The 285,438-nt window shown below is 46.3% G+C and overlaps 6 protein-coding genes, 1 non-coding gene and 2 pseudogenes across 12 annotated transcripts; 6 read left to right on the forward strand and 3 right to left on the reverse strand.

Annotated features, from left to right (window-relative positions):
• Nucleotides 1-19,335: 19,335 nt before the first annotated feature.
• LOC126019594 (uncharacterized) lies at nucleotides 19,336-19,457 on the reverse strand (annotated as a pseudogene).
• Nucleotides 19,458-25,232: 5,775 nt separating this feature from the next.
• Nucleotides 25,233-25,351, forward strand: LOC126019467 (5S ribosomal RNA). Its single transcript, XR_007499157.1, has one exon. It is a non-coding gene; the product is annotated as a 5S ribosomal RNA (ribosomal RNA).
• Nucleotides 25,352-34,299: 8,948 nt separating this feature from the next.
• LOC126017455 (mitochondrial fission factor-like) lies at nucleotides 34,300-35,086 on the forward strand (annotated as a pseudogene).
• An 8,119-nt stretch (nucleotides 35,087-43,205) lies between these two features.
• TTPAL (alpha tocopherol transfer protein like) lies at nucleotides 43,206-57,511 on the forward strand. The gene is made up of 5 exons (XM_049779315.1): nucleotides 43,206-43,277; nucleotides 46,662-47,121; nucleotides 50,420-50,613; nucleotides 53,172-53,282; nucleotides 56,505-57,511. The coding sequence occupies exons 2-5, from the start codon at nucleotides 46,677-46,679 to the stop codon at nucleotides 56,781-56,783; spliced, it is 1,029 nt and encodes a 342-aa protein (XP_049635272.1). The 5' UTR covers nucleotides 43,206-43,277; nucleotides 46,662-46,676; the 3' UTR covers nucleotides 56,784-57,511.
• An 11,376-nt stretch (nucleotides 57,512-68,887) lies between these two features.
• On the reverse strand, nucleotides 68,888-94,126 carry SERINC3 (serine incorporator 3). Its single transcript, XM_049779262.1, has 10 exons — nucleotides 94,006-94,126; nucleotides 85,283-85,444; nucleotides 84,114-84,307; nucleotides 82,768-82,847; nucleotides 81,995-82,132; nucleotides 79,315-79,484; nucleotides 75,853-75,943; nucleotides 74,273-74,441; nucleotides 70,652-70,879; nucleotides 68,888-69,791 (listed from the first exon to the last, which is right to left on the reverse strand). Exons 1-10 carry the CDS (start codon nucleotides 94,042-94,044, stop codon nucleotides 69,653-69,655), a joined length of 1,410 nt encoding a protein of 469 aa, XP_049635219.1. The 5' UTR covers nucleotides 94,045-94,126; the 3' UTR covers nucleotides 68,888-69,652.
• A 7,369-nt stretch (nucleotides 94,127-101,495) lies between these two features.
• Nucleotides 101,496-190,741, forward strand: PKIG (cAMP-dependent protein kinase inhibitor gamma). Of its 6 annotated transcripts, none has more exons than XM_049779439.1 (5): nucleotides 101,496-101,573; nucleotides 170,264-170,333; nucleotides 184,614-184,733; nucleotides 188,454-188,627; nucleotides 190,078-190,741. In XM_049779439.1, exons 4-5 carry the CDS (start codon nucleotides 188,477-188,479, stop codon nucleotides 190,155-190,157), a joined length of 231 nt encoding a protein of 76 aa, XP_049635396.1. In that variant the 5' UTR covers nucleotides 101,496-101,573; nucleotides 170,264-170,333; nucleotides 184,614-184,733; nucleotides 188,454-188,476; the 3' UTR covers nucleotides 190,158-190,741. The 6 variants fall into 6 exon arrangements, with proteins under 6 accessions (XP_049635396.1, XP_049635397.1, XP_049635398.1 ...); XM_049779442.1 differs by lacking the exon at nucleotides 101,496-101,573 and adding an exon at nucleotides 160,030-160,157; XM_049779440.1 differs by lacking the exon at nucleotides 184,614-184,733.
• Nucleotides 190,742-191,308: 567 nt separating this feature from the next.
• ADA (adenosine deaminase) lies at nucleotides 191,309-218,089 on the reverse strand. The gene is made up of 12 exons (XM_049779326.1): nucleotides 218,047-218,089; nucleotides 205,729-205,790; nucleotides 201,113-201,235; nucleotides 196,908-197,051; nucleotides 196,203-196,318; nucleotides 194,293-194,420; nucleotides 193,457-193,528; nucleotides 193,276-193,377; nucleotides 192,981-193,045; nucleotides 191,947-192,076; nucleotides 191,659-191,761; nucleotides 191,309-191,329 (listed from the first exon to the last, which is right to left on the reverse strand). Exons 1-12 carry the CDS (start codon nucleotides 218,077-218,079, stop codon nucleotides 191,316-191,318), a joined length of 1,092 nt encoding a protein of 363 aa, XP_049635283.1. The 5' UTR covers nucleotides 218,080-218,089; the 3' UTR covers nucleotides 191,309-191,315.
• A 40,733-nt stretch (nucleotides 218,090-258,822) lies between these two features.
• CCN5 (cellular communication network factor 5) lies at nucleotides 258,823-269,701 on the forward strand. Its single transcript, XM_049780531.1, has 5 exons — nucleotides 258,823-259,033; nucleotides 259,191-259,302; nucleotides 263,133-263,349; nucleotides 266,982-267,236; nucleotides 269,481-269,701. The coding sequence occupies exons 2-5, from the start codon at nucleotides 259,243-259,245 to the stop codon at nucleotides 269,699-269,701; spliced, it is 753 nt and encodes a 250-aa protein (XP_049636488.1). The 5' UTR covers nucleotides 258,823-259,033; nucleotides 259,191-259,242.
• An 8,909-nt stretch (nucleotides 269,702-278,610) lies between these two features.
• Nucleotides 278,611-283,323, forward strand: KCNK15 (potassium two pore domain channel subfamily K member 15). Its single transcript, XM_049779319.1, has 2 exons — nucleotides 278,611-278,893; nucleotides 282,614-283,323. Exons 1-2 carry the CDS (start codon nucleotides 278,611-278,613, stop codon nucleotides 283,321-283,323), a joined length of 993 nt encoding a protein of 330 aa, XP_049635276.1.
• Nucleotides 283,324-285,438: the final 2,115 nt, after the last annotated feature.

Consider the following 285,438-nt stretch of genomic DNA (forward strand, 5'->3'; position numbering starts at 1 on the left):
TGTACCCCTTTTCTCTCTGCTCCTCACGGAAGGGGGAAGGTATCAGAAGGTCTGATTCTGGAGGAAATGAATATGGCTTGGCATTTGGGATTGGGGTTGGGTGGATTGGGTGGGGTTACAGGGAGGAATAAAAATGCTGGGGGCCGAAGCAGTGGCGCTAGAGGTAACACATCTGCCTTGCCAGCACTAGCCTAGGACGGACCGTGGTTTGATTCTCCGGCATCCCATATGGTCTTCCCAAGCCAGGAGCAATTTCTGAGTGCATAGCCAGGAGTAACTCCTGAGCATCAAACAGGTGTGCCCCCCAAAAAAGTGCTGGGTTTGAGATCTGCTTTGGGGACCATCACTTAGATTCTGGAAAGATTAAACCCCAGAATGGAATAGCATCTCATCTAGACAGAGGGAAATTGTGGGAAATTCCATTGGTCAATAGAAATGTATGGGTCTATACTTGTTGTTGATGGGTATGTAGGCAGAAGAATGCTTACATTGGCTCCTTTCTGCCACTGGAAATGGGTTAGGAAGAGCCTAAAGCCCAGAAACTGCCTGAGTGGTGGTTCCATTGAGTGAGAGACAGAAAAGACATGGGGGGAGGTTGTCCAAGAGAAGCTACATCTCCAAGCTCACTCCAGGTTGGTCTCCTCCAATCTAAAACCAAGTCCCAGATCTCAGGAGATATGGTTTTCTGCTCCAAACTCAGACCATCCTTGGCCATCCCTCACTTTGTTTTGAGCTAAGACTAGTTTGAGACAAAGCTGGGCATCAAGATTCATTCTGGTCATCTTGGTCATTGGGTTATTGGACCATTCATGGGTCCTCTATTCCCAACACTGCACAGGTCTATGATGAGTGCAAATTTGTTTGCATTTATTTTTTGTTTTGGGATATACCCTGTAGTACTCAGGTTTACTCCTTGCTCTGCATTTAGAAATTACTCCTGGGGGTGTGCTTGGGAACCTTATGGGATCTAACTCAGGTTAGGTGTGTACAAGGCTACCTGCTGTATTACAGTTCCAATGGGAGAAGAGTTGAGATTAGAGATTTCCAGGCGTGAAATGGGGGAAACAATTGGCCTTTCAGAGTTCCTGAATCTTGTGGGAGGGAAGATAGCCCTTTGCTCCAAATCTCCTTTTCGAGGAGGAGAAATCCATATGCTTTACTTTGAATGGAAGAACTAGGAAATAAGTTTACTTTCTGATTATAAATGACACCACATTGGAAAATGTCTCCTCTACACCCACCTTCAAAGCAGTCAATTTGATGCTGAAAAAAAAAGGGGAGGTGAACCTGGACCCTATACAACTGCACTGAGGTCACAATTGCCAGGCCCCTTTCAAAGACTTCCAGTAGCCCCATCACTGGGACCAGAGTGCACAGCAGTGGGGAAAGGGTTGGACAGGACTTGTCTTGTTCCTCATAATGACCAAGCTGGTCACATTTGCCAAAGTTTCCTGGTTTTCCCTGATGGGGCTAAGATGTGAAATGCATGTGAAGCTGTTTCAGGGATCACCTCCTGTGGTCACCAGGTTCCAGGCTGACCTCTGAGCCCCAACCCAACACTGCCACTGAAAGGTGCAAAAAAGACCCCCCCCCAAAATATTCCCATTTCTACACTTGTGTGTTTCAAGAAAACTTTATAAAGCAAAATAAATGACACATATGTTTTCTAAGTCTTTGGATAGATGTCTTTCTTTCAAATAGTAAAATCATTATGAAAGTAGATGTTAGTGTTTCCCACTGTGCAAAAAAGGCTTTCTGATCATTATTGTTTTCTATTTTATTTGAGGGCTGGACCTCATCCAGGATGTGCTCAAAGACTAAAGATCAATGTGCCCAGGAGACCATAGGTGGTGTCAGGATCAGTTCTTTATCTTCTGTAACTCTATTGAGCTCCTATTATTATTATTATTATTATTATTATTATTACTACTACTATTATTATTTTGTTTGGGGGCCACATCCAGCGATGCTCAGTGGTTACTCCTGGCCCTGCAATAAATCGCACCTGGTGGTGCTTTGGGGTTGAATGCTTTGCTGGGGATTGAACCTGGGGTCAGCCACATACAAGGTATGCCTTACTTGCTATACTATCTTTCCAGCCCACCCATTATTATTTTTTAAATCTTCACAGCAAACTAGCTATCATATTACTTTCCACTCTAGAGTTAAGAAGGCAAGCTTGACAGAAAAAGTTTTCCCTAAAAGACAATGTTCAGAATCTAATCTGGTCTCTTAATATTAGTACTCATGATCTAGTGAGACTAAAGGTCTGTCTTGAAGAGAGACATGATAATGGAAACATCTCGTAGGGTGGTAAAGGAATCTAAGGATCTGTCCTATATCATCAGGGTCTGAGATGGAACCCTATTCTGAGTTGACACAGGGAATTTTTTAAAAGCAAATTTTTTTAAAGAAAAGAAAGGGCTGGAGCTTAATGGTGAGTAGGGTGTTTGCCTTGCACACCACCCAATCCACATTCAATTCCCAGTTTATCATATTGAATGAGCTGTGAAGAGTGTAGGGGGCTGGAGCCATAGCACAGCGGTAAGGCATTTGTCTTGTATGTGGACCGTGCACAGAACTGACCCAGGTTCAAATCCCTGCATCCCATAAGGTCCCCTGAGTCTGCCAGGAGTGACTTCTGAGCACAGAGCCAGGAGTAACTCCTGAGCAGGCTGAGTGTGGCCCCCATGAAAAGTGGGTCTGTAGTAATAATGTTGTGGATAGGATACTTGTCTTGAACATGGCCAACCCAAGTTCAGTCCTCTGCACTACATATGTTCTCCAGAGTCCCACCAGAAATCATCTCTGAGCAGAGCCAGGAGTAAGCCCAGAGTACCACCAAGTGTGACACAAGAATATACCCTTCCCCCCAAACCAAAGCAAGACAAGTGCTGAGACCTTCACAACCCAATAATACTACAAATCTTCCCTCTGATGAACTAGGTGGCTAGTCTGTGCCTGGCCCCACATACAATCATCTCACTGTCATACTAAGTTGTGCTAGGATAGCTGTAGTTGCACTTCCCAGACAGTGGGGATTGGGGGAAACCCACAGGGACCAGCCAATACCTTGTCATAGGTTCTCTGTCCCTAGCACCCTGTGGCATCAGGGATGGCTTCATGGAAACTAGCTGATGATCGGACTGTGGGATGTTCTGGTGTAGGTATATTCAGTGAGCAGAATGACCACTGTCAGTTCCTCTCAAAAGGTGGGAAACCCAGTTCTGGAGTGTAAATCACACCTGTGAGTGAGCTGGGTCCTCTGAGTCTCCTCTGGCATGACCAGGTGCTGGCAGGCGACATTGAATGAGATCAATCACTACCAAAGCTGCCATGTTCATGAGCTATTTGGATTGCTCTCTGCCGGGATTTAGGGTGACCCTCAAGCTACCAATTTATTCCCCAAGTGCTGAACCCCTCAACCCCTGTCTCCTCTGTACATTGGCACCAGGAAACATGGACCGAAATATTTCTCTGCATGACTGTTGCGTGCATGCAGGGTAGGGCAGGTCTAAAAAAAAGTGCTGAATAAACTCGTATCAGACCCATCGATCTGGCGCCACCATAAATTCCCGCAGCCTGGCACTTCCACCTCATCAGCCCTTTGCCCCAGTTAATCTCAAAACTCAGCAAGAGCTGCCTGAGCACCAAATTTTGTTTCTTTTTCTGTTGAAAAACAACCTCAGTGAGGTGGGCACAGCACACAACCTAGGATGAAATAGGATTCAGTGAGTTAGAGGAGACAGTCCAAGGTTCAGGGCAGTTGGGCCAGAACTTGAAAGTGGGTTTCAAATGAGCCAGGGGTCTCATGGAGAATTGGAAACTAAGTACCCCCTTCAGGTGCTGTTATTCAATACCTTTCCTCCTCTTCTTTCCCTTTATCACCATGTCACGGGCATGATGCCAGGGAAATGCTGCTGTGGCACCAGGGCTTATGGTGGTAGTGCCAGATGACATTCAGTTCCCCATGTATCAAGACCCACATTCTACCATGAGCAGCATCAATGATCTGTTGCCTCTTCCAATGAACTGAACTCACCATTGAACACTTTTTCTGTTTTTTTTTGTTTTGTTTTTGGACCACACTGGCAGTGCTCAGGGATTACTCCTGGCTCTCTGCTCAGAAATCGCTCCTGGGGCCGGGAAGGTGGCGCTAGAGGTAAGGTGTCTGCCTTGCAAGCGCTAGCATAGGACGGACCGCGGTTTGATCCCCCGGCGTCCCATATGGTCCCCCCAAGCCAGGGGCGATTTCTGAGCGCATAGCCAGGAGTAACCCCTGAGTGTCAAACGGGTGTGGCCCAAAAACCAAAAAAAAAAAAAAAAAAGAAATCGCTCCTAGCAGGCACAGGGACCATATGGGATGCTGGAATTCGAACCACCGTTGGTCCTGGGTCAGCCACTTGCAAGGCAAATGCCCTACCACTGTGCTATCTCTTTGACCCCATGAGCACTTTTCTTGAATTATCCATCACATCATTTCCCAAAATGATCTAAGAAATGGACCCAATGCTGCAGTTTGGTGGCATGGACCTAAAAACCTATACATATTGAGTGGGGCGAAGGATGGGGGAACATAGCTGGTGTTGCTCAGAGACAACTTCTGGCTCAGTTCTCTGGGTTCACGCCCATTAGTACTGGAAAAGCAACTGGATTCTCCCTGAAAAGCTTACGAAGCCATATCTCCAGACTGAAAACCAGAACCAGATATAAGAACACTCACTGCTAACACTGCTAATCATAATAGCCCCAGCCACCCGCTGAGGTAGGTTTTCTTCTTCTGGGTGAAGCAAAAGCATCATTCCTCAAGTCCAGAACATTAGGGAGATGAGGGTCTGGAAGCATCCAGACTCAGAAAATAATCCACACACGATTAAGGGGATAAAACAGGTCCAGGAACTCCAACATACAAGTCTTCCACTCATAAGAAGATAGCTCAGTGGTGGAAGGCCAGAAACACAAAAGAGCTTTCGCCTGAGACCCAGGGTCTGGAAGAACCAGACCACACCCTTGGGCGGAATACTGGTGTTCTAAGGCACCTATCCAAAAGGTGCTTCATCCAAAGGTGCTTCCACCTTTGAATAATGAACATATACTGAATAGGGTGGAGCCTGGTAAATCTAACATCTCCCCCTTATTAACTTTATAGAAAAATGCAGAATTGGGGCCTGAGAGATAGCATGGCGGCAGGGCATTTACCTTGCATGCAGAACAACAGTGGTTTGAATCACGGCATCCCATATGGTCCCCTGAGCCTGCCAGGAGCAATTTCTGAGCGTAGAGCCAGGTGTAACCCCTGAGTGCTGCCGGATGTGACCCAAAAACTGAAGAAAGAAAGAAAGAAAGAAAGAAAGAAAGAAAGAAAGAAAGAAAGAAAGAAAGAAAGAAAGAAAGAAAGAAAGAAAGAAAGAAAGAAAGAAAGAAAGAAAGAAAGAAAGAAAGAAAGAAAGAAAGAAAGAAAGAAAGAAAGAAAGAAAGAAAGAAAGAAAGAAGGAAGGAAGGAAGGAAGGAAAGAATGAAGGAAGAAAGAAAGAAAGAAAGAAAGAAAGAAAGAAAGAAAGAAAGAAAGAAAGAAAGAAAGAAAGAAAGAAAGAAAGAAAGAAAGAAAGAAAGAAAGAAAGGAAGGAAGGAAGGAAGGAAGGAAGGAAGGAAGGAAGGAAGGAAGGAAGGAAGGAAGGAAGAAAAAGAAGAAAGATGCAGAAATATTTTGACAACTAACATGTCCAGATCCTGTTATCGGTCTCATGACAGTATGCTTCAAGGGTAGAGAGACCCTGTATCTCTTAGGCCAAGAATTTCCTCTCTAATTTTCCCAATGTTTACTGCACCTATGCAAAAACAAAACAGAAAAAAAAAACAAAAGAAAAACAAAAACTTGTCACATCTGCCCCTCCTCTTTCTTTCTTTCTCTTTCTTTCTTTCTTTCTTTCTTTCTTTCTTTCTTTCTTTCTTTCTTTCTTTCTTTCTTTCTTTCTTTCTTTCTTTCTTTCTTTCTTTTTCTTCCTTCCTTCCTTCCTTCCTTCCTTTTTCTTTCTTTCTTTCTTTCTTTCTTTCTTTCTTTCTTTCTTTCTTTCTTTCTTTCTTTCTTTCTTTCTTTCTTTCTTTCTTTCTTTCTTTCTTTCTTTCTTTCTTTCTTTCTTTCTTTCTTTCTTTCTTTCTTTCTTTCTTTCTGTTTCTTTCTTTCTTTCTTTCTTTCTTTCTTTCTTTCTTTCTTTCTCTCTCTTTCCTTCCTTCCTTCCTTCCTTTCTTTCCTTTTCTTTCCTTTCTTTCTTTCTTTCTTTCTTTCTTTCTTTCTTTCTTTCTCTTTCTTTCCTTCTTTCTTTCTTTCTTTCTTTCTTTCTTTCTTTCTTTCTTTCTTTCTTTCTTTCTTTCTCTTTCTTTCTTTCTTTCTTTCTTTCTTCTTTCTTTCTTTCTTTCTTTCGTTTGTTCGTTTTTGGGCCACACCCAGTGACGCTCAAAGGTTACTTCAGGCTATGCACTCAGAAATCACTCCTGGCTTAGGATGCTGGGGATTGAACCCAGGTCCATCTCGGGTTAGCCACGTGAAAGGTAAATGCCCTACCACTGTACTATCACTCCAGCCCCTCTTTCTTTTCCTTTTTTAATTTAATTTATATTTTTTCTGTGGTTTTTTTTTGTTGTTGTTTTGTTTTTTCAGGCCACACCCATTTGGTGCTCAGGGTTTACTCCTGGCTAAGCGCTCAGAAATTGGCCCTGGCTTAGTGGGACCATATGGGACGCCAGGGGATCAAACTGCGGTCCTTCCTTGGCTAGCGCTTGCAAGGCAGACACCTTGCTTCTAACGCCACCTTGCTGGCCCCTTAATTTATATTTATAGCTTCTAGACAGGGGGTCCTGCCCACTTTTTTTGAACAGAACAATAAATATAAATCATCTTGTTCTGCATCATATTTCTATGTCTTCCTACAAATTGAGAAAAAAAAAGTGGATAGGACCCAGAGTCCAAGCCGTCTCAGAAGCATTAAGTGGAATTAAAAAATGGTAGGACCTAAATACCCAAACCAAAGTCAACGACAATAGAGTCAAGATACCAAAGGATAAGCTATACACAAAAGGGACCTGTTACACTTGCAATCCAGGGGGCTAAGGGTCGAGGTATGGGATGCATGCTGGAAATTATGGTGGAGGAAGGTCAACACTGGTGGTGGTAATGGCCCTAATTCACTGTCATCATGTATCTTAAATACAACTTTGAGGGCCGGGAGAGATAGTACAACGGCATTTGCCTTGCAAGCAGCCGATCCAGGATCAAAGGTGGTTGGTTCGAATCCCGGTGTCCCATATGGTCCCCCGTGCCTGCCAGGAGCTATTTCTGAGCAGACAGCCAGGAGTAACCCCTGAGCATCACCAGATGTGGCCCAAAAACCAAAAAAAAAAAAATACAACTTTGAAAGACTTATAGTTCACATAGGTCTCAATAAAAATTATTTTAAAAAATGCAGAAACATGAGGTAAAGCAATTCACATCCATGGTTCTAAGAAAAGGGAGGATGCCTCTAACTAAAATATAAAAGGGTTGGCAATATTTTGCATTGATGCAACAAAAGTTTGAAAAATAGAAAAACTTTTGGCCTAAAAGCAGGGTATCTCTACCCACAAAGCATCTTGCCATAAGACCAACTATAGTATGCTCTTGTCTTCAAGGTTTCAGGAAAGGTTCTCTTCATTCATAGTTTTTGCTGTCAGGCTTCAGTAATTGGAGATCTTGGTGTTAGCACACATCCTAAATTGAAGTCAGGATGTCTTGAGGCCTCTCCTGGTTTTATCTCATTGTTATGTGGTGAGGCAGGGAAATCTGCATTCAAAGCAAGTCGTTGCTGATTTCTAAGTCATAGTCTGGGTAGCATGTGAGCCCACTCTGGGGTAAGTATGTGCCAATGCAGTTCCAGAACCTGTCCTGGTAGAAAGTTGATTCCTAGTGAGGATGCAGAAAACTGTGCCAGATTCAAAGATGAGATCCAAGGTTCAGGAGTAATCAGCTGATATCCAAGTGGCTAAGGCCTAAGTCAAGTCACTATCACAAATCTTCAGGGTTGAAGACCCTCTGTAACAAAAAAATTTTCAGTTCTCAAGGTACGTGGTGCGGGCGGGTGGGTGGGTCTGGGGAAAAAAAAGAAAAATTTTCAGTTCTCATCCCTAATGGATAACTTCTCTTTGTATCTAATATTTTCTTTTTTTTTTTTTAACTCTATTTACTGACTGACTTGTTTTTGGGCCACACCCAGTAGCACTCAGGATTTCCTGGCACTGCATTTGGAAAATGCTCCTGGCAGGCTGAGGACCACATCAGGATAACAGGAATCGAACCGGGTCCCTCCCGGGTCAGCCACGTGCAAGGCAAACACCCTACCGCCGTGCCATATCTCTAATATTTTCTGATTTTAATGCACCCATGCAAAATGAATGGTGCCACAAGATAATGGAGCCTAAGGAGAAAATAATAATAAACCAAACAATTCCTATAACCTAGTTCTATCAAAAGCACAAAACTCCAATGGTACTTATTCTCAGCTGGAGAAAACACTCAGATCTAGAGCTGGCACAATAGCTGAATTTCAAGTAGCTATTGTCTCACTCCAGATACCACTCAATCAAAATAGAGTGAGGGTGACTCAGATTCTACATGCTGGGCATGCTCATGGTCTGAGAAATACTGAGGGAAAAGGTCTGGTCCAGCATCAACATCAGGATGGATCAGTGTCATAAGCCTGGAGTTGACATTTTCATTGCATGGGGACAAGTGCCATCAGTGGTATTGCACCCTGTGTCACCCACAACATGCGCGTGGAAGCAGAAGCACAATGACCCCTGTGCCCGCCATGTAGACGTTAGTGTCACCTTCTTAGTCCATGTTATCACGTCCTATGACTATGTAATGTCAAGAGGACCAGTGGCTAGAGATGCATTTCTCAGAACCAAGAACCAAAGGGATAAGGACAGCGTGTTCTGCTCAGCAGAGGGAGGGATAGATGACTTGGAGGAATAGAGATTCTTGTGAAAGGATTCAAGGGTCAAGGTGAGGTGGAGGAAAGTCAGGAAGGAACTAGAGATGAGGCAATAAAAAAAAAAAAAGAATAGTGACAGGCAGCAGGACACAGGGCCTGATGGATCTGGAGCAGTCCCTGCTTGACCCTCTGTCTTAGCTCCACCCCTGTGGCCTCTCAGCCCCAACACCCTGTAACACCTGTAACAAGGTTTAAGCCTCTTCCTTTGCTTAGGGGTGTTTTTTCAGTCAAAGAATGATAATTTTCTTTCTTTTCAGCTTGAGGTTTGGTGTAGGGGCCATACCCAGAAGTGCTCAGGAATTATTTCTGGCTCTGTGCTTAGGAATTACTACTGGCTATGCCTAGAGGAACATAATGGATGCCAGTGATTGAATCTAGATTGGCCAATTGCAAGGCAAGCAACCTGCCTGCTTCAAACGACCATTGACTTTTGTTGTTTTTTTGTTTTCTTTTGTTTGTTTGTTTGTTTTGGGCCATACCCATTTGATGCTCAGGGATTACTCCTGCACTCAGAAATCACCCCTATCTTGGAAGGACCATATAGGATGCCGGGGGATGGAACCGTGGTCCATCCTAGGCTAGCGCTTTCAAGGCAGATGCCTTACCCCTAGCACCAACTCTCTGGCCCCAAATGACCATTGACTTTAACTCTGATTATTATTACTGATAATGGGAGACCAGTACTTCAGGCCACAAATAGGAGGTGATTGAAAATAAGGTGAAAAGAATACAAAATTCTTTATTAGTTATGAGACCACATATGATAGCATTCAGGGGTTACTCCAGGCAGTACTGTAGCAGGGAGGCAGATGATGAAGTGTCAGAAACCCAGATCTCCAGCATGTAAAGCATGCACTACAGTTCACTGAACTGTCTTTCCAGTTCAAAAAACAAGAGTTAAAGGTGCAACCAGGTAGCGTTGCCTTGGAAAGCTGTGTTCTCTCTTCTTCACAGGAAGAATTGTTGGGCGCCCAGAGAAATTGTAAAGCAGAGGCTATTCAATGGGGGCTTTCTCCTGATAGTTTTCAAAAGTAAGAAGATCTGGGGCCAGGCGGTGGCGCAGTCGTTAGGGCGTTTGCCTTGCACGCACTAACTTAGAACGGACCTCAGTTTGATCCCCGGTGACCCATATTGTCCCCCAAGGCAGGAGTGATTTCTGAGCGCATAGCCAGGAGTAAGTAACCCCTGGGCGTCACCAGGTGTGACCTAACCCCCCCCAAAAAAAAAACTTGTAAGGAGATCAGCGTTGGGGAAATCTCAGTGCCGTCCATGTGTACTTCTAAATGACTCAATACCCACTGACAATCCTTGCACTAGACCCAAGAGGTCTGAGTCTGATACTGGGAGCCCCAAATGCAGGACAGCTAGAATCTTCTGAGGAAAGGAGTCATATCAGTGGAGGTTAGAGATGAGAGAAGGCAGTAGCCAAAACTGTATTTCATTTATTTCTATTTTTATTATTACTATTTTTTATTTGGTTTTTGGGCCACATCTGGTGACACTCAGGGGTTACTCCTGGTTATGCACTCAGAGATCACTCCTGGCTTGGGGGACCATATGAGATGCCACGGATTGAACCGAAGTCCATCCTAGGCTAGCGTGGGCAAGGCAGACATCTTACTGCTTGCACCACCACCCCGGCCCCTATTTTTATTATTTTGGCTGGTAGCCATACCAAGTGGCTCAAGGGCTACTTCTGTCACAAAGTATAGGACTCATTCATGGAGGTGCTTGTGGAAGGATTAACCGGTACTCGAGATTGAAGCAGAGTTTCCTGCCTATAAAGTATGAGCTTCAACTAAGTATCTCATAATGCTTTTAAAAGGTGATGCTGTGGGTTGGAGAGAAAAAAGCATGCACTTTTAAAAGTACATAGAAGTTATAGAAAATGGAAAGAAGGAGCCAATATGATCAAAATAAAAATAAAAAAAAAGAAAATGGAAGGAAGGAAGGAAAGAAGGGTACCTGAAGAGATATAGGTCATGGCTTTGCTCTGGGTCTCTCCACCATGGAGGATGGAAAGAGGAAGATAAACAAAAACCATGTAGGATGGATGTTGGTGATGGAAAGAGATTGGGGCCTACTCATTGAGGTTGTGGAGCAGGTTCAATGACCTGTCCTTACTTACAGAGGATAGGAAGTAATTGGCCTTGGGTCCACACAGACCTTAATAGTAGCAACATGAGGAAATCTTGACTGGTATGCCTTGCACTCTAATCCCAATTTATTGAATAAATGACAAGATGGATGGATGAAAAAAATGGATGGACAGACAGTTGGATACATGACAAACTAATGGGTGAATAAAAGGGCCAATGGCTGAATCAATATTACTAGGCTCCAGGTGCTGAGGTTTCACTACAGGTTCAAACCGAGGATATGATAACGTGTATTTTTAGAGAAGTTGGAGCAATAAAACTTGTTCCTCTTCCATACTTGTACAAACCCAGCCTCTCCCCACCTCCCCTGCACCTCTGAAATTGCTCCCCGGCCTTGGGAAGGGCTCCCCAGGCTTATCTCAGGGGGAGAATGAAACTGTAAAAGCCTTTATGGCTTTGAGATCCTGTCTGGCAGGGGCAGCGATTGTTGCCATAAACCTACAAGGGCTCTTTGAGGCCAATGGCCGGGGCCCAGACTCGGGGCAGCTGGGAACACCAAGAGCAGGTGCTGCTGAACCGGGCACTGGGGGCTATGGTCTCAGAAGTGCTGTTATTTTTGGATGCTGATTATGTTGATTGTTTTAAATCAAAGCACTGCAATTTGTATAGTAATTCATGATTGTGTTTTAGGCAATGTACCAACAACACCAGTGTCCACTTCCACCAATGTTCCCAGTTACCCTCCCATCCCCAATCTATCACAATGGTAGGCACTTTATTTATTTTTCTTTAGACACTTGTTTACAATACTGTTACTGAGATTCTGATTTTTTTTAATTCTACCTGCTATTCACATCATGGCCTCTCGAAAGTTAGGCATTCCTTGAATCAGTGGTACACTACAGGCAGTGTTTTGGGTCACAATTTCCTGTGGTCTCACTGGACAACTACATCCCTAGTTGGTTTCATTACAGTTGAATCAAAGACTATTAGAGAGGAGAGTCCTGATTGTTTCCTGCAACTTTTTTTTTTTTTTTTTTTGCAGATACCTCTCTGGATCGAACCTGCAGAATCAGATTAAACAGGTTGGAAGAAAATCCTCAAAGCCATGGTAGAGCATTATTTCAGGAAATGCTGCATGATCAAACTTTCTTTGGGACCACATTTAACAGTTTTAAGGTTTTTCTGCTGACTCTGTGCTCAGGAATCACTCCTGGCTAGGCATAAATGATGCCAGGGATTAAACCCAGAATCAGTTGCATTTAAGGCAAGCACCCCAACCTGCTGTACTATCTCTCTGGCCAAACTTTCTTTATTGATTAAATTAAATTAAATTATTTATTTTTCATTTGGGGGCCACACTAGCTGTACTCAGTGCTTATTCCTGGCTCTGTGCTCAGGAATCACTTCTGGCGGGGTTTGGGGAACTCTATGGGATGCCACTGAATTACTAATTTGTTGAGTTATGTGCCAGACAAGCATCCTACCTGTTGTACTATCTCCCAAAACTATTTATTTATTGGCCACATCTGGTGATGCTCAGAGGTTACTACTGGATCTCCACTCAAGGTGTACTCCTGGCAGTGCTCAGGAGACCATATGGGATAACAGAGATCAAACCTGGGTCTGCCACCAGGTAAGGCAAGTGCCTTACCTGCTGTACTATGGCTCCTGCCACTCTAAGCTCTTCTTTAATTTTTTTCATTAGTCTTCAGGTTGTCCATACCAATACTTCCACCCTATATGATCAAAACATTAAAAAAAAAAGTCTCTTTCAACTCTGGGGTGCTCTCAGGAGGGGCTGAACTGAGTTCCCCCACTGCTGAGGACCTGGCAGCCCCACCCACACCTCATAGTCATCATCATGTAAACCAGGAAAATGATCCAACTCCACTGCTTCATGACTAATCTTTGTAAAAATGCCAGGCTAATGAAAAATTTCAGGTACACCTGTTAGGGAGCTGAGACCCAAGAGCTTTGAGATCTCAAAACTGTTTCTGTCCCCCTAAATACCACTGGAAGCACCAGTAGCCACACTACCAACCTAGTAGGAGCACACCAAATTACATGCAAAAGTAGCATAGACATCAATGAAGTTTAGTAATAAAATCAAGAACACAGAAGGCTCAACTAGCAACATACATCTTAGTGACCCTTCAGACAATGACTTTAATCACTACATTATGAGATATAACAATTTCCACAAATTCTCTTTTGCTGAAGTATTTTTCAATAATTCCATTAGCCATATTGCTGAAATAAATATAAAAACAATTACTTTGTGCCTATTAAGTGGACAGACTAGGGTGGTAGTTGGGTAACTGGAGACATTGGTGAGGGGAATGTCACACTGGTAGTGTGATTAGTGTTGGAACATTGAATGCCCAAAACAACTGTTATAAACAACTTTGTAAAACACAGTGCTTAACTAGATTGTTAAAGTATTTTTCTTTATATTTATCTCTTTAAATCACATTATATTGAGCACCAGGATTTACAATACAGTTAGTCATACTTTCATGCATACATCACCCTAATGCCACACCCATCAACAGAGTGCCTGCTCCCCTCACCAGTTCAAGGACACCCCACCTCCATGCAATCTCAGCTCTGAAGACAAAACTCTTTCATCCTGATGACTTTGGCTGTTTGTGCATAACTTTTTAACAGCACCAATGGCAAAGCTGTGACTGAGAGCAATAAAGATTCAGAATGGGGTGTCATCCAGAGAAGAAACTTCAGCTTTGCTTTGTATTTATAAGTAAGGGTGATGTGTGGTTTTAAAAATATGTCTAAGTAGGGGGCCAGAGCAGTGGCGCAGTGATAAGGCATTTGCCTTGCACGTGGCTGATTTAGGAAGGACCTCTGTTTGATCCCCCCACACACACACACACACACATCCCATATGGTCTCCCAAGCCAGGAGCAATTTCTGGGCCCATAGCGAGGAGTAGTCCCTGAGTGTCACCAGGTGTGGTCCAAAAACAAAACAAACAAACAAAAAAGTCTAAGTAGAGTTCAAAGATCTTTTTTGGTTGTTTTGGGTTTTTTTTTTTTGTTGGGGGGGGCACACCTAGTAATGTTCATAGGTTACTCCTGGTTCTGCACTCAGGGATCATTTCTGATGGTACTCAGGAGCCATATAGGATGCCAGGAATTGAACCTGGGTCAACCACATGAGAAACAAGTGGCCTTACATTCATTCTGGCTCTGGGATCAAAGATCTTTATATCTTGTTTATATGTTTGGGGCCATGCCTGGAGGTGTTCAGGGGCATGAATGATGTATGGGACTATGGTGGAGGAATGAAGTCAGCTTTGAGCAACAAGTTTTTAAACCCTTGGGCCAGGCTCAGAGATCTTTAATAAATATAAAACCATATTCTAAGCTATAAGAAAGCATTTTGAGGGCCCGGAGAGATAGCACAGCGGCGTTTGCCTTGCAAGCAGCCGATCCAGGACCAAGGGTGGTTGGTTCAAATCCCGGCGTCCCATATGGTCCCCCGTGCCTGCCAGGAGCTATTTCTGAGCAGACAGCCAGGAGTGGCCCCTGAGCACCGCCGGGTGTGACCCAAAAACCAAAAAAAAAAAAAAAAAGGCATTTTGATATAGTTTGATATAATCAGTGTGACTCCCTAGTGATGTCCCAAAAAGCTGTCCCAAATCCTGTTTCTTACAATGAAGGAATAGAAGGAGTAGGTAGAGCAGATTCTACCTATTTCACAGATGAGAAAGCTGTGAATCCAAGGGACCCCAGGGGAAATTAGTGTTAGTGTCAAGTTCTGAAAGCAGGCAGGATGAAGGAAATAAAATCTTCAAATATTCACCTGTTAGTAGCATGAACTAATTGTCTATAATTTTGTGATTTTTTTTTTAATGAGCAACACCCAGAGTTGCTTAGGGGTTACTCCTGGCTCTGTGCTCAGGGGTCATTTCTGGTGGTGCTTGGAGGACCGTATGAGATGTTGGGGATCAAACCTGGGTTAGCAGTGTTCAAGGCAAATGCCCTATCTGCTATGTTATCACTCGGGCCTCAGTTTCTTATAATTTTGAATTGTAGTTACAAGACTATAACTAGAAAAGAGTATTAATTTATGAATTAGGTTGTATCTGTATAAAGGAAAACTACCAGCCCATTGGTTAGTAAATTAATGTTTAATCTGAAGTTGCTAATTAATCATTTGAACATAGTTTATTAAATCATTTGAAAACTTTTTTTTCTTTTTTCTCTTTTGGGTCACACCAGCAGCACTCAGGAGCCACTCCTGGCTCTGCATTCAGAAATCGTTCCTGGCTCAGGGGACCATGTAGGATGATGGACATCGAACCTGGGTCCATCCCAGATCTGCCACATGCAAGGCAAAAACCCTACCATTGTGCTATGTCTCCGACCCCTGAAAACTCTTTTTTAATTTGAAATACTTGCATTCCATACAGACATTGAATCTGTATTAAGCATGATTTTTCCCCTCCCACTGTATTAAGCATGATTTCTGTAGATAAAAATGCTTGGAGACAGGCCAGAGCAATAATAGTGTGTAGGGTGTTTTTCTTGAATGCTGTGACCTGGTTTAGATCCCCGACATTCCATATGGTCTCCCAAGCCTGCCAGGAGTAATTTCTGAGCACAGATCCAGGAATAATCCTTGGGAGCCGCTGAATGTGTCATCCCCCCCCCAAAAAAAACACTCAGAGAAATATAAAAGTCAACAAAGGAAAAGTCTTTTAAAATATAGTTAAGGGCCAGAATGATAGAATAATGAGTAGGGTCTTTACCTTACATGCAGTCAATCTAAGTTCGATCCCCTGCATCCCAGATAGTCCCTTCAGTGTCTCCAGGAATGACCCTTGAGCTCAGAGCTCAGAAATGTTACCTGAGCACCACCGGGTGTGATCCCAAAACTAATAAATAAAAATATATGATAAATTTAAGTCAAATAATTAAAACTTCAGTAAATTGAAGTTAAAATGTGATATCCAGAAGAAAACTCAAAATAAGCTCTGCAAGTGTCTCCACATCCTCAGCAGAATCTCTCTCTTTCTCTCTCTCTCACTATCTCTATCTATCTATCTATCTATCTATCTATCTATCTATCTATCTATCTATCTACCTATCTATCTATCTATCTCTCTTTATCTATCTCTTTCTCTCTCTTTGAGTAACTCGATTAATTATCCGAGACGTTACAGGCTATGTAGCTTCTGTTACAATCACACAAACTTGAAGTCTTAGAATGGAAACATCCATAAACAATATGGAAGAGAATGGGCATGTCTGAGTTCCAATAAAACTTTATTGACAGTGGGCAGCCAGCCAAATCAAGTTTTTAACCCCTATTCTAATTTATTGTCTTGTTTGATTTCTTCATTGTGCTTAACATGATCTGAAATGATCTGTTTATTTTCATATGATTTACTGTCTTCCTCCCTCCTTCTTCCCCTGTTAGACTATTAAATCTGTAGGCAGGGACTTGTTCAACCCTGCTGTGGGAGCCAAATACCAAGATGTGCCACATCCTGGTGTTCACATCATTGTGTAATCTTCCCCCAAAGTAAATAGTCACTGTGCAGAGGGAGGAGTATGGATCTCAGAATTGAAAGGTGTTATACAACCATCTTCCCATCCGTTCTGCATTTTCATGTTCTCTAAGTCCTTGATGTATCATTCTGTTGTTTTATAGACAAGTTTTGGGTCAGTTGGCCTGAGGAAGCTGTAGCCATGTGCTGAGGATGCCCAACAGCCTTGTGGTGAGTTCATGCAGGGAGGATCAGAGGTCTCCTGCCAACTATCAGTCAGTTGAAGGAGCCATTTAGAAAGTGCCTCCAAACCCCATCAAACCTTTGGGGCATCATGGCCCTGTTTGACACAGTGACTCCCACTTTGTGAGTGAGTCTAAGCCAGGCTATTTCTCAAGTCTCACCACACAAAGCCCATGGGATAATAAATATTTGTTGTTTTAAATCAGATTTGTTGGTTATGGATCCACAGATGAAATACAGATGCCCAACTCCCAGCCTGATACATGGTCTGTACCCAATAAATAGAACAAATAAATAAGACAGCTGAAAATGTCCCAAGTCAAGGACAAATTTTTTTTGTTTGTTTTTTGGGTCACACCCTGTGATGCTCAGGGGTTACTCCTGGCTATGCTCTCAGAAATTGCTTCTGGCTTGGGGGACCGACCATATGGGAGGCCAGGGGATCAAACCGAGGTCATTCCTAAATTAGCTTGTGCAAGGAAAACGCCCTACCGCTTGCACCACCTCTCCAGCCTCAAGGACAAAAGACACACATGCCACATGACATTATATAAATTAGTGTAAAAATACAAGTTAAATTAAATAGCAGATCACAACAGAGACTTTCATAATCTAACTATAGTCCTTGAACAAGATGATGAAATTTCCTATAAATGCCAAATAATCAGTTTTTTGGATCCTCAGATTCTGTGTTGTCTTGTTCTCTGAATCTAGGATTATAGGATTTTGTGATTTTATGAGCAAGTCCATGATTCTAAACTTTGGTGAGTCTGTGATTCTAGCACAGGGTCTGCTCATCCAGCGATCTCTGCCAGCCACAGTTTAGAAAGAGGAGCTTCAAGGAAGAAAAATGCCTCAGCTTCTGCCTTTCTGAGGCTCTGGAGCTTAGTGGGCCATTTAACCTGGGGTGCCTGGGCTTCATGTTCCTGAGATTGGTGCCACAGATCAGCACAGACACCCCACATAGCCATCTATCATGCAGGTAAATAAAAGAGCTCTCTAACCCACCCTCCACGGGAAGGAAGTGAGCCTCCCAGAGGAGACAAGAAAAAAGGATACTTCAACCAGAAAAGGGGGCGCTGTTACTGACTTCATTTTGAATGACTGCAAGGCAAGTGGAAAGGTCCTGTGGTATAAGAAATGGAGGATCTATCAAATCTGGAGAACCTAAAACAGGTTTCTGCCACTTGGGTGGAGGGGTAGAAGGAGACAGAGTGCCTAGTTAACTGTATCAGGCATTTGAACTTCACCAGAGTGCAAAGGTGCATCAGGGGAGCTGTTATAAGAGGAAGTTGGGCTATCTGGCCATTTCATCATTTGAAGAGCTGGCTCTGGCTGTTTGTGAGTACTTGAAAGGAAGAAAGAAAAAAAAAAAAAAAAGGAGCAGGAAAACCCAGGTGAGAGCAGAAGAAGCCCAAGGAGGAGAGAAACGGTTCTCCAGAGAAGTGGCCAGCAGCTGAGGTGTGGTTTCCTCCTGGAACCTTGGACCTGAACTTTCTGAATCTAAGAAATTCAGACTCTGTGACCAATGTTCGGGAATTCTACAACAGAGAGGACGTGTGACTGTCATTGATGTCTGCAGTCCCCGAATTCCCATTATCCTTTCGCACTCCTTTTCCCAGCCTCGCTTTCCCTCACTTGCAATTGAGGAAATACATTTTTAGCAGTGCCAAGCAGGGAGAGCTGGTATATGGATAACACCCCCAAAGCAGGTAGCCCACTCCAGGTGGAGTGTTGACCCCAGTATTCCCACAGAAGTATCAGGAAAGAACTGGCCTGAGAGTAAGCAGAAGCAGGATGGGAGACAGGGCTGACTCATCTGCCCTCCTCCCTACCCACCCGTGGTGGGGTTAGATGGCTGGGGCGGGCCTCTGGACTGTGGAGGCAGGTGGTTCTAGATCTGATTGCTTCCAGGGAGCAGTAAATTTGCAAGTTCACAGGTACTTTCTGTAATCCTCTGGCCCTGCCTCCATCCCATTCTAATCATGCTCTCCACACTCCAAGATGGAAGAGACAATAAGCAGGATGTAACAACCCCCGTTTCCCAATAATTATTACTTTATTTCTCTTTTAAAAATAAGTAAATTATTTAATTTATTTTGGGCTTACTCCTTGCTCTGCGCTCAGAAATTGCTCCTGACTGGCTCAGGGTACCATATGGGATGTTGGGGATTGAACCCAGGTCCATCCTGGGTCTGCAGCATACAAGGCAAATGCCCTCCCCACTGTGCTATCACTCAGGTCCCTAAATTCTTTGCTTGTTTGTTTGTGGGGTTTTTTTTTGGGGGGGGAGGTCACACTGGCAGCACTCAGGGGTTATTCCTGGCTCCATGCTCAGAAATCTCCCCTAGCAGGCACAGGGGACCATATGGGATGCCGGAATTCGAACCACTGTCCTTCTGCATGAAAGGCAAACACCTTACCTCCATGCTATCTCTCTGGCCCCTTTTCTTTTTTTTTAATGCAGACTATATTTCAAGTCGTCATGGAGGGGTATTAGGAAAAGTTTTCAATTAGCAATAATCGCGCCTCAGATAAACCTCATTGGCTACGATACTGCCACAGCGCAAAGCTTGCCCCTAAATTCTTTAATTGAATCACAGTGAGATATATAGTTACAAAGTCGTACATGATTGAGTTTCAGTCATACAATGTTCTACATTCTTCACAATGCACATTTCCTGCCATCATGTCCCTAATTTCCCACCTTCCCACTTGCCCTCTCCTCTGCCTGCCTCTGTGGCAGACATTCTTCTCTCTCTCCTCTCTCTCTCTCTCTCTCTCTCTCTCTCTCTCTCTCTCTCTTTTCCTTTTATCCTCTTAACACATTGTAGTTTGCAATATTCCAACACCCAGTTCTTGTTCAAAGTGATCATTTTCAACTATTATTGTCATAGTGGTCCCTTCTTTGCCCTAACTGCCTTCCGCCACTATTTGTGGCAAGCTTTCTACCATGAACTGGTAGGAGTTCCTCCTAGCCCTCATTTCTATTGTCTCTGGATATAATAAGTGAGCAGGACCTTCCTTTCCTGGAATAAAAAAAATAGGTGACATCTCAATCGAGGCCCCAGTGAAGAGCTGGGTTTTGCTTGGAGATCAGAATCAGAGCCATTCATCTATCTTTGGCACACCAGAAGGGTCCCATAAAGTCAGAGAAATGAAGTCAGTGAGGATGCTAAGTGGCCCTCGGTGTCTACTTTTGCAGGATAGCATTAACATTGATTATTTCTAGAAGGTGCTGAGAGATTGGAGAGAAAAGTGACACGTGGAGAGGGAATTGGGTGCCAGAGGTCAGTGGGAAGAAAGACCTATTTTTCATGACATGCCCTTTTGTTCTTTTTGAATGTTTTATTTTCACCAAGTGCTTGTAGAACAGTAGATCAATGAAACAAACAATCACAATGAAATCAACAGTCGCACAAGCCAGGTGCTTTTGTAACTTGGGCCCTTTGTACTGTTTTCTCTGGTTTGGCTCAGTCACAGGTCAAGTATCTGGGGCCTGGGGCCACGTCCACTTCAACACTCCCTAATTTCTATAAGCGAATTAGAACTGGAGTGAAAAACTAAAATGCTTAAATTAAATTGGGGCCAGAGCCATAGCATAGTGGCAGGGTGTTTGCCTTGCATGTGGCCTACCCAGGACAGATGCAACCCAGGTTCGATTCCCGGCATCCCATATGGTCCCCCGAGCCTGCCAAGAGGTATTTCTGAGTGCGGAGCCAGAAGTAACCCCTGGGGTTTGAGAGATAGCATGGAAATAAGGCGTTTGCCTTGCATGCAGAAGGACAGTGATTTGAATCCCGACATCCCATATGGTCCTTCGTGCCTGCCAGGAGCGATTTCTGAGCATAGAGCCATGAGAAATGCCTGAGCGCTGCCGGGTGTGACCCCAAAACAAAAACAAACAAACAAAAAAGAAGTAACCCGAGTGCTGCCAAGTGTGGCCCAAAAATGAAAAAATAAATTCTATACAAAATTATGGGCCAGAGCAATAGTACGTACGGCATGTACGGCATTTGCCTTGCATGTAGCCAATCAAAGTTTGATACCCAGCAACCCATTATCTCTGAGACCTGAAAGCAGAGCCAGGAGTAACTCCTGAGCACTACCAGGTATAACTAAAAAACAAACAAATTTAAAAAAAAAAAAAAAAAGGACAGAGAAAATATCAAGGATCAGACATGTGACTCAGCAGTATTGTTGAGTTCAACAGCCAGGATGCTGGACGCCTGAGTGCAGTCCCTGAAACCAGAAAAAAAAGTAAGGAGTTTAACCCTGCTAGGACTGTTCCTTGAGTGTAGAGCCAGAAATAAGCCTTGAGCACCATCAGGTGTTCCCCACCACCACCAAAAAAAAAAGAAGAAAAAGAAAAGAAAAGTAAAAGTGTTAGAGGAATCATATTGATATTATAGCAGGTAATGTGCTTGTCTTGCACACGGTAGACCCAAGTTCAATCCCTGGCATCCCATGTATTCCCCCGAGTCCACCAGGAGTGGTCCCTGAGCACAGAGCCAGAAAAAAGCCCTAAGCACTACTGAGTGTGGCTCCCTCAAAACAGCATTAGAAATGATCAGGTATATCATGATTTAAAATGTTTATGTTGAATAAAACAACCTCATTTTTCTCAGTGATTTCTTTGTCTAGTGTTGAGAATTCTGTTCCCATCTTTCACCCCAGTACATACACATTTGAAGTTATAAATAACTTTATATACATTTTCTATACCAGCTCGTCGTGTGCAAAGTGTTTCACAATCAAGAAAATAGGAAAATCTTGAGATTAAGGTTCTAAAATTCTTCTTTCAGAGAGGCCAGAGAGATAACATAGTGGATAGAGGCTTGTCTTGCATACAACAAGCCTGGATTCAATCCCCAGCTCTCCATATGGTTACCAAAAAGCCTGGAGAACTGGCAGGTATGTCCCCAAAACCAAATAAATAAAATATAGTAAAATAAGATTATTATAACAGAACGATGGAGGGACTTGGTGTGTTTTACATGGGAGAGGTATGCAAGCACCAAGTAGTAGACAGAATGGCTTTCTCAAAGGTGTGTCTGTGTGCAAAGGGCCTTTCATCCCTTTAGTCATCTCTTCAGCAAACACTTCCCAAGGGTCCGCTCTGTGCCAGCTTTCTGGGGTGTAAGTTAAATTTGATAGTCACAAAATGGAATTACTAACAGGAGCAAGTTGGGCAAGATGAGAGCATTGGCTAGTATCTACTTTGCCTCCCAAACCCCTGAATTGACCCCTTCTCATGCACCCTTCTCTATTTAAGTCCTGGTCTCCATAATCTCCAGCTCCTTCTCACTGGTCCCTCTTCTCCATTCAGTCCCATAAATCCAGGCTCCATAATAAGTTTTAAAAATAACTTTTACATTTATTTCTCCCTTCCTCCTTCCCTTCTTCCCTCCCTCCCTCCCCCACCACTTGCTTTCGGCCACACCCGGCAATTTTCAAGAATTACTCCTGGCTCTGCACTCAAGAATTCCTCCTGACAGTGCTAAGGGGCCATTTGTGGTGCCAAAGATCAAGCCTGGGTTGTTCACGTGCAAGGTAAGTGCCCTACTTACTGTACAATCACTCTGGCCCCTTCCTGCTTTCTTCTGTCACTGTCATGATAGTGGTATCCGGTGTTCATACATGCTTTGGATGGCGATGCTGCACACCAAGATCTTACACAGGACATGGTACCAGGATCCCACCGCTGTTCAACGAAGGATTTTGTTCAGGTATATAGTCAGTGTCATGGGTGGGACTTGTGGCTTCTTGAGTGAAGGGCCAGAACTTAACCACTAAGCCCCATCCTGTGAGTCACCATTTAGTGTTTACAAAATACAAATCTAGAGAGACTGACCCCCCCACTCTGCCCCGACCAGAAAATCCTCCATACTCATGACACATAGAGTGCCATATCCAAGTGCTCAGAAATCCTTGAGCATCTTGATCACTTCCCCTGCCTTCCCATCTCCCAGCAGCAACTGCTCTCCCTGCCTTTGAGCTTCTGATTCTCAGACAAGGCCTAAATTAATCCCCTGCTGTTCTCTCTGCCTGACCCACTTCCATATCTTCAACTCAGATACCACCTCTAACCCCCCCAAAAATGGTGACTTAGGTACATTTTAGAAAAGAAGAAAATTGGTGGAAAGAAGTCTTTTATTTTTTCTTTTTTTTGGTTTTTGGGTCACACCCGGCAGCACTCAGAGGTTACTCCTGGCTCTATGCTCAGAAATGCCCCTGGCAGGCACAGGGGACCATATGGGATGCTGTGATTCAAACCACCGTCCTTCTGCATGCAAGGCAAATGCTTTACTTCCATGCTATTTCTCCGGCCCCAGGGGAGAAGTCTTGCCAGCAGGGTGCACCACTTGAGTGTTGAACCAGATATATATTTAATTCCCTGAAATTCTCCAAGGCCTGTATTTCGCTCCCAGCTCCAAACCGAAAGAGCAAAACAACCCTGCTTGCTCTGTGTGAGAAAAATCAAAAGCGATAAAAACGATTGAGCATTCCTGGCAGACAGCCTGAGCTCTAGAGATACTGAACTGGTGATAGCGGGCATTTATGGCCCCTGCAGGCCCAGCCTTTTCGGGGCTGGGTGATAGGAGCTGAGATCACGAGTGGGGTCACAAGTAGGGTCACAAGCAGAAAACTTCAGCACTCCCTCCCTAGGGGAGTGCTGAATCTCTTTCCTGATAGCCAAACCACAAATTCCAGGTTCTCAGAACCCCAAAAATCAGATAACATGGAGAGTGGCCATGCCTTTAGGTAAATGCTTCCCTCTTCTTGTGTTCTAGCTCCATCTGCTCTCACCTCTGAGATACAGGACAAACACTCTGGAGAAGCTGAGCCGTGCTGTACTGATGAAAACCAAACCTAGGCCAGGTAGAAGTCCTGAGCACTGATGGAAGTGTTCTACAAAACAAAGAGAAAAAAAAACACACCAAACTTGAGGGCCAGAGAGAGCTGTATAATGCAGCACTTGCCTTCACACAGTCTTTCCAGATTTAAAATTTGGCCCCATATAGGGTCCCCAAGGACTACCAGGAATGATCCGTGAATAGTAAGCCCTGACCACCACTGACTGGATGTGGAACACACACACACACACACACACACACACACACACACACACACACACACACACACACACACACACACACACACCGCAGACAAAATAACCAAGTGAATGACTGACTTTAATTTAGCTCAAGTTAATACAACAGGGTTCTGTTTTTTAGACTAATTTTGGGCTCATCTCAGAACAAATCATGGGTGCTAGCCCCCTAGTACCTTAGCAAAGCCTCAGGACCACTGCCTTCTCCACCAACAGTATGGAGAGTCAAGGACTTTCCCACTGGAATAGTACATAGTAATGAAAATGGCTGATTGGAGCTGCAAAGGTAGCCTAGTGAATAAGGTCTTACCTTATTGACCCAGACTCAATCCCCAGCATCTCATATCATCCCCTGAGCCTTATCTAGAGTGGTTCCTTAGAGCAAAACCAAGAGAAAAAGGGCAGCTCTCCAGTAACCCCAAACCATGGTTGAAGATCTTTATTGCATTGAAAGGAGCCACAATGGGCCCGGAGAGATAGCACAGCGGTGTTTGCCTTGCAAGCAGCCGATCCAGGACCAAAGGTGGTTGGTTCGAATCCCGGTGTCCCATATGGTCCCCCGTGCCTGCCAGGAGCTATTTCTGAGCAGACAGCCAGGAGTACCCCCTGAGCAATGCCGGGTGTGGCCCCCCCAAAAAAAAAAAAGAAAGGAGCCACAAAAGACAACTAGAGATGCCTGACCTAGGTACTTGGCACACATTCTACTGTGGAACTGCCTGGGACCAATATGGGTTGTATAATTCTTTTCTTTTAGTTTTTGGGAGTCTTACTTCTCCCTATCTCCCTCATCATCTCCCTCAGACTTTTTAAATAAAACTATCATATTTCTTTTTTTTTTTTTTGGTTTTTGGGCCACACCCTGTGACGCTCAGGGGTTACTCCTGGCTATGTGCTCAGAAGTTGCTCCTGGCTTCTTGGGGGACCATATGGGACGCCGGGGGATCGAACCGCGGTCCGTCCTAGGCTAGCGCAGGCAAGGCAGGCACCTTACCTCCAGCGCCACCGCCCGGCCCAAACTATCATATTTCATTAAAAATTTCAAGTAAAAATAGTAGGGTACTTGCCTTGCGTGAGTTAATTTGGGTTCAGTCCCCAATATGGTGTGATTTAATCCCATATGGTACTCCCTAACTTAACCAGGAGATGCCTGAGTGTAGAGTCAGGAGCAAGGCCTGAGCACCACTTGACATGATTTAAAAAACAAAAAAATAAGCCAAAATAAATGAAGTCAAATTGTCTACAGTCATACTACCCTGAACGCACCCGATCTGGTTTGATCTCGGAAGCTAAGCAGAGTCGGGCCTGGTTAGTACTTGGATGGGAGACTGCCTGGGAATACCGGGTGCTGTAGGCCTTAAAAAAAAAAAAAAAGAAGTCAAATTTAATTCTAGATAAACAAGGAATTTTGGTTTGGTTTTTGTTTTTTGGGGCCATATCAGCAAAGCTCAAAATCTCTGCACTGAGGAATCACTTCTAGCAGCACTCAGAGAACCATATGGTGGTGCTGAAGATTATAACCAGGTTGGGCATGCAGGGTAAGCACCCTAACCCACTGTCATATCACTCTGGCATAAGTTTGACATTTTGATCTGTGTGGGAGTTACATGTATTTACATACTTGTAGCAACTCACAAAGCTGAACATTCAATTATCTCACATTTTGCACAACTGTGACTTTATTCACAAAATATGTTTAAAAATTCCAAAAAGAGGGCCAGAGAGATGCATGGAGGTAAGGCATTTGCCTTTCATGCAGGAGGTCATCGGTTCGAATCCCGGTGTCCCATATGGTCCCCTGTACCTGCCAGGAGCAATTTCTGAGCCTGGAGCCAGGAATAACCCCTGAGCACTGCTGGGTGTGACCCAAAAACCACAAAAAAAAAAAAAAATTCCAAAAAGAAAAATAAATAAATAAAAATTCCAAGGAGCACAGTTCCTACCTCTGAAATATTAAATAATCAGAATAAAGTGTGATAAAGCTGGTGGATCTCAACTCACTGTAGGAAGACCTGGTAAGAAATTAAAAAAAAAAAAGAAGTCTGAAAAAAAAAGGAAGTCGATATTAGATATAACTAGCAACACACTCTTTTATCATGGGTGCTTTTTTTTTTCTGTTTTTTGGGCCACACCCAGTGAAACTCAGGTGTTACTCCTGGCTTTGTGTTCAGAAATCACTCCTGGCTTGGGGGATCCATCCTAAGTCAGCGTGTGCAAGGCAAACGCCCTATGCTTGCACCACCGCTCCGGCCCCATATTTTATCATGGGTGCTTTATGGAAATTTGCTCTAACACACTCATCAGAGCGCCCTCAAGTGTATATTTTTTTATCTACTCAGTTCTGGCAAATACCATTCTCCAAGTAGTTTTGGAGTCTCTATAGGACCATATTTGGTTTTGCTTTTGCTCCAAGACCACATAAGAACTTCCATGATCTAGATCCGACCAATGGGTCTGAAGTCCAGTTACAATCTTGGCCATGATAGGGCCCTGAGAGTGTCAGGGCAGACCTTAGGTGTGCGCAGGCCCACCTCTTTTGACTCACTGTCCACATACAATGAGTAGTGTGATCTTGCTTACAAGAACTCACATGATATTTGAAAATAACAGATATTTCCACCAACAATCATCTTTATCATAGAGTACTCCTGTGTACCACACACCTTGCTATGCGATCTACATTTATTTCCCCCCTTTTCATTCTTAAAATAACCCATGAAGCACACATTGTTTTGAAACCTGCTAACCCCTCCACAGTCAGCTTTGGGCATCTTTCCATGTCAATAAATACAACTGGGGCGGTAAGTGCTTGATTCAAAGGCTGAGAAATCTAAACAGTCAGCAGCCACTGCCCAGGTGAAGATCAATAATAGTTAACATTTATTGAGTGCTTCATTACACACCAGGTCCTGTGCTAATTGTTTAATGGGGTCAACTAGCTACCACTCCATCCTTGAGGCCACCTTTAGGGGTCTATTACAGAGGTGAAGGAGATGAAGCTCAAAGAAACGGAAATTTCTGGGGTCAGACAGCTGGTGTTAAGGTCAAAATTGGGGTTCAAACTGAGCTTGCTTTGATTCGGGCTTTGGGCTCTCAACCAGTACAGTAGGAGAAGAGGGGGTATCAAAGGAAGGGGATAAGAGGAAATATCCAGGGATAAGATCTAAAGGCAAGATAAAAGGATGGTATGGGGTGAGGCAGTTTCTGGAAAGCCAGGTTTTCTATGGAAAGGATGGAAAGTCTTCCATGAAATGAAGTAGAATCATTTGACCTGTGTATGTCTTCAACTAAGAAAAATGGTCTTGAAATTACCACCTCCACACCTCCACACACTACCCCAAAGAAAAAAGAACACACATACATGAATACACGTGCATGCACATAAACTCAAATTCACACACAAAGAATTGAGCTCCCATATGATTGAACATATCACTTCTCAAGAGCCCCAAAATTCCATAAAGGCATTTGCAGGCCTGTTTCATTGCAGCATTATTCACAGCAGCCCAAATATGGAAATAACCTGTGTTCAAGAACAGAGCATCAGGTAAATAAACTGTGGTATACTTCTAGGCTATAAGAAAATGAAAGATCCTGGGCTGGAGAGATAGCACAGCGGTAGGTCATTTGCCTTGCAAGCAGCTGATCCACGACAGATAGTAGTTCCCATATGGTCCCTCATGCCTGCCAGGAGTGATTTCTGAGTGCAGAGCCAGGAGGAGCACTGCCGGGTGTGGCCCCAAAACAAAACAAAAAAATAAATAAAAGAAAATAAAAGATCCTGAGCGCTAGCCCTAAGCACCACTAGTGTGCACCCCAAAATAAAATAAAATAAACTGTACCCAGTTTAATTTTACTCGTTGGTGATTTTCCACATATGAACACCCATTAGCCCATGACTATAATCACGGGGATAGACACTTCCATCATCCCCAAATTCTCCATGTGCTCCTTCATAAGCCACCCCTCTGTTAGCACACCCTATTCAACAGTGGTGCCATATATGACCAACACTGGTAACCTTCTTTAACTGAAGATCACCTTAACTTTTCTGGATTGATATAGAAATGGAATTATGCATTTTGTAGCTCTTTGGTGTCACTTGACCTGGAGATTTCGTCCATGTTGTTGCTTATTCCAATAATTTGTTGCTTTCTGTTACTGGATTATTTGCATCTGTATTACCCCTCTCCTGTAGGTGGCACCACGTTATGAGACATGTGAAACAAATGAGGTTCCCTCATTTTGAGCTTTCTATTTCCTTTATCGTACAGAAGAGATAGCTGTATCAGCTTAGAATAAGACTGTGAAGACCAGAAGAATCAGCATCTTTTTTTGTTTTTTGGTTTTTGGTTTTTGAGTCACACCCGGCAGCGCTCAGGGGTCACTCCTGGCTCCAGGCTCAGAAATCACCCCTGGCAGGGCCCAAGAGTCAGCATCTTTTTTTTTTTTTTTTAAAGAGTCAGCATCTTGGCCAGAGAGATAGCATGGAGGTAAGGCGTTTGCCTTTCATGCCGAAGGTCATTGGTTCGAATCCCGGCATCCCCTATGGTCCCCCGAGCCTGCCAGGAGTGATTTCTGAGCCTAGAGCCAGAAGTGACCCCTGAGCACTGCTGGGTGTGACCCACCCCCTCCAAAAAAAAAGAGTCAGCATCTTAACAATACATAGTTAATGGGTGTTTTTTTTTTCTGGTTTTGGGGCCATATCCAGCCTCACACCTGGCTCTGTGCTCAAGGATCACTCTTAACAGAAAACAAAGGACCATATAGAGTCCAAACCCAGGTCTGCTGCTTGCAGTGCAAATCCTACCCAAAATGTACTATTGCTCTGGCACCTTTAGCAGCACTTGGTACAAAGACTTGAAGGCATTATTTCCTTATGATTGAGCCCAACTAAGCCTTAGTCTGAAGATGGTTCCCAGGACTGGTGGCACCAGCTACTTCCTCCTGCTGCCAGCTTGGAGGAGGAGGACAGTGAGTGCTGTGTGATCTTTCCAAATTCTTTCAAGATACAGCGGGTGCTTTGTCTTCCCTTCCACGGAAGAGAAAATAGAGGTGCCAGAATGACACATGAGATAAATGACAGTGTCAGGGTGCCAGAGTAGAGCCTTGCACGCAGCTGACCCAGGTTCAATTCCCAGCATCCATATGGTCTCCCAAGCCCACCAGAAGTGATTCTTGAGCGCAGAGCCAGAAGTATCCCCTGAGCACTGCCAGGTGTGTCTTGAAAACAAAACAAAACAAAAGTGGCCAATGCCAACATTGTCAATATAATATGGGGTTCAAAAGCCTCCCTGATAAACTATCTGTCTTTGCTGCAAAATGATCCAGTTAGAAATGTGCATTCGGGGGCCCAGAGAGATAGGACAGCGGTGTTTGCCTTGCAAGCAGCCTATCCAGGACCAAAGGTGGTTGGTTCAAATCCCGGTGTTCCATATGGTCCCCCATGCCTGCCAGGAGCTATTTCTGAGCAGACAGCCAGGAGTAACACCTGGCCCAAAAACCAAAAAAAAAGAAAAAAAAGAAAAAAGAAAAAAAGAAAGAAATGTGCCTTCTGGAGCTGGAGAGATAGCATGGAGGTAGTGTGTTTGCCTTGCATGCAGAAGGATGGTGGTTCGAGTCCTGGCATCCCACATGGTCCCCCAAGCCTGCCAGGAGTGATTTCTGAGCATAGAGCCAGGAGTAATCCCTGAGTGCTGCCGGGTGTGACCCAAAAACCAAGAGAAAAAAAAAAAAGAAATGTGTCTTCTGGAAAGTGATATGGAGATTCTTTCAAAAACTGGAAATTGAGCTCCCATAGGATCCAGCTATACCACTCCTAAGAATAAACCTAGGAACACAAACATACAATACAAATATCCTTTCCTCACACCTATATTCATTGCATTGCTATTTACAATAGCCAGACTCTGGAAACAACCAAGATGCCTTTCAACAGATGAATGGCTAAAGAAACTGTGGTATATATACATGATGGAATATTATGCAGCCGTCAGGAGAGATGAAGTCATGAAATTTTCCTTTACATGGATGGATATAGAAACTATTATGCTGAGTGAAATAAGTCAGAGGGAGAGAGAAAGACAGAATAGTCTCACTCATCTGTGGGATTTAAGAAAAATAAAAGACTTTTTGCAATAATTCTCAGAGACAAAAGAAATGAGGGCTGGAAGGTCCAGCTCATGACATGAAGTTCACCACAAAGAGTGATGAGTGTTGTTAGAGAAATAGCTACACTGAGAACTATCATAACAATATGAATGAATGAGGGAAGTAGAAGCCTGTCTAGAGTACAGGCAAGGGTGAGGTGGGGAGGAGGGAGACTTGGGACATTGGTGATGGGAATGTTGCACTAGTGAATGGGGATGTTCTTTACATAACTGAAACCCAACTACAGTCATATTTGTAATCAAGGTGTTTAAATAAAAATATTAAAAAAAAGAAAAAAGAAAAAATGTGCCTTCTGAGCTTCAGGTCAACATCTCTTGAGTCCAATTCCCTGGGGATTAGGCACCTGCACTATATTAAATGGTACCTGAAAAGGGCAGAAAAAGCTTCAAAAGGAGGGTGCCCTTTGTGGGTCCCAGGGGACTGGCCTTATCACCTTTCTGTCGCTCTCACAATGAGCCACCCTGGGGGTGAAGGAACAACCTCCTGGGAGAGCTGGTTCTGAGGTCAGATTCCTCAGAAGAGGAAACAGAAAGAGCAAATCCTCAGGTGCCAACCTTTGAAGCATCTGGGAACAAGTTTTCTGGCCCAAAAAGGGACTCAAGATGTTCCCACTCTCTTCCTATCTAATGAACCAAGCTCTGGGTCATTCTGGAACATACATGTCTCAATTTCTCTTGGAGAATTTGGGGGCATATTTTTGGGCCACACTTGGCAGTAATGCTCAGGTATTGCTGCTGGCTCTGCACTCAAGAATTACTCCTGGCAGTTCTGGTGGTGGGATGGGGCATATAGAATGCTAGGGATCAAACCCAGGTCCGTGCATGCAAGACAAGTCTCCTACCCACTTTGGCCCCTCTTGGAAACTTTTCTACTTTGCAGCAACCCGAATATTGAATAAACCTGACCTGTGCCATATGAAAACACTCTTATTTTTGTCTCCTAATATGACTCTTACAAATTTCTTTCAGTGGAGTAAAAACTCACCTCAGGACTTCACTGCTCCTTCTCAAAATATGGACACTCCTGTGACCCTGAGTCTTGGTCTCAGCACAGAAAGAGACTCCATGGGCTCGCAGGGGTCTCAAACTCGCGGCCCGTGGGCCGTTTGTGGCCCTCCATACAACATTTTGTGGCCCTGACCTAAAGGAATCTTTTTCTGTTTTGTTTTGTTTTAGTTGTTTGGGTCACACCCCCACCATGTTCAAGGCTTACTACTGACTTTGCAGTCAAGGATCACCCCGACTTTGCCTCCTGCAGCCCCCAGGTAAATTGAGTTTGAGATCCCTGGCTAGAGCATAGGATTTTGCATGTGAGAACTCAGGTTTATCCCCAGCACCCCTGGTCTCCCAATGCCACAGGAACAGTCTTCAAGCTTAAGGGGGAGACTGATATCCAAGCACCACTATGTGCGGCTCCAAACAAACAACAACAACAACAAAATCAAAAACAGCCAGTTGCTCACTCCCCAGCCGGTCCAAGTTGAACCCTCTGATCTTCTGAGTGCTCTCTGTTCATGCTGGTCTGAGGAGCCCATGAGTGCACTCAACCCCATAGAGGACTTGCATGTTATTCTTGCCAAATAGTCCTCAACCCCTTCCATGATGATGGTTACCTACGGATTCCTTGCCCCCCTCTTCTGTCTAAGTGAATATCAGGGAAGTAACACATGTGGGAGTTTAGGGCTGTCAGAGTCTATGTTTAGCAGCTGTGAGCTGTGAAAAGTTTCTTCTTCTGGGGGCCAGAGAGATAGCACAGTGGTAGGGCATTTGCCTTGCATGCAGCCTACCAATGATGGTTCGAATATCCCAGCATCCCATTTGGTCCCCCAAGCCTGCCAGGAGTGATTTCTAAGCACAGAGCCAAGAGTTTCCCCTGAGCAATGCCGGGTGTGACCCAAAAAACAAAAACAAAAAAAAAGTGTCTTCTGCTCTAAACACTAAGTGTTACCGCAGAACTTCTCAACGCACATCTCTCCCATGATGCCTACCTATGGGTTGTGTTTGTATGTGCAGTGAGTGTGGGGTCCTATAGTGATGGGACACTTGAGGATCCACCACCACGGGGCAGCTGAGACCTCTCTGTTTGACCCTGGAGAGATAATTTTGTCCTCTTGGCCTGTCTTCTCACCTGTCGCTCACTGCCCACTGGGGTCTCCACAGGGTGAGCTAGGAAAATTCCCGACCATGTTTAGCATAATACCTGTTTGCTAAGAACTCAGTCCTGCCAAGTAATAGTTATCTGTGGTCAGGGAAGGGGAGGTATGTTCCCAGGATAGACACTGGGATCGGGGTGGTGATGGGGAACAGATTGATCTCCCCCCCTCCTTGGCCCCTACTCTCCCCAGGAATGTTTTGGAATCTGCAGCATCCTGGCCAGGATCTGGGGTCCTGAGGGACAGAGAGAACAAGCTGTACTTCCAACCAGTCATGCTGACTCAGGTTAAAAAAATCAATGTGTGACCAGAACAACACAGCAAGGCTCCCTCCTCTTCCGGGAACCCCACAGCCAGTCCTGGGATTGGCTTCTTCCCATGCCCCAAGAGGTAGACACTCTCTGCTGGGCCACAACTCCAAGATTGGCACATCCAGGAACAGAAGTCTCTGGCTTGCTGAGGCAGCCAGCCCCCTGGGTCACCAGCTTCACACGCTCCTCGGATAGGCCTCAGGCATGTCTGGTGCTTGCCAAGACCTGACTTCTCCTGGCCTCCTCTGGACATTTCTCAAGCCAAGTCAGGCTCTGGACGGCTGGTTGGGCAACCCATGACCTCGGCCTGGGTCACTCTCCTCAGATGAGCATCTGTTGGAGAGGATGGGACATTTTGTTCTTTAGAATCTCAAGGGCTAAAAGATCTGAACCCTTCCCAGCCACAGCTCAACTCCCCGTACTGCCTTTCTCTGTACATCCAGGCAAGTTCTTTCTCTCTGAGTTTCTGCTTTCCTGGTGAGCAAATGCAGTCTCTCTACTGCATTCAGTCTTCCAGGATGAGAGTCAAGTGAGATGTCACAGGATAGCACACCTTTTGCCAGGGCCCTTGCCAGGGTGAGCAGCTACAAACAGGACAGCTACACTCTCCAAAACAAGAACCAGGTATGAACAGTGCCCACAACAGGGACCAGGATGCCAGGATTCCATGAAACTAGCTGCCACCTCTGAGAGACCAGAGATGTGCTCTTTAAGCCTCAGTCTTCTCCTAAATGATAGTCAAATGTGATATTTATATATGAATATATGATATATATTTTCTCTATGATATGACACTCTCTATGATACTATGATAGTCAAAGTGATGCTTGGAGTCTACTAGGTTAGATGCATTGGGAACAATGCCTAGCATATAAAATAACTTACATTTGTATTGAACTCATATAAGTAAGGATATTTGATAGGATCAACAGGGAAGCCAACTTATGATTGATTATCTACTATGTATAAATGTGGTGCACAAAAAGTTGTGTGTGTGTATGACTATTTACATTTTCTAAAAACCTTTACAGTGTAAACAAACCATAGATACAGGGAAATAGATACGGGCAAATACCCCTTTAATCATTCACCAGATCGAGAAATAAAACGTTGGGCGGGGGAGGTTGGCCAGCAGCAGGGTACCTGTCTTGCATGTGTGAAAGCCTGGCACTCCATACCTCGCACTAGAACAAACAGATTTTTTCCAGACTTCTCAAAAGTCCTTCTCATGCCTCATCTCAATCATGGCCCTTCCCTAACAAACTCACCACTCACCTGGTTCTCACAGCTAAGTATTTCCAATATTTCATCATCCACGTGGATAAATCTATTCACTGTAGGTTTGTCCTTTAAAAAAAAAACAACAAAGGGACAGGAGTGATAGCACAGCAGTAGGGTGTTTGCCTTGCACTTGGCCTACTCCAGATGGACCCCGGTTGGATTCTTGGCATCCCATGTGGCCCCCAGAGCAGCCAGGAGCAATTTCTGAGTGCAGAGCCAGGAGTAACCCCTGAGCACAGCTGAGTGTAACTCCCACCCCCACAAAAAAAAATTTTTTTAAAAAAGCTGACCCACTGCGGGTCCCGCTCAGGACGGTGCTTTTGCCCGGGCGCCTGTAAAAAGCACTTCAGCTGAGCGCCCCGGAAGCCACGGGAGGCAGCCCTCCCGGGGACCAGTCTAGAGGGCCCAGGGGAACAAAAGTGTTAAACTCCAACATACGCATCGCGAAGCAAGAAAGAATCTAATATGAAACATAGAAACAGATAGTGCCAAATTGCAAGCAATAGGTGGTGTACATTTAATGAGTAGGGGGGCAATGTTTCCATCTCCCACTGCTGCTGAGATGGCGGAAATTATTCCAATTCAATATGAAATGGAATACACAGAAGGTATTAGTCAGAGAATGAGGGTCCCAGAAAAACTAAAGGTGGCACCCCTAATGCTGACCTGGAACAAGGATTCCAAGAAGGTGTTCCAAATGCTAGTGTGATTATGCAAGTTCCAGAGAGGATTGTTGTAGCAGGAAATACTGAAGACATTCCATTTCCAGACATTTCCAGATCTTGACCTTATTCAGTCAACTCCATTTAAACCGCTGGCACTGAAAACACCACCTCGAGTACTTACACCAAGTGAAAGACCTTTAGATTTTCTGGATTTAGAAAGACCTCCTCCAACCCCTCAAAATGAATTCAATTGGCAGGCTCAAAAGAGAGCAATCTATGAGTGAAAATGCTGTATATCAAAATGGACAGCTGGTGAGAAATGACTCCATGTATGGCATTTCAAATGTAGATACAACAATTGAAGGGACTTTAGAAGACATGACTTTTGTAGATGCCGCTTCATTAACGCGACAGATAATCAAACTAAATAGACATCTATAGCTTCTAGAAGAGAACAAAGAACGTGCAAAAAGAGAAATGGTTATGTATTCAATTACTGTAGCATCCTGGCTGCTTAAAACTGGCTCTGGTTTCGCTGCTACAGGTAACTTCAGCTCTCAAAAAATATTGTCTCAACAGCTGAAAATATAAAGAACTTGCAAACTTTTTTGTTTCAGTCCCTGCTGTATGCCATTTTATAGTCCATCCCCTGAAAATGTATTCCTTCCAGATAGATGGGGGAAAGGACTGACAGTTGCAGAAGTCAAAGTATATTCTGTCATTCAGTTGTATTCACTTTTAGCTAGTTCTGCAGTAACATCTACTCAAAATTCTTCCTTTGCATGTTTTGTAAATAGACTGTAGGGTGGGTTGTTTTTGGTTTTGGTTGTTTTATCTTTGTTTTTTGCCTCATTAGTCTACATAACTGATTCTTTGAGTTGAAGAAAAAGATGCATAGAGAATTAATTTAGAAGAGTATCTGTAAAAGAGAATTATTTTGTCCTGTTGTACAAGCCCTAGTGAATGGTTTTGTTAATAAATATTTTTGCATCTACATTTCAACATGAATTCCTCTCAAGACATGGCCTCATGTCAGATTTAATAAAATCAAGCCACCTCATGTTTCACGATCACTTTAATTAAAATGATTTATAACAAAAAAATTTAAAAATAACTAGGTCATAGTAATAGTACAGCAGGTAGGGCATTTGCCTTATATGCAGCCAACGAGGGTTCAATCCCAGACATCCTACATAATTTCCCCGAGTCCTGCCAGAATGGACTCCTGAGCACAGAATCAGGAGTAAGCTCTGAGCACTGCTAAGTGTGCCTCCCAAACAAACAAAAATCTGGCTTGATTTTGTTTTGAGGAGTGTTTGTTGGGAGTCACAATTTGGTGGAGTTCAGGAGCTAGTCTTTGTGCTTGGGGTAGGGGTTCACTCCTTGTGCTCAGGGGACCATGCATTGTGCCTGGAATATAATATGGGCCTCTTCATCTAAAGCATTTGCTCAATCCTTTGTACTATCTCTCCAGCCTCTTCTTTGCTGTTGATGCTCTTTTAGTTTTTAGATCCCACCTAGACCCATTCCCTTATTTATCTGTTGCACTGAATCACCTTGATCTGTAGAAATTTTTAAAACAGAATTTTCATTTATTTCTTGTATATTTCCTTGTGTATTTTTTTTGGCTTACTAATAATACTGACTTTTAATTTTTTATTTTCAATATCTTGTGATTTTTTTTTGTATTTTTTGTATATTTTCTATTTCTGATTTAAACTCAGTATTCTGTCTAGGAGTTTCCTTTTACTTGTTTGTTTAGTGTTGGGGGTGAACCCTAGAGCTCACAGTGACACAGATGCTCTACCATTAAACTATCCTTAAGCCATCTAACTGTTTATTTCCTACAACCAATGGTGCCCAGGGCCAACCCTCAGCCCCCACTGTTTGCTCAGGGGTTACTCCTTGAGATACTTATGTGATCAGACCATTGAGCATCTTTCTGGCCCTCAAATTATGTGTGTGTGTGTGTGTGTGTGTGTGTGTGTGTGTGTGTATGTGTGTGTGTGTGGTACCACACCTCAGGGGTTATTTCTAGCTTCACACTCAGGAATTATTTCTGGCAGTGTGTGAGGGACCAAATGGGATGTAATGGATCAAACCTGGGTCAGCCTAGTGCAAATGCCCTACCTGCTGTACTTTCGCTTCAGTACCTGCCCTCAAATTCTCTTGTCTTTTTTTGGGGGGGTGGGGTGGGGTTGGAGCCACACCTGTCAATGCTCAGAGGTCACTCTTGGCTCTGTGCTCAGAAATCCCTCCTGGCAGGCTCAGAGGGACCCTATAGGATGCTGGGAATCGAACCCAGATCTGACCTGGGTCGGCCCTGTGCAAGGCCTACTGCTGTGCTATCATTCCAGCCCCTCTTTTGAGTCATTTGATTCTCTTTTTGGGGGACTTAGAGGTGGAGGTTCACAGTATTCAACACTCAGGAGTTATTCTGGTTCTGTGTTTTTTTTTTTTAATTTTTTTTATTTTTAATTATGAGAACAAGGATGCAAAGAAAGAGGACAAGGTAAAGTTACAGTGGAAGGACAATACATAACATAATTCTCAGAAGTCCCCTTGCTGATATCCCAACTTTGAAATTTCATCCAAAGAACATTAAGATTGTAACACACTATAATATTTCTTAACAGCACACAAGGCAATCTAAAGCCATAAAACTTACATAACTCCTTAAACATTACAGGCATAGCATTTTTTTTACATTTCCATATTTATGCATATTAGCTTAAGTTGACCTCAAATCTTAACTGGGTTCTTTTTAAGGATTAGAGTCAAAGGAGCACAGCAAAAATGGTGTTAGAGTGGCAATTGTTGTTTGCATAGGCCCACCAAAATATGAGGGACATGGAAAGAAATAACCTTGGCCTAAATACAAAAAGACCCGATCCCTGAAGGTTCCTGGCACAAGACCAACTCTAGGCTCCAGGCAAGCTAGATCGTCCAATCCAAGACATTGTCTGTAGTGCCAACACACTTATATTTTTCACACAGTCTCTGTTGTTGGTATCAAGCTTCTGTATTTAAGATCCTGGAATCTGTATATCCAACATTGAAGTCAGGATGTGGAGCGTCCTCTGGTTTCACCTTACAATCAAAGGGCAATGCAGGGAGCCCTGTCCTGTAAGCAAATCGTTGTTGTTGTTAAGTCTTCTCAGTGTTAATGGAAGTCTCTTTTGAGCAGGACAATGTCTGAGCAGTGTAGAGTCTTCCTTGGTAGAGGATTGCTTCCAGGTGATGCTATAGACCAGCCTGGATGTTTTGTGGATGGCTTCCCTGGTTCAGGGAAATGGCCTTTCTTCTGAGGTCTGTGCCAGGTCGTTATGTCAATGTTCAGGGTGTAAGGTCCCTTTGCACTATAAGATTTGTCTGTACCAATCTCTATTAGATAGGATCTTATTTATATGTATAGTATTTTCCCATTTTAATGTGCCTATGCAAAAAAGGAGGAATGCCACGTGGTGTTCTTGGCCCATAAGGGGGTGATAAGAACAATTATGGTTCAATCATAAGCATTAATCTGGGGGACTCTTTCTCTAAGATTCCTTGTTAAACAGCTCAAAAAGAGAAGGAGAAAAGCTGTTAGAATCATCACTATATAAGACAACATTTAGTAAGAATTATAGCTGTCAGAGAAAAAAAACAAAATATTCTAAAGAAATACGTATCCATTTTATGTATCTTGAAACAGTTTGGGGTTGTTACACACAATGCACGGCTTTGGTCTGTGATAACGCTTGTACACTACTGATTAAAAAGAGTAATATAGATTAGAAATGTTTGGGGGGGATAGAGAGTAAAGGAATAAAAAAGAGCTTTGTAGGGATGTGGGAAAGGGCACGATACAAAATAAAGATTCTGGATACGTAAAACGTAACATAACAATAGGAATACTCTTAATATACGAACCCCGCGCGGTTCTGCAGTTTTGGGATGCATAGGGCGGGATTTCTCCCCCCCCTCCCCCCAGGGCCCGATTAACCAGGCGTGGCCCTGAAGACCCACCAGGTTTGGGGGGATCTTGGCCCCCTGGACTAGGAGTTCAGCCCAGGGGACCTGTGGCTAGCTGTCCTGCCCAGAGCCCCCACCATACCAGTCAAAGACCCAGAAATCCTGGCATGTGGAGTGGTCTGAGCCCAGCCGTGCCTCTGCAGTTTTGGGATGCATAGGGCGGGATTTCTCCCCCCCCTCCCCCCAGGGCCCGATTAACCAGGCATGGCCCTGAAGACCCACCAGGTTTGGGGGGATCTTGGCCCCCTGGACTAGGAGTTCAGCCCAGGGGACCTGTGGCTAGCTGTCCTGCCCAGAGCCCCCACCATACCAGTCAAAGACCCAGAAATCCTGGCATGTGGAGTGGTCTGAGCCCAGCCGTGCCTCTGCCCTGGTTCTGTGTTTTACCTGACATCTCATGGTGCTAGGAATCCAACTAGGGTTGGCTGCATGCAAACCTTTTAAACCCCTGCACTACCTCACCAGCTTTAATTTTAAACAATAATTTTTGCTTAAGAACATCCTCTTTCTCTCTAGTAATGCTACAAGTTGTCACCTCATTTCTGAATTTGATTCATATTTGTTTTGGGGCCACACACCTGGCAGTGCTTGGGGGTTACTCCTGGTACTGTGGTCAGAAGTTACTTCAGGCAGGCTTGGGGACCATATTGAATGCTGGGGATGGAACCCAGGTGAGCCGTATGCAAGGCAAGCACCCTACCCACTGTGCTATCCCTCCAGACCCTGAATTTTCATAATTTGGATTCATACTGTTATTTTTATTGCATATTATTTTAATGAATGTCTTTTAACATGTTTTGTGTTTTGTGAAGATTCTTTGTTATATAGTTCAGTTAAAAATATACCTACAGAATTTTATGGGTTTTCTTTGGGGATTTGGGAAGAATGTAATTTAGCCTGGGCAGCATGACACTTGTCTTATCAAGTCCCCCTACTGCTATCATTTTTTTTGCAGATGAGGAAGTAGAACCCCACTAGGTAGTAGGCCTTGTAGGTAGTAGCCTGCTAGGGTCAGACAGCTAGTGACAGAAGATAGAGGCGTATGCACACCTTCTGTCCTGGTCCCATTTCTGCCTCCTCCATCTTTGTCCCTTCTGGATTCTGTTATTGATGACCCCATGAAATCATCCAGGCAAATTGCTCAAGAAACCTCACAGAAACAATGGTGTGTTCTCTGAATGTTTCTATTAGTCTGGAATTTGTAGTTACAAAGCTAAGGATTAGAGAGGTGTAAAATGTTGTGCTCAAAGACGGATGGGGGGCTCAGATAAGATCTAGCCCCAGGTCTTTCTCTGCCCCAAAGTCAACATCCTTTGGCTGACCAGAGCAGTGCTCTCAGCTGGGGCCAGTTAGGTTTGTGCTTGGTTACAACCCTGTGTATGTGGGGCGCTACTGGCATCTAGTGGGTAGTGGCAGGGGATATCACAAAGTGCCCTAGGGTATATTAAACTGCATCATCTATTCCCATGCCACCCGAAATGCTAGCAAAGCTGGCATGGGAAACTGCTCTGCATCACAGGGCTTCCTGAGTCAGTACTAACTTTGAATCAGTACTAGAGCTGCTTCCAGGCGAGCTCTGAGCTCAGCACCACAGATTCTGGAAATAGACATGGCCTGGTTCCTCACAGACCGTAAGCCCAGGTTTCTCTCTTCAGAGACTGTTTAAAGCTGACAGAACTGAATGCTTGGAGTTGCCCAAACCAGGATAAAGGACCCTCCTTCTGGTTTCTTTTCAGCTCTCAAGGGAGGCATGCTAACCTGACAGTAGATATTTCTTGAAACAGTATACCTAGTTGTTGCACAAATCATGTTACTAGGGACTCCCTAAGCAAGGGACCTTATTTTTTTTTTATACCACAAGAAAATGGGTCTTTTCAAAGGTCATTCAGAGCATGAAGGCAAACATGTAGAAGAGGACTTTTTTTTTCTTCTCTGATCTTATTTCCCAACTTGTAAAACAAGGAGGCAGGTTAGTGGCTCCAGTTTAATCCCCAGAGCCACATATGGTTTCCTGAATATACCAGGAGTGATCCCTGAGCACAGAGTCAGGAGAAAACACTGAGCACTGCCGAGTGTGACCTCAAATAAAAACAAACAAAAGAGGGCTGGAGAGATAGCATGGAGGTATGGCATTGCCTTGCATGCAGAAGAACGGTGGTTCGAATCTCGGCACCCCATATGTTCCCCCGTGCCTGCCAGGGGTGATTTCTGTGCTTAGAGCCAGGAGTAACCCCTGAGTGATGCCAGGTGTGACCCAAAAACAAACAAAAAAGAGGCAAATGCCCTTCGACAAATGAATGGCTAAAGAAACTGTAGAATATTACTCAATGAAATATTATGCAGCCGTCAGGAGATAAAGTCATGAAATTTTCCTATACATGGATGTACATGGAATCTATTATGCTGAGTGAAATAAGTCAGAGGGAGAGAGAGATGCAGAATAGTCTCACTCATCAATGGGTTTTAAGAAAAATAAAAGACATTTTTGAAATAATTCTCAGAGACAAAAGAGAGGAGGACTGGAAGGTCCAGCTTACAACATGAAGCTCACCACAAAGAGTGGTGAGTGCAGTTAGAGAAATAACTATCATAACAATGTGAATGAATGAGGGAAGTAGAAAACCTGTCTCAAGCGCAGGCGAGTGGGTGGGGAGGAGGGAGATTTGGGACATTGGTGATGGGAATATTGCACTGGTGAAGGGGGTTGTTCTTTACATGACTGAAACCCAACTATAATCATATTAATCAAGGTGTTTAAATAAAGATATTAATAAAAAAGACAATAAAAAGTAATTCTCAATGCTTCTACAAGAAAAAAAAGAGGCAAGTTTCTATAACCTGAAAATTTTTACTCTGCAAAGTGAAAATAGGTATTCTGAGAGTATATAGACTGGAGTTCAAATCTAGATCTTTCACCAACTCATTTGAGTAGTAACTCTTTCTTCCTGGGCTCCGGGTCTACAACTGTAGATGGGACTATCCTAGCTTGCACACACATTGTAGTAAGTTATTCAAAGCAAACTAGCGTATGCCTGGGATACGTGATGCATCACAAATAAAAAACTTGTTATTGTTGTTGGCTATATCTTCACCTAGTAATGTTATGGTGGTTTATTTGAGACTTTCCAGTCCTGATATAACTTGGTTCAATGAAGTATAACACCAGAAAGAACTTAAAAATAATGGCCCTTGATTATAGGATGGATCTGGGCATCTCTGAGTCCCCTCCCAACCTTTCCTATCCTCCTGATAGCAGGATCTGGGATTGCATCCTGGACTCTGGCTACCCCAGTGGGCCCTGGGTCTGTTGATAAGGGGGGGGCGGTTTCCCCAGAGCCTCTTTTTCGATGGGATTTATATAACTATTTGCCATTAGGTCTGACACTTGCAAGTGCTGCAAGTGCTGAGCAAGGGGCTTTCTCTAATAAATTTATTTGACCAGCTTTTCCTACCAAGAACTAATGATTCTGGAAGTTCAAATAACCCAACCAAAGTCTCACAACTAGATTTAGGGTGACCAAATTGTGAAATGTTGAAAATGGCATCCCAACTATGCTCTCATTCTAATCTATAAAACCTATGGACATATCTTATGTGGTAAAGGGGACTTTGTAAATGGGATGAAGGATTTTGAGATGGGACTCTATTCTAGATTCTCTACATAGGTTCGCTGTAAATAAACATAGATGTGCTTACAAATTTTTATTAAAAAAAAAAGCCCTACAGCATGAAATAAGTAGAAGTTGATTCATATTTTAGGGCTCTGTATTCAGGGATCACTCAGGGGTCTGTAATCCAATCCAGGTATTCCTGTGTTATCCAAATGCCCCCACTGATGTACTAGATCCTCACCTTCAAACCTCTGCTTTATCATGAACCCCAAAGCAAAAATCAGTGATTGAGATTCATCCATCATAATGAGGAAATCGAAGAAGGAAATGAGGAAATCACAGAAGGGATATTTGTCCTTGCCACTCAAATAAAGATGAGTTGGTCCGGTGCGCCCTGGACCTCTAGGAAAGGCAAAGGAATCCAGGAACGCGGGGAGGAATTTTAGTATTTTTATTTTATTTTATTTTATTTTATTTTATTTTTTATTTATTTATTTTTTTTGGTTTTTGGGCCACACCCGTTTGATGCTCAGGGGTTACTCCTGGCTATGCGCTCAGAAGTCACTCCTGGCTTGGGGGGACCATATGGGACGCCGGGGGATCGAACCGAGGTCCGTCCTATGCTAGCGCTTGCAAGGCAGACACCTTACCTCTAGCGCCACCTTCCCGGCCCCATGTATTTTTATTTTTATTGTTTGTTTGTGTGACACCCAGCTGCGCTCAGGGGTTACTCCTGGTTCTGTGCTCAGAAATCGCTCCTGGCACTATATGGGATGCCGGGATTCGAACCACCTTCCGTCCTGTATGCAAGGCAAACAAACGTCCTTGTGCTGTGCTATCTCTCCGGCCCCCGGAGAGGACTTTTAGCCGCCAGGTGGCGCCAGAGGCCTTCGGCGGCCGGCGAGCAGGGCACAAGCGTATTCACAGGCGGCGGCGCCCCGCCCGGGTCCTGTGCGTCACTTCCGGCCGAGGAGCCGGACCGGCCGGGCGGGGAGTGCGGGTCGTTTTTGGTGCGCGCTGCCGGCCGAGGCTCCCGCCGCCGCCGTTTGACCCGCGCTCCGCCCCGTAGCCGGGGCCGGTGAGTGCCCGTGTGCTCGTCCGTGTGCTCAGGGGGCCGGGGAGAGGGAGGGATAAGTGGAAGTGGGGGACCTGGAGAGACCCCCCCAGGAAATAATGAGGACACCTGGGGCAGAGACGACCAGAGGCAGTGGGAGACCTCGCAAGGTTGTGGAAGGGACGCGAGGTCCTTAGGGTGGACGTCTCTGATGGAGGGCGGGGGACAGAGATGCTCCCCAAATGATGGACTGCAGGTGAGGACTGCAAGGTGGCACCTTGGCAGATGATGTATGCACCCTCCCCATTTGCCCACTCGCCAGCCTGGGGCCCACCCTGTCTGCTGGCACTGCCAAGGCCCTGGAGAGTAAACCACTGGACCCTGGTCAAGGGGAGCCCCCCATCCTTGCAGGGCTACTCTATGGAGGACTTTTTTCTGCCCAATCAAAAGGTGTGTCCTCAGGCAGGAGACAAGATGTACCTTCTAGGGGCCCTTCTCTGACAAGGGGGCCCCTGGGCTGTGGGATTAGACATTTAGTGGCCCTGGGTCCTTTGTAAATGGGACTAGGGAAGCTCAAGTGAGATCTGGATCTTTGTGCTGTTGGACACAGGTAAAAGATCTGCCAGATAGGCTCTTTTTAAGCCTATACACAGTGACTTTAAAGCCAAAGACTCTATCGCTGTCTTTTGCAGCCCCAGGGCCTGTGATCACATCCTCTCACGTGGATGCAGGTGATGAATAATTTGATCAGTGAGTGGGTGATGAAACCAACCGAGATGGTTCGTGTAAACACCCCGTGCCACCCAATTGCAGTTCCTAAAAGGGGGTTGGGGGTGGAGAGGAAGCCAAATGCTGGAAATCATCACCCCAGGAGGACAGTCAGCAGAGCAGAGCTCCTGACTGCCGCCTCCTCCCAAACAGGTGGCCTTGAAGTTGAGTTTGGAAGGTGCTGAGTTGTCTGGTTGGGAAGAAATGGGATTCCAGACAGTATTCAACATGGATGAGATGTTTCATGGGTGGTGTATCATTTGTCTGGGCTGGCATGATTGGGAGTGGGGGTAAACCAGAGGGAGGGCCAGGCAGAAATGAGGCTAGAGAGGGTTGGAAGCCAGGCCTGGATGAGAGGATATGAACACGAATCTGTCTAGAAACAGACCCTGGAGCATCAGTTGGTGACTTCCACAGAGACACAGTCAGGTGGGTCTTGGCAGCCTGTGGTGGTGATTTCATTCTTCATCACGTACCTTCCTCAATCCAGTGTAACTCATCTAATAGATATTCATGGGGTGTGAACTGCATGTCTGACACCCTGTTAAATGCTGGTTCACAGGTGATGCGTAAATAGGTGTGAATGTGGCCCACAAATTATCTTCAGTTACAAGAGAAGGGGAAGTCTGAACCTGAGCCCTCCCATGGGAGCCCTAAACCTGGGTAAAGTCAGAGTGGACTTCCTGGTTCACACACCAGCTTCTGGGGACTGCAACAGGAGCTTGAAATGGCCTCTGCAACTGTGCTCACCCCCATGCAGTCTCTGCAAGGCAGCTTTATGCACTTCTGACATACAGAAAGTCAGAGAGGGAGTTTAGCATCTCTTGCATGTGTGAGGTGCCAGCATCACAAAAAATAAAAGTAGGATTACATATAATCAGGTGCTTCAGCCACTTGGCCATCTCCACCTGCCCAGCCCTCCACCATGACCATGAAATATTTCAAAAATTATTTCATGACTATGAAATATTTAAAATTTCAACATCTGGGGGTAGGGTAGAATGCAGGTTTTGTATGTCTGAAACCCAGGAACCACAGCAACACACACACACACACACACACACACACACACACACACACGAGACCCTTCTCGGTTTTTTTTCCATAGTATTTTTCTTCGGGTAGATTTTTTGCTTATTTTGTTTAGGGGCCATTTCTCTCTCCCTCATTTTTTTTTTTTTAATGAGATAGTTAGAACGTTGTTGATCAGGCTGGAGCGATAGTAAAGCAGATAAGGTAATTTCATGCATCGGACCCAATTTGATCTCTGCCATCCTATATGGACCCCTGAGCTTGTCAGGAGTTACTCCTAAATGCAGAGCTAGGAATTACCCCTAAGCACTGCTGAGTGTGGCAAAAACAAAACAAAACAACAAAGTTGTTGATCAGTTGAATTTTGATTATACAATATTCCGACACCCATTCCACTGGGGAAGCCCAGTGTTCATTTCCCACCAGGGGGCCAGTCCCTTGAGCACATATATATGCTTAATAAAGGGAGATGTTTTCCCTCATTCTCTGTGTATCTCCTGAAAGAGAGCCTGGTGTGTGTCAAGTATGCAGTATTTGTGGAATGAGTCAAATGGCATCGAGTGAGGACTTGCTCTGAACCAGCACCACTTGGATAAGGTCCTGAAGAAGAGCATGTCAGTTGGAGGGGTGGCATGTGCCTGAGACTAACAAACTGACCAGGGGGAGAATGAAGGTGGGTATGGCTGGAGATTAGGAAGGATTGGAGAGGGGAGACACACATTTGAGGAATGACCTGGTGTTTCTGGTTGCTGTTGACTGGCTATATGCAGACACCTCCCACTACACACACACACACACACACACACACACACACACACACACACACACACACGAGCTGCACACAGGGCACTGGGGATTGGAGCTAGCATCTGGGCTTATGGAGGCAGGCATTCTGAGGCTGCGTTGTTCTGTGCTATTCTTCTATTGTCCCTCAGAGTTGGTTTTTGGTTTTGGGTCACATCTGCCTCTGTACTCAGGAATCACTCCTGGTGGTGCTCAGGGAACCATATGGGATGCTGAAGATCAAATCCAGATTGGCTGCATGCAAGGCAAGTGCCTCATACTGGCACTGTCCCCTTCATTTGCTTTAATTCACTCTTGGATTTTTTTTTTTTTTTTTGGTTTGGGAGACGCGTCTGACAGTGCAGGTTACTCCCAGTGGTTTGGGGGTAACCTGTGGAGCTGGAGATCAAAGCCAAGCCTACGTGCAAGGCCTGTTCTTTGTGCATTGAGCTGTCTGTCTCTCTTGCCCCATCTTTTCTTTTTGCAGTACAGGGACTCGAACTTGAGGCCTCCTACGTGCTAGGTACTTGCTCTACCACCAAGCTGCACCTCAGCTTCCATTCATGTTTCTGTGATATGAATGTTAGTCATGCGTGCTGGAAGGTTGGAAGGTCATGGGACTGGAGGGCTGGTATGTGACCTGCCAGCTGCAGGGCACCTCGGCCTGGGGTCGGATATAACTCATTCCCCTCATTGTCAAGGGTGGCTGCCCTGAGGGGCACTAGAGCTACCACTGACCTCTGACACTGACCACCGCAGCCTGCTGGGGCCTCTGGAAAAAGCCTAACAGGTCAGGTGTGACTGACTCGGCTCCCCTTTCTACAGGCCTCCCGGGAGCCCATGTCCGAGGAAAGCGACTCCCTCAGAACCAGCCCTTCGGCTGCCTCCCTCTCGGACAATGAGCTGCCTTCTCGCCAGGCGCCACCCGCCTATGTGTGCTCGTTGAGCCAGGAGCTGGTCACCAAGGCACGGGAAGAGCTGCAGGAGAAGCCAGAATGGAGGCTCCGGGATGTGCAGGCCCTGCGGGACATGGTACACAAGGAGTACCCGCACCTGAGCACAGCCCTGGACGACGCCTTCCTGCTGCGCTTCCTCCGGGCCCGCAAGTTCGACTATGACCGCGCGCTGCAGCTGCTGCTCAACTACCATGGCTGCCGGCGCAGCTGGCCCGAAGTGTTCACCAACCTGCGGCCCTCGGCACTCCGCCACGTCTTGGCGTCCGGCTTCCTCACCGTCCTGCCCCAGCCAGACCCCCGCGGCTGCCCCATCCTCTGCATCCGCCCAGGTACTTGCCTCCCCAGCTGGTGTGTTCACATGTATCCCTACCCAAGGTGTGTATGTGTCTGTGTGTCTATGCGCCTACATGCACAGATGCACCGTCCCAAGTATGTGTATGTCTGTGTGAATGTGGATCTGTGTGTTGTGTATGGATCTGTATCAGTGTGTCTCTCTGTGATGGGTACACTGTGCATGTGTCTTGTTCTGAAGGCTCCTTTGAGGACACATAGCTTGTCCAGGAAGGGCAGATTTTGAGGAGACAGAAATACAGGAGAAACAGTGAGCCTTGGCCCTGAAGCTTGGTGCCAAATCCAGTCCCTCCCAATCACCTCTGTTTCTGCCCTGTCTCTGCTGCCCAGACTTCTCTTCTTCTCAGTTCTCTGGGGTCTGCTCTTGCTGCCTCAGTGCACAGGCCTAAATCTACACCCCTTAGCCCTGGATTTATCCCCCCTGCCACTTAGGTTTCTGCTGTGCATTTATAGCATTGAGCACCAGAGAGGTTGGGACATCTGCCCCTGCTCAGGATTCCAGCAGGTCCTCCCACACCTACTGTATCCACACCCCTTTTGAGTGGGTGAGGGATGGGGAGCAGTATGGGCTGAGCAGGCAAGACTCATGCTCCACCCCTTATTTCTAATTCCAAACTGGGGACACTTCCTGTGCTTTTGGCTACCAAACTCATCCCTCTCACCCAGACACTGCCCAGATTCTCTTTGGAAACTTCCCTTGAGCTCTTATGGATTCTAGGCCTTAAGTACTTTACATCTTCCAAGTTAGGGGATTTATTCTGTTTTATTTGTTCACTTTTGGTTTGGGGCCACATCTACCAGTGCTCAGGGACTACTCTTGGCTCTGGTGATCTCAGGGATCACTCCTGGCAGAGCTTGGGGAAACTATATGGGCTGTTAGGGATCAAATCCAGTCAGCCACATGCAAGGCAAGCACCCTAGCCACTATACTATTACTCTGGACCCATGGGGAGGGGGTGTTTTAATATAAACAGTCCTGTGGGAATTTCTGGACCAAGAGACCTAGAAATAAGTCAACAGGTGTTTCTGTGTTTCTCTGTATATAACTCAGGAATGTTACAGAACAGATATTACCACACTGATTTCTTGTCTTATGTGGTTTCCACCCTTTGCTGGTGAACGGAATTGTTTTCCCCATCTGTTGAGCAAATCTGGCCGTTTCCCAATCAACCCTACTTTTCCGGAATAGACAGATGCTGGAAGTCTTGCTCTCACTAGGGTATTGGTTGTGCCCTTTGAAATGTGTGTTTCCAGGCTGATAGTCAGTGATGTCCACACAGCAGGATTCCTTGGCAGCAATATTGAGTAGCAACCTGGGACAAGATTGGGAAGATTTTTTTTTTTTGGGTCACACCCGGCAGCGCTTAAAGGGTTACTCCTGGCTCTACACTCAGAAATGGCTCCTGGCAGGCTCTAGGGACCATATGGGATATCAGGATTCGAACCACCATCCTTCTGCATGCAAGGCAAATGCCTTACCTCCATGCTATCTCTCCGGCCGCAGGAATATTTTTTATATATGTGAGTTTGTTGTTTGTTTTGGAACCACACCTGGCAAGCTCAGGATTACTTGACTCTGCACTCAGGAATCACTCTTGGTAGTGCTCAGGGAGGAATGCCAAGGATGCTTGAGATGCCAGGGATCAAACCTGGGTCAGGTGCTTGCAAGGCAAGCACCATACCCATACTATCTTTCTGTCCCTTTTATATGAGTTTATATATCCTGTGGCAGTATTTTCTCTTTCTTTTTTTTTTTTTTTTTTTTTTTTTTTTGGTTTTTGGGCCACACCCGGTGACGCTCAGGGGTTACTCCTGGCTATGCGCTCAGAAGTCGCTCCTGGCTTGGGGGACCATATGGGACGCCGGGGGATCGAACCGCGGTCCCTCCTAGGCTAGCGCAGGTAAGGCAGGCACCTTACCTTTAGCGCCACCGCCCGGCCCGTATTTTCTCTTTCTAAGGGGAAGGTCGATAGTCGGAAAGATAGCACTGTGGTAGAGTGTTTTTGCCTTGCACATGGCTGACCCAGGACAGACGGTGGTTCGATTCCTGGCATCCCATGTGGTTCCCTGAGCCTGCCAGGAGTAACCCCTGAGCCCTGCTGGGTGTGACCCAAAAAAACAAAAACAAAACTAAAAAAGAAAGAAAGGGGGCAGGTCTCCAGGATTCTCCTGAGAATTGTGAAGAGCCAGAAGCTGTCATTTCCATCTTCTCTCCTAAGAGAAGAGGGGATCCTCGGATATGTGGAGAGGGGGAATAACCTCTAGCTTGGGAATGAGAATTTGTTAAGGCAGCCTTGGAAAACCATCTCAATCTTCTCTGGCCTCATGGTGGCTGCTTTCTTTACCCAGACAGCTTTTGCCTCCTGAGGTCCTATGTTCCCAGCTCCCTGCAAGCTGAAAGCTCTTCTTTTTGGAGTCCCCATTGAGTCCCTGTGGCTAGACTTGATGAACAAGGATGGCTCCCATACCTGTCAGGAAGAGACAGTACTGAGCTGGCTTCCTTCTAGAATTGGGTCAAGTTGGTTCACCCAAACTGCATGGTGCATGTTTTGGTGGAAGGAGAGGGTAGTTCCCCAAGGAAAGTAGAGTGGTGCTCTGAAGATAAGGGGACATGTCTCAGGACAGACTCAGAGAACTTTAAGATCAGTATCATCCCATTTGCTTTAATCCTAGGAGATGTGAGCTCAGAGTGAGGGAACACATTTAGCCGCAATACTCCAAGCCTCCGTTCCAGACAGTGCTGCTATGTTTGTAGTTAAGAAACATCGGCTACTTAGTGGTCCCATTTACAATGCTAGAGTCATGCCAACTTTCTTTTTCATTTTAATCAAGTTTTATTTTATTTTATTTTTTGGTTTTTGGGCCATACCGGGTGATGCTTAGGGGTTACTCCTGTTTATGCACTCAGAAATTGCTCCTTGGGGGACCATATAGGATGCCAAGGGATTGAACAGCTGTCTGTCCTAGGTTAGTGTCCGCAAGGCAACACCTTATGGTTTGTGCCACCGCTCTGGCCCCTCATTTTAATCAAGCTTTAATGAGATGTTCAGCCTGTCTAATGATTTGTTTTGTTTTGGGAGCCACTTCCAACAATGCTTAGGGCTTACTCCTGGCTCTGTGCTCAGGGATCACTCTTAGCAATGATCTGGGATCATATGTGGTTCCAGGGATTGAATCTGGGTTGACTGTATGCAAGTAAGCACCTTTCCACTCTGTACTGTCTCTTCATCTCCAGTCTTCATTTCTGTAATAGTCTGGCTCTTCTTCTGGCCTTAGACCGGTGGATACCCAGCAGCTACCCCATTACTGAGAATATCCGTGCCATCTACTTGACTTTGGAAAAACTCATTCAGTCTGAAGAAACGCAGGTGAATGGAATCGTAATTCTTGCCGACTACAAAGGAGTGAGCTTGTCCAAAGCATCTCATTTCGGCCCTTTTATTGCCAAAAAAGTGATTGGCATCCTTCAGGTATGGGCTTTGTTTGTCTTGTGCCTCTCTTGGGCAGCTTAGCTTTACCCAGGGACCTGTGTGCTCTTTACCTCCTGCTTCTTAGTGCTCACGCCCCATGCCTACACTCGGGAAGACAAAATCATTGGAGGGGCAAGTTAGAACTGACCTCTGACTTGTTCTCACCTGGTTCCCCAGTAGTTCTGGGGGTTGTCTTCACTTTGGGCCAGATCAGCTTTGGGGTGAGAATGGCTGACCATCGGGAAGGAATCCTCCTAACAGAGCGAGATGGTGCTTTGTCCTTGCCCTCTGGATGTTGGGCCGGGTGTGCTGCGGGGCTCAGAGCTGATTCCCATCTCAGGGTCTATTTTGGACACAAGTCACTGGGACCAGGAAATTACTTCCCTGAGTGCACAGTGGTAACAGTCTACACAGTGTTTCTTCTAACTCCCCAGGCCTCCCAAGAACCCTCTGAGGTAGACTGTACAAGAACTGCATTTCCTTTGGAATGGGAGAAACTGAGACACACACACATACCCTCTTGCTGCTAACAGATCTGATTTCTCAGTTCTCCTCACCAAGTGCTAGGCTGCTGTCATGTGCATGTTGGGTACACTTCTCTGACTTATTTTAGCGGGAGGGGGCACAATTGGATATGCTTAGGGCTTACTCCTAGCTCTGAACTCAGGGATCACTCCTGTTGGTGTTTGGAAGACCATACAGAGTCCCAGAGATTGAACCTAGGTTGACTGTGTGCAAAGCCAGAGCCCTGCCAACTGTTCCATCACTCAGACCCCACCCAGTACAGCAATTCTCCTGGAATTCACAATGTCTTAGCCCTTACTGGGCACCAGGCTGATAATTTACCTTTTACTTTTTCTTTTCTTTTCTTTTTTTTTTTGGTGTGTGGGATTGAGCCACACCCAGTGGTGCTCAGGAATTAGTCCTGGCTCTGTGCTCAGAAATCACTCCTAACAGGCTCAGGGGATAATAGGGGAAGCTGGGAATTGAACCCAGGACTGTTCCAGGTCAGCCACATGTAAGGCAATGCCCTACTACTATGCTATCACTTCAGACCCTGGCCCTGTTCTTGGGGATCACTCCTAGAGAGCTTGAGGGGCTCAGGTGCTGGGGACTGAACCCTGGTTAGCTGCATGTAAGACAAGTGCCTTATCCACTGTACTATCTCTTTAGCCCCTAATTATTTATGTTTTTAATTTTGGGGAGCCACACCAGTGATACTCAGGGACTGCTGCTAGTGGTGCTTGGACCCTGTGGTGCTATGGATCAAACCTGGGGCCTCCTGCCTACAAAGCATATACATGGGCTGTTGAGTCATCTCACTGCCCCAATCTGACTGCTTAAATATCAGTGTCCAGGGCAAGGGCAGGAGAGCATGCCCAGCTGCACAGGGCTTTAGGCCCAGTCTCTGGCATATAACCTTCTGAGAAACACTGGGTTTAGCACTGGTAGATCCTGCACTGCTGGGAAGGTGACCCCCCCAAAAAGCTATCAGTGTCAATGTCTTTATCAGAAGTCTGAATCTAGGCTCTGAACCAATATTCTTGCTTTTCTTAGCTTCATTTTCTCTTTGAATATATCTCAGATAGAGCTTCAAGGGTCAGGATAAGATTGTGTGGATCAGGGCAGGGTGGTGGCGCTAGAGGTAAGGTGCCTGCCTTGCCTGCGCTAGCCTTGGACGGACCGTGGTTAGATCCTCCAGCATCCCATATGGTCCCCCAAGCCAGGAGCGACTTCTGAGCACATAGCCAGGAGTAACCCCTGAGCGTCACCGGGTGTGGCCCAAAAACCAAAAAAAAAAAAAAAAAAAAGGATTGGGGGCCAGAGAGATAGCATGGAGGTAAGGCATTTACCTTTCATGCAGAAGGTTATCGGTTCGAATCCCGGCATCCCATATGGATCCCCCGTGCCTGCCAGGAGCGATTTCTGAGCACGGAGCCAGGAAAAACCCCTGAGCACTGCCGGGTGTGACCCAAAAACCACACACACACACACACACACACACACACACACACACACACACACACAAAAGATTGGATCAAAAAGAAAAAAATATATATAATGTGGGTCAGGTTTCTTTTAGTCCTATAAGATAAAATAGGGACCAGGGAATTATTCCAGAATTAAACAAGTTTGGCCTAGAGGATATAGTGTGTTTCTTTGGAATTTCACCCTAAATATCACCTCTAAATAGTGCTACAGCTAATTAAGTCTTACTCCTCAAAATTGACTATCCAAGGACTCTTTGATGCATTCATTCTAGACCCTTCCTGAGAAATAGCCTATGGGCAGTGCTGGCTCAGCAGGTCTGATGTTTGCTAGATCATTTCCACTGAAACAGCTCTCCACTTACACTGGCCTGACTTTCCCTGAATGTAACTCGGGATCCCAAGCAGACTCTGGTCTTGAGGCCCATCTTCCTCCATTTGGGCTGTTTATGTGAAGACCCCTCTGAGACTCAGACCACATTGACTGGAGCTTAAAACAAAGATAGACAGGGAAATGGGCTGTGTGCTGGGGTTCCCCATTTCTAACACCCCCCTTCTATTCCTTCCTAGGATGGTTTCCCCATTCGGATCAAGGCAGTCCATGTAGTGAATGAACCTCGGATATTTAAGGGCATTTTTGCCATCATAAAACCATTTCTGAAGGAGAAAATAGCAAGCAGAGTAAGTGATCCTCTTGACTTAGGATGTCTTAAAAATTATTTTGCTTAGGGCCATATGTACAGTGGGTAGTGCATTTGCCTTGCATGCAACCTCCCTGGGCTCAATTCCCAGCATCCCATATGGTCCCTCAAGCATCATTAGGAGTAATTCCTGAGCACAGAGCCAGGAGCTACCCATGAGCATTGCTGGGTATGGCCCAAAGATAATAACAACATTATTTTTGTTTTTCTGTTTCTTCCTTAATTTGTATAAGAGAAATAGCTGCACATTTATTGAAACATCAATAAGATAATTTTGTCTGGTGATATACTGCTTTGGAAGGTACAAGGTTACTGATGAAATAAAATGAGCAATCCTTCCTTGAAGATGAAATTAGCAAGTAAATATATATTATATATATATATACATATATATATATATATATTATTATTTGACAGAGAGCAAGCAGAGCCAGGATTTTTATCCTAAAGACTTCTCTGCTCTGGCCCAGAGAGATAGTATAGTGTGTAAAGTAACTTGTCTTTGCACATACCTAACCCAGGCACTGCATACCATGCCTGAGCCTTGTAAAGTGCTTTCCTCAGTGCAGAGCTAGAAGTAAGCACTGAGTACTGCAGTATATGGCCCCCAGTGAAAAAGACTTCTCTGCTCAGCAATCACTTAAACCAGGGGTGGCGAACAAGTTCGACACAAAGAGCCAAAATTTTAAACTGTGAGAGTCAGACAGCCACACCACATAGTGACTTGCCAAAACACTCACACAAAAGCATATAATTTTAACAATAATCTATTAAACACAGATTACTTTTTGCCATTTTGAGTAAGGATAAAAATCCTGTTCGCCATCCCTGACTTAAACTTTTTACTATCCTGTGTGGTGTGGAATTTCACTTTAGTGTTTTGTGATGATGGGGAATGACTACAGATATGTGTAAATGTGTACTTACCCACGGAACCACCTCTAACATTCTGGCCTGGGTATGGGGAAGGAATATTATAAGAGGACAAGTGAGAGGACACAGAAAAGTATCTGTCTGGTGGGCAGATATCGAGTTATGGTGGTTTTCTTACTGCCATTCCTTGAAAGACTTTTGTTTGTTTTGGTTTGTTTTTTGGGGGCCACACCCAGCAGCACCCAGGGGTTACTCCTGCCTCTGTGCTCAGAAATCGCTCTTGGCTCAGGGAACCATATGGGATGCCGGAAATTGAACACATGTTCATCACCTTTCCTGTGACCACAACTAATTTGGCCCGGAGGCTTGTTCTCTCCTTCCTTGGTCTTAGGGCCCTGTCACCCACATCAAAGCCTGGGTGTTGAGTCACATCCATGTTCAAGAAGTAATCCCATGAAGGTGGAGAGTCTTGAGGTTATGAGAGGGAACCTAAAATTCAGATCCAGGAGTTGGGAAGAATAGCCCAGAGGCTAAGAGCACTGTCTTGCAAGCGAAGGTTACGAGGTCAATGCTCCCAGTCATTGCCTGCAGTTATACAGCTAGGCCACATGGGCATGGCCCTCACTGAGCACTGCATCTAATGAGAGATTGTGAGCACCATGGCCTGGAGCATGACCCCCGGTGAGCACCTGAACCCCGCAGTCAGTCTCACCAAGCACCCTAGCCAGAATGAGCATGAGCTAAAGGGATGCAACAGTCCAGGTGTAGGTGCCACCCTAGCTATCATAACGGTGGCACGAGATTGGGAGGGGAGTGAGGGAAAGAATCCAGATCCAGAATCAGGCCCTTACCCTAGGGATTTCCATTCATCTGCTCAGGAGCACAAAATTATGCATCTTTAAAAATTTCCTCTCTGGGCTGGAGAGTTGCATGGAGGTAAGGCGTTTGCCTTGCATTGCAGAAGGATGGTGGTTCGAATCCCGGCATCCCATATGGTCCCCCTGAGCCTGCAGGAGCGATTTCTGAGCATAGAGCCAGGAGCAAACCCTGAGCGCTGCCGGTGTGTGACCCAAAAACCATAAAAAAAAAACACCTCTTCTCCAGCTCTTGCCTCAGTGTGAAGCTGACTAGTTTCCTAGAGTTCTTGTTTTTTATGGAAGTTGCTTTTCATCGAAGCAACCTATAGACTTTCCTTTTATCTCTGTGCCACGACCTCTTTGGTGGCCCAGAATGCAGCTCCCTTGCCCCTTCCTAGCCTCACTCTTTCACATTTCTACCCCCAGAAAGCTTAGATCCTGGAAACAATGGAATGTGTGCCATCTGGCATCAGGTGTAAGTGCTAATGGAAAATAAAAAAAGCAGACTGGGAGGAGTGTGTGGGAAGGGGCAGACGGGCTGTGGAGAGCTTAAAGGAGGTAGTACGGAGAAGGCAGTATTTGAGCTGAGACTTGGAAGATGTGAGGGTGGAGGGAGTCTTAGACATGGGTTCCAGGGCAATTGACAAGAACAAGCCCCTAAGTGGGAGCACCAGCAGACGGCAGTGGGAGGTGAGCAGAAGAGGGCCAACCTGGGCTGTGATGGCCTCTGGGGCCGTGGTAATAGAGGCTCATGGAACATCAACCTGAGGGAGTGGTGTGAGTAGACTGGCAATGTCAGAATTGGTTATGGGGCATAGGTGGGAGCAGAGACCATACAAGCTATTGAGGATCTGAATAAGAAAAGCTGATGTTGGGGCCAGACATATAGCACAGCAGTAGGTGAGATGGTGGTTCGAATCCTGGCATTCCATATGGTGCCCCCATGCCTGACAGGAGTGATTTCTGAGTGCAGAGCCAGGAGTAACCCCTGAGCACTTCAGGATGTGACCCAAAAACCAAAAAGGAAAAAATCAAACAAACAAAACAAAGATGATGTCATGGTACCACTAGGGTCGCAGCAAAGTGACTGGATTCTGGAAATTTAGGGGTGGGAAGTTGGACCACACCCAGCGATCCTGTAACCCTCATCCCATCTCTGTGTTCTGAGATCACTCCTGGCAGTGCTTGGGAGCCATGCAGTGCTAGGGGCCAAGGATCAAACCAGGGTAGACTGCATCCAAGGCTGATATCTTAACCCCTACTCCATCCCCTGGATTCTGGAAATAATTTTCACAGAGTAGCCAATAGCCCTGGCATATAAGGAAGACAATAAAGTGTACTCAGGCCAACTGGGAAGGCAGTTACCAGAACTGCTGGCTTTATTTATTCAGCAGATCCTTTAATCCTGGTTGTGAAGGAGGCTACTACTTAGGGGCTCACTAAATACCGTGTCTTTTCATTTCATTTCTTAGTTTTTCCTCCATGGATCCAATCTGAACTCTCTGCACACAAACCTTCCAAGAAGCATTCTCCCCAAGGAGTATGGGGGCACAGCTGGAGAACTAGACATCACTTCCTGGAGCCAGGTGTTGTTGGCCTCAGAGGACGACTTTGTGAGGGAATTCTGCCAGCCAGTCCCCACCTGCAACACCGTCCTGGGTCAGGCTCTGTTGCCCGAGGGGCTGGCCTCAGAGGCACAGTGTGATGACTCCCTGCGGGCTGTTAAGTCACAGCTCTACTCCTGCTACTAGCCAGCCCATGTGTAAACGGAATTCTTCTGTCTTGGGAGAGGCACAGGGTGTCATGGTCTTGCTTCTTGGTAAGGAACAGTATGCCAGAAAACCTGCTGAGCTCAGAGGGTGAGCTGGAGCTGTGGGGGAGGGCAGCCTTCAGGTACTTAAATGACGCCATAGGAAGCATTCCTGGTAATTATTCTAGAAATTTGGAATCCTAGTTTGTTGCCATCAGTTTGGAAGCTGAATTTGGTTCTTATACTTCTGAAGCAAGGAAAATGAGAACCCAAGTTTTATCAATATACATTCCAGAAAACTACCCAAAAGGTTAAGTTCCTAAGGAACAAGTCAGCTGGGCCTGTGAGGTGGCCACTCATGAGACTGAGGGTTTATTGACTTTCACATGAATCATAATTCAAGACTTCTGTTAATCAAGAAAATACAAGTGTGGGGTATAGGCCCCAGCTGCCATCTGGGTTTGGAAAGGAGCCCCAGGACAGAAGCAGAGCTTCCTGGTCAACCAGTTAACATGGGAATCAGATAAGCAAGAAGGCTTCTGAGATCCAGGGGCCAAATCTGACATTAGATACTGAAGGTTCCTCCAACCCATAAAGCCTTAGTCCTGGTTCTCAGCAGAATCTTGCACCACCTAAAGTACTGGGGGTCAGACCTGTGTAGCAAAGGGAATTATGGTGTAAGAATTAAAGGGGCCTGGGCTCCAGCCCGTTATCTGGCTGTGGACAAGATCCAGATCAGTGATGCTCCCTATGCCTGTTTAGTGGGATTGGATGAAGTTGCTGAAGCTCTGAGGCTGAACTGAATGACTGGATATTTTATGCTGGTCTCCTGCCTTGAAGGAGACTCTTTGGGGCCTAGCTTCTTAAGAATGATGGGTCAGAGGATGGTGTGATAGCACAGATGCCTTGCACGCAGCTGATCCAGGACTGACCTTGGTTCGATCACTGGGGTCCTATATGGTCCCCCAAGCCAGGAGTGATTTTTGAGTGCATAGCTAGGAGTAACCCCTGTGTACCACAGGTGTGGCCCAAAAAAGCAAGAAAAAAAAAAAAAAGAATGATAGGTCAGGGCCTGGAGCAATGGCGCAGTGGTAGGGCATTTGCCTTGCATGCGGCAGACCCAGGATTGACTGTGCTTTGATCCCCAGCGTTGCATATGGTCCCCCAAGCCAGGAGTGATTGCTGAGCACATAGTCAGGAGTAACCCCTGAGCATCACCGGGTGTGGACTGAAAATTTAAAAAAAAAAAAAAAAAAAAAAGAATGATGGCTCAGGGCTAAAGCAATAGCACAGTGGGTAGAGTACTTGCCTTGCAGATGGCTGATCCGGGTTTGATCCCCAGCATTCCATAAGGTCCCCTGAGCCTGCCAGGAGTGATTGTTTTGTTTTGGGTTACATCTGGCTGCGCTCAGGGGTTACTCCTGGCTCTACGCTCAGAAATTGTTCCTGGCAGGCTCAGGGGACCTTATGCTGGGACTCGAGCCATCGTCCTTCTACATGCAAAGCAAACACCCTACCTCCATGTTATCTCTCCGGCCCTCAGGAGTGATTCTTGAGTACATAGTCAGGAGTAACCCGAGCACTGCCGGGGGTGCCCCCCAAAAAATTATGGGTCACCATTTGCCCCTAACTTTAAGAGTATATTCCTGAACTCAGCAACACCATCTTGCCTGTTATACTGAGAGCAGGGAGGATCCCAGGGATGGTGTGAGAGCCTCCCATTCTGGATTCAAATATGTATGGCCAGGCTAGGCCATGGGGATGGGCCACACCACATTTGCCTGCAAGGACGTTATGATGGAGTCGCTTCCTGAATTCCTCTCCGTGTGGACAGGGACAGGTCTGGACGTTGGTTCTAGACTATATTTCTGCACTTTAGACCACTCCTGGCAAGAATCCAAACTTGGGTCGGTGAGGTGGCGCTAGAGGTAAGGTGTATGCCTTGCAAGCGCTAGCCAAGGAAGGACCACGGTTCAATCCCCTGGCGTCCCATATGGTCCCCCCAAGCCAGGGGCAATTTCTGAGCACTTAGCCAGGAGTAACCCCTGAGCATCAAACGGGTGTGGCCCAAAAAACCAAAAGCCAACCTTAGTCCAGCCTCAGGCAAGGTGGTTGCTGGGATGGCTTTTTTTTTTTACACTTTCATATTCATTCCAGAAAACTGTGGAGGGGAAAATTGATGTTGATTATTCTATGAAGCTCTGCCATGTGTTTGAGACACATAGGAAAAGAGGGCAGCTCTATGGAGAACAGGACTCAGGAACTCAAAAGCCAGCCTGCTATGAACTAGCTCATCCTCCTAATAGCACTTTTGAAAATGTGTGGAGAAATTGATGACTTCATCTTTGCCAATCTAAAAAATTGCTCCTCATGGACACCAACCTGGATCCCTGAGACATTGGAAGTGACCGAAGGCACAGCCCTGGCTGCTCTAGTTTCATCTGACCAAAATGGAAGGGACTGGGCATGGCTGAGAGTTCCATAGGACAAGAGTAATGAGTGCTCAGAACCCAGATGTCTGGATGAGGAACAGTTGGTTCAGGAATCCTATAAGGAAGCTAGGGTCCCCCCAGAACTACCAGGGAGGGGTGATTTCTCAGTGCAGTCAGGAGTAACCCCAGGTGTGACCCATAAACAATAGCATAAGCTAGACAAAATGTAACTGTCAGTCCCCCAAGTGTCTAAACTCAACAAAGGTATTCTAGGCCACTACTTTGTGAATGAGGCTTATCATGGAGACAGGCTCTCCAGAGAAACTTGACCACAAAGGCCTATTTCCCAGACCTTCCCTGGAAAATATTCCTCCAGTTCCTGAGAGCTGGCAGGACCAGCCAGGTTTGTCCCCTCCTGGGGCAGAGAGGTGCTTTATTTGGGCACCAAAGGCACATTAAATAGCTGTCATCGCATTGAACAAGCAGAGCAAAACATCCTGGGGGCGAGTATGAAGGTGGCTTCTGGGGTTTTGACAGGACTCTGAAGGCAGCTGGACTGTGGGAGGAAGGGGAGAAGCCCTTCTTGTATCCTCAGCAAAAAGGCAGGAAACCAGAGGGAGGCCTGGGAATGTTGCCCTCAGGAAAAGTTCTGGTCCAGTTCACAATCCCTAAAATCTACTGTGGCAAAAAAAAAAATCTACTGTGGCTTGGACCTCTATTCCTGGCATCTCCTTGGCTTGTCAGGGGCAGTAGCTTTTGGAAGTTTTTTCCTTTTTCTCACAAGTGGGTTATTTAGAAAAGTTCGGTTTCGGGGCCGGGAAGGTGGCGCTAGAGGTAAGGTGTCTGCTAGCGCTAGCATAGGACAGACCGTGGTTCGATCCCCCGGCATCCCATATGGTCCCCCAAGCCAGGAGTGATTTCTGAGCTCATAGCCAGGAGTAACCCCTGAGCGTCAAAATGGGTGTGGCCCAAAAACCAAAAAAAAAAAAAAAAAAAATTTCGGTTTCAGTGATCTAGCACCTAAAGCATCTCAAAAATGTCAGTTTAGGTAATGGGGTACCTGCCTCTCCTGGAACCCCTTTTCTCCTTTCACAAGGAGGGGCTGAAAGAAACCTAGAGAACAAAGTGCAACCCTGATGCCTAGCAGATATGTGCTTTTGCTCTCAGGCTTTCTCCCGTCTTCATGGGGAGCCAATGATCAAAAGTAAGTGGCGAGGTTAGGAAGAGGTTTTCTCTTGCTATTCCTATGGTACAGGGAACTTTCTGGAACCTTCAACCTGAATGGACAAGTGTTTGTCATAGTCATCAATTCTCAGATCAGCTACGAGGACACTTTTCATTTGGGAAGAAATAATGTACTACAACCCTGCTGCCATTATTATACCTCATTTTAGTCTTCAGACATTTTAGGTTTTTCCTTTGAAGCTGCTTCTGCCTAGGAAGTTAAATGTTATCTAAGCTAATGCTACACCAGGGGAGTATCCCTGGCCGGAAATTTGGAAACACTTGTCAGATCAACGGGACAGTTTAGCTGAGGTTGTGGATAACCAAGCCATCTCAGCACAGGGATAGTTGAGGAAATCTGAAACCAGCTCCCTTCTTTACTTGGCTAGGGAAGTTTTAACGATAAAGCACCTGCCATGCCTCACAAGACCTGGGCTCAACCCCCAGCACCAAAACATGTTTTGCTTGAAGTAAAAGTGACAAATTAATGTCAGGATCCAGTGTCCCACCTCACTCACTTCTGGGAAGGCCCACATGAGCAAGGGCAGAGATGGCATTAATAGACATTTACAGTTGCCAATTTAGAGCCCTTTTTGCTTCCTGGGCAGCAGAAATGTCTGTAAACTGTGCTGAACGTTCTTGTGGCTCAGCTCTGGATTATGGGGTAGCAACTTGTCACAAGCTCAATTCCTGAGATGCCCTCTGGAGCCAGGATGACATCATGCCACCGAGGTGGGAGAGGGGGCAGTCTTCTGACTGGACGGGCCACCATTTCCACCACTGGTCACTCCCTTGCTTCCACGTAAGATCCAGTTTGGCTTGAGTGCAGAGGCAAAAGGTGGTGAATTCATCTACTTGGGTGTATGTTTCGATCAAAAGTTTATTTTTCTAGTGCACTTTCTAAGTCAACGTGGTGAAAACTTGTCATTTCTGTATGCATGACTGGGTTTAAAATAAAAATTCCTGTCAGTTGAAGTGTCCACAGACACTGGACTGTCTTAGGGCAATGCTGATTCAGATGGAGGGTCTGAGATTCGCACTTCCTGGTACAATCAGGTGCAGTAGAAGATGCTGCATGAAGAGATGTAATGAGAGACAGAGATGCCTTGGAACAATCTTTCTGGCCTGGCCTTGAGTCCTTGCAGCAAGAGCTGACATCCCTGCACTCTTATTTAAGCAAATCATATTCATAATCCTTTATTCTTCAAACAATGAAGGAGAATGTTCTTGTGGAAGAGTCCCAGGAAAGGGAGCTACTAATCCCAGGCCACCTAGTCATAGATAAACTTGAGACCACCATTTCCTCCTGATGATTCAAGCAAGGAATGTACACACCTTGTTTTTGTTATTAACCCCAGCGGAATATATAGGGAAAGGAGAGTAAAAAACGGTCCATCCATGACTGGGGGTGGGGAGAGACACTGGCTCTAAGAGTGGGAGTATATGCTTTGCAGGCAGAAGGCCCAGGTTGGATCACTTGCACTGCCTGGTCTCCTGAGCACCTGTAGGCAGTTTCCAGAGATCCTGCCAGGTGAGGCCCAAAAACCAAAAAATGTTTTAAAAAATTGCCAAACATGGGACAGATGTGCTCCTTTGGCCATGTAAATGTTGCCCACATCTCCCCTCTTGAAATATGTTCTTACTTTCCATGCTGGATTGCATACCAGGCTCTGCCTTTGGAGAAGCCTGTGCTTTCTCTTGAGTATGTTACTCTCTCCAGTTCTTCTCTCCCTCCACTTCTTCAGAATTTCCAAATCAAACCTGTTTTTACTTAAAAAAAAAGGGGGGGGGGGCCGGAGAGATAGGATGGAGGTAAGGCGTTTGCCTTTCATGCAGAAGGTCCATGGTTCAAATCCCGGCGTCCCATATGGTCCCCCGTGCCTGCCAGGAGCGATTTCTGAGCATAGAGCCAGGAGTAACCCCTGAGCACTGCCGGGTGTGACCCAAAAACCAAAAAAAAAAAAAAAAATAGAGGTCAAATAGGCTTGTTTTCTATCTTCTGAGAAGATATAAACCTGAGGATGGGCTGGAGAGATAGCAGAGCAGTAGGGTGTTTGCCTTGGGTGCAGCCAATCCAGGACGGACAGCAGTTCAAATCCAGCATTCCATGTGGTCCCCTGAGCCTGCCAGGAGCAATTCCTGAGCGAAGAGCCAGGAGTAACCCCTGAGCACCGCTGGATGTGACCCAAAAACCAGGGGAAAAAAAGAACAACTGAGAACTTAGTCTTAGAAACTCGATGGGAATTGAACATCGTATTTCAGAAGTGTCTAGTAAAACCAGACTCCTGGCAGGTCATGGCAAGAGTGTGGCTTGATCAACTCTGGTCCACAAATGCATAGCAATTTTTGTAGAAGAGGACCCCTACCTTGGGGGAGGCAAAGGCCTGTTCGCAGTGGCCAGGTGACAGATTAGTTAAGAAACACCTGAGGCAGGGCCAGAGAGATAGCATGGAGGTAAGGCATTTGCCTTGCATGCAGAAGGACAGTGGTTCGAATCCCGGCATCCCATATGGTCCCCGAGCCTGCCAGGAGCAATTTCTGAGCATAGATCCAGAAGTAACCCCTGAGCACTGTCAGGAGTGACCCAAAAACAAACAAGCAAAAAAAAACAAAAAAACATCTGAGGCAAGATGGACACACACTGGTGGTTTTGATGAGGCTACATACCTGCTCTTCAGGTCAGTCTTCTATGAGGGGGCGGTAGAATATAAGCTCAGTCTGTTTTCACATGAGAGAAAACACAGCTAATTGCTTCAATTCTTGGAAACTCAGAGCAGTACAGGAAAAGATCAATTTTAATAGGTACATATAAGCTATAGGAGTTCTTTCCCATGGCAATGGTCACTTATTGGCTTTTATTTCTAGTATGCCTTAAATTTCCCCAGTACAGTTCTGATACCCACACAGATCATTATTACCAGTAACTAGAAGATCAGGTTGCCTGGTTAGAGAATGTTGGTGACAGGACCAACCCAGGAGTTAGGAGATGAAGGACAGTTTCTATGAGGCAGTGCACTTGCTACCAATCTACAGCTAATGTTTTGTGTCATTGCATTTATATACTCTGCTGGGGAAAAATATACCAAATGTTCATCTTACCTGCTAAATTTTGGGCAGCTGGGACTATCACCTAGTCACTGCCCACAGAGGAAAACTTTTTTTCTTAATATAAATTATTTAAGCACCATGATTACAAACATGATTGTAGTTGGGTTTCAGTCATAAACAGAATAACCCCTTTCACCAGTGCAACATTCCCACCACCAATGCCCCCCTCCCTCCTTCCCATCCCCTGCCTGTATTCCAGACAGGCATTCTAACTAGTTACTTTTTTTTTTTTAAGTTTAGTAAGCTGTTTTCTTTTTTTTGGGGGGTGGGGGGGTTTGGGCCATACCCGGCGGTGCTCAGGGGTTACTCCTGGCTGTCTGCTCAGAAATAGCTGCTGGCAGGCACGGGGGACCATATGGGACACCAGGATTCAAACCAACCACCTTTGGTCCTGGATCGGCTGCTTGCAAGGCAAACGCAACTGTGCTATCTCTCTGGGCCCTATTTTTCTTTGTTAAAGGATAAGTATTTAAAAAATTCCAGTAGTGATGATGTGAGAGTGGCAATCGCTGTTCTTTGCATAGACCTAGCAAAATATGGGGAAAACGAAGAAAAAAAAAAAAAGACTTGCCTAAATACAAGGAGACTTACCCCTGAAGGGAAAACTAACTTTTTTTGCATTAGCAACAGGTTGTTTTCGAGGACAACCAACTCCCAGACAAGAGTCTCAGTAGTCTCAGGTTTATATTAATCTCCTTCCAAGAGACTACAGGGTGTATTTAGAAAGTTTGTGAGGCTGGAGAGATAGTACTACAGGTAAACTGGGTTCAATCCCTGTGGCATCCAAAATGGTACCCTGAGCCTGTCAGGAATAAACCCAAGTACTGCTAGGTGTGGTTAAAAAACAAAAATTAAAAAGTTAGACAAATTATAAATTTTGTTACTGGTACCTGAATAATTCATAACTTCTCAAAGCCTCCGTTTGATCTGTAAAGGTCCTCCCGACCATCCCTACATTTTTTTTTTCCGGAAGGGATGATGTTTGGGCCATACTTGGCAGTGCTCAAAAGCTTTTCCTGGCTCCAAGCATGGGGTTACTCCTGGTAATACTCTCAGGAGATAATGTGGTACAAGAGTTGGCTGCATGCAAGGTCAGAGTCTTAGGCACTTGCACTTTCTCTCCAGCCTTTCACATGAGTGAATAGTCTGTTTTAGTAGAACCTGTTATCACTCTCCACCCAAGGATGCAAGTGTAGTTGAGTTACGAGCAAGAACAGGGACACCTCTGAGCCAGCTGCCTGCCAGGCTCCTGCAATAGTAGGAGATGGGGAGTAGGATGGGAGTAGACCCCATGGGAATGCAGGAGCATTGGTCTGCCATCAGCCTGCAGGTACCAGCAACGACCTGATCCATACAGTCCATACTCACTTTGGTTCACACACATAGAAACATACGGGCCCGGAGAGATAGCACAGCGGTGTTTGCCTTGCAAGCAGCCAATCCAGAACCTAAGGTGGTTGGTTCGATTCCCGGTGTCCCATATGGTCCCCCGTGCCTGCCAGGAGCTATTTCTGAGCACACAGCCAGGAGTAACCCCTGAGCAATGCCGGGTGTGGCCCAAAAAACCAAAAAAAAGAAAAAAGAAACATACAGGCACTCCATTCTGGACTCACTCTTACAGCCTAACTTGAAGCAAACTATTCTTTACCAAGTCCTCTACTTTCCTCTATTTACTACATTTCTTAAAAAAAAAAAAAAAAAAAAAAAAAAAACTTGATCAAGGATTTATAATGACTAAAATTTTCCTTATTTGAATTATACCTGAGTTTGGTTCAGAACATCAAAAACACTAAAAAACAGATCCATAGTCATTCTTTGGCTGAATTTCTGTCAAGGTTTTATTTCCCAGACAAACAAGTATCTTGCAAGATCAACTTGGTGAATAGTCTATCCAGCTGGGCCTACAAAAGCATCTTCCCAGCTGTAACTGGATGCTTTTGACATATTTGAGATGGGTCCCTGAATCTATAGTGCTGTGGGAGATAGGCTTGGTTCTTGTGAAGGAGCATAAGCTGACTAATCTGAAATGAAATGGCACTATGAGATCTGATGATTCAGATACTCCCCTGCACTCCAGGGCTGACAGGCCTGCTCACAAGCTGCCTTTACTTATGCAAGTGTGTAATTCAGCACTCAGTGACTATTGCTTTCCTAGAACACACCTTCATTCTTAGGGTTCAACACAGACAATACTAAGAATTTACCACCGAAACTCCAATTTTTTAAAGATATTTCAAATTCATAGAAAATTATGTTATCCTGAGGGGAAAAATAATGTAATGGGCTTTTGTAACACTAACTTTACAGTTTGGCATTGCTTTAAATCAGGATCTTTAAATGTTTGGATCTGGCAGTTCAAGATCATAGTTAAGTGGAGCTGTCTGTCTGCATTACATTAAGGAAATAAAGGGTGAACCTCTCCTATCTGCCTCCAAATCCTTTTCAACTTCATCTCTATATACTCTGACATAAGAGTAACTGTGAGACTCTACTGTTTCAAAAACTGATTCTGACAACTGTCAGTCCCAACCTTTGTCATCAGTCCCTGCTTTCCAGCCTCCCACCCCCCCCAGACTGTTCCTCTGTCCATATGTTCAATTCTGTGCAGATCTCAAGTCTCGCCTCCACCAGATCTGACTCAACAGCTCTTCCCTATAAATACTATAAATCTTCTTTTAGCTCATGAGCAGATACCACCCAAATGCAGGAAAAGAGCTCACACTTGACAATAACATCCTGTATTTTTATAATAAAGGTCAGAGCTTGGAGGCCTGAGGTCAGGGATCGAAGCAGGAGTTTCAACTTTGCTAGATATTTGCATCACCACTCAAACTGATTCAACCATCTATGTACTGGAAACTCAATGCTGTCCAGACAAAAAGTACACTTGAGCTCAGAGAGGTCACCCTTTGCTAAGGTCAGAAACCATGTACTGTGCTAAGTGCCTAATTGCTGACCAAGTTACGGGAGAGAGGCATAGATGGATCACCCAGTCTGACGGGAGGAACCACCTCCATCTTTTAAGCATACTTGGTATTAACTTGTTCCTCTTCCTCCTTTTCACTAAAGTGAACAGAACCACCATCCAGGCCAGTGATATAACAGCAACAACACTCAGGAATCCAACTTTCTCTCCCAACTCTCAAGTACCACTTTAGAATTTTCCATTATTCAGCAGCTAAAGGATTAAGCAGCTGCCAATTTCTCCTATCTTCACTTGTCTTATGAATTTCAAGCTTTCTGTTCATTAGCCAGTCTCTACCCTTAAAGTCCCTTCTCAGACTACAGTAACTGAGGGCTCCCGTTGCCTATTTCAGCAGGAACATTCTATCAGTTAGCCTGGTCCTCACAGCCCCTCCCAAAGCTAGTAGCTCTGTAACCTCTCCCCACTCTAGCCTTGTTTTGTTTTTTTTTTCTTTTGGTTTTGGGGCAATACCCAGAAGCACTTACGGGTTACTCCTATCTCTATGCTCAGAAATTACTCCGAGGCTCGGGGGACCATATGGGCATACTGGGGATCAAACCCAGGTCAGCCATGTACAAGGCAAACACCCTTCTTGCTGTGTACCTGTTCCAGCCCCAGCCAGTTTTGTTTTTTCTAACTTGGTCTTTAACAGTTTTAACTACCTTTCAGCAATCTGCCCATTTCTCTCTCTGGCATTCCTAACATCTTAAGTCAAGACAGAACTTTCCTCAGGAAGCCCATTCCAACAGCTACATGAACACACCAGTGTTTCTCAAGTTCTCTTTCATTCTGAAATCACAATACCACATAGAACTACCTCTTTCAACTGATACAAGGTGGCAGAGCCAGTGTCGGTCATCTTTAACTTTATGTCCCAGAGCCAGACAGATGAAGAACAGATACTCAAGTCAATCTGTGTAGAAAGAACTGGGGCTGGAGTTCTGGTTCAGTGCTTAAGTGCAGGCCTTGCATGCAGGAGACCTGGAGGTTCAATCCCCAACAGAGAAACCCCCCCATCCCAATAAAAGGGTAGAAAAATAGTTCAGTGGAGGGGACTAGCAGCATAGTACCAGGTAGACACTTGCCTAGATTTGATTCCCTGGCATCCATATGGTTTCCCTGAGCCTCACCAGGAGTAATTCCCAAACACAGAGCCAGGAGTAAAACCTAAGTAAAACCACCAGCTGTGGCCCAAAAACAAAAACTAAAGATAGCACAACAGTGTAGGCAATTGCCTTGCATGTAGCAAATCCCAGTTTGATCCTCCACACTCATATGGTCCCAGGCACTGCCAGGAATGACCCAAAGCACTGCCAGGAGTAACTCCTAAGCACCATGAGGTGTGGTATTTCTTTTTTCTTTTTTTTTTTTTTGGTTTTTGGGCCACACCCGGCATTGCTCAGGAGGGGTTACTCCTGGCTATCTGCTCAGAAATAGCTCCTGGCAGGCACGGTGGACCATATGGGACACCGGGATTCGAACCAACCACCTTTGGTCCAGGATTGGCTGCTTGCAAGGCAAACGCCGCTGTGCTATCTCTCCTGGCCCGAGGTGTGGTATTTCTTTCCTCTAATAAAAGAAATGAACTACTCTACTCTGTTCTCCTTGCATGATATTTCATCTTAAAGAGCTTCCTGGGTGCTGGAGTGACAGAACATGTAGCCAACCAGGTTTAATCCCCAGCATACCATAAGGTCCTCGAACACTGCCAGAAGTAACTCCTGAGCAATGCCAGGTGTGGCCCAGAAATAAACCAACAAAAAAAGAGCTTCCTTCTACATCTTGGTATGTTCCTCATCTTACAAGAGTGGCATATTCAGAGGATATACTTGGTGCAATTTTTGATGAGCAGAAGACTTCACCCACCAGTGACAATTTCAGCTTTGAATGATAAACAGGTACAGCCTGCAGAATGTTGAATAAACATGACTCCTAAAATGAGAATGGATACTATCTCATAAAAATTGTTAAAGAAGGGCCCAGAGAGATAGCACAGCGGCGTTTGCCTTACAAGCAGCCAATCTAGGACCTAAGGTGGTTGGTTCGAATCCCGGTGTCCCATATGGTCCCCTGTGCCTGCCAGGAGCTATTTCTGAGCAGACAGCCAGGAGTAACCCCTGAGCAATGCCGGATGTGGCCCAAAAACAAAAAAACAAAACAAAAAAAAAAGTTAAAGAAAAGGGTCTTCTGGGGCTGGGGAGCTAGTACAGCGGGTAGGGGATCTGTCTTGCATGAGGCTGAACCCGGTTCAATCCCCAGCATCACATATGGTCCCCTAAGCCTACAGGAGTCATTTCTAAGCACAGAGCCAGGAGTAATGCCAAAGTATCACCAGACGTAGTCCAAAAAAGAAAAAAAGAGAATGGGCCTTCATACTTAAGTCTTTCAATTTTAATCAAATACCTTCATAGTGCAAATATAATGATTCACATGCATTTTACATGTACATACTTATAACAAGATAATTACACACATCAAAGGTGTAATGCTTTGCCAAGTGAATCATCTTACCAAACCTATAAAGCATGTATTAATAGTAACATTTCTGGCAAAGCCATGACCTGAATCTAGTAGCATCACTTGCTGTAGTAGAAAAATGTAAATAAAACTCTCTAGACATAAAAGCAGATGCCATTTCTTCAACCCCCTCCTTCTGTAGAACCGATGCATATCCTCTGTCCCCCAATACTATGACCTCAAGCATTTAGGGAATAAACAGAGTTATATGACATATCAAGATCTTCACAGAGGAAATTGTCATAGAAATGCTTTTCTTTTTTGCCTTTTAAGGATATGCAATATAAATATATTACTGATGGCCTCAAATATCTAACATTTTTATATCTTACATTTTAAATCAAAGTTTTACGATCCTATAGATCTTAATAAAGAACTCCCATGACAGCACAGCTGTAATCACTTTAAAATGCAAAAATCTTCTCTCTGCAATAAATCCTTACAAATGAACATCATATACATATAAGTTACATTTTCAGGTCCTGCATCAAGCATATTACTCCTGCACTGTGATAGTAAGCTGGATACAGTCATTGCTAAGCATTTGCTTAAATTTTTAGTGAAACGAAGATAAGAAGCATGTGGGCTTTCAGTCAATGAAACCTTGGTGCAACCTTCAGAGGTTCAGCTGAAGTCTCGATTGGGGCAGAGAAGTGGTGCCACAAGGGTCCAGACATACACGGCTAAGCAGACCCAGCTGGAGGCCATCTTGACCCACACTACTGGCCACTTGCTGGTCACACTCTGAAACTCTGCATCAGGGCTTAAAAAAAAAAAAAAAAGCAGATTAGCCAATGAGCCGGACACACAGTAGCCCCTCAGCTAAAGGTAAAGAATCTGTCACTTGGAATCAGAGAGATAGCACAGCGGTGTTTGTCTTGCAAGCAGCCAATCCTGGACCAAAGGTGGTTGATTTGAATCCCGGTGTCCCATATGGTCCCCCGTGCCTGCCAGGAGCTATTTCTGAGCAGACAGCCAGGAGTAACCCCGGAGCAATGCCGGATGTGGCCCAAAAACCAAAAAAAAAAAAAATGTCACTAGAACTTGGCTGACAATATAATAGTCACTGAAACTTTCTCTGCAAGTTTCTTTCCTTACCACAACATTACTGTGATTTGTCTTGGGCCAACTCTACACACAGAAAAAAAAAACATCAGCAGTCAAAGACAGTGAGACTATTTTATGTCTTAATTTTCTCTCTCAAGTAGTTCAAGTGTGAAAGAGTACTCCACAGGAAACATTCCTAGAACCCCAACTCAATTTTATTTTATTTATTTATTTTTTAATTTTGGGCCACACTCAGCAGCTCTCTTGGCTCTGCACTCAGAAATCACTCCTCGCAGGATCGAGGGACCATACGGGATGCCAGGAATTGAAACCGGGTCTGTCCCAGGTCAGCCACATGCAAAATAAATGCCCTACCACTGTGCTATTGCTCCGCAACCCCAACTCAATTTTAAATGCAAGATGTGAGAAAGTCTCAAATATGTCTGGATAGTCAGCAATGAACACAGCTTCATGACATGGGTAAGAGAAAAGGGATGCTGAAGTCATGATAAAGAATGGAGTCTATAGGCAGCCCAAGAAGGCTAAGTCTGCTCCCATTCACTTTGTGTCTCCTACCTGTACCAGTTAGTCAATGTCAACATGATGTATAAGGAAGCCAAGCAGAGCATGAAGTGGAAGGCAGCATAGCTGTACTTCACTCCGTCTTTCTCATTGTCCAGAACCCGCCGAGGATGTCCATCTTCCTCATCACCAGCGCCATTGACTGCCGTGTCATTGAGGATTACGCTATCACTTCCTGACAGGGTCAGCTTACTGACTTGACTGTTGCTAGAATTACGGAAACTGGAAAGATTCCAAAACCAGCAAATTAGAAAAGGACCATGAAGGTAACCTGTTGCTTGTGGCTTATTTACATCAGAATAGTTCCTACTTTAGGAACTAAGTCTTCCGAATGCCCTAGTCATCACAAAGAAGAACATTTATCAGTTACTACTTGGTGGCTTAATTTCTGAGTTTTCCTAAAACACACTATGTTCTCAAGGCCCATCTCCAAGACATCACACAATAGAATATTATGTCCATTCATAAAAAGGAAAGGTATTTATATATGTATATGTTACATATATATTATATATACATTACAACATAAGTAAACTTTAAAAAGCTGTGCTCTGTGGAAAAAGGCTGCCATAAAAATCATAAATTAGATGGCTCCATGTATAAGAAATATTTGGATAAACCTATAGTGAGAAAAAGACTAAATGCAGGGGTCTCAAACTCGTGGCCCGTGGGCCCTCCGTACAACATTTTGTGGCCCTGCCCTAGAGGAATCTTTTTTGTTTTGTTTTGTTTTGTTTTAGTTGTTTGGGTCACACCCCCCAATGTTCAAGGCTTACTACTGACTTTGCACTCAAGGATCACCCTGACTTTGCCTCCTGTGGCCCCCAGGTAAATTGATTTTGAGACCCCTGATAGGATATAAATTTTAAGGTTCAATGTAAAAAAAAAAAAAAAGGCAAAGGGGTCAAGATAGGTAAAAGCTAAAGTGTAGGGGCCAGAGAGATAGCATGGAGGTAGGGCGTTTGTCTTCATGCAGAAGAACGATGGTTCGAATCTCCGTATCCCATATGGTCCCCCAAGCCTGCCAGGAGTGATTTCTGGTAGAGCCAGGAGTAACCCCTGAGCACTGCCGAGTATAACCCAAAAACCAAAAACCAAAAAAAAAAAAAAAAAAGAAAAAAGAAAAGCTGAAGTGTACACCTTGTCTGAAAAGCCCAGGAGTGAAGCTCCCCAGAGTTGTGGCCTCTGGACACCCCTCAGAGAAGTCCAGTTGTCTCCCCAATACCACCAGACTCAAACATTGAGTGGTCTTGACATGGCTCAATGAGTATGGCTGGGAGCATCCCCCAATGACTACTTGTGGGGACTCTCCTAAAAAAAAAAAAAAAAAAAAGATCCCAGAGGACCTAAAAACAAATGTGTACAGCTGTCGTTCCAACAAAGCCTTACTTATTTTATTTTATTAGGTACTGGGCCACACCTGGCAACGCTGGGCTCTGCGCTCAGAAATCGCTCCTAGCAGGCTTAGGGACCATATGGGATGCTGGCGATCAAACCCATGTCTGCCCTTGTCAGCCACATGCAAGGCAAATGCCCTACTGTTGTACTATCTATCACTCCAGCCCCCCAAAAACTTATTTTAAAACAGAGGAAGTCAGTCAAAAGTCTAATTTGCCACCCTCTTTTTTACTGCTTGTTTGTGGGCCACAATATCCATACCAAATATTGTACAGAATACAAATTATTATTTCATTTTTTTGTTGCTGTTTTTGGGACACACTCAGGGGTGCTCAGTGGTTAGTCCTGACTCTGCATTCAGGGATCTCTCCAGGCAGACTAGGGGGTGGTGGTGGTGGTGAGGTTTGAATGCTTATATGTGGAGCCAGGGATTAAACCCAAGTCAGCTACATAGCTATGTGTAAAGCCAAGTACCATGCCTACTATACTACTGCTCTGGACCCCACAAATTCACTTTTTCAAAAAAATGTGGGGGACAGAGACTACAGTTAACAGGGCATGCTTTGCATGCCTGACATGGATTCAATTCCAGCACTCCAAATGGTCCCCCAAACTCTGTCAAGAGTAAGCCCTGGGGCCGGGCGGTGGCGCTGGAGGTAAGGTGCCTGCTTTGCCTGCGCTAGGCTGGAGGTAAGGTGCCTGCTTTGCCTGCGCTAGCCTAGGACGGACCGCGGTTCGATCCCCCGGCGTCCCATATGGTCCCCCAAGAAGCCAGGAGCAACTTCTGAGCGCATAGCCAGGAGTAACCCCTGAGCGTCACAGGGTGTGGCTCAAAAACCAAAAAAAAAAAAAAAGAGTAAGCCCTGGGGCTGGAGAGATAGCATGGAGGTAAGGTGTTTGCCTTTTATGCAGAAGATCATTGGTTTGAATCCCAGCATCCCATATGGTCCCCCGAGCCTGCCAGGAGCGATTTCTGAGCGTGGAGCCAGGAGTAACTCCTGAGTGCTGTCAAATGTGACAAAAAAAAAAAAAAAAGAGTACACCCTGAGCCTAGAGCCAGAAATAAAACCCTCACTCAGCATTGCTGGATATGACTCAAAACAAATTCTTTATTTTATTTTTTGAGAATCATATTTAGCAGTGCTCAAGTGTTACTTCTAGCACTGTACTCAGGTACCATATATGGTGCTAGGATTCCAACTGGGGTTGGGGGATGCAAGGCAAGTGCTTTAACCCTTGTACAATTTCTTTTTCTTTTCTTTTCTTTTCTTTTCTTTTATTCCTTTTTTTTTTTTTTTTTTTTTTTTTTTGTGAGGAGAGAAGAAAGGGAAGGGATGGGAATGGAAAGGAAAAGGAAATGAAGAAAAAAAAGGAAAGAAGATATCTTCCCTGCCTGGAAAGTAGGAGAGAGTAGAGGGGAGGGGAGGGGAGGAGAGGAAAGGAGAGGAGAGGAGGGGAGGGGAGGGGAGGAGAGGGAAGGGGAGGAGAAGGAAGGGGAGAGAGAGGGGAAGGGAGAGAGAGGGGAAGGGAGAAGAGAGGGGAGGGGAGAGGAGAGGGGAGGGGAGGAAAAGGGAAGGAGAAGGGAGGAGAGGGGAGGGGAGGCCCTTGTACTATTTCTTTAGCCCAAGAATGTATGTATTTATGGTCTATGTTCCTAATAATAAAAAAGAAACCCTGTAGGGGCCGGAGAGATAACATGGAGGTAGGTGTTTGCCTTGCATGCAGAAGGAAGGTGGTTCAAATCCCAGCATCCCATATGGTCCCCCAAGCCTGCCAGGAGCGATTTCTGAGCATAGAGCCAGGAATAACCACTAATAAGGAATAAGCACTGCAGTGTGTGACCTATCCCCCCCCCCCCCCAAAAAAAACAGACCCTGTATATTCCTAACCTAAAAAATTAAAACTTATTTTTTTCCTAACTTTAAGACAACTAGCGAGTGGCAGCCCTTGTGCAGTATTGAGGTGCCTGAACACCCCCTCCAACCAAAATTAAGTGGTATAGCTATCATTAACAATTGAAATAAAATGGTAGATAAAATTACACTCACAGACATACAGATAAATTGATAGTAAACTTTAAGAAGTGGTTCAGAAACAATTTCAAGTTAAGAACTTTCAATAGTGAGTTAAGTCTCCTATTTATATTCTCTGCAAACACTTTTAAGAAAATAGCAATCTCGCATTTCCTATCTAAAAATCCTATACTCTACAACTTACCTCGAATACAGAAGGCAGAAAACAAAAACAATCAGTCCAACATAGCTCTCTGAATCCAGGGAATGGTCTTTGTTGGTCAGCGGAATCTTGGTGGGGACGGGAGTGGTGTTGTTGCGAGGTGTGTACATTTGTGTGATTATGTTCAACAGGCCAGGGTTGCAGTGATGATCTGAAATGAAAAATTTATGACTATTCCTAGTTATAACTCTCTTACTCCAAGAAGGGAGCTGAGGAACTCATTTCCACATGACTTAAGTCAATGATGTGACACACGAGAACACTGTACTTGAAAGAACTTGAAACTAAGTAGTTTGTAACACGCAGTTATGGCTAGGTTGAATAGCTGGATGATGACCAGAAAAAAGAACAGGGGCCAGAGTGAAGGTAGGGCTTTTGCCTTACAGGCAGCCAAATAGGGTACAATCCCCAGCATCCCACATGGTCCCTCGAGCTTTCCAGGAGTGATTTCTGAACATAGAGCCAAAAGAAATCTCTGAATGCCACTGGGTGTGTCCCAAAAAATCCAGAAAGGGAAGGGGAGGGAAAGGGAGGGAGGAGGGAGGAGGGAGGGAGGGAGGGAGGAACGGTAGGAAGAAGGGAAGAAGGGAGGGAGGGAGGCAGGCAGGCAGGAAGGAAGACAAGGGAAGACAATTGGGATTTCATAAATTTTTTGACATAATTACATAAGAATAACAATAATTTGAATCATCCTTGGAGGTCCTTAGCTGTTTTTCTCAAAGGAGTTCTGAAATGTGCTATTAAGAAGCAATCCTGTAATAGCTCTAAGAAGAGATTTCCTACAATTTCAGAGTCTGTAACACCAGAAAGATTCCATTAAAACAACCACATAAGGGACAAAGCAATCTTGTCCAGTTTAACTAGTCTGTCTGAGTCAAACTTAAACTATCTAAAAATGTGCAAAATGTCGGGGCCGGAGAGATAGCATGGAGGTAAGGTGTTTGCCTTTCATGCAGAAGGTCATCGGTTCGAATCCCGGCGTCCCATATGGTCCCCTGTGCCTGCCAGGAGCAATTTCTGAGCATGGAGCCAGGAGTAACCCCTGAGCACTGCCGGGTGTGGCCCAAAAACCACAAAAAAAAAAAAAATGTGCAAAATGTGCTTTTCAGCCACCAATCTATAGACTAATGGCAGGCCCTAGGAATTTCCTGGTGTTCCATGAAAGGGTTATTAACTGCTTAAATGGAAAGTATGCTTAAATAACATACTGGTACCATTATATGTATTGCTATATAACAATATTCTTATAAGAGATTTTATTCCTGTCTTAGCAGTGTGCATAAATTTCTTCTAGTTTAACCCCTGGTCTGAGGAGTAAAAGATCAAAAATTACTGACCTACAGGACTCTGGGTCCTCCAGCTGTAAGCCATGAATAGCTATGGAAACAAAACTGGAAAGATCACTATCTGCAGGCATATTGAGAATACTACATGTTCAAGTTTTTATTTGCCTGTCTAACATTTGCTCTTTCTCTAGTTTTTGTGCCCACCCCAACCCACACCCCTAGGAGAAATTTCCTCCTTGCTTTCCATCAGTGAATATGCTATTGACATTCCCTTACCAGATCCATTGTTGATGGCTGACCATGTTAAGTACATGGTGTAAAAGGTAATGATAGAAGACTGCAGGAGGCCTGAACGAGGCTGAAGTTCCTATGGAATAAAAAGGGGATGGGGGGAGTAACAGAGAAATTTAAGATCTGATTTTCTAAATCCCAGTATATTTCCCTGAGATGCATTTAATACTGTGGAATGAGCACGTCTGATTCTGATTGACAATTGTAAGATGACACATAGCTTTTCAGCTGAATCAGTGTGCAAAAGAACTTGTAAAACAGAGGTTCTCAAAACATTTCATAATCCTGGAAATTCCTGTGCAGTATTTGATTTCCTAGTTCAATGTAAGAGGTGTCTAAACCTAGGTTTACAACTGGCAAACAAGTAATAGCTGTCTGGAACTTCAGTTTTCTCATCTTTTTTTTGGAATGAGGGAGGTTGGGTTTGGGGCCACACCCAGCAGTGCTCAAGGGGTTACTCCTGGCTGTGCTCAGAAATTCCTCCTGGCAGGCTCGGGGGATCATATGAGATGCCAGAGATCAAATTCAAGTCTGTCCCAGGTCAGCCGAGTGCATGGCAAACGCCCTACTATTGTGCTATCACTCTGGCCCTTCTCGCTTTGTAAAGAGGTGGTCATGTGAGTGCCAAGAGACAATTTAAGTCATAAGGCATTTGTTTCTAATGTAGCTGACCCTGTTTGATCCCTAGCACCCCTATATGGTTCCTAGAAGACCATCCACAGAAGCTCCTGAGCATAGGCAAGAGTACTTCCTAAGTATCTTCAAATGTGACCTAATCTCCCCAAAATTAAAAAAGTGATATCTAAATGTTTTTATTTTCATATTTCATACCTAAAATAACATGCATTAAAAACTGTGGTATATTAAATGATGAAACATGTTTTTGTTTTTGTTTTGTTTTGTTTTTAGGCCACACCTGGTGATGCTCAGGGGTTACTCCTGGCTATGAACTCAGAAATCGCTCCTGGATTGGGGGACCATATAGGACGCAGGGGGATTGAACTGCGGTCCTTCCTAGGCTAGCACGTGCAAGGCAGATGCCTTACATCCTGCACCACCGCTCCAGCCCCTTTCCTTTTTTTTTTCCGTTTTTGTTTAAATAAGTATATTTTGTTTAGCTTAAGTACCCTACCCTAAAATAATCATTCATTAGAATCACTGTCATAATGTAAACAAATTTCTTGCAGTGCCAAGGATTATACCAGGTCTCATACATGCTAGAAACACATCTCAACACCAAACCATAACCCAGTCCATAAATTTAAGTTCCACATTTCCAAGATTTTATTGTGGTTCTTGCTTGTTATGTTTTGGGGCTATACCTAGCAGTGCTCAGGGTCATTCTTGGTAGGGTCCAAGATACTGTGTGGAATACCAGGGATGGGACCTGGGTCAGTCATGTACCAGGCAAGCCCTTTACCAGATATACTCTCTCTCTAGCCCCATACTGATTTTTACTATTTTTTTTCCTTTGGTTTTTGGGCCATATCCAGTGGTGCTCAGGGGTTACTCCTGGCTATGTGATCAAAAATCACTCCTGGCAGGCCTGGGAACCATATGGGACACCAGGGTATCAAACCAAGATCCGTCCTAGATTGGCCACATGCAATACAAACGCCCTCCCGCTGTGCTATCGATCCAGTCCCTATTATTACTAATTTTAAAGAGACAAGGCTTCATTTAGTTGCTACAGGTACTCAATGGTGCTTTTTGTTTGTTTGGGGGCCATACCTGGATATGCTCAGAAATCATTCCTGGTGGGCTCAAGGGACCCACATGGGACACCAGGGATCGAAACTATTTGTTTGGGTGTTTTTTATTTATTTATTTTTGGTTTTGAGATCACACCTGGCAGCGCTCAGGGCTTACTCCTGGCTCTATGCTCAGAAATCGCTCCTGGCAGGCTCAGGGGACCAGATGAGATGCCGGGATTCGAACCACCGTCCTTCTGCATGAGAGGCAAACGCCTTACCTCCATGCTATCTCTCCAGCCCCTGGATCGAAACTATTTGGCCGAATGCAAACACCCTATTCACTGTACTCTCTCTGTCCCCTCAATGGTGCTGGGTTTTTTTTTTTTTGTTTTTTTTTTTGGTTTTGGGGCCACACCCGGTGATGCTCAGGGTTTGCTATTCCTGGCTATGAGCTCAGAAATTGCTCCTGGCTTGGGGGACCATATGGGACGCCAGGGGATCGAACCTCGGTCTGTCCTAGGTTAGCGCATGCAAGGCAGATACCTTACCGTTTGCACCACCACTCCAGCCCAGTCAACGGTGCATTTTTATAATTACCAAGTTGTAACAATGAAAACTTGGGTCGGAGATATAGCATGGAGGCAGGGCGTTTGCCTTGCATGCAGAAGGACAGTGGTTTGAATCCCGGCATCCCATATGGTTCCCCGAGTCTTCCAGGAGCGATTTCTGAGCACAGAGCCAGGAGTAACCCCTGAGTGCTGCTGGGTGTGACCCCCCCCCAAATGACAACTTTACCTTAAGTAGATAAACTTTGACATAAACTCACATACACAAGGTTTAAACTCAGCATTAGGGGTTAGAGTAGGTAGGCACATCAAGTAGGGTATTTGCCTCACACGTGGCTGACCCAAGACTGTCCTAGGTTCAATCCCAGCATACTATATAGTTCCTTGAGCCTGCCAGGAGTGATTTCTGAATCAGGAGTAATACTTGAACATTGCTGGGTGTGCCCCCCAAAAAAGAACCAAATAAACCAACTCAGCATTAAAAACTGGTCATATGGGTTAGAGCATATATGGGCTAGAGCAATAGCATGGTAGGTCATTTGCCTTGCACGCAACCAACCCAGGACTGACCCGGGTTCAGATTCCTAGCATTCCCCCCTGAGCCTATCAGAAGTGATCTGAGCACAGAGTCAGGAGTAACCCCTGATAGCCGCTGAGTATGCCCCCCACCCCCCCCAAAAAAGAACCACTGGTCATATGGGACTGAAGCCATGCAGAGTACAGCATGTGGGGCATTTGCCATACAGGTGGGTGAACTGGGTTCAATCCCCAGCACCCCAGAGAGCTTTCCAAGCACTGCTATTACACTCACTATCCCTGAGTATAGAATCATAAGTAAGCATAGCAGGAATGGACCAAAAATTAATTAGAAAATGTTCAGAAAAGAGGAGGCTAAGGGCCAGAGCGATAGCACAGTGGATAGGGCATTTGCCTTGCACGCCACCACCAATAAACCAGATTCAATCCCCAGCATCCTGTATGATCCCAGAAGTGATTTCTGATTGCTGAGCCAGGAGTAGCCAGAGTAGCACCAGCAAGCATGGCCCCCTAAAAACCCAAATAAAGAGAAAGGTCTAGAAGAGCTTGTAAGGTGCCTGCCTTGCATTTCAGGGTGTGCCCCCCCCCAAAACAAAAGAATTATATATACATTTTATTTCACTGAAAGAAAATAAGCAAAAACACATTACCTGGATTTTAGGGAGGATGGATAGAACGGAAATGACAACACAAAGGATGAGATTAATACTGATGAAGAACTTGTTCTCTGTGCAGCCATCTGGTTTGGTGTAGTATGCATAGAGCAAAGCAATCTCCACAATTGAAATAATGTAGAAAATGCTGGTGGAGGACAGTAAAGCTGGAAGAAAAGGGACAAAACAGGCTCACAAAGCTTACAATCTCTTCTACTAAACGCCATTCAATACTCCTTTACTCCAAAAGAAAAAAATCCCATTTCAGAGACTTTACTACTCAATCATTAAAAAAAAATTGGTTTTGGCCAACATCTGGCAATAATCAAGGGACTACTTTGACATAGTGCTCAGTGAGACCATGCAGGGCTCCATGTGCAAGACTGTAATCAGTCCTCTGAATCATCTCCCCACATCCTCACTGTAAACTTCCTTAGTACCCCCCAAATATTCCAGTATTAAGATTTCACTGCTCACTATAAACTAAATGTCATGGATAATGAAAAACAGCTTTATATGGCAGATTTTTCTCTATAGCTACTGACTATATGACCCTATTTTTGGTTTTGGTCCACACCAAGCATAATCAAGGGCTATTCCTAGCTCTGTATTTGGAATGACCCCTACAGTATTCAGGGGACAATTTAGAATTCAAATTTGGGTTGCTTCATGAAAGGCAAGCACTTTAATCCCTGCATTATCTTTTGCCTTTCACAAGCTATTTGTGTGTGTTGGGGGGGGGGGTGGTCACACCCAGCAGTGCTCAGGGGTTCCTCCTGGCTCTACGCTCAGAAATCGTTCCTGGCAGGCTCGGGGTACCATATGGGATGGCGGGATTCGAACCACCATCCTTCTGCATGAAAGGCAAACGCTCTACCTCCATGCTCTCTGTCTGGCCCTTTCACAAGATTATTTTAAATACTTGATATGATTATGTAGGGAATTACGGTTAATATATTTTTTGTAGGTCCACTTATTTTGAGGATACCCCAGTGGTGTTCAGGAGTTACTCTTGGCTCTGAACTCAGGAATTTCTCCCAGCAGTTTTGAAAGAACCATAAGGGATGCCAGGTTTGCACCTGAGTTGACCACAAGCAAAGGAAATGCTTTACCCACTAGCACTATCTCTCCGGCCCTGTTTAATACATTATTTTAAAAAAATGTGGCAGTGTGATAGCTCAGAGGGGTAGAAACAGGCTTTGCATGCAGAACCCCAGATTATCACCTGGAACTACCACCAACAGGCTGAATGTATTCCCAAACTCCCACAATAACCCATAATCACACATTTTTCAATGACTTTTTCGTACATATATAAAAGATGCATATGTACATATGAAGAAAAAAAAAGAGACTGGAAGACTATATGTCAATCTGCCATTACCAAGTGATAATTCTGAAGGAGAAATCAAATTACAGAGGGATTTGTTTCCTTTAGAGTTTTGGATTTTGAAGTTCTAGAAATAGAGCACCTATTATTTTTATAATGGGGAAGACTGGAGAGACAAGGAGTTTGAACTTGTTTTGTTTTGCTTTTTTGGGGCCACACCTGGCAGCGCTCAGAGGTTACTCCTGGCTCTGTGCTCAGAAATCTTTCCTAGCAGGCACGGGGGACCATATAGAATGCTGAGAACCACCGTCAGTCCATAACTCTACTGTTATGCTCTCTCTCTAGCCCCAAACAACTATTTTTTAAATGAGCTATCACTGGGTCATTGTCCCTAGGAAATAGTGTTTCAAAGTCCCTTCCCATTCTGACAGGCTGTAAATTCTAGTCCCAATCTGGAAAATGTTACCTAAGTGTCACTAGAAAGCTTTTACAAGAGGCAGCATCACACTCAGAATAGTGTGAGGAATGTGGGTATGTTCCATCAGTAGAACCCATCTATTGTAGTGCCCAGCCACAGAAACAAGGTAATCAAGGCCACCAGTCACTAAACAGAAAAGAAACAGTCACTTTTCTTTATCTAAGTGCATGTAGTCATGTTTCAAACCTAAAAAAATGAGTTGCAGAGTCTCAATGATTTAAGTGATACTCCCAAGTAATTCAGAATTCACTGAGGCAATTATATTTTTAAGGGCCAGTGAGGTGGCACTAGAGGTAAGGTGTCTGCCTTGCAAGCGCTAGCCAAGGAAGGACCACGGTTCGATCTCCCAGTGACCCATATGGTCCCCCCCAAGCCAGGGACAATTTTTGAGCGCTTAGCCAGCATCAAACAGGTGTGGCCAAAAAACAAAAACAAAAATTATATTTTTAAAAATCAGAGCAACATGAAGAGTTTAAAACAATTATTTTTGTTTTGAGTCACACCTGGTGGTTCTCAGGTCTTACTCCTAGTTCTGTGCTCAGGGATTACTCTTGGCAAGGCTTGGGGAAACCAGATAGGGTGCCAGGGATTAAACCCAAATGGTCATGTACAAGGCAAGTGCCTTACCTTACTGTCACTCCACCGATGAGTATGGATATTTTTACTGTATGCCCAATTTTTTTTTATCTTGTTTTATTTTGAGGCCACACTTGGAGGTGCTCAGGGACCATCTGCAATATTGGGGATGAACTGGCTGCATGCAAGGAAAGTGATTTAACTAACCCCAGTGCTATCTCTCCAGCCCCTGTACAGTCTGTTTAATGTAGTTTAATGCAATAGGGTTCTCACTGGTGAATGTAGATACCTACCAGCATACCAGCATCTTGAGTTTCCCTCTTCCATTCGATTTACCCAGCTTTCATTCCAAGAGTGAGCAAAGTCAACCAACAGTACCAGCTGGATGAGAATGAATAAGATGGCCCCAATTATACCAATAACAAACCAGGCTACAAAAAAAAAAATTTCTTTTTACTATTGGAACAGCATTTCATGTTAATGTCTAACAATATTCTAAAAATAATTGAATTCAAGTAAGACAGCTGGAAAAACATTTATATCTCTACATTAACTGTAACTGTAATATAATAATTACAAACTCAAAAGCATTCTCCAAGAAGTGCTCTTTTCAAATTGTTCTAGCTTGTTCTCACAGGAGCACAAGGCCTAATATTCCAAGTGATACAATACAATAAACCTTTGCTTCTATATGAGGAAAATCAGTGAAAATCCACTGATGTCACTGGGTACCATATCAAAGGAACAGGTTCATAAGACAGAGACCATAAAACACATTAGTTACACGTCATTTCATCACATATTCTCCAAGTGGTATTGCCTTGTGAGAAAGTAAACTATTAAATTATTGGCAAATGATTAAAATGGCTCATATTAAGTTAAGAAGGGGGTTGAATATCTCCAGACTTTAATCAACCAGTATATTAATGTTAGAAGCAAGGTAAATCACCGAATACTATTTAGTTGACAATCCTGCAAAAAAAAAAATCACTATTAAAAAAAGTTGTAGTTTTATTGTTTGTAGCATTTATATATTATGATTAACTTCTTTAAGAGTCAGCCATACCTGTGGTAAAATGGCCTCCAGGAATGTAGAAAGAACCAACCATGATACCAATGATAGCGGCAATTTTGAAGAACCAAAACCTATTAAAAAAAATATGTTTTCAACTGTTTATTTCACTTTAAAATTAAATTTATATTAAGAAAAATAAATCTATGCTTACTCAGTGGTAAAATACATGCTTTTCATGCATGAGTTTTATCACTAGCATATATGTGCCACACACACAAAAGGCAAAAAAAAAACAAAAAAAAAAACAAAAAACAAATTTCAATAGTGTAGAAACAAAGCCTGGATAGTTGTTTCCAAAATGATTGTCTTGGCTTAAGACTTTTTGTTTGACATAAAGCTATTTCACTCAGTATTCCATGCAATTTAAGAATAAAAATGACAAAACAGTAATAAAAAAATTCATTCACATTCTTTTATTAAAGAATGTAACTATAGTTGCTCTACTACCAGCATTACAGATAAAAATTGTCTAGAATTATGGAGAGCATTACAACTGAGAAATGGCAAGGCAACTGATTTTACCTGAGACACAGTTATTACAACTATAACAATGGGATTAAAGCACATTAAGCTAAAAAAGTCTTCAGTTTGCAAATGAAATTTTGAAAAGCAGGTCAAAGTGAGCTAATATGAAATGGTAATACTTCTTATGCTCGCTATTTCCTATACCACTGGACACCAACTGAAAAAAAATGACTAGGGGCCAAAGCAATAGCACAGCGGTAGGGCATTTGCCTTGCACGCAGCCATCCCAGGATGGATCCCAGTTCGATTCCTGGCATCCCATATGGTCCCCCAAGCCTATTTCACTGATTTCCACATATAGGAGCCCTCAGGAGTAATTTCTATTGCAGAGCCAGGAGCAATCCCTGTGTGCCGCTGGGTGTGACCCAATAAATAAATAAATAAATAAATAAATAAATAAATAAATAAATAAATAAATAAATAAATAAATAAAGAAGAAAATAAAATGACTGAACCACCACCCCCCCAAAATAAGAGAAGGAAAAAAAAATGACTGAACCAACTTCCCATATACATTTGAGCCACGAATAACACATTCCCTACTTCCTTCAAAAATGGCAATAGTGGGGCCTGAGAGATAGCACAGTGGTAGAGTGTTTGCCTTGCAAGCAGCCAATCCAGGACGGATGGTGATTCGAATTCCATATGGTCCCCTGTGCCTACCAGGAGCAATTTCTGAGCACAGAGCCAGGAGTGGCCCCTGAGCACTACAGGGTGTGATCCAAAAGTCAAATAATAAATAAATAAATAAGGCAATAGTGACTGCTGAAAACCACAAGAGAACGAGTTAATAATATGTAAATCTGGCATACCCATTATGTACTGCTGCTCTGGGGTCTTTACTTGTTTTAACATTTAACATAAGCAGAAAAAACACAAAGAAGAAGATGGCCAAAGCAAAGTTGATTCGGTAGACAGCTTTATAATCCACCAGCACGTCACAACTTTTATCTGTCATCATCTCAGTTGAATTGATTTTAAATCCTCCTTCACAGAATCCAGGGATCTGGAAAAAGCAAGTCCAATACTATTGGAATATACACATTTAAACAGATTTTATTTCTATAGAGGAAAACCTAGATTTACAAAATTGACTATTTCAACATCTGTTAAGTCCACCTAGAGGATTTTTCTCCTTGCCTTCCAATTCACCTAAAATCTTGACATCAAACTAACAATATAATAACTTTCATTTTGAGCATAAAAGTGAATCCCTCTATTTGCTCTGTTTCATAATGCTCTTATCTCCCAACTTCCCATGAACTTTCCAACTACAACTCCTGACAAAGATAAAAAGTCACCTTTGTTTAAAATTTAAATATGTAAAAATATTTGAAAAGAAAATGTTTTAGAGAAAATATTAAATGTATTTTCTCAACTAAGACTAAAGACTGAAGGTAAGAGTCCCAAGATAAAGCCTTGAAGGTAAGATTCTGGGCTGGAGAGATAGCACAGTGGAAGGGCATTTGCCTTGCAGGACTGATAGTGCTTTGAGTCCCAGCACCACATAGGTCCTCCGTGACTGCCAGGAGTGATTTCTGAGCAGAAAGCCAGGAATAACTCTGAACGGCATTGGGTGTGACCCAAAAACAAAAACAAAAACAAAAAAAAAGAAAAAAAGGTGAGATTCTATTTCTAGAAATACCTTTTGTTTTTAATTTGTTTGGGTTTTCTGGGAGGCCACACCAATAGGCTTTGCACTCAGGAAATCACTCCTGGTGGGCTCAGAGAATCTTTTGTGGTGCCAGTGATGAAGCCACTTGTAACGCAAGGGCTCAATCCAACTGTACAATCAATCAGGCCCAGGGACAGAAAATACCGTGGCATTTTGAGTCTTGACTGTATCCATAAGGAAACAACAACAATCACAACAAATGTGACTGAGATTCTCAGTCAAAAGAACTCGCACAACAGAAATGTTGCGAAATACATGATCAATAACCAAAACCCCACACATTGACAACTCATTTCTTTCCATCACCTTCTTCAGCTGAGCGTTCAGGGTTCCAGTGCGCATGATGAAACAGGTGGCAGTGCCCAAGAGGACTAGGAAAGCATATATGAGGCGAGTCACAAAGGAGTTTTCGGTGTTGGGACAGCAACGACACAGCAAGCATGATGCACCACTGCAAAGGCACGGGACCTGTTTAATAAGCAGAGCGTAGAGGTGAGAACTCCCCAGGACCCTCCACAACACATCTGTCCAAGAGGAAATGCTGAGGAAATACCTAGGATACCTAGCAAAATACCCTAGAACACGCGTCTCAAACTCACGGCCGTGGGCCGTTTGCGGCCCTCCATACAACATTTTGTGGCCCTGCCCTAGGAGAATCTTTTTTCGTTTTGTTTTGTTTTAGTTGTTTGGGTCACACACCCCCATTGTTCAAGGCTTACTACTGATTTTGCACTCAAGATCACCCCAACTTTGCCTCCTGCAGCCCCCAGGTAAATTGAGTTTGAGACCCCTGCCCTAGATAGTGCTGCTATGCGTGCAGGACATTTTTGTATTGTTTTTATTTTCCTAGGGTATATTCTAGAAATAGTCCAAATATTTTCCTTGACTCGTGTTTTCAGAGCAAAGGAAGCAATTATATACAAGATCTGAAATGCATAACGATAAAATTTAGATTTTGAATGAAGTTCAAGATGCAAATAACAAGAGACAAGCACAAGTTGGTGAATTTATGAGGCTATTTAAAATATTACATTTGGGTTGGAGTGATAATACAGAGGTTAGGGCACTTGTCTTGCATGTGGGTGACCCAGATTTGATTCCTATTGTCCCATATGGTCATCTGAGCCTTGCAAGTAGTGATTCCCAGGAACAGAGCCAGGAGTAACCTGAATGCCTCCAGGTGTGACCCAAATCCCCCAAAAGTAAGTAAATAAATAAAAGACAGTATGGTAATAACATCCAGAGACAATAGAGATAAAGGCTGGGAAGACCAGTCCATGATATGAAGCTTACCAAAAAGCATGCTAACCAAGAGTGGTGAGTGCAGTTAAGAGAAATAATACACCAACAACTATCATAACTATATAACTCATAACTATCATAACAATGGGAGTAAGAGAAATAGAATGCCTGTCTTGAAATTACTCCTGGCTCTGTGCTCAGAAATCACTTCTGGCAGGCACAGGGGACCATATTGGATGACAGGTTTCGAACCACTGTCCATCCTGGATCGGCTACTTGCAAGGCAAACGCCTTACCGCTCTGCTATCTCTCAGACCTGTAAACTGCTTAAACTTAATAGCTTCTGCCTATTTTAGCTTGTATGCCTATGGGAATGTGACCTTCAGATAAGAGTTGGAAACAAGGGAGATCACAGGTCAGGGCCATGGTCAGGACCAAATGGCCAGGAGGTCTCATGTGGGTGTAGATAAAAGGGGATACACTTAATGTCAATGTCTGTTACCATGGAACCAGGCTGTCTGAATTTTAACATTAAGTGGGACCCAATGGAATAGAAGATGTACCGTATTTTCCAGCGTATAAGACGACTTTTGAAACAAAAAGTCAACCGAAAATCGGGGGTCATTTTATACACCGAGTATATCCCGAAAAATGTTTCAATATGCCGCTAAATGAAAATTGTCTGAATATTGCCACAAAACGAATTTTCCAACTCGATCCTACACCAATCACTGCCAGGCTGCTCAGACCTCCTCTCTAACTCAGCCAATCCACGCAGGCTTTTGATGCATGCAAATTAGACATGTTCTGGACCCGAATCTACACTGTAAAAAGCCTGCTCAGATTGGCCAGAGTCAGAGAGGATGTCTATTACAGTATAACCTTTGGACCTTTGCTTGTTGTGATTGGCTCACTGTGGAAGATACAGTTTGCAGCACAGGAACATTCTGTCTTATACAGCAAATATGGCCTAAACCTATGTTTTAACTGTAAAATTAGGGGGTCGTCTTATACGCCGGAAAATACGGTATTCTTTGAATGTGGCAGGTGCCAATAGGAAAGTAACTGGGTGGGTCTCCAGATTGATGTTGAACATCTATCCAGGGTCTCAAATTCAATTTACCTAGGGGCCGCAGGAGGCAAAGTCGGGGTGATCCTTGAGTGCAAAGTCAGTAGGCAAGCCTTGAACATTGGGGGGTGTGACCCAAACAACTAAAACAAAACAAAACAAAAAAAGATTCCTCTAGGGCAGGGCCACAAAATGTTGTAAGGAGGGCCGCAAACGGCTAGTTTGAGACCCGAGAGTGGAGTAATGCCTCGGTCCTTGACTGGAAGCCTGCTGTCAGGTGGAAGTCTTGGACCCTTAGCTAACTAAGAAATAAACCACCTGTGTTTTGCATTCTCATGTCTGTCTGAGCTTACTGACCATTCTCTCTCTCGAACCTGTGCCCAACAAAATCCAACTACAAACATGTTTGTAATCATTAAAATGAATCCTCAAAAACTATAAAAAAAATTATTATCTTGGGGCCGGAGCGGTAGGGTGTTTACCTTGCACGCACTAACCTAGGATGGATGGTGGTTCAATTCCCCAAGCCAGGGAAGATTTCTGGGTGCAAAGCAAGGAGTAACCCGAGTGTCACTGGGTGTACCCCCCCAAAATTATCCTATTTTGGGGGGGGTCACACCTAGTGTCCTACTCTACACCCAACTGTGCTCTAAGGACCAGGTGGTGGCAAGGATCAAGCAAGAGATTGAATCTGGGGCTCCACACGCAAAGCAGCCCTCTGAGCCATCTCACATGCTCAGAAATAGAGCATTTACCTTGTAATGTGACCCTGGGTTCACTCCCCACCAGCACTTCAAAACAAATTCCAAAACCACATATTCTATTACTACAAATTACATAAACCTAACTCCACTAACTATTTTCTGAAAATTCTCATTACCAAATCTGTTATCACAGCATCCAGCAACATTCCATGGAAACATTTAGAAAGAAAGTGAGTTGGAGCCACTTAGCTGCACTCAAGAACCTAGCAATTCCTCCAAATGTTTAAGAATAGAACTTACACAACACAGCAGTTTCACTCAAAAATATACTCAAAAGAAACTGAACACAAACCTGTTCATCAATATTGAAAGCAGCACTATCAAAAACAAAGCAAATTCTAACTACTGATAAATATATGACCACACTCACAATTATTCAGCCAAATGGAGAGGCATTGATATATGCTAAAACCTTGAAAAAGTCATGCAAAATGATGAAGCCAGACTTGAAAGATCACAAAGCACGATTCCACTTACATAAACTAGCATAAAAGGTAGAAAGTAGATTTATGGTCTCCGAAAGTTGAAAGAAAGAAGCCCAGGAGCCTAGAGTGATATTACATTGGGGCAACATGCTTGCATTACATATGACCAACCCAGGTCTAATCCCTGGTATCCAATCTAATCCATTGAGTACCACAAGGAGTAATTCCTGAGTGCAGAGCCAGGAGTAACCTGAGCATTGCCGCCATGTGTGATCCAAAATCAAAACCAAAACAACAATAATTGCCTGCTTTTTTTATTTGGGGAGTGGGGCACGCTCAGAAGCACTCGGGTTACTTCTGGCTCTGCACTCAGATCACTCCTGGCAGGCTTGGAGTACCATAGGGAATGCCGAGAATCGAACCTGAATTCGTCCCGGGTGGGACGCATGCAAAGCAAAGGCCTTCCACTGTGCTACCTGCTCCAGCCCTTCCTGCTTTTTGTTGTGTGTTGAACTGTGTGTCTCCATTTCAAACTCTTATGCTGAAGTTCTGTTGCCCAAATAAGACCTTATTTGAGACTAGACAACTGTAATTAAAATAACTAGTTAATGAACACCTAGCCCAATTATGGCTTGTGCTAAAGAAAGAAGAAATATGGAACAGACATAAAACACAGGGCCAAAACACCAGGTAAAGATGAAGCGGTGATCCAGAAGCCAAGGTACACCAAAGCTCCCAACTGGAGATTAGAAAATGGCACAAACTGATGTCCCTAAACTACCCTTACAAGAAACCAACCCTCCTCATACTCTATTCTCAGACTGCTATACCTCAAGAACAATGAGAAAATAAATCTGCCAAGCAACCCAGTTTGCTGTATTTTGTAATATAACCCTTATAAGTGAATACATGGAGAGATAATACAGTGAGTGAGGCACTTGCCTTGCATGAGGCCGACCCAGTATTCAATCCCTGGCATCCCATATGATCTCCTGAGCTCACCAGGAGTGATTCCTGAGTGCAGATCCAGGAATAACTCCTTAGCACAACCAGGAAACATCTTTAAAGTTTCCTGTTTTTCAAAAGCCCCATCCAATCTGATAGCACCCTAACCCTAACCCTAACTAGATTCTGATACTACATTCAGAATCAAGGCACTGTAATAACATTCTTAGCTACTAGACTCTTGGTCCAAGCCATTAGTAGTATGGTCAGGGAGACTCATCAACCAAGTGCTTCCAACTGAAATATACCAAGAGCTTCCAGTCAGGCCACCTTCACAGATCCACCTGCTTGCACTCTCCAAAGCATTTGTTTCCCTTCTCATTAACCTTTGAACCACTCCCTACTGGTCCCTACTATTTGTTTCCATCAGTTAACCAGTTCCTAATTTTCTTCTTTTATTTTTTGGGTCACACCTGGCAGTGCTAAGGGGTTACTCCTAGCAGGCTCGGGGGACCATATAGGATGCTGGGATTTGACCAGTGTTCGTCCTGTGTTGGCTGCGTGCAAGGCAAACACCTTACTGCTGTGCTATTGCTCTGGCTCCAGTTCCTAATTTTCTGCCCGTTCCTCTTCCCCAAATCATTGTTCACCACTTTGAACTTATGTGCATTTCATAGGAAACATCCCATCGTGTATTTGGGATGATTAAGAGTATATATTCTCTATTTTGTCTTTGTTCAGGGGCCAGACCTTGGAGCATGAACTCAGCTGGGCCTGCCAATGCAAATGAATTCTGCTTCTAAAGCTTAAATGATTGGTACTTCCCAGAACTTTCTAATCAGTCCATAATCCTATCCTCTCTCACCTGGAAGAAATGCATCGCTCCTGGCTCACTGCTATAACGAGCCACAGTTTAGAACTCAAAGCTGGTATAAAGGTTATTTTAAGATGAAGTTCTGACAGAAATCCTTTCCCCACCTCCAACCTTATTTTCCCTCTTAAGCCCTCTATTCTATACACAGACACCCAGTATGAAGCACATCAGTAATTGTGTGCTACCTATAAAAATACAATTTTCTTGCTAATCTATCTTGTCATATTAATCCAAAGGCCCCTCACTACTAAGCCCACAGAAGATCAAAGAAAAGCTTTCCCTCTTCTATTGCTGCTTTCCTAACCTATACTTTCCTTTTTTCTGTTTTATGGGTTTTTGGGGGTCACACCAGAGGTACTTACTCAGGAGTTACTCCTGGCTCTTGTGCTCAGAAGTAGCTCCTGGCAGGCTCGGAGGGACCATATGAGATGCTGGAATTTGAACCGGGGTCTGTCCTGTGTTGGCAGTGTGCAAGGCAAATGCCTTACTGCTGTGCTATTGCTCCAGGCCCAACCTATACTTTCCTAATCTCCACACAGCACTCTTGTTAAAAATACTGAGATCGCATTATTTCTTCTGTTCTTTAAAGGATCCAAAAATCCCTCAAAAGTATGGAGCTATTGTTCCGGGCCCAACCTATACTTTCCTAATCTCCACACAGCACTCTTGTTAAAAATACTGAGATCGCATATTTCTTCTGTTCTTTAAAGGATCCAAAAATCCCTCAAAAGTATGGAGCTGGAGCAATGGTACAGTGGGTAGGGCACTGGCCAATATGGATTTAATTTTCGGCACCCCATATGGATCCCCGGGCAATGCCAGAAGTAATTCCTGAGTGCAGAGCCAGCAGTAACCCCAGAGTATCACCAAGTAATTGTATGTCCCTATTCTCCCCCCCAAAAGAGAGTAAGCGCTGAAATCCTTCAAATGACCTACAATACTATACAATGGACATCAACGTATTTAGATTCCCTACTATTTTTCTTTCCTTCCTTTCTTTTTTGGTTTTTGGACCACACCCAGCAGCACTCAGGGGGTCACTACTAGCAGGCTCCTGGGAGCAAAAGGGATGCAGAGAATTGAACACAGGTCAGTCTTGAGTTGCCAAGTGCAAGGCAAATGCCCTACCACTGTGCTATGTCTCCGGCCCCTCCTTTCTCTTTTTTAAATAATACTATACAATTGATATCAACTTATTTAGATTCCCTTTCTCCCTCCCACCCTCCCTCCCTCCTTCCTTCCTTCCTGGATTATTACTGGCTCTGTACTCAGGAATCACTCCTCGTAGTCTTGGGGAACTATGGAATAATGGGGATTGAACCCAGGTCAGCTGCATATGAGGCAAGTGCCCTACTAGCTGTACTACTGCTCCAGCCCTCCTACTATTTTGTGACTTCACCTACTATTCTTCCTCACTCATTCTATTCTCTGGAACACTGAACTCCTTGCCTTTCCTACAAAAAAAAAAAAAGTAAAAGGATCATAAAATTTAAAAGTGATGCATAGCTAGGAATACTTAGTTACAATTAATTCCAATATTAGATTTACACCAAAGCCAGAAAATGCTCGAGTTTTGTGTAGGAAAGGTATTTTTTTTTATCTCATATTATCAATTTCCTTATGAACTAATGACCTTATCTTTAAACCTAGTTCAAAGTAGCTTGTCCCGGGCCCGGAGAGATAGCACAGTGGCGTTTGCCTTGAAAGCAGCCGATCCAGGACCAAAGGTGGTTGGTTCGAATCCCGGTGTCCCATGTGGTCCCCCGTGCCTGCCAGGAGCTATTTCTGAGCAGACAGCTATTTCTGAGCAGTCACCCCTGAGCACCGCCGAGTGTGGCCCAAAAACCAAAAAAAAAAAAAAAAAAAAAAAAGTAGCTTGTCCCATTAGTTGATTGCAAGTATCAGTTGACTGGAATTTTTTTTAAAATGTGATAGGAGGGGCTGGAGCGGTGGCACAAGTGATAGGTCATTTGCCTTGCACACACTAACCTAGGACAGACAGCGGTTTAATCCCCCGGCATCCAATATGGTGCCCCAAGTCCGTATCTATTTCTGAGGGATAGCCAGGAGTACCCCCTGAGCCACACAGGGTGTGGCCCAAAAACCAAAAAAAAAAAAAAAGTGATAGGAAAAAAGTCCAACTGTATGTAGATGACAATTGTAAGAATTGTTTCATAATACTTGTGACTGGGTTAAGTAAACTATGTATAACTGATTATCTTGGGATCAAGGCCAAATAAAAAAAGAAAGAAAAATCATTGCTTTTGTTAGAAGGGAAAATTAAAATGTAAATTTAAATTAACTTCTATTTTGCTTCTATAACCCTGCGTTGCTTAAGAAGCTGAGAATGAAAAGAAAAAAAAAAAAAAGAAGAAGAAAAAGCAGAGAATGGACTAGGCCTAGAAAGACAGCCAGTTCCAGATACTTCATCGTTCATTGGCAAGATATCTAGCAATGGGCTCCTTCGGGGGTTGCAAATCTTGTCTAACTGCAGCAGCAGGTCAGTGGGCACACGATTCGCCTCCACAACTTCAGCTAAGCAGTTTAAACGTGGTTGATGCAACATGTACTAAGAATCTATGAGTTTTACCACTAGCTTAGGGCCTCTGTAACCCCATAAAAGGAACCTGAAAACCCACCTCGAGGTCGTCACCTGGGAGAGGTGCGGCCCCAGCATGCAGGTATTTCCAATCAACTCCCCTGCTATTGCTCTTCTTTGTGGGAGGGAATCTCGATTAAATCCCAAGCTAACACTTTCACAGAACTTGTGAACCACCAAAGGCCCTTTAGGTCAAACACCCTTACAGGAGAAAAATACACTGTGTCTCCAATAGTGGCAGAAGCTGAAAATTGAGTCCTTGGTCAACACCAAGTGAGCCGAGAAATAAGATTATTTAGAGGCTATCTGAGGGACCTCGGCCAAATTCGTCCATAGGCCCGAAATGTTCCTTTATTTGAAATATAGAGTTTACAAACGGAGTCGCTTCATTGAGATTTACTTTACCCTCCCCCTACGGCTTTCCAGATTGGAATGCGGGGATGACTAGACTCGCCTTACAGAAAGAGCCAGAGCTATGACTCCCAGAGCTCTGACTCTATGGGGAGCTATGACTCCCAATGTGAGACAATCCTAAGACACTTAGTCCAATAAACTGTCATAGAATCATAAAAAAAAAAATTAAAGCGGCATGATCGCAATAAGAAAATCATTAAAAAAATAAAATCTCAAAATAAATAAATAGGAATAGAATCTGCGAGATCATCTTTCCCTAGCACCAGACGAAGAGAAGGGCCTCAATGATTGGGGAGAAAAAGAATCCAGGTTAGGGGAGAAAAAAAGCGTTTCACGCCTCCGCCAAATGACACGCACAAAGAGCAGAAAGCTCCGCCGGAACCCGAGAGGCCCCCCCACCGACGGCTCCCGCCCGGACCCGGACCCGGACCCGCGAGCACCCGAGGAACCCGGACCGGACGCCGGAAGGCCAAGGGGGCGGGTCATCCACACTGTCAACAAAGGCCGCGAGCGAGGCCTCTCCCTCCCCCACGCACCGGAAGGGGGACTTCCGGGTCCCGACCCAGGGCCAGGCAGCTCTGGGCTCGAAGCCCCCTACCCCGGGCAGCCCAGAGCCGAGGCTCCTCAGTCCACCCGTGTGGGATGGGAGAGAGAGGCCTCCATTTCTCTCCCCCAGACCCTCCGTGGCCGAACTCACCCAGCTGGCGAGGGAGCAGACGCCCAGCACAGTCCCCATGATGGCAGGGCGGACGGAGCCAGCAGCTCCCGAGGATTCTTTCTGACCGCGGCGGCTCTCGCTGTTGAGGCGTTTCGGAGACGCGACGGTTACTCAAACCGGAAACGCGCCGTTTGCGTCACGGCGTTGGCCCCGCCCCTAGCCCTAAGCCGCGGTCGCCGATAGGAGAGGAGGCGGGGCTTAATTTGCCCCGGGGCGGGGCCATGGTGCCCTGGGCGGGGCTATTCCTGACGGAAGCGGGGGCTGAGGGCGGAGCTAACCCTCCAGGCTGGCCCAAGAGCCAAGACTTCGTTACTTCTATAGTGTTCGGTTGAATTCCGCTTGGCGTCCGAATCTGGGATAGGGATAAAAAAGCCAGGCAGTTTGTGGTCTAGTTAGGGAGGAGTTGGTTGGTAATGAACACAAATGTCCCTGACATTGTGATGAGTCATGTAAAAACAAGTACCATGAAAGGGAATATTCCTCAAAACTACATCTTCAACTATTGCATTAATAACTTTTTAGGTGATACAATAAGTTTCACAAATATAACCGCTAATGAATTCTCTCCCCTTCTTCCATTTTTTAATTCTCTGTTCTCTTTCTATTTCTTAATAACTTTGCTTTCTGTCATCCTGAAATAAATGTATTATGATCAGTTATGTCAACAATGTGATACATTTTCTTTAAAGTTTTTTTTTTTTTTTTTTTACAAAAAAGGGAATATTCCTTTAGTGAAGATGAATGTGAGGGGGTTTTGCAGCTAGCTGGAAGGGCTGTAGGGTTTGTCTTATTGGTCTGCACAGGGCCTGTGGCTGGCTCCACTCTTGAGGGATTTCTAGCCATGCGAAGTTTGGCCTGAAAGAACCTCACTACCTTCAGAAAACCTCAAAACAAAAACTATTTAACACTTACTATGATGGAGGGTCATTTGGTAGACGGTAGTCCTTGTGGCTTTTCAGAGGAATTTATATTAACCTGAGAACAGGAAGAACGAGATCAAGTTAATAATTGAAAGAAAGGCACTTGTTCCCTAATATATGAGATATACATATATATGCTTTGGGGGAAATGGAAGTAAGTTATTTAAAAGGACAGTAAGTTACTTCAAAAGGCCTTTTGCACATTCCTTTGAGACTAGTACATATTCAACATTCTCAAATAATTGCCTGTCTCCCTTTTTAGCCGAAGGCTTTCTTTTCCATATCTTTTCAACAGCAACTATGTAGTTAACATTTTGTTTCAGGATATGTGTGTGTTTGAAGAAATCCTTTTTTTTTTTTTTTAATTTTGATCATATCTGGCTTACTGCTTGGAGGGGTCTATGCTGTTCCTGTAGGTGGGGGAGACTCAATGCAAAGTATGTGCTCCTCTAGCCTATTGAGCTATCTCCCCAGCCCTAATTGCATAGTTTCTTTTTTTGCTGGGGAGAGGGGCAACACTCCACAACCCAGAAGTGCTGGGGCTTACCCCCCGGTTTTGTGTTTAGGGATCACTCCTGGCACTGGACCATATGGGGTACCAGGAATCAAAGTGTGGCTGTGTGCAAGACAAGTGTGCTCCGCATGGCACAATCTTTTCAGCCCTGAAATTCTTCCATTTCTCTCAATAAAGCTCATTTCCCATGTAAGAAGCAGATTTTCCTTGTGAATTTAGTTAAAAATCCATCTTTAGGGGGCCCAGAACAGTGGCTCAAGTGGTAGGGCGTTTGCCTTGCATTAGGATGTTTGCCTTGCATGCGCTAACCTAGGACGTCAGATCCCTCAGAGTCCCAAATGGTCCCCTAAGCCAGAAGCGATTTCTGAGTACATAGCCAGGAGTAACCCCTGAGTATCACCTGGTGTGGTCCAAAACTTAAAAAACAAAACTATGTGCCCTCAAGAAGTTAAGGTAGGGGCCGGGCGGTGGCGCTAAAGGTAAGGTGCCTGCCTTGCCAGCACTAGCCTAGGACGGACCGCGGTTTGATCTCCCGGTGTCCCATATGGTCCCCCAAGCCAGGAGCAACTTCTGAGCGCATAGCCAGGAGTAACCCCTGAGCGTCAAACGGGTGTGGCCCAAAAACCAAAAAAAAAAAAAAAAAAGAAGTTAAGGTAGTCAGGGAGAAGGTAAAGCCATCTTTAGTTCTGGTCTCACCTTGTTTTCAGTAAGGAACATGAGCTCTAGTCTGCAGCTGAGGTATTTTTTCATTTTTTTGCCTATAAGCATCAGTTATTCCCCAATTTTTTCTTTCTCCTTCACTAGTTTTTGGCGTCCTCCAATGATTAAAGGTGCCAGCACTAAGAATGAAAGTTGGAAAGAGGGGGCTGGAGAGGTGGCGCTAGAGGTAAGGTGTCTGCCTTGCAAGCGCTAGCCAAGGAAGCACCGTGGTTCCATCCCCCGGTGTCCCATATGGTCCCCCAAGCCAGGGGCAATTTCTGAGCACTTAGCCTGGAGTAACCCCTGAGCATCAAACGGGTGTGGCCCCCCCCCCAAAAAAAAAGAAAGTTGGAGAGAGAAAAAGTTTGAGGTCATCAACTCTAATCCCTGAGTTCATGCACAATCACTTCGGCAGCATCTCTTCTAGGTGGGACTTCCAGCCTCCAAAGCAGCTTCTTTCATTAGAACATCCTCAATAGGAGGTTTTTTTTGTTTGTTTGTTTGTTTTTAACCCCAGTTGTGGAGGGCAGGAAAACATTTTTTTTTTCTCCATCAAATTAGGCTGCAGGCGGCCCGGAGAGATAGCACAGTGGCGTTTGCCTTGCAAGCAGCTGATCCAGGACCAAAGGTGGTTGGTTCGAATCCCGGTGTCCCATATGGTCCCCCATGCCTGCCAGGAGCTATTTCTGAGCAGACAGCCAGGAGTAACCCCTGAGCACCGCCGGGTGTGACCCAAAAACCAAAAAAAAAAAAAAAAGTTAAAAAAAAAATTAGGCTGCAGGCTTTTGTACCATCCTGACAAAGAGACCCAAGTTAAAAATTTGTAGAGGAGAGATAAAACAAGGGAAGGAGTTTAGGCTTGGGGGTGTGAGGGAGGCAGACTGTGGAATGTAAATAAAAGGAAGAAACCAATGGAAGATAAGATTGTTTTGTAAAGTTTGGATTCCTCTCACTGATAAAGAGTTCAGAATTGTAATTAACTTCAGTCCTTCCTGGCCCAGGCAGGAGGTGTATACCTCCACAAAAAGAATTATTTTGTTTGTGGTTTTTTGGGGGTTTTGGGCTAACACCCAAAACTGTCCGCTCAGAAATAGCCCCTGGCAGGCACGGGGGGGGGGGGGGGACTATATGGGACACTGTATTCGAACCAACCACCTTTGGTCCTGGATCTGTGCTTGCAAGGCAAACACTGCTGTGCTATCTCTCCGGGCCCCACAAAAAGAATTTTAATTTGTTTTTGTTCTGGTGTCACACTGGAGGCTGTGCTGTGGATCTGCTCTTGACTCTGGTCTCTGGATGTGGGCAGTGTCTAGGAACCATGCTGGGCTTCCTGCAAGCACACTGTGTGTTGGCCATTCTCTTCACCCACATAAGAAATGAGGACTCCCATGGGGCCGGAGCGAGAGCGCAGCAGTAAGGCCTTTGCCTTGCACTTGGCCAATACAGGTCGGAACCCGGTTCGTATCCTGGCATCCCATATGGTCCTCCGAGCCTGCCAGGACGACTTCTGAGCACAGAGCCATGAGTAACTCCTGAGAGCCGCCAGGTGTGACCCAAAGACAAAAAAAAAAAAAAAAAAAAAAAAAGAAGGAAGGAAGGAAGGGAAGAAGGAAGGAAGAAATGAGGACCCTGTGGATAGTTGATTTTTAAAATTATTGGTCCTTAGTACAAGGTTGGGCTAGGATTGGTTGTAGCTCAAATGTAGTATCAGAGAGCCGAATGGGATGCAGCCCCCAGAACCAGAGTGGTGTCATTTGGCCATCTGGCAGCTTCTGTTTAGTTTTATGTAATTCCTGGCATTTCCCCCTTTGGTCTGGTTCCAGGAACTGGCTGTATACCTTAAAACTGCAGCCTGTCAGTGGCGGGAGAGATAGCATGAAGGTAAGGTGTTTGCCTCACATGCAGAAGAAGGTCAGTGGTTTGAATCCCGGCATCCCATATGGTTCCCTGAGCCTGCCAGGAACGATTTCTGAGCGTAGAGCCAGGAGTAACCCCTAAGCACTGCCGGGCGTGACCCAAAAACCAAAAAAAAAAAAAAAAAAGCAAAAACGAAAAAACAAAACAATACTGCAGCCTGTCATGTTGCTTTTTAGGCTCATAGCAAAGTAGTCAGGTTTACAATGTGTAACTTCCTCAAGCAAGCAGAGTACAGAAGCCAAAGCAATGTTTTCTCTAAAGGCACACCATATTCTGTTTGTTTTTGGTTTTGTTTTGTTTTGGTTTTGTTTTTTTTGGTCACACCCAGTGGTGCTCAGGGTTACTCCTGGCTCTGCTCAGAAGTCGCTCCTGGCAGGCTCAGGGGACCATATGGGATGCCAGGGATAGTCGTTCGAGTCCAAGGCAAATGCCCTACTGCTTTGCTATCACTCCCGCCAAGGCACACATTTTAACTTCAACACTTAGGTTACAGTTAATTCTAAATCTTGGATCCTAACAGCACCAGGTTCAATCCACTGACACCTCATGGACCCATAAGCACTGCTGGGAGTGATCCCTGAACACCGCTGGATCTGATCCCTTTCTGCTCAAATAGACATACAATTCAAATAAAAACAACACTGCAAATGAACACAGTAAAAATGTACTATCTTAAACCTATATGTCTTTGCAGTTTATATATATGGAAAGATGCCACCTTATAGAAATTATCACCCCCCTTTTTACCCATGGTAGCAATCCAACTACATATTATTGCACAGTTTTTTTTTTTCACTTAACATATTCATTCATCCAATAAATATTTACAAAGCTCTTCGGTGTGCCAGGTTCTCTTCTTAGACAAGTGAAAACTGTAGGAATCAAACCTCCTTTCCTTGAAAGAGCTTCTGCCTTAGGGAAACAGACAAACAAAAAGCCAAATACTCCGTGTCAGATCCAAGCAAGAACAGTGGAAGAAAAATCAAGCAGGAGAGAAAAATAAAGAGCTGATGGGGTGTGATCAGGACAGGTAGGGTGTGGTCAGGATTTGAGTTGAGACACCAAAGATGTGAGGAGTCACTCAATTATCTGGAGGAAAAGTGGCCACCAGGTGGCACAACAAGAGACAAAAGTGTACCTGACTTAAAACCTGTGAATTCAGGGTAAAAGGTGCTATAGTACAACTGCTAGGACACTTTCCTTGCTCATGGATGCCAGGAGTGGTTCGAGTTACAGAGCCAAGAGTAACCGCAGAGCCGAGAGTAACTTCGATTTTTATTTAAATCTAATAGAAATACTATTAAAAATATTAAAAATACTATTTCCAGATTGATAGTACAGCAGGTAGGGAGGTTGCCTTGCACGTGGCTGACCCAGGTTTGGTCCCTAGCACCTTTTATTGTCCCTGAATCATTACCAGTAGTGATTCCAGAGTGCAGAGCCAGGTGTAACCCCTGAGCATTACCAGGTTTTTTTTTTTTTGGTTTTTGGGTCATACCTGGCAGCACTCAGGGGTTACTCCTGGCTCTATGCTCAGAAATCGCCCCGTCAAGCACGGGGGACCATATGAGATGCCGGGATTTGAACCACCGTCCTTCTGCATGTAAGGCAAACGCCTTACCTCCATGCTATTTCGCTGGTCCCCAAGGTCCAAAATCTTTTTTTTTTTTTTTTCCAAAATCTTCAAAGAAGTCTAGAGCAGAAAGAAATAATCAAGTGGACATTTAAAAAACAAAGCTTGGCGGAGAATAGATGGCCCAAGTTGGAAGATAATTCTGAGATGGGCCCGGAGAGATAGCACAGCTTTGCCTTACAAGCAGAGATCCAGGAACTAAGGTGGTTGGTTCTTCGAATCCCTGTGTCCCATATGGTCCTCCGTGCCTGCCAGGAGCTATTTCTGAGCAGACAGCCAGGAGTAACCCCTGAGCACTGCCGGGTGTGGCCCAAAAACAAACAAACAAACAAAAGAGTTCTGAAGATATGGGGCCAGAAAGATAGCATAGTGGTATGGCGTTTGCCTTGCAAGCAGCCAACCCAGGACCAACGGTGGTTTGAATCCCAGCATCCCATATGGTCCCCCGAGCCTGCCAGGACCGATTTCTGAGTGGTGAGCCAAGAGTAACCCCTGACACCAGGTGTGTCCCAAAAACCAAAAAATAAATAAAAATAAAAATTCTGAGATATGGTACATTGAGTATGAGCTTTACTTTGCACAGCGATACTCAGCACCACAGCAGTGATTTTTCAGCAGTATGCCAGAAGCAATTCCTGATCACAGCAGGGTGTGACCTCCGAAAAGCAAACAAAACCAAAAAATAGTGAATTCAAGGGTAGGAACGGTTAAGAAAAGTTCTGCATCTATAGCTCTAGTCACCTCCTTTATTAGCTTTTGATATAGTAATCCATTTTAGAAGCAACATAATTTATTTACTCAATCCTCTTCCGTGTCAATAGGCTGATTGCAATCTCTTTGCTATTACAATGAAGCAGTGAATTTCTTTTTAGCTCTTATGCGTCACGAGTCAAATGATTTTCAAGATTCAAATTAAACCTATCACTATTCAGATTCGATTCAAATCTACTTCTAGGTTGTTGTTGTTGTTGTTGTTGTTGTTTGGAGGAATGGTGATGCATACGGTGGGTGGTGGTGGTGCATACTGCGTGGTACCTGTGTACTCCAGGATCATTTCTGGAGTCTTGAAGGAACTGAACTGGCATCTTTCACGTACAACGATATCTTTCTGGTCCAAAAGATGTTTCTCATCTTGAACCCCTCAAAAACAAGCTATGATAGTAGTCTTTGATACCACCACCCATCCTTTTGGGAATTGAAAAAAGAGAGGGATTCGTCATCCCTTCCCCACACACACATATTCGTGTTTTTGTTTGTTTGTTTGTTTGTTTAGTTTGTTGGCCACACCTGGCGGCGCTCAGGGGTTACTACTGGCTCTGCTCTCAGAAGCCACTCCTGGCAGGCTCAGGGTACATGGAATGCTGGGGATCGAATCCGGGTCGGCCGCGTAGCAAGGCAAAAAGCTCTCCCCACTGTGCTATCGCACTGGACCCACATCCATTTTCTTAATTTTGCTATTCTCTAGAGGTCTCCATCTCAGGTTACAGAGAGAAACTGAGGCACCGGCATCATTAGAAGCCCCAAATTCTCCCCAGGGCCTTGCAGTTGCCTCTTCCACATACATTCCCGTCTTTCCCTCGGCCCTCGGGTTCCAATACGGCCGGCTAAACCCTCACTCGGGTTGAGCTGAACTGCTCAAGCCGCGACATTCCTTCCAGGCGCGTTCCCTCCTCCGCCAGCTGTGAACAGCTGCTGGGAAGGAACGCTAACCGTTCGGTCCCCTCCGAGCCGCCGTAGCGCCAGTCGCCGGAGTTGGGCCTTTCGGGTCGCCAAGGCAACGGGCTCCGCTGCGCGGCGGGCGCCTGGCAGCCCGGGGGAGGCGCTGCGGGCAGCGGGCCCGCTAGCAGAGGCGGCGGCGAGGCAGGTGAGCTGGGGCTGAGCGGGCGATCGCGGCCCCCACGCGCCGCCCCCCGCGTCCACCCTTAGCTCCAGAGAAGATCTGGGCGGCCGGGGACCCCCCCGGGAAGGCGGTGGGGGCCGCTTCTTTGTTCCCCCCACCCCACCCCACTTTCCCCACCCGCCCAGCGCGGAGCGGCGCCCCCCCTGCTGCCCTTGGGTCCCCATGGCTCTGGGAGGAGAGGGGTGGGCTTGGAGCTGGAGGCTTGTTTGGGAGCCCTGGCTTGAGCGGGTCCCAAAGTTTCTTAAGCAGAAAGAAAACCCTCCTTCTGGAGGGGTCGGGGAACAACTCGCAACTGCTGGCAATGTCTGTCCCTGCCACTGTCTGGGGTTTGAGTGGTCTCCTTCCCAAAATGGGGTGCATGACGGAGAGCCTCTGGTTTGTTTAGAGGGCTCCTGCAAGGCTCACCTACGGCTCCCTCACCCTGGTAGGTAATTCTGCAATCCGTGGCAGTTTTTATTCTTACTCCCCATCCCAGGAGGTCCACATTGAGCAGGAACTGGTGTCACCAAGGGTCGGGAGACAGTGAACTAGGAAGCCAGGGCACTCTGGAGGTAGACCTAGACACAGGCTAATGCACTCACTGTATGTGGTTGGGGGCCCAGCAATGATCTTGAACACGTAGGGGACTGCGAATACCCAGACAAGGCACTTAACCCAGATCTTCAGGGATGAGGTTGGAGGAGGATAGCCAGAGAGAGGATCTGAAGGAAGGTTACTTCCTGAGGACCCTCAGAGTTTCCAGGCCAGCTGCAGAATGCATACATAGCGTTCCAAGCACAGACCTTCGTGTGCACGACCAGGTCTGGGGGAGACGTGCACGACCAGGTCTGGGGGAGACGTGCACAGAGTTTCAGAGTGGGGATGGGGACAGACACAGAAGCGAAAACATTCTGGTTAGAGGGTGTTTGAGATGTAAGTGGAGGCCCTTCCCTTGTGTTTTCTGGTCAAATCTTGAGGTTTGGGGGCTCCATCTCAGAAAACAATATCAAAGGATTTTTGTTTTCGTTTGGTTTGGGGTAACACCTGATGGTGTTCAAGGCTTAGTCTGTACTCTGTGCTCAGGGATCACTTCTGTACTATCTCTCTGTCCCCTTCCCCCAAAAATTTTAAGCCGTTGTTGTGGTTATGTTGTGTTTGTGTGATCAGAGATAGGACTTCAGAAATATCAGGAATGTTTTGGTGGTGGTGGTTCTCTCTCAGTTTCATCATTCCTCGGGTATGTTTTCCACATAGTAGCCATTCATTTATGGGGATTCAAAAAATAAAAATAGGGTGGCACTGTGTGGGTAAGATTGGGGTCAGATTCTGCCCTATGACTTGTCTCGCCAAGGGGAATTCCAGTATTACTTCACTCAATGCTTGTCAGTATGGAAGGAGACTTCGCCACAGGATTTTTTTTTTTTAAACCCAGTTCATGCAGGACAACTCTGATTCCACTCTCAGAAGAACTATTCATTTCTACTTCAATCACATGAGGAGGAAATGGCCAGGGACCTAGGAAGAAAACTCAGAGAGCGTAGTTCTAAAAACCAGAGGAGGAGGTCAGCTTTGCTGGCTGCTGAGAGATTTCAAGTGACATAAGCTAAATACAAAGTATGTGTTTGCTGTGGATAAACAGAAAGGAGAGGTCACTGGGGACCTAATGGAGCAGATCTGGTGAGCTGGTGGTGGGAGTGGAACCGAGAACAGCGCAGCTTCCAAAGGTTCTGTGGAGTGGATCAGTGGGCTGAGGCGAGAGTGGGAGGTGGGAAAGTAAAGACAAAGTGTAGGCAGCTCAAAGAAGTTTGCTGGGAAGGGGAAGGAGAGAGAAGGCTGGAGAGCGATTTGGTTATGAGGTAAAGTGTTTTTAAGCAGGAGGCAAGAGATGTGAGAGGATTCAAAAGTGGAGGGCAAAGAGCCAGGAGTGAGGAGAAGCTGAGAAAGTAATTGGAGGCAAAGGGAAACCCCGAGCACTCTGCCTTCCTGTGGTCAGAGTGAATGAATAGAAGGGCCTCAGCTCTGTTGTCTCGGTGGAGTCTGGTTTCCACATGTTTTCCGAATAGTGAGATCCAAAGTGAGGGCCACAAAGAAACACCAGTGTGACCGGCGAGGAAAAAAAGAAGATATAAGACAGTGGGGACAGAGGATATTCTTTTTTTTTTGGGGGGGGGGCACACCCAGTGACACTCAGGGGCTGGATATACACTCAGAAATCGCTCCTGGCTTGGGGGACTATAAGGGATGCTGGAGGATTGAACTGCAGTCATGCAAGGCAGATGCCTTACCGACTTCGCAACCTCTCAGGCCCCAACAGAGGCTATTCTTATTGAGCTTTTCATACACTTATCTCAATTCATGGTTTGATTTTTAACACAATAGCCTGAGCATTTTGTAAGCCTTTCTAGCTTAAGGATAAGGAAACAGGTTCATCCAGAGTTTGAATTCAGGTCTGCCCGAATGCAGAACTTTGACTCTTTTGTTTGTTTGTTTTTTGGGGGCCACACTCAGCAGCTCTCACTCCTGTCAGGCTTGGGGTACCATGTGGGATGCCAGTGATTGAACCTGAGTCTGCCATGTGCAAGGTAAATGCCCTATCTGACTCTTAATCACTAACTACCCTTATGATGTGATTGTCTACCATGATAAGATTATCTGCTTGGGAGTGCACATGAGAATTAAGTGAGTAAAATACTTTATATTATAAGGTTAAGAGAAGAGGGAGCTCCAAGTAGACAAATCACAGAGCTTTTTAGCAAGCAGTAGCAGTCAGCAAGTGTAATTATGGGGGAAATGACAGCACTATGAAAAATGGAATATTATTAAATATGTCCAGCCATGTCATATAGAATGGAAACTGGCTAGAGGGAAGGGGGATGAGTGTTTGGGTAAAGGGGAGGTATGTTTTCTTTGAGAAAATCAGGGTATTAATACCAGAAAAAAACACATGTAAGAAGCCAGACAGATGTCTGTCATAAGGCACAATAGTAAGATATTCAAAGATGTTGACTCTAGAGCTTTTATAATGTTGAAGAATTAAGGACAGACTGGGTAAGTGCTAGAGCCACGTGATGTGATCTTTCAGCCATTAGGAAAGAATGAAGTGGGAACGATATGAGAATGTTTACATCAGATGGTTAGGTGTGAAAGCGGATTATATGTTCCTGTTTGTGTGTCTATTTTCATCTTTTCTAATTTTTAAGTGTATACATACATATAGTCAGAAAAATGTCTAGAAAGATTAGTTTTGAAGGAAAAAAAAAAGATTAGTTTTGTTTTTTGCTTTTTGGGCCACACCCAGTGACAGTCAGGGGTTACTTCTGGCTATGCGCTCAGAAATTGCTCCTGGCTTGGGGGACCATATGGGACGCTGGGGGATCGAACTGTGGTCCGTTCTAGATTAGCATGTGCAAGGCAAATACCCTAGCACTTGTGACACCACTCTGGCCCCAGATTAGTTCTTTTTTTGGGGGGAGGTGTCACACCCAGTGGTGCTCAGGGGTTACTCCTGGCTCTTTGCTCAGAAATCACTCCTGGCAGGCACGGAGATCATATGGGATGCCGGGATTCAAATCAACATCTGTCCCGGGTCAGCTGCTTGCAAGGCAAACACCCTACTGCTGTGCTCTCTCTCCTGCCCCCAGATTAGTTCTTTTTAAAAAAATTTTTTGTGTATATGACCATACCCAGCAGTGCTCAGGACTTAATTCTGGCTCTGTTCTTAAGGATAACTCCTGGTGGGACTCAGGGATCCCTCTGGGGTGACAGGGTTTGAATCCACTTGGTCGTTGCAAAGCAAGTGTCCTTTCCACTGTACTATCTCTCCAGACTCTAAAGGTTTTTTTTTTTTTTTTTTTTTTTTTTTAACTTATAGTAAGATTCCCATAACATAAAATTTATCCTCTGACTCATTGGTAAGGAGTGATTTGGACCACATTCAACTATGTTCAGAGCTTACTTCTGGATCTGTACTCAGGGAACATACGTGATAGTGCTTATGGGATTATATGCGGTGCTGGGGTTTGAATAGGGTCATCTGTGTGCAAGGTAAGTGCTTTACGACTGTACTAATTCTTTGGACCCACAGTTGACCCTTTTTTGTTGGGGAGGGAAGGTTTGGGCCACACCTGACCAATAATCAGGGCTTTTTCCTGACTGTGCTCAGAGATCACTCAGATAAGTCTTGGGCAATCATAAGGGGTATCCAGGATAGAAATAGGGTTGGCCACATGCAAGGTAAGCTACCTTACTAATTCTCTACTTTTTTGACCCATTAAAAAAAAAAGTTTTAATGAATAATTTTTTATTAAAAATTTTGGGTTTTTTTTGGGGGGTGTGACACCTGGCAGTGCTCAGGGGTTACTCCTGGCTCAATGCTCTGACATCATCCTGGCTCAATGCTCTGACATCACTCCTGGAAGGCTCATTGGACCATGTGGGTTGCCGGAATTTGAACCACTGTCCTTCTGCATGCAAGGCAAACACTCTACCGCCATGCTATCTCTCCGGCCCCATGAATACTTTTTTTTTTTTATTGAATCACTGTAACAGTACAATTCAGTAGGTTTAATTACATTCACATTGTTGTGACATTTTCAGGACTTCATCTTCATGCAAAGCTGATTATTCATGAAGCAACTCCTCATTTCTCTTAACAAAAATCCTCTCTCCCCTAAAGCCCTAGTAACCACTCTTCTGCTCTATGTTTCTGTAAATAAATTGGAACTACTCTAGGGGCTTCAAGTAAGTATCATACAATGCTTGTCCTTTGTAGCTTGCTTATTTCATTTATTCAAATGTCTTCTTGGCTCCTCTGTGTTGACGTTTGTGTCAGTGTTTTACTTCCTTTTCAACATTGAATGAGCCTCATGCACTCCCTGCTTATTCTGTTTATGATTATCCATAGAATGGACACTGAGTTGTTCCCCTTTTAGCTGTTGTGATTCATGCAGCTGTGATCATGAGTATACTTGAAAGTTCTTTTTGTCTGTTTCTTGAGGTCTGGGGAGAACTTTACTCCTTTTCTTCTTGCTATATATTTCTCAACAAGTTTGAAAAACTTTCATAATCAGAATAAGCAATAAAGATATATATCTATACATATATATGTGTATATATATCCTGTTTGGGGAGATGGAAAAGTCAGGGAGAGGCAATGAGTGGCTGTAGGAATGGAATGGAGATAGCAGATTTGGGAGAAGCACCTTGAGAATCAACAGGACTTGAGAACTGGGTAAGGCAGGGAACAGTAGAAAATGAATCATACTCAACCTGTGCTGAGAAAGGGCTTCAATCCCTGAGAAGAGGGAGGAAATAGGCAGGATATCCACTGATGGTTTGGGTGAGCTGAGCTTTTGAGGGAATCTGTTGAGAGGAAAAGAAGTAACTGAATCATATTTGAATTGTAGAAAAATCATCCAAACTTCATCCAACCCCTTCTGCAAATTGCAGGCTGTTATGCCAAAGTTCATTTTGTGTTACTGGACTGGATCCTCAATTTCAGTAAGAAGGCTAAGCCTTCTTACTGAAAGATATCCTTTTTTCCTAAAAGCATCTGGGTTGTTTAAAGTAAAGGTCTATTTAGAGTACATTGATCCCTAATTGAGCTCAGTTTAATTTCAATAGCCGCCTTTTGACAAAATATTATCTTTTACAGAGAAAATAGGAATAATTAGGAAAGTAAACAAGAAATGGAATCAACTCAAGTTCGCAAATTGCCATGTATTACAAATGTCTTGAATATGCACCTTTAGAGAATAAATAAACTGCATACACAGTCAACACTTTCTTAGTAAAGAGTTCTTTATAAAATAGGATGTCTTGAATTCAAATGGATCTGTTCTTATTAACTCTCTTTCTTCCTATAAGCCTGTAAATATCCCGCTGCTTCCAGAACATCGCAGATGGGAAACTGACTATTGTATTAACATTTGTGAGGAGTTTTTGAGTTTTTCAGAGTTGGATTTCCAAAAGATATGAATCCATGATCTTCTTTTTTTTTTTTTTTTTTTTTGGTTTTTGGGCCACACCCGGTGACGCTCAGGGGTTACTTCTGGCTATGCGCTCAGAAGTCGCTCCTGGCTTGGGGATCGAACCGCGGTCCGTCTCCTAGGCTAGCGCAGGTAAGGCAGGCACCTTACCTCGAGCGCCACCGCCCGGCCCGAATCCATGATCTTCTATCTTTGCTTTCGTTTTGTGAAGTATAGAGTCTGATTTCCATTTTCAGGGGAGAAAATTGAAGATCAGATACTTTAAGAAATATCTTAGTTTCTTTATCTAATAAATCCTGAAATTTTGAATTGAATGTATTAAACATTCACAAAAATACTAGGGATAATATAACAAACATCCGTATACCCATCCCCTAGCCTCAACTCATTCCTGTCTTGGATTTTTTGGGGCACCATACCTGGAAGTGTTTGGGACCACTCCCCATATCTATTTGGTATTCAGTTTCTCAACTGCATCACCCATAAATGTTTTTTGATAATTGGCTTGTTTGAATTGGGACCACACATTCCATCAATTAATTCCTTCCTTCCTTCCTTCCTTCCTTCCTTCCTTCCTTCCTTCCTTCCTTCCTTCCTTCCTTCCTTCCTTCCTTCCTTCCTTCCTTCCTTCCTTCCTTCCTTCCTTCCTTCCTTCCTTCCTTCCCTCCCTCCTTCCTTCCTTCCTTCCCTCCCTCCCTCCCTCCCTCCTTCCTTCCCTCCCTCCCTCCTTCCTTCTTTACTTCCCTCTCTCCTTCCCTCTCCCTCCCTCTCCTTCCCTCTCTTTCCCTCCCTCTCTCTCCCTCTCCCTCCCTCTCTCTTCCTCCCTCTCTATCCCTCTCTCTTTCTCCCTCTCCCTCCCTCTCTCTCCTCCCTCTCTCTATCTCCCCCCCCTCACACACACACACACACACACACACACACACACACACATCTGGCAGTCTCAGGGCTTTCTCCTGGCTCCATGTTCAGAGCTCCCTTTCCAGGGCTTGGGGTGGGGGAGGGGGACATTCCTATGGAGTTTTGGTGATTGCACCCCAGATTGGCCACGTGCAGATGAACTATGGCTCCAGCCCCTGATTGATAGTTTGGTCAATCTTTTAATCTGTAGTAATTTCTCCTTTACCATCTCCTCAACTCTTTTTCCTTTTATATACAAAAACAGTCAAGCCATCTGTCCTATGCCTCTTTTCACTCTCTGGAATTGGCTGACTGCATCCCACTCATGTCCTCTATTTTTCTTTTTTTCCTCTGGCCATGCTTTGTGGGTAGTGCTATGCTACATGCAAGCAGGCAGGAAAGCCAAGCTGTGATTCTGTGTGTGAGATGGGGTTCAGGGGTTGGGAACAAGTTTTAACCGCAAATTTCTTATGACTTTCTGGCTAAACACTTTAGCTATGGCTGACCACTGCATAGATCTTTGATTTCATTGTGTATGCGGCACTCATTCAGGTTCTGAAGCCACCCATGCTTTGCCTGTTCTATATCTCCTGAAAAGGAGTCATGGTATACCTTCCTGTATTATGCTTTAGCAAGTGGAGAAAAATACTTCTCCCCACGACAAAGCAACATTTTTCTTTTTAAGATTTTTGGTGTTTGGAATTAAACCTGGTTCTCATCTCTGTAAACCTATAGAGCTATAATTCCTTCACCCTCAACTTAATATATCCTTTTTTAACATTCATTTAATGATCTGTCCAGTATTGGTCACTCCCATTATTGCTTTCCAGGGTTGGTCTTCATATTGGCAGAACCACACAGTGGAGGAAAGGCCTAAATCAGTGTTTTCCAGACTGTTCCTAGCATTAAATAGGTTAAGGTATTATTTGCAGGAGGAGTTTCAGTATACATATTTGGGGGTGGTGGTGAGGGTGGGGGGCCACACCTGACAGTGCTCAGGAGCTTCTACTTTCTGTTTGTGTTTAGGGGACAATGAAGTACCAGGGTTTGAACCTGGATCCCCTGTTGATATTTTTGTTTTCTTTTCTTTTGGGGTCACACACCCAAAAAGCTCAATAACTACTCCTGGCTCTGTACTCATGGATCACTCTACTTTGTTTTGTTTTGTTTTGGGGTCACACCTGGCAGTGCTCAGGGGTTACTCTTGGCTCTGTGCTCAGAAGTCGCTCCTGGAAGGCTAGGGGGACCATATGGGATGCCAAGATTCAAACTGGGGTTCGCTCTGTGTTGGCCTTATTGCTGTGCTATCGCTCTGGCCCTGTCATGATCACTCTTGGTGGAGATTGGGTACCAGGGAGCAAACCTGGGTCAGCCATACAGGCAGACACCACCAATTTTTGTCAACAAAAACTGCACAAAATCTTTTGCCAATTAAGTTGCCTTTTCCTTTTCTCTTTTGGGACCACACTCAATGGTCTTAATGGAACCACTCCTGATTCTATGCTCAGAGGCATTTCCTGTGGTGCTCAGGCAATTATATGCAGTGTAAGGGATGGAGCCAAGGTTGGCTGCATGGAAGGCAGGTACTTTATTCCCTCTACTTGCTCTTTTGCCCTTTTTATTTTTCATTTAATTTTTATTTGTAATAAAGCAGTAACAGAGCCTTTTTTTTGGTCTTTGGCTTTTGGGTTTTGGTTCACACCTGGTAGTACTCAGGGGTTACTTCTACTCTGCGCTCAGAAATCACTCCTGGCAGGCTCGGGGGACCATATGGGATGATGGGAATCAAACCACCTTCTGTGCTGAGTAGGCTGTGTGCAAGGCAAACTCCCTACTGTTGTGCTATCTCTCTAGCCCCAACAGAGCCATTTTTATATTATAATGTACATTCTCTATTTGGAGAGCTCAGCTGCCTGTAGAATGACAGTGTCTTATACACTTGTCACTTAAAATGATAACTTCAGGTTTTCATAAAACAGTTTAAAAGGAAAATATGTAGTTGTGCTTGAGGCCGATTTAGGCAGTGTTTTTCCTTTAAGCAATTTTTTTTTTATAGCCAGCATGTTTTTAAGATTAAACTAAACTTTTTTTGGGGGGGAGGGACTACACCCAGCAGCATTCAGGAGTTACTCCTGGCTATGCCCTCAGAAATTGCTCCTGGCAGACTTAGGGGACTGGGATGCTAGAAATTGAACCTGGATCTATCCTGGGTTCTCTGCATGCAAGGCAGGCACCCTACCACTGTGCTATCACTTCAGCCCTAGACTAAACTTATACTTGATTATTTGTACCAAAGGGTAGCTACCTTCATACTCTATATTATCATATATCATATTATAATAATATAGAGTATGTTTCACCTGTCAAGAAAATTAATACAGTATGTATTATTTTAATTAATCTGAAACTGAATAAATTTCCTTGTGATTTTTTGCGGGGAAGTCTTCAACACAGAGTTCAGAGGAAGTGGGAGCCACACATGCGACACTTGGCCTTGTTATGCAGGCTAGATGGTTCAGTGCTTGGTGCTATTTTGAATGCTGTGTTATTGGGATTTCCAAGGTCATTCTGGCAGTGCTCAGGGGACTTGTGGTGCCAGAATAAAACTTGCAGTCCCTTGCACGCCTTGTGTTTTTTTTTTAATTAAAAGCAGAAGTGGTAGATCTTCTTGATAGAGAAGATGTTCTTGTGGATAATCTATTAAAATTCAAAGCACCAAGATTGAAAGAAACTGAAATATTTCCAGAGAGACTCATAAAATGGCTAAGCTTTCCTGTGTCCTTTGGGTCATTGTTCTTGGTTTGCCTAACCTTGCCAAGCACAATAACTCATAGAAGTATAGAGCAGGGGATGCGTACAAGTTTGACACAAAGAGCCAAAATTTTAAACTGTGAGAGTCAGAGAGTCACACCACACAGTGACCTGCCAAAACACTCACACAAAAGCATCTAATTTTAACAATAATCTATTAAACACATATTGCATTTTGCCATTTTGAGTGAGGGTAAAAATCTTGCAGGGATGGTGAGGGTGTGCTGCATCCTCCACACTCAGAACTAATGGCAAGATGTGACCCCATATGTGACACACGGGTCTCCCGCTTGCTGGCCTGTGTAGTTGTTTCCGAGGGATGGGAAACGGGAGGACGCAACCTGGGGGCAGGACTCCGCACTCGGAGATCTCTCCTCAGAGGTCCCTCCTCAGAAGCAGCAGAACAAAATCCAAACTTGCCAAAGAGCCACAGTATACAAAATAATGATAAGAGGCAAAGAGCCACATTCATTTTGGCCGGGAGCCCTTGTTCGCCACCCCTGGTATAGAGCAAGAACTTGGGAATCAGAGTAAACTTGAGTCAGGTACTCTTCCCTTACCAGCAAAATTGTTCATGAGGTTCTTTGAGAGGTAACCATGAAAAAACTTGGCTCTGCACAGGGTGAGAGCTCAAAGGGGTAGTGTATTTATTTATTTGATTAAGTAATTAATTAATTAATTAATTATTGTATTTTGGAAGCCTGGGTTGATTCTCAGCACTGTATGGTTCCCTGAGTACCACCAGAAAGACCCCCAATCCCTAAACTGGTTGTAGCTTCCAAACACCAGTGGGTGTGGCTCAAAACCCAAGAATAAAATAACAACAACATCTTGGTCACTTGCAAGTTCTCTACTCTCATTCCAGTTCCACACATTGACTTGCCCAGTGCTTCTGCATGACAATCAGAAGGAAAAGAAAAGCTGGTGATCCTAATTTTTGTCATCAGTTACACATAGTAATTTTACTTGCTTTCTTGTGTGCATGCAGTTTTAATATCCTCTGATTCTTGATGATCTCTGCTTGTTATACAGAAACCTGCACAAAAAACTCTTCTAAAATAGCTCAATATTTCCGAACTTGCTCTATTAAAACTCCTTTGTCAGGTCTGGTATGGAAGAGGAGCAGAAATAAACAAAGACCAATGCCAAGTCTTGTGTGTTCACTGGGAGAAACCTGCCTTACTTTCCTTTCTCACATATTTGAGTATCCCACCTATTCTGTTTCCTCCAAGATGAGTTCTTTGCAGTATACAGATCTGTACAGGAGTATCCAATTTGCACTTGTTGTAGCAGGACAGACTGTGGATAAAGTTGCTTGATAAAGCTTTATCTATGGTCACAGGCTTCTTCCCCTCAGATTCTATTGGTTAGCTGCTGCAGCTCAGGTGTCCAGCACTCACTATGACCCCCCTCATCCCCCAGGCACTCAGAAGATTCTCTTCCTCTGTTCTCCTAAGCATAAGAACTTTTCCCCCAAATCCCACAAAATAAGTCCTAGAGTTTTCTCGACCTAATTAAAGCTTTTCCTCATTCCTGAACCAATTCCCAAATCAGAGCAATATGCTGCCTTAACTAGGCTCTCAAATCCCCTTGTATAAGGGTGTGTCATCTCCAGGCTAATCAGGAATATAATTGAGTTCCTTGTTGGAAAAGAAGCTTATCTGTGAGCAGGAGTAATGTACCCAAGTAAATTGGTCATCAAGGATTTATGTTGGCTGCTGACAACCATGCTTTGAGTAAGACAAATTATTTTTCTTTCAGAAATCCCAACTCCAAAGTAGTTGGTCAGTTGCTGGCATGACAGTCTAGGGCAAGTAGGAAAGGGGAAGACAGGATACCCTGGAAAGCACCTTGTATCCCAACTGATATGTTAATTTTCTATCTCACTGTTTATTTTATTGGGGCTTTTTTAAAATTGCATTATTTCAGCACCATGGTTACAAATTTGTTCATTGTTGGATTTAAATCATACAGTGTACACCATCCTTTACCAGTGCACCCTTCCCATCACCATTACCAATATCTCCCTTTTCTTTCCCACCCCTGCCTTACTCTAGGGCAGGCAAATTGCTTTTCACCCTCTCCCTCTCCCCCCTCTATTTTTTTTTTTGTGTGTGTGTGTGGTTTTTGGGTCACACCCAGCAGTGCTCAGGGGAAACTCCTGGCTCCATGCTCAGAAATTTCTCCTGGCAGGCACGGGGGATCATATGGGAAGCCGGATTCGAACTGATGACCTTCTGCATGAAAGGCAAATGCCTTACCTCCATGCTATTTCTCTGGCCCAAAAAAACTCTTTTTTTTTTTTTTTGGATTTTCGGGCCACACCCGTTTGATGCTCAGGTGTCACTCCTGGCTAAGCACTCAGAAATTGCCTCTGGCTTGGGGGGGACCATATGGGACGCAGGGGATAGAAGGGCAGTCCTTCCTTGGCTAGCGCTTGCAAGGCAGACACCTTACCTCTAGCGCCACCTCCCCGGCCCCTCCCCCCTTTTCTTTTTACACTATGGTTTGCACTATTCTTAATGAAGAGGTGCCATTTTACAGGTGCTTTTGCCTGTTAATTTCTCCCCTTTCAGTGTGGATTTCTGTGTGTGTGTGTGTGTGTGTGTGTGTGTGTGTGTGTGTGTGTGTGTGTATTTTTAATTATATCTGTCATTTATACAGATAAATCATCTGGATTGTTCATTTCAATGTGGATTTCTTTTTTTTTTTTTTTTTTTGGTTTTTGGGCCACACCTGGCGGTGCTCAGGGGTTACTCCTGCCTGTCTGCTCAGAAATAGCTCCTGGCAGGCACAGGGGACCATATGGGACACCGGGATTCAAACCAATCACCTTTGGTCCTGGATTGGCTGCTTGCAAGGCAAACGCCACTCTGCTATCTCTCCGGGCCCTGGATTTCTTATCTAGAGTGATCAGTTCCATCTTTCATTGCCCTAGTAGATCCTTCCTTACTCTAGTTACACCTCACCGCTCTTTGAGGTGAGAGCTTTCTACCCTGGGCTGGACCTCCTAACCTTTGTCTCTATTGTTAAACTGTTTAAGACTATTGGAGCTTTTTTATTTTTTTTTATTTTTGAGCCACACCCAATAGTGTAAAAGTTTATTCCTGATTCTGTGCTCAGGGATCACATATGGGGATAATGTCCCTGGGATCAACCCAGGGGTAGAACGTGGGTTGGCAGTATGCAAGGCAAGAGCCATACTGGGTGCACTATTGCACTATCCCTTCACTGTCCACGGTGACCCATCCTTCTTTCCTCTTTTCCTTTCTTCCTTCCATTCTTCTTCCTTCCATTCTCCTTCCTCCCTTCTTCCCTCCCTTCCTCTCTCCCTACCACACATCCTTCCTCTTTTCTTCCTTTCTTGCCTGCCTTCCTACCTGCCTGCCTGCCTTCCCTCCCTCCCCCCATTATAGATCAAATCCAGTGCTTCAACTTGCAAAACTTGTGTTCCCTGGCCCCAAGTGAATATAATTTTTGCCATAGACACAAGGCAAGAGCACTTGCCAGAAGTACAGGAGTTATATGGCTAAGGAAGACAGAGAAAATGGCTCTGGCCAGGCATTGGAGACTGGCAGCCAGCCCCAGAAGCCATCCAAGAGTGTTGACTATACCTTCTGGCTTTTTTCACCCCCTAGAATAAAGCACTTGGGTCCAGAGAGTACAGGGATTAAGGCTGTACATGCAGCTGACTCCATATGGACCCCTAGTACTATCAGGAGTCAGTCCCAACCTAAATGTCAGAAGTGGCTTAACACCTTTTCCTCCTCTGCCCTAAATCTCCCAGCATTGCCAAGGAAATATCACTTCTTTAAGGGATCATTGCAGCAGTAGGGGTGGGCATGGAGACTTGTATTGCCTACTTTGGGAAACACTGGAATAGAGGATACCATTGTTGTGTATATAGTTGCTGTCTCCTTAGTTATGATTTTTAACCAGATAATGAGATCAACTCTTATATAGAGTTTTTCTTTTGTACTTCCATTTTACAATATGTTTCCCTTTATGTCAGTTAATATCATGTACAGTAGAAGTTTCTTAACTTGTCTCTACTTTAGTGCTAGACCAACAGATTCTCATTATAACACACTTAGTGTTTAATCCCTAGGGCCTTATCTTTGCAGGTCATGTTCTCACCATTGGAACATTTCCCAGGCCCCTAATTCATTGCTTTAACTGATAACTCTTTTTTTTTGTGTCTTAAAATTCTGTCATTATTGGGGCCGGGAAGGTGGCGCTAGAGCTAAGGTGTCTGCCTTACAAGCGCTAGCCAAGGAACGGACCGCGGTTCGATCCCCCGGCGTCCCATATGGTCCCCCCAAGCCAGGGGCGATTTCTGAGCACATAGCCAGGAGTAACCCCTGAGCGTCAAACGGGTGTGGCCCAAAAACCAAAAAAAAAAAAAAAAAAAAAATTCTGTCATTATCAAGGAGAGAGCATCTACTTTTTTTTAAATTGCTATATATTCATTACTAGTAGCAACTGAAATGAACAATCTCACCAAACCCAAGACATTCCTTTTTCCCCTCAGTATTGGTGGTGTTATCATTGGTGAGCTAGGGAACTTTCTCACAAGCTCAACACCTCTCATCAGTGTTATGATACCAGAACTCTTTTTTACTGAGAGGCCTCATTTTAGCCTGGAAACTGTTGATATGCCACAAAAGAGGACAACCCGGTGCATTCCAGCCCGAAATTTGCCTTTGGATTTAGCTCCAGTTCTTTTTATGAACTACTCTTGATTTTGTTTTGTTTTATTTTGGCCATACCTGGCCTCACTTAGGGGTTACTCCTGGCTCTGTGCTCAGAAATTACTTCTGGTAGGCTTGGGGACCATATGGGATGCTGGGAATCGAACCCATGTTGGTCCCAGGTCAGCCATTTGCATGACAAATGCCCTACACATGGTGCTCTTGCTCCGCCCCTCCTCTTAAATTTTAGGTAAAGCTTAGAGTTTAATACACCAAAGAGACTGGACTGTCCCAGAGAGGGAGGGGTAACTGAATGTGTTCTAATGTGACTTTTTTTTTTCCTAATTCAGAGTACTTTATTTGGGTTTTTCTTTATGTAGCCCTTAGAATAAAGTGTCTTTTGGGGGGTGGTAATGGGTCATGCTTGGTGGTAATCTGGGGTTACTCCTGGCTCTGCGCTCAGAAATCACTCCTGGCAGGCTTGGGGACCATATGGAATGCCGGGGTTCGAACTGGGGTCCATCCTAGGTTGGCCGCATGCAAGGCAAATGCCCTACTACTGTGCTCTCATTCCAGCCTTAAAGTGTCATTTTTATAATTAGTTTTTGCATTTATTTTGTGTCTGTGATTAAACTCAACTGAATGATGTGATTTGGAGTCCTCTGTTGGACCATAGCCTCTCCTAGTGACTGGTTACTCACTTTATACTCATATCTTACATAATTAGTCTCTCTCATGCCACTTCTTTGAATTCATTGTTGATGGTTAGACCTCACTTCTTCTTTAGGTTAAATTTCCTGTTAAATCAAAAATTGCTTCATGATTTTCAGATACAAAGAAAACAGGATTCAGCAATCTCTATTATCCACCATCTAACCGCAAAGCTTACCAGTGTTTAGAACCTGCATTGATCTGGGATAAAGGTAGAAATATGAAGTCTTTGGGGTGGTTGCTTTGGTTTTTGGGGGTTATATGAAGCAGGTGGACAGGGAAAGGTGACAGGATTCAGAGATGTAAACCAGCTTCTTCTCCTTTATAGGATTGACATGAAGGCAACTCACGTTGATACATGCATTGACATATGTATGGTACAAAGAGCAACCAATGCCCCACACCTGCTGAGAGCTGTTTATGCCCATTGCCATTGCTGCTATCACTGTCATCCACAGCTTCAGGGTGCTGAGTTTGTGACCTTGGCACTTGGTGGCTTTGTACACTAGATTTTCTGAGCTTCTCTTTCTTCATCTGAAAAATTTGAATGATAATAACATTATAGCTAAGCTATAATGTTATAGCTAGCTATACAAAGCAGGTGGAATGAATTGGAGTGACTGTACTTTGCTTTGGGAGTTTGGGATCCAAACCTTTTTCCCTACAGGGACTTTGTTTTTGCAATTTCATGATTTGTATACCTTATAATCACTTCTCAGTCTAACAAACAAAAATCACAATAAGTTTATTTTCATTTGCAAACTGTTTATAAAACATAAAAATAGTTTTTATTTATAAAACCTATTCATATATGCACTGGAAATGAAATACTTATCAACAAGTGGATAAAAGGATAAAAATAGTTTTCCTAAGGAACTATTTGTTGAGAATTAGTGATGGAAAATTTTTTTCTAGCAGAATCTATTTCACCATCTTTGGAATATAAACATATCTTCATTTGTCTATTTTTTACTAACACTCAATTCCTTATTAAAATAGCTTTCCCCAAATTTGAATTCTTCTGAGAAATCAATTTTTTCTTTTAAGTAAAATCTATGTTTTAAAAACGTTACTTTCTTTTTTGTCCTGAAAAATTTTAACTATACCAAACACTCATTCACACTGTACACACACACACACACACACACACACACACACACACACACACACACACACACACACACATCTATGATAAGCACTAATGGATACTGTGGGAAGAGAAAAGGGATATCACTGATAGCTATAATAAATTTTTGCAGTGTTTGTTTGGACAGGAAAATCATCTGGCCTGTCTCCTGGGTATTAGAATTACATAAACTTGGGTCAGAAAGCCGGTACCCAAAACTTAAATTCTCAGGAGAATTTTCAAGCTACTATTCATCTTTAGATTTGCCTCTATGAAAGTTTGATTTCTGTTGTTTTCAGTTAGTAAAAATTTGGCTTTCTTACCATTTGGGATTTATTGCTTCATGCACTTTTATAAACTCCTTCATTCAAACCAACTAAATCCCCATTTGATGACACCCAATAACAAAAACAAATATTAAACGTAGTTTTATCTCAAGAAAATGCATCTTCCTAATGCACTGTTTGGCCCCAGTGACCTCTGGAATTTTGACTTTCTTTCTTTTCGACCATTCTACTTAGATGGTTTATCACAATTGCATTCTTTATTCTTTGCTCTGGAACTCCAGTGTATTTTGTTAATTCTTTTGAAATGAGCCACAGACGTCATCACTAATCATTCTCTAGTCATTTGTCAGTCAATATGGTTTGGAAGATAAGTGCTTTTAAGTTAAATTAACTTAAATGCAATGTAAACTTCTAAGCTTGAGAATCTTGAGAGGAAAGTTCATAGTTATGAGAGCCTTTTACTTCTCTATGACATATGCTTATGTCTCTGAGTGAAAAGGAAATCGGTAGGGGGAACTACATATGCTCCTCAATCTTCATTTTTTCACCTTTGGTTTTTGGTTCACACTTGATTGTGCTCAGAGCTTATTTCTGGTCTGTGCTCCAGAATCACTTGTGCCGCTGTTCAGGGGCCCATTTGCAGTGATTTGGGTTGAACCTAGGTTGGCCCTGTGCAAGGCATCTGCTGTACCCCCTGTACTCTTTCTCCAAACTTCTTCCTGTTTTAACTGGGGGAACTGAGAATTGAAATTAGTCTTAACTTGTGAAGAAATTGGGGCAATATATTCCACACCCTAAGTTTTCATCTTAGTTTTTATGTACTAGAACTTTAGGGTCATTTCCCCCCCCATTGAATTAATATTGAGCAGCATATAAATTGTGTTGGTTGTTTCATATATATCAGGATGATCTCACAGAAGAGCACTGTAGGTAGTGTAAATCCCAAGTTGCTGAAGTTGATTATTATTATTTTTGTTTGTTTGTTTTTTTGGGCCACACCTGGTGGTGCTCAGGGGTTACTCCTGGCTCTGAGCTCAGAAAGCGCTCCTGGCTTGGGGGACCATATGGGATACTGGGGATTGAATCCGACCTAGCTGCGTGCAAGGCAAACACCCTACTACTGTGCTACCACTCCAGCCCAGTTTCTGAAGTTGAAAACTTTCCTTGAGCATCTTTACTTGCCCATCCACACCCAGTCCTTTTGGTTCCATTAACAGAGCTGCAAAGTGCACCCAGCTTCCTGCCTCAGCCTGTGATGACAGGTAGCATCGATGTCTCCTCCATACTCTCCTGAGACCCTGTTTGCCCCCTCCGCCATGTCTCTTTGTCCACCCAAAACAACTACAATGCTGACATGTAATGAATGTCAGTGATTGGTCAATAAAATAAGGGGGATACGTGAGGAGGGCGAAATGAGGCTGTTAGCTGCCTGTGAGCAAAAGCCTCAGTGAAGCTCTACATTTGTCCTGTCAGTATAGTAGCTATGGTAATTATAGCCACATGTGGCTCTTGACCACCTAAAAGTGTTGCCAGTTTGCTTTGCAATATGGTATACATTATGGGTTTAGTGATACTTTAAACAGTTAATTGGTTTCCTGTTGAAATGGCAATGTTTTAGAAGTACAGGGTTAAACAAGACAGCTTATTATCATCGTTGTTTGGGCACACTTGGCAGCACTCAGAACTGTTCCTGGCTCTATGCTCAGGAATGAGCCCTGGCAGTACTTGGGGGACCATATGTGATATCAGATCCACCAGAGTCTGCTGCATTTAAGGTAAGTGCCATTATTCCTGTACTATTTCTCTGGTCCTAAATAAGACAGATGATTAAAGTTAAAAAACAAAAACCAGACCTTTATGTCTGTATATAAATTTTATTGTGTACATATAAAATTTCAAATAGTAGCCAGGTAATTTTTTTCTTTTTTTTTTTAAACTAAAAGAGTTATTTTTTTTTATTTTAATTATGACAACAACCAGGTAATTTTTATTACTATTGCTGTAGTTTAGGTAACATGCTCACAATAGCATTGATGTTTGTGGTTTTGATTCACACTTAATGACAGCCCACCACCATCAAAGTGCTTGGATACCATCACCACCTTGTGTGACTTTCAGGCCACCTCTTCATTCCTTTCTATCTTCTTCCCTAAATTTGGTCATCTGAGTTTTATAACTGCAGACCGAGGGTTTGTCATCTGTCATACTGTCTGTTCCTTTGTTTTGCTTCTTTTTGTATCACAGACGAGTGAGATCATTCAGTATTTGTCTTTTCCATGCCCTCTAATTCCATTCATGTTGCTGTGAACTACAAGATTTCATTTTTCTTTACAACTCCATAGTATTCCATTGTGTACAGATACCACAATTTTTATGTTATGAGATTCTGAATTAGACACCTAATCAATTATCCTAAACATTTTGCTATATATGTTTTTTCACAAGTGTATTTCTTTTTCCTCCCTTCTCTTTCTTCCATCTCTTTCCTTCCTTCCATCCTTCCTACCTTCCTTCCTTCCTTCCTTCCTTCCTTCCTTCCTTCCTTCCTTCCTTCCTTCCTTCCTTCCTTCCTTCCTTCCTTCCTTCCTTCCTTCCATCCTTCCTTTTTAACTGTGTAAAAGAGTATTTCTTTGTTACATGACCACTTACCTCTCTATAACAAACAGAACATTGTCCTCATTATACATGATTAGTTCATTTTTTATTTTCCATGCATCTTGGAAATATTCTTTGCTTATAATACCATGAAAAAGGACTTGGTTACATGTCACATGGGTTGAAATTCTAGGCTTAGGATATTCACCTACATAAATATATATATATATTTTTTTGTTTTTTTTTGGGTCACACCGGCAGTGCTCAGGGTTTATTCCTGGCTCCAGGCTCAGAAATTGCTCCTGGCAGGCACGGGGGACCATATGGGACGCCGGGATTCGAACCGATGACCTCCTGCATGAAAGGCAAATGCCTTACCTCCATGCTATCTCTCCGGCCCCACATAAATATATTGATATTTGAAAGTTAGGCAGGTAAAGGGTATTTTTGTTTCTCTCACACTCTCTCCCAACTTGCTGCATGCTCATTGTCTTGTTGTAACCATTTGCTTGGGAAGGCAATCAGAGATAAGACAATCTAAAGTTATAGGCTCTTCTTTCTATGCCATTTCCAGAAAGTTCTGTGGACTGCCAATTGAGTCATTGAGCTAAAAACCTTAAAAAAAAAGTGAGCTTCAAGGACTGATAGTACAGAGGGTATGGTGCTTTCCTTGCTTGCTGCTAACCGCAGTTTAATCCCCGATGCCACATTTGAAGCCTCCAAACTCCAACCAGGCATGATCCTTGAGCACAGAGTTAGGGATAGCCTAACTTCTGTCCTCTGGAAAAAAATTGAGTGTGGGTTTCTAGAACTCATAATGATTCAGTGGTGAGGTGGACAAACTCATCTTTTTTTTCTTTTGTTAGATCGACACTTATGTTTTAGATTTATATGTACATTCACTTAGTAACCCCCTCTACCACCAATCACTTTGTTCTAGAAAGGCTTTATGAGTTTTTGAGTTATTTATTCACTGTGTGTGACTCCTTATCTCATGATACAAATTGACAGGGAGATGTTTGTTTCATTCTTGTGATTTTTCCATAAAGCAGATGCACTGTTGATTTTGCTTTTTTAGCTTTATTTTACCCCGTTGCTAACAAGTTGGTCCCAGTTGTACAGATCACTATTATCCCTCTGTCTCCTTTCATTGTTGCTGTGTGTCTATTTTTCCAGCTTATCTCAAATGCCATATTGTTCATGGCTCTTCCTCAGAGCCCTGCAGGAAAATAAAATCTGAGTTCCCCCAGCCCATTCTCTGTGTGATACTAACCGCACACTGCTTTGTGTCAAATTTACCATGTATTCCCTTTATTTTCCTCCTCATTTTAGATTCATTTCCCCATGTGGCAACCCTTTTTAAGATTCTGGAAACAGAAGAGCCTCTCGTAGAAACCCCACTTCTCACTTTGTTTTCTTGGAGTGGCTTCTTACTCCCTAGTAGACTGTAGCTTGTGGGGCTTCATAACTACATCTGACCTGAGCTTAGAATTCAGAGACACAAGCAGGCTCTACCCACTCAGATGATGGTGTTGCCCCTTGCAGTCTTGGGAAAATCCACAAGATGTTGATGATGATGATGTCCATCTTAACAAAACTGCTGTGTCTTGGATATGTAGTAGGTGCTCACAAAGTGGTAGTTATTGTAATGAAAGTTTAGTGATTTCTTTCAGACACTTGAGAGAGCAGATGGTATTTTAGGATTTCTTTTTGTTGTTGTTGTTGTTGTTGTTGTTGTCTTTAAATGCTTTCCTTGTCTTGGTGTTTCTTCATGAAAAAATAGGCCCTGAGGAAGGTCTGGCCTATCACTGATTAACTTTCTTTTTTTAGAGTCAATGATCTGAGTCTGTGTTTTGAAATTACTTATATAATGAATCCCACCTGTTGTGTATTTTTAGCGGTGGGAGTCGGTAATCCTAATCCTGTCTGTAAAAGAGCAAACTGTTTACCAGCCAGAAACCGAGTTTTTTGCTTAACACTGACTCATACTGACTCATCCCTCTCATTTTCTTTCACACTCCTCAGAGAATTTGCAAGCAGCAAACTCTTAGGGGATTCAGTGGGTTTCTTCTTGTATTCTCTGAAGTTGAAAACTTGAAGGCATCATTAATTCCATCTCAGGATTCTATACCAGATTGCCCATCAATACTCTGGGCTGGAACATTTGACTTAAAATTTGTCTAGAAAAATCAATAGTGGGTTGATACATCAGACAAGGGCCTGAAAAATATATACCAATCAGCGAAGTACATGTTGTCACCTTAACTTAAATTCTATTGAACCTAGAAAATGTCTTCTATTGAGGTAGGAAGCCTGAGCAGAATCCCAGCCTGAGCTCCATACCTTCTGAGTGGGATTTGAGATAACAAGACAGCACATCAGAGCTGACAAATGGGGTGATTTATTCTCTAGATGAAAGTGACTGACATCCATCTACAAGTTGTCACTGGATCTTCATTCACTGGCTACTTATTGACTTGGTGATCTACCAGGTGCTACTGCAGTAAATAATACGAGTGGGGTACTACTTCTATCATCTGACCTTATAACTTAGCATATGATTGTCATAAATGTTATATTAGTGGAGGTGAAGAATGGTCAGGGAGTACAGATGTGCATCTGTTCTGCAAATGTGAGCAGGAATTTGTGTATAAGGATGGAAGAGGAAGGAAGACATCTTCGAGGAATAAATAACCAAGATGAGTAAGTAAGAGATTGCTCAGAAAGTAGGGAGGGGTAGAGGGACCACTGAAAACCTCTACTCTCAGGTAGCAGAAGCCCATATGTGAAGGTCTTGGGGGGGTAAGCATTTGATCTTGCAGGCACTGAAGTAAATTCAGTATGACCTAAGGACTGTTGAGTAAGGGAGAAATTTGGTCCATGAGAACGTGGAAAAAGCTGGCAAGGCTAGGTCACATGGAATACTGTGAGCCATTTTATAAGTAAAGGAAACATTTGGGGGACTGAGAGATAGCTCAGTGGGTTCAGGCATATACTTTGCATATACTTGCACAGTAGTGCAAGGCTCTCCAAACACCACTTTGGAGTGACTCCTGAGCACTGAGTTGGGAGTACTCCTTGAGTACCATCAGATGTCCTCAAAAATGGAAGAAAAAAAAAAGAGGGCCAGAGAAATAGCATGGCGGTAGGGCGTTTGCCTTGCATATAGCCGACCCAGAACAGATGGTGGTTTGAATTCCAGCATCCCATGTGGTTCCTCGTGCCTGCCAGGAATGATTTCTGAGAAACCCCTGGTTTTGGTGTGACCCAAAACCAAAATACAAACAGACAAACAAAAAAAAAAAACCCAAAAAATCAAAACAAAGCAATTTTTTTTAAAAATTGAGATCTGATTTACAAAGTGAAGTGCTGTCATTAAATGCATCCACGGCCATGTAACAACCACCTTCTTTTTTTTTTTTTTGTTTTTTTTTTGTTTTTGGGCCACACCCGGTGACGCTCAGGGGTTACTCCTGGCTATGCGCTCAGAAGTCGCTCCTGGCTTGGGGGACCATATGGGACGCCGGGGGATCGAACCGCGGTCCGTCTCCTAGGCTAGCGCAGGTAAGGCAGGCACCTTACCTCGAGCGCCACCGCCCGGCCCCCAACAACCACCTTCTAACTCAATAATCAGAGCATCAGGGGAGATGGATTGGAGGTGGGGGCTGACTTGAGGCTAATTGCTAGATTAGAAATCCCAGTCTTGAGAGTCTGGGTGTGTTGGGAGCTGGAGCTCAATGGCAAGACGGGAAGAGATGATAATTTGCAGTGGTCAACCAGACCAGGATCTTTCTTGGTTTTCCATGATCTGATTTTTTTTTTTTTTGGTTTTTGGGCCACACCCAACGGTGCTCAGGGTTACTCCTGGCTTTCTGCTCAGAAATAGCTCCTGACAGGCATGGGGGACCATATGGGACACCGGGATTCGAACCAACCACCTTTGGTCCTGGATCGGCTGCTTGCAAGGCAAACACCGCTGTGCTATCTCTCCGGGCCTGGTTTTCCATGATTTCTATTAGAAGGAAAACCCTAAATGTCTTGTAGGTTTGGAAATTTCTACACAGAGCATAGAAGACTGTTTTCCAAGTCTTCTTGGAAAGACTCCAAAGTGGCGGCTGCATCTTGGAAAAAGCATCCCCAGATAACATGGATCCCAGGAAAAACAACCAACCAAAAACCACACATCATTTTTCCTTTTTAAGAGTTGGACATTAAAATGTTTGAGTTTGTGGGGTTTGGGGATTTACTAAGGCTTAATATCATTTCAGTGTTTGAAATATTTCAGTATCTGGATTTTGGACATGGTGCCAGAAACCATTTAATATGCCACTATGCTACTTTTGGCTTTGTTGTTATTCTTAAAGATAGGGCCCGGAGATATAGCACAGCGGTGTTTGCCTTGCAAGCAGCCGATCCAGGACTAAAGGTGGTTGGTTCGAATCCCGGTGTCCCATATGGTCCCCCGTGCCTGCCAGGAGCTATTTCTGAGCAGACAGGCAGGAGTAACCCCTGAGCACCGCCGGGTGTGGCCCAAAAATAAAAACAAAAACAAAAACAAAAAAAAGAAAGAAAGAAAGAAAAGATAGCAGAAAAGAAGAAAGAAAAGATACTGATAAAATTATCCTTGGTTTTTCTAATTAGGAAATGTTTTTGTTTCTGCTATGAAACAGTCAGATGCCGGAGTGATAGCACAGTGGTATCGTATTTGTCTTGCATGTGGCCAATCTGGGAAGGACCTGGGTTCGATTCCTGGCATTCCATATGGGCTCCCAAGCCTGCCAGGAGTGATTACTGAGTGCACATCCAGGAGTAACTCCTGAGCACCACCAGTGTAGCCCAAACCTCCCCCCTAAAAAATCAAAACAAATAAGCAAACAAAAAATATTGAGTATTGAGAGATATAGGTCTATCTTTCTCCCTTTTTTCTTCTCTTTTAAAAAAGTGTAAGGAATGAGCCAGAGCAATAGCACAGAAGTAGGGCATTTGCCTTGCACGTGGACCCGGGTTCAATTCCCATCATCCCATATGGGTCCCCCAAGCCTGCTAGGAGCGATTTTGTTTTGTTTTGTTTCGAGGCCACAATTGGTGGGGATCAGGGATTTTTCCTGGCTTTGAGCTTAGAAATTGTTCTTGGCAGGCTCGGGGACCGTATGGTATGCTGAAAATCAAACCTGGGTCCATCTTGGGTCAGCCCTGTGTAAGGCAAGCACCCTATTACTGCACTATGGCTCTGCCTTTTTTCTTTCAGGAGCGATTTCTGAGCATAGAACCAGGAATAACCCCTGTGTGCTGCTGGGTGTGGGCCAAAAAACTAAAACTAAAAGAGAAAAGTCTAAGGAAGGGGATGGAGCAAATAGTACAGTGGGTAATGGGTTTGCCTTGGATATTGCTAAGGCATGTTCAGTCTCCCGAATTCCATATGGTGCTTGGAGCCTGCCAGGAGTAATCCCTAAGTGTATGACCAGGAGTAAACCCTGAGCATTGCCTGGTGTGATCCCATAACAAAAATAAAAGACTAAGCTATAGTACTTAAAATGACTTGCTACCAGAACACTGTCATGTGTTCTAGAATTTTTTTTTGAAATTTTTTCTTTTTTTTCTTTTAATTATTTTTATTTAAAGCATTGTGATTTAACAGTTATCCATGATTAAGTTTTAGACCTACAATGTTTCCACATCAGTCCCACCCCCAATGTTAACCTCTTTTTATCACTGTTAAGTCAAGGAGCTGGGCCATTTCTGTCGGAGGGTATAGGGGATGGCTTTGGATTGCTGTAGTTTATGCAGAAAGGGGACTCTGTGCCCTTCCTCCTCTCTGAGAGTGCCACAGAGGTATCAGCCAGGAATGGAATACCTGGGAAGTATTGATGGTCATTATTTTCCTTTGGTGCTTGGTGAAGGAGCCCCGGTACTTTTCTGCCAGGAATTTGACGGTAGTGGGAAAGAGCTGCTGGGTTGACATAATTTTTCTTTTGGAAGGAAGCACATCCAGATAGGTTCCAGCATTACTCTTGGCTCTGTGCTTAGAAATCATTGCCGGCAGGCTCAGGGGACCACATAGGATACCGGGGATTGACCCTGGATTGGCCACATGCAAGGCAAATACCCTGCCCAATGTGCTATCACTCCAGCCCCCTCTAGTTCCATTTTTATTTGGTTCAAGATATTTTTAAATTTCCTTTTTCATTTCTTCTTTGACTCACGGTGGCTTGTTGGGGAATGTGGTGTCTTATTTTAATATATGTGGATTATACCACATGCCTTCTAATCATTAGCTTCTGTTTTCCTTATGTAGTGCTTAGAAGAGATGCTTGGCCTGATTACAGCCTTTTCCACTTTACTAAGACTTGTTTTGTGACCTATATAGTCCGTCTGGGAAAATGTATGCCTGAGAAGAGCTGGGTTCCTCTGCGAGTAGAGGAACTGTTTTGTATTTGCCTGTCAAGCCTGTTTGCTCTGAAGTATAGTTCAAATCCTGTGTTACTGATTTTCTGTCTGATCTCTTCCTTGTTGAAAGAGGAGTTTTGAAGTCCCCTGCTATTACTCTGCTGTGATGTTTTAATCTCCCTTTACATCTGCTTCAGTCAGTACCCCCTACGGGTTCTGAGGCTTTCTCAGACCTTTGCTGTAAATACACCCCCACATTTCTTCTTCTTCTTCTTTTTTTAATTCAGGCACTGTGGTTTACAAAACCGTAAATGGTAGGGTTTCTTTCATAAAACGTTTCAGCACTCGGGTCCAGCATAGGTAATACAGTAGATAGGAATGATTTCTGGCACTCTATATGGTCCCCCGAGCCAGGGGTGATCCATGAGCACAGAGACAGGAGCACACTCAAGAATGGCTCAAACAATAAATCAGTTCTGGCATTTATAACATCTATTAGTGTGTCCACTTTATCCACCATTGTCTTAGTGGACAACCCCCTTTTTTCCTCCTCTTTACTTGTTCTAATTCTCCCATTTCTCTGCTATCATAAACTTTCTACTAAAGATCAGGGGTAACAAAAACCAAACTTGCTTTTTTATCATCAGCAACCAAGTTCTAGGTTCTCCAGAGAATCTTTTTTTTTTGTTTTTTGTTTTTTGTTTTTTGTTTTTGGGCCACACCTGGTGGTGCTCAGGGTTACTCCTGGTTTTCTGCTTAGAAATTACTCCTTATAGGCTTGAGGGACCAGATGGATTGGCAGGGATCGAACCCAGGTCAGCTGCATACAAGGCAAACACCCTACCCCATTGTACTATTGCTCCGGCTCAGAGAACCTTTTTATGATGTTCCTCATCTAAAATTTCATTGGAAAACAAGCAGAAGAAAGCAAAAATCTTTTCTGTGAAATATTCTGGGCATAAAAATTATCCCCCGGGGCCGGCGAGGTGGCGCTAGAGGCAAGGTGTCTGCCTTGCAAGCGCTAGCCAAGGAAAGGACCACGGTTCGATCCCCCGGCGTCCCATATGGTCCCCCCAAGCCAGGGGCAATTTCTGAGCGAGCAGCCAGAAGTAACCCCTGAGCATCTAACGGGTGTGGCCTGAAATACCAAAAAAAAAAAAAAAATTATCCCCCAAATAATTTGAAGAGGGGTGCTTTGTTTTTGAACCTTGGCAATGCTTAAGGTATCACACAGTGTCAGGGATATCAGATCCTCATGCAGACAAGGTATGCACTCTATCACTTGAGCAATATCCTTGTCTCTAAATGATTATATATTATTATATGTTAATAATATAGATATTCAGGAGCTAAAATATAACAACAGTTAATAAGAACGAATGGATTTAAAAGCATTTATCTCTGTTTTTGTTTTTGTTTTTGGGCCACACCTGGCATTGCTCAGGGGTTACTCCTGGCTGTCTGCTCAGAAATAGCTCCTGGCAGGCACAGGGGACCATATGGGACACCGGGATTCGAACCAACCACCTTTGGTCCTGGATCGGCTGCTTGCAAGGCAAACGCCGCTGTGCTATCTCTCCGGGCCCTTAAAAGCATTTATATAGCTGAAGAGAAAATGATAGAATGAACAAAAGAAAAATGTATAAAATACAGAAAATTTAAGATGAGATTTTCTAATAGTCATTTTATTGGAATCTTAGGAGAGGAGCAAAAATGTGCAGAAGCAATATTTAAATCACTGAGCATTTCCTTGAACCGTTGAAAGACGTGAGTTCACATGTCCAAAGTCATATTGCCTTAAACACATGGATTATGAGAGAAGGGAAATACAAATGAAGCAAGTAACTATCTTAAGAAGTCATGGAGCTAGAGTGGTGGCGCAGTGGTAAGGCATTTGCCTCGCATGCAGCTGACCTAAGATGGATCACAGTTTGATCCCTGGCTTCCCATATGATCCCCTTAGCCAGGAGCAATTTCTAAGCACATAGCCAGGAGTAACCCCTGAGTGTCACTGGGTGTGGTCCAAAAACCAAAGGAAAAAAATTCATAAGGGGGCTGAAGTGATAGCACAGCAGGTAGGGTGTTTGCCTTACACGTGGCCAATCCAGGTTCGATCCCCGACATCTCATATGATCTCGAGTCTGAGCCTGCCAGGAGTAATTTCTGAGTGCAGAGCCTGAGTGCCTCAGGGTGTGGGCCAAAAACAAAATAAAGAAAAGCAGTCATAGAAGATAGAATAATTCTAAGAAATTTAAGGGCAGAAAAGAAGTAGAATAGAAATGAATGAAGTAGGGGCCGGTGAGGTGGTGCTAGAGGTAAGGTGTCTGCCTTGCAAGCGCTAGCCAAGGAAGGACCGAGGTTCGATACCCGGCGTCCCATATGGTCCCCCCAAGCCAGTGGCAATTTCTGAGCGCTTAGCCAGGTGTAACCCCTGAGCATCAAACAGGTGTGGCCCAAAAAAAAAAAATGAATGAAGTATAAAGCATCTATATCTAACACAGAGTATTGATGAATTCAAAGATGTAGGAATGAAAGAATGAATAAAAATTTCCTAATTTTTCAGTTCTTCAGCTACCCTGGAGAGAACCACATCTAATTTCTCAAGAATCCCACTAGAGACATTTCACAGTTGAGAAACAAATAGCGTATTTTTTCTACTGTTGCAAATAGTATATAATTTTCTTTTAACTCTACTTTAGCAGCATATGCTTCATATTGTTTCAGTCTATCTCCTGTTGATGAATATTTAGATTAACTTCTAATCTTTGCTGCATTGCTGCTATGAATACATATTTCATACTTGTGAAAGTATGCTTTTATGATAAATTCCTAAAAGTGAATTTGCCAAAGCAGAGAATGTGTGAATTTTTGATACTGATTGCCAAATGATGCTATACCAAAGTATGACTACATCCGCAACAGATGAGAATTCCTGTTTTCCCACACCAAACAGTTTGTTGTCAGACTATTTGATATTCTCTAGTGGTAGTTGAAAATAGAACATCAACTAAGGTTGAACTCTGATCATGTATTCAGAGCCATATGCATTTCCATCTCTAAATTCTCTGCTCATCCTCTTTGCTTATTTTTCTCTGAGATTGTTGGCCATTGTCTTAAAATTTTTTTTAAAAGCTCTTTGTAGACTGAGAAAATAGACTCTTCATGATATGAAAGATAATTTTCCAGTCTGACATTTTTTTCACTTTGTTTTTTGTTCACTTTGCTGAGTATGATTTTTGTCATGCAAAGTATTTTCTTCTTTTGGGCTTTATGTAGTACTTGGGAAAACCTTCCCATTGCAAAATTATTGCAAAATTATTGTGTGTGGGGCCCGGAGAGATAGCACAGCGGCGTTTGCCTTGCAAGCAGCTGATCCAGGACCAAAGGTGGTTGGTTTGAATCCCGGTGTCCCATATGGTCCCCCGTGCCTGCCAGGAGCTATTTCTGAGCAGACAGCCAGGAGTAACCCCTGAGCACCGCCAGGTGTGGCCCAAAAACCAAATAAATAAATAAATAAATAAAATATTGTGTGTGTGTTTTTCTTTTTTCTTTTTTTGGTTTTCGGGTTACACCTGGCAGTGTTCATGGATTATTTCTGGCTCTACACTCAGAAATCGCCCCTGGCAGGCACGGGGGACCATATGGGATGCCGGGATTCAAACCACCATCCTTCTGCATGCAAGGCAAACACCCTTCCTCCATGCTATCTCTCCGTCCGTCCGTCCGTGTGTGTGTGTGTGTGTGTGTGTGTGTGTGTGTGTGTGTGTGTTACACTAAGGCACTACTCTTTATCCTGCAGGTTGGAGAAAAATGGGAGAACTATTTTGTGGACTGTATGGTAGCTTATACAGAAACCAAACCAAAGTTGAGAGTCTTTTATTTATTAAATCCAATGGTATAATATCACAGGTTTTAACTACTGTGACATATGTTTCTGTATCTTCTTTCCTTCCTTCCTTCCTTCCTTCCTTCCTTCCTTCCTTCCTTCCTTCCTTCCTTCCTTCCTTCCTTCCTTCCTTCCTTCCTTCCTTCCTTCCTTCCTTTCTTTTCTTTTTTTAATGTCATACCCAGTGGTGCCCAGGGCTTTTTCCTAGCTCTTCACCCAGGGATCACTCCTGGTGGTGCTTGGGGGACCTTATATGGTGTCAGGGATGAAACCTGTGTTGGTCATGTACAAGGCAAATGCCTACTTTTCCTATTGCTTCAGCCCTCCCACACCCATTTGCTAACCTCTTCACCCATTTCTTCAACCAGTGACATTAGACATTGCACAAAAATGATGAGCTTGTGCTTTTCCAGAACATCAATCTCCCAGTTAAAGTTAGTTTCCCCAAGTCACCATATTTTTCTCCCTTGGGCCTCTCCTTGGCCTATAGTTGGTGCCCCTGAGTTTGAAACAGTTTTGTCATTAATGTGAGCCTCACATCAGGAGACCTAGGTGTTTTTGTTTTCTACACTGCATACATTGACCATCTGCGTCCCCTCTCTGATGCAGAGCTCAGATCACTATGGCCTGCAGACTAAACTTGAGTTGCCAACCTCTAGCTGTAAAGCTTTAGTGGTGTGCAGTTATACCTTTCTTTTTTTTTTTTTTTTTTTTTTTGGTTTTTGGGCCACACCTGGCGGTGCTCAGGGGTTACTCCTGGCTGTCTGCTCAGAAATAGCTCCTGGCAGGCACGGGGGACCATATGGGACACCGGGATTCGAACCAACCACCTTAGGTCCTGAATCGGCTGCTTGCAAGGCAAACACCGCTGTGCTATCTCTCCGGGCCCGCAGTTATACCTTTCAATATAGTCGGCTTTTGTTGGCTTTTGCATGATGGAATATTGAGTAGATGTAACTGATGCTATTGGCATACGAAAGTAAAGAGGCTATTATGTTTTGTTTTGTTTTGGTTTTTGGTTTTGTATGGGACCATACCTGACAATGCTCAGAGTTTTCTCCTGGTTCTGTACTCAACAGAACATATATGGTCCTAGGGATTGGCCTGGTGTTGGCCTGTTGCAAGGCAACCGTAAAATGTTTACTGCCTGGTCATTTACAGAAAATTTGCCAACTCTTGTTCTAATATAACCAAATTCTTCCTACCTTTAAAGCCTAGCAGGTTAGACAATTCCGTGTCTTTCAGATTTTTAAAACTTGGATCCACACAGACAATTTATATCTTGATCTCAATGTTTGTACATACTATACACCAAAATACTATTATTAGCAATAATTATAGTTTGGATTATGCTGAAATATTCTCTCCCAGTTAGTCTATTCTGTTCTATCTTGTACATGTGCCTAATGGTGATGGGGTGCTCAGGCCTCTCCCTGCATTGCTCAGGGGCCTCTCCTGATGGCACATGGACAGCCAATTAGTTGAACCTGGGGTTGCAGCAATCAAAGGTCTGCTCTATTCCATTGAACCAGCTCTGTTTCAGCCTCCCAATTAGTTAAGTTGGTTTCATGTTACACTGATTGCTTTTAACCCATTGTTTTGAAAATGTGAAAATGTGGATTTTTCTTTCTTTCTTTTTTTTTTTTTGGTTTTGGGTCACTCCCAGCAGTGCTCAGGGGTTACTCCTGGCTCTACACTCAGAAATCACCCATGGCAGGCATGGGGGACCATATGGGATGCCGGGATTCGAACCACCATCCTTCCGCATGCAAGGCAAATGCCTTACCGCTGTGTTATCTCTCCGGCCCTGGATTTTTCTATTTTTGTTCCTTTTTTTTTCTTTCTTTCTTTTTTGGCCACACCCGGCAGTGCTCAGGGGTTCCTCCTGGCTGTCTGCTCAGAAATAGCTCCTGGCAGGCACGGGGACCATATGGGACACGTATTCGAACCAACCACCTTTGGTCCTGGATTGGCTGCTTGCAAGGCAAACGCAGCTGTGCTATCTCTCCTGGCCCTTATTCCTTTTTCTTCAATATTTGTTGTCTATTACTGGATCTGTCTATGTTCTCAGATACTAACAGTGTTCGTTCCAGCTTACTGATGCAGAAAAGTGTATGTTAAAGAAAATTGAAGGGCCAGAGCTAAAGTACAGCAGGTAGAGTGACTGCTTTGAAAGCAGATGACCCAGATTTGATCCCCAGTACCCCACATAGATACCTTGATCTTCTCCCAAGCCTGCCGGAAGTGATTTCTGAGTGCAGAGCTAGGAGTAACCCCTGAGCAACATTGGTCATGGCCCCCCAAAAAACAAAAGAAAATTGGGACTTTGCTCCAGACAACCTCCATCTGCCATTGCTTCTCAATTTTGTGCCTTCTAGAGACTCTGTCAGTGCTGCCCTTGGAGCCATGTGTTTACCGTTGTGCTTATTGTAGGAGAGGTGGCTTGTGGATGTTTCATCTGATCCTGAAGGTAAAGTGAGGAAGGGAAGGATTAGTTGGAGAGGTAGAGGGAAGAGCAGCACTGCCTTCTGGCTCCACACTGAGATCACATGGAAGTGTCTTGGGAAGGTTAGGACTGGTAAAGTTGTTCACCCAGCTCCCACCCAGTATGGATGTTTCTTTCCCACTAGCTTCCATTCTCCCTTACCAAGGAGGAACTTTACAACGGGGAACTTGTCTCTACCTCTCATTTCTTTTTATTTGTTTGTTTGTTTGTTTTGGATCACACATGGAGATGCTCTGAGGTTACTCCTGGCTTTGCACTCAGGAATTACTCCTGGCAGTGCTCAGGGGGACCATATGGCATGCTGGGAATTGAACCCGGGTTAGCCACATGCAATCAAACTCTACCTACTGCACTGTCACTTCAGCCCTTCCACCACTAAATTTCTTGCGGAGCCACAGTCTCCTATTGGGTATAGAATTGCTCTCTGCAGAAAGGCAAGGTCATTCCTGGCCTCCATCAGTTACCAGGGTCCCATGTTCCCATGTTTGTTGTCTAACCTTGCAGGAAAAAACGAGCATTGGGAAATAAAATATCTTTGCTCAGGAAATATAAGAGGAGAGAAAGAAACACATCGTCAAAGGAAAAGGTGAATACACATTTTAGGGTGAATAGAATTCCCAGGGTGGAAAACACCCCCCCCCCCCCAAGTTGAGGTACAGGTGAATCCCAAAGATGGGAGGGCAAAGTTCCTTGGTTATTTTAGTAAAGCTGTTTTTTATAGTTTTCCCCAAACTCCCTTTTAGAACTTCTAGGAAGATAAAATTATTGGGGATGAGCCGAGGAATCTTCGCTAGCCTTTTCATGTTTTCATCACAGCCTCTAGGTCCTGCTGGAAGTCTCAGCTGTACAGTGGAACTTTGTTTATTCATTTCAAAGACCTCCATGCCTTTTGGCTGGTTTGAAGACACAGTGGCTTTTATCCAGTATTATTTTTGCCAGGGCTGCCTGCCTGCTCACCTGCCTGCAATGTGGAATCTAAGTGGGATTGGCTATATGCAAACCAAGTGCCTCATCCCTCAATGGTCTCTCCAGCCCCTTTGGTCATTTTAATGAATTCAGGTGCTGATTTCTCTGGCTCATAAAGTTTTCTACTGTTACAAATTCATGCATGATATGTGCATGATCTCAAGATATGGAAACCAATGATGCTGAGGAGTATAGGATGATCAGTCCAAATTGTCCTTGCTGATAGTTGCAGCTGTGGAGTTCAGAGTTGGGTGCATAAAGACTGGGCTGGGGCTATAGTTTCAAGGGATGGAACTCTTGCTGGTTTGTGTATGGCCCCAACTTCAATCTCTTGCACTTTTGGGCTCAACCCTTGTGGCCCCCAAGATATAACTATAGCCTTCCAGCACAGGCCTGTGCAGTGACCTTTAGCATAGTATCTGGAGAGCTGCCACCACCAACCTGCACTGATATGCATGGAAGAAAGAACTGTAAAAGTTGTAATTCAGGGATAATGTTCTCTCCTTGGAGCCCATTTGATATGCCATTCCACAGTGAAGTCCTTTGGTCTTGGACCATCTCTTAAAAGTAATAGCCAGGTTCTCCTGTCATGGAATGGCAGGGCAGAGAAAGCTCCATGCTCTTATCCCATGTGTTCTGGTTCTTTCCGATTCGCATAGACTTTTTGTTTTGTTTTGTTTTTTTTTTTTGGTCACATCCAGCCATGCTCAGGGGTTACTCCTGGCTCTGCGCTCAGAAATCACTCCTGGCAACCACAGGGGACCATATGGGATGCCGGGATTCGAACCATCATTTGTCCTGGGTTGGCTGTTTGCAAGGCAAATGCCCTACTGCTGTGCTCTCTCTCCAGTCCTGTGCATCGACTTTTAGTGAGATTGTTAGTCAACTCACTCTAGTTCTCTCACAGAAGTGCCAGTCTGCTTCTGTTCTCTTTCTAATCTTAAATTTTTCTCCATTGATATCATCCATTTGTTTTTCCTTGGGGGAATTTAAAAAAGAAAGACCTAAGTATTTACAGAATCTTATTATCTTGCAGCTAGCAGTTTTTGTCCCCTCTGAGAGGATGAGTGTGGGGGGCCACTGGTAAGATCCCTTTTATCTTTTGCCAGAGTGGTCTCTTTTAAAGGCAATTTGCTTGGAATTTTTTCCTGGTGGGCACAATAGCTTCTATGAAACTCTTTAATAAATGGTCTTTGTTATAAATTGTGGCACTGGTGCCCAGCCTTATCCTTGGTCTAATCTTTCTTTGGCTGCAGAATTAGCTTCAGTTAGTTGGAAGCAGTGCATTCGGCTATGGGAAAGGAGCCCAAGCCAGGGTCCTTCTGGACAGTCCTCAGAACTTTTCCCATGAAGCTCTAGGCTGCCAAGCTGCTTCCTGGCCTCATACTTTATCCACATCTCACTTTTCTAGAAAATACTGTTCTTTTCCTACCTTCTTGCACTTTTCTTCTTCTTTTTTGTTTTACTTTTTCCTTTCCCCTTTTCCTTAGTCTTTGCCCCCATCTGTCCCTTAATCATCAGCTGAAACCATGACGAGGTGCTGGAGAAGAGCTGAGTGACCTCCTTTCTTTTCTCTAGCGATAGTTTTAGCTTCTCTCCCTGCTTCTCCCACTCCTTTTCCTTGGGCTGCTTTTATGAGGATTTACAGGACTGGTTGGTACTAGTTGAGCCTTCTTGTTTTATTGATGAGGCTCATTGAGCTGGTGGTCTACTGTGAAACTTTCCCATCAGATTTGATGTGATCCTAGTGGTTGACAGTCAGTGAAATTTGGAGGTGTTAATGGTCACACAGTCCAGGAGCTATAGAGTTGGAACCACTTGGTGGCTTGGCAATTTGATGTGCTTTGGTTGTGAAGCTGGGCCGTTTCTCTGTTGGCACGGGTGTTGCTGTAGTTTGCTGTGCCTTCAGGAAGGATGCCCTCATTCCACAGGTTGCTTTTTTTCTGCAACTCCCACATATCTTTATTGCCTGGCAGCACCCACATCTCCTGGTCGAGTGTGTTGGGCAGAGCACAGAGCAGGGCTCTGAAACTTGCACTTACCTGTAGAGTGTGGCCCGGTGTCTCAAAATTATGTTTTTTTGTTTGTTTAAATCTTGGGCTACTCCCAGCAGTGCTATGGGTTTACTTCTGGCTCTATGCTCAGGGTCACTTCTGTCTGGGCTGGGGTACTCTATGAGGTGCATGGGATTGAATGAAAGTTCGGCTGGCTGTACTGTCTCTCTGGCCCCTCATCACTATTTTTAATGGGCTGACAATGTATGTAATGCTTTGATTTTTCCATATTCTCCACGATTTAGCATGAATATATCTTTTAGAATGAAAGCATGTGCATATTTTGCAACTTGGTATATATTGCAGGAAAAATTAAAATACCAATAATGAGTGAGGTGATGGTCAGGTGAAGAAGTAATAAATCAAATGGGTCACAAGTTAGGTGGGTGGTCTCGGAATAAAAGTTCTCATCTCAGTCCTTTTGGACAGGGATTTTCCTTTCTTGTTGGCCGGGACTGGTGGCTATTTAGCCCTGTCTGAGGGTCAGATCCAGATCATAGAGCACAAGAAAGTGGCCTTCACAACTGTAACAGTCACATGAAGCTTTTTTTTTTTAATGCCATTCTTTAGTATCACTTATCTTGACTGCATAAAATTCCATTTTAAAACATTTATTAGTTTAGTGAGCGACACTTATGGGCTAGTCAAGTTGCTTTCAGATTATAATTCTTTTTTTTTTTTTTTTTGGTTTTTGGGCCACACCCAGCAGTGCTCAGGGGTTACTCCTGGCAGGCACGGGGGACCATATGGGACATTGGGATTCGAACCAACCACCTTTGGTCCTGGATTGGCTGCTTGCAAGGCAAACGCCGCTGTGCTATCTCTCCGGGCCCCAGATTGTAATTCTTGATCAGTTCCGGGTAAGCCGCTTGCAAGGCAAAAACCCTGTCACTGTGCTATCGCTTCGGGCCCCTAGATTGTAATTCTTTGTTTTGTTCTGTTTTGTTTTGGTTTGGTTTTTGTTTTTTTTCGGCCACACTCAGTGATGCTCTGGGGTTACTCCCGGCTATGCAGTCAGAAATCGCTCCTGACTTGGGGGACACTAGGGGATCGAACTGCAGTCTGTCTTCGGCTAGTGCTGGTAAAGCAGATGCCTTAGTGCTCTGCGCCATCGCTCCGGCCTCACCAGATTATAATTCTTTTTTTTTTTTTTGTGGTTTTTGGGTCACACCCGGCAGTGCTCAGGGTTACTCCTGGCTCCATGCTCAGAAATTGCTCCTGGCAGGCACGGGGGACCATATGGGACGCTGGGATTCGAACCGATGACCTCTTGCATGAAAGGCAAACGCCTTACCTCCATGCTATCTCTCCAGCCCCCAGATTATAATTCTTAAACAATGCTGAGTCAAATCTTTATGCACCTAATGATTTTCCCTGATTAAATTGTAAAAGCACAACTACCAAGTCAACAAGTATATGCACATTTTAGCAAAATTAATTTTTCAGCATAGAATAGTTTAAGTTTTGCAGAAAAATGTTTCCCATGTGCTTCTTGTGTACATATATGGTGTTCTTTAGAAAAACAACCAACAGAATTTCAATACATGCTGTCAAATTACTTTGAGGGATGTTGTACCATTTTCATTTCTCTCTTTCTCTACAACACAGGGTATTATGAGGTATTAAAAATTTGAGCAGCCAGAATGATAGTGCAGGGGATTAGGAATATTTGCCTTGCACACAGACAATCCCAGTTTGTTCTGTGACTACATCTCCAGCACTGCCAGACAGCCTCTGAGTATAGAGCCAGTAGTGGCCCCAAACATCAGCAGGTTTCACTCTCTACCCTTAAAAACTTAGATTATGCATATTATTTATTGTTCATTTTGGAGGCTACACCTGGCAGTATTCAGGAGCTACTTTGGTACTGAGGTAAAGGGTTGCTCCCAGCAGCACTCAGCCGATCATGTGTTGCCAGAGTTCAAACCTTGTTCTCTGTTTCATGCCTAATAATATACATGTAATGTGTAATTTAGTACAGTCACAGTAGGCTAAATTTATTCCACTAAAATTTGTGTTTTCATAATTAATCTTATTGTTTATTATGATTGGAGACAGCAGAGTTCCACCAATCTTCTACCTTTGCCAATTTCAGAAAAATGACATAATATAACATAATATATAGAAATATATGCACACATATAAGACTAAATGGAACTCAAAGATCTAAAGAAAACAATGCTCACATCTCCCTCTGCTCTTTCTGTGTCTTTCCCTGAATGCCAACTTGTTTGTTTAATGTTTTTTTGTTTGTCTCTGGGTCACATCTGGTGGCACTCAAGGGTTACTGCTAGCTCTGTGCTCAGAAATCATTCCTGGCAGACTCGGAGGACCATATGGGATGCCAGGGATTGCACCCAGGTTGGCCACGTGCAAGGTTAAATGTCTTACCTGCTAATGGTTTTTAATAACTGACAGTTATCTTTAAAATTCCTAACAAGATGCTTCCTCAGATTTTTTTCTTTGTCTTTTTCAGTAGTTCTTCATGATCAGAACTGCAGATGTCTTTTTTTTTTTCTTACAGTAAAATAGGATTATTTAGGAAATAGAAGAGTTGAGAGCAAGGGTCCTTTTAGATAAGGAAGAAATATGACACACCCCAAGCTGGTCTGTGTACCATTCCAATACAAAGTGTACCTGCAAGGGCTTCAAGGTTTCTACTGCTCACTGGCTCCTAGATTTGTGCTTCTTCAATAGCCTCATTCTTGTGCATCCAACATTTGATTATTTGAAGTAGAGAGTTTCTGGGGATTAAGTTGGTCCATTTTAGCCTAGGTGGTCCAGAAATAGTGGTTCTGTCAACTCCTCTGTGAAAAAGATGAAGAAATTAGCTATCTTCTACCTAATCCTACCTTCTGTTACATTCTAGCAAGGTAGACATTGAGACTTTTCTCATTTCACAGATGAGAAACCAGAGTTCAGAGAGGTTAAGTCATCCTGATACTCTGCAGCTGGCTAGTCAAGGATGGGGCCCCGTTTCCCATGTGATCCAGGCACCCTCCATTAATGTGTCATCTCACTGTCTCTATACCCCACTCCTGATCTTCCTGTCATCCCTGTCCTTTCTCCGTGAGTCCCGGAAAAGAGAGGTTGATTCGTATTCTGATTCTGGCCCTGACTATTGGCAAATCACTTTCTCTTTTAAAAAATTATCATCTTTCCGCTCTTTTTATTAAATGGGAAGATAAGCCTTGCAGGGGGAAAATAAAGATTTCTACAATGTGGAAATCCCCATACAGTGCTAATAACAGTCATTATTTTTTGCTACTTCAGAACTGAATGAATATTTGCTGAGGTATGAGTTATGGAGTCAGTCAGTCCTAAAGGGTCAGAAGGCTTTTCTCACTATGCCCCAAATAGGCCACTTCCAAGAAGTGTAGGCAGGAGCCAAGGCCTGTGGAATCCCTGGGCACCATGGAAGTCGCTGTTGCATCACTGAGAATGTGGATGGATTTTGATCAATAAAGGTTCAGAAGACTTAGAAGGTCTCACCTGCCTCATTTTCTTTTCCCTTTTCTTTTTATTTATTTATTTTGGTTTTTGGGTCACACCCGGCAGCTCTCGGGGGTTACTCCAGGCTCTACACTTAGAAATCATTCCTGGTAGACTTGGGGGACCATATGGGATGTCGGGATTCCAACCACCATCCTTCTGCATGAAAGGCAAACGCCTTACCTTTATACTATCTCTTCGTCCCCTTATTATTATTATTTTTTGGGGGGGGGCACACCTGGTGATGCTCAGGAGTTCCTCCTGTCTATGTGCTCAGAAATTGCTCCTGGCTTGGGGGGACCATATGAGATGCCCGGGGATCGAACTGCAATCTGTCCTGGGTCAGCAGCGTGCAAAGCAAATGCCCTACCACTGCACCATCGCTCTGGCCCTCCTTTGACCTTTTCTAATTGGAAGCACTCATGCCTCCCTGCCCATGGTTCTTATGGTCCAGAATAGTATCATTTGGGGACATTTTCCAGGTGTGTGTTCATCAGTGAACAGACTCTTCTGCCTAAAAACTTTATCTTTGTTTTATTTTCTAAGTAGAAGAGCCTTGTCTATCTCCTAAGTGTGTGAAATCTCCCCTCTTCTTGCAGCTCCCATCCACAGTCATCCTTTGCTAACTGTCTGGGTCTGTCTGATTATTCACCCTCCCTGAAAGACTTTAGAGGGGTGAGGAGTTCTCCCCCAGCCCCCACATAGTGCAAAGCAGTCAAGCAGAGGCTTTTCTGAATAAAAGAGCATTTCAAGATAGTCTTTCTGTCTGTACTGCCCTTTTATTAGAATGGCATTAAAGCAAGCCATGGTTACGATTGACTAAAGAAAAGCACTCTGCCTTCTTGAGATCCATGTGTACCACAGCCAGTGAGGAGCTGGCTGGAGAGGGATCTGAGTGTCAGTTGCCCCCTGGTTTGCTTTGCCCCGAGTAAGTCCTAGAGCCAGAAAGTCAGTGATGTCCATTCTGCCGTATCTCACCCTGCTGTGGGACTGATTCCTTTCCTCAGTTTACTGCAAATATAGGAACCACAGTATGTTTTTCATTTTTCTGTTCCTTCCCTTCCCTTTTCATTTTCTGTGGTGGTTGCAATGACTTGTGGTAGAATGAGGGGTGTCTACACACACTGGATTTTTGTCCTTGTGTACTTAGTTGTGGTCCTCACACCCCAAATGTTGGCATGTAGCAAATCACACATTGTTGTGGCATCAGGGATTCCAAACAGCAGTGTTGTCGGGATTGCACTAGGCACATGTGGGGTGGTGCAGGGGATTGAACTTGTGGCCTCACCTTAATAAGGTAGGCAGGTATACTGAAACATCCCAGTTCCCAATGCATTTATCTTTATATTGTCAGGATAAAAAATTATTATAAATGAGTGAATGTTGCAACATTCAAATGTCTTTTGCATAAACTGCAAGATGGTTTGTGACTGGTGACTACAGCACTGTTCAACTCTCATCACATTCTCAAAAGAATCTGAGTCCTGAAATGAGTAGGAATTGCCCAAGTTTGACCCACTTTATGGTGATGTGGAAAATTCTATTCATTCATGTGGCATAAGTGAGTCTGTTTGCTCCTTTCTCTTTTTGGGTAATTCAGATCCCAGACTGGTCAGCACTTTCAGATCTGGATCAGATCAGCTGTCAGTTTCATGTCTGTTTCATGCCCTGTAGAAGTGTAAAATTTCCCTAAGTTTCTGTATCTCCCTTGGGGGTGCAGGTGTGGTCAATGCTGTCCTTGTCATCTCTACTTCCTCTTTGTTTCTCTGCTCAGGATTCAAGGTCAGTCCCAACTGTGCTTCCCATCTGGAACAAAGAGGACACTCCTAAAAAGCACCTGCTGTTCTCAGCTGACTGGGCATCTGGGAGCCTCTGCCTGCGCACATTCCCAGAGTTCTGCCCTCCCCTTGGCTCCTTTCTCCCTGTCCATGTGGATTTCTCCTGAAATTCTGGCTCTTCCTTTTTTATTATGCAGATCTTCTTAGCAACCCTGTGCTTTCATTTCTGTTATTTTACATGGCCAAAACCAAGAAAGAGATCAGCAGCATAAAGGGAGGCACAGTTTTGTCAAGGGCTATTTCAGACTTGTGATTGGGGTTACTTCTAGCAATGCTGATGGCGGAGAACCATGTTTTGCTGGGGATTGAACCCAGACCTCTGTATGCAAAGCATGTACTCCAGCCTGCTTGGATACCTTCCTAGCCAAATGTATAAATATATATTTAACTTTTTATTTGTTTGTTTAAAAACAGGAGCCAGCTTCTGTGCATTATCTTGCTAAATGTTCAGTCTTGGAGATGTGTATTCCTGTTCATTAAGAAGTAAATTCAAGGTCTAACTGGTAACTTGCCTAAATCTAGCTCCAGTATCTGCCACATTTTACAAAAAATGCAAGGTGGGGCCAGAGTGATAGTACAGCGGTAAAGCATTTGTCTTGAGCACAGCTGATCTGGGCCGGATGGTGGTTTGAATCCTGGCATCCCATATGGTCCCCAAGCCTGCCAGGAGTGATTTCTGAGAGCAGAGCCAGGAGTAACATCTGAGTGCTGCTGGGTGTGGCCCAAAAACAAAACAAAAAAGAAAAGAAAAATAAATGCAGAGGTGTTCTTGTCTGATTCCCTTCACAGTTTCCCAGACTAGAAGTACTTGGCCAGCCAAGTGTGCTCTGTAAACTGTGGAAACTCTCTGAGAAAAGTGGCTGAAAGTTTGACCTTTGAGGCCCTCCTCATCAAGATTTGTCTTTCCACATGCTGGTTACTTTATTAGACAAATTTCATGCTTCAGTTTGCTCACCTGTAAACTGGGATGCTAACAAAAAGTTGTGGAGGAGGCTGTGAGGGTTAGAATCAGTGAGGCAGTTCACATCCCTGGCAAGTGTTCAGGGATGTGTAGAGGATTAGACAGGGCAAATTTCTATTTTGATAGAGCTGCCAGTTCAGAGTGGGAGGTGGGGAAGAAGAGGAAGAAATGTGCCGTGTAAGCGTGTTGCATAACCACTTATTACACACACATATGTAATCTTTTGGTTTGGGAGCTACCCCTGGTGGAGTCCAGGGGTATGCTTCTGATGGTGATCAGGGATCATTCCTGTCAATGCTCAGGGAACCATATCCGGTGTTGGCTGCATATAAGGCAGACATCTTAACTCCTGTGCTATCTTTGTAGTCCTATATAACAAAATTCTTTGAGGCCCTAGAAGAAAAATTAAAAGTAGAACTGTGGAATCAAATTGAAGAATTTGGCCTGTATAACATCGACAAATTGGCCTGCAAAAAGGGTCTGAAGTAATTGACATCTCTCTATGATGTTTTTCACACTTTTCTCCTATTTTTTTCCTTGATTATTTATTTATTTATTTGGCTACACCTGGCAGTGTTTAGGGTTTACTCCTGGCTCTGCACTCAGAAACTACTCCTGGCAGGCTTGGGGATCATATGGGATGCTGGGGATTGAACTGGGGTCAACTGTGAGCAAAGTAAACACTACTCATTGTGCTATTGCTCTAGCCCCTTTTCTGATTTTTAAAAAAATGAAACCATCAAGGGCTAGTGAGATAGCTCAGAAGGCCAAGTACATGTTTTAGATGTGGGAGTCCTGGTTTCAACTTCTAGTACCACATGACCCTGAAGCAGCTGAAATTATGTCTGAGCATTGCAAGGAGTGGCATGAAGTGGCCCCAAAACAAAATAAAAAAAAACAGTTAAATATTGATCAATTGTGTTTTTTGATTTTGGAGCCAAATAGCAGTGCTCAGTACTTACTCCTAACTCTGTGGTCATGGATCATTCCTGGCGATGTTTAAAGGATAGTGCTAGGGAATTTGAACCAGGGTCAACTACATCTAAGGCAAGCCTTACCCCAAAAAAGGAGTGACTGACAGGAGCTTAGAGACCATGAATTTAGAGACCTTTCTGTTGTCTTCCCATGAGCTTATTTAGCAAGGGGAAAGGAGTCCCTTAGATAATACCCTCTGAAGTGTCCATTCTTCATGAACCATGAATCATCAAACTCCTATCATCCTATACACCTTTCTCCTAACCTTCTCTACCCACTCCCAAATACTCTGTATGTCAGCACTGGAGGCCACCCAGTTTAGCTGGCATCCATGCTGACAGCAAACCACCACCCTCTGCAACTGGGTATTTCCTGCCTCAGGGGAGACGGCTAAATAGCACTGTTTCTGCTGTAAAAAGCAGGCAGCTTTGAAGATAGGCCATTTTTCCACTCGAATTGGTTGCCAAAGGTAGAATGAATACCTTCTGTGAGTTAAGCTGCAGAAGGCAAGTCTCATCTTTTCCCTCTTCTGTGTGGTGTGTGGGAGGGGGCAGAACATTGCGTCTGCTCCAAGGCTGGTGACAATAAGTCATCTTTGGTTTGTTTGGAATATGATAGCATATTATATTTAGATGACTTGTTTTTCTTATTTGTTTTTAGGCCACAAAACAAACAGATCCAGTAGTGCTCAGAGCTTATTCCTGGCTATGTGCTCAGGTATCACTCTTGGCAGTGTTGAGGGGATCCTATGGGAATGCAGGGAATCAAACCCAGTCAGACACACACACAAGGCAAGCTCCCTACCCACTGTCCAGCCCCTAAATTATTGGTTTTATTTTTTATGGTGGTGCTGGGGATCAAAGGCATATACTGCTGATTTGTATCCCAGACCTTTCAGATCTGCTTTGGAAAAAGCTGTCATCCTACTTGAAGTGTGAATTATTAAATGAGAATCAATGAATCAATGAATGAGAATCATTATCTATAGGTCCTGAGCAATGCTCAGCATCATGATAGGGTTTGAGTACTGGGCAAATTCCAGCTCTCACTGAAGTGCTATTTTGATTAACAGTGTGTGTGTGTGTGTGTGTGTGTGTGTGTGTGTGTGTGTGTGTACACACATAAATATACATTTATATATCATATATGTTATATACATATAAAATACACATCTATCCCCATTCCTTCTCTGATTCATGGCCTCAAGAAAATGATTCTAAGCAGTTCAGGTTCATAGATGAATGGAATGGATTAGAAGCCACTTGTTTATAAAATTTGATTTCTTTTTTTTTTTTTTTTTTTTTTGGTTTTTTGGGCCACATCCGGTGGTGCTCAGGGGTTACTCCTGGCTGTCTGCTCAGAAATAGCTCCTGGCAGGCACAGGGGACCATATGTGACACCGGGATTTGAACCAACCACCTTTGGTCCTGGATCGGCTGATTGCAAGGCAAACACCACTGTGCTATCTCTCCAGGCCCTTGATTTCTTTTTATAATATTTTCCAACTTAGCAACTTAAATCAAACATCCTGGGGGCAACATGTGCTAAGCGATGGGGGCTGGGGGTGGTGTGGGGAGGGAATGTGTCTGGTGAAGTTGTCCAGGAGCAAAGTGTGGCTCACTTGAAGGCCGAGATTTGTCATCCAAATATGCGCAGATTGCCAGCGCTATAAATAGTTTGAACTCCAGTAAACAGTTTCTTTCTCCCACCTGGCTGCTGCTTGGCCATTGTTCAGATGCCAGAAGAGGCTGGGAGCAGAGTTTCTCACAGGTCAAGGGCACTTGTGCCCAACCCTGAGGACAGCTTCTCTGCCAGTCTGGGCCCTCAGATCCCCAGGGCTCGAGAGACGGGGGACCCAGGTGTGCCAATTCCCAGGCCTGTGCTCAAGTTGCACCCAGACTTGCTGTGGTACAGCTCCACCAAGGGCCTCTGCACTGGAACACACCCAGCAAGATTCCTGGCAGCTGGCAAGCGCCATCCAGCCACATGGCTGCTGGCTTCAGGAGCTTTCAGAGACACAGACACTTTTTTTCATGGCAAAAGCACGAATGGCTCATTCCCTCCACTTTTTTTTTCCTCCTTGGAGCCAAGAGTGGCACTGGTTGTCAGAACTGCTACAAGCTGCCCATGCCAGCAGTCGATCTGCTATGTGCCAGGCGGGCAGGCAACTGACATTTCAAGAGCCCTTTTGAGGACTTAAGCAAAATGCTGACATTCAAACATCTGAGGACACTCCGTGGTTTAATACTGTATTTCCTTTGGAAAAAAATAAGTCTTTCTTTTTAAAATTTCACTTTATTTGCTTTCAGGTTCAGTGACATATCCAATGCCTCAGAGTCTGAGTTATGAGTAACTTGGCATTTTATTGTTGAGGGGACAATGATAAGGGATGATAGAAAGAATTAGATGAAGGATCAGGAAATGGGGGAGCAAGTAAACCTAACTTTTCTTAGCTTTAGTTCCATCATCTCTCAGTGAGGATAAGCCTTTCTCCTATTTTCTGGTGTTGATGAGAAAAGGTACATGAAAGCACTTTCCGGTGCTTAGAGCAATAGAATGGAGCAGCAGGGAATGGCAAAGAGCCTCATGAGCCTGGACTTCTGTGCTGGATCCTCAAGCATTTGGTTCACCTCCACCTCAGACTTCATCTGTAAAATGGGAGTACCAATGCCTGACTTGCAGGAGGGATCCAGAGAATGAAAATCACATTTGTAAAGAGCTGGGAAGTGGTAGACAGCAGTTAAGTAACACTAATACTTGTTATTCATTCATTTATTTATTTTTATTTGGGGACTATATTCAGGTGTGCTCAGGGCTTACTCCTGGTTTTGTGCTCAGGGAATCACTCCTGTTGGGCTAAGGGAACCACCATATGTGGTGTCGGGGATCAAACCTGAATCTGCTGTGTGTAAGGCAAGTGCTCTATCAACTCTATTATCTTCCCAACACTGCTAATATCTGTTATTGCACTTTTTCTATGGATGGTGGGTGGGTGGGTTAGAGCTCTCTCCACCTGAAAAACACACTTGGTACCTAGAAGCCAAGAGTAGCTAAAGGCCCTCCTAAAACCTGCCAGCAATAATTTACACTAATAATATTAATTTTTTTAATCGAAGCATTACATGGAATGGCTTATAGGTTAAATAGGCTTCAGGTGTCTGTCCTCATTCAGTATCTGGATATCTCAAGATGTTTGCATGAGGCAGATCCAGTTCCTTTGACGCTGAGCTAGTTGACCCTCAGTACCCATTTGCTCAATGAACTTACCCTCTCTTTCCTTCTCTTCTAGTTTCCAGTCATTGGTCCTTGGATCTAAATTTTAATTTTTATTCTATTTTATTTGTTTTGTTTTCTTAAGTATTAGATATGAGTAAAATCATAGTGTATTCTTTTTACTTTGTTCTCTTTGTGTGTGTGTGTGTGTGTGTGTGTGTGTGTGTGTGGCTTTGGGGGTCACACTCGGCAGTGCTCAGAGGATACTCCTGGCTCCATACTCAGAAATTGCTCCTGGCAGGCACGGGGGACCATATGGGACGCCGGGATTCGAACTGATGACCTTCTGCATGAAAGGCAAACGCCTTACCTCCATGCTATCTCTCCAGCCCCATTACTTTGTTCTCTCAGCAGAACAGAAAACATTTTCCCAAGCCCTCTCTGTGTGGCCCTGACAAGCCCCAGACCCAGACCTCAAACACAACCTCAGAACTGCAGGGAGAGATACTATTGTGGTCCAGAAACCATAATAATAATACCTTCGTTTATTTTGGGGTTTTGGAGCTCTGTTTGCCTGACCTGTGGTGAGGTGTTACTTGGGCCCAGTGATGCTTGGGTGGGGGGTGGGAGGTGGTGAGCAGCACAGAGGCTACACCTGATGGTACTTAGTGCTATACCTGATGGGACTCCATGTAGTGCCGGGAGCAAACTTAAGGCCTCAGATATCCCAGACATGTGCTCTGCCATTTGCCCCATCTAGCCTTCTTTTCCATTCCTTTCTTTCTTTTTTTTTTTTTGTGGGGGGGTCGGGTTTGGGTCACACACATCTGTCAGCAACAAAAGCATCAGCAATGGCAAAGAAGAGTGGGGGGGGAATAAATATATATTTAATTAAAAATTTAAACACTGGACTTTGATCCCCAGTATCCCATGTGGTTCCCTGAGCACCTCCAGGAGTAATTCCTGAGTGCAGAGCCAGGAGTAAGCCTTGGGTACTATTAGGTGTAGCCCCAAAACAAAAACAAAAAATTAACAGAAAAGCTGTTGTTCCTCCTTTCCACTCCTAGTCCCCTCCCTTCTGTTCTGCTCCTGAGAACTTAAACTTTCTGTATTTAACTCCTTGTATCCAAGTAATTTGCTGTGTACAGCAGACTCTCTTTAAATTATATTGTGAGGATTTTTAAGCATTTACAGTGCTAGAGGGAATCATATCTGAGTTCTTTGTGTGTCACTCATTACCTGGTTTCTGGAGTCATGGCCAATCTTGTGTCATTTATGTCGGATCTGATCATTGAGAGCAAATTCTAATATTCCTTCATGTCACCAGTAACTACTTTAGCATGTATCTCTAAGAGAATAATAAAGAATTCCCTTTTGGGGCTGGAGAGATAGCATGGAGGTAAGGCATTTGTCTTGAATGCAGAAGGTCGGTGGTTCAAATCCTGGCATCCCATATGGTCCCCTGAACCTGCCAGGAGCGATTTCCAAGCATTGAGCCAGGAGTAACTCCTGAACGCTGCCGGGTGTGACCCAAAAAAAAGGAATTCCCTTTAAAATCTAACTATTAATACTGCAAAAAAAACTCTTATAATGGCAGACATCTTATTTTTTTCTCTCTTTTTTTTTTCTTAGACATCTTATGTTAACTCATGTTTTTGTTCAACATGGACCCAAGCCAGGACTACATGTTGCTCTTTGACATTTCTTGACTTGAAATGTTGCCTTTGGACTTCCTCAGGGGCATGACAGGGTGTAGCTTTTTAGAATCACCTCCCCCCCCCCACACACACATGCTTTCTTTTTTCTTGCCTTGTTTTCCCATTGCCCATCACTTACATCAAGGGCTGGAGCATAGCACAGCGGTAAGGCGTTTGCCTTGCATGCAGACAACACAGGACGGATGGTGGTTCGAATCCCGGCATCCCATATGGTCCCCTGAGCCTGCCAGCAGCAGCTTCTGAGCGCAGAGCTAGGAGTAACCCCTGAGCGCCTGTGGGTGTGACCCAAAGACCAAAACAAAAAAAGTTAAAAAAAAGATCCAGGCATTATGGGGCTGGAGAGATAGCACAGCAGTAAGACAGCCAACATAGGATAGACCCCGTTTTGATTCCTGGCATCCCATATGGTCGCCCGAGCTTGCCAGGAGCAATTTCTGAGTGCAGAGCCAGGAGTAGCCCCTGAGCACTACCGGGTGTTGTCCAAAAACCAATCAATTAGTCAATCAATTAATAAAGTTTAAAAAAAAGATTTAGGCAATTCAAAATCTGGAAACAACTCATGTGCCCAAGGGCAGTGATTAAATACTAAAACTTTGTATCAGTGGCAATGGAGTAATTCTGAGTAAGAAAACACATTTATGGGGCCAGAACTATAGCACAGTGGTAGGGCATTTGTCTTGCATGTGGACAACCCGGATTCGATCCTTGGCATTTCATATGGTCCCCTGAATCTGCCAGGAGCGATTCCTGAGCTCAGAGCCAGGAGTAACCTCTGAGCGCAGTTAGGCATATCCCAAAAACAAAAATAAAAACAAAAAATAAATAAATAAAAGGAAACAAAAACACAGTAATGCAATTTGCTGCTACATGGATGGATCTGGAGGGTGTCAGTACTAACTGAAGTGAGTCAGAAGGAGATGGATAGACATGGAATGATCTCTCTTGTATGTAGAGTATAAAAATCTTAGTAGGGGAATAACAAATGCCCAAAGCAATAGACTAAAGAGCAAAAGAATTGATCCTCAGTAGGAAGCCTGTTGCAGGGGGAATAGTGCAGGGAAGGGACCATTGCAACAATGGTGGGGGTGTGTGGTCATTGTAGAGGAGGGGTTGCTGAATGGAGGCAAAATGATATGCACGAGTTTCTGTCAGTAACAGTATTGTAAACTGTAGTGTCTTAAAGTGAAAAAGAAGAGTGTCTGCCGTAGAGGTGGGCTGGGGGCTGAGAGGGTAACTGGGGACATAGTGGGGAGAAGCGAATACTGGTGAAGACATGGGTGTTAAAACATTATGTGCCTCACCAGGCGGGTCTTCATGGCGCCGGCCCTGGCAACTCGGGCCCTGGGGGGCGGGCGGAGGAGGGAAACCCCTCCCCTACGTATATTGGACCTCCTGTTTTGTTTGCTAGTAATACTAATTTTCAAAACTGCACGGGCGCATTTGCAAATACACTTTTTAAAGCATTATCCAAAAACGTTCCTGATCCTATACTGTTCCTAGGAATAGAATCAGGATGCCCAAGATTTTGATAAAACACTCAAATTGACCTTTATTGTCTAGTCTTATGTATTGCCTCTCCCCTTACCCCTGTGTCTCTCCTACCTCCTCATACCCAAAACCTGAACCATTATCTTCCCCTTATTCAACCCTCCTTATCCTCAGTTCCTAATTGGGTAGACACCAAGACTGACCTTCTGCCCCAACACTACCATCCAGCTCCTCATTGAAAGATACCCTCTCGGTCCCCAGCTCATGCCTCTACAAATAACTACAACCAACACACCTGTTGACCCATGCATGGTGGCCCCTCATGCCCCCATCAAACTATGGACTGTTGCATGATACCGGAATCAGCTTTAGCAAAACCCCTAGTTCAAGGACAATATAGGGTTCCGTAATGCCGCAAAACATGTCTCAAACTCAACTATCATCTGTTGTCTTCAAATATCCTTGTTTTCTTTCTTTTTTTTCTTTTTAAAACATAAAAGGGTCACATTGTATCTCTTTTGTATATCTCAGATGTATTCCCCTAACATCTATAACTCTTTTCGAATATCCTCATATAGTGACAATTTTACCCACTAGATTAGTTATTTGATTGTTTGATTTTCCCCCTGTGAGATCTGTTTTATAAGCAATACTGGTATAAGAGTAACTCTGGGGGCCGGAGAGATAGCATGGAGGTAAGGCGTTTGCCTTTCATATAGAAGGTCATCAGTTCAAATCCCGGCGTCCCATATGGTCCCCCGTACCTGCCAGGAGCAATTTCTGAGCATGGAGCCAGGAATAACCCCTGAGCACTGCAGAGTGTGACCCAAAAACCACACACACACACACACACACACACACACACACACACACACACACACACACACACACACAAAAGAGTAACTCTGTATAGATTTCACGTTTATACCAAGTTACAGGAAATGTTGGACTTTATTCTTCGGCCCCCAGATGCACCAACAATATCTTGTGGCATTGCTTCTCTTTTGCATAGGCACATTAAAATGAGAAAATAATACATATGCAAACAAGTTCTTATCTAATAGAGATGGGAACACAAATTTGGTAATGTAATTAGGCCTTTTACCCTGAACATTGGCATAATGATTTGGCTCAGGCCTCAGAAGAATGAGCATCGCCCACACACACCTGAACAATGGATACCATCTATGGAAACAACCACAATTGTCTTTAACATTACCAGGATCCAAGCCTCTACCAGAGAAGACCTACCACTGCTTTGGCATTGACTTACTCCAAAGAGTGCTCCCAACACCCAGGCGACTTAGCAACAGTCTGCATGCAGGGCAGATTGCTCCGCATTTAATGATATACTGAAACTAGAGGATGCTCCACATCAGCCTGACATCGATGAAAGAAATGCACAGAATCCAGAGTCTTTAAATATAAGAGTCTGATACCAACAATAGCTAAAGTGTGAAAAAGTTTCACCGGGACCTTGAGAATAACTGGAGTTGGATAGACTGGTATGCCTGGAACCCAGGGTCTGTCTTATGCCAATAAACTTCTGGGGTGAGGCCTTTTTGTAATCAGGTCAAGGATTTTTTTCCATTTTCTCCATTTTTCTGAACCTATGCAAACATTGGCGATTGCCACTATCACACCTTTACTATATTTTTTTACTCTTATCCTTTAAGGAAAAAAATACAACTTACTGAACTTAAAAACAAATTACTGTAGTAGAATGCCTGTCTCGAATACAGGCAGGGGGTGGGAAGGGGGGAGGGGGTAATGTTGCACTGGTGAAGGGGGGTGTTCTGGCTAAGACTGTAACCCAAATATGATCATGTTACTTAAATAAAAAATATATTTAAAAACTCAAAAAAAAACATTATGTGCCTGAAGTGCAATCATAATTGACTATAATTCATAATGTCTAAAGTGAAAAATTAAAAAAAAACACAGATTAAGGTGCTTATAGTGCTGTGGCCATGATTACCACTGAGTCTGCAGCACCAGCTTCCATCTCCCTCTTACTTGGCTGTTTCCAGGTTTCGAAGCTGCTTGAGAATGCTTCCTAGATTGCTGAGGCTTCCCATGGAATGCCTGATTGCTTACTTCCCTGAGACTCTGATGCCCTTTCCCATGATCCTCCCAGGGGGGTACCCAGCATTTCTTTCATGGTCTCATTTGGATCCAGTTTCTGTCTAAGTTGAAACCTATGTTGAACTGAAGTATTTTCTCTAGAGGTTTTTTTTAAAAAATAGTGCACAAGCAAGAAAACTGTTCTGAGTCCTCGCATGTCTAAAACATGTTTATTTTGCCTAGATAAGCATAAATTCAGGGCTCTAAATTCGTTGGGGATAGAACTCTTCCTTGGAAAGCATAACTCTTGTTTTGAAGCAGCAGTGTTTCTTTGGAAATCATGACTGGAATCGTGTAGAATTTTATTTATTTTAAATTTTCAAAGGTTGAGAGACTCTGTAGATAGTCTCTTTTTCACCCTTCTCATTTTTTGAAAAATAATTGCTTCATTTAAGCAACATGGTTACAAAAATGTTTGTAATTGGGTTTCAGCCATAAAATGCTTACCTCACTTCACCAATGCAACTTCTCAGCTCTTTCCAGACTTTTCTGTTTGATGGGGGTATGCCGTTCCTAAACTGTGGGAAATGTTCTTCACGATCACTTAGGTAATTTCCTGTTGTGCTTTATTCCCCTTCAGTTCTTTTTCTGAAGTCCTTAATTCTTTTAGTATTAAGGATTCCTGGATTGTTTTTCCAAAGCAAGATCCATTTTAATTCTGTGAATTTTGTTTTGTTTTGTTTTCCTGGTGTAGGGATCAAACTCAGGACCTCACATGTGTATGATGTGAGTGGCTCTATCACCAAGTCACATTCCTGGTTCTTCCCCCTATATTTTAAAAAATTTCCTTTCGTTATTTTAAGCCTTTCTTCTGAAATTTTTGTTTATTCATTTTGGGGTCGCACATGGCAATATTCAGGTTTACTTGTGACTTTGCATTCCTCACCAGTCTCTTCTCCTGGTGAGACTTAGTACCCTGTAGGGTCAAATCAAATCAAATCCCAACCAAACCCTGCATGCAAGTGCCTCATCTGCTGTACAATGACTCTGGCCCCTGAACTGTTGATTTCAGCATTTATATTATTCATTTTCAAGAGCCCACTTTGTTCCACTCCTTGGTGTGTGTGTGTGTGTGTGTGTGTGTGTGTGTGTGTGTGTGTGTGTGTGTGTGTGTATGATGATCAGGGTTTACTAATGGCTCTACATTCAGGTATTACTCTTGGTGGAGCTCAGGGATCACATAAGGTGCTGGGGGTTGAATCTGGGTCAGTCACATGCAAGGCAAGCACTCTACCCACTTTATTATCATATCAAAACTCCAGCCCATGGATATAGTGTCTTCAGAATCTTTCTGGAGTGTGGATTTCTTTCTTTCTTTCTTTCTTTCTTTCTTTCTTTCTTTCTTTCTTTCTTTCTTTCTTTCTTTCTTTCTTTCTTTCTTTCTTTCTTTCTTTCTTTCTTTCTTTCTTCTTCTTTCTTTTCTTTCTTTTCTTTCTTTCTTTCTTTCTTTCTTTCTTCTTTCTTTCTTCTTTCTTTCTTTTTCTTTCTTTCTTTCTTTTCTTTCTTTCTTTCTTTCTTTCTCTTCTCTTCTCTCTCTCTCTCTCTCTCTCTTTCTCTCTCTCTTCTTTCTTTCTTCTTCTTTTCTTTCTTTTCTTTCTTTCTTCTCTTTCTTCTTTCTTTCTTTTCTTCTTTCTTTCTTTCTTTCTTTCTTTCCTTCCTTCCTTCTTTCTTTTTTTTTGTTTTTTGAGTCGTACCCAGCAGTGCTCAGGAGTTACTTCCGGCTCTATGCTCAGAAATCGCTCCTGGCAGGGTCTGGGTACCATATGGGATGCCGGGATTCGAACCAATGACCTTCTGCATGAAAGGCAAATGCCTTACCTCCATGCTATCTCTCCTGCTCCTCTTTTTTTTTTTTAAGCTTCTCATTTGTCCGAATTTTCTGTCCATTATAAGATCCATTCTCTTTATTTTACTCTGTGCCACACTGTTTTATTCAGGTGTTGTTGTGGGCTTCTTTGGCATTGGTGGTCTGTGCCCTCGGTTCTACATAATTGTCCTCCATTCCTAATAGTCCTGTCTAATTCCTATTCTCTGGGCTTCTGCTTCTCTCTGTCATCACATTTCTGTGAACTTTTTCTTCCTTTTAGCAATTTCTCATAGTTTGGAAGACAAGTTACGTCTTCTTCCCAAAGGTGTGTTGTGTGTGTGTGTGTGTGTGTGTATGTATGTATGTATGTGTGTAGAAAGTAAGTACTGATTTTTCTCATGTGTGTGTGTGTGTGTGTGTGTGTGTGTGTGTGTGTGTAGAAAGTAAGTACTGATTTTTCTCATTTCATGCCAGGGAATGAGGGAGACACACCGTGACCTCATAGTGTTTACAGATGGACTGGGAACACACAGAGTATGTGTTTATAATGGCTTATGTTAGGAGTTGAGTGAAGGAATGAAGGATGTTAGAGGACAGGAGCAGCAGGAGGGGCATCTTTTGGCTCAGTGAGATGCCTTCTTAAGGAAAATGACAATTAATCTGAGATCTGTTGTCTGAGGAGGAACTTTCCAGAATATAAGGGAGAGTCCAAGTTATATTTTAGAATATAGCAGCAATCAAGAGCCTGTCAGGGATACTGGTTATGGAGAGCAGAAAACCCCCTACCCCCCCCCCTTTTTTTTTTTTTTGGTTTTTGGGTCACACCCGGCAGTGCTCAGTGGTTACTCCTAGCTCTATGCTCAGAAACCACTCCTGGCAGGTTCAGGAGATCATATGGGTTGCTGAGTTTCAAACCACTGTCCTTCTGCATGCAAGGCAAATGCCCTACCTCCATGCTATCTCTCTAGCCTCAGCCCCTGCTTTTTAATGCCAGGCATCTTTCTTCTCAGAAAGGAGGACACCATTAACTCTTTATAAAAATCAGGTGGTAGTGATGGTTTGACATGAACTGAAGAGTGGAAGGCCAGCCCTCAGAACCTAGCCAGTATGAAAATCACTATAACTGGTGGAAAGCTTGTCACAAGTAGGCTGCAAAGGGTAGGAGAATCAGGGGTTGCCTAGAAGCCTGAGGGAGTTCCTGCCTACATAAGTTCATGGAGGCCTAGTTTCCCTTTTCCTTTGCTCAGACCCACAGGGGACTAGGGAGTGGTATCTCAGGGCTCCACACTCAGTTAAAGTCGGCATTTGTCCTTGAACACACACACACACACACACATACTCACACACACATGTACGGCTGCATATGTGTACATATATATGTACTTATTGCCAATGTTGCTTTTTTGTTTTGTATTGTTTTTTGGGCCACACCCAGTGACACTCAGGTGTTGCTCCTAGCTCTGCACTCAGAAATCACTCCTGAGGGGGCTGGAGAGAGAGCACAGCAGTAGGGCATTTGCCTTGCAAGCAAGGACCCAAGACCAATGGTGGTTCAAATCCTGGCATCCCATAAGGTCCCCTGTGCAGTTTCTGAGCAGAGAGCCAGGAGTAACCTCTGAGCAACACTGGGTGTACCCCCCCCCCAAAAAAAAAAAAGATATCACTTCTGACATCAGGGGACTATTTGGATGTAAGGTATCAAGCCTGTGTCAGCCACATGTAAGGCAAACACCCAACCTGTAGCGCTATTGCTTCGGCCCCAACATTGCTATTTTCATGATCATTTTTATGGGGTTGGCTTTTCCCTCCCCAGAAGTGACATATATGACATGCCAGATTTCAGAACATTGCTTTTAGGGTAGGGATAGTTCTTTCTGGAATGTTTCCCAGGAGGTTTACTAGTTATTTCGGGAAATAACATGACAGATGACTTTCCTCCCATTTCATCCCCTGAATATTCTAATTTTTACAAATAGTGATTATAAAGGGAAAGAAAGCAAAATCTTCTTTCATTTATAAGGCATAGTCCATAGACTTCTTTTCTTTTTCTTGAAAAGCCTGGGGCCATGTGGCTGGGTGGCCTCTTGAGCAGTTAGTGAGTAGGAAATTGCCTAACTGCTGACCCTGCCTTTGGGGGTGAAAATTGTGGGTATTTTGGTTTGTTTGTTTGGTCTCATCCAGCAGTGCTCAGGTTACTCCTGGCTCTGCACTTAGAAGTTGCTCCCACCATCAGTCCTGGGTCAGCTGTGTGCAAGGCAAACGCCTTACTGCTGTGCTACCACTCCAGTCCCAGATATGAGTATTTGACAGCAGCTGTTTGGGTGGGAGGTGGGCGGGAGTGGTCAGAATCGATCCCTCTCAGCAGCTGTTCATCTCTTGGCAGCTGAACAAGTGACCCAATTGATTTGTGTCTGGAAGTTCCTCATGACAAGTGGAAATAACTAGAACTACCCAACTAATAGGACCCTTGTGTGAAATGAATAAAGTAATTTATATAAAGCAGGTAGAAGAGTATCTGGCATGTGCTAAATATTCAATGAAAGATTTTGGTTTTGTTGTTTATGGATTTTCTTACTTTATTTTTTATTTTTTTTTTTGTGGTTTTTTGGGTCACACCCGGCAGTGCTCAGGGGTTATTCCTGGCTCCAGGCTCAGAAATTGCTCCTGGCAGGCACGGGAGGACCATATATGGGACGCTGGGATTCGAACCGATGACCTCCTGCATGAGAGGCAAACGCCTTACCTCCATGCTATCTCTCCGGCCCCGGATTTTCTTACTTTAATAAGCTGTTGCATGTACAAGTTAGACATGGATCTTTCCTTCAGATTATAGTTGTTGGGCTATGATCTGCCCAACAAATGTGCCTCAAAAGAGAGAAGGAATAGCTTTTTCATCTTCATTTCTCTTTGTTGCTATTGTGATGACTTCGAACTGGGGCTTCCACCTGCTTGGTGGCTCCCACACTCAGATTTGGAACTTGTGGAACAACCACATTCTGATTGTAGTGCTTACCAGGATCTCAAATCCTCACAGTGCTCCCTAGGGTCTCTGGTCCTCACACAGTGCTCCCCAGGGCCTCTGGTCCTCACACCGTGCTGCTGGGAGTCTCTGGTGCTCACATAGTGTTTTGGGGAGTGTGTCTCATACAGTGCTCCCCAAGGGTTGCCCTCTTGTCCCAGTGCCCAAATATCTTTCAGTTACAGTGTCCACCATCTTTACTGGAGCACACTATAGTTGTGTTGGGTGCTTGCACACACCCGACTGTCAGATATTAGGCTTTGCTCCAGTGCTGGGGTCTCATAATAGTGCTGAAGAGACTGTTTGGTGTATGTGGGTTGCTCTGGTGGTTGGACTCGGCCTCAAGCTTGCAAGGTAGATGCTGTTTGCCTCTGAGCCATCCCTCGGGTCATCAATAAAGGGGAAGTTTCTTAGAGACCAAGGACTGGAGAGAAGATAGCACAGAGGTGAAAGCTCTTGCTTTGCGTGTAATCAATCCTGGTTCAATTCCTGGTCCTGGCCCCTTAAGTTCCCTTAAGTACCACCAGGAATGATTCATAAGCTCAGAACCAGGAATAAGCTCTAAGCATCACTGAGTATGGCCCAAAACCTTGGGAGAGAAGCTGATAGAGAACCATCTGTTCAGAGTGGGGGGAGGGATGGAGAGAGAAAGAGAGAGAAGAGACAGAGAAGAGAGAGAAGAGTTAGTTCCCAGAGGGGGGTGAAGAGAGCTTCGCAGGGATCAGCTCTGCTCTGAAGAAATCGGGTTACTGCTCCTGCAGTGGAATCAGTACTGCTGTGTACAGGCGTGTCTGTGTAGGCTCCCACCTAGAAGGTGCTGTCTCTGGCATTGTGTGGATGTGTACCCGAGCAGCTTGGTCTCAGTTCCCCTATGCCTTAGTTTCCACAGACATGAGAGGGGACATGGCTCATGCCTCTTGTCCATGGGCATTGTGGGTTCATTTAGGGCAAGGGGCATGGCTCTGAGGGCTGAGGCTCTGGCTTTCATCCCCAGATGGCCCTGAGTACCAGGGGTGATCTCAGAAATCAGGAGGGAGTTTTCTCTGCATACTGCCAGTACAGCCTCCAACCCAACCAGAAATAGAAGGCACTGCTTGCAGTGCACGGTGTAGAGTAGGCCTGCCCATTGTACCCCATGGGCTCTGGAACCCATGGGGTTACAACTCTCAACCCTACATCTGTATGGACTCTGCAATTCATCACCAATGCACTCTGTGGGCTCTGTGACCTATCACCCTCACCCCTGCATCTTGTGTGGGTTCTATAAACCAATCAACCCTCACCCCTGTACCTTAGAGACTCTATAATCCTTCATCCGTGCACCCCAGTGACGATAACTGCTCACCCCTGCATTCCAGGAACTCTATAACCTCACTCCCCTCTGTATCCTTTGTGCCTCATCTGCTATGGGCTCTGTGTGCTTTGCCAAAGAGGCACCATCACATGCTGTGTGGCCATAGAACCCAAGTGTCATCAGTAATGACATAGGTGAGTGGAAGCTTACCTCAGGAGTCCAGCTCTATCACCAGGAAGTCACCAGGAAGCTTCTGAAATAAAGGTTCAGCTGAGCATGGACTGACCCCCAGAGTCTCCCTACTTACAGCTTTCCCTTTACACTGTCCTCATGCATCTAAGAAGTCCTGGGCTCTTTACTCCCATATTCTCAGTCTTACTTTCACTAGCACCTTGTGCTAAGGGCAGAGGGTGGTCAAAGGGGTTAGGGTTAGGAAAACCACCCATCCCACTACTTTTCGAGAGTCTGGCCAGATCCTTTCAGTTCCCTTCACATATTGTTAGCTCATTCATAGCCCTGCCTGGGAGGCCCAGAATTCCATGTCACATAGCCTATCAATCTAACTTCCAAGGAGGTCACACGGATCTGCTCAGATCTGCACCTGGACTCTCCTCTGGTTCTCACACTCTGCTCCTGCTTTTGGGAGAGTGGGGGCCTAGGGGTAGGGGCTTTGCCTTCCTGCCAGGCTTTCACAGGGTGTGACTGGCTGTTATCTCTGGTTCCTCTGCAGCTGGCCAATTCTAAGGAGGATGTTACATTCTCTCACTCTCTCTGGTAATTGGTGTTGCCTCATCATGACCCCACTTGTGCAGTGATTTCTGGGGGTTTCTTGCAAAGGCACAGTTTAGCACCATGGTAATAGCAAGGCAATACCTGGGACGACACCTTGGGTGTTCCTCTGCCACATTTATTGATAAATTTTTTACAAAGTTTGGAAATAGAAGAGACCAGCTCATCATTTTGTTGGTGGGGGAAACTGGGAGGGGGGGTCACTTGCTTAGGGCTGTGCACTGAGTGGGGAGTGTGATCAAGACCAGATACTGCTTACAGCAGCAGCCCATTGCTTTTCCAGGCCTTTCATCAGGGCATGGTCTGTCCCTGGAATGGACAAGCTCGCCTGTGGTGCTGGCACCAAGGACATTTTGAAGATGTTAACCTCTTGGCAGTTGCACAGGAAAAGACATGGGGTAGGTGGCAGAGGCCTGTGCTCCCTCATGGGTGTGGGAGACATAGAGACTAAGAAATGAGTGGAAGCACCTAGCATGTTAGGGAGCCCCCTGCGATGTTCACAAGGCCCAGAGCCAGGCATCAGGCTTCCCAGTGGGCTCCCTGGCCAGCGAGTGAGTCAGAAGCCTCTCGCCTTTCAGGCCACAGTGCTGAAAATTGAAGGAAGGATGTCAGGCAAATGTGCCCGTCTGCACTGTGCACCCAGCCCCCGGCTTATTGTCCAGAGGAAATGGAGAGGTGGAAACTGAGCAAGAGAGCTGAGTGGTTGACATCATCAGGCCGAGCATTGGGTTACAACAAATGGGGACTTTCTTGGCTGGGACGTGGGAAACACCCACTGAAACCTTGAAGTGCCTTTCATTTAGAAGAGCGGGAGAGAGAGTTCTGCCAGGATACAGTCCTGCCAGCCAGCCAGCCCTCTCGGAGGACTTTGCTACCTCTCTTCTTACCTCGACTTTCACTTCTGCTAGGGGGAACACTGCACTTGAACAGGAGAGATTCTTCCCTCTGTAAGTAGAACTTTCTTCTGCCCCTCCTCTTCAATCCTATGACTCTGGAGAATTTGCTCTGGGGCCTGTTGGCTATGAGGAGTCTGTTTTTATAGGGTGGGAGATTGTTGTGCTGGAAATTCTGTCATTGTCTAAAACTTTCCTTTTCAAGATGCTGCTTTACTTTCCCCCAAAGAACCTGGACTGTAAAGCTGTAAGCTCAGCTCCTAGCCCCAAAACTCCTGAGGAGCGGGAACTCTGGTGGGAGGCAGGGCCATAAAACCTGCCACTGATTTTCTGATTCCGGAGGTGGCACAGACATTTTTTGAATGAAATTGCTTTGAAAGGGGAGCACCTACAATCTTACCCTGGCACCTACAAGATGCATCTTTTTCATTGAATCTACAGATGTGATTGATTTCATGAGGGCCGTTGCACTCTGGAACCCTGTGGAGCACCCAGAGATAGCAAGGAGGGGTGGAAACCTTGAACTTTGGTTTTGTTATCTTTTTATTGCTTCCTTTTCTAATGGAATGGTCGTTTATGCCTAGAAGATAAACAGAACATCTAAGACTCACTGAGTCACTGAGTCCCCAGGAGCTGAGGATTCTCAGATGCCTGGGACACACCTCTCAGCTAACAGGCGCAAATAGTTAAAAAAAAAAAAAAAAATCAGGTATAGGGGAAAGACTTAAGCTTTAAAGACATTGAGCCACCATTATTTAGGAGGGAACACTGGGACATCAGGCAGGGGGTAGAGACACTGAGTTTGCTTGTATTTGACGCCTGCAGAGAATCATCCCTGTTTCTTTTTTTTTTTTTTTTTTTTTTTTTGGTTTTTGGTTTTTGGGTCACACCTGGCAGTGCTCAGGGGTTACTCCTGGCTGTCTGCTCAGAAATAGCTCCTGGCAGGTACGGGGGACCATATGGGACACCGGGATTCGAACCAACCACCTTTGGTTCTGGATCAGCTGCTTGCAAGGCAAACGCCGCTGTGCTATCTCTCCGGGCCCATCCCTGTTTCTTTATCCTGTGAGGAAGAGCTGCCACAGGGCTGAGAACCTAGGGCCTGGGCTCTCCTAGGACAGAGTGATAGGAGGCTGGCGCATGAGGAGAATTAAGGAGACTCTCAGTTGGCTTAAGACTGTCTCTACCTAGCTTTCCTACTGTTGTCAGTCTTGTGGTTCCTGGGCTTTGCACGTGCTAGAATAAATGAATGACTGAGTGTTGGACCAGATCACCTACTTGCTGTGCAGGCCAGCCAGCGTCAGCACAGCCATCTCCACACCTGAGACCTGCTCTGCACTCCACCCTCCCTGCCACTGTCCTCCAGTCTCCCATCCAATGCATATGAGTGTCTTAATCAGTATTGGGCCCCACTATGCCATCTGCAGCAGGAATGTTGTCACTGCCCCCTTACCCCCACAGGCATGGTTGAAAGTCTGGCACAAAGTCTGGCTGTGAGGAAACAGCACACTCACCTCTACCTTGAAGCCCCATCCCAGTGCTTGGTCTGGCCAAAGAGACTGCCACCCTTACTGCCCTGGACTCAACCTCTGTCACAGTGGAAGAGATGGTAGAGCCAAAGGAAGAAAAACTAGGTCCACCTTGGATCTTGCCCCCACACTTCTAGGGTCAGCAGTTTTGTTACAGCCCTGACCCCCAGGAAGATAGTTTGTGAAAGTGTTTTTTTAATCCAGCTGTGGCTTGGGAAAGGTCCTCAGCTGCCTGGAGAATGTGAGAGCTGAACCCAGACACAGGGCCACCCCCACACACCCACACTAGTGCTGCAGCTCTCAGGGCATTGGTGAGGAGACATCCATCTTCCTGAGGTGGGGGAGCTCTCCTTCAGAGAAGGTGCCTGGTGCTGTTCTCTGGTCCCAGGGCAGGGGAGGATTTACCTCCCTGAGCCCCAGGTGACAAGGCTTTCATTCTTTGTTCCAAGTCAGCACTTTCCTAAGACACCTGCTCTGTCTGCCCCAGTAGTGGCGAGTAGGGCACAAGCCTGCTGCACCCCATGCTCTTGCCTGTCTTTCTGCCACCAATCCTGCCAGCTGGGGCTGCTTGCAAGTGTCTCTACCTTTGAGTGGCCACAGCTGAGGCAGGAGGCAGCTTCTTTCAGCCCTTTTGAGAAGGGCAGAGATGGAAGTGCTTCTGTGGGAGAAGCGACTCTCCAAAGCTGCTCGGTTTTTCCACCCATCACCTCCCAGAATCTTCCCGCCCCCTCTGTGAAGTGAGGAGGCCTGAGTGAGAGAAGGCAGAAGTGTTGGGACTTGGAGGTGTCCTGGCTGGCCCCTAGGCGACCCCTGCACCTGTCCTGGGTCCTTTCTGTCCATTTAAAAAAAAATTTTTTTTTGGTTTTTGGGCCATACCCGTTTGATGTTCAGGGGTTACTCCTGGCTGTGCGCTCAGAAATCGCCCCTGGCTTTGAGGGAACCATATGGGATGCCGGGGGATCGAACTGTGGTCCGTCCTATGCTAGCGTAGGTAAGGCAGACACCTTACCTCTAGCGCCACCTTCCCGCCCCCCCCCCCCCCTTTCTGTCTCTTGAGCTTTGTGGGCATTGGCCTGGCCTGGGTAGCTATTGGACTGACTGGTACCTGTAGTCTAAGGTTCACTGAGAAGGTGACAGTAGCAGATAAAGGCTGTGCCCTCACCACCTCTGAAAGGAGACAGGGTGGCCAGGTGAGCACCTTCCAGGGTCCCCTTCTCTACTGGACAGACCTTAGGAAAGCTCTGAAATGAAACAGGAGCCTGTCCTGACACACTTAGTTGGTACAAAGCACATGCCTGGGATTAGCTGCTCCATGGTCTCCAGAATGTCAAGGTGATAGACAAACACAGGCCTGCTCTCCAACTCAGGCTGGCATTTGTGTGGGAAGCCTGAAGTCCTGCCTCAGGTCACCCTGTACCTCAGATGGCCCTACAGCTGTGCATCTGCTCAGCTCTTCAGATTAAATCTGGGCTGCCTTTTCTGCCTCCCCCCAGTCTAGTCTTGAGGCTAAAAGAAGAAGTGGGCTCTGGGCTTGCGGAAGGCACTGGTGGAAGGCAGCAGTCCCTGCCTCGTCACCTGTGCTCCAAGGGTGCAGGCTTCCTGAAGGGAGGCCATGTGGAACATCTTCTGTGAAGCAAGTTGTGGATCATGAGCCCAGGCAGATCTCACTGGCTCTTGCAAGCCTTTCAGAAGGGCGTGGATGGGTGAGGGTGCTGCTCCTGCTGTTTCTGTGCAAGTGGCAGGCAAGTTCCCCAAGGGGAACCACGAAAACCAAGCTTCGTGGCCTAGAAAGGAGACTCATCTTCCAAGAAGTAGCTGCTTTTCAACTTGGCTTCTCCGAGTGAATAATGGCTCTTCCGGGCACTGAGAAGTGAAGTGTGTGGTGCTAATGCACTCCTGTCCCATGGGCCAAGGTCAGTGGTGTTGGTTCGTACTTGATAGGTGCAGCCTCTGTGCCCAGGGAGCTTTCCTGAAGGCTGATGGGAAACTGGGGTGGGGAGAGATGAAGAGACCAAGTTGGCTCTCTGCATCAGCCAGGTGAGCTCCAGCTGGCTAGCTGACTTGCCTGCACCCCACCCCTTCAGGAGAAAGGAGCATACCTATTCCTTTCTGCTGCAGGCTTTTTCCTCACTTCCTGCCCCTCAGATCACAAAGGTCTTTCTTCAGAGAACCCTGTATCTGTGTTCCCAGGTTTTCTAGGAGAGTGTGGAAATGGTGATTATGTATTCTGACATTGCCGCTGGATTGTTAGGTGGCTTTATACCATTGTTGTCCTGGTGTGTTCTTCTGATGAGCAAATTAGAACATGACATAGAAGGGAAGCACAGAAAACATATCTGTCACCACCTGCTGGTTTCACTTCTTTGATCATTCACTGGAGTTTGGCTGGGTCGCATCTCTGATTCCAATTTGCACTGTGCCCCAGAAAGTCTCTGCCGCTGTATGCAGACTCCCACATCTTCCCCACACTACTGCATTTCTGATGGTACTCCACTTGTCATCCCTGGGCAGAGCTGCAGTTCAGGGCTCAGAGAAGCTGCATCCAGTGGGGTAGTGTTCACAGCCTTCCCCAGTCCTTCCAGGATGTATTGGGAACTCATCCACCGCTCAGAATCCTTAGGGGCTGGGCATTATGCAGAGTGCCATGGTGTTTGTGCCAAGGGAAGTGCCAAGGTAGGTAACTGAGGGGATGTTTGCAGCCTGATGGGAAGAAGAACAAATGGTTTGTGCCCCAAGAGAAGAACAGAGCTGAGTGAAGCTGGAAAGAGTGGAGGCACAGAATCTCAATGAACCTCCAGTTCCCCTCAGTGCACTTAGCATGCATTTGGACCCTACAATTAGCCAGGCGCTGGGCAAGGTCTGTGGTGGACAGTGTTCCATAGAAAAGGCCCTGCCCTTCCTCACTCCAAGCTTACAGGATGAATAGGGGTTCTGATATGGTGGTGATAGGGGAGAAATGTGGGCACAGCTGACATGTCTACAGAGGACTTAGTGGAGTCAGGTAGGAGAGATGGGGAGAATGGAAGAAATGGGTGGGAGGAGATCTGGGGAGTGGAGAGGAAGGGACAGAGGTGGGGAATGAGACCAGCCTGTGCCTAACCTGGACAGAGCATCTGCAAAGCCAGAGACTTTCCTTTAGATTTTATGGAAGAAATGTTTTAGAACATGAGATGATCTCAAACCCCTATCTTTAAAAATAAATAAAAGAGGGGCTGGAGAGATAGCATGGAGGTAAGGCGTTTGCCTTTCATGCAAGAGGTCATCGGTTCGAATCCCAGCGTCCCATATGGTCCCCTGTGCCTGCCAGGAGCAATTTCTGAGCATGGAGCCAGGAGTAACCCCTGAGCACTGCCGGGAGTGACCCAAAAACCACAAAAAATAAATAAATAAATAAATAAATAAAAGACACAAATATCTCAGAAATAAAGTGTCCTTTTCTCCCCTGTGAAGCTTTTTCTCCCGAGCTGTCAGAATGAGTCTGAACCAGCTGTTTTGACTCAGTGGAAATGACATAGTGTAGTTCCCAGAGTTGTTCCCAGTGCCTCCTGCTTGCTGCTATGGTCTGGTTGGTTTTCATCATCTTCATCGGGTTTCCATAGTAGTGCTTTTATTCTCTGCAAGTGATGGAACTAAGTGAAAATGAACAAAAAAAGAAGTGATAAGAGTCAGGGAGGTAGCTTGATATGGAACATGCCTAGCATGGTGAAGTGCTGGCTTCCATTCCTAGCACTTCCTTGTAAGGTCAAGTGTTTGAACTTTTCATTCCTTTCTCCAGCTCCTCCTGTTTCTTTAAATGAAAACAGAGTTTGTGTGGGCCAGAGAGGCAGTACAGCGAGTAGGGTACTTGAAACTTGTACATGGCTGATCCAGATTAAATCTCTGGTACCACATATGGTTCCCAAATCCCATCAGCATGATTCCTGAGCACAGACCAGGAGAAAGCCCTGAGCATGGCTGCAGCTCATCCCACAAAAACTGGGTTGGGCACTTGTACACAGTGGACCTGGGTTTGATTCCCATTACCATCTATGGTCCACGGAGGCCAACTAGGAGTAAGCCTCCAGCACCACTGGGTATAATCATAAAAAGAAAAACAAAAAGAGTTTGTGTGTGTACGTGGTTATTTGTTTCATAAGATATAGGAATCATAGTTTATTATTTTGCAATTTATTTTTCCCATTACATGGCATAAGTAGGTTAAAACCCAATTCATGCTTTTAAATAGCTTCATCTTTCAACTTCATCTGACTGGTCATCTGACCAGTGCTAGCCTGCAGGTAAAAAAGGGCTGAAAGCCACTGATCTGAAAGTATCAGGATATACATAACCCTTTCTTCATTTAAAGAAAGATACTCAAATTATTGCCTGCTTTCTATCCTCATGGAAAAAATATTGCTCTATTAATTATCTTTGTAGACATTTTTTCTACTAACCATTTTCTTTTTATAGGTTACATTTTCTTTGTTGTAGCATTTTTATAGGTTACATTTTCTTTGTTGTTGGGATGGTTGAGGCCATATTTAGCAGTGCTCAGGGGCTACTTCTGACTCTGTGCTCAGGACTAACTTCTGATGGTGCTTGAGAGATCATATGCAGTGCCAGGACAGTCACACACAAGGCAAGCACCTTAACACCCTGCACTATAGGTTACATTACCTAATAGTCATGTTGGGTTAAAGGGCATGTTTATAGTTTAATTGTTAACATTGTCTGACTTTACCGTGAGTTCATGTTATTGGCATTCTCCCCCAGTGGGTGAATATGACCATTTCCCCAAATTTTGACCAATATAGATATTCTCGCATTTCTTTTTTTTTTTAAATGATTTTTATTTTGACCCAAAGTGGATCACAGATCTTTCACAGTAATATTTTAGTATTCTCACATTTCTTGCCTCCCTCCGTTGTTTTAATTTGTGACTAAGTTGACGGGAAGATGGTATCTCATAGTTGTTTATTTTGTACATTCTTTACTGCTCGCAAGATTGCACATTGTTTCTTGACAATGGCCATTTCTTGTTCCTCTTCTGTCTATTACCTCCACCCATCTTTCATATGCTTTGTTTGCCTTTTTTTTCTCAGCAATTTGCAGGTGTTCTTTATATACTTATATTTAGGGATTCCATATGTGTTGCAAATGCTTTTCCTCATCTCTATATTGACTTCTATGTTTTATAGAAAAACATTATGAAATGTCTGTTTTCTATTTTTTACTTCATAATGTCTGGATTTCTTGCCTTGTTTAGAAATAATTTTCCCACCTTAATGTGCTACCTATATTTTTCTAAATGTTTTTCTTATACTATTTGCATTTTAATTAAACTCTGACTATTTAATTTGTTTATACTTAATAAGAGATCATGATCTAACTTTGTTTTAATATGCCTGTGCCAAGAAACCATCTTTTCCTTTTTCCTTTGAAAGGGATTTCTTTGTCATAGCCAACTTCCTGTGTTTACTTGTGTCTATTTCTGGACTTAACATTCAAGCCCACGGATCTATATTTTTACCCTTATATTAATGTTAGATATTTATTATACAAATAACATGTAATTATAATATAAACTTATTGGATGTCTGTATGATAAGTTTTTGTTGTATTATAAGACAAATCCACCATTCTGAGGGGAGAGTTTGGTTTTTGGGCTATACCCTGTGGTAGTCAGGGCTCAGTCTTAACTCCATGCTTAGGGATTGCTCATGTTGTTTTCAGGGGGACTATTTGGAGCCATGGATCATACCTGGACCTCCTGGACCTACAGGTTGGAGCCTGTAGAACTCTCTGGCCTCTAGTTTTTTAAAATAATTTTCTTGGGGCTGGAGAGATAGCATGGAGGTAAGGCGTTTGCCTTTCATGCAAGAGGTCATCGGTTCGAATCCCAGCGTCCCATATGGTCCCCCGTGCCTGCCAGGAGCAATTTCTGAGCATGGAGCCAGGAGTAACCCCTGAGCACTGCCGGGTGTGACCCAAAAACCACAAAAAAAAAAAAAATTTTTTTTCTTACTATTTCTTGGCCATCTTCCTTGCATACTTATTATTTCAAATAAAATTTTAAATGATTGTATCCATTACTTTTCCAAAATGGTTTTTATTAAAATTTAATTAAAATTAAATAATAGTTTTAGAAGAATTTGCTTGAATTATTATGCTTTCTACCAATGAGCTCTGTTTGAAATGTATATATTTGTTCCTTTCTGTTTTCCACCATAAAAGTTTTAATACATTTCTTGGATATAGTGTCAAAATAAAACAATATTTGTTTGTCCTGCATAACCAGGAACCTTGGAAATCTTTAACTCTTCCTTATCAATATTTTTATTGTTAAACATGAAACATTATTGAATGTTTTGATCTGATTTTGCACCATTCATAGTTGTTTATATTTATTTACCAATATATTAACTTTGCTCACTGTTGAGTAAAAAATTTTACTGAATTCCTGTACTCAGTTTCTTTAGTTTTGAAAAATGTTGAAGGGGTTGGATTGTGAGTAGTAAATTTGCTCATTATTTGCCTGAAAATGCATTTTGCTCATGGAAGTAACATTTTAGTTGAATACAGAATTTTATTTAAAACACTGTGTTGTGCAAACATTTTTCTTATTCTCAACCAGATTTTTAGATAGTGTATGGTTATTAAGAAAGGTAGAAACATTTTTTTTTTTAACAGAAATTGTTAGTGGGAAAAGTGAAAGTTTTGGGCCCCTGGAAGTAAGGTCAAAGAGTCAAGCCTTTGGGGCCCGCACGGTGGCGCTAGAGGTAAGGTGTCTGCCTTGCAAGCGCTAGCCAAAGTAGGACTGCGATTGATCCCCCAGAGTCCCATATGGTCCTCCCAAGCCAGGGGCAATTTCTGAGTGCTTAGCCAGGAGTAACCCCCGAGCATCAAACGGGTGTGGCCTGGAAAAACAAAAACAAAAACATAAAAAAACAAAACAAAAAAAAAGAGTCAAGCCTTTGCACCTCTTGGTATCTCAAGCACAGAGCTGGGGAATAGCCCCTGAGTATAACCTGGTCTGGTTCCAAAACAAAAATAAACAAACAAAAACTCGAGTCATTTGTTTCTTCCCTTCTCCCTTCCCCTGGTTTCCAGGTCCCAGAGAGAATTACTATTTATGATTTTTCTGTTTGCCTTTTGTTCATTTCTTTTTTTGGGGGAAGGGTTGTATCTGCTGGTTATGTTCAGGGGTTACTCTTGCTCTGCACTCAAATTACTCCTAGTGGTGGTCAAGGGACCATATGGGTTGCCAGACATTGAACACAGAATACCTGCATGCAAGGCAAGTGCCTTACCTGCTGTGCCATCTCTCCAGTCCCATGTTTGCCTTTGTCTATATTGTAAAAAAAAAAAAAAAAAACCTACTGTATACATGTTAACTTTTTTTCTGAACACAAATAATTACATTTTTTTTCAGAGGGGGCATACCTGGTGGCGCTCAAGGGTTACTTCTGGCTCTGTGCTCAGGAATCACTGCTGGCAGGTTTGGGGGACCAAAATTCATACCAGGCTCGAACCCGGGTTGGCTGCATGCAAGGCAGATGCCCTCACTGCTGTGCTACCACTCCCGCCCCTACATTCATGTTTTTATTAAAAAGCAATAGCGGGTCGGAGAGATAGCACAGCGGTAGGGCATTTGCCTTACACGCAGCTGATCCAGGATGGATGATAGTTCGAATCCCAGAATCCCATATGGTCCCCTGTACCTGCCAGGATTGACTTCTGAGTGCAGAACCAGGAGTAACCCCTAAGCACACTGGATGTGATTCAAAAACCATGAAAAATAAAAAGACAATAGTATATACAACTTCATAGCACTTTCATTTGCTCCCACCCCTCCCTTCTGGTGCTTGCTGGAGGGTCATGCTCTGTAGAAGTGGTGCTCACACAAGTGCTAGCCAGGGCACACCCCAACCAGGCTGTGGTGCTTGCTTATGCCTGGCTATGTGCCTAAAGCCAAACACTCTTTGGGTACCCAGAGTCCAGACAGCATTGTTGCAGGATGGCACTTGTAGATCATGCTCTTGATCTCACATTGCACAGACTCTTTTGCCACTGAACCATCTTGATTTCCTGCACTGTTGTTTTGGATTTGTTTTATTTTGGGGGGACCAGACCAGAGATGTGGTGCTGGAGATTGAACCCGAGTTGTTGTTGGTTTTTGGATCACACCCAGTATGCTTGGGGTTACTCCTAGCTCTGTACTCAGAAATTGCTCCTGGCAGGCTCAGGGGACCTTATGGGATGCTGAGATTCGAACCACCGGTGATTTGTCCTGGGTTGGCTGCGTGCAAGGCAAATGCCCTACTGCTGTGCTATCTCTCCAGCCCCCCTCTCCGTCGTTTAAAAAAATGTAATGGTATTTTATTTTGCTTTTTACTGTTAAAATTGTTTCATCTTTTCTTAATGATACTACATATTTTACTGTAATGATTCAGAAATGTTTTGCTAAATAACCCTTAACTACATTGAACGTATATGTCTCCTATATAAATTCTTACAGATGTAATTGACTTACAGGATGTGCACATTTAATATATTACTAGATACTGTAAGCTGTCTTATCAAAAGACTGTTTCTGCTTATAACCCTGGAATTCCCTGGCCTCTAATTTTTGTTTTTCTTCTGGGTCCTTAGAATTTTCATTACTGAAATCAAGCAACAGTGGAAAATCAGAAGAAATGCGAGCTGAAAGAATGTGAGCCGGGTGAGTGGTTGAACCCTGGAGGCTCTTGCTTCTGTCTGAAGGGAAGAAATTATCTGAAAGATTCTGAATCCAACTCTGAAAGCTCCTCAGTACAGGTGGGCTGGGCATGGGAGAAGTGATCATCGGTCTCCTGGCATACCTTGTAACTATACTTTTTTCAGAGAGCCTTAGGAGGACTAGAGACCCTCAACCCAAAGAAACTGGAGCCACACAGGACATTAAGTATAGTGGGCATGATGCCAGTATCCTGCCCACCCGCAGTTTGTCATGAAGCTGTTTTCACAATGATTGGAACACTCTGGAAATGTTCAAGAAGCAAAAGCAAGGAAAATCTGGCTGAGAGGGCAGCATAGTCCACAGCAGGGAGGGAAGTGGTGCTGGTCCCCTTGGGGAGAAATCTCCATTCACAGAATATAGGACTTACCCACAAGTATGGCCGTTTGGTGTCTGGGTTCACATTTTCAGAGTAATCTGAATATTTCTGGAATAAGTTAATCATACCAGGCAGCTTTCTGAGTCCTGGTTTACCTACCTCCGCACTCTCCAATCTGTCCAGTCCTGTTCAGCGCTAGCTCCTTCTTGTATTTCGGGCAGAATCTCCATCTCAAAATTTTCTGGCTTGGTCTAAGTCTGAGTGAGCACCTCTCCAGAGAAGCCTCATGCCTGAGAGCAAAGTATGTCTTGCCCTGCAGTTGCTGCTGTTGTCCCAGATTGCCTTCTTGTTCTGACTCTGCTCTCTGGGGTTTCCTGGAGGCAGATGTTTTAGCCACCCCAGGGCCTTCCACTGCTGGTTCTGTTTCTTTGGCTAAGACCAACTTCTGGCCACTGCTTTGGGAGTGGTGGGCACAGAACTCCAGAATCTTTTACTAAGTAAGGGCCATATGAAGGCTAGAACTGATTTTTGTTTTGTTTTGTGGCCATACCAAGCAGCACTTAGGGGTTACTTCTGGCTCTTCGCTCAGCAATCACTCCTGGCAGGCTCCAGGATTCCAGAGATCAAACCTGGGTCCATCCCGGGTTGTCAGCATGCAAGGCCCTATCGCTGTGCTATCACTCCAACCCTAAAGCTGGGGTTTAATTGTATTTAGTCACCGTGAAATTACAGTTATTTATGGTTGGGTTTCAGGCATATAAACTTCAATCCCAGCAACTACTTACCACTGGACTCCCTAATCCAATTTGCCTTTGATTTACCAGTCTGTGCTGTGATTCACAGCACTGTTGTTGATAGGGCTTCATACACAACTTTACCACCTTTAGCACCACCTTTCCTTCTACGATAGTCATTGCCTCAGCCCCATCAAGTGGCATATGTCCTACTGAATACCACTTCTCACATTCTTAGTCTCTATTATCTTTTGGCATTCATTATTCCACCATTTAGAGCTTATTCTGTATCTCTCCCTCTGGCTAACTTCACTCAGCATGATATTCTCTGGGTCCCTCCATGTAGCAGTAAATTGCATGACTTTATCTTTCATATGGAAGAGCAGTATTTCATTGTGCTGTGTTTTTTTAATCCACTCATCTATTCTTGAACACTTGGGTTGTTTCCAGATTTTTGGCTATTATAGAGAGTGCTGCAAGAAACAGGGGTGCAAATGTCTTTTCTCCATTTTGTTTTTGGGCCCTCAGGGTAGATTCCAAGATGTGGTCGAATGAAAGCTCAATTCCTAGATTTTTTAGGAATGTCCATATTGTTTTCTAGAAAGTCTGGACCAGTGAGCATTTCCACCAGCAGTGAATGAGAATCCTTTTTCTCTTACATTCATGTTAGTACTGCTTGTTCTTGTTCTTTGTGGTATGTGCCAGTCTCTGTGATGTGAGAGGATATTGTATGGTTGCTTTGATTTGTATCTCCTTGATAATTAGTAAATGAGAGCATTTTTTCATGTGTCTTTTGGTCATTTGTATTTCTTCTCTGAGGAAGATTTGATTCATCTCTTCTCTTCATTTTTTGATGGGGTTGGATTTTTTTTTTTTTTTTGGTTTTTGGGTCACACCCAGCAGTGCTCAGGGGTTACTCCTGGCTCCATGCTCAGAAATCACTCCTGGCAGGCTCGGGGGACCATATGGGATGCCGGGATTTGAACCAATGACCTTCTCCATGAAAGGCAAATGCCTTACCTCCATGCTATCTCTCCGGCCCCAGGGGTTGAATTTTTTATTATAAAATTTTACCAGTGCTTTATATATCTTCAATATTAACTCCTTATCAGATGATTAGTAGGTAATTTCTGGGCAGTCTTTTTATCCTGGTTATCATTTCCTTTGAGGTGCATATGTGTAAAGTTCAATGCAGCCCCATTTGCTTATCTTTTCTTTCACTTGCTTTCTCAGTGGTGTTTCATCCTTGAAGGTGCCTTTACCTGCAATGTAAAGAGTTCTATATTTTCCTCTTTGTACCTTATGGATTCAGATCTGATGTCTAGGTCTTTAATCCATTTTGATTTGACTTTGGCTTATTGCATTAGAAAGAGTTCTGAATTCATATTTTTTAAATTAGAAGTAGTTGTTTTTTATTTTATTTATTTATTTATTTATTTATTTATTTATTTATTTATTTATTTATTTATTTATTTGGAGGGTTAGGCCACACTTGGTTCCACTCAGGATTCACTCTTTGGGGGCCAGAGAGATAGCACAGTGGTAGGGTACTTACCTTACATGTGGCTAACCCAGAACGGACATGGGTTTGATTCCCGGCATCCTATATGGTCCCCCGAGCCTGCCAGGAGCAATTTTTGAGCACAGAGCCAGGAGTAACCCCTGAGTACCACAGGGTGTGGGCCAAAAGCAAAAAAAAAAAAAAAAAAAGGAAAAGAAAAGGAAGGAAGGAAGGAAGTAAAAGAAAGAATGAGAAAGAAAGGAAAGAAAGAATGGAAGAAGGAAAGAGGGGGGAGGGGGAGGGAGGGAGGAAGGGAAAGAAAGAAAGAAAGAAAGAAAGAAAGAAAGAAAGAAAGAAAAGAAAGAAAAGAAAAGAAAGAAAGAAAGAAGAAAGAAGAAAGAAGAAGAAAGAAAGAAAGAAAGAAGAAAGAAAGAAAGGAAGAAAAGAAAGAAAGAAAGAAAGAAAGAAGAGAGAAGGAAAGAAGAGAGAGAGGAGAGAGAGGGAGAAGAGAGAGAGAAAGAAGAAAGAATGAAGAAAGAAAAAGAAAGAAAGAAAGAAAGAAAAGAAAGAAAAGAAAGAAAGAAAGAAAGAAGAAAGAAAGAAAGAAAGAAAGAAAGAAAGAAAGAAAGAAAGAGAAAGAAAGAAAGAAAGAAAGAGAAAGAAAGAAAAAGAGAAAGAAGAAGAAAGAAGAAAGAAAGAAAGAGAAAGAAGAAAGAAAAGAAAGAGAAAGAAAAAGAAAGAAAGAAGAAAGAAAGAAAGAAAGAAAGAAAAGAAAGAAAGAAAAAGAAAGAAAGGAAAGAAAAAAAGAAAGAAAGAAAGAAAGAAAGAAATAAGAAAGAAAGACAGAAAAAGAGAAAGAAAGAAAGAAAGAAAGAAAAGAAGAAAGAAAGAAAAGAAAGAAAAGAAAGAAAGAAAGAAAGAAAGAAAGAAAGAAAGAAAGAAAGAAAGAAAGAAAGAAAGAAAGAAAGAAAGAAAGAAAGAAAGAAAGAAGAAAGAAAAATGAGAAGAAAAGAGGGGCCAGAGAGAGAGAGCACAGCGGTGTTTGCCTTGCAAGTGGCCTATCCAGGACCTAAGGTGGTTGGTTCGAATCCCGGTGTCCCACATGGTCCCCTGTGCCTGTCAGGAGCTATTTCTGAGCAGATAGCCAGGAGTAACACCTGAGCATAGCCGGGTGTGGCCCAAAAACCAAAAAAAGAAAAGAGATCATTCTTGGCAGGCTGGGGGGTGGGGTGGGGATATGTGTGCATGCGTGTGTGTGTGTGTGTGTGTGTGTGTGTGTGTGTGTGTGTGTGTGTGTGTGTGTGTGTGTGTGTGTGTGTGTTAAAATCCTGTAGGCCACTGTGTCTCTCTGAGCACCAGCTTTCTGGACCCAGGATTCTGGGACACCCCAACAAGCCTCTAGGGTCTTTTCTTTTAGGGGATGAAGTGGGACAGCTAACCTAATGTCACTGACCATCAGAGTCATCCAATGTGATGTCCTGATGTCCAGTCATGATATTGCATCCCACCCTATTTCATCTCACTAAACATCCCTGGCCTGAAGACATCCCCCTTCCCTGACCCCACTGTAAGTCCCCAGTCACTCTCCTCACAGCCATATCTACACCTGTGGGCAGAGAGTCCTATGGCGCTGGTAAACAAAAGGGAACTAGGTGTCAAAGACTGTAAAGATGAGGGCCGGTGGGTACTAGTCCATGGTAGGAAGCTTGCCACAAGAGTTAGAGAAAGGCCCACTATGATGGTGAAAATGAACACTCAGACAAGAACTGGGTGCTGAAAGAAGGTAAAATGATATTTATGATACTGCTTCAGTAACAATATTGCAAAAATTTAGTGCCTAAAAGGAAAAAAGGGAAAAGGTCGAAGAGAGAGAGAGAGAGAAAGGAAAAAATGTCTGTAATAGAGACAGGCAAAGGTGGGAGGGATAGGAAAACTGGGGACACTGGTGGCAGGAGATGTACGTTGGTGAAAGGGTGGGTGTTGAACATGTATGACTGAAACTCAATCATGAGCAATTATGTAACTCTTAATGATTAAATTAAAATTATTAATTAAAAACAAAATGGGAATGGGTGGGTGGTGCAGCTAAGGGTGCAGGACTGTGTTTCCTGGGATAAGAATGTCCCCGATTGATCCATTATTCAGGGCCTGCGCTATGTGGGTTGTGCTGCAGCCTCTGCTTGTACCCAGGGAGCAGATGGATGAGAGGGTGCATGAACTTGCTGTGTGGGTAACTGACTTTTGAGTCCTTGAGCATCAAAGGACCATTCCAGGCAGCTGTGCCAGAAACTGAAGAATAATGGTTAGCAGGGACTATTCACCCTCGCTTCTCTGCCAAGATCATGAAATGCTTTATGCCCTCTAGCTTAGATTCAGTCCTCAACTCTCCAGAGAGCTGGGTTCTGTTATTTCACCTATGGAGAAACTGAGTTGCTCAGTAGAGATAAGCCAGATACAAGACCCGGGCTCTTGAGCTTAACTACCGAGCATTAAGGGGAAAATTAAAGGTTCTTTGAGAAAAAGAACCAGCAGAAAAACGCAAGGCTTCTTTGTTATCTTGTAATGCTGAGAACACCACCACATTGTAGCTGCTCTGGAAAAATGCCCATAGCAGCGATCTTGTCTCAGGATGAGAAGCCAGTGAGTAACCACATAGGGGCATGAAGAGGATGCACAAGAAGTCTTACTTGCTAATTTCAAGAGTTTGGAAGCTAATAAGATAGGGTTTTTTGTTTGTTTGCTTGTTTTTGTTTGGTTTAGGGCCAAACCTAGCAGTACTCAGGGCCTACACTGCTTTCTTTTTATTCTTTTTACTTATTTATTTATTTTTGGTTTTTGGGTCACACCCAGCAGCGCTCAGGGGTCACTCCTGGCTCCATGCTCAGAAATCGCTCCTGGCAGGCATGGGGGACCGGTTATATGGGATGCTGGAATTCAAACCACTGTCCTTCTGCATGAAAGGCAAAGGCCTCACCTCCATGCTATCTCTCTGGCCCCCTACACTGCTTTCTTGAGGATCCCCCTGGTTGTTTTTTGGGGGACCAGGCAGTGCCAGGGATCAAATTCTGGCTTCCGGCACATGTTCATCCCATGGAATTGTCCTTCTGACCCCAAATAGGAGCTTTTGGATTATTTGGTTTTCCGTTTGTTGATTGGGGGGCTACAACTGGCAGTGCTTCGGGAACCACAGTGCCAAGGAGAGAAACCAGGTCTCCTCCATCCACAGCCTGTGCTCAGCCCTTTGAACCATCTCTAGGACAGAATGTTCTTGCTGCTTTGTTGGGAGAATTCACACACCCTCTCATTCACATCTTCCACGCAGTTGTGCTGACTGTGCCGGGACCTGCCTGGGCACTTCAACCCCAGCTCAGGTGCGGATCTGAATGTGGAGAGAGATGTGGTAGGGAATTGTGATAGGTTGGTTGGGGGAGTCATTCCTTGAGGGATGGTGAGACCAATGAATCATGATGCTAATATACCTTCCAGCGCTTTACCAAGAATGCTAAGCTTGTCTCTGGAGTGCCCAAATTTGGGGTCCACATGGGCAAGAGACAGATGGTTTTCTAGGTGGTTTCTATTTGTCCAAGTCACCTATCAGTCATGGTTTGTCAGGCCACACTTTTCCTTCAAGTCAGGACTGTAGAAGTTCAGCACGAGGGCTGTTTTCTGTCACCTGAACATCAGGCAAAGCCTCTCTCATTACCCTGGTGGTTGCTGACAGGGAGGGCACTGGGGTGGGTGCCCAAACCTGGAAGTTGGCAGGCAACCTGTCCAGCTCCTTGCACTCTCTGTGGCTGCTTAACAGGAGCAGATGCCCATGATGCCTCCTGCTCTTTCCTGCTCCCTCCTGCCTGCCTTCTTGCATTAGAGGTCTGTGAGGCACTTGCAGCTCTGTCCATCTGAGGTGGGAAGAGCCATCTGGGCTTGGGTAAGTGGAGACTAGGGGTGTGTGTTCTGTGATAGAGCTGAGGCCAGAGGCGAAAGCATCCTCATGGGACAGAGCCATGCCCTGAATGCCCTCCTCCTTCCACCCCTGTAGCAGGGACAAAACAGTTCAGATCCAGGCCCCACTGTCTGGCTGGGTGCCTTGGGGAGCATGTGTGACTCATACCTTTCCCTGAGCCATGGCTCCCGATTGTGACTGGGAGAAGCAGGTGGGCCCCTGAGAATATGGGTCTCAGGTATGTGCAATTCTCATACGGGTGGGTTGGAGGACCACAGCAGTGGGTGGTGGCTGCTGAGACCTGCCTTCTTCCCAGTTGGTCTGTCACTTTGGTCCTGAAGCTCACCTTTCTCTGGGCCTCGAGCCTGGGAATTCTGGTGTGGATGGGCTGTAGACTCTCCACAATAGTGCCCTGAGGTTTTGTACAGTTTCCCAGGGGAAACCCTCAAGAGAAACCAGACATCTCCTTGGTGTCTCCATTTCCCCCCTTTTTCTTTTTCTTTTTTATCTCCATCACCACTTGACCAAAGTCATGGCTTGGTAGCTGCTCAGTCATTCCCCATGTGGAGACTATGGGTTTTGTTTGTGGGGGCCAGTTTGTGGCCACATCTGTGCTTGGGGCTATGTCCAGAGGGGCTCAGTAGTGGTCATTTCTGCAGTTCCTATTCCTATAGACATTGCGATGGCCAGGGGTCACATGTACTCTTGGCAGCCATACTCTCTGGGGGTAGAACATACAGTATGGTGCCTGCATGCTCAGCTGGAGCTCCCAGCTTTTGTGATGGTGCTCGCACACGTCCAGCTGCAGCAACAGAAATCGAACACTGCAGCGATGCTGGGCTTGGGCTGGTACAGGCAGAGCAAATATAGTCACTTACTTGTAGCTTCTTTTACCTCTGAGCCTTCCTGTAGATCTTTGACTCACTGTATTTCTTGTGTCTATGTATTCATCGAGGGGGATATAGCTGGCAGTGCTCAGGGGCAACTTCCAGCACAGTGCTCACAAGCTGCTGTGTAGCCCCTGTGTAGCTGAGTGTCAAATCCAAGGCTCCCACATGTCAAGGCTCCCACATGAAAGATTTATGGATAGAAGTGCTCCTTAGGGCCTGGGAGGGGGCTCAGCAGTAGAGCTTTTGCCTTATATATGTGAGGCTATGAGCACGATCCCCCCCCAAAAAAAAACTCCCCCTCCCCAAATAAGTGCTCCCTGAATTTCCTTTCTCATGACATACATGTGTGGGCTGACATCCACTCCTATGTGACTGGGGCTAATGCAGGCAGTGAGACTAGCTTGAAACCCCCCCACTTTATTAGAACCCCTGAAAGTGAGAGGAAAAGTGTGAAGCAAGGCCCACCATGTGTCATGCGTCCTTCCCCCAATCCCTCCACACATAGACCTTGGTTAAGAAATGTAGGACAGGGGCTGGAGAGGTGGCGCTAGAGGTAAGGTGTCTGCCTTGTAAGCCCTAGCCAAGGAAAAATCGCGACCACGGTTCAATCCCCCGGCATCCCATATGGTGCCCCCAAGCCAGGGGCAATTTCTGAGCGCTTAGCCAGGAGTAACCCCTGAGCATCAAACGGGTGTGGCCCAAAAAAAAACAAAACAACAACAACAACAAAAAGAAATGTAGGACAGGCTGGAGAGATAGCACAGCGGTAGAGCATTTGCCTTGCATGTGGCTGACCCGGGAGGGACAGGTTCGATTCCCAACATCCCATATGGGCCCCCAGCCTGCTAGGCATGATTTCTGAGTGCAGAGCCAAGGAGTAACCCCCTTATTGCCACTGGGTGTGGCCCCAAAACCAATCAATAAATAAAGTTAAAAAAAAATAGAAATGTGGGACAGTGAGTGAGCCTCCCAGACTGGCCCACATACTCATTCCAGGGCACACCAGTGTTTCACTGTTTCGGTTTTTATTTACCATGGCATCTAGTTGCCATCCTGGTATATTTTGAGTGATTGATGAGATCTTATTGAATAAATGAGTGAATGAGTGAGTGGATCTTTAGGGGGTAATATCTTGCTACCCCTTCATTTTCCATAGTGGAGCTAGGCCTGCTTTGGGGAGACTTCTAGAAGTAGAGGCAGTAGCATTAGTGGTCACTCTGTTGATCATTGCTGCTGTGCCCCTAGCCCAGGGGTCTCAGCCACCGACCTCTGAATCAGGGGGTGGGACCAGCTTCACCAGCTACTTCTGGCTTGAAGCTCCCATGAGATTATTGGTACACAGGGCAGGGTTGCCAGCTGTGCCTATCTGTGCCCAGTGATGTCTAGGCTGTGCTTTCACCCCAGCCCCCCCCCCCACCCGTCAGTTTCCAAGGGCTCATCTCCATTCGCCACAGTTCATCCCTATTCTTCGTTTCTCCCTTAGCCCTGAGCAAGTTCATCCAGCATTTGTCCTCTTCCCTCTGCCTGGCATGGCACTGGTTCATCCACATTCTAGCCCAAGGTGTAGGATAGGAATTCATTCTTCCTCAGAACTGACTGACAGCTTCTTTTTTTGTTTTTTGTTTCTTGTTTTGGGGGGCCACACCCATCATTGTTCAGAGATTACTCCTGGCAGTGCTTGGAGAATCCTATGGGGTGCCAGGGATCAAATGCTTACCCACTGTACTATCTTTCAGAGCCCTCGACTAACAGCTCCTTTCACAGTCCTGTGTCTGGTGTCAGTAGTGCTGCAGGGAGCCTAGGGGGCGCTGTGTCTTTTTGTTTTATTTTGTTTTGGGGCCACACCTGGCAATGCTCAGGTTACTCCTGGCTTTGCACTTAAGAATCACTTTGAGGGGACAGGGATCAGGGAACCAACCATATGGGACACCAGGTGTTGAACACGGATCAGCCACATGCAAGGCAAGCGTGCTACCCATTGTGCTATCTCCTCCCATTCCTTTTGTTTTTGTTTTTGAAAACCTGTATCTTTTTGACTGTATCTGTATCTTGGGAATGATGCCAAATAGTGGAACCACTGGATCCTGTGGGAATTCTAGTTTTCTTTTTGGCTTTTTGGAGGACATTGCACAGTTTCCATAGAGTGACCCAGACAACGGTCCCACCACAGAAGGGAAGGTTTATTTTCATTCCTTTGGGATGCTTTGGGCTTTCTCTAAGAATGGCAGCTTCATATTTCCTCTATGGACCTTAAAGTTCCAGGACAGATGTTCTGAGAGAGTCTGTCTTTTTTTTTTTTTTTGAGAGAGAGAGAGAGAGAGAGAGAGAGAGAGAGAGAGAGAGAGAGAGAGAGAGAGAGAGAGAGAGAAGAGGAAGGGAGGGAGGGAGGAGAGGGATTGTCTTGTCCTGTTTGAGAAGCTGATTTGACTCTTGGCTGCTGTGTTCTTAAAGCAAGAACTCAACTTAGGCCAGCAGACATGGCTCTTGGGGGAGGAATGTTCAGGAATTGGCTGACAGGTTTCAGAATCATCAGAGACACCCACATAATCAGAGCCCTAAGGTTTGAGGGGGGATGACTTTGCCCCCAGGCATGAGCCTGGTCTGTCTTGACCTCTGGCTAGCTGACTTGGAAGTGATCTCACTTTGCTTCCTGCACCCTCAGTGAGCCAGGACAGCCCCTGTCTGGGAACCGAGTTCAGAAAACTTGTCAACAGCAGGAGATCAGGAGACCCAGCAGCTGTTCTCTGAGCTGCTAAGCTGCTGTCCTCTGTACTCTACCCTCTTTCAGAAGCACTGCCGACCCCCCAAAAGCCACCCCCGCAGGGTCCAGTCCCCTCTCCCTGTTTTGTGCTTCCCCTAGTAAGTTGCTTTACTTTTGTGAGGTCTTTGCAGATATTTGACTTTAAAGAGGAAGCAAAAACAACAGGAAGTGACCTTTCAGAGGTATTTGGAAAATATGCTGCAGCCCTGATGGAATCTGCTTGAGCCACGAGGACGGGCAGTTGCAGATTGTCTCTGTGGCTCACAGTGCTGACGGGGGAGAGGTCCAGCTCTGTGGGAAGGCGCCTTCCTGGGACCTGCCCAAGTGCCACCTGGGTTTTTGGGCTTAGGGAAAGGGTTGTCCACACCAGGCAGCACCAGGAGGGTGCTCACCCTGAGGTGAGCCAGGGGGAAGCAGCAAATGTCCTGGGGCAGCGCACCCTTGAGTGCTCTGCTCTCTGAGTACTTCTGCATCATGTCTCTCCCAGGAAAAACCACGCCTGCCCTGGGCCCAGCAGGCAGTGTTAGGACATGCTGACTGGATGGGCAAGTAGAGGAAACCAGTTGACATATTTCTACCTCTGTGGTGTTCAGATGGGGGAAAGGGCCCACACAGACACAGAGCAGTGTGAGGCTAGGCCACTCAGCCTGACTCTGTCCCCCGGACTTGAGAACATTGTCTAGTCATCACCCATCATCCAATATTCATGGGACACCAGCCCTGGGCTTATCTCTCAAGGGACAGAACTTGTGCCAGCAGGAGACCACTGCTTTTCTGGAACTCCCTCCTACTCTGCTCATGGCACAGAAAGGAAGGGTACTCTTGGCTCTCTACGCCCCCCAAGAGTTAGGACAGATGTCTGGGCAGAAGTTCCTGCATTGGTAACGACCTGGGAGCCATAATGATAACATTGTTTCTGTGTGCCACTACAGCTCCACACCTTCTCACAGAGGCCCCCTGGGTGTGCCCCCAAGCCACCAATGAGGGGTGAAGTGAGTGGTCCTTGGATCTCCTTGGGACCCTTGATGTCCCTTGATTTAAGAACTTTGAGCTAATCTGCTGTCATGTCCTTCTCTGAGCCTCTGTGCCGCTCCAGTGCCTTCTCCAGTGTAGTGGAGAAAGGTCGCTCGGGAATTGAGCTGAGTGCTGTGAGCTCTCTCTGGGTTTGAGACGGTAGAAGAAATTAATTAAGGTGGAGCGCTAACTCCTCACTTGCAGAACATAAATCCCAGAGGAAATTTTTTCTTAGCTTTTAAGGCACTTAGTGGTATTTGGGGGCTAACTCCTCATTCTGTATTCACTGGTCACTCTGCAGTGCTCAGGGAACCAGGAACTGAACTGACAATCCTGCATGCAAAACCTGCCTTCCCACCCTCCCTCCCTCCTTCCTTCTTTGCCTCCTTCCTCCTCCTTTGCCTCCTTCCTTCCTCTCTACCTCTTTGCTTCCTCTTTCCCTTCCTCCATCCTTCCTCCTCTCCTTCCTCCCTTACTCCATCCTTCCACCTCTCCTTCCTCCCTTACATCGTACCCTCCAACAATTTGCAAGGCAAGTGTTCTCCCACTAAGTGACTTCTCCATAGTTATTTTAAATGTGAAACATCCATTAACGTATAAAAAAAAAAAAAAGCAGGGGAGAATTCTCTACCTCCGAGTAGGAAAGACATTTCTGAGTACCATCCAGAGCCCAGAAATTGTAAAATAAAATATGAATCTTACTGGTGGGTAGGAAAAAATGTTCCGCAGAGAGAAATGCCAGCATAAAGTGAACACCTGCTGAGTAAAGAGCATTTATGACTCTAAGACAAAAGACCAGTTTCCTTAACAGATACAGAACTCTAGAAGCAGGTTGTTAACCCGTCAGAAGAGGTCGAAGGATTTGAACAGGCGACGCTCCAAGGAAGCGTGTGGGAGACTTTCACGGTCTCTCCAGGAACACAAACCTCACAGATTGCGGGTGTAGGGAAGGGGTTTGATGAGGTTGTGATAACACCAGCTGCTTCCTCTGTGTGTCCAACGGGAACTCAAGCTCCCAGACCAGGGGTGTGCTCAGCAGTGTGACCTCACATATGAGAGGCCCTGAGTTCAGTCCTGCACAATGTACAGGTGCTTTGATGTGATGGTTCTACTTTTATGAACATCCTCAAACTTCATCCCTAGAGAAATCATTGAATCTATCTCCAATAGTGAGAGAACACAGTGCATGCAGCCCCATCCTGCCCTCTGATCATATGTGTACACATCTGGGTTTCTTTATTTCTTCTTCTTTTTTTTTTTAATTTGAAATGGTGCGTGATCCCATTCCTCATGACCCTTACTTAGCCTGGCAAGGTAGGCCTAATAATTAGGTGCTCAGCTAGTTTTGCTGGGGGCCACCAAGGACACATAACAGTGCTGGTGGAGGAACCACATGGTACTGGGGATCAAACTCAGGGCCTCGGGCACACCAGGAATGTGCACCATCCCTGTGAACCTTGCCCAGATCCCTGAACCTTAGATTTTAATGCCATCAATATTCTGCTCTCCTCAACACTGGGGTGGCTTCTGGGTGCAAGGGCCTCTCCACTTAACCCTCCTGTCTGTCGGTGGAACATCACTATGCTTTCCAGCTCTCTGTCTTCTGAGACTTCAGCCTTTTCTGTCTGTCTGTACTTGGTACTGACTTTAAAGAGTAGAGTAAGATACAAAGAAGGAAGAACGTGAAGTGCTGAGCATGCACCATGGATCAGAGCACTCCTGGTCATGAGTCGGTCTCTGTACCTGTTGATCCCTAAGGGGATAGGATGGGGGATGGCAGCCAGTACCTCTCGGGCTATGTCTTCCAGCCTTGGGTTTGGTGCCCTAAATCCTTCTTTCTCTGAGCTCTACCTGGGCAGTCATGCAAGGGCATAAGCCAGGACTGCAGCGAGAAGTGGGACTTCTTAGTACCACTGGAGCTCCATCCCTCTCCATTGCCGGCTAGTGGAGAGGGAGGCAGGTGAATCAATAAAGATGGGAGTGGAACTTAGTCACTAAGCAGAGGGCCTGCTGGTTGCCAGGCATCTGTGGAAGCAGCCAGAGCCCTTGACTCAGCTGCTAGGATTAGCCTCTCAGTCGGGGGTGGTGAAAATCCAGCCCCAAATCCCTCCCCCCCCCCCCCCCGAACATTTTCGATAGAGGAATAGAGCTGAGGCAATGGGGCTCAGGGAGCTAAGTAAGATGATGTCAGGCTGCCTGGGCTGCCTGAGACCCTCTGCATCTTCACTGCTCTGATTCTGGGAGCTGCTGGGACCAGTAGGCAAGGGAAGGAAGGAAGTGTCTCTCTACTTACTGTATGTCCAGATTTTTGTTCTTGTAGAATTTTCTTCTCAGCTTCACCATTACTTTTGCTGCAGCAGGCCTGGCATCTTGCCTAAATGCCAAGCAGTTTCTTTAGGGAAAAGAGCAGGAGCAGAACTTATGTGAACTACAGAGACAGCCTCCTCTGGGACTTAGGGAACTTCACATTTTTAAAAAAATAAAATCAATTGGGGGCCGGAGAGATAGCATGGAGGTAAAGCGTTTGCCTTTCATGCAGGAGGTCATCGGTTTGAATCCCGGCACCCCATATAGTCCCCCGTGCCTGCCAGGAGCAATTTCTGAGCCTGGAGCCAGGAATAAGCCCTGAGCACTGCCGGGTGTGACCCAAAAACCACAAAAATAAAATAAAATAAAATAAATTAATTTCATTCTTTTTAACTGAGAAAGAGCCAAAGCACAAACTTGTTTTTCAAAAGGTAGCAGAGAAAAATAGGCTGGGCCCGCCCCCTGCTGGACCTTGAGGAAACTGTATGGCCCTAGAGCTCTGGTTCCCTAGATCTTGCAGTTGGGCAAGGACTGAATGCACCCAAGTTACCCAGGTTCAGAGCACTAGACTGGTCTCTCCTCTTCTTCACCCACTTCCTGCCAATGGCAGCTCCTTCTAAAAGTATTGTGCAACGGTAACTAATAGCTTTTAGCAAATCATCAGCCACTCACAAGAGCAAGTTTCCCTAATCACACTTGACAAGGTTTTATACCCTGTGTCTGCTTTTCTCAGAAATTGAGTTTTTTTTTATCTCAGGTGTTGGGGCCACCTACACGTGCTTGGAAGAGTTTATCTTGGTCAGTCGGGGTCTGCTTCAGCAGAGCAGGTCTCTGATGCGTTTCCAGCTGAGCTGTACTTAACATTCAGCAGTTTCAGGTAGGTTGCATGGTACCGCAGGGCAGGGTTCGATGTTCAGAGATATTGGGGAATGTAGTGCAGCCTTAGGAGCCATATGTGATCCCTCTGGAACTCAGAACCAGAACTTGACACCTTTCACTCCCCTTCATTTCACCCTGCCCCTACATCCCACAGCACTGATCTGTGGGATGTATCCATGTGCTTGCTTTGTTTTTCTTTGAGATTCATGTGTGAGAGTTGACTGTCTGTGCTTTGTTTTGGTTGAATACCCTCAAATTCCATCCATGTCGCAGATGAGGGCAAGATTTCCCTTTTTAGGGCTCAAACAGTACACACCACATTGTCTTTCTTTAGCTTGGGACACTTAGATCCTTTCTATCTCTTGGCTATTATAGATAATGTTGCAGTGAGAGGGGAGTTAGCACTCAAGTTGGTATTTTCATTTCCCTTCAGATCATACCCAGAGATGGGGGTTGCTGAAGCATCTGAGTGTTTTAGTTTACATTTTTCCATGGAGAGACGCACCAGTTCATTTTCATAAGGCGAGTGCACAGAGGTGTCCTTTCCCTCACCCTACTTTCTTGCCACTTGTCCTTTTGCCTTGTCCATTGTGAAAGTGATGCAGTGATGACTTTGTGTGGGTTTGTTTGATTTTCCCAGCTGATGTGTGATGCTTGCTGGTCAGCTTTTCCTGTGCCATATGTGTTTCTTCAGATCTTTCCCTATCTTCACCTGGTCACAGATATTTTTACTATCTAGTTGTATGAGTTCTTTTTCTGTTTTGTTTTTTTTTTGTTGTTTGTTTGTTCGTTTGTTTGTTTGGTTGGTTTTTTGGCCACGCCAGGCAGTGCTCAGGGGTTACCTGGCTCATCACTCAAGAATTACTCCTGGCAGTGCCTGGAGGATCATATGGAATGGTGGGGTTGGGTTCCTGCAAGACAAATGCCTCCCTGCTGTGCCATCGCTCTGGTCTTTTATTGTATGAGTTTTTTGTTTGTTTGTTTGTTTTTGGTTACACCTGATGGTGCTCAGGGTTTACTGCTGGCCCTGTGCTCAGAAATCACTCCTTGCTGGCTCAGGGGACCATATGGGATGCTGGGATTCGAACCACCGTCCATCCTGGATTGGCTATTTGCAAGGCAAATGCCCTACTGCTGTGCTATCTCTCTGGCCCCTCCTTGTATGAGTTCTTAGTCTCTTTGATATATTAACCCACTATCAAATAAATGGTTTTCATATATTCCCACCAGTTCAGTGAATAATTTTTCATTCTGTTGATAATTTTTTGTGCAAGAAGATTAGTTTGGGCCCGGAGAGATAGCACAGCGGTGTTTGCCTTGCAAGCAGCCGATCCAGGACCAAAGGTGGTTGGTTCGAATCCCGGTGTCCCATATGGTCCCCCGTGCCTGCCAGGAGCTATTTCTGAGCACACAGCCAGGAGTAACCCCTGAGCACTGCCGGGTGTGACCCAAAAACAAAAACAAAAAAAAAAAAAAAAAAAAGAAGATTAGTTTGATGTCCAGTTGCTTATTGTTGCTACTACCCTTTCTTTTGGAGTCAGATGTAAAAAAATCATCAAGAGTAAGTCTACCACTCATTTTCATATTGGAGTTTTGTGATATCAATATGTTCAAGTGTTTAATCCATTTTGAATTAATTTTTTGTTACTGGTGAAAAGTGACTGTCCAGTTTTCCCAAGCTAATATATTCATTAATTTGTCCTTTCCCCTTATTTATTTATTTATTTATTTATAGGTTTTGTGTTAAATTGATGATGTATGTGTGGAATCATTTCTGCCCTTTAGTCTGTTCCATTGATTTTTCCCCCCTTTTTTGGCTATACCTGGTGGTGCTCAGGGGTTCTGTGCTTAGGAATCACTCTTGGTAGTGCTCAGGGGACCATATGGGATATCATGGATTGAACCTGGGTTAGCTATGTGCTAGCCTGGTAAGTTGACCTGTGTCATATAATTCTGATTATAATATAGCTTGAAATGAGAACATATGATTTTTCAGATTGGCATATAAGATTTCTTATATTTGTATTTTGTATTTTGTATTTTGAGGTACAGTTTTCCATGAATACTATATAATTCATGTCATACCTAGCCTTTCAGGCACTTTGTGTGTGGGGGGGGGTGAATTACTCAGGAAACTTGGAAGCCCTTCCTGATGGTTATCAGACAACTGCCTTGGTGGTTTGGTGAAGTACCTCAAAGAAGCGGTCCTGCTCAGGCCCTGCAGAGATTGGAAGTAATTCCACCTCACTAGGTAGTATCTGTGAGACCATTTGGTACCAGGATTGAACTGGGGTCAGCTCCCTGTGAGGCATGCACATTAACCCTGTAGGGAACACTTAATAGCTTCTTTGCAGGCTGCTGATACCGACCAAGTACAGTAAACTCCTTCCATTGAGAGCATTGACTCCTGCCTGAATGTGTCTAGAACTGGGGTTTTCCCAACTTCTGCCTGAAACTGCACCCTACTTAGGTCTGTCAATTCCAAGTGTCAGGCCAGTAGCCTAAAGCAGGGCTTCAGCTTTTACCACTTGCCATCTGAGGAATTTTTGCCACCTGAGGAGTTTCCACACAATTCCAGTTGTATTAACTAGGCATGCAAGCCAAATATTTAGTGATAATACATTTATTCGGGAAGACTCCCACGTTGTTACATTATGCCATGTGTGGTTACAGCCCATAGTTTAAGAAGTTAGGCTCTAGAACATTCCAGTAGCCTGTGGTTTTTTCCCTCGGGTGCAATATCCTCCAGCAGAGCTATGAACTTTTTTTTTTTGGGGGGGGGGTCACACCCGGCAGCACTCAGGGGTTACTCCTGGCTCTACACTCAGAAATTGCTCCTGGCAGGCTCGGGGGACCATATGGTATGCACAGGATTCGAACCACTGACCTTCTGCATGCAAGACAAATGCCCTACTTCCATGCTTATCTCTCCGGCCCCCAGAGCTATAAACTTCTATAGTGAGAATTTCTACCCTGGACACTTCGCTCTTTCCTGATCCTGCATGAGTCTCCCCGGGAAGGCTCACGGCAAGGAAGGCCAGACCCAACTTGTGCTTCCTCCTTTTGATTTGTTTAGGAGTCACATCTGCTGGCCACAGGTATTTTTCTCAGGTCAGCCAGGCAGTCACACTTCCACCAAGCCCCCAATAGAGCCCCTAATTTCGCTCTACCCTCTACACTGCTGCTTGGTCCTCTTCCACTTGTTGGGGCAACCTCCCTATATTCACTGCTCCCCACACTGCCCCACCTGCATCCCAACTCCTTTTGACTGTACTCTGTTCCACGTAGAAAGAAACTGACCCTTACTTCCCCTTCTTGTACCAGAACCTCTGCAAAAGCTCCTCATGCTAGTACCCCAGATACAAGTCTCTGTGAGGCCCTCAGAAACCAAGCACCTCTGACCCAGGCTGCTTGTCTGTCTGCTTCCCCCTCAGACCCTATACCACCTCGCTTTGGCTGGGCCCTCCTGATCTTCACTGGTACCACTCCCTATAGCCTGGGGTTCCCCGTGGGCTGTCTTGATTATTCCCTGGGACTGTGTCTGCCATTGAACTTTAATTTTCAGTAACTTGGTGGAAGGTGTCTTTACTTTCTGGAATTTCTGTGCCTCCTACTTGGTCTTCACCAGTCAAGCCATGGCTCCTTCGGTGAACCTTCATCACTGGGCAGGCCCTGCAGCTCCTGCCTCACATCCGCCCCCATGGCCCTGTCCCCACAGGCCAAAAGAGCGATGAGAACCACATGATGGAAGTCGAGTCCTCCTACTCGGACTTCATCTCCTGTGACCGAACTGGCCGCCGCAACGCTGTCCCTGACATCCAGGGGGACTCGGAGGCCATGAGCGTGAGGAAGCTGGCCGGAGACATGGGCGAGCTGGCCCTGGAAGGTGCAGGTCAGCACAACACCCCTTTTACGCATGATCTCCATGAGGGCCCTGGTGATGGGCCTCCTGCCCTTGGCAGCTGCAGAAGCAAAAGGCTTGCTCCCCTGTTCTGCCTTGGGGCCCGCCTCACACCCCTGCAGAAGCCTCTGCACAACCTGGGGCCCCATGGGCCTTCCCTCCCTGTCTCCAAAGGCTGTGTCTGTCACATCACCCCCCATGACCCAGTGTGATCCTGTCCCACTGAATGTCCCTCAGAGAGAACTATCTCCTTCCAGGCAGCAAGAGACTGCAAAACAGAGCAGAGAAGAAGTATGGATGGACCCTCCTTTTGGCTAGATGAACAGGCCCATGCCAGTAGTTCTCCTGGGCATCTGCTGTCCCCATAAAGGCCCTTTGGGCCCCTTGACTAGGCCCTGACTCCTCCCACAGTAGCTCTGACTCTTCTCAAGCCCAGCATTTGCCCATCTCACTCCACATGCCCCTAGAGCAGAACTGCCAGCCTGGTCTACCACCCCTTTTGAGAAAACAAAAGGCTGTGTCCCTGAGGCCACAGTCGTCCATTTTGGGGAACTCTCTCCTCTGCCAGAAGAGTCTTTTCTTCCTCTTAGCCTGCCTGGAGCTGTGTGCTGCTGCCACCCTCAGAGCCTGGTAGCGACTGGCACATGACAAGCTGCCAGTGACTACTGTCCACTGGTAGAGCAGCGGCTCTGGGCTCATTGCCAGGGCCCCTGAGGGCTCCTGTGTCCCTTCTCAGCGTTGGGACCTGACTCCCTCTCACTCAACACATCTTCTGGCTGCATTTTCCTGCCATGGCTCATCTAAAAGGGACCTGAGGAAGTGAGACATGGCTGCAGGGAGTGAAGCAGGCAGGGCTGGGAGTAGGCCAGAGTGGCTGGTTAGGCACTTTCTTGCAGGCTTCTAGGAGGGCCACTGATACCCCACAGGGTTTCCAAATGGCAGCACACACTGGGGAACTGACCTAAAGGACCATCTCATAAAACAACCAAGCCTCAGTCCCTGGACACAACCCCAGAAGCATACTGCTGAGGTCCACCTGCTTGGAGGGCTGCAGAGCAAGATAAATACTCCGGAACCCTGGGTCTGTCCCTTCTAATCCTCAGCCCCGACCACCCCTAAAGCCTCCTGCTGCTTAGCTGTGGCCCTTCCTCAGCTGAACTCAGCCGCTGGAGGCAGGTGGGCCGGTCTTTGGTGGACCCCCTTCCCTGAGGCAGCCAAATCCTCAGCAGCCCGAGCCTGATGCTTTTACTGCCCCTACCCCCAGCCCTCAGTCTTGCCTGAAAGTGCCACCTTTGAAAACTCAAACATGACAGCTCAGCATCACTCCCATTGGCACCCAGTTCCATCCTGTGCAGCTCCAGCCCTGCTCCCTAGCTGCACCCCTCAGCCTTTGGCCTGCCTTTGGATGTTCACCTCTGTGCCCCTCTTTTTGCCCCTGCAGAAGGACAGGCAGAAGCAGACACCCCGAGCAAGGAGGCCGACACTCAGCCCAAGAACAGCGAGGGGACTACCTCTTCCTGAGCCAGACCTCACCCAGAGGCTGGAAGAGACTATCCAACTCCATGCAGAGAGGTGCCACAGTGCTGAGTTCCATGTCCCAGGCCAGAGAGATGGCAGCCCCAAGGCTGCTGGGCTGCCCAGGGAAGACCTCTGCCTGCCTCCCACCGGGCCAAGCACACTTTGGGCACCAGTACCCCACTGTCCTGGATGCCAGAAGTTCCAGGTGCTGGGATGCAGGGGCTGGGCCCAGCTCACCAGGATGAGCCACCCTCCAAGAACACTTCTGCCATGGGGGACCCAGGCAGGGACCATGTCCCAGCTCACTCCCTCTCCAACCCCAACCTTCTGGAGTCAAGACCTCCTGACCCCATTTTTAAAAAAATACTTTTAAACTTTTTAAAAACATGACACCTTTCTCCAGCAGAGGGAGGAAGCTGACTGTCCCCTTCAAAATTGCTGTCCACTGTCACCCTCTGCCCCATGGCCCTTGGCGGCCTCCCGCATTGTCAGTACCTACTTGTTGTGAAGGACTGTATGCCTCAGACTGTATACTCCATCCTTTCTGCCGCTGACACCCAAGAAATAAAGGCTGGTGGTTTGTGTGACTGGCTGGAACTGCTTCTTCCACTTTCAGGCAGCAAGAACCAGGTGAAGCCTTTTCTGCCCCCTCCCACCATGGGGAACACAGCAGTTCCAGCTCCCCCAGCTCCCCTGCTTTCCCCATGTCCAGCTTCATGAGCCCAAAGCACGGGCCAGGCTAAGTGTTTAGGTGGCGGATGCAGACAGACAGCACCCTCCTGGATAGGTCCTACCCCCACCTGCCAGTAATTGCCCACTCACACCCCACTGGGCACTGGGACCCTGCCCCATGCAGGATGGGAAGCCTCAGAGACTACCCCCACTCAGAAGCACCAGGTGCAGCCAGCCTTGTTTTCTGCAACTTTATTGAACGATTCCAGTTCTGATCATCAGAACCATCAGCCTAATCCCCTGACAGCCACATAATCACATGTGTCCACACTAATCACTATTTGGGCAGGAATAAGCGCGCCGGCCTCAGAGCAGCAGCAACTAGTCTCCGAGTCATCGTCTTCCTGGTGAAGTGAAGATTTGGTTGCTGCTTGGCCCCATGAAGTAGGGAAGGTTCCATCCATGGGGTGAGGTGGCCGAGGGGCATCCTCAGGGGTGTGACTCTGCTTGTCAGGTCAGAGGAGGTTGGTTAGACAGCTGTGGTGCCCAGGCGGGGGGTAGAGAGTGGAGGGAAAGAATCTCAGAACACTGACTTAAGAGAGGGCCCCTTGTATAGGTGGTCAGACAGAGGACTAGAGCCAGACTGAGAGCCTGCTCCAGTACCTGTCCTTGGCCTTGGACCATCCTGGAGATGAGCCATGGCCTCTGAGATGGGGATTTGGAACATTTCTACCCTCTGATTGATACCAGGACAACAACTTGCAGAAGTGGGGTGAGGCTGCCCCAGGGGCCTCACACCCTCCTCAGACACCTGGTCCCAGGCACCTCCTACCTGTCCACACAGGGGGCGGCAGCCCATAGTCTTTGTGCAGCAGCTCCACAAGTTCCCGCTTTTCAGTGTCAGTAAGGAAGCTAGATTGGGCCGCATTGAGGTTCTGGAAGGGTCACAGAAGAGAGAACATGGGTCCAGGGAAAGGCCCCCTCCCTCAGGCCTTCCCAGGCTGAGGAACCCAACAGCGTATCTCTACTTTTCTGAGAGCACGAACCACACCATGGAGGCTGATCCTGGGCCCAGAGATGGGCCAGAGGCCTCCCTCCTTGGAAGGGGCTGTGCCCTCACCAGCCTCTGGAACTCCTCCTGGGTGAAGCCCATCTTCTCTTTGGTCATGCGGTAGTCAGTTTCCAGGGTGGACTTAAAGATGAGTGGATCATCCGTGTTGAGGGAGTAGTTGGCTTTGTCATTCTTGAAACTAGAGATGGAGAGAGCATGTGCCCACCTGTAGTTTCCTCTAGCCCAAGAGAACCAGATGGCCTGCTCAGGTGATCTCCTACAACTAAACTCCTGTCTCTAACTTCTGTCAGAAAGACAGAAGGAGGGCTGGGCCCAAGGGGGTGTAGAGTGGGGGTCTAGGGCCCCTGAAGGCCACACTCCTTCCCTACCCTCAGAGCTACCATCTAGGAAAGTTGGCTGTGCCCCCCCCCACATCATCCAGTTCAGCAGCTCCCAGTCTTTACCTGCCCACTAGCCCACACTAAGCCAGCCCCCGCTCCTCACTCTACTCCACTTATCAGGCAGTTTCTTACTACTCAGATCCATGTGTGACCAAAGTGGCCCTAAGTGCCACTGTCTCAGACCCTCCGGTTCCACCTGCCTCCTTTCCCTTCAGTTGCTGTCCGTGTGGGTTACTCTTGAATCTTCCCTACCAGCAGCCAAGTGTGCCCCAGGATCAGTGGGTGGACAACTTCCCAGTCCCACACATTCCTTGTCCCTAAAGTTGGTCTTGGGACCAACATGAAGCAGAATATTAGGGCATAGCCTCCTTTCTGTTGCCACACAGCCCTCCACATTCCTGCTGTCCCCTAGAAGAAGGACGGATCAGGCCTCTTGCTTAGTGCAAGACAGACCCTCCTGTCCCTGAATGTAGAACCTCAATCTTGGCCATTTCCTGTGGTCCAGTTACTGCTTTGCTACTGAAAAACCAGGTGACTGCCAGCACCCTTGTGCGCGTCCAAACTGAAAGTGTAAAATGGGGGTCTTGCCCACCCACCCGGACTCCAAGCAGTTTCATGGCCAAGGCCCCAGCCTGGGCCCCTCCTGATATTCCATCCTCGGCCTAACCAAGTCCTAAACTATGGGCATTGGGCCAGCCTCACCGAATCACAGCATGCTCCGTCTCAGGCTTCCAGGCACCGGTGAGGTAGCTGGACCAGGGGCAGACCTGGAAGAGTAGAGTATGGCTGGCTTAAGGGCTAGACAGCCTACACGGGGCCTTCCTGCTAGGCTCACACTGGTCTTTCATAGTTGGGGTGGGGGACCACACCTAATAAGTTCTCAGGAACCTGGCAGTGCTGAGGTACAAGTGAGCAACCTAGGCAGCCCTTTGGGTGTTTCTCAGGCTGAGTCCCATAGCCCCATCCTCCAATCCTGCCTGAAGGCCCCAGTGCCCACCTCAAAGTGCATGTTGCTCTTCAGCAGCTGTTCGTACAGGGTTTGGTCCTCCAGGGTGTGGTAGCCATGGCCCACCCTCTCTGTCTTGAGCACTTCCACAGCCTGCAGGATAGGGGGAGCATGAGTGGGGGCTGGTGATGTCACAGGAAGGGAAGGCCTTGGGCCTGGCTCACCAGCTCACCTTTCTCACTACGTCTGCTGACCCCACCTCGCCAGCATGGACCGTGCGGTGGATGTTGCTCCTCACAGCCTCCTAGAGGGACAGCCATGTCACAGGTTATATATAAGTCACAGGTCTGGGAAGTCCTAGAGAGGTTGTGTGACCTGGCCCACAGCCAAACTATGGCTTCAAGATGGGAAGTAAGTTACCTTGTTTTAGATTTTTAAAAATTATCTTAATCTTTAATTTTGGGTTGAGGGGGCTCCTCTGTGGTGCACAGGGGCCACTCCTGGGGCCACTCAGCCCTACAGGGTAGACCTGCTGCTTTCTAGGCACAGACCCAGCAGTGTGGGGACCACCTGGGCTACACTCCTTGGTGCTGGTGGAGAATGCATGGTGTTAGGACTCAGGCTTGGGACCTTGTGCTTGTCAGGCCCACATTCTGCCAAGCAGCTGGCAGGGCACCCTCCCTGACATTTAGAGCATTTATTCAGGTGTCATCTGAAATCAAGTGTGAGTAAGTCACACATACAACTGTGTGACTGTGGAGTGCAGGGGCTCTGCAGCCTTAACAGCACCAAGTTCAGAGCACTAAGAAGGAAAACCAGGCTCTGAGCCTGCCCAGTAACTCAAAACTTCCCATCCTTGCTTCACCTCTTCACATCACAGGAAGTGTATCAAAGACTTCACAGAGATGTCACTGCCACTGACTCAGCCCAGCACAAGAACAGGCCTTGCTTCAAGCTACACAGCAGATCAGGGTCAGACAGTCCAGGCCAGTGGACTTTATCCTCACCCTAAGTTAACACACTTTGGGGCCCAGGCACTAGTCGTAGTGCAGAGGAGTCAGACCACACCTCATAAGCTGCCACATGGTTGGGGAAGATGCTGCTGTCCGGTATGGTCTCATCTCCAGCTAGGTCCATGGCCACCACGTTCTGTGACCGGTACTTCTTACACAGCTCCACCACCTCCAGGGACCAGTCTGCGGGAATACGATCCATCCTGTCAGCAGCAGAATGTGCACCCCCTCACCACCTCCTGCTCATGTTCCCTACGCGCCACATCCAATACAGCACAAACCCGGGCAGTCTCTGCTCTTCCCTAGGGCAGGCACCCTAAATGGCCTGGCCATGCGGAGACTGCAATGTCTTCGCTGCCCTCCAGGGGGCGCCTCAGTTAGTGTTACAGGCAAGATATGTGGAAGAAAGCAGGTGGACCACAGACGCTCATCACCAAGACCAACCAACCACAAGGGGAGGCTTATGCTCATTTAGAGGAAGGGATGGGGTCAGCAGAGTTAACGTTTAGATCCTGAACAGAACTCACATTCCAGTCCTTTGAGCTGTTTCTTCCACTCTAGGTTTAACTAAAGACAATTTACTAATGCTGTCCTAAAGTTTTGTTCTTTTCCTTCCATTTATTTTATTTTTTTCTAAAGTCATTTTCCTCCCTCCCTCGCTCCCTCCCTACCTCCCTTCCTTCCTTCCCTTACTCTTAGTTCTGAGCTCAGGGATCACTCCTGGTGGGCTCAGGGAACCATTTGGGGGTGCTGGGGATGGAATCTGGAAGCTGTATGTAAGGCAAGCACCCTACCAGCAGTACTATTACTCTGATCCTGTTGCTTTGGTTTTCTTTGGGGGGAGGGGAATCAGCCTGTGGTGCTTAGGATTTACTCCTGGCTCTGAGCTCAGGAATCACACCTGATAGGGCTTGGGAACCATGTGCCATGCCAGGGATCAGACCAACTGTGTGCAAGGCAAAATACTCTACCCTCTGTACTAGCTCTCTAAAGTGTTTTTAAAAATGGTGACTAGTCCAGGGGCCACAGTGATAGCACAGTGGTAGGGCGTTTGCCTTGCACGCTGTTTACCCAGGACGGACTTGGATTTGATCCCCGGCTTCCCATATGGTCCCCCAAGCCAGGAGTGATTTCTGAGTGCATACCTAGGAGTATGCCTGGAGTATACCTGAGCATCACCGGATGTAGCCCAAAAACAAAATGAAAAAAAAAATAGGACTAGCCTCAAATAATTTATTTACTATCTCAAAAATGTTAATTAAAAATTTTAATGAACAGTCACAGGCTTTAGAAACAGAAATTTTCAAATTCACATCTGGGCTTTGTGCTTCCCTGAATGAGGAACATGTGGTCTCAACAGCTCCCTTATCTGTACTGGAATAAGCTGGATGGTCCACCTTCTAGACCACAGATAGGATATTGCAAGTCCCCACGAAGACTCGGGGTTGCCTCTGGTTCTCTGTCCCTAAGATAGAGCATGAACCAAGGATGCTGATCTGGGTCCAGGAGCAATATGCAGGCCCAGGGTCACACAGAGGGGCTCAGGCTCTGGGGCTGGATCAGTGCCCACCACACAGTGATTCCTCATGAAGCTGGAAGTTGGCCTGTCCACAGATGGCCAGAGAGGGTGCACCTGGCCCCAGTATAGCTGGACATCCATTCTCCCTCTGATTTACAGGGTGGAAGTGTGGCCAGAAGTTCTGAGCCTGCCCAAGACTGGCTGGCCTGGGGATGCTGAAGGAAGACCAACTGCAGAGATTGGAGTGATGCAGAGCACCTGGGAAGGAGACTCTAGGGAACAGGGGGTGCAGGGGATCTGAGACGGCAGGGGATATAGGGATAAAGGAGGCATGGGTTGCAGGGGAGGTGGGGGCAAGGGATGTGGAAGCACATGGGCTATGGAGATACAGGAATATGAGGGCTTAGGGAGCCCCTAGGAGGAGGCCACATCTCTCACTCACTTACCCGGCTCGTGGCGCATGCAGCACAGGATGGACCGCACCTTCACCCCAAAGTCACGCTCACCCTCCGCCAGGCCCTGGCATACGAGGTACACCACCTCATCCGGAGTGAGGTCCCCTCTGTGTAGAGAGAGTACATGGCAGTGGCTGCAGAGGAGGACTGGAGAGGGACCTGATATCTGTCACACCCCCTTCCAGATTCCTTCTAGTTGTCCAGGCACATCCAGATCCAGAGGAGTGTTAGAGTAGCTTCAGATGGTCCCACAAACCTCTCCTGAGCCTGCATGGGTCTGTCCCCTTTGCCCCATATTTCCATGATTCTGTGTGTCAGGCATGGTGGGAAGGAGAAGGCAGTAGGAGAAATGATCAGACCCTTCATATTGGGTGGTGATGGGAAAAGTCCTACTGCTGTGGGCTGGGAAACCCTACACAGAACTAGGGGTCAGGTGGGGGATGGGGACACAGCCAGACACCTCTGAATGATAGACATGAACCCAGGCAGAGAGGGGAGCCAGATTTCACCCAGTGCCATAGAGCAGTCCATGTTCTGTTCTGGAACCCACAGGCCAGAGGGAAGCAGAGAACCTTGGTGGGCAAGCCTCAAGCATGTACCTACCTGTAGCATTGGCCCTGAGTGTCCATCCCAGCCCCAGATCCCACCATGTCCCAAGTGTCCACTCCCAGCCCTGGCCCTCCAGGCATTACTCACTCTTGCTGGTTCCAGGGCATTGGCTTCACCTTGGAGTTGGCCAGCAAGTGTGGGCTGTAACGCACCTCCACATATGCCACACGCTCTTTGGCCTTCATCTCCACAAACTCATAGGCAATTCTCTTGATGGCCTCCCGGCAGCCCCTGGGAGGGAAGAAGATGTTTACGGACAGCCCTTTGAAGGCACCTGGGGCCTTCCAGACTCTTCCAACCCCACCTAGCCCTGATCCCTCATCCCCACATTGGCTCCTGCTGGAGGAGCTCAGAAATGTCACAAGACCTGTAACCATTCCCTGCTCAGCACCCACTGAGCCACCTTTTTAAATACAGACCAGGTCCTCCACAGAGAACCAAACAGAATCCAAGTCCCCGCATCACCGATCATGAGGTCCATGAGGCCTACATGCACACCCAGACCTGCTGACCTCCCCGCACCTACTCCATCCAGCCAGGAACCTTCTCTCAGTTCAAGGAACCTGACCTCTATTATTTGCATCTCCCTAGCCTGTTCTTTTTTTTTTATTTTTTTATTTTTTAATTTTTAATTATGAGAACAAAGATGCAAAGAAAGAGAACAAGGTAAAGTTACAATCACCCATAACATAATTCTCAGAAGAAGTCCCCTTGCTGATATCTTAACTTTGAACTTTCAGCCAAAGAACATTAAGATAAATAAAACAGAATCCATGTACAATTACTTTGTCCCTCAAGTCCCCAGATTGTAGCACATTATATTTCTTAACAGCACACAAGGCAATCTAAAGCCATAAAACTTACGTAACTCCTTAAACATTAGAGGCATAGTATTTTTTACATTTCCATGTACATGCATATTAGCTTACGTTAACCTCAAATTTTAAGTGGGTTTTTTTTAAGGATTACAGTCAAAGGAGCACAGTAAAAACTGTGTTAGAGTGGCAATTGTTGTTTGCATAGGCCCACCAAAATATGAGAGGCATGGAAAGGAATAACCTTGGCCTAAATACAAAGAGACCCTACCCCTGAAGTTTCCTGGCATAAGACCAACTCTAGGCTCCAGGCAAGTTAGATTGTCCAATCCAAGACATTGTCCGTAGTGCCAACACACTTTTCACAGTCTCTGTTGTTGGTATCATGTTTCTGTATCAAAGATCCTGGAATCTGCATATCCTACATTGAAGTCAGGATGTGGAGCGTCCTCTCCTTTCACCTCACCATTAAAGGGCAATGCAGGAAGCCCTGTCTTGTAAGCAGGTCGTTGTTGTTAAGTCTTCTCAGTGTTAAGGGAAGTCTCTTTTGAGCAGGTCAATGTCTGAGCAGTGGTAGGGTCTTCCATGGTAGAGGATTGCTTCCAGGTGATGTTATAGACAAACCTGGATGTTTCGTGGATGGCTTCCCTGGTTAAGGGGTGAATGGAAAATGCCCTTTCTTTTGAGGCCTGTGCCAGGTCATTATGTCAATGTTCAGGGTGTATTCCAATCTCTATTAGATAGGATCTTATTTGTATATATAGTATTTTCTCATTTTAATGTGCCTATGCAAAAAAGGAGCAATGCCACGTGGCGTTATTGGTGCATATGGGAGACATAAGAACAAGTCCAATAATCCCCAAGACATGGTTCAATCATAAGCATTAAATTGGGGGACTCTTTCACCAAAATTCCTTGTTGAACAGCTCATAAAGAGAAGATAAAAAAGTAGTTAGAATCGTCACTGAATAAGAGAATATTTAGTAAGACTTATAGTTGTCAGGGAAAAACACAAAATATTCTAAAGACATACGTGTCCATTTTATGTCTTTTGAAACAGTTCGGGGTTGTTACACACAATGCACGGCTTTGGTCTGTGATTAGGATTGTGCAATACTGAAGTTAAAAACAGTAATGTGGGTTAGTGATGTCTGAAGCGGGTGAGAGAGTTAAGGAGTAAAAGTGAGCTTTGAAGGGGTGTGGGAAAGGGCAGAATACAAAATGGACATTCTGGATACGCAGAACATAACATTAAGATAAAGAATACTCTAGCGCCCCCACGCGGTTTTCCATATGCAGAGTGGTCAGAAATTGCCAGTGACAAACTTAGCGCAACAGAGCAAATCTCAGCACACCCCAAGTTAGGACCAACCATTTCTGGCCGGCTGGGCTGCCTACCCAGAAGGCCTGGAGGCCGGGGGCAGAAGAGGGGAAGGCTGGAAGCCTATCAAGGCTCCCAGCGCACCCAAGATAGGGAGAAGGCCTTCCACAGGGGTCTCCCCCAACCCCATGCCGGCTAGAGCTAGCCTCCAGCTCAAGAGAGGATCGAGAGAGAGCCGGAAGCCAGGATCTGCCCGCCCTACACCCTGTGCCCTTCCCTCCCTAGGAGTCCCATCCAGGAGGGACCCCCCGACACCCACCTTGTCTGGCCGCCTGGGCTGCCACCCCCAGAAGGCCTGGAGGCCGGGGCAGAAGAGGGGAAGGCTGGAAGCCTATCAAGGCTCCCAGCGTACCCAAGATATAGCCTGTTCTCTTAACCCAAATCTCCCATCCCCTATTTAGATCTAGCTCCCACCTCCCCTCCTCAGAGGGGCCTTCTTATGCCCAGCATGGCCTGATCTCCTGGGCTTCAGCCCCAACCAATGTAAGTGAACAAATAAAAAACAAAAACAAAAACCAGGGGCCAGATAGCATAGCATGTAGGCATTTGTCTTGCACCTGGTCAACCCAGGGTTCAATCCCCAGCATCCTATATGGTCTCCTGAGCCTGCCAGGAGTAATTTTTGAGTGCAGAGCCAAAAGTAACCCTGAGCATCTCCAGGTGTGGTTCGAAAGCCAAAATTAAAAAAATAAGATAGAAGCTGAAGAGATAGCAGAGTGGTAGGGCATTTGCCTTGCATGTGGCCGACTCAGAACAGACCTGGTTCGATTACCGACATCCCATATGATTCCCTGAGCTTGCCGGGAGTTATTTCTGAGAACAGAGCCAGGAGTAACCCCTGAGCATTGCCAGGTGTGGTCCAGAAACCAATAAATAAATAAACTAAAATAAAATAAGATAAAAAGCTCTAGTAGGGGTTCCAACTATTCTACACCTCAGCAATTTATGAAACAGAAGTAAAACCAATACTGCAAAGAGATATCTGGCCTCTGCTCTCACTGAGCTTTATTCATAGTATCCACTGCATCTAAACTGCCTCCAGGGATCCAGCAGAAGGATGACACTCAAGAACAGAAAGGAGATTATGGGGAGTCATTGCTGTGCAGAGCTGGCCAGACCTCTCACCTGCATCACTTGGCCCTATAGGTGTGGTCACACAACAAATGTGAAATCAGCCAGACTGACCCTGTACCCACCTCTGTGGATATAAAGCAGCCAAGTGGTATGGGGCTTCCTGGGCCACTGAAGGGGATGTGGAGGTGACGGGCCAAAGATGACAGAGTCTCAATAAAGCATGGAAAGTTCTAGCACTCCACACTCGCCTCAGCATTAAAGTTAGAACTGTATGTATATCCAAGCCTTGCTGATGGATCATTCTTCCTATATTGGGCACGTGTGTATGCACATGCATGCATTCATGCATGCTCGAACATATATACATGCATAGGAACCCATGTCAGAGGAGGAGCATTACTAGCTTTTTGATATGTCTACAGATCAAAGCATCACATTTTGTACCTCAAGTGTGTACACGCTGCAAACTGAGCTGAGAGATGGAGTGGAATTCATGGGCACTGCCAAAAACAGTGTGGCAATGGAGAGGGAACTGCCAGTGTAGGAATATATGTTCATAAGTTTCCAGGGGATGCCCAGGAGAGAAAATGGTGGGATTGAGACCCTGTGCTGCCCACTGTATGGCTCCAGGCAAGCTCCTTCATTCCCTGGGTCATGGCTCCTTTCCCAGCAGAATTCCAGAGAGAAGTAGCACTGCATACAAGTCATGTACTTTCAAGCTTAGAGATTATGCTGGGGATAGAAGGAAATATGGATAGTGCTAGCAGTGGGCCAGAAGATTCTGCTGGGTCCTTCTCACCTGGGCACCAGGAAGCCCGGGCCTGGATTATGGCTGCTGGCAGGGAGGTTCATGCATAAGCTCTGTCTGCCTTCAGTCAAAACCCGCAGGCCGCCTCCATGGAGGTAAAGTAGCTTGCACAGTAGTACTGTCTGTATATCTGAGAGGAGCAGACTAGGACCCAGAGGGACTTGGCTTTGCACAAGGACCCCCAACCATGAGATGAGGGCAGTCGGGCACTCACGCAATGACGGGCATGTAGATATCAAACTTGGCCAGGAAGCCTGGGAGACTTAGTGGATGGTCCATGCCAATGGCGGCTTGCAGTTTCTCCACGGTGTCGGCAGGGAGGGAAATGCCTCTTTTCCTGGGACAAAACAGAAGATGGGTGACAGCTGAAGGAAGAAGGAAACCAGGGTTCTCATTATCCAGCATCTCCAGGGGTCCAGAAAGATGGGGGTATCTGCTTGCATGAATACCTACCCTGTGTACCTGGACACAGGGCAGTGTCGGATAGCCATGTGCTCTTCATCCTAGGAGTAGATGAAGATCACTGGTCTCCACCAAGAGTTGGGATGAAAGGAGATTATGGGGAGTCATTACTGTGCAGAGCTGGGCATGCCTCCCACCCAGAACCCTAGTTCTTCTTCAGTTCAGGCCCCCATCTGCTTCTCTTGGTCCAGCTCCTCCCTGCACTCCCTCTTTGGTTCAGCCCCCCCCCCCCATTGAAAGGAAAGGATGGTTAAGGAAAACCAAATGCTCAGAAGCTTTTCCTCCATGAAGGGCAAACACTGAGCACAGAGAACCATAAGGCAGTAATGCCAAGAGCAGAAATGAAAAAGAACCTGACAGGACAGTTACTAGGGGATGAGGATGGAAAGGATGGGAAATCTGGGAGGATGGAGGAAAAGGATGAAAGTAATCTCCCCACAAGCATTGATGGGAGGAACTGGGCAATTTGAGCCCTGATTATCCATGCCCAGAGCAGGCACTGCAGCAGAGGAGGGAACATCAAAGAAACCAGAGTTTGATATGATAGAAACTACTGAGTCTGGCCCTTCATTGGATATTACACTGTTACCTCAGATGACTATTCCCCAAGGCCCTGTGTAAGTGATGCTCTCTGGGATGGCCCAGTTCTTGAGTGTGCCCACCATCAAAGGATCCTGTGGGGGTCTGTCTACTGTGGATCTATCCCCCTGTCCCACAGAGATGCTGATGGGGGGTACCTCTGGGGAGGTCTTGGCACCCAGAGTCAATGTCTCCCTCCGAGCCCACTTCAGGAGCCTCTGCAGAGCTGCTCCACTTGAAACAGCATCTGGGGAGCTTGTGGCTATGGCTTCAGTAATGCAGATGGAGGTGCCTAGAGGTGTGGCTCTTCTAGTGGTCCCTACCCATGCCCCACCCCACTCCCCACTTTCTGGGATACACCTGCCTTGGTGGGCTCATCTTGCGTCATGTGTCCAGCTCAGGGCCCAGGTGTAGCTTTCTCTGGGCACCCCTGAGAATATGGCTGTGTGCTAGACAGCAGCAGTTCTGAGTCAGACTCAAATCTGACCAACCCTAAGGCCCATTCTACAATACCATACTGTGCCTTCCACTCCCTTGTTCAAGCAAGAGGCTGGGGCCTTCCAAGGACAGACAAATAGGCAGAAAGGCAGACAGGTGGATGACAGGCAGAGCAGACAGGTGCATTCATTCCTGTTCCCTGCCCACCCCCAGCTTCATCTCTGCCCAATGCTCCCTGCATTCCTGTCCTTGACTTCCTCCTTGCCAGCCTCCCAATTGCCTCTCAGAGGTGCCACTCGGGCAGAGAAAGAGGGGTGGGGACTCGGCAGATGTCAGAGTGGGTCAGTGTGGAGCAAGGGCCACAGGCCAGCAGGGCAGACGGGTCCCCAGGAATTGGGCATAATCGCAAAGCAGTTGGAAGATCATGGAGAGTGGTAAGGGGGAGCAGAGATAGAGGAAAGGAGGAGCCATGAGCACCCTTTCCCATGCTCCAGACAGATCAGAGGCAGGTTGTGCCCCCTCTGGTGCACAACACCTCTGCCAATACCTTGCCCTTGACCATGGTACTGCCCTGTTCTTGCCTGGTGAGGCATGAGCCAGGAGCCAGGGAGGGACAAACTGAGACTTCGGGGATCAAAGTTCGCCCCCTCGCTCAGTCTTATCAGAAGCCGTCCCCCTAGATTGTGCCCTGTCCTTGCCCCCATACATTACTTTCTAGTAGGGAACAGAGAGGAGCCAGTGAGGCTGGATTCTGAGGAAACAGCAAACTCGGGAGCCAGACAGCCTGGCTTTAAGTCCCCACATGGCCTGTGTAACCTTGAGCAAGTGATCTGACCCCTTTGTGGTAACTGGGTCTGATATGTTCGAGAAACATCTAGAGACCATGAGGGAGCAATGGCAGGTCAAAGCAACAAGAGCTTGGCCAGAGCCTATGTATGGACTGTGGGTAGATGGGAATTTTGAACCCAGGCTAGAAAAGATTGTGGGGGACTTGTGGGGACAGCTGGGAACCAGACAGGAAGCCACATGGCCTGAGCTCTTGGGTCAGAGGGGTGAGCGCCCAGACCCAGTCTCTAGAGAAAGATCAGAAGGAGCCACAAAAGAGGCTGCAAAGTGGGGGTCCTCTACTTATCAGAGAAGGGAATGATAGTGCTGAAGAGGAGGAGGAGGTGACAAGTGGGGATAGCCACCAGCGCACAAGTCATGGGACCAGCAGAGAGAGACCCTGGGTGTCCTTCCTCAGGGCACCTCTGTTGCAGTGACATGACTGTTGGCTCCTCTGTTCACCGCCCCAGATCAAACTCCAGTTGTGCCCATACTCCACCTCTGTGGCCCACTGGGGTGCCTCAACTGCTCCCCAGACACAGTGGCGACATGGAAACAGAAAACAGGGCCCAGCAGCCCCACTTGGGTGGCCCCTTTCCCTTTTCCCCACCCAACCCTGGCTACGCTCCACTAATGAGTGCTCTATGACCCCTTAACAAGGCCCCAGATTAGATCCCTTGCCCAGCTCCCTTGATAACCTGCCCTGACAGCCTCATTAGGCCCTAATAGCCCATTAGGGCTCCTGGCAATGGCTGGCGGCTCCTCCATGGTCAAAGAACACGGAGATAAGCCAAGTGCCAGGCCTTTAAGCACCACTGACTGCGCTCACTGAGCACTTGCTGTGCAAGCTCTGAGCTCTGTGTTCTCTCCTTGCTTCTTGGGTTCTTGATTCTTGAGAATCCTCTCACCATGGGGTCACAGTCTGGGTTTTAAGGGGGTAGTCCCCATCATGGCTCAGTTCCCTAATTCATGAAATGGGACAATAGGATCTGCCTCTCAACAGAAGGTTCAGAGCTTTCCCTAGGGACTCCCTGAAGGTTCATTGGCTCAACTCAGGGCCTATATTTCTGCATCACTCATGAAATGTGAATAGAAGCAGAAAGAAAGCAGGAAGAAGAGGCTTGGTCCTTCCTGTCAACCAAAGGGATCTAGGGGAGCTCTGGAGAAAGCCCCATTCTTTTCTTTTTTTTTTTTTTTTTTTTTTTGGTTTTTGGGCCACACCCGTTTGACGCTCAGGGGTTACTCCTGGCTATGTGCTCAGAAATCGCCCCTGGCTTGGGGGGACCATATGGGACGCCGGGGGATCGAACCTCGGTCCGTTCCTTGGCTAGCGCTTGTAAGGCAGACACCTTAGCTCTAGCGCCACCTTCCCGGCCCCTTTTCTTAATAAATTTTTAATTAAACCACCATGAAACACACAGATACAAAGTTGTTCATAATTGGGTTTCAGTCATACAATATCCAACACCCTTCACAGGTGCACATTTCTTATCACCAATGTCCTCAGGTTCCCAATTTCTCTCCTGTTTCACCCCACCAATGTCACAGTCTCTCTCCCTCCCCCCCCTCCCTCTCCCTCTCTCTCTCAGCACCAGGCCACAGCGCGGGAGCAGCATGATGACTTGAATCCAGATCTCTCTCTCTCTCTCTCTCTCTCTCTCTCTCTCTCTCTCTCTCTCTCTCTCTCTCTCTCTCTCTCTCTCTCTCTCTCTCTCTCTCTCTCTCTCTCTCTCTCTCTCTCTCTCTCTCTCTCTCTCTCTCTCTCTCTCTCTCTCTCTCTCTCTCTCTCTCTCTCTCTCTCTCTCTCTCTCTCTCTCTCTCTCTCTCTCTCTCTCTCTCTCTCTCTCTCTCTCTCTCTCTCTCTCTCTCTCTCCCTCCCTCTCTCAGTACCAGGCCACAGCGCGGGAGTAGCATGAGGACCTGAATCCAGACCGCTGGCCCAAGTGTTGCCACTCTCAGGTCTGGTGTTAGGCATGGTGCTTGGGAGCCACTCCAGCCAGCCCCTTGGTGGAGGAGCTGGAGGTCCGCCCTGGACCAGCAACACACACACACATATACACACACACATACATACATACACACATCCATATACACACACACATTTACACATGCTCATACATCATATAGACACATTCACACTCACACACATACACACATATGCTGGTCCCACCCCATGGCAGGGGGTAATATGAAGGGCTTCAATAGTCCTGGTCTGTCCTTCTGTGGCTCTGACTGCCCTTGATGCACAGCAATAGAGGTCCCTTACGACTCTTCACATGCAGGGGATCATCTCACCCTCATGCTGAGGGTCCCCCGCAGAGTGGGTGGGTCACCTGCCTATCAGAAAACACTGGCCTACCCAGCTCTCATCCATGTGGAAATCTCCATGTCTCCACATCCTCTGGCTGTGGGTTTCTAAGTCTTGATTGATCCCTCAGGGACACAGGAAGGAACAGAGACTCTGGGTCTTTCAGAAGTCTCTGGAGAGCTCTGTGGGCCTCACCCAAATCTGAGAAGAGAACTTACTTGCCATAGTACAAAATGGTTTCGGGCTTGATGGCTCCATCTAGGTGGACGTGCAGCTCCACCTGCAGAGTGGGGAGTAAAACCGAATGAGTGAGTGAATGGCCCAACGGTCCTGCTCAAGGGAGGCAATTTTAGCCACAAGAACTATGCGTCACCACATAGGCTTCACTCACTCTTCACACATGCAGTTATGCTCAGCTCTCTCTGAGGTGGATTCAACTGTGTCTCCAGCTAAGACTACGGCAATTCAGAGAAATTCATTAACTTAACAAAAATCACACACTAAGGGCCGGAGAGATACCATGGAAGTAAGGCGTCTGCCTTGAATGCAGAAGATTGGTGGTTCGAATCTTGGCATCCCATATGGTCCCCTGAGCCTGCCAGGAGAGATTTCTGAGTGTGGAGCCAAGAACCCCTGAGCGCAGCTGAGTGTGACCCAAAAACAAACAAAAAACAAAACAAAACAAAAAAAATCACACAGTTATCTAGTGAATGACACTATCAGGGATCCAGAGCAGTGAGAACCAGGATTCTAATCTGAGCACAATTATGAAGCCTGTGCGATCAACACAAGGCCTGTCATGTTTCCCAGATGCTGCTCTCAGCCTAGTCCAAAATAAAATCTAGCCTTACCAGGGAGGGCAGGTCCTTACCTTCCAGACTAGTGAATAGCCACCATGTACCTGAAAACCAACTCCATTCTGGGGTTTCTTTTTTATGTTTTGTTTTTTGGGCCACACCCAGTGACGCTCAGGGGTTACTCCTGGCTATGCGCTCAGAAATCGCTCCTGGCTAGGGGGACCATATAGGACACTGGGGGATCAAACCATGTTCCATACTAGGCTAGCGCCGGCAAGGCAGACACTTTACCGCTCTGAGCTACTTCTCCGGCCCCAACTCTCTGGTGTTTCTTAAGCAAAGCTTATCAGAAATTGATATTGAAGGGGCTGGAGAGATAGCATGGAGGTAGGACGTTTATCTTCCATGCAGAACAACAGTGGGACCATTCCATATGGTCCCCTGAGCCTGCCAGGAACGATTTCTGAGTGTAGAGCCAGGAGTAACCCGTGAGTGCTGCCAAGTGTGACCCAAAAACCAAAATAAAGAAATTGATATTGAGAAATCCAGAATCTTTTTGGAAAGCTAGAAAGGGCATTAGACACTTGTTTTTCTATTTTTTTTCCTTTTTTTGTTTTGTTCTGTTTGCTTTGAAGCCACACTTGGCACTGCTCAAAGGCTTCTCCTGGCTCTGTACTCAGTAATCACTCCTGGCAGTGCTGGGGGGAACCTATGGGATGGCGGGGATCGAACCTGGGTGCAAGTCACATGCAAGGCAAGCACTCTACTTTTCTCTTCAGTTCCCTAAATACTTGGTTTTTTCATGGTGAGCATCAGCTCGGTGTACAGCCATGAAGTCAAGGGTTTAGGAGTGGGAAATTACTTCTTGCAATGCCAGGACTTGAACCCAGTCCTACTCTTCCAAGAACAAGAATAGGATGGAAAAAAGAGATAGTGGGAACATGAAGACAATTCACAAAGCAAGCCGCTGCCTCTCGGAGCATTTTATATGAGCTTTTTTCCCCTTTATTGGGTGGGTGGGGGGCACATTCAGAATTGCTGGGAGGGGCTTCTCCTGGCTTGGTGCTGAGATCCTGAAGATGCTGGAGGAACACGCAGTGCCAGATTGAGCCCTACGCTGCAAACATGAAAGGTAAGTGCTTATTTGTGGAGCTAGCTCCCACCTCCAGACACTAAGGGCCAGAGCATTGGCGCAGCAGTAGGGTGTTTGCCTTGCACGCGGCTGACCCAAGACTGACCGCAGTTCAATTTCCCACCCCCCCCAACCCCCGTGTCCCATATAGTCCTCCAAGCCTGGAGCGATTTCTGAGTGCAGAGCTAGGAGTAACCCCTGAGTGTCACAGGGTGTGGCCCCAAAACAAAACAAAACAAAACAAAAGCAAAAAAGAGAAAAGCATGGCCTGGTCTAGGAATGTAGGACAGACAGTCTGCTACCTGCTGTCCTGGGTCATGGAGCAAGTTTGTCCCTGGCTAGAGGAAGACCCAGAAATCCCACCAGGATAAGGAGCCTTCCTGGAACTTGGACTATGGGGGAAGAAGCACCAGGGGAACTATTAGTCTAAGGACATCCCAGGAGCACCCATATGAACTGTCATCTGCAGAGGGAATCCACGCAGGTCCAATGAGAAGGAGACACACAGATCCCTCCACATCCCATCTTAAGCAAGACCTCTGCAGTATAATGTCCCTCAGTCACCCTCTGACCCACACAACTGCCAGAAGCACCGGCACCAGGGCAGAGCCAGGAACATTGCTGAATTCCCTGAGATGAGCTCAGAGGCTACCCAGCAGTTCATGAGGTGTCCTGACATTCTACACTGGGACCTGAAACTTCCACACCAGGGACGTGCCCACCAGCTGCATGACCTCAAGAGGTGACCGTACCAATCTGAACTAGCTTCCTTATCCTTAACCTCCACGGGGCTGGGCAGAGAGCAATCAGCCGGGGTAGGGCATTGGGGTGAGAGCCAGAATCCAGCTCCTCAGCTCACTTCCTCAGTAATGAGGATTGGGCACTTGTCCCCAGTAGGGGCCAGGCCAGAAGTTTCATAAAGGGTCCTCCATCCACTCAAGATGAGGCCCTGCTGACACCAAGCATATAGACATGGGGCCAGAGATGGCTCTGGGAGCTTGAGGATCAGTGCTGCATGTGAAAATTCTGAGACTCATTCCTGGCACTGCAAGGGATCCCTGAGTATGGTTGGGAATAAACCAGAATGTTGCAAAAAGCTAAAGATGTGGTTCTGCCGTGGACCCTGGGAGTCCCACAGTGCTTAGAAATGCTACATTGTGCCATCACCCACACTGTCATCTTGAGGCCTATAAAGCTAGGTGGTCAGCAAAAACAGCAGTCAAAGGGGTGGGCTGCAGAGGAAGAGCAGCAGCAGTGCCAAGGCCCAGCATTGGAAGGAAACTGCTGTTGCTGTATAAAGGAACCAGGCTGAGGCTTCGGGAGGAAGGAGCCCTTAGCCTGAAGGGGCAAGAGGGCCACCTCAGAGTACAGCTGGCCACAGAGCACTGATGACTCAGAACAAAAGCAGGAGAAGTCCCTGAGCCAGGAGCGATTTCTGAGCGCATAGCCAGGAGTAACCCCTGAGCATCACAGGGTGTGGCCCAACCCCTCCCCCCCCCCAAAAAAAAAGGCAGGAGAAGGCCACAATAGCCAAGTTTTTGGGATAGGGCTGTCAGGGACTAGGGTGGAGCTGGCCTCACGGGACGAAGAAAGCTGTGTCCAGGGTGATGGTTCTGATTAGGCCCAGATGGAAGCCCCAGGAAAGCTGAATGCCAAGGTTAACTGCTGACTTGTGTCATGTTTAAAGGGAACAGCAAATAAAATGGGATACAGGCCTGGACTTTGGGGAGAAGTACTGGATCCAAACTGATCCAGATGAACATCTGAGGGATGGGCCTGGGTCACTCAGAAGCTACACAGCGAGGAGGAGCCGGGTATGTAGTGTGAGGAAAGGGCCCAGAGCTGGAGGAGGGGAGGTTGAGAGGTGGCCTCTCAACTGCTACAGAGGCTGAACAGTAGCCCCTGAAAAATCCCTAATCCCCATCACCTGGGTTATCAAATGTGCAGAGGGCAGGTGGCATTTATTCTGGGTTAGCAGGGTGGGAACCCAAAATAGGAAGGCAAAGGAGTATTTGGGTACGGGCATATGCAGCAGTGCTCAGGATTACTCTGGATCTGTGCCTAGGGATCACTCCTAATGGACTTATGGAAGATATGGAGTGTTGGGGATAGAACTCTGCTTGATCAAGAGCCCTACCCACTGTACAATAGCTCTGGCCCAGGCAAAGGAGTATTAAGGGAAATGTGCAAAGCAGCAGTAATGGGACCAGAAGGTGGGAGGAAGGGATGTGGCCACAAGCCAAGGAATGCTTACTATCCCCAGAAACAGAGTCCCCTTGACCTGAGGGGCCACATGGCCCTGCTGACATGGAGACTTGGACTTCTGGCCTCTGGAACTTGAGCTGAATTGGATCAAACTGAGAAAATGTGTGTCCTTTTGAACCCCAGTAAGTAATTATTTGTCACCACCATTACAGGACACAAGGACATGGAGGAGGGGGTGGATGGCAGGGACATGAGGACACTGAGGTTGCCAGAGGGGACACCTGGAATACTCTGAAGAGTTACTCCCCACATAGCCACCCCAGAACCCCTAACTTCTAGTCCACAGGGCTGGACCTCAGCCAAAAGAATTCTTTTAAGTCACCTGTATTTATTTATTTTCAGTGTTCAGGGATCACTTCTGGTGATAGAGAACTCTATGTGATACCAGGGGTTAAACTTAGGTTGGCTGCCTATAAGGCAAGCATTTTAACCCCTGTATGGTCTCTCTGGGCTCTAATTCACTTTATAAAAACATGCCACCGTGGCCCTAAGGAATCATTCCAGAATGAGATAAGAACCATTATGGGGGGGCATAATCCTTTACAGAGAAGAGCTAAACATTTAGTGGAAGGAACAAGTAGGAAGTCTAGAAATTCTTTCAAGAATTTCCAGCTTTCTAAGGAAGCTGGAGTAATAGCACAGTGGATAGGAAATTTGCCTTGCACAGACTGACCCAGGTTTAATTTCCAGCATCCCATATGGTCCCTCAAGCCTGGCTATGAGTGATTTCTGAGTGCAGAGCCAGGAGTAATCTCTGAGCACTGCCAGTTGTACCCCCCCAAAAACCAAAAATAAACAAATAAAAAAGAATGATTCCTAAAAGGGAACTGTCAGGGTGGGAACAGGAAGTGGGTACAAGTTCATAATTTATAAAGTGTGAATGACGCAGGCATAGATGGAGGGTGGTTGGCAGAAGAGCAGCAAAAACTTTTATGAGGCAGGACAGCACTCAAAAGCCAGAGAGGGCCTTATCATGGAGTGTTGGGGAGACTGACCAGGTGCAGTCTGGCCCTTTGCGGGGGGTCTTCCAGGCTACTCCTGTATGAAGCATTTGCCCCTTAACTCTGCTAGCCTCTGGTGTTGTCCAAAATGGTGTCTGAGTGACATCACTAGTACCCATGGCTAGCTGGAACCCTGGGCCTCTTCAGCTCTAACACCCCACAGCTGATGACCACAGTATAAGATGGTCTCTGCAGCCCCTTGAGCTAGCACAGCTTCCTGGCCTCTTATAGACTGTGACAGAAAATGACCCATGAGAAAGAGGAGGGAGTGTGTCCCCAAAGGCTCGCTCTGAGAGAACCATTGACTTGGATGGGGGAGAAGGATGTGAGCAGAGAGAAGGGACCAAGCAAAGGAGTTGCTGAGCAGGTGCAGAGAACGGGGTTGACAGGGAGAGGAGAGGCTGGAGAGAGAGTGAGGAGGTGGGAGCGGGCTCAGAGCAGGGGCTATGCCAAAGCTTCTCCATAGAGGCCCTTTCAAAGCTCCAGCCCAACCACCGTCACTAGGAGCTGGGCCAGGCAGAGGTTGATTGGTGAGGAGGATGGGCACACCTGGTGGTGCTCAGGGGCTACTCCCAACTCTGGGAGAGAACAGTCAGTCCTAGTGGTGGCACTGGGGTCAAACTTTCCACATGCAGATAATGTGCTGTAGTCCATCTTCCCAGCCCTGAGTCACAGGATTTCTGTGTGGCAAGTTATTTTCCCTGTATATACTGCAGGATAAGGTAGACATTGCCTAGGGGGTAAGATTAAATGAGACAGTCATGGGTCAGGGAAGTGACTCAAAGGGATGAATGCTTACTAAATGTCCTGAGTTCAATCCCCAGCACCACATAGTCCTGTGAGCACCACCAAGAGGGAGCACTGAGCCAAGAGTAATCCATAAGCATTTAATTACCCTCCAAAACAAATAACAACAGCAACACCACATAAATGAATGAAACTGCCTGACAGCAGTGGAAAACTGCTATGATGAATCTTTCACTGTGATTCTTGCTTTGGAGATTGGGCCTAAAACAGACTCTGGAGGCTTTGTGAGCCCAATAATCACCTCTAAGCCAAGTGTGGCCACAGGCCACCCCACCTCCCTTGTCCTGACAGCCAGCCTGGCCTCCTGATTGCTCAGGCCATCTCTCATCTCTCTTGGTCGGGCCTGCTGGGAGGCTCACTGCCAGAGGCTGAGCAGGCACTACTCTGGCAAGAGAGGTTTTTCTGGAGACTGGGTTTAATGGGGGCACAGGTAGAGTAGGGAAGCCAGGGGCCTTACAGAAGGGAGGGAGGGAGGGGGGCAGAGAGAGAGAGAAAGGGAGAGAGGGAGAGAAAGAGAGAGAGAGGAGAGAGAGAGGGGGAAGAGAGGAGAGAGGGGGGAGAGAGAGGGGGAGAGAGAGGAGAGAGAAGGGGAGAGCGAAAGGAGAGAGAGAGAGAGAGAGAGAGAGAGAGAGAGAGAGAGAGAACTACAGAGTAGCAGAAGGAAGTACAGGGTTGCAGAAACAGTCAACAGTTTTTCCTGCAAAGCCCTCTGGGAAATGCAGCCAAGAAAGCCAGGAGAAACCACCCTTGATGTGGGGGTTTAAACATATACACTCCCATTACCTCTAAATGACAGTTACCAGGGGGTGTTTTTACTGACAGTTTTCTTTGCCCTTAAAGGGACAAACCCTTTTATGGCAATGTAACCCAAGATTCACTCTATCAGCATTATTCAGAACTGCAAAGAAATTCACCCTGACCTGCACAGGAAACACCCCCAGTTACCAACTGACCTTTAGGTGCTAGGCACTTGGGAGGTCATGGACCAGGAGAAATCAAGCCCTTGTTCTCAGGAGAAGGTGCAGTGACTGGCTCTTGCAGACACATCCAGGTTAGCCCACTCCCAAGGACACATGGCACCATGTACCCCTGTATGGCATGCCTGGATCAGGCTCCCAAGACTTTGCCACCTGCTCTCACATTGGTATTTGCTCTTGCCTTTCAAACCCAACCTCTTCGCCTCTGGTTCTCCAGAAGTAGGGCTGTCTGGGGTCACATAGTAGAAAGGGATAAATGACACCTGATGAGTCTTCAAACAGCAGGGCTGCATCCTCCTCTAATGCAAGCAGCCCATCTAATTAGGTTTCTAGATAGGCCAGAGCAGCCAAATTGCCAGCCCAACATCCCCTCCCAGCCTAGCCTTGCCCTTGGCAATGAACTTAGCACTGCCAGGAGTCAAAGCACTTTGGCAGTCAGAACAGCAAACAGGGAAACCCTAAAACTGACAAACTATAATAGCCATATTTCCTCCAGGAAGTCCTCTGTGCTCAGCCCTCTTGGGCCCTGCAGTTTCCTATACAGAGCTTTCTGAGCACTGGACCTCCTGCTCACCCTGGGTCCCCTGTTTTCACAGAAGACAAGTTCTTTTTTTTTTTTTTTTTTTTTTTTGTGGTTTTTGGGTCACACCCGGCAGTGCTCAGGGGTTGTTCCTGGCTCCAGGCTCAGAAATTGCTCCTGGCAGGCACGGGGGACCATATGGGGCACCGGGATTTGAACCGATGACCTCCTGCATGAAAGGCAAATGCCTTACCTCCATGCTATCTCTCCGGCCCCAGAAGACAAGTTCTTAACTCTGCAGTTAACTGTTCCCATTACAGAGATGAAAAGACGAGGCTCACAGCCTGAAGAGTGCCAGAGTCAGGAAGCTGACTCCTATGCACAGGTCATGATTGTCATCACACTCTCTTCCTCGTGCATGAATAACAGTGAAGAGCCAGGGGTAATGAAAATCTCACCAAAGTGGTTAAATCCATGAAGGGCCCAGAAGGAAGCTCAAATGCCTGGCATGCACAGGGCCCCTGCATTCAATCCCAGCACTGCATAGCCTCCTAAGTGCCAAGGGGGCTAACCCTACAGCCCCCAATACTAAGGAGGTCCCAAAAGGAAGCCCCAGCTGGTCTTGGGGTGGCTCTCTGAACAGGCTTGCACTTGGTGTTTCAGGTGGGGTAAGTCTGAACTTTACAGACAAAAAATAGGGAGCCAGAGAGATAGCATGGAGGTAGGGTGTTTGCCTTGCATGCAGAAGGACGGTGGTTCGAATCCCGGCATCCTATATGATCCCCCAAGCCTGCCAGGATTTCTGAGTGTAGAGCTAGGAGTAACCCCTGAGCGCTACCGGGTGTGACCCAAAAACAAACAAACAAACAAACAGGACAGAGTGATAGTACAGCAGGTAGGGCCTTGCATGCAGCTAATCTGTATTCAATCCTCAATATCCCATATTTCCCCCTGGCCTGTTGGAAGTGCTTCCTGAGTGAGTACAGAGCCAGAAATAAACCCTGAGCACTACCAGGTATGGTCCCCAAACAAAATTATAGACCAAGTTAACTCAAGTTCCCTTTGCATGTGGAAGGAATCAGCACTCTGTTTCAGGGAGCCTAACTCCCCAGCTCCCAAGTTTCAATTCCTCATCATCATACCCTCTGGTTCCATAGACCTCCAGAGGGTGTCTCTCCCCTGCCCCAGAGTTTGATGATCTGGGGCTTTGGATCCCTGGGGTGAGGGGAAAACTCACCCTAAACTCAGCAAATATTTGGTACACTGGGCTCCTGGTCTTCCCTGCACAAACCCAGGTCCTGGTCCTGCCTTTTCTGTCTTGGAGGCACCCCTGCCTTGGTCCTGTGGACAGGCACAGTCCACCCTGCCATTCTCCTGGGCTTGGTTGTGTGTCCATTGACCCACACTTGCCCTCTCTGGCCTCTGCCTCTCCCTATGTCCAATAAGAAGCTCTCCACCCCTTCTCCTTCACTCCCCTTTCTCTCTCCAGTCTGCCACATAAAGGGGGAGGGAAAGGGCTTTCCCAGGGGGAGGGTGCAGGGAACTACATAGCAGAGAACCATATGGCTGGTTTGGTGGCAGCAAGATGATAGGTACAGCATCCTGTGCCGAGCTCACGAGCTACATTGCAACCTCAGGGAATTCTGTGGCTGTCCCCCATATTTCCTGAGTGCAGATCAGCAAACACATGCCCTCTTCGGTAGCCTGGGGTTCATTAGCAAGAAGCTGGGTATTAGGAATTATCCATCTGAGTCCCTGGTCACTGCTAAGCGGAAAGGCAAGGAAGGGTTCAATTCCAGGATGCTCGAGGCTCAAGGCCACCCCAGATTCAAACATTCCTGGTCCCCCCACCCCTATACATAAATACAAAGTGGAAGTGGCAAATCAGCAGAGAGTAGAACTGACTTCCGTTTCAGTTAGGTCTAGTTAGGTCTAGTGTCAACTCTAGTTCTGCTGTCCCTGATAAGTTTCTTCTCTGATACTGTGTTTTCAGATATGAGGAATCTGTGGTGAGGCCTGTGGAGAGCCTAAGACATGCCATGCTGCGCCAGAGCTAAAGTGCTCATACAGAGGTTAAAATGCTTGCATTGCATGCAGCCACCCTGAGTTTGATTCCTGGCACCCCATATAGCACCCCATATGAGCCCACAGGACTGATCCCTGAGTGCAGAATCAGGAATAACCCCTGAGTACCACTGCACATGACCTCCCTCCCCCCAAAAAAACAAAACAAACAAACAAAAAAACATACACACTAAGTAGTCAGAACAGTGCAGGAGGCAGAATCAACAATGAGTAGAAGTTGGAAAATCACTCTGGGCTGGGATGTGACTCAGCCCTTGCATGCATCAAGCCTTGGTTCAGTCCCTGTTTCGGTGGGATGGGGGGACGTATTCTGAAGATTTAGCACTCATTCTGCATCATGAGGGGGACAGTACAGAAACTGCTGCTCCAAGCTGGCTCCAAGCGGCTCTCAGAGCTCAGGACTCACAGACACTGATTCCCAGCCTCAGCTTCCTCATTTGTAAGCGAGGAGAAAAACATCTGCCTGACAGGCCACAGATGGTGCTTGGAACCTCCGGATGCTGTAGTCATTCCAGGACCCAGCAAGCAGTCATTTCTCATTTGGAGAGATTTTTTTTTAGGGGGCACACCTGGTGATGCTCCGGGGTAACTCTTGGCTCTGCACTCAAGAATCACTCCATATATCCATATATCTTATATGGGGGAACCATATAAGATGCCAGAGATTGAACCTGGGTTGGCTGTGAGGCCATTATTTCTGTAAGAATACCATGGAACAATGCAGATTCATAAAGAAACTGATCAAGAAACCTTCTGGGCCACAACAAAGCACTACCTGGAAAGGCAATTAGACCAGGTGGGCAGTGCCTAGGGCCTTGCTATACACAAAGTGGCCCAGGACTAACACCAGAATCATTCAGACTAATCATTCAGACTAATCACAGTATCATTCAGAACTTGTTAGAAATGTCAGATCAGGTCCAGGCCCTACGGAGATCTCCTGACAGGGAGAATAATCAAAGGGGGTTATTGGCATACATATCAACTTTGAAGAGTCCTCCCTACTCTTCCTCCCTTTCTCCCTCCCTCTCTCCCTTCAAAGGACCACATCCAGAAATGCTCAGGGCTTATGCTAGGCTCTGTGCTCAGGGAACCATAGGCAGTGCTGGGGGTGGGCTACATGCAAGGCAAGTGCCTTTCTTGTTATGCCATCTCTCTCTGGTCCTGCTCTTCTGTTTTAAAATTGGCCATATCAAGGAGCCCAGGGGCAGCGCCTACCCCAGAATGGCCTACAGTGGCTGTGGCCCCTCTACCCCCAGGCTTCTGCAGAAGCAGGTCAGAATTGGGCCAACCACATAGGATTCTGAAGACAAATGTTGCCTCAAAGTCAGACTTCACTTTCTGACTGATCCTGGGCCTTGTGAATGTCTCAGTGCCTCTGTGTGTTCATCTGTCATATGGGAGGGCCCAGCATCCTCCAAGAAATCCTGTCAGAGCAAGATGTGTGAATGCAGGTGGAGAGTTCAGAATAGTGTTCGGGGCCGATGGATAGGAAAGGGGTGAAGGGCCTTGCACATGGCAGACAGAGATAAGTTCTGAACATCACCAAATGTGGCCTCAAAACAACACAACAAAACAGAGCAAAAACACAATTGTATTCAACATGACTAGTCCTATCAAGGAGACCAGTTCTCCATGTCTGTGAGGGGATGGCAGGGAGCAGACCGAGCCACTGACTGTGTCTCACTCCAGCCCACTTCCCTGGCCTCTGTAGGCATCATCCCTTTGTCTCTCCATGTGGTGATAGAAAAAAAAAATCACATCTCACTATTGATGACATTTTCCTGTCTCACAGACACCCCAATCCCCACACAAGCAGAGGTGACTTATTCTCCGGGTATGGAAACTGAGAGCCAGAGAGGGGACATGACCTGTCAGCTCGAATAAAAGAATAGAACAGAGGAAGGTACAAATATAGGGAGCGCTCAGGGCACCCCCCAAAGTGCTGCAAAGCTCAAATGGGTCCACACATGACCTAGTCTTGCTTTTCCTGTGACTCCACTTCACTCAAGATTCCTGTCTGGTGGGCCAGGACACCCACCCAAGGGTGGAGGTAACCAAATAAAGGTTTAAAGATGCCTGGCTTGTGAACAGGGCATGAGAGGGCTAGGGAGCATAGGAAAGGGGGAGTCCCACTCCTGCACCCAGGGGCAGGGAATACCTGACACTCACAGGGGTAGGGGGGTTCTCAATCTTTTCCTGCATGGAAGCCCCTGTCCTCCCCCCACCCCAACACTCAGGTAACATCTGCCACAAGCATGGCACCTGCTTTTCAGAGCGCCCTGGAAGGTGCCTCATGGAATCATCAGTCCTCCTGGCCCTTTTCTCTCTGCACTGTGTCTTGGCTGGGAGCTGGCCAAGTGGGCCTTGATCCTTCCTGACACCCCCCCCCCCCATTCCCAGGACACCCAGCTGGCAGGGAAGGCAATGGAGTTAGCCCCTAGGGCTGTGGTGAAGAATCTGGTCCAGAGCTCTGGGTACAGATTGAGGCCCAAGAAACTCCCAACTCCTCTGTTCCTGACAAAGAGGGGAGCAGAGCATCATTCTCCCAATGGGTGCAGGCACGAACCGGGCACTCATTCCGCAGAAGGGCAGAAAAAGCAGGTGCCTGGGCCCCCTTACCCAGGGCCCAGCTCACAGTTGATGCTCAGAGAGGGCAAGACCCCTGACTAGCCTCATAGAGCAGCACAGCACCCTCTGGCCTAGGATGCCCATTTGCCAGATGGCGGAAGTGAGACCCAGGAAGGTGGGGCGAGGGGAAGAAGCACCCAAGGGGCACTTTGGGATTCAAGAGCTGCCCAGTCAGTCCCTCTTTCAAGTGCCTGGAGTCAGGACCGAGCCCTTGCAGAGCCAAGAAAGCACCACCAGGGGCCCCTGTCCGCCCTCCCGTGGTGGGTTCGACCCCTTAAGCACCCGACAAGGAGCCGACCCCTAGCTCCCGCCCGCGCTCACTTTGAGCTTGTCGAAGGTGGGCGTCTGGGCCATGGTGCCGAGTGTGAGCTCCGGCGCTTTTTCCTCCGTGGCAGGTCCGTGGGGTTCTGGCGGGCTCGGGCTCGTGGCTCAGCTTCCCGGGTGCCCGCCACGCTCCTCTTAACAGGGCCCGGGCCCGCCCCCGGGGAGACCCGGCCCCCTCGGCACGCCCCGACGGCCCGGGACACGCCCCTGGACACGCCCCGGCCGGGCCTCACCCCGGAGTCCAGGCACAACATTTCCTGGAATTCCTGCCGCCCGGGGGGCACTGCCACCCGCTTCCCCAGCCTCCTCCTGGGGGTCCCCACTACGGCCTCCCGCCTCGAGCCCAGGAGAGCATTCCCGTGCCCCTGCTCCAGGGCGCCCGCTGCCCGCCACGCCTGCGCCCTGGTGACCGCCCGCAGCGCAGACCTCGCGCCACAGTCACTTGTCCAGGGCGAGGAGACGCCCATTGCACACAGCGCCCAGGGGGCTTCATGCCAGGGCAACCTGGCCTGCAGGTGGGGATGGCTGCTCCAGAGCCTGAAGGCGGGGCCGGAGCCATATCACAGAGCTAGGGCATTTGCATTGCACACTGTACGGACATGGGTTCGATCCCCTGCAACCCATATGGTTGGGTTGTAGCCCCCCAAACAAACAAACCAACAAAGACTCTAGAAGGAGTTTACCAGGTGATTTCAGTTGAAGATGATGAGGACGGAGTGGAAGAGATTTGTTTGTGGGGAGAGGGAGCCCCAGGGAGATGTTTTTATAAACGTGCAGAGCAGGGGCCGGAGAGATAGCATGGAGGTAAGGCGTTTGCCTTTCATGCAGGAGGTCATCGGTTCCAATTCCGGCGTCCCATATGGTCCCCCGTGCCTGCCAGGAGCAAATTCTGAGCCTGGAGCCAGGAATAACTCCTGAGCACTGCCGGGTGTGACCCAAAAACCACACACACACACACACACACACACACACACACACACACACACACACACACACACAAAGTGCAGAGCAGAGATGATTGATTGATTAGGTAGGCATTCACCCTGAGAAAGTTGTTTTGTTTTGCTTTGGGGTCACACACGGTGGCGCTCAGGGGTTACTCCAAGCGCTGAGCAAAGAAAAAACTCCTGACAGGCTCAGGGGATCATACGGGATGCCGGGAATCGAACCTAGGTCTGTCCTGGGTTGGCCGCGTGCAAGGCAAAGGCCTACGGCTGTGCTATCTCTCCAGCCTCCCCTGAGAAACTTGGGGTTGCTATCAGGACAGGTCCTAGGTGCTACACCAGTAGAATTCTGCGGACATCGGGAAGTTCCTCCGCGGACTAAACAGGCCAGGAAACTGGAATCAGAAGCTGAAGTGAAGACACTTCAGAGATGAACCCAACTCAATTGAGAGGAATGGGACTGGCCACAGATGACAGGCTAGGATGGAAATGTTAGACAGTGTGATAAAGAAAACCAAAAGAGCACCGGGAAGTGAGTGTGTGTGCATGTCCGTGCATGTGTGTACATGTGCATACGTGAGTGTGTGCGTATGTGCGTACGTGTGCGTGTGGAGGGAGGGAGGGAGTGGGATAGAGCACATCTAGACAAGGAGGATTATCTCAGATGAGGGGGCTGCAAAGCTCCACGTATATACTAAGGTGCTAGAATGTGCAAATCACGTAGGTTTGGGAGGGTGGTTTCATCTCATTCTATTAAATAAACTAGTCAATGAAGAGGGGGCAGGAGTGTTGTGGAGAGGGCCAAGTAGGAGCTGGAGTGTCGAGGACACTGGCCATAGGATTGCGGGATGTGATGAGGGTTTATTTTGTCCCTGAGGTTGTTGGAAAATCAAGGGTAATTTCCAAGACTTTCATTTGGGAAAAAGCTTTCTGCTACTCAGAGTAATTTGAGTGCCTTGAGTGACAGTGTCAGCAATGAGGTACCTGCCCAGGTACCTAAACCCTGGTCTGCAGATGGATGCACAGTGTGGGAGGTGAAGAAGAGGCCAGAATTGCATGTGAAGGGAGATGGTGGGGCCAGAAGGGAAGGAGAGATGTGGACTCTGGTTTGTTGGAGAAGATAAATCAGTTGGGCTCTGTGTGGGAGGAAGAAAAGCAGGCCTACAAACTTCCAATGCATGGCTGTAGCCACAGGAGTCTAGAATAAGCCCGAGTGAGCTCCTTTTTGGCTCTCTTTGTTGCTCAGGATTGACAAGGATTCATTTATTGAGACATTGGAGAGTCAGATGTTCTGGTCAAGCTTCTTTTGGGGAGCCACACCTGCCTGGTTTTGTTCCTGGCTCTGTGCTTAAGAACCTCTCCTGGCATTTTTCATGGGGGCCTTACCCACCTGTACTATCTCTCTAAGAAACAAACATGGTTTCTTAGACATTTTGCACTTGTCATCCCCTTTTGCCTGAGAAAATACTACATGGGGGGGGGCGGAGAGATAGCACAGCGGTAGGGCATTTGCCTTGCATGCAGAAGGACAATGGTTCGAATTCCAGCATCCCAGATGGTCTCCTGAGCCTGCCGGGGCCAATTTCTGAGCATAGAGCCAGAAGTAACCCCTGAGGCATTGCTGGGTGTGACCCCCCCCCCCCAAAAAAAAACAAAAAATAAAAATAAAAAAAAATAGAATACTACATGGGCCGATTTCTGAGCATAGAGCCAGAAGTAACCCCTGAGGCGTTGCTGGGTGTGACCCCCCCAAAAAAAAATAAAAAAAAAAAGAATACTACATGATACTACCACAAATGTCTTGGATTCATGATAGGTTTGGTTTGGAATTCAATTTTGGTCATGATGTGTTCAGAAACCTACTCTTGCCAACTTTTCTCAACCCCCACATTCAGTCTTGTAATTCCACATAGGGTCTAAGGAGTGACTAGAAGTCAGAGAGAGTACAATGAGTCAGGTACTTGCCTTCCATGAGGTGGCCTAGTTTTTATCCCTGATGCCCCATAGTATTTCCTGAGATCCACCAGGAATAATCTCAGAAACAGAGTCAGAAGTAAGACATGAGAACCACCAAGTGTGGCTCAAAACACCACTCAAAAATAAAGAAAAAGAATCAATTAAGGCTTGAGTCATGATTTTTGTTTGTTTTTTGGGGGGCCACACCCAATGACCCTCAGGGGTTACTCTTAGCTATGCTCAGAAATCGCTCCTGGTTTGGGGGACCATGTGGGATGCCAGGGATCGAACCGAGGTCTGTCCTGGGTTAGCCGCATGCAAGGCAAATACCACTGCACTATCGCTTCGGCCCCTTGAGCCATGATTTTTGACCTTTGTATGCTGGTTCTGAGCCACAGATCAGCAATTGAAAACCACAGCTTTCAAAGCTGACTCTAAAACTGACACTCTCCACCTTATGACTCTCCACCTCCCCACTACCAGCTCATCATGATATTCAAGGCTTTGTAACACAGAACCCTGGCTTTCCAGCATTAACCCCAAATGCTTATTTTGCATCACGGCCTCCAGGTAGCTGGTTTCTTACATAGTGCTTCAGAATTCCCAGAGAGAATGTTCTAGAAGCCCCAAAGAAGCACATCAGTTTTTTGCCCAAAGTTCAGCAATATCATCACCACACTCTCTACCTCTTGAGCAAATGTATTGAACCCATTTTTTCAGTAGCTTGTGCTCACTTTATGAATATAAGTCACAATTAAGATGTATACATTACCCTGGGACATTCTTCCAACCCCAGGACAAAAAAATGCCCATATACTATAGCACATTTATTGACTATAACAGAACTATTAGATGCACTGAGATACCAAAATCTCATTTTATTATGGTAAATGCTTTATTGGCATATCTCATTTTTATCATGATATATCTCATTTTATTATGATATATGCTTTATTGGCATATCTAAAAATATACCTCAGTAACTCTGAGGTGTGTCTGAATAATACAATGGTTGCTATTTGAAGCCACTAAGTCTTGGGGATGGGTTGTTGTTGTTGAGCTGTGATAATAACTCCAAGGTGCTGACTTGTACCTTCTTCAGGCTTTTCCGTCTCTCTACCTTACTTGACACCCAGAAAAAATGTTTTCCGGATCTGAGACTATAAAAATTTTGCTTACAAAACAGATTAAAAGGGGCCGGAGAGATAGTGTGGAGGTAAGGCGTTTGCCTTGCATGTGGAAGGACAGTGGTTTAAATCCCAGCATTCCACATGGTCCCCCCCAAGCCTGCCAGGGTCAATTTCTGAGCATAGAGCCAGGAGTAAGCCCTGAGCGCTGCCGGGTGTGGCCCAAAAACCAAACAAAACCAAACAAACAAAAATCAAAACATTAAAAAGTACACTGCCTAGGCTGAGAAGTACCTGAAAGGCTGAGTGTATGCTTGGTATGTGGGCAGCCCAGGTTCAGTTCCCATGCTCCCCAGAGTTGAATGGCCCCAAACACCAAAAATAGTGGAAGGACAACAGCTGTGTTTTATGAGTCTAATCTCCCTTCCAGATGGCCCTTCTCCTGTCTTCACTGCTCTGACCAGGCAGTCTGGCCACTAAGAAACACAGCAAGCTCTCTTGTTTTCTCTGGCTTCTAATTGATCTTGACTGGCAGGGAGCAAGAGGAGTCCAGACATGGGAAAGAGAGAAGCTAGGCTATTTCTGCCTTCTCTTGGGGCTTTCACAGGCCCTGGATCAATTGTGTCTCTCCAGCAGGGTCATGATAACTAGCCAGTGCCTGGCTCCATACCTTTCTCTGTCCAGATCCCTTCTGTCCTGTTTTTGAAAGGCAGAGATTCCTTTCGTTGCTAGTGTGGAGTTATTGCACCACTTTTTGCTACTTCCCAAGCTCCATGCTGGGCTGGACTGCTCTCAGAAACAGAGTTTGAAAGAAAGATCCCAGTGCCTGCAGGTTTTTTTGAGAAGAAAGTCTAGGAAACAGGGGGAGGTGTGTATAGCAGGAAGGAGGAAGAGAGAGTCGCCTATATGGCAGCTTTCCAGGCTGGACACTGGAGCTCAGGTCCCACGACTCAGATGATGTAGCATAGATCTTTGACTTAAGGGTCAGGAAACTGGGGATTTGTCCCTCAAGGCTCTCTGATAGTGTTTGGTCAACAATTTCTTGACTCTCACTGACTCAACACTGGGAATGCTTACACCTATGGTTAAGAAACAGTGATGGGGGGCCAGAGAGGTGGCGCTAGAGATAAGGTGTCTGCCTTGCAAGTGCTAGCCAAGGAAGGACTGCGATCGAGGTTCGATCCCCTGGCGTTCCATATGGTCCTCCAAGCCAGGGGCAATTTCTGAGTGCTTAGCCAGGAGTAATCCCTGAGCATCAAACGGGTGTGGCCCAAAAACCAAAAAAAAAAAAAAAAAAAAAGAAACAGTGAGGGGCAGGGAGGGACATTGACTTAGATGTTAGCAGTAAGTGGCTGGAGGTATATGGGTGGGACACCAAAGTTCACCTTACTTATTACTTACATAATTCACACCTTTGTGAATTATGCCTTCACTTTTGTTTTCCCTTTCCCCAAATTTCATTGATGTATAATCGACAATTACAGTGGTTAGACCCTTAAAGTATTCAGCCTGATGGCTTGGCATAGATCTCCCTTGGGAAATACTACTGCCACTCCATCAGTTCTTTACCACCAAGTTAGCACACAAACACACGTATTTTGGGGTTTTGGTTTAGGTGAGAACACTGACACTTGACATTTGATCTATACATTACTAAGTTTCAATTGTGTAACATGGTGTTATCAGTGTAGGTTACCATGCTATGCATTAAATCTATAAATCTTATCTGATCTGTCTTGTAACTGAATGTAAGTAAATGACTTCCAGCTTGAGCTTTTCATTTACTGAGATTGTTATCTGCCTCCAGCTGGTATGCTGGCAGATCCAGGTTGATCTCGAACTCCACATCATTGTGGAGTTTGCTGAGACATGCAGAGAGGGATAGATGGGGAAACCTGCCCAAGAATCTATGACCTACACAGCATGTTCATTTTTACATGAAGACATTCTCCAACATGCAAGAATTCCAACACTCACATGGCCTTCCTGAGTAAACTCAGATTCCAGCCAACAAGGTGAACAAGGTAGAGAGAGAGAGAGAGAGAGAGAGAGAGAGAGAGAGACAGAGAGAGACAGAGAGAGAGAGACAGAGACAGAGACAGACAGAGAGAGAGGGAGAAACAGAGAGAGACACAGAGAGACAGAGACAGAGATACAGAGAGACAGAGACAGAGAGAGACAGAGAGAGAGACAGAGATAGAGAGAGACAGAGACAGAGAACTGTGGAATCAGGCCACCCCAGGGGAAAGAATACCAAGATTGCCTCTTTCCTTAAACTAAGAACTAAGCTGTGACAAAATCATTGGTAACATGTACCATAGGCCCACAGACTTTTGTGGAAGGTATAAGGCAAGAAGATTACAGAGTGAAAAAAAAACTGTTTTTAAGGCTGTCTATAACTTAAGGGACTAGATACTGTAACAGCTAGAATGTTATAAAGATCTGGCAGATGCCAGAGAGCAACGTTACTGCTTGGTGGGTGGAAATTTCTGCAATGTAGCTCTTCTAGATCTCAGACTGGATCTCCAAAGATACCCAAGAAGTTGTTTTTCATTCTTTCAAATTGATTTTTATTTTCATTTTAAAAAATTTGGGCATCACACTGGGCAGTATTCAGGGCTTTACTCCTAGTTCCTTGCTTATAAATCACTCCTGGCCATGCTCTGGGAATCGTGTATAGTGTCAAGGATTGAACCTGGGTGGGTGGCATGCAAGTCAAATGCCTTACTAGCTTGATTCAATTTTTTTTATGTCTTTTTTCTTTTGAGGCCATTGTGAATTACAAATCTTTCACAGTTGTATTTCAGGTGTTTATCGATTCAATTTTTGAAGAGCATCTTTACTCCAGCCCTTTGGAGGGGGAGAGAAAGGCTTTAAGAAGGGTTGAGGGCTGTAAAGGGTTAGCCCCAGTGGTTCAGTTTCTCTGGGTCACTGCTCTATAGCTCCTGAGAATTGGTGGAAGTCCCTCCCTAAGATGATCTTGTGTCTTTGTGTTTAAACTTGTGAGAGGATCAGGTTGCCTTCACCCTTAGAGAAGGGTCAATTAACCCTTACAAAAGGCACATCCCTCCTCAAGTACATGGATCCCACACATATACAATGTATGTCAACACATGCTTTCTTTATCAGGCATCTATTATGTGTGTCATGAGAAATGATGAAAGAAGGTAAACTCACCTAATCCTTCCCTCTGTCCTGTGGCTGCAGCCGTGACTGGACCCGCTTCAGGGTGGATAAACCAAGGTTTAAGTGTTCTTCTCCATGAGGAGGTTGAGCTATGTTGCAGCATGATCATACTGGACTTCAGAGTTCATGCCCTCAACCTCTGCCAGTTTTTAGAAACAAACTGGGCAGGTAAATCAGCTTTGGGTTTTCAGAAAGAGCCCTGGGTAGGCCAGCAGGGTCTGAGGTTATGAAGCTGGGTCACCCAGGCCCTGGCTGGCTCTGCCTCTAGAGAGGATTTGGAGGAAGCCCACTCCCTCTATGTGGCCAGCCTGAAGAACATCAGGGCGCAGGGGTCTGACTTGACCCAAGCTTCCATCTTCTCTGTTACTTCCCTAGTCATATTGTGGATAGGACTGATAAAATGAGAGGCATGAAACAGGCATGGAATGCAGCTGGTCTGGAGTGCTCACTCTTTGCTTCACCTTCAGGACTTTGGGCCTGTCCTCTCTGAGCGTTGATTTCCTCCTCTGCTGAGCAGGGATCACACATATGCAGGCTGAGCTTGAAGGAGACCACTCAGACATTCTTAACTTGTTCTAGCCCCTAGATATTCTAAGCTCATAACCCCACACATTCCTAGTTGTTGACTACTATACATACTGGATTCTCTGAAGAAGCATAAAGATGGAGCTTATAAAGGGAGAGAGAGAGAGAGAGAGAGAGATCTCCCATCTGAATGATGAAAACAATGTATCTCTATCCTCCAATTACTCAAAAAAGGCAACAATAGTTGGGGCCAGAGTGATAGCATGGAGGTAAGGTGTTTGCCTTGCATGCAGAAGATCAGTGGTTCGAATCCCGGCATCTCATATTGTCCCCTGAGCCTGCTAGGGGCGATTTTTGAGCATAGAGCCAGGAGGAACCTCTGAGCACTGCCGGGTGTGACCCAACCCCCCCCCAAAAGGGCAACAATAGAAACCTCTGCTGACCTACCCACAACTTTCATTCTACAAGTTGTTGGTGCATCACTTACTTTTGAAAACTTTGCCTGAGCTAGAGAAAGCATCTCTTGGCCAGGCCTTTTGATCCTGTGGCATCTACACAGATTCTGTATCTGATCTTCACAGCATTTAGGGGGAAAAAAAAAGGACAAGCTGGGGTTGTCCCTAACACCAATTTATAAAAATTTATCAAATCAGAGGTTCAAGTTCAAATGCACAAAATAGAAAGCCAAATAACCCAACTAATATGTCTCTCAATTGAGAACCAAAGATGGGCTGCACAGGGCTGGAATCTATCCCTGCCTAGCATAAGGTCCTTGTCCTCATTGACCAGTATGGCTTCTGGGGCACTGGCCATTGCATCAAGAAAATAGAGAGAATAAGAACATATTTCCCCTTTAAAAGATGTTTCCTGGGGCCGGAGAGGAGAGATAGCACAGCGGCGTTTGCCTTGCAAGCAGCCGATCCAGAACCTAAGGTGGTTAGTTCAAATCCCGGCATCCCATATGGTCCCCAATGCCTGTCAGGAGCTATTTCTGAGCAGATAGCCAGGAGTAACCCCTGAGTACCGCTGGGTGTGGTCCAAAAAAAAAAAGGTATTTTCTAAAAAAAAACAAAAACAAAACAAAAAAAAAAAACAAAACCAACTGTTTCCTAATTCCCTCACGCTCCCACTTACATAGTCACATTGCTACATTTAATTGCAAAGGAAATGAAGAAAGGCCCTATTGCCAGTAAGCAAGGAGATTTTTCTTCTAGAGGAGATAATAGTATTGGAAATTAGCCTTTCCTACCACATCAAAGAATCAGCCCTATGCGGAGGGTGTGTGGACAAATGGCAGGATGCTACAGACAGCCACTCAGGTCCAATTCATCTCTTGCCTTGTACATGTGTCTTTGAGCCTATTTCTGGCCAAAGGAAAGTAGAACAAGACAATGGCGGCTGACTGAGTAAAACAGGAGTAATGACTGGCTATGGGCCTGCCACATCCAGGCTCTGTATAACCATCATTATCATAATCATCATCATCACAACCATCACCATCCTCTGTAAGCATTATCTCAGGCTCTCACTTCCTAGCCACTGTTTGCTGGGAGTGGCCCTTCCGCAGTGCAGTGATCAGGAGTGTCTTGTCAGTGCCAACTTGATCTAATTGTCCCCCCATAACCAGCCAGCCAGCTGCCTACAGGGCTACCTGCACATGGAGCCTTCTGACCTGGATATGATTGCTCCCCTTACCACTAAGGGCCAGTCTCACTGACCCTGCTTTCTGACTTCCAGAATTTGGTAGATATCTCTTATCTTCTGTGATCTCCTCTTTGTAGATGAAGAGTGCCCTGGGGACCAGTACAGTACAGACAGTACAGTAGGTCAGGCAGTGGTATAGGACAGTGGGTAAGGTAGGGAGATAGTACCTTACCTTGCATGTGGCCAACCCATGTTTGATATCTAGCACTATAAATGGTCTCCAGAGCACTGTCAGGAATGATACCTGAGCACAGAGCCACAGTCAGTCTTGAGCACTGGTGTGTCTAAAAGCCAAAAAAATGGGGGTATAAGAAAATGAAAATAAATAAAAGGAGAAAAAAGGGGCCTAGGTGTCATTCTATTGGCATTGTACACTCCTGTATTCTGTCTGCTCCAGCCTGAATTCTAGCACTCCCCACTTCTCACCCAGTTCTCTGGAACCCTCAACAGCTCTTTTCTCCCTTCTGCAGAAGTCGGATGCACTTCAACAAGTTAACACTCAAAGCTGGTGAGAACCAGGTCCTTCCTATTACACCGACCATGAGTGCGGAGTCAACTCTCAGAGGCAGCTGTGGAAACACACTTTTGCCCTTAGTGCCTCATGGGAGGGTACCAAGTTTGATGGACTTGCTGTGACTATGGCTGCTTTGCATGCCTGTGGTGTGGGGATGGGGAGTCTGGCCTGGACAAAACCACCTCCTCAGGTTCTGCTCCCAGTTCCACAGGTAGGGACCACCACATGGGATCCTGGTTTGCTTGAGACATTGAACTTATGTGCTGGAATGTTCTAGAATCCTAGTCATGGGTTGTGATGCTTTTGGTGTTCAGATGCCAGAACTCAGAATCCAAGACAACCCCCAGGGGATGTGACAATCTCAATGCAGAGCAGACAGGCTGGCCAGCTCTTTGCACACCCCCACATGAATGAAAGATGCAGCTTAACATAATCATCCAGAAGTTTTTGGTCCACTTTATGGTCAATAGAGTCCCGGATGGCCCAACAGGACCCCCCTTCACTATGAGGCTCCATCATCACCAGGACTGAGAGGCTGCTCCATTTTTCTCAAGAAGTGAAGAAGAGGGTGCAGAGAACATAGACGGTCTTGGGGATGTGCAAGTCATGGGCACCACTGCCCTAACCTTGTTGCACTGGCTGAAAAGTCCTCCCATGATCCCATCTACAGCGGAGGGGGCTGAGCAACCTGAACAAAGGGATCTGGTGTGATGAAAGCTGATGGGTTTCTGCCATAGCTGGACACCCCAAGTTTGCAGGAAATCTTCTCATTTGGTGGTGAGGGCAGGATGGGGAGGGTCTGGTCACATTTGATGTTGTCCAGACCTTAGTCCTGGCTCTGCACTCAGGAATTAGTCCTGGCAGTGCTCAGGGAGCCATGTGGAATAGCAGATTGAACCTAGGTCAGCCGCATGCAGGGCATGTGCCCTCCTCACTATACTATCATTCCAGGGCAAAAAAAAACTTTCTCATTTAAAGACAAGTTTTAAACTGGCAGCACGATTATAATTTAAAAGGGCCAGGGAAGAAAAAAATCATTTGAGACCTATAACCCTCCTGTTCTTGGTGGTGGGTTATCTGGTTGTGCCCATCAGAGCTAGGACTCTAGAGACAAAGAGCTGGAACCTTATAGAGGTCATTGCTTCCACTTGTTCTCACACTCACTAAACATTTATTCAACAAACACTGGTGAACCCATTCCCAGCAGGATGTGAGGAGAGAACAGTCTCCTCCCTTGCCATGGAGAAGCCTCATCCAGCTCTGCGGACGTGCAGTTGGGTGTCATGTTGCCACAGAGCCATTCCCCTTGAGAAGGATGATTTCTCAGAGGGGCATCATCAAGAATGGTATATGTCAGGCGCCTGGTATGGAGTGACCCTCCAGTTTTCCCAGCAGGGGAGGCTGGCCTGGCTCAGCCACTAACTCTACCTCCAGGAAATGGGGGGACAGGGCTTCTGTCTGACAGAACTGTGTGTGGTACGGGCTTGAGAGCTGAGCCTTGCACCCAGCCAACCCCTATTCACCAGCCACTGCTATGGAGTTAGGCAGGATCTTGGCTTCTTCCTTCATTGCCAACCAGCATGGGTGGGGTGTGCCCCTGACTGGCCCTGTGCACCAGGAGACGGGTCATTACCTTCTAACCTTTGGGGCCATAAGGCTGGCCTGGCCCAACCCTTACCCGATCTAAAAAGGCTGTGGATGGAGCAACCTATCTCCTCCTGGGGTGACCTGCCTAGACCAGTAGGCTATCCTGGTGGCAACCTGAGCAAAGAGGCTCAGCCCCAAGAGAGAAAACAAAGGCTTCTGCTCCCCCACTTTCTAAAACCACTCCCAAACCCTCTCCAGGATAGAGCCTTCCCCCATTAAAGTCAGGCAGGGAATATGCAGGCACTGACCCATTACACAGAGGGGACATTGAGACCCAAAGATAAGAAGAAAGTATCACGAAAAAGCCCCACTTGCTTCCCCTCTGCTCTACGCTGCTCCCTGGTGCCAGGGAGAGAGATTCCACCTTCAGAGCCTGGGAGTTTCTGAGCAGCAGTCCCTCAAAGGTGGACTGAGGGGGTGAGGTGAGGAGACCCGTGAGGTCTAAGAAGTGAGTTTCTCTGTCTTAAGACCTGCAGCCTGGAGAGGAAGCTCCAGCCCCTTTATTTCTCCTCTCTGCTGGATTTCCAGCTCTGGCAGCAGTTCCAGGCCCGGGGCTGAGCCTGAGTGAATGTGGCCTAGGCAAGCACTGCCCAAAGCAGCTGCCATCAGAGAGATAGACAACTCTGGTTCCAGCTGGGGGCAGAGCAGCTCCTCCAGGGAGGTCTCCAGAACATGAGTAGAACTCTTTAACACTCTGGACTGGGTGGGGAGGACATTATTTCCAGAGAGAAATAGATGAACCGAGATCACTGGACATCCTCGAGCTTTGTCAGAAACCCTCCCACCTGCCAGGTGCTCTTTTCACACTGATGGATAAACCACAGCACTTTGCTCTTCATTTCCTTTCAAGACCTCCACTTCCTCAAGCCTGTATCAGGTATCATAGTATCAGTATCACTGCATGGGTTGTGCCATTGTGTGGGGATCAGACAAAATAGGGAAGTAGACATGACTGGCTGACAGCAATGAAAAAAGAAATGCAAAGCACATTGTGACTAGCTGACCAACTGATTACAGGGTGGTTCAAGTCAAAGAACTTTTTAAGATTAGTGATAATGGGGTTAGGCACTGGCCTTGCATAGGGCAGATTCCAGTTTAATCTCCAGCACCACAAATAATAGTCCATTGAGCACCTCCAGGATTGACCTCTGAGCACAGAACCAGGAGTAGAACCCTGAGCACTGCTGGGTGTAGCCTAAAACAAAATTAATAATAATAATAATGACTTGAAGGAGGAAGAAGATAAGGGGAAGAAAGAAGAAAAAAGACAATAAGGAAGAAGATGAAGTAGATGTGAAAGAGGAGGAGGAGAGGAGGAAGGACAAGGAGGAGGAGGAGGAGGAGAAAGAAGGAGGAAAAGAAGAACAAAGAAGAGGAGAAGAATTAGAATAAGGAGGAAGAGGAGAAGGAGAAAGAAAAAAAATAATAAGAAAAGAATGAGGAGGAGAAAGAAGAGGAAGAGGAAGAGGAAGAAGGAAGAGGAGGAGGAGCAGGAAGGGACTAAAGGCATGTGTAGGGCAATTGCCTTGCATATGGCTAACTTGGGTTCAATTCCTGGCATCTCATATGGTACCCTGAGCCTGCCAGGAGTGATTCCTGAGTGCAGAACCAGGAGTAACCCCTGAGCACTGCCAAGTTTGGCCCAAAACCAAACCAAAACAACAACAAAAATTTAAAAAGAAGAAAGTTAATAATTACATCATTATGATCTGAGTAATAGCAGCAGACAAGACTGACATTTATAGTTCATTACACCCTAAAGCCATTTTCCTTATATTTCAAAATATGAGAATCTAACAGATCATGTTCTCTCCTCACAATAGGGTGGAATTAGTTAGCAGTCACAATAGGCTCTCTAGGAAAACGCACAATGTTTTAAAATTAAAGCTGTACATTTATAAAGGATTCATGTAACCAAGAAGCAATCACAAAGAAAATTAGAAAAGGTTTCAGGGTCCGAGGATGGGTGGGGTTTGTATCTCCAAGCTACTGGGAGTGACCCCGGTGGGCCCCCTAAATATCAAACAATATGTGTTAATCTCAAAAAATGTGAAAAAATATTTAAGCTAAATGAAAATAAAAACAAAGCATATCATCATTTGTGGGATACATCGAACTCAGAGGCAAGAGGGCGATTTTAACTCTGAATGTGTATAATTAAAAAAAAAAGCAAATGGACCAGGAGCACAACTCAGCAGTTGAGTATTGGTTTGTGTACATGATGGACACTCATGGCCTGAGTTCCTTTCCCGGAAACACACACACACACACACACACACACACACACACACACACACGTCAATACTCTGGCCCTTTTGGAGAATCTTTAAAATAATCCAAAAGGGGGGCCAGGCGGTGGCACTGGAGGTAAGGTGCCTGCCTTGCCTGCGCTAGCCAGGAGCAACTTCTGAGCGCATAGCCAGGAGTAACCCCTGAGCGTCACAGGGTGTGGCCCAAAAACCAAAAATAAAATAAAATAAAATAAATAATCCAAAAGGGGTCAGAGTGATAGTACAGCAGGTAGGGCACTTATCTTGCATGTGGCTGACCTGGAATCAATTCCTCAGCATCCCATATGGTTTCCCCCACCTCAATACCAGGCAGGATTCCTGAGCACAGAGCCAGAGTAATCCCTGAGCACCACTGGGTGTGACCCCAAAACAAAAATAAATAAGATGACTAATAAATCACTGTTGCTTAGAGTGAGTGAGATTTCCTTTGTTTACAAGAAACATCACTGGTATCAGGAACATGGTCCATGGTGATTCAGCTTCAGCCCCAGCCATCTGGGCCATCTGGGTATTGCTGTAAGGTGTTTGGTGAATGTGAATCACTGTCACACCAGCTGGTTATGAGTAAAGGCATCGAGCCTCAGTGAAGTGGGGCCCTTCCAGTCTGTGGGAGGCCACATGCGCACATTTGAAGAATTTTACATCACAACACTTTGTCAGACCTCAAATTGGAACTAATTCTGAATTTTCCAGTCCCTCTTCATATATACTGCACATACATTTTTCTTTTTTTTTGGTTTTTGGGTCACACTCGGCAGCGCACAGGGGTTACTCCTGGGCTCTGCTCTCAGATATCTCCCTGGCCGTCATGGGGGACCATATGGGATGCTGGGATTCGAACCACCATCCTTCTGCATGCAAGGCAAATGTGTTACCTCCATGCTATCTCTCCGGCCCATACATATTTTCAAGTACAGACATACTCTTATGCATGCACACACATCCACCCTGGCCCCTGAACAACACAATTTGGATATATCTATGTGGATTTGTTTCAGGTCAGTATTATAAGAGGATTTTCCCTTGTTAGCAAGGCTGAACATGGACAGTTCAATATTTAATGCCAACATGACAGCATTACAGGTCCCCAAGGCCACCTAGGACTGTCAGGGTGCCCTGAGATGCTGACAGTTGCATGCTTGTGCATGGAAGATATATGCTCTAGCTCTTGGAGCTCTCTCCCTCCCCCTCTTATGAGTTTCTTAATAACAATGCCTTTTCTCTAGTTTATTTTATTGTAAATGAAATAGAATGCATTTGACCTATAAAACTGTGTGCATCCACAGCTAAGGTTATAGGCTTCCTATCAACAGCAGGAAATCCATAAGTTATACAATGGGGACTGAAATATAGTACAGCAGTTAGGGCAATTGCCTTGCATGTAGGTGATCCAGGCTCAATTCCTGGATCTCCACATGATTCTCTGAGTCCTGCCAGAAGTGATCCCTGTACTCAAAACCAGGACTAAAGCCCTTAGCACCAAATAAAAATAAATTAAATGGGGCTGGAGTGATAGCACAGTAGGTAGGGCATTTGCCTTTCATGTGGCTAACCCTGATCCTTGGCATCCCATATGGTCCTCTGAGAACCATCAGGAATGATCCCTGAGGGCAGAGCCAAGAATAACCCCTAGGACTGCTGGGTTTGTACTAAAATAAATCCAATAATAAATTATATGTAGATATTTCACTAAGTTCAGGATTGGTACCTCTAGCCCCTGTGCTCCTCAGAGGTTAACTATATGCACATTTGAGTTCACCTACATGTATAATATATGTAGCTATGAAGTGACTGTATTGATGTATCATTGCTGTATCAATGATACAGAGAGAGAGAGAGAGAGAGAGAGAGAGAGAGAGAGAGAGAGAGAGAGACTGGGGCTTAGGCTCAAGAATCTGCTGTGCCCCCATGGCAGGATGCCCAGGGACTTAGGAGACCAAAGGCAGGGGGCTGAGCTGTTATAAACAGGCTGGAGTGAGCACCACAGTGGAACATACTAGGCACATGGGTTACCACTATAGTATGAGAAGTTTTGGGGTTGCAGGCAGGAAAAATGTTTGGATCTGTTTGCTAAATGTGCCCTGGGGCCTCACTGCCAGTGTGAGGTAGGTCTGCCGGGGTTGGGGGCTGAATAGAGATGTTCCAGGAGAAGGCTGGAAGGAATGATAAAAGCCTTTGACCATCATCACCCTGGGCTGACCAGGCCAGATAAAGGGCAGGGAGGAGGCCAGCCCCTGGGCCTCTTCTGTTCTGTGGATTCAGCATTTGTCTGCCCAGACCAGCTCCCAGCCCTATCTAAGGAAGTAAGGAAGGGAGTTCAAATGCAGTTCTTAAAATTTGGGACATTATGGCTGGAGATACTGCACATCAGCAACGGCACTCACCTTGTATGCAGCTGACCTGGGTTGACTCTACAGCACTGCATATGGTTCCCCAAGCCTACCAGATGTGATTCCTGAGCACAGAGCCAGAAGTAAATGCTGAGCACTTTTGGATGTGATCCAAAAATCAAACCAAAAACAGTCTTAGAAGGTTCTTTATTAATCCTCTGAGATCCTGCTCCCATCATCCCATCCTGAGTGTCCCAGCAGCAATCTGTCCTCCCAGCTTGAGGCAGCCCCCAATTCTCCTTATCCTTGGTTCTTCCTATTCTGGACATGGGTGAGAATTGCAATCAAACAGGTCTCTGGCCTGGCCTATTTGGCCCAGCACTGTTCATCCACATGGAAAAAGGTACTGGCACTTTATTCCTCTGCGTGGTGTGGCTCCTTGAACAGATCCACTTGGGATGAAGTAGATGAACACATGGGAAGGCTCAACTTGTGCTATTATGTGTGAACATCTGTGTGTGAATACTGGTTTTCATTTCTCTACAGTATGTGCTATCAAGGAGAGAAAATGCTAGATCTTATGGTAATTGTTTCTAAATTATTGAAAACTTTCAGAAAATGTTCTAAGGGGCAGCTTTTCCCCATGAGCAGAATGTCAAGCTTCCCCACACATCCAGACTGATGCCTGTATTGTCTGGTTTTGGTTCCGACCCTGTGTTAGGGATGTGGCAGAATTTTATTGTGGCTTTGAGGTGTGTTTCCATGATGGCTAATGTCACCTTCTCTTTGGGTACCAGAGGGCAACTGGCTCAGGCCTCGGAGGTCATTCCCATTGGTAATTATGAGGTACTTGAGGTCAACCCCAGGGCCCCTGCATACAGAGCATGTGCTCTAGGCCACTGAGCTATTTCCCTGGCCGAGATCAAAGTTTTCAGGTCCAGGGACAGATACATTCTGGTACATACTATTCCCAATGTGGAAACACTAACTTGTCCCAAAGAAAGAAAATAAAAACCTTCTATGAAAACAGGTATCTGTTACTGTTTTATGACATTGCTCAAAGTGACTCTTTCATAAACCATATAGATAATAGACTATATCCCACCCACTGCATAATTTCTAGTTTAATTCCAGTATCCCTAATAAATTCTAATAAATAAATATTTATAATAAATAATAATAAAACATTAATATAATATATAGTGTTATGTAATTTATAATGTTATACATGATTATACATATTATATATAATGTAACATTTTAAAAATTCTTTTGTTTTTTTGGGTCACACCTAGCAGCACTCAGGGGTTCCTCCTGGCTCCAGGCTCAGAAATCGCTCCTGCTAGGCTCGGGGGACCATATGGGATGCCGGGATTCGAACCAATGACCTCCTGCATGAAAGGCAAACGCCCTACCTCCATGCTATCTCTCCGGCCCCTATAATGTAACATTTAATGTATTATATGTAATAAATAATTATAATATGTTATAAATTATATGGTTATATAGTATGTAATATTACAATATATAACATAATGAAATTATAGTACATAATACAATATTTATAGCAATAAATAAACATTTGTCCTAATAAATAAATGTATCCTAATAAATCCCAATAAAATACAGAGTTTAGTTATGTTAGGGAAAATGATTAATTTACCCTGATGCATTTTGATCAGTCCTGTATGAGTCCAGCCTCATGCTAGCCCCCTTGTGGGAAAAACTTGGAAAGGAAGAGTAGAAATGAAGCTAGTTCATAGTAGGGGGTACTCGGCATGAGAGTCCTTCCCTTCCTCCCACCTTCCTTCCCAAACTCAACTCTTGTTTCTTGTTGTATTACCTTGACAAGGATAAATACGAAGAAAAAGAGAAAACTTCCCCAAGCCTTGATGAAACGTTTCTTGATCCAGATCCTTCAGAGCTATTAGTTTGGGGAATCTCAACACAAGCCCTGAAGATTAGTAATAGTAATGTTATCAATAATGTGGCCTGTGCTGTTGGTATTTTTAGTTCTATTTTCTGTTTTCAGGTTATACCAAGTGGTGCTTACTCCTGTCTCTGCATGCAGGGATCACTCCTGGTGGAAACTTGAGGGGCTTGAACCTGAGCCAGTACATTCAAGGCAAGCACCTTACTGCTGTACGATCATTTCTGCTCAGTGGCCTTGCTGTGTGTCTAACACCTGTCCACCAGTTAGGGACCATATTCTTCCCATTTTATAGATGAAGAACATAAGCCTGGGCAAAATGATGCCCTTCTGCTTTGGTGGGGCTAGTGTGTCTCTTTCCACATTTACCTGCACTGGTCCAGAGCTGCACAAACTAAGATTCACACTCTAGGAACATATCTGCACTTCCAATCCCTTATGTTCCGTGCATTGGATCTCAGATGCCCATGCATATACTCATAGGCATACAGGTGCATATATGTGTGGACACAGACTGTACACTTAAGATATACAGTAAGGATACTGGAGCAATAGTACAGCAGGTAGGGTGATTGCCTTGCACGGGGCCAAAATGGGCGCCATTTCCGCATCCTATGTGGTTATTTCCCCCACCCTCGGAGTGATTCTTGAGCTCAGCACCAGAAGTAATACCTGAACATCACCAGATGTGGCCCCCAAAACAACAAAAACAAAAAAGATACACAGTGAGAACAGGGCAGAGGAGCAAAGGAAGGGTCCAGCACTTCATTGTGACCTTCTCTTTGTACCAATTAAACACCAATAACTACAAGCAGGTGTGTGCAGAGATGAGACACAGAAAAAACTTGGCACCAGAAACCCAGGCCCCTCATGAACATCTCAATGCAGCTAAGCCTCTAAATACCCAAACCAACACCCAGCTACCCTTTAGCATGTGGTATAGGCAACACCCTACCCCAGCCCTTTCATGCCTCATCTCTCATCATCCTCCAGCAGCCCATCAAGAAAGAGAAAGAGGAATGTTGTTATTGCCATGTTACAGAAGAGAACAGACATCCTGGAGAGGAAAAGGTGTTTTCTTAACGTGACATAGTAGGAAAGGGCCCAAAGCATCTTCAAACCAGACTGGAGAGGCAACCCAAGTCCTCAGCAGTCGCAGACTAAAGAAAATTGGGGAGAAGATATTCCTATTGGCCAGCAGAGGGTAGCATGTCCTCAAAGTTAAGCATCTTTCCAGCGGTCCGGATTCTGGTTGCTTAGAAACAGACTTGCTCAAGACTGAAGGAACCTCCAGGCGCCTTGTACCAGAGCTCAGGGCAGGGGATCCGGGGAACATGCAAACATGTGCTGAGGAATATAAATAAGGTCCTCAAATGAGCACAGCGCAGAGGTCATATAGAAAGGAAGACAGTGGCATTTAACTGAGAAAGAACCTGAGCTTCTCTCTTCATGAGACATGGCATAGAATCCCCAAGGGAACTGCCACTATTTTGCTCTCACTAAGTCTGCAGGTAAGCTTGTGAGGATATGACACACTTCCTTCAGACACTGTTGGTACAACAGGAAGTTGAGCCAACAGTGGGTGATCAATGTCAAACATCTCATGTGTGCCCCCTACAGAGACCCCTCCTCATGCAGGGAGACCACCTGAGATCAGAATCTATACGTATGGGTCATGGGCCTCAAGAAGCAGGGCCAGTTCCAAAATAGATGTGAGTGCAAAGCATGCCTCAGATTTAGCTCATATGAGAACAAAGGTAAAGAAAGCCATGGTAAGGGCCTGGAATGATACCACATGGCATTTGCCTTGCACAAGGCTGACCCTAGACGGACCTGGGTTCAAATTCTGGCATCCCATATGGTCCCCATCCTGCCAGGGGTGATTTCTGAGAGCAGAGCCAGGAGTAACCCCTGAGCGCTGCCAGGTGTGGCCATCAATCAAAAACAAAATTAAAAAAAAAGTACTGATGACAGAATGTTTATGATAGGTTGGGTTAAACATGTTTTCATTTACTGTTTCTTTTGCAAAATTTTATTACAGTATAGGCAACATGGTTACAATGTGTTAAAGTTTATGGTATTGATGTACAAATTTAATGCACACTCACCACTATCAAACTAATTCTGGTTTTTGGTTTCTAATAAAATGTGCTTGTTAGGGCTGAAGTGATAGTACAGTGGATGGGGTGCTGGCCTTGCTCATAGCTGACCTATATTTGATCTCTAGCATCCCTTATACTCCTCTATCCCCATCTCTGCTAGGAGTGATCTCTGAGCCCAGTACCAGGAGTAAGCCCCGAGCAACACAAGGTGTGCCCCCCAAGAAAAAATTAATAAGTAAAAAATTTAAATGTGCACATTATTTGCATGCATGATCTGCATCTGTTTGGGTGCAGTAGAACAAACTTACCTGTTTCATTGGCATGTCTGTTATTCCATACTGCACATGAAAGGGGAGCTGTCAGTGACAACCAGCTCTACAAGTATCTCCACATTCCAAATGGGAGTTATCCAATTGGGTGCTCACTTTTTTGTTTTTGTTTTTTGAGTCACACCCGGTGGCACTCAGGGATTACTACTGGCTCTGTACTCAGAAATCGCTACCGGCAGGCTCAGGGGACCATATGGGACTCTGGGGATCAAACTCAGGTCAATCCCAGGTTTGCTGTGTGCAAGGCAAATGCCCTACCGCTGTGTTATTGCTCCTGCCTCATGGACAAGCACTTTTATCTCCCCTCCTTCCAGGCCTAGGGTGAAGATTGTCGGACCTGTGGACCATGGAGGGCCCATAAAATCTTTGGATCTGGCTCTGGTGTATGATGGGACAGACACTTATGCTCTGGTCAGCCACTCACAGCCAGTGTCCCTCTGTTATGTGGCCCATGTGGGTAATGGGATAAATATCCTAATGGCTTTGGCAGAGAAAAGGGTTCCCATTTCTCTTCCAGGGCCTAGTACCCTTTTGCACCCTGGAGTCCATCTCTGTGAAGTCAGTTTCACAGGGCCAGGAAAAGGTGTGGCAAGAGAGCATTGTCCCCGAGGAAGAGACCTGGTTTGGGGAAGAAAGGTCTTATGAGAGAGAGTGAAGATGGAGATCCCACCCAGGTGAGCCAAGTAATTACACTGTACTGAGTTCATATGCAACATAAACCCCATGTATGTCAGTGCCTGCCTCTGCTGATACACATTTGGTACCTTGCCTTGCTGGGTGCAAGCAGGGACCTGAGGATAACAGAAATGAAATATAACAATACTAATGCTCTCCCCTTCATGGGCAGGGTTGAAAGCTTCCTTTCACAAGGGGACAGGGCTGACCAGTATTGGTGGCTGATTATTTTTGTTTGTTTGTTTAATGTCTTTATTTAAACACCATGATTACAAACATGATTGTAGTTGGGTTTCAGTCATAAAATAAAAACACCCCCTTCACCAGTGCAACATTCTCACCATCAATGTCTCCCATCACACTCCTCCCCCATCCCCTGCCTGTATCCGAGACAAGCATTTTACTCTTTCACTCATTAACATTGCCATGGTAGTTGTTAGTGTATTTATTTTTCTAATTGTACTCACCACACTTTGTGGTAAGCTTCATATCGTGAGCCTGTCCTTCCGGTCCTCATCTCTGGGCATTATTACAATAATGTCTTTTATTTTTCTTAAAACCCATAGATAAGTGAGACTATTCTGTGTATCTCTCTCTCTGACTTATTTCATTGAGCATAATAATTTCCATATCCATCCATGTATAGGAAAATTTCATGACTTTATCTCTCCTGATTAAAGAGAGAAGAGAGATATAATATTCCATTGTGCTGCATAATATTTCATTGCGTATATGTGCCACAGTTTCTTTAGTCATTCATTTGTTGAAGGGCATCTTGGTTGTTTCCAGAGTCTGGTTATTGTAAATAGTGCTGCAATGAATATAGGTGTGAGGAAGGCATTTTTGTATTGCTTTTTTGTGTTCCTAGAGTATAACCCTAGGGGTGGTAGAACTGGATAATATGGGTGCTCAATTTTCAGTTTTTTGAGGACTCTCCATATTGTTTTCCATAAAGGTTGGACTAGACAGCATTTCCACTAGCAGTGAATGAGAATTTCTTTCCCTTCACATTCCCGCTTGTTCTTGTTCTTTGTGATGTGTGCCAGTCTCTTGGTGTGAGATGGTACCTCACTATTATTTTGATTTGCATCTCCCTGATAATTAGTGATGTGGAGCATTTTTTCATGTGCCTTTCTTCTTTGAGAAATTGTCTGTTCATTTCTTCTTCCCATTTTTTGATGGGATTATTGGTGGCTGATTAATCCACACAGACCAGACACAGCAAAGACAACTAAAGGTGAGAGCTTGACAACATCCCTCAGGCCCACACTGTCCTCAACCTGGAAGTGGGGAGTGTGAAGACTGGGGTCCCTTCGGTCCTATTCCTTAAGTTTTCCTGGAGGGGTAATAAACTGGAATGTAGTACAGACACCCTGGGACTGAGGGGAATCTAGGGGTTCCCAAGAAGAAGGCCTCCATCAGGGCTGAACAGTATCTCCAGGACCCCCCTCAGTGTCCCTATCGGAATGAGACTGCCAAGAGGAAGCATGCCTGAGCAAGGGGACAGAGATCAGAACCCATAGCCCTGGGACATTTCTCTGTGGAGATGACCTGGACAGTGTGGACCTGTGTGGAGCCCATGTCTGTGGCCCTGGGGGGCTAAGTGCACCATCTGAGCAGTAGAGATAGACCCCTGGAGAGAGAGCTAGGCACTGGCAGTTCCTTATTTAGAATGGCCCCTGGTTGCTACAGCCACATTGCTGTCCAAGGAGCAGGCTGAGGCATTCATAAGTATATATATTTGGGTTTGGGGCCACACTGGTGGCACTCAGGAGTTGCTTCTGGCCCTGCACTCAGAAATCACTCTTGGCAGGCTTGGGAGACGTTTGGGATGCCGGAGATTGAACTTGGGTTGGCCGCATGCAAGGGAAACGCCCTACCAACTGTGCTATCACTCCAGCCCCAGGCCTCTTCATTTTTGACGGGGAGGAACAAAGAGGTGGACAAAGCCATATGGCAAGAGCATAGGAGCAGCGTGCCTGGGGGCTGGAGAGCTAGGCTCCCTTTTCTGTTTTCTGACCACTGCTTCCCCTGCACTTCCCCTGTTTCTTCCAGGGGCCAAGATCCACTATGCATCTAGGAGAGGCACCAGCTGCCATTCGTCTGCCTTCACTGACACACACACACATTTGCTACAGTGCCCTGCTAGGTGCAAGCAGGGACCTAGGGACCTGAGTCCTCAGTCTTCACTTACTTGACCACTCACCTCTGCTCCCTAGGCCTCCACCCTCTCTTCTGTAAAATGGGATAACAATAATGAAATATGACAACGCTAATGCTCTCCCCTTCGTGGGCAGGGATGAAAGCTTCCTTTCACAACAGCCTCATTGGGCAAAGACATATCTCTGCCATGAAAGTGCTGAGGGAATAGGAAGCAAGAATTCAGAATGCATGTTTTCCACCGGCCAGGACTTCTGTTCAATCCCTGGCACTGCATGTTTCACTGAACACCACCAGAACTAACCTCGGAGCACTAAGCTGAGAGTAGTCTCTAAGCACTGCTGGTGTGTCCCCCAAACTAAAAACAAACCCTCCCGAAAATGGGGCTTTGGTTTTGCTCATTCCCGAGGTGGTGCAGAGACACAAGAGAGGCAGAGGCAGGAAGGTGTAGGGCTGAGCCTCAAGAGGCAAGTGTTGTGGGCCAATTCTGTTGCAGACACCAGCGCCTCCAAACAGATTCTTCGTGGAGTTCGGGAAACCTTCACGGGGAGAGAGTGGGTACACGAAATGGCGAAAAGACGGAAATATATTGTAGAAATGAATGACCACACACAAAAGCGTGGGGACTTGCGTCTAGAAAGACGAAGACAAATTTATTTTTTGAGCTGGGCTGCTTTTAAGGTTTGAGGTTTGAAATGCAGGGTGCAAATTTTTGACATCAAAGAGAGTGGGAGATAGTTAGGGAAACAGAATGAAAGACCATGGATAATATTTGCACATTAAAGAACCGATACTGAAGTTGAAAAGAAATTTTGTTATGTGTTTGCTTTGTTTTGGGTAAGCAGGGGGAAACAGGTAATTTTCAGGGAAGTGGGAAGAGAGAGGAGTGTTTTAGAGTTTTGGGGAAAACTGAAAATTGCTTCACTCATGAGCTAAGTGTTTGGAAAAACCTGATCTTGGCGCCAAAGTAGCAAAGATCACAGGGAGCTTTTTAGTGGGAGACTTTTGGCGGGATTTGTACTGTCCTTCTTTGTTAGAAAGAATTACTAAGGCCTGATTTTTAGTAATGGTTAAAAATAAAGAGAGAGATAGTTACAGCCACTTTAGAATTATGGCCAAACAATCCACGCAAAGGGTCAACTGATTTTGACTGCTCTAAGCAGGCCTTTTTGGCAAATAATTCTTTTTCAGGAGTGCAGCACTTTTAATGTGTGCCCTTCCTGAGTGGGGTGCAACAGGCAAGAAACAGAAAGGGGTTACCTCCCAAGAGACGGGTGGGGAAAGAGCCTGTGGACAGGTGTGTAGGCATCATGGAGACCAGTATCCCCTATTTAAAGCAGCAATTTCCAGGGAGTGGGTGGGTCTTGACTAGGCACTGATGCATAAATACAAGCTTGTTCCCTGGCAGGATGAATTTAAATAAGGGAAAAAAGAGGAAAGAATGAGATTGAAAACAGATTATTGGGGAAAGTATTTTAGGCGCGAGACAGCTGTCTCTGGAGCGTCTGGCTCAGGGCACACATTCATTCGCCAGCACTGCATCAGGACTGGCTCAGAAGGTGTTTCTCCGGGAATGCAGGGATGGGGTGAAGTTGTCCCATGCCTTCCCAGGAGCCAGGGGTATTTGTGGCTTACACATGGTCCTGCCTGAAGGGCACCATAACCAGACAGGGAGTCCTTAAAAGCCTCTCTCCTCCAGGCCCTGTGACTTCACAGAGATGGACTTCAGGGTACAAAAGGGTGCTAGGCCCTGGAAGAGAGGTGGGAACCCTTTTCTTTGCCAAGGCCAAGACCATTAGGATATTTATCCCATCATCCACATGGGCCACATAACACAGGGACACTGACTGTGGGTGGCTGACCAGATAATAAGTGTCTGTCACATCTTCCACCAGAGCCAGATTCAAAGATTTCATGGGCCCTACCTGGCCCACAAGTCTTACAATCTCCACCCTTGACCTGGAAGGAGAGGAGATAAAAGTGATCATTCCTGGGACCAGAGCAATAACACAGCTGTAGAGCATTCGCCTTACATGAAGGCAATCTGGGCCTGATGAAGGTTTGATCCCTGGCATCCCATATAGTCCCCTGAGCCTGCCAGGAACAATTTCTGAGTGCAGAGCCAGTGGTAACCCCTGAGTGCCACCAGGTATGGACCAATTGTCTTCCCTCACTCCAGGGACATTTTGTTTTTAGTCCCTTCCCCAGGTGAATAAATTGAGGCTTAAACTGAGTTTTACTGGTTTGTTGATGTTCCCATTGCCTTATTCCAGATCCGAGGTGCAGACAGAACCAGAGAGGTTTGAGAGAACAGGAAAACATGTGCTTGGGGTGAACAAGACTTGGGAGTAATGTGTCAACCCAGGGGTCAATTTTGAGAGGCTGTGTTTGGTCACAGCCTGACCTGACCTCTCCTGATTGATGCAGGTCACAAAGTACTAGGTTACAGACACTTGAAAATATTCACCCCTTTGTCTTCCTCTTAGGAACAGCCTATACATTTAAATTCATTTCATTGGTACAAAAGACAGCTATAGGAAAGCTGCCATCTTGCTATTTTTTTAGTGCATATTGGGTAGTTTCAAGTGGCTGACACTGTCCATCTTTGGACTCTGCCATACTGATGGGCTTCCCTGTTACCCTGGACTCTGGAATCACTCTCCATGCTCTGTCCCTGAGTCTGACTCTGCCAAGAGAGAAGTAAACTCAGCCAAGCCTGGGGTTCATGCATGTGGCTGCTTTCACACAGTGCACTGTGAGGACAGTGAGTGGTCTGTGTCAGAATCCCCTTCCCAGGCTGGTGTATGTGGACACAGTAGGTGCTTCTGTTTATCTGTGACCCAGAGATCTTCATCTCCAAGGGCACCGCTGGGCTGTTGGGGATAACTCTGATGCAGGTGCAATGGTATCATAATATCTGGGACACAGTTTCTTTGTGCATGGGTTATCTGGGATACCCCAGCTGTGCGTGGGCACCTTGAGGGCTGCACCCTGCCATTCTCCATCCTCTGGGACCATGTATTGACAGAAATCAATAGAACGGATGCAGCATGTGGGGTGAGAGAGATAGCACAGCGGGTAAATAGGGCACATGCCTTCCATGTGACCATCTGAGTTCTATCCCCAACACCACATATGATCCCAGAAAAACTGCCAAGAGTGATTCCTGAGCACAGAGCCAGGAGTAAGCCCTGAGCACTGCCTGTTGTGGCCCCAAATAAAAACAAAAGAAAAAACAAACAAGCAGACAAACAAATGCCTATGCCTTATGCTATTTCTACAGCTCCGGGGCCTAGCTTCTAACCTACTGGGAAGGCACAGACCAAGGGTTCAGGTAACAGAAGACTCACCGCCTCCAGGCTGAGCCCCTGTGGGTATGTGGTTTTCTGCCCTGAGCTTGCTTCACACTCAACACAGTCTTCACAGCACTGTGGACATTGAGCCAAGCATGAACACTCTGGGTGAAGAAAGCCGCAAAGATGGTCATTGTTATTATTCAGTGAGGAGAGGGTGAGATTTCCCAAAGGCATGAGTCACAGATGGAATTCCAGACATCAGGAGAGGCAGTTCTGGGCAGCAGAAGCCAAATTCCACACGGGGCTGCGACCCTGACTGAGTCTCCCTGAGCACCGCACCCACTGTTTAGCTGGCCACGGCTGTGGAGAGGACAGAGTCAGGCCAGGACACGGGCATCAGGGTCCTGAGGGGAGGGAGGCCTGAAGTCTCCTGGCTCAAATAACTGGTAAGGAGGCTCGGAAAGGCAATGCACTTCCCCAGGTGATGCACAGCCTGAGAGTCGAGGAAGCTAAGCCAGAACCTGGGTCTTCAGATTCCCAGTCCTGCCCCCTGATGCCTCCATGAGCTCTGGAAAAGCATTTTAGAGCAGGGAGAGTAGGGATATAGGACCAAAAGAGCCTCAAGGAGGGACTGCACACTGCCCTGTGGCATCCCGTAGCATCTAAGAACCTTCTAGCGGTAGCACCAACTCCTATACTTTGTAGGGTTTTTTTTTTTGTTTTTATTTTGTGGGGGGGGGGCACACCCAGCAGTGCTCAGGACTTAATCCTGGCTTTGTGCTCAGGGATCATGCCTAGAGGTGCTTGGGAGATCATATGGGATGCTGGGAATGGAACCCAGGTCAGCCACATATAGGGCATGATCCCTCCTCACTGTACTATCTCTCTGTCCTCTGAACTTTATACATTGCGAGGAGACCCAAGCAATCCCTTCAACCCTGGTGAGGAGTATAGCTGCCCCTTGAACTGAGACCTGGGAAGTGTTCAGACCTTAAAAGTGCTTCCTAACTCACTCAGGTTGAGACCAGAGCTGTGATTGGAATCCGGGGCCGGAGACTGAGGACTCCATCTTCAGGAGCTCTGAACTCTTCTGTGTGCAGGGAGAGTGGGCAGCTGACAGGGCCCACTTCTCAGGGTGGAAAGCTCAAACCTGACATGATTGACAGCAACTGGCTGGAAGTGGTGTCAGGGCTGGACCCCCACCCCAGTAGCCATGTCAGGCTTTGTCTGCTGCAAAGAAGGGAGAATTCCTGCAGGGGAACCTACTGCCACCCCTATGTGTGGATGCACAGGACCAAGAGGGTGGTGATGGGGTCTGCCTGGGACAGGAGTTGGAGTTCCAGGAGCATCAGTGATTCCTATTCCAGTAAGGAGGAAGCATCTCCACCAGCTGCAGGGATTCATTCACTCCATACTACAGAAGAGACAATGTGCAAATCTGCCCAGGTATAGGTATAGGACTGAGATTAACCTCCTACTGCCACACAGAACCCCTCCCCAGGGAGAGGAGGGAGTGGTAACTGGGAGGGCCCTGCAAGGACTCAGGTTCCAGGGACCTCTATGCTGAGTCCCCCAATACATACAATACACAGTTGTACCCTCCACAGATGGTGGGGGGGGTCTGGAGCAGGGGGGGATGAGGGGGGAGAGAAGGAGAGAGGAGGGAAGGGGGAAGAGAGAGGGTGAGAAAAGGGAGGGAAAAGAGGAGGGGAGGAGAGAGAAAGGAGGGTGAGGGAGGGAAGAGTGGAGGGAGAGGAGAAGGTAGTGGAGGGGAGAGGGGAGGGAATGGAGGGGAGGGGAGTGGAGAGTGGAGAAGGAGAGGGAGGAAGGGGAGTAAAAGGAAGGCTGCAGAAGAGAAGAGGGAAGGTGAATGTGAAAGGACAGGAAGAGGGGAGGAAGAGGGGAGGAAAGGGGGAGAGAAAAAAGGGGAAGAGGAAGAAGGGCAAAGAAAGGGGAGAGGATGGGATAGAGAGGGAGAGAGGAGAATGTGTAGGAGTAACAGCACATGATCCAGATCAATGCACTCCTCCTTTGGAGAGAGGCGCTGTCATAAACACAGGGAATTTTATAACACTAGATGAGGCTTCCTGTTTATGTGGTTCTGACCTGGTGGGAGCCTGGACACACACTTCAAGACAGAAGAGTCCCTCAGAGCTGAGCAGTAACACAGCAGGTAGAGTGTTTGCCTTTCACTCAGCTGACCTGGGGTTGATCCCCAGCATCCCATTTGGTCCTTAGAACCTGTCAGGAGTAATTTCTGAGCTCAGAGCCAGGAGTAACTCCTGAGCACTGAAGGATGTGCTCCCCTCCAAATAAAATAAAGACCTCAGAGTCCCCAGTGGTCGATACTGTAGTGCCTAGACCTGGAAACCAGGTGGTTTGGGCTGCTTGCCAGTGCCCCCTCCCACAGAGTTTTCCTTCCCATCCCTTGAAATGTCCCCCAGCTTTCTCTGCCCCTTAACTGCTGTCCACAGAGTGTGCCTTACTGTTTCTCAGGACTGTCCCTCTGCACCCTCCTGCCCTTCCCTTTTTTATCTCATTTCTCTTTTTCCTTTAAGGTATATATATATAAACTCTCAAAATTGCAGAAAAGAAAGGAAATGTAATAAAGACCCATTTGCCATTCCCTAGATTGAACAACTGCTTACATTTAACTTGCTTGGCTTTATTTTTGGCGTGATGCCAGCACTTTCTAAAGTAAATAGTATTTGTCATGCCCTTTTCCTTTTTAAAAGCCTGATGGCAGAGTTTTGTTTCTTTTATCCATTGCCACATTACTCACTGCCTGAAAGCTGGTAATTCTTCAATAAATAGTTGTTGAATGAATGAGTGTCGCTAATCCCCATAGTAACCCTGAGCAGTAGGTGTTAGTTTTCCACTGGGGCAGATAAACAGAGAGGTAAAGATCAAGCAGAGGAGAAAGGGGGTTGGAGCACTGGAGTTGAGTTCTGAGCCCACACATTTCCTGCCTGGAATTGACTGAGGGACAGGCCCTGCATTTCTCTTCTCTCTGCCTGCTCCACTCAGACACTGACAGGGGCCCCAAAGCAGGAAGAGAGGTCCACCGGCTGGCCGGAAGCAGGTCACCCCATTGGGATCAGGTAAACACTGAGGTCTTTTTCCTGCCCTGTAGTGAAGACAGGCTCCTTCCCAGATGGGTGACCTTTGGAGTTTGTTATGAGAACAGATTCCTCATGGGAACACAGTGGCTGAGCCAGGAGACTGTCCCTAGTCTGGAACCCCAGGAATGTAGGGAGGAATCTCCAGTCTTCCACCCCACAGGCCATCACAGAGGCGAGCCAGAGGCGGCAGTTCTAAGGGAGGAGACAAGCTCCCCTGACTGCTGGGCCCATGGAGGGGCAGGAACACCCAGACAGAGCAGCATTTCAGGGTGCACAGAGGTCAAACTAGTGGGGGCTGCTTTGTTACTTCTTGCAGGGACTTCTAGACAGGCCAACAAGGTAGGCCTCAGTCCTCACATCTCTCCAGTGGGACCATGATTACCCCAGTCTGTCTTGACATTTCTGCAGTGGAGATCATGATTACTCTAGCCAAGCAGCAGATCAGGAACTGAACCAGCTCAGGAATAATCAGTTATGAAGGGGCTGACACTGAGCTTCTTAAATAATGCTTCTTGGGGCCAGAGAGATAGCATGGAGGTAAGGCTTTTGCCTTTCAGCAGAAGGATGGGTGGTTAGAATACTGGCATCCCATATGATCCCCTGAGCCTGCCAGGAGTGATTTCTGAGCGTAGAGCCAGGAGTAACCCCTGAGCACTGCCAGGTGTGACCCAAAACCCAAAAAAGATAAATAAATAATGCTTCTTGGTCACCTCCCTGCAGTATCCCCAAATGCTCCTATCCATCCCCCAGCCCCAGCTAGTCTGTGCAGTCATGAAGCTCGCACCAACCATGGGAACTGCTGGCACTGGGTTGATTTTTTAAAAAAATTATAATTATTATTTGTATGGGGAGTTTACAATACTATCAGTAATGGACTTCATGAACATAATTACAACACTACACTCCTCACCAATGTACCCATTTCCCTCCCCTAAGGAATCCAACCCCTTTCCCTATCACCCCCAACTCAATTTTATGTTCAGTTCCCCCTTTATGTTGCCTTTGGGGATCTTTGCTGCTACCTTGCTGTGTATCACAGATAGAGAGATCATTCTATATCTGTCCGTTTCCATTTGACCAGCATCACTCATCCTTGTTGCAGCAAAAGGCAGGATCTTGTTCTTTCTTGGAGCTGTATAGTATTCCATTGTGGGTGTAGACCACAAAGTTTTGATCCATTCATCTGGCCACTGTTTTTACTAAAAATCTGCCTGATGCTCAGGTTAGGTGGGTCCCTGCCCAGCCACAGCTCTGGCTCTGGGTCTCAAAAACCTCTATTATTTCCTTCCTTGGATGTACCTTTCCCTGCTTCTTTCATGCTTGTTGACTAGGAGTGTCTGAGGCTTTCCTGCTCCAAAACTCCTGACAGCACTATGGCAGGTATTACCTCCCTAGGAACTGCTGATGTGAGTCTCTCTGACATGTCTCCCTGGCACTGAGACATGAATTTTTCTGGGAGGTCTAAAAGCTGTTCCTTTCCTCTTGTACCCAGCCCTATTCCCACAAGGAATAGAGGGGCCACACTGCTGGGAGAGGCCAGTCATGTTCCAGGCACCTGAGGACAGGAGTGACCCAGATACCCTTCAGGCTGCTTTCTGGACCAGACAGAGACTTTGTGCTAAAGGAGTGAGGGAGCTGAGTTCATGTAGATGGAGTTAATGAGTCCTCTCTGTACTGGGCTGGTCAGAGCCTCACCTTCAGCCTTCAAGATCTCCATAAACCCCCACTCTAACTTCTGCACCCATCGCCAACCTGGGGGCAGCAGGACAGACCATGAGCATGGCAGGACCCAGAGCCAAACCCATTTGTCTGAAGCCCACAGGGGAATGGAGGTGAGTGGAGGGAGGTTAGGCCATGAATCACTTAGGTGACCCTCATCTCTGCAACCTTTCGTCCCCTTCTGCTCCCGGTGGCCATCATGGTTCAAGTGGGGCGAACCCCAAGCTGATCTCTGCAAGGGCTAGATGAGGCACATATTGGGGGATTCAGACCCTAGTCTTGCACCCAGAGGCACACAGACTTTGCTTTGGATGAAGGCATAGGGAAGGCAGCTGAGTAAATACTGGTTTCGGGGAGACAGCACCAGGCCAGTAATGATGCTGAGGTGAGTTTTCTGTATGAATTCAGACTTTTTTTTCTGCCTCCCACATTGTCCATTGTAATCCATCTTCCTTCCATTCTGGCACCTAGAGTGGTCAGACAACAAAGGAAGTTAGACAACAGATTCCCCGCCCCTCTTTCTTCTGGCATTCAAGACTGTTTATAGACAATCTGTCAGTCACACATCTCAGCCCTGACCCCACAATCTGTATTTCACACATAGATCAAGAAGCCATGGACTGGTTCTGCCTCATCACCTTTCCCTCTGTCTAATATGCACCCCCTTCCCTGATCAAATGAGATCTTCTCAAGCAGGATCTTTTCCAATTCTGAGCTCCCAAAAGGCCTGAGGGGTGTGGGGCCATGAGTTGGACTGGACCAACATTTCAGGAGCTCCATGGGTCAGAATACAGGGTCTGATCATACACCTTGACAGTTTACCAGCGGGGGTATCTTGTCCTGATCTTTGATTAGTGGCACTTCTGAACCGAGAGAAGGATTCGACATACTCCAGAGGATGCTGAGGGCTAGGGAGGTATCAGGCCCGGCCACACACACTTAGGGATCAGGCAGTACCATGTGTCCATCAACTCTGTCTGGAGCAGATCTGAACACTACCCAGTGCTGCCTCTGAGCTGGACACTGGGATCAGCAGCACATGGACTCGTAACCCAGCTCTTATGGGCACTGGCAGGTGAGTATGTGCCAATGAGTTGCCTGTGGCTGTGATCACATACCAAGTCTCCACATGCCAGCTCCTCGCCTCCACCTGGATGCTTCCCAGGGCCAGATCAAAACCCGATGGTCCTCAAAAACAGGACACTTAATGGAAAAGGAGAGCAACTGTGCCAGCACTTAGAGCTCCAATCCTCGTTTAGGTGAATGTCCCTGTGAAGAAAATGCTTTTACCCTCCCCTCTTTACAGATGGGGAAACTGAGAAATAACTCAGTTCAGCCAACATTCTGGTACTATGGAGCCAGAGAGGAGCCCAGAATCTGGAATCAGGTGGACCAAACTCCTGAAGTTCCTTTTCTGAGGGGAGTCTGCTTCCTAGGCTTGTCCAGAAAGGCCTCCTCTCCCCTTTGGCCCCTCAATTGTCCAGTCCCTAGGTGGCCCCAGAGGAAAACAAGGCTCCAGCTGCAGATTTTGATGTCAGCCCCAGCTGGCACTGTGAGGCCTCTGGGGGCCCCAGGGGATCCCAGCCTAGCAGCTGGGCAGGCCACTGGCCAGTGTTTCCGTAAACAGATGCTGTTCCAGCCCTGTGTCAGCAAACCCTGGGTTTGGCGGCCCCTGTGTGGGTCTTTGGTTTACCCACTGCCACTCTCTATGCCTGCTGTGCTTCCAGGAATGAAGCGTTTACTGGGGGAGTTGAGGGCTGGAGGGGTATGGAGGTTGCTACAGGTCATTGTCCCTCTGAGCTGCAGGAAACTGGCTGACCGGCTTTCTCTGTGGCCTGTGGAGCTCAGTATCCACAGGGGTGTGTGAAGGGGCAGGTCCTGCTGTAGGGTCATGGGATCTTTTCCAAAGGAACATATAGGGGAAACAACTTCTCCTGGAGAAGGAAGGAAACGTCAGCCCCTCCCTATATCCGGAGAGGAGACCACAGGAACATGGGGCAGGGTGAAGGCTTAGGAGATGTTAATACCTCTTCATTCTTCAAGGGGCTCTGGGCTGTGCACTCACATCACAATCCCTGCCTGGAAACAGGCCCAGAGAAGTGGTATAACTCCCCAAGGTCAAACAGCAAGGGATGCCCCCACATTATCCTCCTATCTGAATCCCAGACCTTGCATCAAGGGGTGCATCCCAGTCATCTCTGAAGAGGCAACATTGCAGGGGCTCAGGGACCGGCTGCCTCCCTACATGTATGTGACCCTGGGCTGGGTGCCTCAGTTTCCCCAAAGGGTTAAGAAGGCTGTGAGGATTATGGCTATAAATATTCCTTCCTTCCATCTCTCACCATCCTCGTGGGAGAGAGGAAAAGGCAGGCCTGAAGACAGACACTAAACCTGCTGGCCTGTACAGGACCTCCCCCACCCAAAAACAAAACAAAAAAAAACAAAACAAAAAACAAAAAACAGGGGCCGGGAAGGTGGCGCTAGAGCTAAGGTGTCTGCCTTACAAGCGCTAGCCAAGGAACGGACCGCGGTTCGATCCCCCAGCGTCCCATATGGTCCCCCCAAGCCAGGGGCGATTTCTGAGCACATAGCCAGGAGAACCCCTGAGCGTCAAACGGGTGTGGCCCAAAAACCAAAAAAAAAAAAAAAAAAAAAAAAAAAAAACAAAAAACAAACAGGGAAGTATATAAACATTACCTGTCCCTGCACAGACTCACAGTTCACCCCAGAATGGGGCATAGGGAGGCCTAATAGGGGATGAGTCCAGACCTGGACTCAGGCCCTGCTGTCTGCTTCTTCTTCAAATGACTTTTCTCAGCCAGTTGTAAAGTAGGGGTGGGGGTGGTCCCTGTGGGGTTATGTTCTAAATGAGAGCTTGGCTGTAACTGGGGCTCTGGGTGTGAAGAGCAGGGTGTGGGGTATGCCCCTGCCCCCAACCTAGGACATAGGGCCTGTGACTCACTCTTTTCTCAGCACATCCTGCTGAGAAATCTGTTGAGGAGGCCCCAAGTGAGGTCCCCTAACCAAGGCCCTTCCTCCCCACACATACAGGAGCTGGGAAAGATTAACTGTCCTCAGACCAGGTCAGATGTCCACATGGGGGTCGATTTTATGACCACATGTGACTCAGCTGCTCCTCAGATCAGGAAATAGCCCACCAAGCCACAGAGGGTGAGCCTGTCACGTCCTGTGGGAAACTGAAACCCAGAGAGGTCAGGTGCTCTGCCTGAGGTCACAAGGGTTAGGGAGGAAAAAATTTGGTTTCTAGAACACTGTCCCAGAATTTTCCTTTTTCTCTGGTGGTTCCCTGTCAGTTCAAGCCTCTTCTGTCCTTATTTACCTTCACATCACAAACGTCCTCCACAGCAACTCCAGTCAGGGCACTACATCCTCAGCTCACCCACCTGCCCTCCAAGTCAGCAGACACTGGTTTGCTCTTGGCCCAATGCTAGATCTCTGTTCTTTTCTGAGCCCAGACAAGCCTGCTCAGCTGTGGCCCCTCCCTGCCACCCAACCTAGGTAGGGCCTCTTTTCACATTGTCCATCCCTGGGCTTATGCATCTTCCTCCACTCTAGTCCACAAGCTCATTACAATCAGACATCTTATTTTTTGTTCTTTTGGGGTGGTGTGTGTTTGGGTTACACCTGGCAGTACTCTGGCTGTCTGATTGGGAATTACTTCTGGAACTGCTCAAGGAACCATATGTGGTGCTAGGGACTGAACCCAGCTAGGCCATGTTCAAGGCAAGCACCCTATCAAGTATACTATTACTCTAGCAAAAATTTTTAATAGAATGGCATGGTTCTCTACATTTGGTATTTATTGAATGCATGAATGTATAAGTGTACAGATAAAGGATAATGAATAGATGGATAAATAGTTGGATGAATAGATGGATGGATGGATATAGATGGATGAATAATAGACTGACATGTGAATTTATGTATATATGTATGTATATGGATGGATGGATGGTGGATAAATGATGGATCGATGATGAATGGAAAGATGTGTATTTGAACACAAATTTCCAGAGGAAATAAGACAGTAAAAGGTAAGTCTCTGAAGATGGAACAATCCTGACCATTAGAGGGACTCTTAGGTCCCAGAGAGGGAGGAAGTACCTTGTTCTCTGCTTCCTCCTAGGACTGTTTGCCAGGAGCAAAGTCACCTTGACCCTGGTGCCTGGTCCTTCATAGCTAACTGGTTTCAACCCAGATTATCTCCAGATCCACAGTAACTAATCAGAGAAGACCAGTCCTTGGGGACCAGCCCTGCCTCTGACATTCTGGAGCCCAATGTTTCCAAAGGCTTCCTTCATACTCTTCTTCAAAAATGTTTCCAGGCCCAGCCCAGTCATAGATGAGGAACAGGCAAATCCAGGGCTTACTCAGGAACACACAGCAACCAGGGTTTCCTCCACTCATTCCTTCAAGTAAGAAATATCTATCAAGGACCAGCCCTGCCTCACAAGGTTTGTAAGGATCTTATGGCAATTTCCAAATCCCTTTTCATAGCCATCACAACCTTCTTGAACCCTGCAGCAGGCGTGACCATGCCTCACCAGTTACACCCTTAGCATAACCCCTGCACTAAGCTCTCCTCCAGCACCCAGGGACCAATTCATCGCTGGAACTCACAGTACACACATAGGTGAGCAGAGGTAGTCACACATATGCTCAAAAGTCCACACCACCTCCCCTTGAAGTGGAAAACATGTGGGTCTTTGCCCTTGGAGCCTTGCCAGCCAAACTACAGTTGAGTATTAAACTTCTGGAGCCTCCCAGTTAGCCCTGGGGTGAAATGGAAGAACTTTGAGGCACCTTAAGAGCCAAGAGCAGGTCTCTGAACTCCTGCCCAGGCCAAAAAAGGCAAAAGAAAAGGGCCCGGAGAGATAGCACAGCGGTGTTTGCCTTGCAAGCAGCCGATCCAGGACCAAAGGTGGTTGGTTCGAATCCCGGTGTCCCATATGGTCCCCCGTGCCTGCCAGGAGCTATTTCTGAGCAGATAGCCAGGAGTAACCCCTGAGCAATGCCGGGTGTGGCCCAAAAACCAAAAAAAAAAAAAAAAAAGCTGTGGAACAGCTCTGAGGGTTTGCTTACTGAAGACTAGCTGGACAGGTGGCAGCTCTTCTGGAAACAGGTCCAAGGCTATGGCGGGGCAGCCAGTGTAGGGGGCGGGGACACAGGAGACAGGTAGACAGTAGGTAGACAGGTAGACACAGGTAGACAGTAGGGGTGGAAACACAGGAGCCCAGGCCTGGGCAGGCCATAGCTGTTCCCCTTCTATGGATGTTCTATGGAGGATGTGACCAGGCTAATGCCAGCAAACAACTTGGCATTTCAAAAACAAAAATAAGGCTCCACTGCAGGTCATGGAACAGTCCCAGGAGACTCAATGAACCGGAGAACAAACGAAGAGTGTGAAGAATAACAGAGCCAGTGAGCTGTTTTCAGGCCAATGTTAATTAGAGGCAGATAGCTGATAGATCGAGCATGACAAAACAAATCCAGTGTGAAGGAGTAAAATGAAATGAAATTAAAGAGAACAAAAGTAGGAACTCAGAGGGGTTAAGAGCCATTTAAGGAACTGGATAGTACAGCAGGTAGGGTGGTCACCTTGCACACAGGTGACCTGGGTTCAATCCCTGTCACCCCATATGGTCCTCCAAACTCTGTCAGGAGTGATGCCTAAGCAAAGAACCAAGATGAGTAAGTTCTGAACACTGCTTGTTAAGGTCCAAAACCTTAAAAAGAAAAAAGGCCATTTAAGAACTACTGACAACAGGTGTGTGCTTATACATTTGAAAACTTAAGGCAAATGAATACATTTCTAGGAAGCTATTTCTAGGAAAACAGTAAAAGTTGGCCTGAGAATAGAGAATTTAGAGTTGGAATTTAGAGTAGGTAGGGCATGCTTTGCACATGGCTCTTCTAGGTTTAATCTCTGGTACTCCATTTAGTCTCCTGAGCCCTACAAGAGGGATCCCTGAGCACCATTCGTTGTGGCCCCAACTACTCCCCTCATCCCACTCAATAGAAAATTTAAATAGGGGCTGGAGAGATAGCATGGAGGAAAGGTGTTTGCCTTGCATGCTGAAGGACGGTGGTTCAAATCCTGGCATCCAACATGGTCCCCCGAGCCTGCCAGGAGCGATTTCTGAGCGTAGAGCCAGGAGTAACCGCTGAGCGTTGTCAGGTGTGACCCAAAAGCCAAAAAAAAAAAAACAATTTTTTTTAAATAGACTCATCAGAACCCAGATACACAGTACAATGAGTATGTTATGGCTTAGTTTGTAGAAAATGGTCCTGAGTTCAAATCACCTGGGTCCCACATGCGCTAAGAAAGATCTCAGATGCTACTTGAGCATCTCAGCCAGATGTGTGAAAGCACCACAACTAAAGGGGTATGAGCCCAGGAAACGAGAAACTGAGAGATGGGTAGCACGATGGTCACTAGGTGTGAACTTCCTGTGTGAAAACCACAGCGATCCCTAGCAGTCACCCAAGTCATAGCATCTCAATAGTGAGTGTTCAGGGAACCCCAGGAGAATCTTGACTTCTGACTTCAATCACCTCAACCTGTTGTATGACCCTTCTATAAGAACACAGTCAGGTGTGTGTATGTGTGTGAGTGTCATCCCAGCCATAATAACAACATCCAAGAAGGTAAAGGGGGGGAAATAAAGTTATCGTAAAATAAAGTTATTGTAAGGAAACAATAACTTCTGCTGAAATGTAGGAAATAGCTAATGCCTAAGGTTCCAAATTGCTCCCTGACATCCTGCAAAGACAACCATGCTACTTAATATCTTTATTGTGAAATGAGACATTAAAAAAATAAAAGAGATGAGGGGAGCTGAGAGTGGGGACACTCATTGTATTCATGAAATTGCATCATTAACAGCATCATGGTGCTGTTAATCATGGTGTAAATTATGGAGTCTAAACCTTTAAAAATTTTTAATTTTTACATGACAAAAGTATTAAAGAAAAATGTATAAGCCACTGATGGATAGAGGATGCAAACATTAAGTTGTTTAGCGGGTAGAATCCAGTACTGTGTTGAAATAATAATTTATCTTTGTTTTTTGGGGGGATTTTACTGTTTTTCCATTTTTTTGTTTTGTTTGGAACTCACAACAAGTTGTGTTCAGGGCTTACTCTTTGCTTTGTGCTCTGGGATCATTCCTGGAGGGCTCAGAGGAACATATGGGATGCCAGAAATCTAATACAGATTAGCCACATGGTAGGCAAACACCCTGCCAGCAGTACTATAGCTCCAGGCCCCTCGCTAGTCTTACTAAGCTGTGGGTTGTGAGGATTACAAACATCACATTTTATAGCAATATGGAGCACAATATTGATTTCCTCTGTGTGCTCAGCACAAAACCACTTCCCTTGTCATTAAAATCTGCCTCTGCAGAGATTGGATGTGAATAGGGTCTGACCTGGATGCAACAAGAGGAATGTGGTAAAGAAGCTCTCCAGGCCCTACAGAGAGGCCAAGACCCCAGCATTGCTTTGCCTGCCCTGCTGGAGGTTACCCACGCCACAGCTGGTGATGCTCAGGTCCCTTCGTGCCAGGTACCAGCTCTGCTGACTAGAGATTTTCTCCGCTCCAGTCTCAGCATTCCAGTGTGAAAATGAGAGGCTGATTCTTTGTGTGGTAGGTGCTGATTTCATTCTTGTAGGAAATATATCTGCTCTATCTCATTATTACTGAAGAGAACTCTGCTGTACAAGGGAGAAAGTGTTCAAAAATGAACCCTGCGGAGCAAGCTTTTGCAGATAAACCCCATCTTCTCTCCCTCTGTAGACACTCCCACCCTCAGTCATGCCCACCCTAGCCTTTGACTTTCCCTCTATCATAGATGAGAAATTTACATACATTTTTGTTTGTTTGGAGTGATACCCAGCGATGCCCAAAGCTTGCTCCTGGCTCTGCACTCAGGGACCACTCCTGTTAGTGCATGGAGGATCATATGAGATGCCAAGGCAAACACCCTCCCACTCTACTCTCTCTCCAGCCCCAAATTCCAGCCCCATACTTTGGTCTTCAACCTTCAGTTCCCACTTTCCTTCCCCCAGGGCTGCAACCAACAGTGCCTCCCTATGCTGGACTTTCTGTACAGTCTCTTCCCCACATGACTATTCATTCTTAGACTCTTGCATCTCATGTCATTCTCTCCTTCAGAGGACTGGGAATCTAGTGGAGATCATAGGGATCTTTCCCAACCATTCATGGCATTCCTATCTTTGAGGCCAAATTTTACAAAACCCCTACCATTACCTCTTGTATCCCTAGTGTATAGGTGTATACCCCCCCCAATGCAATGATGTGAATCTGTGTGTGTCTCACATTGTGAGCTATACCATTTATTGCCCACCTCATGACGGTCCCTTGGCTACCAGAAGAACATCCCTCTCCCACCTGGAGACAGTACTCCATGATGTTCTCACCACCTGGAACATTTGTTGTTTTGGGCCACATCCAATGATGCTCACACGTTACTCCTGGCTCTGCACTCAGAAATCACTCCTGGTGGACTCAGGGCACCCACCACCTGGGATGTTGAGGATCAAATCCAGCTTAGGGCCATGCAAGGCAAGCACCCTATCTGCTGTACTATTGCTCTGGCTCCTCCACCTGAAACACTCTGTCCTCTTTGATCCCCACTTCTCTTCACTCTCTGGAAAGATGTTCCCCCATTTTCATTCAAGGGGTATTAGCCCCACCTGGCAGAGCACAGTGGTAACCCTTGACTTGGTGCTTTGGAGTCATTCCTGGTTGACCATGCAGTGCTAGGCTCATTCTGAGCCTTTCACAAGCAAAATTTATATTCAGGTGTCTGGGCCTTCCTGGCTCCCAAGATATCACCTTTATAAAGCAAGGTTGCACCCCACTTTCCAGAATCCACCTGTTTCTGCACCTCCTGGGTGTACCCTAAGGCAGTATGAGCCTGGCCTCTGTAGAGAATTGGCCTGTGAGGAGAAAACCAGGTCTACCAGGCACCCCAAGCTCCACACAACTGCCTGTGCTGCTTTGCCCTGACCGTCCTCCACAGGGGGGCAGCAGGAGCAAACAAGCATCCCCAAAACGGGCACACCCACCTCTGGATGGCCGCCAAGCTTTCAGCCAGAAACCGCTGGAGCTGCCCAGAGTCAGGCCACAGAGCTTTGGGGGACATGGGTCAGCGCTGCTCCAGGGGTGTCCACTGAACACTTCCTGGGGCTAGGCAGGAGTCTGGGTCTGAGCTGTGGGAAGTTTAGGACGGCTGCCTGGTGGGGAGGAACTAGAGGCCGCTGCCAGCCTGCCCGGCTGGATGCTGGCACTGGGTCTGGCTTTCACACAGACACACACTCACACACACACACTTCCTTACTGAAGGCTGCACTTCCTACTGGCTCTCACCCCTGGCCCCAGGTAAAAGGACTCATGGTCCACAGGATGAGAAGAGAAGAAATGGGTGCGCACATGTGAGTCTGTGGGTGTATGAATGTGTATGAGTGTATATGAGTGTATGTGTGTGCATCTGTGTGAGTATTCCTGAGAATGATCTCACAGCCTCTGGGACATAAAGACTCACAGGTTCTGCCTCCCAAGCTCTGCGCTGGCTCCGTGGGGAAAGTGGCATGAGGGACGCACCGTCCACCCGCCTCCTGACCTTCTTCCTCCTCGGCCTCTTGTCCAAGGTAAGAAGATGCCAGCTCCAACTTTTGGGGTTGTGGGGTAGGGGCAGTGTGACTCACAGAGCCACCCCAGGAAGATTCTTGCAGGTCCCCTGGAGCACAGGCTGCTATGTGACTCAGACTGTCCTGCCAGCTCTGAGCTGAGCAGTCCTAGGCAGTGTGGGCCATGCTGTCCTGCAGATCTTTGGGAACTGGGACAGGAAACATGGCCAGTGCTCCAGAGACCTCCGTCCCCCTTCCGCTCCTTATACCCTCCTTTAAATGGGGGCACTTCAGACCCAGCCTCAGCTTATTAGGACATGAGTTTACACAGCTTCTGGGAATAAACTGCCAAGTAAGGACTATTGGGTCTCCAGGTACTGAGGGAGTTGATGCCCTAGTTGGCAGGATTGGGGGCATGTGTATGTGGGGGTGTGGGGTAGAGAACCCTGGAATAGAGACCTTCTTCCAGGACTGTCTGGGACATTTCTCAAGTGGCTATGACACTATCTTGCCTGACTTCTCCAGTCACTTCACAGTAATGATCTGCCCCATTTGCAGTTGGCAGGCTTGGAGAGAGAGGGAGCAACTCGCCCCAAACCAGACAGCAAAAACAAACCAAAACAGAACAAAGTCAGCAACATAAGAACCCCTGAGGAGGCAGTGCTGGAGAAGGCTGAGTGTTTGAGCTAGTGCAGAGCAGGGTCCATCTGTACCCCTCGACCCAGGGCCCCACTGCTGCTAAGCACTGTCCTATCATTGACAAATGCTGACTTCCAGGCTGTGGGGTTGGCTCTGCCCCAGCCAGGATCTTACTGCCCTTTCACAGTATGAGCAGGAGTTGAGAGCAGGAGGTGGGGAGAGGGACAGAACAGATGCCAAGGTGGGCAGGCTGGGCAATCGGAGTTGTGAGCCCAGGATTAGACTAGGGACCAAATGCAGCCTCTCCCCCACTCCTTCCTGCTTGCTGGGTCCCAGGGAGGCAGGGCAGTTCCCAGCATGGGGCACTCGGTGTCAGCATCTGCAGGGGGGTGCACAAACAGGCTGGGTATGGGCCAGGCAGCAGAGAGCTGCATAGGAACTCCTGCCCCACTGGCTAAGAGCAACCTCATTGAATGTCTACCACCAGGCCAAGAGACAGGTTTCCACCCACTCTGAGTTTGGGGAACAGCTTTCTCCCCAGGGCAGGGGCCTAGTGTTAAAGGACATGAAGCAGAGGCTGCAGAGATACTGCAGCAGAAAGATGCTTGCCTTGCACACGGACAATTATGGTTTGATCCAAGGAATGCGTATGATCCCTGGAGCTCTACCAGGAGTGATCTCTGAGTGTGCCGACCCTGTTGGCTAGCAAGGGTCAACTACCATTCCCCCAGTGCATTCTGGACCAAGGACGTTCCACCCCCTGCCCCCAGAAAAGAATGAGTCCCAGGCTGATGACCAGAGATTTTATTTCATTTCAACAATGTGAATACAGGACAAGAGGAACTTGGGATACATACAGAGTGGCAGGCCATAGCAGAACCATAGTGAGGGGCAAGTGAGGTGAAAGGGAGAAGGTAAGCATAAACATTGGAGCTTAGGAATACCTCCTTTATATTTGTTTTTGGGCCCTGTGCTAAGAAATAGCTCCTCGCAGGCTCGAGGGACCGTATAGGATGCTGGGGATCAAACCCAGGTTGGCCACAAGCAAGGCAAATGCCCTATCCACGGTGCTAATGCTCTGGCCCTTGGACTATCTCCTTTAACCAGAGCTCTCTGTGGGAAAGGAGGGAAGGCCTGGAGTCAAGTCTGATTAGTGACCACTGATCATGGGTAAATGGTGTGCCCCTCTTTGTGCTGTCCTTCTCCATCTCTGGTGTCTCCAAAGTTCTTGCCTCAAGGAGAATCCCCAGAACAGTTGCTCTATGGGGTTCCATCTGCTAGGTGGTTCAGGTACAGCATCAAGGGGGATCCAACACCTGAGCACACTGGGTGGGTATAGCGCCCCAAAAGAAGGGCAATAAACATGCAGCAAATTGGGATGGCACTGGATTGCAGTTCTTGCCGCTAAAGTCCCAATGTAATGCTCATGACTAAGGCACCCTGGGGTCGGAAGGACCTCAGGAAGGGATGGTGCAGAGAGGGAGGAGATACAGGAAGACCAGGAGGCCCAGGCTCTCTTGAAAGCCCTTCCTGAACAAATGGATAAGTGGAGGGCTCAGCTGGCATCAAATCCTTGGAATAAGAGGTGAGTGTTTGATAAAAAAAAAAGAGAGAGAGAGAGAGAGAGAGAGAGAGAGAGAGAGAGAGAGAGAGAGGTGAGTGTGTGGTCCTAGCCCACTTTTGGTGTTATTCTTATATACCTCAAGTTTTTATCTTTCAAATGGGTCCGGGGTGGCCCTCCTAGTGCTGAGATGTTCAGTGCTCTTGTGGTATGTCAACCAGATCAGAGTTGCTAGAACTGCCCCCACCTCATATTTGCCCAGTGGGAAGGAAACTCAGGTGCAAAGCACAAAGCTACTTAACAGCACCTCTGTTTATATGAGCCAGTTCTGTCAGGGGCCCCATGTCCTGCTAACCAAGCAGAGCCTCTAATTTGGAAAGGAATCCTACAATCCATCACTTCCTCTCAGACCAAGCTCAGTGAGTCACCTCTGGGTTGATAAAAAAAAAATGAAGATTTTATTTCAGACAGACATACCTGGAGCTGTATCTCTCACACATTTCCAGGGCCACTGAGGCTGGGACTTCAGACCATCTCCCAGGAGTCCCACAGAGCTTTCTAGTTTCCTACTCTCACCCCACTTCTTCTGGGGCTGGATGGGGTGAGGGTCTGCAGAGGTGGGTGTGGCTCCCTTGCAGGAAAAGGCAGTTGACTGTGGCTTCAGTTTTTCCTGTGTGACCTGCTGTGGCTACCAGGATCCAATACCCAAAGGCAGCTAGAGTGAGTCTGCTATGTGCTTTAGGGCTGACACCAATTGCTTCATGTCTTCTAAAAAAATCATGTGAGTGGGGCCAGAGTGATAGTACAGTGGGTAGGATGTTTGCCTTCCATACAGTTGTCTCGAGCTTAATTCCCAGCATTCCATATGGTTCCCCTACCACCAGAAGATATTTCTGAGAGCAGAGTCAGGAATAACCCTTGAACAGTACAGCATGTGGTCCCCAAAACAAAATAAAAACAAGAAAGCATCCTCTGAGTGATAGGAATCTTCCTCTTATAGATGGAAAACTGGCCCAGGGGCCTTTAACTTATCTTAATAACTTACCTAAGGCCATTTCTTTTAAGGGCACAGTTGTTTTTTTTTTTTTTATGGGGGGGCACACCCAGTATGTTCAGGGGTTACTCTTAGTTCTGCACTCAGAAATCTCTCTTGGCTTCTGGGGAGACCATATGGGATGCCAGGACTTGAACCACCATCTATCCTGGGTCAACTTTGTACAAGGCAAATACCCTACCACTGAACTATCAATTCATCCCCAAAGGACACAGTCTGGGGGCAGGAGAGAATACAGTGGTTAGGACACTTGCTTTGCATGCAACAGACTTGGGTTTGATTCCTGGCATTTCATACAGACTCTGAGTTAGTCAGGAGCTAGTCCCTGAGCACAGAGACAGAAGTAAGCCCTGAGCACTGTGGTTTATAGCCTCAAAGCTCAAAAATATTGTTTAAAAATAAAGGATGCAGTTGTAACTCAAGCCTAAGTCCATGCTTAGAATCTGGTACTGCCCAGAGACTGTCAGGGGTCAAGGCTACTCTCTGTAGCTTTGGGGTTGACCCCACACTAGCCAGCTTGACTAAGAGGTGCCATGTCCTGGCCCTCATGGCTATGACTGCCCTGACCATGGCCCTCTCCCCTCCCTCTCTCTGCAGGTTTGTGCCCAGCTGTGCCCCCACATATGCACCTGCCCCTGGCCACCACCCCAATGCCCACTGGGAGTGCCCCTGGTGCTGGATGGCTGCAACTGCTGCCAAGTGTGTGCCCGGCGGCTGGGGGAGCCCTGTGACCATCGCCATGTCTGTGACCCCAGCCAAGGCCTGGTCTGCCAGCGTGGTGTCGGCCCTGGAGGCCTGCGGGCCGTGTGCCTCTGTAAGCAGGTTTGGGGCTTAATGGGGGCCTGCTGGGAGGGTAAATTTGGATCTGCAGTCACAAAGAAGGGTCCCAGATCCATTCACTCTAGGTGACCTCAGGATTCCATATGCCCTTCCCCTAAGCCTTTGCCCAGACCATGCCCAATCCCTTCTCTCCCTGCTTCCCCCCTTTTCATGTGTCCAAATCCCTGTCAACTTGCAAACTAGGGCTCCACTGAAAAGCCCTTTGGGTTTCGGGGTCTGTATGGCACCTGGGAGAATATTTCAAGGGTGATTTGAGCCTCTGCTTCTGTTCTCATGTCCTCAGGAGGCATCTCTGATTTTTCTTCTCTGGTCTGATCTCAATCAGTCCTCAGCAGCTCCTGCCTACCAAAGTCATATCATGTCCCTCCCTACTCAGAGCTTCCAAGTCCCTCAAGAAAAAGCAAAGTCCATTCAGTGTGCCCTGCCCAGGAAAGCCTCCGCTGCCTCCTCAAACCTCCTTTTATTTTCTCCCTCCAAGGGCTCTCAACCTCTTGCTGCTCCAGAGGCTCAAGGGGCCTATTGCCCTGTAGGCAGCACTGTGGTTTTTTTTTTTAATCACCATGTCTGCCTACAGATGCCCTCCCAGTGGCAATGTCCCTTCTCAGGGAGGTGCCACTAATCCCCAATCTCCTTCCCCCTGCCCTGCAGCTTTTGTTACCCCCCCATGCCTCCAGCCCCACTGATGTGTGTGGAAAGGCTCAAGGGGACTGGCAGGGGACTGGGCATTCAGAGCAGAGCATGCTAAGCATAGATCAGGTCTTCAGAAACTATCACTGTATGAATGGACAGGGAAAGCCAGGGCCACTCTAGTTGGAGGGCTTGTGCCCGGAGCATGCCCTTTGCACAAGCCACATTGTGTTCTCCTAATGGGTGCAAGGCCCCAGCACCCATATCTGGATTCTCAGAGGGAGCTCATCTTCAATGGGGGCATTGCCTGGCCCAGGATGTGCTATTTGCCATTGGCTGTGGACTCTGGTTTCTTCACAGGGTCTCAGGAGGGAAGAATAATGAGGAAATCTGAAGTCTTGGGGTACAGAAGAAGCAGCTTGGGAGAGGGTCTCAAAAGAGGGAGACAGGTAGCTGTACAGTTTCTAGGGGAGATTTCAAGAGTGAGTGGTCTGGATGTGCCTCTTAGGACTTGGGACCATACACAAGGGAACTCAGAAACCCTGGATGGGGCAGCTCCCCAGGGATTTTTACATCCCACTGGCTCTGAGCTGCAGTAGAATGCTCAGAAAGCTCCAGAAAAGCTGCCATGAATATCACCCCTGCTATTGACTTTTCATGGGACACTGTGTGTCCACAAACCTCCAGGGCTGTAGCATCTGGGTTGGGCCAGGAGAGTGTGGGTACAGTCTAGAAGTTTGGACAAAGGAATTGGACCCAAACAAAGGGTAGTGACCTGGAAGGAGGTGAAGAAGAGAAGTGGGGACTTCCCCATGGTCAGAGCAAGCTCCTCCTGCTGGTTGTGCCTAGCTCAGCTCCCCTCTCGCTGTTAATCCTCAGAGCTCTGGGATCAACTCATGGGTCCTGTTCTTAGTCCCATAATATCAAGTGGTTTGGCCTCACTTTAATACAGGGTCAAGACAACTGCATGTGTGGGACAATCTGAGGCTTTTCTGAAGTCTGTGTCCTCAGCTCCAGCTGGATCCCCATATCTTCTCCAGGGACACCCCCCCCCACATCCCCAGCATCCCATTTTCCTCTTCCCGCACAGATGACAATGGCCTTGGGGGTTCAGGATAGTAACATTTGCATCTGTCCCCTTCAGGCTCTCAAAGCCTTTGAGGTAAGCATGACACCCAGCCCTGCCTTTCAGAAACAGGACAGGAGAGTAGAAGGTCCAAATTCTTTCACAAATCTAACAGATGCTAAGCCATGTGCAGAGTGTCCATTCAAAGGAGATTCTTAAGTGTCTGTGTGGTCCCAGGCTTTGGGCTAGCATGGAAGAGCCAGGAGGCCTTCAAGCTCATGAGTGGTAATATTGTCTCGATCCTTAATAATCCCGAGGGTCCCAGACACCCTCATAGAGCTGTTACATTGTGCCTGGCACACTGGGATTTAAATTCATGACCATGTGCTTAGGATGCTTTGTCACTGTTCTATTTCTCAGCTCCAGCAACTATATCACAAACACCTAAAATATGCCAAGCACATGCTAGATACGTATTATCTTGTCTGATTGAAGCTACAGAAAACTTTATCATGAACAAGGTACCTCGAAGTGTCTCACTCTTCAATCTCACATTCTCCCTTGAACACACATCCTACTTACTTGTCTGTTTCTTTGCTTACTTATTTCCATTATGGAAAAACCCATGATCTTTCTTGAACACACGCTTCTCTCTCTCCCCTCATAGCTTTAACATTTTTTTCAATAAAAACCAACCTTCCTTCCTCCCTCCCTCCCTCCCTTCTTTCCTTCCATCTTTCCTTCCTTCCTTCTTACATTTTTTGGGCTACACCCAGCTGTAGTCAGGGCTTACTCCTAAATCTGCACTAAAGAATCACTTAGGGACCATATGCAATGCCAGGGAATAAACTGGGTTCACAGGTTTATTTGCAAGACAAATGCTCTACCCACTTTATAACCACTTCTTCCCAGTAAAACTTTCTTGATTCACAGAAACGAAACAAAACAAAACAAACAAGATTAAAACCCACCAAAGGAACTAACTCAAGAAGCCAAGTATATGCTTTACAAGTGGGCAGCACTCAAATACACCCCCCACAGCACTCCCGGGGTAGCACTCAAGCAACAAGCTGGATGAGAACTACCTCCCTCAAAATATTTATTTTCATATTTATTTTAATATTTACATTGAATGACTCAGAGACATTAAGTAACTAACTCTAAGTCATATAACTTATGCCACAGTAAGCCCTGATCTGACAGTGAATGACAAGTGGACACCATCAGTCCAGGCCCACACAACAGTGAGCAATGATGATAGAGAAAAATTGCACAAAGTGGACCTGTTGGCTTCAGGTACCTCTTTTCTGTTGGATTTACCCTGATCTATGTAGAAAAAAAGGTCCATTACAGCCCATTTTGCAGAGGTCTGGGCTGGAATGATAACACAGTGGGTAGGGCACTTGCTTTGCTTGTGGCCATCCCATGTTCAATCTCAGGTTCAATCCTCAGTATCCCTTATGGTCCTGATCACTACCAGGAGTGATCCCTGAGTGCAGAGCCTGGCGTAACCCCTTAGCACCATTAAGTGTGATCCAAAAATAAAAAAGAGAGAGAAAGGAAGAGGAAGAAAGGAAAGAAGGAAGAAAGGAAGGAAGGAAGGAAGGAAGGAAGGAAGGAAGGAAGGAAGGAAGGAAGGAAGGAAGGAAGGAAGGAAGGAAAGAATGAAGGAAGGAAGGAAGGAAGGGAAAGAAAAGACAGACAGACAGACAGACAGACAGAAGAAAAGAGACAAAAAAAGAAAAAGAAGACATATAAAGAAAAAAGGACCCAGAAGAAGGGCATCACCTAGCCACAGAAAAAGGTCCTGATAAAGGGTTACAGTGCTGGTGACCCCAGGCTGGTATTGGGAAAGGGCCTTTGGGAAGGGGGACCCCAGGAAGGACTGGGGGTCAAGGATGTCTCCTCCTCAGGGTCAGAAGAAGATGAGGGCTGTGAGGTGAATGGCCGCCAGTACCGGGATGGGGACACCTTCCAGCCCCATTGTGGGACCCTGTGCCACTGTGAGGATGGCGGTGTCACCTGTGTGCCACTGTGCAGTGAGGACATCCGGCTGCCTAGTGAAGACTGTCCTAACCCCAGGAGGGTTACACTCCCTGGCAGGTGCTGCCCAGAGTGGGTGTGCAACCAGAGTCTGGAGCTTAGGCTGCAACCCCTCACTGCCCCAGGTGAGTCCAGGTGTGAGAGTGTGGGGGGTATCAGATGGGGTTGTCACCTCAAAGGAAAAGTTTTCCAGAGTCACTAGGAGAGGCCATTGTCTTTAACAATACAAATGAAGGGGCTGGAGAGAGAGCACAGTAGGTAGGGCACTGTCTTGCAAGTGGCCAACCTGGATTTAATCTGATCCCAGCACCACTTATGGTCTCAAAACCCCACCAGGAATGAGCCCTGAGCACTGATCTAGGAACAAACTCTGAGCATCACTGGCCTCAAAAATAAACAAACAAATAAAAATAAAATAAAACAAAGCAAAAATAAAATAGAATTCTATTTAAGGACTGCAGAGATGGAGCCATGAGTCAAACACAAGCTGTTTTTGTTTTTATTTATTTATTTATTTATTTATTTATTTGGTTTTTGGGTCACATCCAGCAGCGCTCAAGGGTTACTCCTGACTCTATGCTCAGAAGTCACTCTTGGCAGACTCGGGGGACCACATGGGATGTCAGGATTCGAACCACCATCCTTCTGCATGCAAGGCAAACACCTTACCTCCATGCTATTTCTCCAGCTCCTTGGTTTGCTTTTTAAATATCAGGGCCCACACCTAGAAGTGTTCAGAGGCTGTCCTGTGCTCAGGACCCCTGTGCTCAGGGGTCACTCAGTGATGCTCTGAGGCAAAGTGATGCTGGGATGGAAGCCAGGTCTCCCACAGGCCAAGCTCATGCTCAGCCCATTGAACTTTCTTTCTGGCTGTGAGCACCTAGTCTGCATGCAAGAGTCCTGGAAAGTAGGCCTGACCACTACCGAGTGTGCCCTCAAATTAAAACAAAATTTTTTAAAATTTTGTGACAGTGGGGAAGAGAACAAAAGGTTGAAATATTTGAATGAAGTTTCACATTACATGGAAAATACCACATCTGGATATCCTATTCACCCTATTCTGACATCTTTTATTTTGGGGGAGCATATTCATGCAATGTTCAGGGATTGCTCCTGGAAGTGCCCAGGGGACCAAATGGGATGCTGAAGATCAAACCTAAGTTGGTCAGGTGCAAGGCAAATGCCTTCCCCATTGTCCTATCACTTTGGCCAATTCCGACATCTTTATAATATTAGTCCCTGGTGGTAGCCTATTTCTACCACTGGAATGTTCTGTCATGGCACTGATGTTAGCAGGTTATTATTCAGCTCTCTGGGGAGCCATTCAAAACAGAATTTGTCAAGGGATTTGTCTGGGGCCCACAGGCAGGGAAGGTGCCCTCAGCTCACCTTAGAGATTCGTTCTTGTTTTGCCACACTGGACAGTCACAAGGATCACAAAAATGTAAACAGAAGGTAACAGAATCAGGATGTGGGGTGTCTGCCAGCCCATACCAGAGTTCATAAGGCTAGCATTAGGGAGTTGCCCCAGGTTCTCTGCTCTGCACCCCTGTGTCTAGCTGTGCGCTTCTGAGAAATTGGCTTCACCCCATGTGATTCCACCCATTGTAACCCATGTCCCGGTCGCCCAGGGTGGTGAGACTGGAGAAGTGACACCAAATTCCCTGGCACAGGATTACATGGTGGCCTCCTCCCCTCCCAGGGGAGGTGCAGGATGTGGGGGTCCTGCCCTATAGGCCAGCTGAGGCAATCATGAGGACACGCATTCATACATGTACCCACACCCGCATGCACATGTGCCCCTGCAGGCTCTCTGCATGCACCCCTGTTCCTGCTCACAGCCTTTCCAGATCCCTTTCGGGGGAAGCTGCAAGGGCCACCCTGTGTGCAGGCCAGTATTGTACTGCTGGATGCCACTTCAAAACCCAAGGCTGAGCCCCCACATATTTCTAGATATTGCCAGTGTCCCCCAGGAGCTGCAAACCAGGGTATAAAGGTCCAGAAGGTGGGACCCTAGAAGACCAAGACAAGGCTGGAAGCCAGGGGAAGCCCCTCTCGCCCCTCCCATTCCTGTCCACAGGGCAGGACACCCCCACATGGACAGTCTCCTCTCCTAGGAGCTGGGAAAAGAAAGAAATGAGCAAGTGGCCCTTTACAGGTTGCTGTCTCTATCAGCACCGACCTTGCTGCCTAAACCCAGCACTGCCTGGGCCACCCAGGTGCCGGGTCCTCTGCTGATCCCCATCCTATCCAATTGGGGAGCTGTGGAAGGGCTTCATTCAGAAGGCCCAGAGAGGCCGAACTACCCGCCCACACTGCACAGACAGTGCAGGGCACTTGCAACACTGACTCCTCTTTCTGTTCCTCAGGATCCCCGCTTTCCAGCCTCATGGCACCCTTGTCCGCTGGAGGGCCCTGCCCAGAGTGGAGCACAGCGTGGGGCCCCTGCTCAGCCTCCTGTGGGCTGGGGGTGGCCACACGAGTGTCCAACCAGAACCGCTTCTGCAGGCTGGAGAGCCAGCACCGCCTGTGTTTGGCTGGGCCCTGCCCACCGCCCATGAGCCTACAGTCCCAGACCACGGCCATTTAGAGCCACACTGGTCGTTCAGAGCCTGGTTCCCACCTCCCTTAGTAGGCGGCACTGTAGCAGCATCCCCTAAAAGACAGGAAGAAGACAGGAAGGTCCGCCAGCCACTGGACACTGGACATACAGTGGATATCTGCTTTGCTCCCATTCCTCTGACAGTCTGGAGGACTGGCCAAGCTTTCTAGTATCTTCTGAATTGCTCCCAGCTTATATCATGCTCACAGGCCAGTTTCCCAGCAATTGGACCAACCACCCTTGCCTTAATCATTGGGTGGAAGAGGTGAAAGGTGAAAAGTGGAAGGGTGGAAGAGGCTGACTGCACCTAATTTTCAGTGTGTTATGACAAAGAGGTACAGGAATGCTTATACTTGCTGCTTTCTGTCCTGGAGCAAAGTTAAAAATGACTCCAATGGCGTGCCCATATGTGGACCTGTGACAAGGTAATGACATGTGAGCAACTCCCAACCCTTCACACACCATCCCAGACAGAATCCAGAGGCTGAGCGTTCTTTGAAACCACAGTGAAACCAAACAGAGTCCAAACAAACAAACAAACAAATAAATAAAAGTCCTCAGTGGTGGAGTCGGGCCTCACCATAGCATGGTGCTGGGCTAGAACACCCAGGGTAAGAGCCTCAGAACTCCTATCTATAACTAGATAGGAGTGGGAAGAGTGAAGATCCAAGAATTTAGATCAAGTCTAAATAAAGCAGCCCATGTATGACATTTGAACCCCCCTTTATATTATTATCAACAACAGCAAACTGAGTTGGGGAGAGAGTTCAAGTGAGCCCGTGCCTGGCACGGCATGTGTGAGGCCCTGCCTGGCAGCCCTGGTACTGCATGGCCCCTTGACTACTGCTGGGGTTAGCCCTAGTGCCTCCCAGCCCCACCTCATCTGAGCACTGTACTGGAGCCCTAAATCCTTATCCTGTATCACTAGGGGTGATCTATTCTTTTTTTAATTTCACTACATGGAACTGTGTTATCTTTTGCAGTGGTTTAAGTATATTTGTTTAAAAATAAAGAGTAGAGAACAGAAGATGGTTCAATGGCTAAAGTGTTTGCCTTGTAAATGTGAGGCCATGAGTTCAATCCCCAGCACCATCGTGTGTACCCAGCATACTCTGGGAAGCTCTGGTGTGTGTGTGTGTGTGTGTGTGTGTGTGTGTGTGTGTGGTTCTGTTGACTCTGACCCCAGTTCCACAAGCAATATCCAGCTTCACAGCACCTGATGTGTGTGAATGCCGCGACTGCTGGCTGGGACTCTGGAAAACACTATACCTAAATCAATGTGCATTCCCTAGTGATCATGTGTATCATAATTAAAGAAGTCCCTGGTGATCACCATTGCCATTCACAAAACCTCCAATCATAGCATCAACAGCAGGAATTGGGGAGGGGAGTTTTCAAATAAAAGGTGTTTCGGAGCTAGGTAGGTAGCTCAGATGGGGTGCATGCTCATGTGCTCACAACCCTGAGTTTGATCCCCAGCCCTGCATGTCCTCCTCTCAGCAGTGCCTGACAGGTATAAATGAGCATCCAGCACAGTGGTCAAGTTCCTCAAGGAGTAGCCTCTGGCTTCCTGAGCACTTTGAGAGCCCCCAAATACCTAGGTTTCACCAAAATCCAACCAAGAAAGTTAAAAACACTTTTGTATTTAGATGGGGATATTTTCTTTGTTGTTTATGTTCGTTTGTTTTTGCTTTTGGGTCAGACCCAGTGATGCTCAGGCTCTAGACTCAGGACTCACTCCTGGTAGGGCTTGAGAGACCAGGGGAAGTGCTGTGTATTGAATCCAGGTTGGCTGCACGCAAGGCAAGTGCCTTACCTACTGTACTAAGGGCCCTTAAACTCCTTTTGTTGGCATGTTTTGAGGCCAGGAGCACCTGTGTGACCATTGCAAGGAATAATCCCTACTACCATCACCACCACCACAAGAACTAGAATATATGTGACCATTTGTGAGTTCCACACTATCACTGAACTTGTGCAACTTTCTCCAATGCCCTCAAGTAGCAGTACCAAAGGGAAAGGAAGGGGCACAAGAGTCTGTTTGACAAGTGGCTTCAGCTGGGCATAAGGAAACTGTGGTGTGCTGCTGTCCCCTGGTGGTCATTCTGGGCACAGACTGCTGAGAAGTCCTGACCTCAAATCTATCCTTTCAGTGCCAAGATTCTTTCCTGTATATGCCGAGCTCCATAGTTTTTTCTTAAAATATAAGCAGGTCCCTGTAAGAGACACTTTGTGAAGCCATCTTGCCCCTCCTCTCCACCAGACATACTGTGCAACAGAGTAGCCTTCTGGAAGACCTTTACAGCTGTGATTCTCTTCTTCTGTCCCCCACTCTCCTGCAAGCACTGTCCTCTGGGCTGGGGCAGAATTTCCCGACTTCCATGTGCTGTTGTTTTCCCAAACTCATCTGTGCTCCAGTCACACTAATATCTGGACTCCCCACTAAGGTGTAAGCTCTCCCCAGGAGGAGATGTTCCTGCTGGCCTGAACATTCCTTTCCTGGGATTAATCCTCCCCAGCCACACCCTGTGGCACACCTAGGCACCTATTCCAATTCACTGTGCCTTCCCACACCTGCTGTTTCTCTCCCACATCTTGTTCCTGGAATACATCTTGCTATCCCCTCTATTCCACTGACCAAGCTAGATATGTCCATGCCCAGCCTTGCTAAATCTAGTAACAAAGGTGGGGGGGTGGCTCTTTAGGGAAGCTCCTGAGGGTATCTGATGGGCAAAATGCTCCAGAAAGCCTCTATATTTCTGTGCTGTGTATGGCCCTGGGCAAGCACTATGCCAGTGTGTGGACCCCCACACACACAGCTGGCATCTTCACCCCCACTCCATCACTTCTCAACCTTTCCCAGACCACCTGCAGGCAATGTCCCTTGCTCCTAGAGATGAAGAGCACAGTGACTGCTAATACAAGTCCTTGTGATTGATCAGACCTGGGGAATCCCACTGTCTGAGACAAGGTCAGTTTTGCTCATGTGGTTCCCCCCAATAATAACTTCCAACCACTGGGGAAGAATGGCACCTAATTGGATAGGGAGAAGGTGTTTCCTTAAGCTTTCATTTTTCTGGGTCACCCAAACCACGTGGTTTGTCTTCCATTGCCTGGAAGATCCTTCGAGACCTCCAAATCCTACCTATAGTGGGTTCCAATAGAGAGTATGAAAATTCTGCTGTGCTGTGGAGCTCCTCAGCCTGATTATGGACCTAAGTGTTCAGTGCTATGGACCAATGCTGAATATCACAGGGCCACATCAGGTGGTTCAGAGGGGCCAAAGTGGAGCCTATAATGTAACCCCAGGCATCACACATGCAAGGCACTTGCTGTGTCCCTGAAGCAGTCTGTCTAGTACCCCAATATTATTTAATTTAGAAAGAAGCAGCCTCAAATTTCTTGTAGCCCAGATCCCTGAATGATGCCCAGAAAGGCACAGCTACCACCTTTCATAAGCTGGGTCAGGGTCCCTGAGAGGGTGCTCAGAGGAGGTTCTGGGCCTTCATCCTTCCCAAGGAAAAAGTCTCAAGATCCTGCAGTTCAGCAACAGTATGAAAAAGAGACAGAAGAAATGAGCTGGGTGGATAGGGGCACTCACAGGTGTGGGGCACCCCATCAGTGCTGCCTGTATGTGAGTGAATGCTTGGAGGGGTCTGTGTTTGTGTGAATGCATGAATGCATGTGAACATATATGAACGTGGATGTGTGTATGTATACATGTGGGTATCAGTCCCAGGAACACACACACACACACACACACACACACACACACAAGATCTGTGGCACAAAACCTCATCCTTGGGCCCTTGCTTCCACTTCCATTCATCCTCATGGGAATTCTGCAGAGAATGAATATTTCTAGCCCCATATCAGTTTAAAAAAAGCTTAGAAAGGAAAGTTACTTGCTAATATCTGGCTCATTTGGAAACTCTTTCTCTCTTCTTTCTTTCTTTCTTTCTTTCTTTCTTTCTTTCTTTCTTTCTTTCTTTCTTTCTTTCTTTCTTTCTTTCTTTCTTTCTTTCTTTCTTCCTTCCTTCCTTCCTTCCTTCCTTCCTTCCTTCCTTCCTTCCTTCCTTCCTTCCTTCCTTCCTTCCTTCCTTCCTTCCTTCCTTCCTTCCTTCTTTCTTTCTTTCTTTCTTTCTTTCTTTCTTTCTTTCTTTCTTTCTTTCTTTCTTTCTTTCTTTCTTTCTTTCTTTCTTTCTTTCTTTCTTCCTTCCTTCCTTCCTTCCTTCCTCCTTCCTTCCTTCCTTCCTTCCTTCCTTCCTTCCTTCCTTCCTTCCTTCCTTCCTTCCTTCCTTCCTTCCTTCCTTCCTTCCTTCCTTCCTTCCTTCCTTCCTTCCTTCCTTCCTTCCTTCCTCCCTCCCTTCCTTCCTCCCTCCCTTCCTTCCTCCCTCCCTCCTCCCTTACCACACCCAATGTTCAGAGCTTACTCCTGACTCTGTGCTCCTAGCAGGGATTGGGGAGCAAATGAAATACCTTTGTAATCACAGCTTTGCTCCTGCTTCCCTCCCTGTCTGAGCCCCTGCCCTCTGCCTCTCTCTTTCTTTCTGCCTCAGGTCACTCTGGCCAGCAGGGGAACATCAAGGCCAGCTATCTCCTAAAGTGCCCAGAAAGTTCTTGGGCGAAAAGTGCTCTGAGAGACACCTGGAGCCTGGCCATCTGGGAATTCTGCAGGGGACATCCAAAGCAGGCTTACAGATGGGATTGTGGCGGGAAGGGACAGAGGAAAATTACTAGGTCCCTTGAGGTTCTCAAAGGAGAGAGGGGAGGAGGGGTTGCTAGAGGGGAGAGTGCCTTGGGGTGTTGCCGTTTTGGGCAATTGCTCAGCTGACGGTTTCCCAAGCTGTGAAACACACACACAAACTCTAACCTCCTCTGGCTTAAAATAGAGCCACTGTGAACACTTTGAACACCTAGCATGGGGCAGTCACCTGCCCAGGGACCAGCCGGCTCCCCACAGTCCCATCAGTACTCCTCCACCGCCTGCAGGCACATCCCACAGAGCACCGCTCAGTGAGTCTCATGGAGAGGTGCAGCAGTCAGCCCACTTCAGCTCTGTCCTAGAGACCAGGAAAATGAGGTCCCGAGAGGCCTGAGGCAGAGACAGCAAACATTCACCCAAGGAGGCTGTTTGGTATCCTGCATGACCCCCCACTTGGGCACCCTGACTTCCAGCCTCAGTTCAGCCACTAGCTGGCTGGGTGGATCCAGTGATCAAGATGTATTCTCTCCACAAACACTGCTCTGGAGGGACCAGTCCTGGAAGGATCCTGCAGGACAAGGCTCCAGGTTTCGAGTTTTGCTTCAGTTTCTAGAAACTGAGGTCTTGCCACCTGAAGGCAGCAGATGTAAAGAAGGAAGAAGGTGGTAGCCAGGCCTCTGGACAGTGATTGCCCCCTTGGAAATGAGATGTGCTTTTCTTTCTCACCCCATTTCTCTGGCAGGAAAGCTGAGGTACAGGCATAGCCATGTCCTCACCTTGGAGAAGCTGGGGATTGAAATCCCGGCCCTGTCTCTGGCGTTGCTCATGTCCAGTTGTTTCCAGCCTGGACCCTGTTCCTTTCCTCTGAAGAAGTCTTCCTCCGAGGTCCCACTCTGTCCCGCAGGCCCTTAGCACTATTCCTGCTGCTGCCACTGGAGCCTTTAGCCCAGGTTTCTACTCCCCTGAATTCTGGGCAGGAACCAGAGAATCCGGCTGGGCTGCTGGCGCTGCTAAAAATATGGCTGAGACAGCGGCCTGCTTCTGGGACCTGAGCCACAGCTCAGCTTCTCCAGGGAGGAAAAGGTCCAGGGCCACCTGGCTCCCCAGCAGGGGCACCAATGCTCCTCGTGATCTGAGTGAGGGATCTGAGTGTGGTCCCATGGGCCCAGGCACAGGGGTGTTGGTGCACTTGTCACATGCAAGTCTGCCTGACACTTCCTACCGTCCCCTCGTGGGACACTGGTCTCAGACCCCTCCATCAGCTTATCCCATTCAGGCTCTGATGAGGCACCCCAAAGCACCATCTCTCAGGTGGGGGAAGGCCAAGTGCACACTGGGGAAATATGGACCTATTTCTGGGTATTTGAAGAAGAATATGCTTCCATATCTTTTTGTTTGGTTTTGGGGACACACCTGGCAGTGCTCAGGGCTTAATCTTGGCTCTGCATTCAGTGATCACGCCTAGTTGGGGCTCAGAGGAGCAGATGGGCTGCTGGGAATCAAACCCGTGAAAGGCAGGCACCTTACCAGCTGGGCTCTTTCTCTGGCCTTTGCTTCATTGTCTTGAAAAATTCTAGAGGTCACCTGCTCTCCCGGAAATCCCTTTCTCCATCTGCAGCTTCCTCTTCTGCCTTCTCCTCCATTACAGGGACCCATATCATCCTCAGTACAGTGGTTCACCCCCATAACCAAGGGGACTCTCCCTGCTCAAGGTCAATGAGCCCCTAATTCCATCCACATCCTTTAAACTATTCACATGTTTCAGGAATGTGACTTGGGCATTTCTGTGGAACTGAGGGGAGGGAGTTATTCTGCCTAATGCAGCCCTTTCTGAGGATAGAAACAATTCTCTTGACTGTGGAAGGACCGGGAACATCCCAGTTTCTTATCATCAGGAGGCAACAGAAGTAGCAGGGGTGCAGTATGAGGGGTGCAGATCCATGTTCTTGGTGGACTCCCAAGCAGTGCTCAGGGCCGTGGGGGCCACTATCCACTATACCTGGTTAGTATAGTTACTATACTATACTAAGTATACTAAGCAAATTATAGTTAGTATACTTGGTAAGTTTTTGATTTGGGCCACATCTGGCTTGCTCAGGGATTATTCTTGGTGGGTCTCAGGGGACCAAACTGGATTGGCCACATGCAAGGCAAGTGCCCCCCCCCCCCCACGTTGTTCTATTGCTCTGGTTCCTACTCTGTCATTTGGTGACCAAGATCACTTTGTGCCAGAGCTGAGTGCTGTGTGTAGCTTGGGTCCAAAAGTGCTTGGGATATCTTGGGACACTCCAGTGGTGCTCCAGGACTATATCCAGTAGTTTTGGGGAGTGGCAGGGGTACCAGGGATCAAACTAGGGTTTCATCCCTGAGCCAGCTCCCTATGCCCTAAATCGTATTGCTGTCCCCAGAGTCTACTCCCTGCCCTCCTGAGCTTGTATTTGTAACTTATACCTGATGCTGCCCCTTGTCTACTGTCAGTGGGGTGTGTTCTGAGCTAGACTTTGGCGCTAAGGACAGAGATGACCAAGGTGAGAACCCAGGGCAGTCAGCTTTGGAAGCACAGTGCACTGGGGCAGCAGGAGCAGAGAAGCACCCCTAGGAGGAGGAGTGAGGAAAGAGGACACCTGACTCAGCTGAGTTCAGAGCAAGCAGGTGTTGGTCAGATACAGCAACACAGTAGGAGAAAACAATGGTCAAAGACAAGAACAGGGCCAGAGCACCAGTCAGGTCCCACCAGCCATTCCACGGATGCCAGCTATGAGCAGGGCCAGGAGAAAATGTTCAAGTGTAGTGAGAGTTTGTGCAAGGGGTTGACAGTAGAATATGGCTGGAGCAAACATTCGGGGATTGGGCCAGCAGGCAGCAGGGGGAACACAGGGTACATGTTATGGCTGCAGCTCAGAGCCAGGAGTGCAGGCTCAGAAGAGACACTGAGGCCTGGCCAGTCCCAGCAGACACTGGAGAGCATATGTCCTGGGTGCTGGGAGCAAGCTTGGACTCCAAGTAAGTGAAATCATGAAAGCCCCTCTCCCAAGAATCAGCTCTTAGGGCCAAAGATCTAGGGGTGATTCTCAAGTCCTCTTCTATGCCCTTCATCAGCAGCCACACAATAAATGCAGGTACCGTCTCAGAGGCTTCTGGCCACTGAAACTCAAATTCGTGTGCTGGACATGCTGGATGCTAGTGGCTATCACTCGGGCACAGGAACACTTCTATGAGCTTGTCTATCTATGGTGGCACTTGCCTATGCCCAGTGGCATATCTGATCTTGTTCAACTGCAGACAGACACTGTCTGCAACTACACTTGGACCTGAGCTCCTCAGTGGCCTTCATTCAAGTTCACTGCCTTTATTTTTTGCCTTATTTTTGGGGGGAAGGGGGCGACATTCTCAGCAGTGCTCAGGGCTTACTCTTAGCGCTACACTCAGGAATTATTCCTGGCCAATTTAGGAGAACCATATAGGCCACAGAAGGATCGAACCTGGATCAATGGCTTGCAAGGCAAACTCACTACTTGCTGTACCATCAACCTGGCCCTCCTCCAGCCCAATTCCTTCTATTTGGGCATCTGCTGTTCTACCTTCACCTATTCCTGCGAATAGGTGGCTGATGGTAACCGCAGACTGGAACCCTCCCTGTTCCCCTAACCATTCCTCCTCTCCCCAGCCCTTGCACCCTAGCACCAACTCTCTAGGATCCAGCCACCCTTGACATCTCTGCTTTAAGGCTGGAATTTGCTGCCTGGAAGCCCCACTTCAATCACTGCGGAGCGGGGGTTCCTTCCCTCTCCTACACCTGAGCTGCAGTGTCCACTTCCCCTGAAAACACTGATTCAGCTGTGGCCCCTTTCTCATCCCTCCTTCCCTCTCCTAACTGATGGCAGCAGCACCTTGTACACCGTTTGATGCTTGGTGAACGTAAGTAGCGGGGACTGTGGCGAGAAAAACTTAAATGAATGGAATCGTGTCGGGGCTGGCTGGGGGTGCTTGGCTCCAGCTGTCAGCGCACACGTGAGCAGCAGGAGCCCAGGGGAAACAGAGGCGGGTGGGTGCATGGGCGGGGTGCGGCCGAGGCCCCGCCTCTGGCCTGCGGGGTGCAGCGAAGCGGGGAGGAGCCCCGCCGTGGGCCCGCCGTCGAGGCGCGTGGAGCGGGCAGCGGCGGGCGCGGCGGCGCGGGGCCGGGTCGGGGGCCATGAGGAAGCAGAGCGTGCGCACGGCCGCGCTCATCGTGTGCATCCTGTCCTACCTGCTGGTGGGCGCCGCCGTCTTCGACGCGCTCGAGTCCGAGGCGGAGAGCGGCCGGCAGCGGCTGCTGGCCCAGAAGCGGGGCGAGCTCCGCAGCAAGTACGGCTTCTCCGCCGAGGACGACCGCGAGCTGGAGCGCCTGGCGCGGCAGGCAGAGCCGCATCGGGCCGGCCGCCAGTGGAAGTTCGCCGGCTCCTTCTACTTCGCCATCACCGTCATCACCACCATCGGTGAGCAGCCCCCGACGTCTCTCGCCACCCAGAAGCCCACGTTCGAATCCCGCCGCCGCCCAGCGTGGGGACACTTTGGGACGAGGCGGTTCGGTTCCCCCCCGAGTCTCCCGGGTTTGCATTTCCTGCAACGCAGGCCGGGGGTGTGTGTGTGTGTCTGGGGTCGCTGGGAAGGGGTGCTTTTGATCAGCGATAGGTGGGGGGCGAAGAGGGGAACAAAGGCACGTGGCTCCGTTACTTTCTTGCCTGGCTGCCGCTCTCCAACTGTGTCAACTTAGACAAGTTTGCTTTCTCTTGTTTGCTTCTCTGAAATAGCGGTGCTGGAAGGGCTCGAGCTACAGGGCTGTGAGGTCGTTATTGCCAGGGAGATAATGTATGCAGAAAGTTTTAGCACACAGTCTGACACATGGAAAGCAGTAAAAAGAAAAGGATTGGTTTTCATTTTTTTGTTATTGGGTCACATCCGGAGGTGCTCAGGACTTACTCTTCACTCTGTGCTCAGTGATCACTCGTGGAGAACTAGGAAGACCATATCAGATGCCAGGGAACAAACTCAGGTCTCCTCATGGGTGTAAGGCAAGTGTTTTACCCATTGCTCCAGCCCAAGAATTGTTTTTTTGTAAGTCTTTCTGTTTTCCTCGTGAATGTGACCTAGCTTGTCTTAGGCACGGCACTGTCACTAGTACCTGGGCTGAGTAGATGCTCAATAAATATTTGTTGGAGGAATAACTAGTTACTCTTCGGGACTGAGAGCACTTGCTGGAGGCATCTGAAGTTCCAGCTGCTGTCATAGTTACCGTCTGGCAGGTACCTGATATGACTGAGCCTCAGGGGACAGGAAGGGAAGGAGGGCAGCAGTTCTGCGGGGCCAGCAGTGGGCTGGCATCCAGAGCTTGAACCACCACTCTGGAAGACGTGACATTGGGGGAGGTTTCTGCCGAATACTGGAGATGTGAGCTGTAGTTCTCATAGAATCTCAGGTTCTGCAAGTCCACAGGCCAGAGCTCAGATCTCACCTCTGAGCTCCTACTTTGCCTTCTCTGGCCATGGATCAGAGTTCTCTGAACCCTGGTTTCCTCCACTGCAAAAGGGCCTTTCCTGGCTTACTGCATGGTAGGCAGGTGTCAATGAAGGTGAGTGAGTAAAATGACTGGCACAAGCCTGAAGCTTAATTAGTTGTTCACTGGTTAGTCATTTTATCTTTTGCTCCACGTTTTGCTTTTGCCCCTCTTCCCAGTCTGGGCTCAGCCTATATAGAGTTGGTTACGACTTATAGAGGGGATAGGCCCATGCACTTCTTCCCTCCTCTCAAACAATTTGTTCTTCAGGTACCTCTTCTCCTGGCTGTTACCCTCTGGTCCTGGAATTTGGGGTAAGGAACCATGAGCAGCAGCTACCCTCCCCCAGGGGCCACGTCCATATGGCCCACACTTGCTCTGCTCCAGGTTACTTAAGTCAGCCTTGCAGCGGGGGCAGAGATAAGGCACAGGAGGTTAAAGGCACAGAGCTGGCTTGTGACCAGCTTTGGCAGCACATATGATCCTATGAGCACTGTCAGGGGTCATTGCTGAACATCTCTAGGTGTGGCCCACCCCCAAACCATTCATCCCCGGCAAAAAGTCAGTCCTGAAGAGAATCGAGTGCCCAAACCATCCCCTGGGGCCTATCTCAATCTGTACAGTGTGACAATATATTCTTCCTCTAGTCCCCAGAATCAGAAGTCAGATGATCCCTTTGGGTACCTTGCTAGGGTGCTATTAAAACTACTAAGTTTAGGCTAGGCGGTAGAGACAGTGGGGGGAGCCCTGGGCCTTTGGAGACATTGTTGTCATATGAACTCTTCTTGCCTTTTCTTCCAGATGCCTTCTCTGCTTCTGTTTCTTTCAGACATACATCCTCCCCCACATTCCATAAGTGTCATATTATATACACTGATTTGTGTCTTGCTTTCTTCCCTGAATGCATCTGGGTAATGCTTTCGTATCAGTCCTGAACAAGCTGGGTCATTCTCTGTCTGGCTGGGCCTCTCTCTTCTCCCATGTTCCAGACCTGCTAAGTCTTTCTTCTGGGCCTGTCCTGTGTATCCAAGGGCGGCTATTTATTTATTCATTCATTTATTTGGGTGTTTTGGGCCATACTTGGCAGCACTCAGGGTTTGCTCTGGTCTCGTGCTCAAGAATCACTTCTGGTGAGCTTAGGGAATCATATGAGATGCCAGAGAGCAAACCTAGTCAACAACATGCAAGGCAAGTACCTTACTTGCTGTACTGTTGCTCTGGCCCTTATCTGGAGGAGTTTAGCACTATTCCTGGTCTTCACCTAATACGTATCAGTTCAGTATCCAACTCTGACAACCAAAGATGTCCCATATGGAGCAAAATCAGCCCCTGTTGGTAGTGGTTCTGCCAACTGTTCTTTCATCTTTGTCACCAGACCACTTAGCAAGGACACTCAGGTCCTTCCACTTCATGATGACCTGCAGAGCCCTGGGGACCACCTGAGGATCACCCTATGGACCACCCACACATGCTGTCACTTTGTACAAGTGCACTTGAAGGCCCCTTGTGACACTGGGACACTTTCTCAAGTCACAGTTGCTCACTCTCTAGTGAGTGTGCCAGGACTTGTTCCAGCCACCTACAGTCCTCTGTGATGCCTGATTGAAGAGTAGCTGCCTGAAGAAAGCAAAGAGCTTGGGCATGGATGCTGATGGGTGAAACAGCATCAGAGGTGGCTACAGGAGTGGTGGTGGGTGATTCAGGGCACAAGGGAGCATGGACACAATTGAGAAGTAGCTGTAGGTCTTTGGGAGCTACGAGAGATTTTGCTTTCCCTGGCCCCCTTCATCAGAGCACAAAAAATTTCACACACAAAAAAATTTCACCGCTTTTCAATATAGACTTCAAGTTTTGTCAAGGAACATCTTTTAAAGGTTTTTCTTTTAAACTGAGGCCTTTTCTAGTGGTACTCAGGGAACTATAGGGTGTTGAGGTGCTGGGGATGGAGCCATGGGTTGATGGGATAGAGCCATGGGGTGCTGGGAATGGAACCATGGGTGCTGGGTGGAACCATGAGGTGCTGGTGTTGGGGTTGGAACCATGGGGTGCTGGGGATAGAACCATAGGTTCTGGGGGTGGAAGCATGGTGTGCTAGGATGTCTCATGCATAGGAAGCCTGTGTTCTGTCTCTCTCTCTCTCTCTCTCTCTCTCTCTCTCTCTCTCTCTCTCTCTCTCTCTCTCTCTCTCTCTCTCTCTCTCCTGAAAATCTGCCACATCAGACACAGACATCCGAATATCCACCCCACTGGGTCATTCCCTTGTTGCCATCCCCTTCTCCGCCCCGAAAGACTCTCTGTCTGTTGGGGTCACCATATGCTCCCAGAATGTCAATAAAATGGGACCAGATGCTATACCTGTGGAGCAGAATCCATGCCTCAGCTCTCCTTCATTACTAGGCACCCGTCATTCACCCCTTGACACTGCAGAAGGGCGCACATTGTGAGCAGAGATGCTGCAGGTTTGTGTTCCCCAGTAGAGAAATAGTGGAGCTGTCTACAGTGTAAGGGCAATTATGAGTCACCATGTAAGGTTAGGAAGCAGAGGAACGCGCCCCTCCACCCCCGGTACTAGTATTTCATACTCTGCCAGTTCTGGGGATCAGAGATGGGGCGCAGGGAGGAGAATGGAGCCTGGGTATTCATTCCTCCCATCTCTCCGCAGGGTACGGCCATGCCGCTCCGGGCACAGACTCCGGCAAGGTCTTCTGCATGTTCTATGCGCTCCTGGGCATCCCCCTGACGCTCGTCACCTTCCAGAGCCTCGGCGAGCGGCTGAACGCGCTGGTGCGGCGCCTCCTGCTGGCTGCCAAGCGCTGCCTGGGCCTGCGGCGGCCGCGGGTGTCCACGGAGAACATGGTGGTGGCCGGGCTCCTGGTGTGCGCCGCCACCCTCGCCCTGGGCGCCGCCGCCTTCGCGCACTTCGAGGGCTGGACCTTCTTCCACGCCTACTACTACTGCTTCATCACCCTCACCACCATCGGCTTCGGCGACTTCGTGGCGCTGCAGAGCGACGAGGCCCTGCAGCGCAAGCCGCCCTACGTGGCCTTCAGCTTTCTCTACATTCTCTTGGGGCTCACAGTCATCGGCGCCTTCCTCAACCTCGTGGTGCTGCGCTTCTTGGCCGCCAGCACCGAATCGCCGGAGCATCGTCGCCGCGCAGCCGGCCCGGCCCGCCACGGGGCGCTCGAGAGCCAAGGCCGCCCCGGGCCCCACCGTGCCGTGGCTCCCAGGAGTTCTGCGTCCATCTCCTACCGCATCCACCAGCTGGAGCTGGGGGCCCGCGACAATCTGGGCTTCTCGCCTCCCATGAGCCCTACGGGGGTGGGCGGAGGCCAGGTCTGCAGGCCCGCAGCCCGGCGGAAGTCTATCTGACAGCCTCCTTCCCAGCGGGAGGAGCGAGGCGCAAGGTAGCCCCTGAGCTTGTACAAGGGACAGCGGCGAGTCCCCTGCGGTCCTCGGCCAGGAGCTCCTTTCTCACTCCATTCTGTGGCTCTCCAAAGCACATGAAAGTCAATTACTCCGCACAAACAAGACTGAGCCACCCGGTGGTCCTGGAAAGCCAGACTCAATCCTGGGAATCCCTCCCCACCTCCCCCAGCAAGGCTTGACAGAGGAACTCGGCCAGCACGTGGTGCAGGGGCGGGGGTCAGTGTAGTTTGGGGTGAAGTATACACATGGCCCCAGCCCGCCCCCCAAAGCTGATGGTTTCCTTGCCAGCCCTGATTCTGAGGTCTCGGGCCATCTGATGTGGATCTGGCTCTTCTTGCAAGCTGTGAGGACTTGTCTTACTGTATGACCTCCAGGTTTTCCAGTGCTGCTGGTGAACTAGGGTCCTGCAGGGCTCACCCCTGCCCCAGAACTATAGCACCCCAAACCAGCAGTGACATTCAGCTCCCCAGTGCAGCTTTGCACCCCAGTTAGAACAGATTCAGCACAAAGCAGCAGCAGATTAGAAAAGCCAAAAACTTTACTTTTTAACATGAGCTACAAGGTCATGAACACAATGCAACGTGAGGTGCTTCCACCATTGGGGCCTGGACCCCTCCCCCCCACGCCCTGGCTCCTGCCCCAGACAAGGAATGAGGAGAAGGGGGTGATGGAGAGAGGCAGGGATCCTGCCCTCCTGCTAGCCCCTCTGGAGGCATCCCCAAAGGAGAGGAGTCCAGGCTCCTTTCCTCCCTTCTCCCCAGCAGCTCTGGTGTCCTGACTGGTTTGTGTCTGTCCCTCTGCTGAACTCAGGGGCAGAAAAGCTCTGATGGGTGTGGGGTGGGCATGGATCTGTTGCTCAATAAATAAACTCAGGTGGTCTAGCCTGATGCAACAGTTGTGTTCCATGGGGGGGGGGGGTCCAGAATGAGGGTGCCTTGGGCCTAACGGTGAGGGAGGAATCACCCCCCTGGACCATCTGTTTTCCCTCCTGGTAGAGCCTACTGCTGGGGAGAGGTTCTAGTTCTGGCTTGGACACTGCCTCGAAGGGAGGCACCCAGGAGGTGCCTTCCCTCTAGTGGGCTCCATTTCAAACTCTAAAGTGGGTAGGTAACCAGGCCCCACTTCCTGGGAGCCTTAGTGAGGGCATCCCTAGGTAAAAGCACTTGGAAACCACTTTGTGAGTTTGAAAAGTATGACAGAAGGGCAGATGTGATTGGATCTGAAGTTTGAGGATTTTCCTCAGATAAGGGGGCACTGCTAGTTAGTTACCCCTCATAGCCCCAGACAGGAGCCTGTGCTTAACCCTCCCATGTGCTCCTGAGGGGTTAGAGTCCCTCAGCCCAGGTGATCAGCCAGAACAAGGCCTGGGTCATACACCAAGTACCCTCAGTCTATAGGGCCTGGCTCTCATAAGAACTTGGTCTCCCCAAACCCAGACCAGTGGCCAGTGCATGGAGGTGGGACCTGTGGGGCTGAAAGGTCCAGGGAGCAGGACATGGTCCCCTGCAGGGGACCTAGGTACTCTCCTATCTCCTTGTTCACTGGCTGAGGGGCCAGGGGAACCCCTCTGTTTCTATTTTCTCCCCTCAGTCTACAGCCATACCACTCTGAACTCGCCTGATCTCGTCTATTTTCTCCCCTCAATAAGCAATCTGTCGGGCACAAGTTTTTTAGGCCACTGGGCAGCTCTATAGAGAGACAGAATCAGGGCACCCTCTCCAGTCTGGGGGTCTGGGGAGGCAGCAGAAGGAAAGTGCCTCACTAAGGACCTCCAAGGAGGACAGTGGACAGGGGTCTTCCCCCGGGGACCCTCATGGGTGACTCTGACCCATAGATGGAACAAAGGTTCCTCTACTCCAGGCCCCTGTCACCCCCCAGTAATAAATCCCATAACCCCTCCTCTTTGAATGGTGGGGTCTGAGCTGGTAAAGGGTCAGACAGCAGCATGTCAGGCTAGGCTGGAAGGTTCCAGAAGGAAATGGTGATAACAGTCCCTCCAGTTCCCCATAAGCCCCCTTCCTTGGGGGAGCCAGACTGTAGTTTCCATACTAGTGGAGC

This window comes from Suncus etruscus, chromosome 9 (genome assembly GCF_024139225.1).
Source record: "Suncus etruscus isolate mSunEtr1 chromosome 9, mSunEtr1.pri.cur, whole genome shotgun sequence".
Taxonomy (NCBI): domain Eukaryota; kingdom Metazoa; phylum Chordata; class Mammalia; order Eulipotyphla; family Soricidae; genus Suncus; species Suncus etruscus.

Excerpts from the sequence above, each read along its gene's own strand:
- TTPAL (XM_049779315.1), top strand. The coding sequence starts at position 46,677 with ATGTCCGAGGAAAGCGACTCCCTCAGAACCAGCCCTTCGGCTGCCTCC. Across the intron at positions 47,122-50,419 it reads CATCCTCTGCATCCGCCCAG|ACCGGTGGATACCCAGCAGC; the intron begins GTACTTGCCTCC and ends TTCTGGCCTTAG. Across the intron at positions 50,614-53,171 it reads AAGTGATTGGCATCCTTCAG|GATGGTTTCCCCATTCGGAT; the intron begins GTATGGGCTTTG and ends ATTCCTTCCTAG.
- CCN5 (XM_049780531.1), top strand. The coding sequence starts at position 259,243 with ATGAGGGACGCACCGTCCACCCGCCTCCTGACCTTCTTCCTCCTCGGC. Across the intron at positions 259,303-263,132 it reads TCCTCGGCCTCTTGTCCAAG|GTTTGTGCCCAGCTGTGCCC; the intron begins GTAAGAAGATGC and ends CTCTCTCTGCAG. Across the intron at positions 267,237-269,480 it reads GCAACCCCTCACTGCCCCAG|GATCCCCGCTTTCCAGCCTC; the intron begins GTGAGTCCAGGT and ends TCTGTTCCTCAG.
- PKIG (XM_049779439.1), top strand. The coding sequence starts at position 188,477 with ATGATGGAAGTCGAGTCCTCCTACTCGGACTTCATCTCCTGTGACCGA. Across the intron at positions 188,628-190,077 it reads GCTGGCCCTGGAAGGTGCAG|AAGGACAGGCAGAAGCAGAC; the intron begins GTCAGCACAACA and ends TTGCCCCTGCAG.
- ADA (XM_049779326.1), bottom strand. The coding sequence starts at position 218,079 with ATGGCCCAGACGCCCACCTTCGACAAGCTCAAA. Across the intron at positions 197,052-201,112 it reads ATCTACATGCCCGTCATTGC|GGGCTGCCGGGAGGCCATCA; the intron begins GTGAGTGCCCGA and ends CTTCCCTCCCAG. Across the intron at positions 196,319-196,907 it reads ATGCCCTGGAACCAGCAAGA|AGGGGACCTCACTCCGGATG; the intron begins GTGAGTAATGCC and ends CTCTCTACACAG.
- KCNK15 (XM_049779319.1), top strand. The coding sequence starts at position 278,611 with ATGAGGAAGCAGAGCGTGCGCACGGCCGCGCTCATCGTGTGCATCCTG. Across the intron at positions 278,894-282,613 it reads CACCGTCATCACCACCATCG|GGTACGGCCATGCCGCTCCG; the intron begins GTGAGCAGCCCC and ends ATCTCTCCGCAG.
- SERINC3 (XM_049779262.1), bottom strand. The coding sequence starts at position 94,044 with ATGGGGACTGTGCTGGGCGTCTGCTCCCTCGCCAGCTGG. Across the intron at positions 82,848-84,113 it reads AGAGCAGCAGTACATAATGG|GTTTTGGTTCTTCAAAATTG; the intron begins GTATGCCAGATT and ends TTTTTTTAATAG. Across the intron at positions 82,133-82,767 it reads TGGAGGCCATTTTACCACAG|CCTGGTTTGTTATTGGTATA; the intron begins GTATGGCTGACT and ends TTTTTTTTGTAG.